General features: G+C 43.1%; 2 protein-coding genes across 8 annotated transcripts; both read left to right on the top strand.

Moving 5' to 3' along the window:
- Positions 1–1,054: 1,054 nt before the first annotated feature.
- CEP112 (centrosomal protein 112) lies at positions 1,055–159,320 on the top strand. Of its 6 annotated transcripts, none has more exons than XM_048323681.1 (28): positions 1,059–1,408; positions 2,094–2,214; positions 2,494–2,684; positions 3,390–3,538; positions 8,847–8,937; positions 11,158–11,232; positions 17,308–17,424; positions 18,905–18,952; positions 19,093–19,170; positions 30,698–30,784; positions 32,645–32,744; positions 33,918–34,036; positions 35,052–35,195; positions 37,453–37,607; positions 37,931–38,048; positions 39,020–39,112; positions 39,903–39,962; positions 42,430–42,509; positions 57,580–57,715; positions 60,878–60,985; positions 72,032–72,214; positions 98,635–98,865; positions 114,286–114,348; positions 118,032–118,181; positions 141,742–141,831; positions 155,501–155,602; positions 157,950–158,008; positions 158,874–159,320. In XM_048323681.1, the coding sequence occupies exons 2-28, from the start codon at positions 2,115–2,117 to the stop codon at positions 158,875–158,877; spliced, it is 2,931 nt and encodes a 976-aa protein (XP_048179638.1). In that variant the 5' UTR covers positions 1,059–1,408; positions 2,094–2,114; the 3' UTR covers positions 158,878–159,320. The 6 variants fall into 6 exon arrangements, with proteins under 6 accessions (XP_048179643.1, XP_048179641.1, XP_048179638.1 ...); XM_048323680.1 differs by having other exon boundaries at positions 39,017–39,112; XM_048323684.1 differs by lacking the exon at positions 141,742–141,831 and having other exon boundaries at positions 1,058–1,408; positions 39,017–39,112.
- A 25,979-nt stretch (positions 159,321–185,299) lies between these two features.
- Positions 185,300–210,068, top strand: AXIN2 (axin 2). 2 transcript variants are annotated; one of them, XM_048323771.1, is made up of 11 exons: positions 185,300–185,351; positions 186,329–187,258; positions 193,144–193,284; positions 198,572–198,674; positions 200,492–200,632; positions 200,811–201,307; positions 201,424–201,603; positions 201,888–202,106; positions 202,632–202,727; positions 204,093–204,260; positions 208,313–210,068. In XM_048323771.1, exons 2-11 carry the CDS (start codon positions 186,438–186,440, stop codon positions 208,437–208,439), a joined length of 2,493 nt encoding a protein of 830 aa, XP_048179728.1. In that variant the 5' UTR covers positions 185,300–185,351; positions 186,329–186,437; the 3' UTR covers positions 208,440–210,068. The 2 variants fall into 2 exon arrangements, with proteins under 2 accessions (XP_048179728.1, XP_048179727.1); XM_048323770.1 differs by having other exon boundaries at positions 201,421–201,603.
- The last annotated feature ends 33,725 nt before the right edge of the window (positions 210,069–243,793 follow it).

Below are 243,793 nucleotides of genomic sequence, written 5' to 3'. Positions count from 1 at the left end.
ACAAGAATATACTTGAACAGATTTGACTCAGAAACCGTGGATAAAATTGGATCTGCAATTATTAAACCTTCTTCTGCAATTTCAGTTTCTGGCACCCACCCCCCAATGCTCAGGATCAAAAGCTACTTCTGATTTACTGACCTTTAACTTCAGGGTGGCAAATATTTATAACTAAGCTCTGAATAGAAACATTTTTTTTCACCAAATATTGATCATAATGAAGATATATCCATTCCTTGTCCCAAGTCCCTCTCCAGCTCTCCCGGAGCCCGTTTAGGAAATGGAAGGGGCTCTGAGGTCTCCTGGAGCCTTCTCTCCTCCAGGTGAACACTAGATCCCAGCTTGGATCCAGAGGGGCTCCAGCCTTCAGAGCATGTCTGTGACCTCCTCTGGACTCTCTCCAGCAGCTCCAAGTCCTTTCTGTGCTGGGCCCCAGGGCTGGGGCAGCTCTGCAGGTGGGGTCGCACCTGAGCGGGGCAGATGGGCAGAATCTCCCCTCTCCTGCTGCCCTCACTGGGGGATCAGCCCGGGGCACACGGCCGGGTTGAGCTGCTCACCCACCAACATTCCCAGGTCCTTCTCCCCAGGAATGCTCCACCCCGCCTGTGTTTGTGCTGGGGATCGGCCAAATCCAGGTGCAGCAGGAGTTCGTACTTGGTATCTCCGTTTCTCCCTAGGAGCTCCCCGAGGCTCTGCTGGGGACTCCTGAGGCGTTTCCCGAGCGTGTCTGAGCGGATCAGTAACTGTCTGCGCAGGGAGGTGAACCTGGGGGAGAGCACTGGGTGTAGCCATGACCGCACTGCTGAGGTGTGGTGACATTCATCACTTCGGGCAGGAATCTCAGAATCGTCCAGTCCAGCTCCTGGCCCTGCACAAGACACGCCAACAATCCCACCCTGTGCATCCCTGAGAGCGGTGTCCAAACGTTCCTGGAGCTCTGGCAGCCTTGGGGCCGTGTCCATTCCCTGGGCAGCCTGTTCAGGGCCCGAGCACTCTCTGGGGGAAGAACCTTTTCCTAATATCCAACCTAAACCTCCCCTGGCACAACTCCAGCTGTCCCCTGGTTCCTGTCCCCGGTCACGGGAGGGAAGAGCCCAGCGCCTCTCAGAGCTGTGACTGCGTTTCCGCGGTGCCACAGCAGCACCTTCCTCGCACTCGCTCAATCCCAAGAGCTTTTCCCATTCCTGGGGACGAACAACGCCCCAGCCCACCCCCGCTCCCACCACTGCGGGCTGTGCTCGGGGGCTCCGTCCCACCCGCCCGAGGCCGCCGGGCCGGGCTGGCCCCGGTCACCGCGGAAACGGAAACGCGCGGGGCCTGGGGCCGCCGGGAGCGGGGCCGGTTTGAACGTTCGGCCGCCGCCGCCGCCGCCTTTCCCCGCCGTGGCCGCCACCCGGAGCCCCCCGAGGTAACGGGGCACGGCCCGCAGGGCACGGCCCGCAGGGCACGGCCGGGGCAGGGAGGGGTGCAGGGGACACTTGTGTACGCTCCGGGCCGGGGGCACGGCCGGGGGCCGGTGCTGACCGCAGGGAAGGGCCCTGGGGCGGGCCCGGGTGTGCGGCTCCGCTGGCAGAGAAACGTGTTCACTGCTGGACTGTCCAAAGAAAGGTCCCCACTCAGCTGGGAAATGAACGGCAGAGGAGGGAAGAGCGCTGCTCTTTCCGGTGCTGCTTCCTCAAAAACAGTCCTGACAGCATTTTTGGTTTTTTTAACTATAGCTCCTCTTGCTGTTTTCCACCCCTTTCCGCCTTCTTCTTTAAAAAACTCCCTCTAATTCTGAAGAATAGCAAGTTAGGAGTGCAGCATCACACAAACGCCTTGAGGTGTTTTATACTAATTGGGTGTAATGAATACATTTATTGTGTGGTTGGCTATTCAGTTTCAAATCTAAACAAGCACATTCTTGTAGATTACACTGAGTACCTGTTATTTACAAAGAATCTATCTTAGTTTTGTGTTTATTTGAACGTAACAACACATCTCGTTTCACTTCCTGTATTGTTCCGGGCACATCTTTGTGTGGCCTAAGATAAACAGAGACTGATGTAAGATAGTATTTGACCTTTTCTACATCAATGTCATTAATTTTGCAGGTTACTCTGTGTTCTTTCAAAATGAACAGTGAAGAGGAAATAAAGGAAAAACTGGATGCAGAATTAGATCGCTGTGTTGTGGCTATGAAGCCCTATGTCCTAAACCTGAAGCATAGTTCAGGTACATATGGTAAAATGTGCATTTAAACACTAATAACAAAGTCCAATGTTTGTGGAATATGTAAACTTGAACTATTGTCAAAGACTTATTTTTAATCGAGGTATTTAACCATTTCTTTTACTTGGTTCAGTCTTTTGGATTTTTTTTGTTTGTTTTGCTTTAAAATTTAGGGTAGGAGGGAGAAACCTACAAAATTGGTGACCAGTGGTGGCTTCTGTTTTCTGAATGTGTTTATTTGCTCTGAAAATGTATAGTGACCATGTATATCTATATTTTCAGAAAGAAAAAGATGCTCACTGTGGATTAAAAAACTCTGCAGACCTTCAGGAACAGGCATAGGAATAGTGGGAAGGGAGAATCGAAACTTGTATGCAAAACTGCTGCTCCACATGCTGCAGAGAGGAGTTCTGGATGGTCCCTTCACCCAAAAACCAGAGGAAGGAATGCTGAAAACTTTGCCTGCCTACATGGTGGGTGTCATTTCTTTATAAGACAAACTTGCTGAAACGCATCCTGAAATCGCTTTTCCATCTTTGATTTGGCACAATGTGAAAAACAATTCTGAATGGGTTGAGTGGAACTGCATGTGATAAATAAAGGCAGTTCTTGTAATTGATGTTGGGAAAGCCTTTCAATGGGCAAAACTTGTTGAGACCTGTATCTTCAAAATTCTGGTTAGAAGGCTTTTAAAAATAGGTGTTTTGAAGGAGCAGAAAGGTAATCTTTTTCTAGTTCTTTGATAATAAAAGGCCCTTGAGGCTTTCTTTTGTCCTAATCAGTAGATAGTTCTTGTGAAAGGAAAAATGTACTTAAAGGTGGTGACTTTAGTAGCCTGAGATGACTATAGAGTTCACACAGACATTGTTAAAGTTGCAGTTTGTTTTCTGAAGAACTGAATATGCTGTGTCAACCCTTGGCATAAGATTCAGTGAGATAACAGTGCCAATTTTTGCTAAAATTACCCATGCTGTAAGAAGTAAAGTATTGGAAAATATTTACTCTGTCTCCATGAATTCCCGTGGGTTGGGAAGGTGGCATTCGCACAGCTCACTGACTTCACTGGAAAAGGAGCGTTCATACTGCAGATCCTCCTGCGAGAAATGACAGTAAGAGTGTAAAGAATGTATCTGTGTAAATATATTCCCATGTTGATCTTCCATTTGTTCTCATTATAGTCAGTTTATTTTGATGAACCAAGTTCACCAAGAGTTCGGAACAGTAGCCCTGACTGCTACCCTGAGTGGGTGGTGGGAGAGCTGGGAAACCATGAAAGTAATGTATCTTCTGTGGAGGAATCATCTTCAGCAACACCACCTGCACATGGGTAAGGTTCCTGTCCTTGCTTTAGTCAGTGTTTGATTTGTATTTAAAAGATGTTTGATTTGATAAGCTCTGGATGTCCCAGTTTGTGTGAGTTTCTTGCACTCCCTCATAGACTCACCATCAGTGTTTGTGCTTCATACACAGAAACTCTGGTAACAACTTCAATGTAATGAGAACTTCTAGACTCCTCTGTCCTTGCTTTTCTCAATTATGTCTCCCCTGGCTCCTGTGCATCTTCTTCTATGTTCCATCCCTCTATCCTCTTTCCCTTCCTCTTGTTCTTCTCCTTTCATTTACAGACATGTTAACATGGAAAATCAAGGTCTACATTTGTAGTCTAAGGCTATGATGCTGAAAGCAGCTGTTTTATCAAATAGATTTTAATGGCTTTTTTCCCTATAGATTAGGAATATAAACAAGCATACAGATGGTAGATTTAGAGGTTGTTCTATGATTGTTGCTCACAGGTTTTTTAGAGGAAACAGAATACTGGCTGCCAGCAGATAAGCAAGTTTTGCTGAGCAAGGTGTAGGTGTTTGATTTGCAGTAGCCAGTGAGCTTAAGCTGCATCCTTAGTTCCAATCAGATGAGAACAGAGCTGTTTACAGCAGGGAAAAAGGGGTGGAATGTGTCATGTTATTAAGGCTTGTTTTCCTGTTGGCTTAGAAAGATGTCCCTGCAGTATTGAAGGAGTGACAAGCTGGTCATTTGGACACTTGGAAAACTTCAGCTCTATTCTGTCCTAATTTGTGGGACTCTTAGGTAAATTCTAGTTTCATCTACTGTTCTTAAGTATTCTGGATTTTCCTACACAGTGCAACTTTGTGCTGATTATCAAGATATGTGTTCCTTTTTTTCCTTTATGTGGCTGCACTGCAGTCATGGATGGAATTTCCTCTTGTTTGCTTGTTTCAAAGTCTAGTTAATGTTTAGCTTCTCTGAAATCCCTGGTGAAGGAAGCACTCTCAGACACAGAGTGAATATTATTCAAAGCTCAGTAGGTGCTGTACAAGAGGAAGTGAGTGTTTGCTCTGCTTCTGGTTTTGTTTCATGGCTTTAGAAATACATTTGCAAGTTTTGTTTCAGAAGTCCAATGCTTCTTTAATGTCTTCGCTTACATTTTTCAGAAGTGGCCATCATTAGCTGTTCTGTTGGAGGCACACTGATGCTTATGCTGTTTATTATAATTTTTCAATCATGTTTTTAGTTTTTCAGCAGTGATTTGGGTGACAGACACTTGCAAGTTAAATCACATTGATACTGAGTATTGTGGAACTTTTCCTCTTCCGTATCCATTAACTGTGTGTAATTCTAACAATCATTTTAAAATGCTCTTAGGTCTGAGGTCTCTGTATTGTCTTTTCTTGAAGATTAGGGGCTCTTCTGGTTGCTTGCACTCATGCTCTGATAAGAACCTGTGGTTTTGACTTGTGGTTTAAGAACCAGAGGCAGAGAGTGGAGAATTGCCAGCTGAGTTACGAGATTACTGCTTTGGGCTTGGTGAAACAGAGAATTGTTGGGAGGAGCTGTCCAGATACCCTTAATTAAAAAAAAAAAAATTTAGACTTACCCTTATGAAAACAAGGAATGCATCGTGCTTTAAGAAATGTTTTTTGAGACCTTGGATAAATTTTTGTTATTGTTGTGCTGTGTCAGGATACCTGTCCTGCATCTGACCAGATTGTGTCAGTCCCTGGGAGCAGCATCATCAAATTAAAGTGTCACTCTGGGTGTTAGAAGCAATAAAACAGTACCAGCACAACTCTCCCCCATTAGGCCCAATTTAGCACATTGCTATCTCTACAAGGCCATATTTGTGGTATAAAAATATACCTAATTACTCCAAATTCCTGACTTGTACTGTCAGCTGAGGTGGGATTTGCATGTTCCTCCCTCTTCATCTGACTGAGGCTGGTCCCCACTTGAGGAAAGCTGAGGTATAGTTCCACCTATTCCCTTCCTTCTTTGCCATATTTTTTCTCTCTTTTGCTGCCTGGTTTGTAGTAGAATATTGGGAATCTGATGTATTTTCCCACTCAGTGTCTGGACCTAAGATTCAGCTTGGCCTGGCAAAGTTCCCACAGTCATTTTTGGTGTAGTGCAGCTTTATTTCACTTTTTCCTTTTTATCCTGTGGGAATGAAGCAATACCTACGTTGGTGATCAGTATGGTTCCCAAGGCTCTGGTGACTTCTCTGGAGACCTGGATTGCAAATTATTCCATGCCAGGAAAAGCAGATAGATGCAATTGAATAATGTTACTGGTTTAAAGGAGTCTGGGAATTAAAAACCAGCTCTACAGGCACAGCTCTGTCAGTGGATGCTTGGACCAAGAGTGGGGCTGTGTATAAGGAAATCTGAATTTGTGTTAGAAAATCTGGATAGCTCTGTAGGTTACATAAACTAATCTTCACAGCAATGAGAAACTAATTTTCCTGCAACTTATGCAGAAAAATACTGAAGGCAAATATTTCAGCTGTTGTGTTTTGTAGAAATACAAAATATTTACATGCTTAATACTTATTTAAATGTGACCATGTTAAGATATTGCCTATATCCAACATATAGATCCTGTTTTCCTTTGTATTTACAGTTTTGGATGAGCTATCAGTGCAGGTAAAAATGTAATATATTAAATATTTCTGGATGTGCAGTTTGTAGGGATAGCCAGCAGATGGTGACCGAGTTCCACTATATTTGTCTCTCTTCTCTGAATGTGCATTGGGAAAACTGAATCCACGGGCATGGACTATGTGTAGTTGGATGAAAATCTTGCATTCCAGCCATGACTCAGTTCTTATATTTTCTCAGGGCAAAATAGATAATGTCGGTGAGACATGTTTGAGTAACTACTTGATGTTCTTTATCTCAAGATTCTCTCCTTTCAAAGACCCAAACAAACAGAGAAGTTCTTTTCATAGTGATTTTTATCTTGCAATACAGATAATTCTGTGTTGGACAATTTCGGCTTTTTTATATGAAGTTGTTTTTCTGCCTAAATAAAAAGTAGGTAGACAAACTGGGGTGTGGATGAATAAATCTGACTAACTGGGGCTGGAAAGGTGCAGCTTTATTTTGAAATGTGAGAGGGTTTGTTTGAGAAATGTTTAGATTGGTTTGAACAGAAACCTGGGCTTTCTGACTCCCTAGGAAAATTCTACTTTATGTTTATAGAGTGTGCCTGAAAACATTGTTAAAGGTTGGTGTGTAGTCATGCTGTAGCAGGGGGGAATCAGTGAGTTTCCCTTACTTTGTTCCTAGAAGGAATATTTACTAATCTCCTTTATTAGCAGCAAATTGCTTCCTCCTCCCATGCCAGCTCCCCTTGGGCTGAAGCAGGAGGTCACAGGGCTGATATGATCTGATCATCCTTCACTCACCTGAAGTGGGAGGAAAAAGAATTAATCTTGTGCTTTTTGGAGCCCGACTCTTATTAGCAGGAGGCTGGAAAAGGGAGTGGACAGGTAGTACATACTTAATATGAGCAAAACTGTGGTCCATCCCTAACAATCTTTACAAATTCTGTTTGTAGAATCAAGTAAAGCAGCTTCATTTTCAGTTCCTCTTCAAAATAGCAAATACAGACCTAAGAATACATCTAGACTTCTGTTCTCCCTTTGGTCAATTTGAAAGTATTACAGGCAAGCTGGGTTGGGTTGTGTATTTGTTGGTATTCCTGAATCTCTGAATGATGAGGGCATGAATTCTGTTTTCTCTCATTTTTAACAATTGGAACTTTATTGCATTGTTAGGTAACCTGAGTATTGTTCAGAAAGGAAATCTGATAAGAGGGCAGATTTACTCGCAGGCAAAGATTTATCTCCCTTTAATTAAAGGTAATTTTGTGTCAGATGAAATCCTGGTAAGAAATGCAAGAGGCAGTCATTGTGTTATTATATTCCTTTTGATCTTTTTTACCTCTAAGACTTTGCTTATCTGAACTATTTACTGCTTTATAATTGTTATTGTGCATCCATACACGTTGTTTATGTGGGATTTATTGGTGCTGGAATGGAAGGTAGGCTCCCAGTTGTTGTATTTCTCTGTTCCCTGCTGTTCTGATGAAAGCTGGGCCCTGTGCTTCGTGAAAACTTTGTGTTTGTCTTCCTAGAAGTGACTGGTTTATATTGTACATCCAACAGTTGTTGTTCTGTTCATAAACACTTCATTCATCTCAGTGTCTTTTTGGTACAGCAACCATCTCATCTGCTGCCAGATGGAAAAGAAGGGAGGTATTTCAATGGTCTGATTTGATTTTAATATAATATAGCCAGTCATAGGAAGGTGAAGGGACTAACAGAAGGTTTTAATTACCTTAACTGTGGATTTGATAGTGGAGTATTTGCTGAAGGATGTTTCACTACTGTTTTGGATCTTTTGCTGTATCAACCCATCTAATAAATGCTTATAATTTTTATTTTCTTTTGGTTTTTTCCCTGTTCTCTGGCTGAGAAATGTGTGACCAGGTGCATCAGTGACAATTCTCTTCACCTATCTGCTGATCTTCATTTGCCTTTGTTCAAGTGTTTTATTTGCAACAAAAGCTTTTCCAGAAAATCCCTGTCCAGCTCTGCTGGACAGAGCATTTGGTCATGCTTTGCTTGTGTCCTGTCTTGTGGGCTTTTCTTTGCCATCCCCTTTAAATTCCACTTTAGTCCCTAAAACAGAAATGAAATGAAACATAGACAATCTTTGTGACTTGTTCGTTTGACATGTTCCTCTCCACCTTGGCCTTTCAAGCTACTGCCTTTGTATTGAGCTGTGTGTGTAGTTCTTGCCCTTGTCTTTGTGTGTTATAGGATCATTTACCTTGTTCTAACCTATTCTTTTGGTCTTAAAAGTCTCCCCTATGGTGCAGCCAACCATCACCTTAATTCCTCTTTCTTCTCTGAGTCACTGGACTCCATCCTATGTTGTTTTATATGCTTAGCAATTTTGTTTCAAAAACATTCTCCTAGATCAACCCTCTCCTTAGCTTGGGTTTATCCTAAAATCCTTTGGGAGATGTTGGGTGATGTAGTAAAAGAAAAGCAAAGAACACTTTTTAAGGTACTGCCATGTATGTGGTACTTCTAGAGGGTTTTTTGGTGTGGAGTTTTTTGGTGGTGATTTTTAATGGAACACTTAAGACTTTTGTTTGCCTTTAACAAGAAATTTTTTCTCTTTTCTCTCTTTTTTTTTGATCTTTCCATCTTGACAGTTTTTTTCTATATTTTAAACGATTCTATTCTTTGATTAATATCCTTTGTGTGCCACAAGCTGCTGAAAATGAATCCTTCTCTTTCTGCTTCCTCTTGTCATTAATAACAGGGAAAGATTCAATGAGAAGCCATCAGTAATATCCCGTTGTCTGAGTTCTCCTCACCGGACAGATGAAGATAACCTAGGCACGCCACTATCTGTAAGATGCTTCTCCTTTTTGTCCTAAAGCTCTACTTTCCCTGAGTTGGGTTTATATACCCTGTAAAGCTGTTATTTCCAGCTGTGTGGGTCATGATTCCTGTGTAAAGTTGCAGACTTCTGGGAGAGAGTGATAGGGAGGACTAAAACTCATCAAAATCTGTCCTCTGCAATTCAGGGGAGGAGAATTTCTTATAGGATGCTCTCAGTTCATCCTAATGCTTGACCTCTGTTTAGTGTCGTGTGTTCAGTGTCTGCTGCACTGTTTTCCCTGGGCTTGGCAACGTGCCTGCGTTGACATCATCTTGTATTTTGCAATAACAGATTAAAGAAAGCTGCATAGATGCCTCTGGCTCTGTTCAGTGATGGTTGACCTCTGAAAGAGTGAATTTTGGACAGTTTGTTTCATCAGACTTTCCACACTGAGCATTGTGACTGATGAAAGGGCATTGAATGGGCTTTGTCTAAAACCCTTTTAGGTCAAAGTATTCAGTGATGTTGTTTATATAGTTGCAAGCATTTGCACTGACAGTTACTCCTGACAAATGTGTGATACCAAGAAATGCGCTGTTTACCCTCCAAAATGTGCTCTGTGGCCTTGCAGTGTCCTTCACCACACCTAGAACAACCCTCACCCCTCCATGAAGACTGAATTTCCTGTTTGTTCCTCTAGTTCTGCCCATGCTTCTTTTTTTGATTCTATCAGAGGAATAGTTTAGAAAGATTGCAGCTGGGCACAGCTGAGGACATGAAGTGCAAATAGGATAAACTGGAAGCTCTTTCCTGAGGAAATTTGTGTTGTGCTGTGCATCTGGAATAGAGGATTAGCAAGAAGGGATTTATCAGGGCAGGTTACAGGTGCTCAGTGGGCAAAAATCAGTGCCTGTGCTCTAGGCTCTGATTGCTGTGAATGTATTTTTGTGTGTGTTGATTGTATGTATACAAATGTAATTTAAATACAGAAATGCCGTAATTAAAAATAGAACCACGTGCTGGATTTACTAAATTTCTCCTTATTGGTTTCCTGTTTATTTACTTCAGGAAATATTCCTTATGGAAGAGTTGTTGTAAAAAAAATTATTTTCTTCAGTTGTAACCTGGATTTGGGGCTTTAAAGTTTTGTAGGGGAGTTTTGCTGCTTTGATTTGTTTATTTTTAATTTTTGGTGGTGGTGGTGGTGGCTCTGCCACAGCTTCCAGAGCAGAGTTTGATAAATCACTGCACTTCATTGTTCTTCAGCTCCATAGATTGGATTCTCCTGTGATTACAGCTTTAAAGGGGCCTTTAAGTGAAATAATCCTCCCTTGCTTTGCCAGACAGTTTGATAACGTTTGGCTGGCTGGAACAATGTTCCATTGTCAGTGATGCACAGATGTTCTGGCATCATTCAGGCCCAGGTAGAGGAGCAGGGAGACTTTTAAGAAACATTAAGAGCTGCCTCAACCAAGTGTTGATGAACTGCAGCCCAAGCTCCAGTCACTTGTGACAAATGAGATTTAAAGAAGAGGTGCTGGCAGGCCCATACACAAACCTCACTCAATGAGACAAAGTAATTCAGGCTTCAGTGTTGTTTTTTAAAATACCTCAGCTCAGGGAAATGTTCTGTACCAGCTTTCCCATTAGATACTTCAAATGCAGTTGGGTAGTTACTGTTGTCCCACAGGAAAAACTTCTCTTCTGAAAGGTAATTCCTTGTTACTTCCTTGAGCAGCAATAACCACAGCCCTGGCTGGATGCTGGAAATCAGGGAAGATCCTTGAGCTGGGCAGCAGCTGCTCTGTCCTCTGCTTTGATAACCATCACTGCCTTGCTGTGATTTCCTTTGATTTTTAAATCTATGTTTTTATTTGGAGGCTGATCAGGTGATCTCTGAATTCTGGATTAGGCCCACAAAGGAGAGACGAATTGTCCTAGAATGTTACCTGAAAACTGAGTATTCTGAGTTTTTTTTAGTAAATTCACCCTCTGTAAAGGGGACCATTGCTTTGGGAATTAATAAAGAAGAACACTGAAGTGGAGAGCCAGGCTAATTTATCCTCTGAACTCTTTCTCAGCCCACTATCCTTCTGGAAACTGAGCTATTTAGGTGAAAGCTGTCGGAGGTATTGTGACACTATTAGGAAGTGCAGTGTAGGTATGGCCAAGCTAATGAGAAGTTTAATTTTAAATTATGTGTCTGCCAGCAATTCTGGTATTTTCTTTGACTTTCCTTGTGTTCCAGGATGATCATCACAAAAGAAACTTTTCGTTGGATGATGATGACCTCGAAGCACGACTCAATAGTTGGAATCTTGGGGTAAAATAAACTGAGTACTTTACTTATTTATTGACTTGCAATGGGAACTCCTCAGTAATGTAGTCTGAGCTTAGCCAACAAAACTTCATGTGGCAATCAGTCTTTTAGAAATGAATCGGTAAAGCTCGGAAAGGTTCTTTATGAATGTATGAGAAGAAAACATCAAAATTTTAAGTAATAATAATCTTCACATATTTAATATGGTTACTGATAAATCAGGCAAAATAATGCTTGCTGGTCAAAACCAAGTGTCTCAGTCTGGTAGAAATTCAGCTTATTTATTGATGACTCTTTAACATTATTTTTTATTTATACTTGTATAAATGAAAGAAGAGTTTGGCTTTCTGTGGTTTTTCTTTTAAACCAATACAGAATTTGCAAGCCATTAATACAACTCAACTTCTTTTGGTCAGTGTGCCTCCTTTTGAAAGTGTTCAGGAGACTTTTCTGTGTGTTCACCTCTTTCTTTCCCTTTTAATAATTCAAATTTGTTACTCTTATAAGACTTTATTCCCTTGGTTGTATTTTCTGTGGTGTTCACGATAGTTCTAAGGTCACAATGAAGTGACCTCTTCTCTGTAGCTGTGTTTTAACGTATTTTTTAATTGTTTTGTCTTTTTTGTAACCCTTTCACTTGTACCACCAAATCTTTAACCTATTTCATTAGGATTAATATCCTCATAGCAATTTTTTTTATTAAGATCACTTTGATTTTAACAGGGAGGTTTCTTCTTTCTTTTCTTTCTCATTTTGTGCTTATTTTCACAGGTTGAAAGCTCACAGAGTTACAGCCAAAGTTAGGAGTGATGAGAGCAAGTTTAATGAAATAGTTCAGCCTTGTTTTTTGAAAAATAATCACGTATTTTCATGTTGTCATTTTAATCAGCTGCCAAATGATCCTTATTCTTCCTATACTATTGTCAGTCCAGAGGGATATGACAGCATTTAAAAATCTTGCCTATTACACTCCAGGATTTTCAGGAATGGCCAAGTTCTCTTCAGTACAATCAGAAATGATAACAAAGGATATTAATGGTTTTGTGTCCTTGGTGTTTCTCTTGCCTTTTCCAAGCTAAAGGTGGAGATAGGTGAAAACGTCAGCACTGTACAGGTGTCTGAAACAAAGGTGCAAGCAGTCACTTGCAGATTTTGGATATTTGGGCTGTATTTATCCATTGGATTATATGAGCAGAAAGCTGTAATACCTTGAGCTTTTAAAGCTGCTTTAAGGGGGAAACTTGCTCATGGCCATTTTACAAATTATTCCAACTGATGCTGACAAAGAATCTCTTTGTATCCAGCATTTTTATATCAGTGTCGATCTGCTTGCCTGCTTATCTCTTATCTCTGTCATTTTATTTGTATTTTATTTCTTTTTCTAATTGAAATTCCAGTTTGCAATCATGTTGTGTTGCTAATGGCTGGTTATTAAACTGTGATGATCCTCTGCTGATACAGGAGCTCCCTTGGATAACAAATTGGCTACCGTGGCACATAAATCAGTTTTTCAAGTCTCCTCTCCAGGGATGGTAATTAAATAAGTCGCTCATGACAGACTTTGATTGCCTGATAAGACTTGTTGGGAGTTACCTGACAAAGAGGATTTGAGGTTGTAAAAGAGAGGTCTGTGAGGGGTTGCTGCTGAACAGCATTTCCCTGCTGTGGATCACGGCCTCCAGTGGGTTCTGAAAGGGTCAGGAAGTTTTAAGTGGAGTGTCATACTTAAAGAATATGTCATTACTGAAAATAAAAAAATCCCACTAAATGATTGCAGCACCTTGGAATCTGTAAGATTTGAGTGTCAGATGTGGCTGCTGTTACTTGTAAGCATTTAAATTGCCATGGGAGCATCTTGCTGTCCTTTAATTGCTACTCCCAGCTGCAAACTGTTTGGGAAACTTAATTTACGAGTGATCCCACCTCAGATACAGAAGACCCTTGACCCGAAAGAATACTTCAGTAGTGGGGGAAGATAGGAAAGGAGATACAGAATGGCTTTCATTTGGAGCTGCCTTGGGTGAAGAACAGTTGTCTTGAAAAGCTTTTCAAACTTTCCTTGGGTTTTTTTGGTTATACAAAGATTTTTCTCAGTAAGGAACTGTGTAATTTTAGGAAGCTGTGATTATGTCAGGCAAGTATACAAGGAGACCATGCTATTATGCAAGAATCTGCAAATACCTTGCTAGGTACACAAAATGGTGAGACAACCCTGGTGTCTTCCGGCTGTGAGGTGCTGCTGAGCCTTCACTGCTCCAGCTTGGGCTTGTCTGGATTGAAATGACCAGTTATAAGCTTATCTTTCAGCCTCCTGCTTCTTTAATATATTCTAAATTTCCTCTTCTTCAAAGCTCTTGTATTTTTAAGGTCACATACTGGATGTGTTTTCAGTTTTTATGATATACCTACATCAGTGATGGAGGGTTTTTTTAAAATACTATTATTAAAAATACTGTGAAAAGTTTTGAGAAATGCTTTTATGATTTCTCTACTAAGCAGAGAGGTCAAAGCTTAACAGTCTAATCTGGAGGCTTCAGGTATTTGTTCTTAATAATAACGTTTTCTACAGGAGAAGTAAGTCTGTGGCATTACTTTGCTGATATTGTTACTTCTTGTGAGTAATAAAATAATTTTTCCCTTTGCCTTGCAGTGTTCCTGATTATCCCTATCCAACATTTTATTGTTCAAGTTCTTTAGATTCTAGTCAGGCATGAGTAAATGTTGTAAAAAAAAAAAAAAAGTTGAGTTTTGATTGTGATAAATTTGCCTTTCATACATGGAATACGAATTTACACTCACTTTACATACATTATAAAATCTGTTTTCCTTATTGTTCTTATATTTATTATTTCTATATTGTCCTTATTTCCATATTATTATATGTAAGCCTGTATTGACTCTTATCTAAACTGATATAGGGACTGTCCTTTATCAGGTGTTCATGCCTTGAAGCTGCATTTGCAATGTAGAAAAGCAGAAATCCTTTTCTATGGCTGTTTGAAATGAAAAGGTTCCGAGCCAGGAGCTGAGACAAATAAATACCAGTAATCTTTGGTCATGTCATTACTTCGGACTCTCTTTGTCATTCTGTAGCCATCTTAGAATATAGTTAAAGTAACCTGGGCTAGGGGAATGAGAGGAACTTCCAGCCCAAACTTTTCTGTGTTTCTGTGATCTTATTTCATGAACAGCTGTCAATAAACTTCTGCATGTTGTTGCAGCTCTAGCGCACTTCATAACTGAGGGGAAGGTGGCTATCTCCTGTTTATGTCTCAAAAATAATTAAATATTGGGAAATAGGTACAGTGTCAGGAAAAGAATGTTGTTGAATAATGGAATTAAACTGCTTTGTTTTTCCCTTTTCTTTTTTTCCTCTTGTAGCTGATCTTTTTAGATTGTAGACAAACATAATTTTTGGATAAAAAATTCAAGTTATATAAAGGAGCAACAATGAATTAAACCCCTGCAAATTCTTACCTCACCTGCCTCTCTGTCTCTCACTCTGTCATGATGACTCTGATGCAGTTTCATTTGTCACCAAATTGTAGCCAATTATAGGTGTGACAAAGCATCTCTTTCAAACATCCCAGGAAATTCAGCACATCATTTTAGGCAGAAAGCACGCAAAAAGATTGTACCCTGGGGAAACAGCAAAGGGGTTTTTAATCAGGGAGAACACGATTTTTCACCACTGGAATTCAGGCAGGACAAGAATTAACTCTTCAGCTTTTACCAGAAGTGATGTGGGGTGTTCAGTGCCGAGAACCTGGATGCTCAGCCTTGCCCAGAATTTGTCCTGGGAAATTTTATTGCCTAATAAAGGTTTGAGAAGACTTAAACCAAAGAAATTCTGTGGTCGGTGGCTTGTGTTCCATTCTCCTTCCTTGGAGAAAAGCTTTCTAACACAGGGTTAAATGGATGGGAGCGTTGGGAATTCTTGGGAGGCTGTAGCAGCAGTGGATGCTGTGCCTGCTCTGTGTGCTTGGCTCACATCTGCCTGTGTCTTTCCAGTCTAGTTAAGCTCAACCATTTCTGCACAAGCCATTTGATTATCTTTTGTTTGGTTTCTCAGTCTGCCTGCTTACTATAAACATACCTACTGTATATGTTGTGGCCTTGGAGGGCAGCAGCACTGGAAAAACTTTCCCACAGTGAACTCCAAGTGGTGTTGCGACTTCAAAAAATAAATTCAACTTCCATGCTGACAAACAATCTTCATGTGCTTTAATGTCCTTCCACTAAGACTGCAGAAGCAGCATTAAAGTGAACTTCCCTACAAATTATGATGTTAGATAAGAATGTCCTTACTCAAATTTCCTGAAGCTACTCAGCAGTTATTTCTGTAGGGAACATGCTGGCTGGCTGGGTTTGTTAGATTAAAGTAAGAATTTAGGGCAAGGTTCAGTTTAGTTGTTTACCATTTCAAAGTCTTAAGTGTTCTTAACTCTTTCATGTGTGTTTTTGCCATCTTTGTTTTGAAAACAATCACATTTTGTCTTTGAAGAAGCTTAGGGGGGAATGTGGAACAAGCCTGCAGATGCAAGTGTGGGGATTTTGTTCCCTGAATCTTAATATTTACAATGTACCTTCTGTTAGTGGACTGACACAGGCTACAGTTGGGGATTACTGGAGATAACCATCCCTGGATAAACGTCTTCCAAAGAGTGGAACGTGACTTTGGAGGGGTAGTTTGGAATCATGACATCAGTGTTGTCATTGTTGTGGTATTTACTGAGCAAAAGAGCAAAGCTTTGCTGTGAGTTTCTGGGCTGGGCTATAGTGCACAGATGGAAAGCCTGTACAATATTTTCAGCCTGAGGGATGGAATATAATTGATGAGGATGAGACTTGCAGAAGTACTTAGAGCTCAAAATTGTGCTTTTCCTGCAGTGTCCTTGCTTTTGGGAGAAACCACTTCAACTTTTGTCAGGGCTTCACTCACTGCTTGCGTTGGTATCTTTAAAATTGTGTAACTCATAAATATTTAGTTTTGACCACTTTAGGTGTTCGTAACACTTCAGGTGTTGTTAAAATGAATAGAAATGGAAAATACTAAAGTTACAAATTACAGCTCATTTGCCTGAAATGCAGTTTTGGAATTTTATTTTTATGTACATTTCTGCAATACCTTTTTTTCAACTTAAAAAAATACATATATTTGCATGAAGTAGATTGTCTCTGTTAGGTGGTGGGGATTTCTTCATGGGGATCTGATCACCCAACACCTTCACAGCTCTGGTTTCGGAGGACTAGAAGATGACTATTGCAGTCTTCACCAACTGAGACATGGTTTCTTGTCAGACTGCCTATTAGAACAGGAGAATCCAAAATCTTTCCTACAAAGAAATTCAGAATACCATTTCTGTTAAGAAGTGGTATTTACAAATTAGAGTTCAGTTCTAGTTCAAATAAAGATGTCTTTCATGGTGACATTTATTTGGTTCATACTCTTAAGAAAGCATGTGATTTACTGCTCTTCTCATGGCAGTCCTTCAGTTTCATACATATGTATTTTGGCTTGTCTTTGACCTTTTGCTTATTATTTTTAAATTTGCATGTATCTCATAAACACAGACTTTTTTTTTTCTTTTTTGGGGCATTTTTTATTGTGATATTCTCTCTTTAATGTGGTCTAATTTTGCTAACAAGAAGTTTTGCAGAGGACCAGCATGAAAAGAATGAATGTTGAGGCATTAAATGTTTACAGATCAGTTTAAGTGGATATAATCCACAACAAGTAACAAAGTGGGAACATTTAACTTCAAAGCACATATGGCTGCTGTTACAAAATCAAAAAATGCAAGACTTGGGCCCTACAAAGTATTAGAGACACATTTTCCTTCTCTCTCATAAACAAGGAGGATGTACCTTAGCTTTTCAGATTGGTCTTGAAGTGAAGGCTGCAAACAGCTGAATGTCATGGTCAGATAAAGGATTGGAATTAATTGTAAATATTTACAGTAATTTTTTGCTTTAAAAAAAGCCAAAGTAAAGGGTGATAGTATTCATTCTGCACGAGAGCCAGGGCTCTTGGGAAATAATTAAGCCTTTGAAATGTCGCTGTGCAGCCTTCTCCAGATTCCACCAGGTATTGGTGAAGGCTTCCACTGTTCTCTGCTGCTCAGGGTGCTGGGATGCCAAATTGGGGAGTACCTTGAGCTTCTGGCAAACACCTTCAGCCCTGGGGATGATCAGGTGTGTGTGGGCTGGATGGGGAAGTGGCCAAATTGAGATGGGAGGAGGAGTATAATAGCAGTAAAATGTAGATAGAAAATCCTATTGCAGATACAAATGTGTAGGACAAAGAAAATCCTCCAAAATTTTTCCAGTTTGGTATTTCTGTACCTTTTATTTCCCTCTCTCTTGATTTGCTCTTTCTTCCCCTCCACTGTGTCTCCTATGGTTAATGCTCCAGGATGATCCCACTCCTGTATTCCTCTCTTCACAATCTCTTCTGTGTCCAAAATTCCTCATTTTTGTGGCAGTGGGTGCAGCCAGGATTCCTTCATTCACTGGTGGCTGCACATGGATTTTAATTGCCAACACAGGATACTTTGTGTGAAAGAAAGTTTAATGTAACTGTTTTAGTAAACTCCGTGACAATAAACAGGTTATTGTTAAATTATTGGTTTCTTGATGCTTTCAGCTAATGTATTAAATTAGTGGATAATACTATTCATTGGAATTGAAGGTATGTGTTAAACGTGAGTATCTCCGACTTCTGGGTGAAATATGACAACTCCTCAACAGCACACAGAAATCCTACATCACCTTTTGGGACAGGAAATGAATAACACTGTATCAAATTAAAATTTCAGAGGGATTAAGCCTCTTTTCCACTGATAAATTCAACACACAAATTTATTTCTTACTACTGCAGAAAGTGCAAGAATTTGATATAATTGCCATGCCTTGTAGATCAACCTAATCTTACAACATTTTTTTTTAATGTGTATTGCAATCTCATTCATATTCCAAATCTCACTGCCACATTTTACAAGATTATACCCTTGAAAGCTTTTTTTGGGCATTCTGCTTTCTCTGTGATGTGATGTTTGAGCCTCATCGTCTGAGAAAATGAGAAAGATAGAGCTGTCTGATAGAGGAAGTGGGTTAGGAACAATGTTTTGTATCCAGTTCTTAAAAATAGTGATTAAGAGAGCTGTTTTAATTATATAGTCATGTTAATAAATCATTTCCTTATGTTTTGTCTCTGTAACTTACACGCATGGCTGTAGTTTCAATGCATCCAACTGTAATTTTTCAAAAGCACTAGATTTTAACCAGTATAATCTGTAAACTTATTGTAGCTTTATACTGATTTCAATGAAAATTTAGCCAATAAAGTTGGAAATCTTTTGCATATGCCTATGTATGTAGCTGCCAAATATTTTTATAATATGCATTGATGGAATTTTTACAACCACAAGAGTTGGGAGGGAAAAAAGTGCACTTTTTGGTCCATTTATATTACCAAACTTGCTGAGTAGATAATTTCCAACCAAATGATCTCTTAGGAAGATTTCCTATTCCTGTAACATTTAAGGCATGTTGAAATCTCATCTGTGGCTCTTCTGAGTGATGCAGTTGCTGTGCTAAGTACAGTTTAGTTGGGATGTCTTAGGCTGAATAAGACATTGTTGACCTGCTGATTTTTCTCTCTCTTGTTTTTCAGTTAGAAAACCCCAGATACCTGCGAGAAAAACGGGTGCCAATGACTCTGGTAGGTATTTATATTCCCTTGGTATTTCAGAAGAGCAAACAAACATTTTCCCTACTTTTAATTTCGGGTCAGGATTGATTGTACTTGGATTTACTGTTTTTAACTTCATTGGTTGTTCTGAACTTTTCCTTGTTCATTAGATGACACCTAAAATTGGCCTAGGAAAGAGCAGCCCCACTCGGCACCACCAGGCGCTGTTTCTAACGCAGGAAAAAGAGGTAGGATTCTTTGGAGTCTTTAAGGCATTTGGAATTGGAATGGAAATTGGGCATTAACAAGGATTATTGTAGCAGAAAATCTCATGGAAGAGAAATTTCCTGAAGTGACAGGGCTTGTCATTAAATACTTAATGTATTTCCCAATTCTTTAGGGGGTAAAAAAGACTTTCTGAACACATTTACTGGTCCTTTGAAAGAATTTTTAGTGGAGGGAAGTTTGAATTCTAGGAATTTTCCGAATTACTTTTTAACAGTGGCAGTGAAACCTTTGATTTAGGGAGGACTTTTGTTTACTTTCTATATACCTTTTAAAATTAGCAGATTTTGACCTTATTTCTGATAGGATCTACATTATTTCTATATTTGCCTCATTGAGCTCCAATCCTCTTTTGGTGGTATGGGGTTTTATTTTACTTCTTCGGAACATTGTGAATTCCTGAGATTCCAAGCTTGGCTGTCTAATTCTCTCACACCATGTTATTTTGCTTTGAATATGTGTAAAAGTAAAATTTTGCGGTCATTTTCACCTTTTTCATGGTTTAAGGAAGCCGACTGCCTGAGATATTTTGTGACAAGCTGCTCATTTTATTTAACACATTTCTTTTTTTTGAAAGACAGTGAATTAATGGCCAGGAAAGGAAACTCAAGATGCATTAGGAAAACGATTAATAGAACCCCCAAATCCACTAACCAGTCATAAAAAAACCGCAGTGAAGCCCTGGATCTATCACTCTGCTGTGTTTGCCCTTCAAATTTCTGCTTTCAGCCATATGCTCTTGGAAAATTGAGACATACGTGCATAGTTCCCTACTATCCAGAAGGACCTAAACTCACAAAGGACCCCAAATATGCCTGAGTTGGGGAGGAAAGGGCATCATCAGCAAAGCAGGAAAATATTCCTCCTTTTCCTTTGTATCTTGTAAGGACACATGGATTGGAACTGTCCTAAAGTTATTTTCAAGACACTTCAGAAAACATCTTTAGCAGAGATACAGAGGAGGGTAAAATTGGTTGGCAGATCCTTCAGTTGTTGATAAAATAGTGTGCATGTTTTTTCTGTTGCTACCTGCCTGTCTCACTCAATGCTCAGACAAGCAGTTTCACAATCCATGTGCCTTTCACTTTCTCTGCTCTTCTATTGACTGTTCTTTTGTATTGACAACATTCAAACCACCAGTGCCTCAGGATGAGGCAAGGTTTCATAAGATGTGAAAATAGCGCAAGAAATAAATAAATTGAAAGCACAATGTTGTCATTTAAACAATATTTTCAAATTAAATAAACATGAATGCATGCCAAGGAGCTACATAAAGTACCCAGTTAATACTTTGCTAGTTCAGTGGAAAAATCCTCTAAACCACACAGTAAAAATCCAGGACTTTTTGCTAATGGTGCTCGACTGTGGGCTGGTTTGAACTGGAAAGGTTACAGACAGTGTTTCACAATCACCATGTGTGTGCTATTAATGAGAAAACTTAAATGTGTTTTCATCTTATTTTGTTTGTGAAGCTCAATTAGGAATAAAGCCTTTTCATTTATAGAATGTGAATGTATTAACAGAAAAATGGTGCTGTACAAAAGGGTTTGGAGGAACCTTTAACTGTTTTCAACCTCTTTGTAGTACAACGGGAGAACATAAAATAGGATAACTGTGGGTTTTTTGCTTTTAACCTTTAGACCTTTGTTCATAAAGCATTCCTGCACCTGTTTAGAGTCTGTAATGCTGAACACATGGCCATGAGCAGTGATAACCACATCACAGCCCTGCGAGGACGGCGATGTCGTCAGGCAGCGGCTTTTAGTCATCTTTTCCCCAAATACTTCTGACATGGATTAAACCATTTGGGAAATGGTCATTACTGAAAAATCATGGGCTTAAACAAGGGAGATGCAACCCAACAGGAATATATCCATGTTCAGTGGGACAGCAAAGCACAACAGATGGGGTGATTGGCCTGTCTTGATAAAAAGGGAAAAGTGTCCCTTTGAACTTCACCTCTGGCCATCCTGTGTCACCCAGTGCTCCACAGGGCAGAGGAGGGGGAAAGGAAAAGTCTGATTTGTGGCTTTTCAGAAAAACATATCCATTACCATTGCTAAGATAAAGGTTTGGAATTCTTCTGGAATGAGAAAATAAAATTAGCTGTGTTAATAAACTGATTTTTTTTAACCTTTCTCAAACAACTAGTTTATCTGATATATCACTTGAAGACATTCTTTAAAGAAGTTCTCTGTTGTAATTTTTCCTTTTGTCAGTCTTATTTATTCTTAGCATTTTTTCTCAATTTCCTTCTGTTTTATTATTTTGTAAGCAAAGATATTTATTTATCTTATCTCAACAAAGGAAACCTAAACAAATCTGAGGCCTATGGGAAATAATTTTCACTTGTCAGTTGAAGGCTTACCTGGAGTAAATTTGTGCTGAGTTGTATACCAGCTCTTAATTTATTTATTTTTCAGTCAAACTGGCAAGCTCAATGCTTTGTGCAATAAATTGTGGAGCTTCATCTCTCTGGGTTAACTGAGAACACTGAGTGTTTCCAATGTTTTTGTTGACTTTATCACTGTGCTTCTGTTACTCCCCTGTTTTGTTTTTTGGGAATCCAGTGATAAAGCCTTTGGTCACTGGAACCACTGGTGCTTTCCCAGCCTCTTGTGTACTAAAGCAGCCCAGACTAAATGGTCGTGCAGCTGGAGGGAGGAGGAATTCTGGGGAAGGCAGTGGCTGAGTTTTCAGGAGAACACCTGGGATAACTTCCACCAGTTTGTCATGTGGGGTGGGGAATGAGGAAGAGGGAGAACACCAGAGGAAAAGGAGACATAAGATAGGTGGTGTAAGATAACAGAGAACATAGAGAGTGGGGAAAAAGACTTTTTCCTTTTTTCCCTGAAAACACATCTTCATGGATCGAGGACGAGAAGTAAGATGGAAAACGAAGAGTGTTTTATGGGTTTATGATTAAAGAAGTCTTATCTTTAGGATGCAGCCTTTTTAGAAAGCTGTTTAGGACCTTCATCCTTGTAATCTTTATTTATGTTTTTCTCCTTTTATTTTGGGAATGAGCACTCCCTTTTACTACATGACACAAATTTTGTTTATAAAGATCATCAAGCCATTTTTATGGTTTTACTGCCCAGAAGTGTTGGGATCTAGTGATATATTTACATTAAGATAAAATCTGCAGTGCTGATACAGTTAAGTCGTGGTCTGGCTAAAAGTGCTCTGGATTGAAGGTGTTGAAAGCAGCAGATTTACTGTGCTTCTCACTTATCTGGCAGGAGATTATAACTTGAAACAGAGCAAATTGCATGAGGGCTGTGGTATGGATGTTCCCCAAGAGGGACCATACAGAGAATGTAGGGGAAAGAATACAGGGAGGAAAGAAAGTTGTAAAAGTTGGGAGCGAGAGTGAATAACACAGGCTGGTGTTAGCATGGAAAAGGGAAGGGAAAGAGCATTTGAAGATAAAGAGTCCCTGTAATCAGGAGATGGTGATCAGTGGGCATTGTCCTGCTGGGTTTGATTTCTTCCTCTTAATTGCCCTGTTCCATAGTGAGGTATTTAAATACATGAAGTTCATGCCAAATTATGAACAATAAATAAACCCAGCATGGAGACAGTATCCTAAAACAAGGACTCTGGTAATTAAACCACTGTAAAATTAACATTATTGTGCCTTTAGCTACGTGATGAATTTAATATTTTTCCTTATTGAAAGGAAATATTTTTGTTTGTATCTTCCAAGAATGGTAACAAAATCTATCAGGGTTGTTCTCTTGTGTGTTATATGGAATTAAAAGTGTGTGCTTATGTCTGTGTGTGTCTCTAGAGTTTAAATTTTGGTGGATGGATATATAAACATCTGTGCATGGAATCAGGAGAGCTGGATACAGCGCAAGGAACCTCCTCAGACATGTGATGGGGCTGTTTGTGCTTTTTAATAACAGGAGGAGAGTGGTTTAGATGAACTTTCTGAAAGCATTTGAGTGGGCCCAAAACCTGAATCTTACAATAACCGGAGCTTCCTGTGTTGGAATTCTTTTTCTTATTATCCCTCTGTTCTTCCATTTCTCTTCTTTTTGGTGTTCCCCTTCTTTTGTCATCCTGTTCGCTGGGGACTGTCCAAGCCATACTTCTGCTCCTAAATGTCATGCTGCTTTCCAAGGATAAAGATTGTAAAGGTTTTTAATTCTGGTGAATATTCTTGTTAAAATGTAAGAACGTGTGTTGATTTCTGTTCACACAAGCGTGGCCCATATGAGGAGACAAGAAAAGGCAGATATGACATAATTCTGGCTTTCATCATGAGTTTCGCTTTTCTGTAACTTTTTTTTTTATGATAACTTGGTTGTAAAAATACTGTTTTATTTCCCTTTGAAAATATTCCAAGCAGTGACAGGGACTATTTTCTGGTTCATTTGAATTTTCTCCTTTTCTTCACAACCCCAGTGTCTGTTTTGAATGCAGGGTCTGATTTATATGGAGAATCCAGTTGTAAACTGATTCTCACCACTGAATAATTGTCCTGAGTAGGAATCTGTTCGTTCATATTTAAATTCACAGCAATCTTGACTGCTGTTAACATGATTCCTGGCTGATTAATGTCCTGTTCCCAAAAACATGTGCAAGTTGTCCATTGTGTTCCGTGTGAGGAAGTCACATCCTGCCTTGCTTTGATAACTCTTCAGAATGTGATGTAATAAACCCCAAACCTTATTTTATTGCTAGACTGGTGTGAGACACACAGTGGATGTCAGGATGAGACATGTTTTCATGAACTGACTGCTGATTTATAATTCCTGATACCAGTCAGGCTGGTTATGGAGATCTAGATGTACATGTACAGTTATTTATTTATTTTTTTGCAATAGTTTGTGAACTATGTCTTTAATTATTGCACATATGGGCTGGAGACATTGAGAAAGATCAAAGGGGGAGGTTAGCAATTCAAACTAGTGTTTTAACCAGTAGAATGTCCAGATGGTTGCCAAGCAGCTGGGAATTAATCTTTTGCTGCATGATTAATCTCTACCTCAAAGTGTCTCTCTCTTAAAAAAAAAAAAAAAAAAAAAAAAGAGGAAGAAAGTTTGAGGGTTTTTGTTTTCATGTATAGATTCTGATTTTTAAGGGAGAAAAGACATTGACTAGAAAAAGTAAGTGCTTACACTGTTATTGCAACATGTTGCACGGGTGAAAAGAAGGTGGAAGTACAGTTTTTGTGACTGGTTTAGGAGATCTTGAAACGAGTGTAAAAAGTTCAGTAGCTGCTAAAATACAGCATAAAAAAAGAGAGGAATAACACTGGGGAAAAGAAGTCAGTACTGTTGACTCAGTGTATTCAGACTCATTCACTGGACTGGGCACTATGCAGAATTCCATGAAATTCTCAAGTGATATCTTCCATTATATTTGTATTTCACTAAATCCCTTTGAAATCTGTGTGAATCCTGCATGTTCACAGGTTCAGTTGGGTTCAGTTCTGAAGATACAGTTTGTGGCATTTTTGAGCTTTTATGAAATTGCATCTAATACTGCTGTGTCTAAGCTTTCTTGATTTCCAAACATACATTGAGCTTTTTTTGGTCCTTCCTGATGTCAGTGTCTCCTACTGGTGGCAGATGTTTGTTCCATGTGGAAGTGGGACCCTGCAAATAAAGCTGTTAAATAATATGATGTGATGTAGTGCTAATATCCATGTTATGTTTATTGGCCAGAGAAAACATCCTTGAAAGCAGAAATACCATTTCCAGTTATTACAGTCATTGGGATACAGAGCTGTGTGCATTTCTCCTTCTTCCCACCACCCCGAACATGGAAATCCATGAAAAATACATTGTTCTCTCTTGAAAGAGCCTAATGACATTTACATATGAATAAGAACAATTGCCCATTCAATTATTTTTCTGTATCAAGCAAATGTGTATTAATTTCAGTGTCATTTAAAAAGTCAGATTTTTCTTGATGGGGGAAGCTGGTAAGATTTGATTTAGCACAAACCCTTTAATTTTTAGTGGCTATAAAAACAGGGCAATGTCATATTAATTTTTTAATTGAGTGAATATCTTTTTTCTCTTTAAAGAGTAATGTGTTGCAACTGGAAGTAGCAGTTGTAGTGTTTTTAAAGAGTAAAGATACAAAGAAGGTTAGATATGTGGAGGGAATTGTAAGTGTTTGTTAGGTCAAATAATACAGTCCAGATCATAAACATGGACTTTTGTAGAGGGACCTTTGAATCTGGGCAAAATGCCATGTTTATAAAGGGGCTTTTTACATTCTAATTTCTGGCTGTTCCACTTGTTTGATGCTGTTTTTATTTCAGTCCATCTTTGGTTTACCCTGAGCTCTTTGCAACAGAGACTTTCCAAGACATTTATTTCACCTTAGTCGTTGCATTGGATAAAAATATTGATGAGATTCAGTGCTGTAATTGGAGTGGTTAATGATGTACTGTGTCAAAATGTAGTTATAAATTTGTTTATTTTTCTGAAATGGGAAGTGAACATTATTTTTTCCACATCTTGTAAACTGAGCGCAAAGTTTTCAGCAGTTCCATTTGAAAATGGAAGATTAGTTGCAACACGATTAAAATTTACATTCACTGTAGAAACTTCTGTTCAAATATATTGTTACAAAATATGATTTTTTCCTGTTTTTCACACCAGTGATTTACTTTTAAATACTCTGAGTCTTATATGCTGTATAATGTAGAAAGTATTAATATACCTCAAAGCTGATCTGAAAAATTTTTTGACGGTACAGTTTGATACAGAAATAACACTATGAGATCAGACAGCTTGTTAATGATGAAGTGAAATCCACTGTTCCAAATTACCTTAGTCTGAAGTCAGCATGTATTTATAATAAATCTTGACTGTTTTGCAAGTACAGTCTCTTCTGTCTTGGCCTTCCTGTATGGTTTAAAACACTGTGTAAATTATCAATATTTATTATTTTAACCCTGCATGTGCAAATTGAGTAAGCACAATTCAGTAGAAAGTTCTAGTTGTTTGTTGATATTTTTTAAGAAACCATTTTCTTCTGTGGAAATATCAAAGCTTTGTGTGCTGTGCACTGATTTCTTTTAGCAGCTGCAGAACACCAAGACAAATGACTTTTGTCATGTACTGTAAGATATACAAGTCATTGTTCTACATTGTTAGTTCTTACTTTGAAGTTCTCATTTATTGTTTACATCCTTCTCCCCCTTCCTCACTTCCTCCCTCCCTCCCCCCCTCCCCCATGTATTCATAGGCTTGGAAAAAAAAACCTGGCAAGCAACAATTTCTGTTTTGTCAAATAGCCAAAAACCCCAATCTGATGAATGTTAAAGCTCCAAGATGCCCCCCCTGGCCTGAGGGTGAGCCCTGGAATGAACACAAGTGGGCAGGAGTTCAGTATGAATATTGTTAACCCACTTACTGATTTGCTTTTAAATCAGGTATTTAAATATTACGACAAATTTCTGTAGATGGGGACAAGATAAATGTTTGTTCTCTGTTGTGAAAAAAGGAGAGATCACCTTTTGGTTTTCCCCTGGAGGTTTATGACAGTTGCATTGACTCTGTCAGTTTAAGCCTGGCAGTTTTTGGATTTTCCTAGCACCTGAGCTGTGCTATGGAATCAGGACGGTGGTACCATGAAACCCCATTTTCAGGTAACTGTTTGATGGCTTTGGTGGTGTTTTGTTTTTTTTTAAGAGGAAGAAAGTGTGACTAGGCACATAAAAGCAGCTCTGTTGCTACCACCCTTCATGGCTTTAAATAACAGGGACAGCACAGATGTTTGACATCAGTATTGTTTACATGGCCTTAGGGTTTAATTGCCTCATTCTCTTTGTGAAGAGGATAAACAATGACAGAAATCCAAAGGAATGATGTTCAGCCAACAGCAATGGCTGTGTTTCATACATAGTTGCAAACTTCCCAACTATAGCTAAATATCTACACTTCTTTTTTTCCTTGTCTGAATGGTAACGTGCCATAAATTTCATATTCTTTGCTGCCTCTTAACTGGTGATAAAAGATATTAAAACCAATGAGCACGAGCACCGTAAATTGCATTTAACAAAGTGAATGACTTAGAAAAGCAGATTTTATCTGGTTTCTCTAAAAGTTATGAAGGTCTTTGGTGCTGCTGTAGGTTATTTTGTTTCTTAATATGTGTTTAATAAATAAGGTCAAGCTGAAATGCAGAGGGCAGTGTATGGAAGAGCAGCCCATGCAGTTACCTAGAGCAGTTCCACAGGAAATTGGGACAAGCTGAGATTTGACATTTGGGATCTGTGGACAGGCTCCACCTCAGTGTGGTGTGGTTTTAATTTGAAAGATATTCCTTGATTGAAATTAGTATTTAATGATGTGCTTCAGCTTTCAAATGGAAGGGGAGGCATTTCACTCCCAGCTGGGAAGTGCTGAGCCCTTTTGCTTCCACCCCAGCCTTAATGAGATCACTGCATAAAATGTGTTTACATGACTCAATTTTTTTATCAACGTATGCAGTGAGATTGGGAGTCTGCCTCAGAGAAAGGGTGGGTTAAAAAGCAGATTTGGAAATGAAACCAGTCTTCAAGGCTTTGCTATAGGACGTTGTGTTGTTGTCCTCATGTTTTCTGGCTTCTCCAGTAGTTTTCCATGCAAGAAACTGAGTGTAGGATTTTTAAACCAATATATCATTATTTTTACAGCAAATGCTCAAATTAACACTTCCCGAAGTTGTGATGAAGATACATGTGGGGTTGGAACTGTGGACCATTACAAAATTTAAATGTCGCTGGAGATTTTTAAAATTTTATTTATTTTTTTTACTGGTAACTCAGTACAAATACAGCTTTCCTCTCAACGTTAGCTGAAAACTTCATGTGCACATCAACTATTGAATTTCAGACACTTTAATATGGGACTTCTCACACTTCTTTATATAGTAGGTCTTGAAGGGGCAAAATTAGGAAAGTTGTAGATGAAGCAGATGGGGGAGAAAAGTGCCTGAAGTGCTGAAACTACATTAAGTTTATAGACGTTAAGGACCTTGAGTGCTTTTGAAGGTGTCCCTTTTTCAACCCTCCCCTGATGAGGAGTTGGTCTTTGGGATTTTTCATGTGAGAGATTTTTATATTATTTAATTTATAATATTCAGAGGAAAAATAATCAACTTTGTTGTTACAGCATTTGCATTCATCAAGGGCTGACTTCTGTATCTTGAACACATTTTTCCCAGTTGTTTGGTTGCAATTAGCTCTCCTTTTTGGAAATCAGTCCCAAATCTGTGACATTTTAAGAGATGGCTGTTCTAGTGGAAGTGGTGTAATGAATTAATGAACTAAAGTTAATGGGAACTGGTGCAAGTGCAAGGGTGGTGCTAAAGGGAAGATTAATGAGAGGTGGGAACCAGCTTCAAGTACAGGGAGTTCTGTTGTCACCCTGGGGAAAAACATCCTGTGGCTGAGAACAAACACCAGCACTTGAAAATATATATATATGTCCATCTTTAATCCAAGTGCAGTTCTGGATTTTGATTTATTTTTGTGTTATTTCAGTGTACAGAATAATAAAACCTAGACCAGCTCTCAGCTGACACAACCACCAAGCATCCATTTCCATCAGCGCAGACATTCTCACATTATTAATGAGTTTTAAATGTAATTTGTGTGGATTTAGGAGCTGTGTGAGGGCAGAAGCTGTACCTCAGTCATTCATAAGCTTTCAATGTAATTCAAGTAGATTGGAGTCTCTTTCATGTTTAGTTTCTGGTGTTTGTGTTTTTACGAGACCTTCATATTTATTTATGGAATGTTCACAAGCTGTCTATCTGGAAGTTGATTACTGTGCTCTTTTTATTAAATCAACACTTATTCATCACCTGGTACTAAGATTTTCTTCTCTAATGTCACTTTGTTGGAGCAATATACGCATATATTTCTTTTCATATGTACATATGCGTAGATTTCATGAATAGAGGATGCATTTTTATCGTGATGCTTATTTTGGGATGATAAAAGACTTGGCTGACAGCTGAGAATGTGATTTATTTTCTTCGGATTAATTGTCAACCTAACTTTTTTCCCCCACCATTAATTTGCATAAGACTATGTACAAACAGCTGGGAGATGGATTGCTTTATCTGTGGTGTAATAAGTGGTGGTTGGGTATCAGGTGATGAGTCCAGAAAATGAAAAAATTTTCTGCTCTTCCTTCTCTTTCCACTTCTTGAGAAATCCTCTGTGTTTACTGCACAGCGCTGTTGAGTTGGATTTTTGTAGCTCACGTTTTCAAGTCACAATAACGTTGTGATGTTTTCAAGTCCCAACAAAGCTGTAACACAAATGAATCACAGAAAAAATGGGTAATTTATACTGTATTTAGTGTATGTCTGTGTGAGATAAAGACTCTTGCTTGAATGACAACTTTTGATTAGTCAGGGGCACGGAAAATAAAGGCAGAATGAATAATGCTGTTGATTCCTTTGTAGTCTGTGAGGTGAGATATTACAAGTCAGGTTCTTAGTTGAGCCAAATGAAAATGTGAGAGCTGGAAATGGTTAGATGGTGAGTGCAGTGTCCAGCCTCGAGGTGGGGGAACCTCAGCACCTTTTAGAACACCTGAAAGTCAAACACAAAGTTTTCTGTTGGCCAAAGACTGCTTAGAGTCATCTCCTGGAGGGGTTTGGTCCTCCCTTTCTAAAGTGAGGGAGATCAGGGTCTGTCCCCTGGGGAAGCTTTTCAGTCCACTTTGCTTTCTGGACAGTGGATATTAATAAATGTTGGAGTAGAACAGCCTGAATCTGAACTCAAGGTGTCACTTTTAGTTTCTAGAAAACCCTGAGAAACATGAAATTCCTCTCATAGCTGTCCTGAAGACAGCCTTTTATGGTGTACTGAAAACATGCAAGAGATTTAAAAATACTTGAAAGATGAAAACTTAGAGTCTAAGTAAGACTTGGCAATGTATTTTTGTGTTGGAGGGGTTCAAGTACAGCTTTGAACGAACACAAGCGGAACAGGAAATATATTTCAGTGATCCAGTCCTTAATCCCATCATAAGTCACCTTTAAAAGGAAATGTGTTTATAATGTGAACTCCATGAATAATAGAAAACAAACAAAAACAAACGTTCATCTGGGCTAAAGGACATTCTTTGTATAAATGTAACACCTGCCTGAAGAAATGAAAATGAGTTTACCAAACTTGGTATATTAACAGAAATATTAAGGTTTTATTCCTAAGTGTTTATTTAAATTAAGGACAATAGCTTGTTCTGGGCAGTAGCAGTTGTGTTTATTGCCAACTAAAACATCCTACAAATCCATTTTTCTGAAGAAATATTGTAGGATGACATCTTTCGTAACAATTCTATCAAATAAATATGAAAATACTGAGAAACTGAATGTAGATTTTTTCATAGGAATTCTTTGTTGGTGACTTACCATTGCCTTCTGAAAGACATAAATGAATAATTAAAAAGTTATGAAAAGGTCGTTGGTGTCATTTATTCTTTATTTAAATTCTGTGTGTATTCTGTTTTGCTTCTAAAGCTGGAACTGAAAATGAAAATAGCAGAAGGTAAATTTCACGAAGAAAAACTGAAATTACAACAGAAGCATGATGCTGATGTTCAAAAGGTAAGAAGTGTTTGTATTTTTTCCCAAAAGCAGTATATTAAACAATAATAGAGACTATGATTATCATAAATATTTATCAGTTGTTCTTTAACTTCTTCACAATTGCTATTAATGTTCATTGGAAGTCAAATGGTAGGCAGCAGTTGGCATAAACTGAGAGGAATGCAGAATATTTTATGGTAACATAAACTTAGAAAGAGGAAAACACTTGCAGAAAGGAGATAAAAATACAAGGCAATTTGTTTGTTTGAACAAGACAACCTATTTTACCAGCATAACAACTTCTGTGGGAAATCATAAACTCGTGAATTTTCTGTTAGAGAGAAAAATTTTGTATTAGAGAAGAATGTGAACAAAACTATTTTTTCATGGACAAAATGCAAAATATAAGAGTAGGAAAACCCATGGATATATCATGTATGTTCCTGCTCACACAGCAGCAGTGCTTGCTGTCCTGTTTGGATACTGTCTTAGAGCAGAGGCAGCTCACGAAACAGCCCTTTATTTATGGTGTTGCATTTTTAAACTTTATGTGGCTCTTAATTCTTCCAGCACTAACGTGTCACCAGGTCTCTGGGTTGCACCGGGTTTGTCTTTATTGTGTCACATAACACCACGCCTGGGAGGATGATACCTATCCCAGACCATACTGTTGCTTTTAATCCCATGTTTTCAAGGTGGGGTGAAATCCTGTGAGATTCCAGGTGCCTCCGGCAGGGCTCTGATCCCGGGGCTGTGGTGGGAATCCCAATCCCGGCGTCGGCATCACTGCGGCTGATCCCGCTGTAAGCTCGGCATTAGTCAGGGCCTCTGCTTTGTTTCCTAAACACTGAGTCACAGGCTTGGAGGAAGCTGGTTGACACAAATCTGTGACACATCAAAGCCTCCTGAGAGGATGTTAATATTTGGTCAGGTGCATATTTGGCTCATCTGTTCTCAAGGCTTCGGAGCAGAAGCAGCGAGCGAAGCTGAGAGTCTAAAGGAAACAGCTTTGTGAGAATAAGAAATAGTTTAAATGCTTTCTCATCCCTTGAGTTGTCATCCCTTCCTAACTGATGTTAGAATTCTGTCTTTTGAAGTTGTTTAATAACGTTGGATATTTTAGAAAAGGTTAAATAGTGTCGTATTAATCTTTAAAGACACAAAACGTTTATTGCAGATGGAGTAATATTGTTTTAAGATGAAAGCTTCTGTTTGATAAGAGATTTGGGGCACCGTTATAAAATTTTTGCAACTTTAATCTTTATCTTAAACACAAAGTTTAAATTAAAATACTATCTCAAAGTGTGCAAGTATTCAAGCTGTTTTTTTCCAAACTCAGCCTGTACAGAAATGTGGGTGTAGTTACCCTCATATACTTGCTCTATTCCAGTCCATTGTTCCTTGGGATCTATGCAAGGAATTTCAGTTGGTGAAGCACAGAAGACTGTAATGAAGTTCACCAACTTATTTAAATATTTCTTCAATCTGCTGAGAATTTTAGATGCTTTTAAATACTATTAGGCAACATAAGTATGGAAATCTTTTCTGTTTGCCGTAGTAGCACCATGAAAGTTCCAAACTCAACAAAAGCAACACCAGGTTTACCCAGGTTTAAAATAAAACAAAAAGACCCACCTTAGAACATGAAACTCCTTTTTTAATCTGCTTTTGCCTGCATTTGTCTAAACCAGTCCTTTGTTTATGACTTGGCAGTCGTAGCTGGGAAAATGATTTAGGTTCAGTCACTTAGTCCTGCACAACCTGAGCACTTCTTGGAGGCAGCACCTTTGACAGAGATCAGGGTGTATTATCTTGTGCACTGGCTGTAGTTTGGAATGTTTTGGACTTTTGTTAAAATATTCTGAATTTTCTCTGCAGATTTTGGATAGAAAGAATGATGAAATAGATGTGCTGAAGTCCACCTACCTAAAGAAACAAAAAGAATCTGAGGAGACGATTAGAAAACTGGAGAAAAAAGGTGATTTTTGTCCTCATGGTTGTTTTCTATGTGGTGGTATTGTACTGCATCCTCTTGTGGCTGTGGGCTTGCATGTTCCTTCTGCAGACATCCCTTTCTTCATCATTTGTAGCTCTTGATTTAATTTTTTCCTTTAGATCCTGAGATTCTTGTCCAGTTGTCTCTGCTGTTTCCAACCCAAATGTTCCAAGAGGCCTGTGATCTATTATATTGAATACAGGTTTTATGAGCGTCACCAAAAAAAGTTCCTTTGATGCTACTGAAGTATTTTGGCCACTTATTTCAATTTTTTGGGAATCTCTGGCTCAAAGTTCATTTCTTTATACATTCAGAACATTTTAACCAAACCACAATGGGTTTTTTTTAAGGCTATTGTGGCAGGAGATTTCAAACGTGAGTAGTCTTGAGTGTGTCATAAGTACAAAACTCGCCTTGAGTGTGGCTTGTCAGCAGTTTTTCAATGTTAGTTTCTTTTAGAATTCCTTGGAGTCCCTTTGCACTATGGACTAAACCACAGTGTAAAATAATACAGAAGTTTGGTAATCTGTGTACAAAAAGGGAGAAAGTTCCATGTGTTTTGTTTCCTGCTCCTTGGGAAAGCAATTTGTCCAACAAGGGATCTGGGGCTTCTCTCTGGGGGCTGGTGGTTGCTCTTGTCTGGAACAAGTTGAGCTGGAGTTGCCCACACTGTTCCAGGTAATGAAAATCCTCAGTCACTCCTGAAAAGTGAATATGTACCTGCGTTTTCCACTAATGATGATGCCATCACTTGCAATTTAAGTTAGGGAACTTAATTTCCTTGTGTATCTTGGGCACTCAACCTTCACAGGAACTTTTCTCCTAAGGATGCTCATGAAGTCAGGTTAAAAGTAACTGCTTTCTTGTGGTTATACAGAATTTTGCTGATGTATATTTACTCCTTCAGGAAGGAAAACTCTCTCTGAAATATTATGTAAACAAAGTAGAAAAGAGAGAACACCTTGTAATATTGTAATGACACAGAATTTAAGTGCTACATTTTAAAGCAGCACATGCATTAAGTATTTAAGAGCCAAAAACCATCAGAAAGCCAGGTCAGTTGGAAAACTGGCATAAACTGATTGTATCTATTGCCAACACTGAAAAATCCCAAAGGTCTTGAATGGTTGTTTAATTTTTTCCCATTTTTAACAGTTCACACCCTTGTTCGTGAGTCCCAAGTTGTGAGAGAAGCCAAAGAGCAGCAGATTGTGGAGCTGAAGAAGATGTGTGAGCAAAGCAATGATTCCTTGAACAATGAGTGGGAGAAAAGGGTAATGAACAATACTTCCCTCCTTTGACAGACTCCTGCAGTGTTTATCTGGGATAATGCATTTTGTCACTCAAAGAAATAAAGACACAGAATGAGTTTTAGGGATATTTTTTGTGTTGATTTTATTTTTTCCTGGAATAATCAAGAATCTCTTTGCTGATGCTTTTACACCCAGCTGGTCACCCTGTTCTGGGGTTCATCTGGCCTCCTGGCAAGTCTCTGGATGTATTAGGGAAGTGTTTATTTCTGGTTGACCTGACATGGAATTGTAATCTGGGTAAACCTGCTGCTACCTGCTGGCATGGTGATTCCTTTGAACTCTTAGTTTTGCAATGGGTCATGAATTCTTCAGTGTATTTTTGTTTATTGTTCAACTCAAGACAGCAGCAAAGCAGAGGGAAGGGCATGTTTATTGAGAGACAGTGTCACCTTTGTCCAGATTATTGTCAGTATTTGTCTTGCTTCCCCCTCTCAGGAGAGGGAGGGTCAGAAAAAGGACAAACCCACCTCCCTTCATGAAGTGTGCTGTATAATTTAATTTATTTTCATCCCTGCATCTAGAAATGAAGTTGGGTTTAATTCTTGCCTTCTTAAAGCCAAATCATAATCATAAATCATAAATTGTCCTTTGTGTTGAAGATCTTGAGGCTTCAGTGTTGGGTGTTTTTTTGTTTGGTTGTTTTTGGTTTTTTTTTTTTTTTTCATAGAATCCCAGACCGGTTTGAGTTGGAAGGGAGCTTAAAGCCCATCTCATTCCAACTCTCTGCCATGGGCAGGGACACCTTCCACTATTCCAGGTTGCTCCAAGCCCCATCCAGCCCGGCCTTGAACAATTCCAGGAATGGGGCAGCCACAGTCTTCTTTTTGTTTTAGAGAAACAATATCTTCAGAGAGGACAGAAATGTGGATACCTGGGCTTTCCAGTGATTCTATTGATATGCTATAATAATGTAACAACACTTCTTGATGCTAGTTGTAGATGCCATTTGTTATTTGTGCCTTTTTTTCTGACGCAGCTCCACGATGCTGTGGCTGAGATGGAGAAGGAGAAGTTCAACATCCGGAAGAAGCACACGGAAGATATGCAGGAGCTGCTGGAGGAAACCAACGCTCGGCTGGCCAAGATGGAGGAGGAGTATTTGCAGCAGACACGATCGACTGTAGGTTTTGGTGTAAACCTGTCACGACAGCAAGCGTCTCTTAAAATATTTAAATTCCGTGTGTTTATGTTCAAGTGGACTGGAAGTGTCCCAGGCCAGGTTGGATGGGGCTTGGGGCAACCTGGGGTGGTGGAAAGTGTCCCTGCCCATAGCAGGGGTGGAATGAGATGATCTTTAAGGTCCCTCTCAACCCAAACCATTCCATGATTCTGTGATTCATGTACGTACATCCTTATTTTTGATAGTGCAATGTAGTTGTTCTCTTGTGGGAGAGGGCACTGTCCTGGCAGCCAGTCCAACCAAGGATGTTATTCCCCAGGTAAAATTAATCAAGGTACAGCCCTTCAATCAATGTTACACAGATCTCTTAGTACCAGTCCTTACTTACAAATATGTCTCACTGCTTTGGATTCAAGTTAGCAGAACTTTTGTCTTTGCAGGTTTGTAGACCATACAAGAGGATTTAGATATTACATCTATTTCCATAAAAACATGTGACTCTTTACTCACACACCTCCTCTTTGAATGGGTAAATGCTTCTGTTAGATGAAAGATCACATTAAAAGGATTTTAAAATAAGTATTGATTATTCTAATTTATTAAATTTCTTTTCTAGAATAATTATAAGCATGTAATCAGATATAATCTGGATTTTGTGCCCGTTATATAAATGATGCAGAAAGCAAAAACATTAACAAGTAACCTCAAAAAAGCATCCTGTACTTTTCATCAGGATGGGGTATGAGGAAAATTGAATGAGTGAAAAGACAATGTCAAACAAAATTTATTCCTTTATTAATGAATGTTGAATTTAAAAATTAACATTCAGATCATGTCACAGGTAACAGTAAATACAGAGAAAAATGGACACAGTCTGTCAGCAAGATTGAATTTAAGAACCATCAAAACTAGACAGATCTTGCTGAGCAGCTTCTGATTTAATAATTAAACAAGGCAGAGTTCAAGGCAGGGCTTAAGATGAAAGACTAGACTGTCACTGGAAATTAGTTTTCTTTTTTTCTCTCTCTCCTTTCTCTCTCCTGATTTTTTTTCCTATTTTTTTTGTTGGTATTTCAGAGTTTCTCTGTTCAGAGTTTCATGTTGTCAGGAATGTCAGTGCTGTTAGCAAGTGGAATTGGCTGAACAATTTCACCAATGCTATAGAACTGATAAGGAGGGGTTTGTGCCCTGAACAAGGATGAACTTCCTGAGGAGGGGTACAGGGCCAGCCTGGAATTATATTCAATGATATATTAGAAATTACTCTTTTTTTTTTAATTATTAAAAAACCCTCCACAAAACCCCAAAAAGCCACAAAACAAGCAAAAACCCCAAGCCCCCAAAGCAAACAACCCTCTGCCCGCAGAAAACCAAACCCGTACTGAGCAGCTGGCTTGGCACTGATGGAGAATTTTGCTGTGCTGTGGCTGTGAAATCTCTGAAGCCACTTGCCAGAGCTCAGGTGGCTATTCAGGTGACCTTCTCTCTTGTGTGAGGTTCTTGCCTTGGTTCAGGTTCGTGTCACCACCAGGGATGGTCGGGGCAGTGGCTGCTCAGGGCAGATACTTGGGGTTTTATTTTACTTTAACAGTGGATGAACTTTCTGTTCCACTTCTCTCATCTTCAAGCCTTTGTTAATATAAAAATAACACTGATATATACATCCTGCAAGGACAGCTGGGTCTTATTTTCTGACTCCAGCCTCCTGAGGAGTTCTTTGCTCATTTCCCTGCATATTCCCATAAATTTAAGGAAGAATGGGAAGTGCTAGAGTAGTCTCAGACTACCTGCCTGTCCTCACTCTGCTCAGTTTTTAATTTGTTTATATTAGGAGATGAAGTTCCAGGAAAAAGATACAACTTTTGAGAGATGCTTGTAATTTACTGAAAGGAAAGGTAATGAAATTAATGGAAAGTCTAAGAACACTTTACGTGTATTATCATCGATTACAGCTTCCCATTGAAATACTGTCTTCTCTTCCATTTTGAAAGATTTGTAATTTAGAAATCAGTTGCATATGCTGTTTTGGATAAGGGAGATGTCACTTTGCGGCGGGGATAAACATCCATATTTTGAAAATTGATTTATTTTTTATATACAACATCGAATTTACTGTCATGATTGATGACAGCTTTGCCATTGTAACTCTTGTGTCCCTGCGTCGCAAAAGAACCTCATTGCTCAAAGCTACTGAATAACAACAGGGGTAGTCCCTCATTTATTCTGGGCTTTTCTCAATAATTATCTTTCGTTTTAGAATGAGACAGTCCAAAAGCTGGGGGCTCGTGTGCAGCAGTTGACTGTTGAGGCTGAAAATAGTCATTTGCAACGTCAGAAATTATCTCAAGAGAAGACTGAGGTAGAACAGCGTTACCAGGAGGTCTGCTCCCAACTTCAGGAGCTGAAAGCAAGGTAATCAAATAACAATTGCTGGTGTAACTTTTAAGAATATGGAATTTCCAGAAGCAAACATTACTCATTTTGTTCCAGGAACACACTGAATGGCATTTAACATTAGAAAACTCTCATGAAAATGTATTAATTGGTGTCAAACTCATTTAGAGTGACCCAAATGATCACCTCGAGGAGTGTGTTACCTTTCCATTATTTATAAGCAGCTCCTTCTGTGACAAGAGCACGTGGCAGACATGCAGACTCCGCGGAATTGATACTGAGCAGGTAAAATGCCAAAATATGAAAGCAATTTCCATATTCTGTTTGCTTGCTCCTTGTAGGTACAACTTACTTCAGAAAGACAAGAACCAGATTATACAGGAATACAAGGAGAAGCTTCAGCAACTACAAAGTAAATTTGATGTTGATAGAGATTTTCTAAAGCAGGAACAAGCTCAGGTATGCTGCCAGGTATAACAGGCAGGAAAATGGAGTTTATTTCTTAAGTGTTCTCCTCACTATAAATATGATACTTATGAATAAATCCAAGGAACTGCTCAGTTCCCCAAGTTACTTGTGAGTGTGAGTTTAAATAAAATTGGGATTTAATTTGTTGTTCCCACATTTGACTCAAAAATCATCTGAAGTTGGCTGGTAATTCTGCTGTGTGTATTTCTACAGCTGATTCAGATGAGGTACAATTAATATCTTGATTTTGTTTGTGCTCCTTGTAAAAATTCCGGATACCAGAGAATTTCAACACACTTAAAGACTTGATGTTTTCACAAGACCTCTTCCATGACAGAAAATATTTTTTCCAGAAAAAAACCAGTCCTGCAGGCCTCATAGTATTGAACATTGTGTTAAACATTTATATATTTAAGGAATTATTTTTATATTTTGTGAGTGTAGGTTTCACCCAAAATGTAATAACTCTGGTTTGTTTCTGGAAAAGCATCTCTCAGGTTGATATCTACCAATATGCATAGGTACAGACATGGTATATATTTTAAATGATTTTAAAGTTAAATGATTGTAGAAAAGACTCAATTTTTAAATACCATTTATTAATCCATAGAGCTGTAGGACAAGTGGGGTCTTTGGTATTTATTTGCTGGAATTCTCTGAGCTTTGATGATACTTAACTTCATTTAATTTACGAGGTATTTTTCTTTCTACCAATTTTTAGTAGATTTTAGTAGGGATTTTTTATTGTTGGGGGTGGTTTTTTGTGCTTTTGTTTCCATTTCTAAGTTCACCAGAGGGCCTGAACTGATGTATCCAGAGCTGTAAACTCACACAGGTTTTTTTTCTCCCAAGCTGATATTTTTTTCCAATTTCTGGGCACCTTAGAGAAATAAATTTTAAAATGCCAAAGAGCTAATGAGGAATGCAATACAAAAATTGATTTTTCTGTTAAATCCCAGCAGACATCTGATGTGATTGCAGAATTACAGCGTGGAATGGCTCTGTTGAAACAACGATTGGAAGACTCAGAACATCAAAGGCAGCAACAGCTGAGGGTGAGCCCTGATTTTCTTTCTCAAAAATGCCCAACCCTTGTTGCTTTCTTTGGTGATTTAAATGTTTAGATAGCCATGCTTAAATGTAGTGATGTAGACCATGCTTGCTTGTTTCTGTTTATTTAATGGAAATATATAAACTGTCACATATGGTTAAAGGTTGATTTAAAAAGTGTCACTAAAAGAGAGGTAAGAGCAGAATTTTCACAGAAGTTTTCTGACTGTTTCTTGTAGTTCACGTGTTAAATAAAACAGTTTAAATGTGTATTGGTGGTTTACAAAGAAGCCTGTCAAAGAATGATGAATATCTTTTTTTTCTCGTAAACTGTGAACATTTTTAAAGTTCCAAAATTGTTTTTAATTTTCACCGTTTAATAGTTCAGTTCAGTATTCTGTCTTCCTGTAGGCATTTAAATTAATCCTTCTATCTCAAGGTAATGAGTTCCACATCTGTATCATGTATCAGTCCTGGTTGAGTTTTGGCATCTACTTTTCCTCCAATGTCTTTCATTTCACAGTTGATGTAGTACAGAATGGCATTTTAATAGCTCAGGAGAACAAGTTGCTTTTTCTCTTTAGAACACATGAATCATGACTTTTGAGATAGTTGTGTTATTTGCTGTTCGTTGAATTTTTTTGTATGTCAGAGAATTTTTTCATGATGATATAAAGTGGGTTTTTATTTTTTATGGACTGTTCTATATGGTAGCAAATGTCTGTGTGATGAATGCTCTGAAATGGAAGAAAAATGGACTTTGTTTATTTAGAATACACATCTTTTCCTCTGCAGGATCAAGAATACAAGGTTCAGCAGGACAAGCTTCACTTGCAGCGTGCGTATGAGAAACAGGTAATATTTCCAGGAAAATTTACCATCTTCTGCACAGCTCCAGTTTTGTTCTGTACATGACTTAAAGGTTTAAATTTTGAAACCCTCCAAAATAGTAAATTTGGGAATCCAAGCACTTCACAAGGTTTGGAAGAATAATTGGACAAATTCAAGGAGTATTTTAAGCACAGCTGTTTAAGGATAGGGATATCGCCTCTGATTTTAGGAACCCGTTGCCAAGTGATGGAGGCTGGGAAGGCATTCCCAAAGAAGTGCTCCTGGAAGCCTGTCCTCTGTGTGTGCACTGCTTGGGGTGGCAGCTGATGGCAGCTGCTGTTATTGAAAAGATAATGAACTGAATGAAACCTGGCCTGACCTGTTGGCAGTGTTCATGTGCTCTCCCATACTCCTTTTCCCCCAGCATGTCTCTATTCCATCCCTCTCCATGTGTTCTCTATATATTGTCAACATGCATTGTTTTTACATCAGAAACTTAAAGTAAAAAATGTAATTTTCATCAAAAACACTTCATCTTAAAGCACTTTGCAAATACTGCCTGCTCTTTTAGACTTGAAACATCAATAGGCTTCAAATTAAACTTCAATTTTAGTGACATTGTATGTGCAACTCATGTGCAGCCAGAGGGTGCCTTAGATGCCTGTTTAATTGAAAGGATGTGTTACTCAAACATGTCATTTCCAAATGTGGCAAATTTATAACATAAGATAATGGATTGTGATCCGAGCTACTTGTCACTTGGTAATAGCACTTGTGACATGAATTGTAGTGAGGTTTTGGTTTGAGTTAGTCCCTTCTGCTGACTTGAAGTCAAAACATTCTTTGTTCCACGATCTGCCTTGGTTTAAACCTAGCCTACATTCATCTTTTTAGTCAAGTCATGGGTGTTATGAATGTTGAACTCAAGAAAAATCCAGGATTGGAGTAATTTGCAGGCCAAATTAAAAAATATATTGGCACAGTTTGACTGAGGTTTGAGGATCTTTTGGGAGAAAGCTCCTTAGTATGGACTGAGGGCATGTCAGGAGTGCCTCCACAGCAGTGAGCCCAGGGAGGGAGGCTGGAATTCTGCATCAATAAACAAGGAAGCAGAGCCTTTCTTTTTATAGATAACTTGACAGCAGTTTGTTCATGAATTCTGGTGTAACTGTTTTCAAAATCAAATCTTTGAGAAAGGACGAGGAGAAAAATACCTGTGAATAATCTCTGGATATAAATCCATAAACCAGGATGGATTGGCCCATAAAATACTAAAACAAGTAAAGGAATCGTGAAGTCTCTGCTGCAATCTGTTCACTTAAAAACCTACCCATTATCTAATAATCCTTATGAGTCTGCAGTGGCTGTTGCCTCTGCGGATACCTAAACATCAAACAAATCATAGGTAGTAACCTTAAATGTCACTGTTTGATTAAATGTGCTTATCTGCTGAATCAGGAACCAGTTAGGCTAAGTGGCTTTACAAGCCAAGGAAACACCTGCTTTTTATAAATAGTCTACTGCTTGTTTTCCAAACATTCAGCTCAGCATCACAGGAGTGACAGATTATTCCTGAGAGCCATTCACAAGCCACCTGTTAAATACGTAGAATTTTACCAAGTTTGGCAATAGCTTCTTCATTCTCTAGTAGGCAGCTCATGGATTTGGAGGCTCTTGGAAACCAAGTGTTCCTGGAGTGAGCACCTTCATGGAACTGCTCCCAGCAGAGAATCTCTGAATTTGTTTTTTCATTGGCCTACACACTTTTTTCTTTATTGTAGTGTCTTAACAGCCTGCAACATTACAAATGACTGTAGGTGGATAAAGGATTTCCTGCATGTCCCATCCCCACGTTGTTCCTTGAGCAGTTCTAAAGCAATACAACTCTTGTATTATATGCAAACCCTTGTACTTAACCTGCTCTTGGCAAAAAACATTACAGAAACTCATGGTTTGGACCACGCCTGGGAGGTTGCCAAATTCAAAGGTTTTTGTAACTATTTTTAGGATTATTATTAGTAATTCTTCTACTATTTTTATTCTTTAGGATGTTTATGTAAGATATTTATGTTCGATATTTTTTCTTGTAAGAATTGATCAAAAGTGATTCCCTTTGGTGGTCACAAATAGGTGAGCAGGAGCTCTGCGCCCTAGAGCTCCATTTTAGGCATATTCCTATCTGCTTTTCTCTGCTTACCTAAAGAAAACCTAGTTCCTTTTTTATGTAATTACTGATATTTCTTTATTCTAGAGAATAGTATTCACTTTGAGAAGGAGAATAGCTCATTGGCTGCGTTCTCATACTTAATCTCTCTGTTAATCTCTACTTTTGCATTTCACATAATTTTAGAAATCTATGGGTGGTTGTCGGCATCAGTGGAAAAAGAATATGCAAATGAATAGTTTTTAGAATTAAAAATAACATTGATTTATTTTTAACTCAGACACTGTTTTGGTTAAAATACATGGTGTTTTTTTCCTTAAATGGCAGATTCATGGCATTCAGAATGATCTGGATAAAGAAAGAGGGAATGCTCAAAAGAAAATTCACCACCTGGAACAGGCTCTGAAGTAAGTGAATATGGAATAATTGTTGAACCACCCCTGGTATTTATTATGAATATTTATTTATTAATATTTATTTATTTATGAAATAAACTTATGATTTATCTCATCTAACTGCCCTCCTATAGTTTTTTTTCCCTGTTTTAAAGCTGCATCTTCAGGGTTCTAATCAGAAAGAAAAATGATAGAAACTAAAGCAAGAACCAACTCATCCAAATTTGTTGACTTTTAAGGGGTGGAAATAAAATAGAATTGAGGTTAATGCTGTCAGCTGGCCTTGTCCTCTCAAATAAATCGGCCAAGGTTCAATTCAGAGTGGATTCATAGAAAGCAAATAATCACAACTAAAGACTTGTTGCTTTGGGCTCTTCTAGAAAAGGGAATAATTTGAAAGATGTATTTATTGAGATCATATTTTACCTTAATTTAGTATATGATGCTTCTGATTTTATATCTTATTTTTAATATTCACATATTACAACTCTAATGTGGACTTTTCCTCTTTGTTACAACACTTCTTTGCGTGAATACTTGTTCTTCACATGGATCTAAGGCTGGGAGAAGTGCTCTGTAGCAAACAGTTTTCATTAACTAACTTGGAACAGGGTTTTTTGCTGACTTTGTCCATGAAAAGCTAATCAGGCTGAACCTGAACCAAGTTTGATGTTTTCTGAGCAGGGGGGTGGTTTATGTACAGCAGATGCACGTAGGACAAGATCAACTCTTGCTATGCTTCTTCCATTTTTGATTATGTACAGTATTATTCCCATGTGTTAATCCAGTTTAAATTCAAAGCTGTGGAAGTAATTTCTAGGGAAAACAGATTATTCTGAAACAAACCAGAAGTTATTTGCTAAAAGTATTCAGTTTAATATCACAATGTACCTTATCTAGGCTGGGAGAGGCAAGTAAAGATACTTTTATTCCATAAAAGTGACAGGGCTGAAGTCTGTATTTCTATATTTCTATAATCTCTGAGGTATTTGGCATAAATAGAGACTATCTTAAATCACTGCAGACATTAATAAAAACTCCAGCTTTTAATCTTTAAATTCTTTAGGCTGACTGTTATTTATAATTTTGGGGAGATTGAATTGTTATCAGCTGCACTTAATCTTTTCGTATTTTACCATCTGATTTGTTGATAATGAAGTTGCATTAATTTTCTTCCACATCTTTCAAATAATATGTCAGTTTGCACTTACTTATGTTAATAAAACCAGTCTGACTTTGCAGCCCAGTGGCTGCTCAGGGTTGATCCCCACGTGGGTGCAGAGGAAACTCTCGCCAGGCACGATCTATGAGGTGCTGGGGATTTGGAACTTGAGCAGCACAGCTGAGGAGCTCTTGAACAGAACTGAGGATGTCCTCAGTTATTTGAGATGTACCCTGGCTGTATTTAAGCTTAGGTTTAGGTTGGAGTTGGAGTAAGGATTTGAAAGACTCAAGTTTTAAGAGCCCGAAGTGCTGGTGATGCTTCAAGGGCCACAAACTATGACAGTGTTGGCAGAGCTCAGTCCCAGCCTTGTGCTTCCTGTGAGTGAATCCTTTGGCCAAAACTGGGGATGGGTCAGCTCCTGGGATTGAAAACCCCTGGGGACTGTTCAACAGGCTAAAAATCACCTGCTATTTCCCCCACAGCAAGTGATTAATAACCTATTTCTCTATGGTTTTCAAAATGTCTTCTGGTACAAATTGCTTCCACTCCTGTGGGTCCCTTCCAACTGGGAATATTCTGTGATATTGTGGAGTCACTTCCATGTCCTATGGCACTCTGTTTCTCTTATGCTTTTTCTTTTCATTTTGTTTTCTTTGATTGAGGGTGTTGAAAATAATGTAGAGATTTCTAATATTAAATCATATATACCTCTCCCACTTGAAATGGAAAATGTTTTAATTTTGCAGATTTTGCTCTTTACTAGAACTCTACACTACTGCTCTTTTGGTTGTTTTATAGCAGGGATTTGGGGTTAATTTTAAGATTAATGATGGAATTAATAATGCTAATAAGTGATGATTCTGTAACTGAATAGAAATAAAAATTAGCTTTCAAGTGTGGTTTTGTCTGGATGGAGACAGAAGTTGGCAGATTCCTGAGGGTGGATTGGTGATGCTAAAAAGATGATATTTGCCGAAATGCAGTGCCCTAGTCTGGGCCCAGCTCATATTCTGCTGGTTGGGATTTCACCTCTGGGTCTGACCTTTCTGAGCAGGGTTGGAACAGACTCACATGCCCAGGACAGAGGAGCTGTCAATCCTGCAGGGCTTTCTGCAATTCAAGCCACTGATTTAGCACCAGTGTTTCTGGACAATATTAAGATTTTTCATATATGTGTCTTTATATGGTATGCATGTAGGTAATAGATAAGGAGCAGTGATATTTATTGTGGCAGAAGTGGATGGCTTCCTTATGGATTTTGCTGCAAAAGTAAGTCTTTTTAACAATCCCTTGCTATTAATATGAATTCATAAGAGCCAATATCTTATGTAAAAATGCTTCATTTTGGTGAATTTCTTTAACTACTTGCTGAATGAAATTAAATAACTCCACACTAAGGCAGACACAGTAAATCTTAAGAAAACAACCTTGTCTTGCATGAGGTGGGTGAAAATACAGTTCAGCATCTTCAACAGAAACGATGCCTTGTGGAATTGCAACTCAGAACCCAGTAGGTGCATCAGTGATTTCTCACAAACTACTTTGATCTGAATGCACTTTGATTCTGAAATGGCCACAGGTTTATATCTTGAGTAGCTGGTGAGCTGCAAGCACACGGAAAGGGAAGTGGCAGGCATTTTAGAGGCATTTTTGTTATTATTATCATTATTTTTCCAGTGCTGTGACAGCAAACAGTGCTACTGCTGTTTCAAATGTATCCACACTGATGCAGAATGAAAGTGATTTGAGACATTGTGTGGAATAGTAAAATCCACATTTCCAAAAGTATCTTTCACTTCAAAAATAAAAAAAAAATAGTATTGCCACGGTTTCAATACAGAATAAGGGTTTACATAGTTTACATAAGGTTTTTTTTCTTCTTCTGAAGTTCATGGTAGAAATGGCTGTCAAAAGCAAACCTTTTGCAAAAGGATTGCTCCAACGCTCCTGACTCGTGGTGGTGACTTGTGGATATAAAATTTATATTTACTTTTGCAGTGCATGTCACAGGCATTGATTGCCTAATAGCAAAAGTCACTCTAAGAAAGTGCTCCAAGGGCTTTGCTAGAATGTCCTTTAAATGGCATTTCTATAAGAACAAAGTTTTCTTGAAAAGCTTCTCTGTAATTACTTGGGGGGAAAGGTTGTTTCTCTAATCCCTGTGCTTTGGTTGCAGAAAATGTGTTAGGAGAGTGGGTTGCAAATAGGCTAAATCTCTGCTGTTCTTATCTCTCACAGTGAGCAGAGCAGTAGGAAATAGAGGTATAGAATTTGTCACAGTACAAACTGAGTACAATGAAACAGAAGATAAATGAGAGAAAAAATCTGTACCCATTTGCTGCTGAAGAAATTGCATGGAAGAGAAAGAAAAGGTCTTGCTGACTTTTTGCAATATTGTTAAAGAGCTCTCAGCATCATCTCTTGTGTCTTGTTCTGTGGAATTTGGATGCTTATTCATTCAATATATTTATTTTGCCTCTGCTAGTATTTTGGTAGCAGATTCTTTGATACTTTTAGTTTACTATGAGGAATATATATTTGCTATAGGGAAATATTCTCCATTTTATTGAAGATTACACAACACCACAACCACGATACCAGCTCAGTTTAGAGGTGGTTTGGTTTTGCCACTTCCATTCTGGAGTTATCAGAGAATTCCAGAATGGTTTGGGTTGGAAGGGCTCTTACACTCATCTCATCCCACCCCCTGCCATGGGCAGGGACACCTTCCACTCTCCCAGGTTTCTCCAAGCCCTGTCCAACCTGGCCTTGGGCACTTCCAGGGACAGGGAATAGCACCTTTGTGGCTGCATAGACATATAAAGTTGGTCGATCTCGAAACTGAGAGATTTTGGACTAAATTATAAACATACTGAATAGTTTGAGGCTGTGATCATCTGTCACCTTCATGGAAATGCAGACTACATTGGTTTCTTCAGGATAACAGTTGTGACAGTTCTCATGTACTGGGGATTATTACGGGATCTGATTTAATGCTTTTTGCTTTGCTTGCCTCATGCGCAAATAACATTTTCATGTGCTCCTGAAATACAGATTTCCTGAGTTCTTGTTCTTTAGTTCTGTAGTGTGGTTGAAGGAAACAAATTTTAAGAGGTCACATTAGGAGAAAAATGAAATGAAATGAAATGAAATGAAATGAAATGAAATGAAATGAAATGAAACGAAACTCCCCCTGTACAGAAGCTGTAGTTAAACACTGCAGTGTCAAGGGATGCCTGCACATCTCTTCTCCAGTGCTCCACAGCCTTCTCCCTCTCACTCTTTGCCTCTTTTTTTTTCAAGTCTGTCTATGGAGCCAAATCTCAGCACTTCGTAAGTGGGGATGATACAGAGCAAATGCTGAGCAGCTGCTTTATTCTGAGTCACTTAATAAAATTATTTGTTTACATAAGGAGTTACCAACACCTCTTTTTTTCCATGGCTTCTCTACCCCTTGTCTGAACTTGTTTAAAATTCTTCTGGGGAAGAAAGAGGGGCTAAACTCCTAAACTTTCTAGAAACCAGCAAAGCCACTTCTGTCTATTAGCAGATTTTCACAATAGTTTCGCAGTAGTTTCTAAAGCACTCGCAGACAGCTCTCACAGTATTCTGGGATTTGGTTTAGGTGGCAGACCAAATCTTCCCAACCATGACATGGTGTGAAGGGGGCGCCTGCAGGTGTTCAGTAAAACACAGAAATGAAAACGATTTGCTTTTCTTTTCTCATATATCCTTGTGTACATACACGTGGTTTCTGACATGGGAGTCAAGGAGAAGAAGTTGATTTCTTGTTGGAGGTGGTGCCATGGAGTTGCCTCACTGTAGACTTAAAAAACCTTTTTCCACTGCTTTTCGTCATTCCAGTGTGAGAGCAATGCTCTCTGCTTCCCTGTGCTGGGCTGCTATTTGTAGGGATTTTGTCAGGTGTTCAGTAGTACTAACTTACATTTTAAATTTCAATTTTTGTGTACAGCACAGTTATTTCTGCTACAAGGTTTTGCCTCACAGAAAATACCTGATAAAAATGTGTTTGCACTCGTATTTCCTAAATCAAGGTGGAAGAAATGCTCTTTAGGGAAGGAAATGCTTTTTTATTGGTACCAGTTACTCTTCTTGAAACCTCAGTCATTTCTTTATTCAAAAGGCTTCACTTGTCATCTCCTGGACTGGTTTGCCTGTCATTTGGTTGTTCTGGGTCATTCCTTACCTGACATTGATCCAGATTCATGGAGTTGGAGCTATTCTCAGGCTTCCCTTGTGGTATCAAACTCGGTATTGATACCTGTAAAGCCTTCAGAGCATGGCTTTGATATCACCCTTGCTAAAAGCAGAATTTAAAATGAAATTAGAACTGTTGTGGAGCCTCAGGCTGGGTCCCTGGCACAGGGAATTCCTGGACAGCAGCGACGCTGGAGATCAGTAAATTCCCTTTTTCTCTCGATTTTATTTCCACAAGGCCCCTGTCTGCTCTGGGCTCTGGTGCAGTGGGATGATCTGAGTTTATGAGATCCTGTTTTCATGCTGCCCTGAGTATTTTATTAAGGTTTTGCTGTTGTTCTGAGTCTGCCTGGCTGCCTCCAGCAGCTGCTCCTTCTGCCTGGGGTTTCCCAGTTCACCTGCTCTGGTGAAATGGTGACAAGACAAAAATGGGCACAGGGTGAACTGGTCCTTTGCAGAATCTTTTCCTACAGCTGCGGCTGAGTAATGACTCATTTTTCATTGTATGGTTCCCTTTGACACACAAAGAGAAGACTTGGGTTCGTTTGATTTGAAAAGCTCTTCTTGCTTTGTTCAAAAGTACCCAAAAATGCATCAAACTTCAGCACAGGAAGTTTTATGTAAGGATCTTCTAGTCTTTAAGATTGCTTGTATCTTGCAAAATTCCCATGATGTTTATTTAACTTTTCTTCTCTCTGTAATACCACAAAAGGAACAGTGTAAAAGAAGTGAGGGGACATAGATTTGAGAGGAATAAATGGTGAACAATCTGCTGCTGACCCAATAAAAAGGGAATCAGAGGAAGGCAAGGAAAAATAAACATGTGAAGAGAGCTGGCAGAAGGAGGTAGAATAAATAGCAGTGGAAATAATTAAATTTGTTTGCAATTTACATTTGCATAATTGTTAGACCCCAACATTTTGAAAAGAAGTGAAATTTGGGCTTTTCAAAATATACAGAAGTTGTATTTTGAAAAAAAGCTGTGATTTACAGTGGATCTTGAGAATTTGATTCTACCAAGCCCTTTGAGAACTTTATATTTAAACAGCTGCTCCTTCAAATCCTCTTGTATGGGCTTCTTGAAGTGGTGCGCGTCAGAAATGCCACTGCACACAGCAAAACACAATAGCCTGAGAATCATCAATGCAATAATAAATAAATAAAGGGAGTGATAGCTTTAACCACAAGTTAATTTTTTAGTCCTTTTTTCCTTTCTTGCTCCTCTAAGTTGAATCCAGATTCTGAGTAATTGCTTGTTGTTGTTGTTAATTTTTTTAGGGTAATTGCTTAAGTGTAGCTGTTTTCCTGCAGTTAATTCCATTTTTCCTTGAAAATGAAGTATTTGTGTGTGGAGAGAATTCTTGTCAGAATGGAAAAGCTATTACTATTTAAAGCTGTAAATAATTAAAGGAATATGAGCAGGCATTGTCTTTAATTCCTAGTGTTGCAATAAAAGAACATTGTTAAGAGTTTATACCCATGTTCATTGTGTTCATCATTATCTTTTATTAAAATGTTCAGGGTTGTCTTGGTACAGCAGTTGCAATATGATGAAAAAAGCCAAGTCCGTGATTTAAAAACAGTGGTAATGTGATGTGGCTGAGGAGTTGGGATATAGTTTTACTCCTTAAAACAGGGCCGTGTGTGTTTTTTTGGTAGGGTGGGTTTTGGTTTGGTTTTTGGTTTTTTTTTCTCCTCTAAGAATCAGTGGAAAACCAAGCAGCTGTTCTCCGCTTGGTGCTGTGCTTGAGCATCTGAAACCTTTTAGAGCAAACCCAGTCAAAGTTTCCAGCATATTGTAAACATTCCCTAACCCTTGCTCTAGGGGCCACAACGTGGAGCATGAACAGAGGGCTCAAAAATGTGGTAGCTTTGTTTAATAGTCTCACTTAAAAGCAAAAATAAAGTGTTCTATTAACTATTTACAGCCTTTCATTTTCTTTCCCCCCCGTTTCTCTGGAGACCTACTGGCAATAATGAAATATGTATTGAAAGGAAAGCTCCAGTTGTACAAAAAAAAATGTAACAGTTGATTTTTAATCCTTGGCTCTGGGACTGTTATGTCCCTCAAAATGGTTATAGAGATATCACATGACATCTTTTTAGTGATAACAGCTATGAAAATGGTTTGATATGACACACAGCTTATGAAATGGGAAGTATTGCCTTGTGAGGTGAAGAGCATTGTTCTATCATGCTATAGCACTTAACTCATTGCTGTAAATTGCTGTTCTATTAATTAATGTAGTTAAGGGTTATAACAGTTGCATTGACTAAATGTGTATACAAATAATCACCACTAATGTCAGAATTGTTCCCTTGTTATTCCAAAAGGCTTCCCTCTCACATCAGTGTATTTTTCAGATTTGGTGGGCTATATTTCAAGATTATACAATGCCCAAAACATTGATGAAATGAGAAAAGCTTTTAGTTGGCTAAAGAAAGTCTTACAGATGATTGAATTCAATTACTGATTGTTAAAAAGCATGAAATGTTTCAGGCTGTCACCTCCTTTGGATCACTTAGAAACCATCTCCAAAGTAGTACAAGGAAAAACTGTGTTCCTTGTTGTTGCTTGATGATTCTGATCACTTGACTTCAGTTACATTTGATAATCTTAATTTTGCTTTTACTTTTTATGTGCTTTGTACAACTTTCCTTCAGCTTCAGCAGCAATACAACCAACCTTCACTGAGGAGTTGAAGTTAGTAACTCAAACAGTACTTTTAAGGAAAATTGTGACAATCCATGTCCTCTTGGAAAGAAGAAACCGATGAGCCAAGTAGACACTCATGGTTCCCCAGAATTAATTATCTTTATTATCTACTACAACATGAATATTATTACTGTGAATCCTGAACTATACAAATATTTTAACCATAAAAACAGTTACCTTAAGTCAGTAGAATGACAGGATGAATTCTGTGCCCTTGTACCTCCTTAACAGTCTTAATCCTGGCAGTTCCTCCTCGGCATCTTTGGTTTGCCAACCACTGTTGGCTCTGTCACTCTTCACACACCATGGACTGTGCTTTGTTAGTGTTAAGTGATTCTCCTTGCCTGGCTCTGTCCTGTGCCTGGTGATTTCTCACATAGTTTGTCCTCCAGATGGTTTATTTTATTCGCTCCCCAGCTCTCAGTGCCACAGCGCTGTTCTCTGATCTCCATCTTTGCCTTCTTTGCACCTCTTCTCTGGGTATCTCATGAATCTCTTTGCTGTCTGTGCTGACTTTCTGGTCCACCTTTTAATTACAGACTTGTCTCCCTTTTTCTAAGCCATTATCTACACCTGTCTCTCTAATTCTCCCCTCCGTGTTGTCCTTGGTGAGGTTTAGCCGTGGTCTCAGCATGGGAAAGCCGTGACTATTAATCTCTGTTCTAATCCTCCTCCCTTGATAGCTGAGCCTCCGTGGTCTTTATATATGTGGTGCATCTAAATCTTGGAGACAGTTTCTGCAGGCTGGAGCAAAATTACAATGTTTTTCCCTTCCAGCCACATTTACAGCACTTGCCCAGCCTTTTAACCCACATCACATTCATCATTTGGCAGTTGCTGTTTTATTCTGTTTGCATAGCACCTAGCACAACAGTGCCCTGTCATTATTGTAATGAGAAATAGTTATAATAATAATTAGTGTGTTTAACCGATGTCTACTTAATTTGCAAGCCGTTAATTTTGAATGTAATGCATTATTCTTATTTCAGTGTGATACTACACATGTGGAGTATTATTTACTCTAAATTCATTAACGGCTTTAAGGAGTGGTTTAGTTTGTTAATGTTATCTCATGATTTATTTAAAACATAAGTATAAATTTTAAAACAATAATTGTATTGTAAATATCTTCCCTTGTTGGAGCTTACTTGAAGGAATGCAGCCCAGCTTTTTGATGTTAACATCTCAAATTATGCAAACTGTGAACAATTTATAAGTGGATTTGTGCTTTTTCTCATAAAGACAAGCTCATCTTACTATTAAAATTGGGGAACGCTTTGTATTTATTTCTTGGCTCTATATTTTTGGCTTTATTTCTTCGAAATGATGAAGCAAGTTAGAATGCTTTCTAACAACTCCGAAATATTAAAGTGCCCAGGGACAGGATAGGGATGATGTTTTGACGGCAATAAATATTTCAGCTTCACATTTCAGTCTTTCTTCTTCGCTCCTTTGATCTGGCTTTGGTTTAGTTATCATTCCGCTTGAATGACTTCACACTGTCTTTCTTCCTCTCCACACTAGAAAGAAGAAGTGTTCTGCACATATTCCATATGTTTGGGGCTGGCATGGTAGGAAAGCCCTCGTTGTTCCTGGTTGTTTGTGGGAATCACAGCCCGTGCGGAAGGATGCTCCAAGCACAGATGAGATGGATGCAGTTAGGCCCAAAGCTGCTACTGGGCTGTCACTGTGTGTTAAAAACAGGAGAGCAGGAAAAGCAAAATTGATTTTTGTGTATATCACAGACATGGCATTACTGCTGAAGCATTCTTCTGTAACAATTAACTAACCCATTAACCCCTTTTTTTACAGATACGTGGTACTTTAGGCCTGAATACATTATTTATGTCGTGGAATATCTGCATTCTAGAATGTTGCAGGGAGTAGTTTTTAATGGTCGTGGCACTAAAAAGTGGTAGCATGGGTCTTGCATTTGGCTGTAAATTTAATTAATTAATTAAACTGCTGCGATTTTGTGGAGTCCTGATGGTACCAGGGCACCTCCATGTGAGGGACTCTGGGATCAGGAGCAGGATTGTGGGTCTGCTTAAATTTCCCTTTATAAAGTCAAATGTATGTGTCTATACATTGGATGGGTCCTCTTATCTGTAGACACTGAAGATACTACGGTGAAATTCCTGAATTTTGGTTTGCATGGGAAATTTGGGTATGTTTTGATGCAGGTTGTGTTTTCAGCTACACAGTTCACTGTGTATTATGTAAGAAGTTGTGCTCTCCTTTGGAAATGTGTTTATATAGGGGTTTTTAAGGTATTTTTGAATCTAAATGAATTATATAAATAGTGATTACTGATTTTGTTTCAACACGTTAGTGAGAGTCAATTTTTTATTTCTTGTGTCATTAAATAAAAAGGAAGGCTGTGTAGATACAGCAATATCCTTCTTCAGCTGCCTTCCAGCAAGTGAATAGTTTGCAGTTTGGTGGATAGCAAAGCAATCTTCCCTCATAAGTAGTAATATTTGGGGGAGGAAGGAATGGGCAAAGACTTGTGTGAGTACAGCAAATCTGAATACATAGCATTAGAGTATGTGTAATGCGGGATCTCTGGGGAATGGCAGGACAGCCTGGCCTTTCCCAGCAGGATCTCAGCATCATCAGTGGGGCTGGAGGCTCAGCCATGACTCTGCTTTTCCCATACCTCAGCGTTCTCTTAGTCATATGATTTAGTTTTGAGTAGCCCTGTGAGAAGCAGGGAGTTGGACTCAGCGATCCTTATGGGTCCCTTCCAGCTCGAGACATTCTAGGATTCTGAGATTCATGTTTATCTACAGGCATAAACCTGGAGTTGTAACAACCTGGGAGAGTTAGACAAGGGATGGAGCCTCTCCCTCTTGTGGAGTCCATCAGAATCTAAGTCTCAGAAGCTTATTCAGTAGCAAAATACATCCTTACAGAACTTCCTTGCTCTGCTTCAGTTCTCCAGTACAGTTGGGATTCAATGGGCTGTGCTGCCAGCAGGTTTTGAAAATCTGGAGAAGAATTTGCCTATTTGTGAATTAAGGCCTGGTATAATTTTATAGGAAAACATGAGGAGTTTATTATTATTTTCCATGTCACTGAAAAGCTCTCTAAACTACACACAGGGAGCTTGGGTGTGGATTTGCTCCTGGGATGTGAAACTGTCCCTGTGCAGCCATGCAGGTCCACGTTGAGTTCAGTGTGTGCTGGCACTTCTTGTCTAAAGGGTTTCAATTTGTTGATGAGGCTGAGACCCAGCCAGGTGCATCTCCTGCTCCTTGTGCTGTTGGTGAGCCCTTGCAGTTCTTCAGGGAATGGTGGGAACCCTGCAGGAACGTGTTGGTTCATCCAACATTTGTTGGGACATCCCAAGTTTAATTAACCTCTCCTGTTAACCTCTGCATTGCCCCGTGTTTCGTTAACGTGACTTGCAGTGCTGTGAAGTCTCACTGTGTTTAGTTGTTACCTCTTGGAAGCCATTTTACAGAGCAAGACAAATATTTCTGATTAAGCACGAAGAGGAAGCATGTAAGTTGTTTGTATTTCCCATTTATCAGTGCACTTCAGGGTGCTGATTTCTGAAATTGAAATTCTGGACTTCACAGTCAACTTTCCCTGAGATGGTTTGTGCCATGTAAGATTACTAATTCTGTTGCCTTGTCCTTTATACACTGAAACAAAAGGAATTTGCTGCTTTTTAAACTGGGGGCAAAGAGTAAATTCACCCTGTTTTTATATTCAAGCCGGCTCAGCTTTAGGGGATTTAAGTGATGTAATTGTATTGTATTGGGCCCCACAACTAGTCCAACTGAAAAAAATAATCTTCAAAGTGAATATTTTAGCGCTTCATGCAAGGCACATTGCTCGGTGTCTTGGGAAAAAAAGTGAAGCTTTTCTTATATTTGTGAACCGAGGGCCATTGTTGTACAGGTTTTCTAAGCTTCTGTACAAATCTGAACTGCACAAAAAATAGAGAGTGCTGGCTCCCACATCCTTAAAAATGAAGGTTTTTTCCTGCTTATAATGAGATGTTGCATTTATTCATGGGATTAAGTCCTTAAAAGAAAGGAAGGTGCATAAAACCACATTCCTAAAAGTCTACATCATAATGTTTCAAACTAAAAATATCTTCTGAAGGAAGAAGATGCATAAATTTGGAGCCTTGCTAAGAGCACGAGGACTGATATCTTGTCCTTTTATGTTTAGATTTTTGTGTTTCCATCTGACTGGACCAAAGCTGTTGTCCCGGTGTCTCGTGACACTTGGGAGTGTGGATGTGTTTGAACAAGCTTCGATTTTTTGGTTTTGTTTCCAGTGTGGAGTGGAATTGTTAGATGTGTTTTGCAGGGAGAGAGATTTGTTATCCAGTGCCCATTGCTGAATTATGGATCTCTGGGAGGAGAAGTGGAGGTTTTCCCCTCTCCATGGTCTCTCCAAGGTAACAGATGTGGATGGAGCTCTTGCATATTCTGCTTTCTGAGGTAGATTTTGTTGTTGGAGAGGGGAGTGATGTAATTCAGTGTCAAGCAGCTGTTAAATTAAAAATACCTGTATTCAGCAGCTCCCTGAAACGTGGGATTTGGGGGATAACTGAGCCAAACAGCAGGAGCTGATGGATAACTGACCCATCAGCTCCTGTCACTTTGAGCTCTGGGGGTGCCACTGATGTGCCTGTTCTGAGGAAGGGTGGAGGAGTTTTGTGTTGGGGTCCCTCCCCTGCCATGGAGCCCTGGGAGAGGGGCCCTGAGGGCACAGACACGGGGTTTCCCTGCCCCTGCTCAGCCTCGTTCCCATTGGTTGGTTTGTGTTCCCTGCGCGGGCAGAAGGACCCTTGGTCCCGTGACTGGAACAGTTCCTCGGCAGAGCTCCGGCCATGCGGCTGGGGAAATAAACATCTCTGAAACATCTAGCAAGAATCTGTCCATATATATTTCCTTTTCCACGGGACTCCCCGTTTGATATATGTGTGTTACGGTATCCCCACTGTAACAGTTTTGTACTTGCAATTTAGATATTTTAGGTCCTCTGCAGAAGAAGTGGAAATCCTAAATGGTATTTTGCCACTTAAATTTAGATGGGGAAAAAAAATGTCGATTTTGGTAGTGATGTTTTTTTGCTGTGTAATTTTTATTGTCTCATAAATGAGTGGGGAACGTGGTAGCAGAGATTAACACAGATGTGCTTCACCCCCAAATGAGTGTAGGAAGTGGAATCGATGAGGCTGTAGAAGTAAAGAATATCTGGAGGGGTGATAGATGCTCTTCAGCAAATTTGAAGATAATTTACACAGGTCTTCTAAGAACACAAACCCAAAACCCCAAAACAATCATTATCAAAGCTGTGATACAGGATTTTGTTCTGTTTTCCTCCAGTTTCTGCTGGGTAAGAAAGGTATTTTCCTTTTTCTGTAAGGAAAAGAGCCATCTCCCTATTCTCAATTATTCCATCAACTGTGAATGTGGCACCAAAATAAAATCTACTTATTTTAAAATACGCATCATGAAAAAAAACCTCTAAAAGTAAACAGCAATATACTGACTCAGGGCTTGTGGCATTTCTTTGATCTCTTTGCTATTGGAATTACCCTGCTCTCCTCCACTGCAAACAGCCACTTTGTGAAGATATAGGATTATGTTCTTTGTCCCATTGTCACAGTCTGGTCTGAAAACCACAGAAGAGGATGTGAATACTGTAACTTTGGGCTTGGCAGCTTCCTGACCTTTCTGAAAGGCTTGCTCAGTGCTGCAGCAGCTCCTCCAGTGCTGGCAAGATGACAGACAAGATGAATTAACCGGGCTTTTCCGTCTCTTATGTGTCAGACTCTTTGTTTTATATGGAAATAATTTCTGTCAAAATGGGAAATTTATCATGAGGTACTTCCTCTGCCTGGAAAATGAAAATGTCAGCCCCAGGTCTGTTTGAATGTGTCTTCTGTTACAAGCTGTGGGTGGAGCCAGCTTTGTCCCTCGATGCCACCATCGTGTTCTCCAGTGTCTTAACACAAAGTCAGGCAACCCCTCTGACCTGTGGGAGTAGAAACGTGTCACAAAAGGTTAATAATGCTAAGTTAATAACAAAATCAGCAACAAGTCAATAAAAGTTAGTAATATTTGAGGAATCACATCCGAATTTCTGAAATATTTGTAAGTTACCTGAATTTTGGTCTGTGTTGCGTCAATATGGTGAATGTCTCTATCTTTTCATGTGTCTGTATATATGTGAATGTGCATCAAATATTACAGAAGCATTAGTATTGATATACCATCAAGTCTGAAGAAACCCAGCCTGATTTGTATAGATGTATCAGGTTTCATATGTCAAATAGTGTAGGCTGTTCATATGAAATATCTTTGCAGAGAGATTTAACATCTGTCATTACTGTAAAGGCTGAATAGACATCACAGCATTACGGGTTTCTAATAGATTAAGAAGGAACCACGTGTCACGCATTACCCCTCTTTGCATTTTGATATATGACAAGCAGGGAATAATCCTGCACCTTGTCTCAGCAAAGGTGGCGCTGGGATAATTTTTTTGTTTGGATTTTTTTTAAATCTCAAAAGGCAATCATGCTAAAAAGAGTTTGTTTAAGTGTTGGGGGGTGTTAAATCTAATTTAATGAAATCTAATTTATTGTTAATTATTATTGTTATTATTGTTAAATTTATTAATTAGATCTCATTTAAAGATGAGCTTAATAAAGGAGGTCCTACAGTGGGTAGTGAGCCATTGAAGTGAACACAGACTTTGAAGGTGGAGGTTTTGTTGTGAGCTGTGGATGCTGTGTTTGGGTGTGCGAAATTCAATCAGAGAAAGCGAAAATAACTCCGGCCTTCCATCGCCTTCTTCAAAGCCTGCAAAGGGAAGTTGGGCAGAAGCTGGGACAGGAAATTGAAATCTGAATACTATTTTAAACTGATCGGGTTAAAGGCCTCTCTTTTACACCAGCACACTTGTTCTTTTATTTGATACTTGAACTCTGAAAATTTTCTGTGACTTTCTAGGGAGAAGGAGGAGCAGCTGAGGCGGGTGACGGAGGTACAGAGGCTGCAGGCCCAGCAGGCAGGCGCTGCCCTGGAGGAGTTTAAGCGGCAGGTGGAGCTGAACTCAGAGAAAGACTCTGCTGAAATGAAACAGCGGGTGAGGAGGTCACAATGCCAGCCTTTCTGAAACTCTGGCACAGTGGGATAGCGGATTCTGATCTTATAATGCCAGAAACATGCTCCACTTGAGAGTGCTACATCAAAATCTTTCACAATGTAGTGTCTTTGCAGCAAGTCAGAAAGGGATGGTGGCGGGTGTTTCATCTTTCTAACAAAGCCAGAATTGTCATTGTTATAAAGATATCCGCAGTTATGATACTGATTAGGGATTTTTCAGGAGTGAGAGTATAAAGTGTTAGTTTATACACCCTATGGAACAACGCTTGTCATTTTCCACTTAAATGTGTCTCTTCCTACTCTTTTCCGGGCGACTCTGTCTTCCATTAATGAGCTCCTATAATCAGTTTGAGCCCAAACAGAGGCAGAGCCGTGGTGGCTGCTGGCAGTCATGTGCAGAGGATGGCAAAATCCATTTTTCTGTCCCTGAAAATCAGGGATTTTAGTGGCTTGAATTTCCTAAGAAGCAAACAGTAGTTAAACTGTTCTCCTGGGACTTTACAAAAGCAGCCCAAGGAGTGAAATGAGGAACAAGCAACAGGTGATCAAAAAGAAGGCGAGAGAAGGGATATTTCCGTAACTCCCTCGTGTGGTTGAGCTCTCCAGACGGAACTCCAGCTTGTAATTCTGGATTACAAGTCCCAGCCTCACCTGCCGTGACCAAACCTTGCTGCTGACAGGAGGGTGCTGCAGGCTGGGACTGGAATGGATGGCTGAGGATGCTGCCTTAGGATTGAGGAAATTCCCTTTTTGTTGTTCTCAAAGTTTCTGGGAAATCTTCACTGCTGATATTTTAAAGACCCATGCAGACAGCAAATAATAGAATTTGGAAATTTAAAAAAAGGCAAGAACAAACTTATAAAAGTAAGATGTTTTCAGCAAACCAGACCCACGAGGGCAATACAACAAATCCTGCAGTTTTAATCTGACATTTTCTGTACTGTGTGTCCCTCCTGCAATTTCTTCATGATGACTTAAAATAATATGCTAGTTCTGCTCCAAAAGGGATATTGTCTAATTCTAGAAAGGCTAATAATAGTTTCATTCACATAAAAAACATTCAGCAAAGAAAACCAGTCCAAAACATAAGAAAGTGCAAAAGAATTAGGAAAACATAGTCAACCGTAATTTTAAAATGACAATGAATTTCTTTCAGAATGGTGCTGCATTCTGGGAAATTTTGAAAATAAATTTTGCTGTACTCTGTCTCTACTTGGGTGCTAAAATCTAGAAATATTAAATGATATTGTACAATTGAGTGGTTCTATTCTACAGGAACCAAGGTCCAAGGAAATACATCAAAGGAACACTGGTGAACCCTTCTCTTCATAGCTTTGGATTTTCTCATTCCTCTGCATCCACATACTCTTAGATAAATCCCCCAGTACGTTGGAACATACTGGAAAATTCCATGTTTTGTGGTGAGGTGGGATGTATTACTTACAAAACAACAGCTGCAGTAGCCATAGCAACGCTATCCTTTTATCTGCATTAGAAATACTGGGCTTTAAACCCATTTTTGGTGTGAGATAAAGTTAATTATGGAGATGAGTAGGATGGGGTCATTTTCAGTTGTTGCAATCAGTATTTGATTCATTAGTTTGGCTCTATGATAATATCATTTTTTTTGCCATCTGCTTCCTATTTTGTCAAGCTTGTTGTTATTAAGAGTCACCTGATGCCCACTGGCGGGTGGGTGGCATGTGTTTAACTGCAAGATCTGCATTTTTTCCAGTAGTAAGTAAAAAATAGAGAAACAATACATAGACTATGTCATTTTAGGTCTGGGGCTTCCTGGGTTGGGCAAATAATGATCAAGAACCTTTGTTGCAGTTGCTGGAAATAGATGAATGTGACCTAACCAGTAAACTGCAGAAGCAAGTAGATTTAAAGCATCTTTACATATGTTTTTACTGTTTCACTTTTTAGAACGTTTTCATTCTCTTAAAAAAACTCCTTTAGTGCAGTAACAAGATCTGTTATTTTTCTGGGTTTTATTGACCTGAGTAAAACACGGCCATGGACATGCAATTTGAGTAAGTTTGGAGCCGGAAGAAAATTATTCATAAAACATTGATTGCAGTCCCTTTTCTTAATGGCAGATAGTAGCAGTGAGGTTCAGGAACTGCTTCCTCACTATTCTCTTTTTCCACTTTCTATTTGGCCAACTGCTCCTGCTCCAGTCCCTTCCTTTCTTGCTGGAGTACTCTGCAATAAAATGCCTTTCCCACTCTGAGTGCTGCCTTTTCTCCTCCTTCCTGGCTGGGGAGTGATGTCCAGGCCAATTGGCACAGACATCTGTTGAACACTGAGCACTCCCTTAGGCCAAGCAGGATTTTGGCTTGTGGTTCAGGAATTCATGGGTTTCTTCTTTTTGTGTAGCAAATGGGCTTGTGGCAGCACTGGTCCTCCAGACCCCTCCACCTCTTTTCTCTTTTTAGGGACACAGTTTATTCACTGCTTATATTGGGATCTAGATCTAAAAGTCATTGATGAGTGTGCACTGCAGCGGAGTTACACATATATACATATATTCCCTTGGAAACACGCCTGATGTGCAGCTAACAGTTGTGCTTTTGATACAAAAGCCTTTGTTAATTGAGTTGTGAAATTGCTTCCTTGATGCTGCATGCTGGAATCTGTGGGACTCATTATTCATAGGCGATGACTATCTTCAGAGGACTTAACTTGCAGCCAAATAATTCTCTTTTAAGTTATTTTAAGTTATTTTCTGATTTAATGTAAACTTGCTTTAAATGTGTAGTTTATGCTCTGACTCGCACATCATTTCCCTTGAATTTCCACAGGCAGAAGTTTTTAAGTGAAATATATTTGAGTCTTAAATATGTCTAGAGAAAATATTCACTTAATTTTGATGGGATATTCACCACGGTTGAGTGAAAAACTTAGCCAATCCATTGTAATTAGGGAGTGGCATAACAGTGATCACTATGTCCTTGACTAATAATCCTGTAGTGACTGAATATTCATTTTCACCACATACAAATGGTGTTGTTATCATTCTCAACAAGTGATATTTGCCTCTTTGATGGTTTACAAACAACTGTAGAAATGTCAGAACATTTCAAGCTATGCCTTTTTTTAAAAAAAAATTAAATATTCCCTTTCTTTTCCCATGTAGATGGCACAGGTTGAAGCAGATCTAAAGAGATCAAAATTGCTCCGGGAAAAGCAAGCCCAAGAATTCTCCTGGCAGTTGGATGAGATCAAGAAAAGATATGAACAACAGGTCAGTTGCTTTGCTCCTCCAGGTGGAGGGGAGGAGGGACACCCCTTCCTGCAGCTGTAGGTCACTATGTGCTGCTGTCCTTCCTATAAAAACACAATTTATAGATATGCAGAGTTTTGTGATGGGGATGGAGGGGGAGGAACCTACACAGAAAATACTTTGTGTTTCCTCTTCACAATCCCTTGTACCTCCAACTCTTTCAAATTGTTTCCTGGGCTTACAGGTGGCAACACCTATTTTCGTAATCACCAGGTTAAATTATTTAATGCATTATCTGTTTTCCTTCTTGTCAAGAAGCAGCGGTTTGTTCTTTTTATCATTTTTGACATGGGGAGTGTTCGTACCAATGCTTGTTTTGGCCCACTGACCGTGATTTTCTTCTTTGTAATGTAATTTCAGGGTTGGGAAATATTCAGGGAACATTTGGGTGGAGACAAGAAAGTTTTTTTCAGTAGTGCTGTGAAGTGTAAAGGGGGAAAAAGTAGAAGTAGAGAAATTACTGCGTGATACAGGCTTGGGAGCTGAGGAGCTGCACCACCAAACACTGGTGCGAGGTGGTACTTGGTCATGAAATTAAACTGACCTTTGCTGGTAACACCTGCTGAAGGATTGAAAGGGGTTTTTTTTAGTACTTTATAGGAATGAGGTAGTTAATCCATAAAAGTTCTCTCTTTTCGCTGTTCTTGTGTGGATCTAAGCTTGCATTTCCACCAGAGAAATGTGGTTTCATTTCTGTTTATCTTCTGTGCTGTGAGAGGATGAAACGCCGCGATTGGCTTTGGAGCCAGGCCTGCTCTGGTCCATCTGGAAGGGGCTTTTTCAGGGAATTAAGGAACAAGATCACTTTGATAGGTGTTGAGAGACACTCTGGTCTGTGCTGGGGAGGAACAATGGTGTGTTTTGTGTATGGCTCTTGGAACAGAAGGGAATTTGTTGGGTCAGATCAAAGCATTTTCCCTGTCCTCACTCAGAACTGTCAACGTCACCACTTGGCGTTGCCACCTGACAGAGGTGACGTGGTGGCCTCTGGAAGGGTGAGGGACATCTCACAAGTGTTCAGCTTAACTGGATGATGTTACTTATGATGATTCCTGTGTTTAGTGATTCCGGAATAGTCAGAGATACTGGGGATTTGTGCAGTAAGGGTGAGGAAGTTTGATGTGTCAAGGACATGCCGAAAGGAGGGCAGTGGGAAGTATCAGGGTCAGTTGGGCATCTGCCTTAAGCTGGAATTTTTAATTTAATCATATTTTCACATCATTTTAGTGATATAATTGCCTCATGGTTTTTTTTACAGGTCTCATAATTTTTAGTGCATCTTTAAAGTCCAAAGTAAGCATTTATTCACAGATTTTGTTCCCACGTTTAGGAGCATGATCTATAGAGATAAATGCTAATCTGCAGTGTATCAGGAGTTACAACATTCCTGTTCTTACCTACAAATGGTAATTTTCCTTTAATAACCATGGTAAGATCCACCAAGCCATAGATAAAATTTTCTGCCAAGTACTTAGCTGATTTTGCACATTAAAAGCAAATGATAATGTCCATATTGTCATGGTTTGGTTTTATGTGTCTTCTTATATTCAGACCTTCTGCAGGCTGTGTCAAAAAAACCCACAAAACAAGAAATTAATACGAGAGTTAAAAAATTTTGGTGACTCTATTCTGTAACAATGTTGTGGTAAACATCAGTGAAAGCATTTTTCATGGAGATGTTTACCGTTTCCCATTTATTTTATTTAGGATAGCTGCTTTTACTGTAAGAAAGAACAGCTAAGCTTTATGAAACATCACTGGAACCCAAGGGTTTCAGCCCTAAACAGCTAAACAATGAGAGCCTCAGAAGAATTTTCAGTGGAATCCTGTTTATGCCCTTTTTAAAAATTTATTTCTCTTTGTACTTCATCTGGAATGTTCTTTGAAGGTTGGTGAGCATGAAAAATATGTGCCTCTTCCTGCAGATTGCAGTGGGTTATCACGGGGAATGACGTTCTTTTGGAAGGCCCTTTCTGCAGCACGAAGCCCCTCCAGCCCCACCATGGAGCAGGATGAGCTCAGTTCTTCCACTCTTAAAATTTCCTTTCAGTACTTCCAACTTCTGTTTCTCTGCACTGCTCTCTATTTATGCTTCAGAACTTCTAAGCCATTTTTAAAGCAGAATTTTCCTTGCCTTGTTTTACTGCATATTTTTTTGGTTGTTACTTGGCGAGGAGCAGGCTGATTTAAACTGTTTAAATAGAGCAGTGAATCAGAAGTGGGGGTACATTTTGACAGGCCTCCAGCAGACTTCCAGCTGGAAATAGAGACCCAACCAAAAATGTAGAGATTTTAGCTACCTGAGAAATGTAGTGATTGCTTTGAGATGTTCTTCTTCAAGTGTCTGAATTTAATTGTCAAATGGAATTTAGACACAAAGGGAAGGGAAGTTGCCCTACAGATGTGTTTTTTGTTGGGTGTCATGGTGAGTGGGAAGGGTAGCACTGATGGCACCCTAGACAATTCAGTTGCCCATGATTTTAATCAGATTGGTGATGAAGAACCAAATTAACTGATGTGTTATCCAGTTCTCCAATCTGCGAAACATTTCGGAAGTGTAGGCACTTGGAGAAGTGGTTCCACTTCTCTGCTTTATCTGAATGGTTGATGTCACAACACTCCTTGAATATTGATTTCAAAACAATTACTGGTGTGAATATGGACTGGTGGTTGTAGGGCTGAAAGATTGCTCTGCCTGCAGATTAGACCTACTGATATGTTACATATTGATATTTATCTGATATTTTTAACAACAAATAACCTGATACTTGGTATTTATTCGTCTTTGTCTTTTGCTTCAAAAAGAATTTGGACAAAACCATTGCAGTTAATACTTTGTCAACTTTTCAGATGCACTCAAATTCATTAAGAAAGTAAAAAGGAACTTTTGGATCTTGCAGTATTTGGTTTCAGCTGTCATGTGTCCCTCCTGGTTCCAGCTTCATCTGATTGGGTGCTACTTGCTTTTGAAGTATCCACTGAGAACACCCTTAGAGAGAAACTAGTGGCTTTTTTTTTTTCTTCTTTAAATATACTTTAGCTCAACTTTGTTCTACTCGCAGCTGTTAGATTTGAAAGTATATTTTGAAGAAAAAAAAATAACTCCAGCAGCACCACAGTTCCTATCTGCTGGGAGCAGCTGCTTTCGGCACTTCAAAGCCAGTGGACAGCACAGTGAAGGCCTCAGCCTTTCCTGCCTTTGAAATGGTTGCAGTATCTATAGTTGGGCTTTATGGCACTGTCAGCACAGGAAGAAAGATTGTTTGGTTTTTTGCACCCCCTCCCTTTTTTCTTTTTTTCATTTTTTCCCCCTACTTTCTAATTACATCCTCAGTTTAGCTCAAAATACCTGGGAAGTGTTTCTGAGGAGTTCGTCTTCTACGAGCCCAAATGTTCGAAAGAGCATGTGCCCAGGCTTTTCAGTAATGGATTGTAGTCAAATTTGACAGAAAAGTTAAGGAATTTGCTGGTTTTTTCCTCATATCCGTGTCAGTTGAGCATTTTCGGAGAGCATATATCTTGTGGGGGGTAGTGGTTCCATAGCAGAGGTGGGACAGGGCTTTATGCAGGGACATTTCCCAGCACACTCAAGTACATGCACACCTTTGTTTCAAGTAGATTGTAATAAATTGTCAAGAATGGAACATTTTCAGTGAACTTAATGTGATCCTAATGCTTAAATGACATTAGCTTGTCCTTTAAAAAGAACCCCAAACCATTAATAATCACTGTGATCACTGTTACACCCATTTTTTGCTGTAAACATTTGCTGAAGTGACTGAGTAAATATGAAATAGATGAGATACAAGATCAGTAAGAGAGCCAAAGCCTAGGAAATTTTATTTTCCTAGCAGGGAGAGAACACACGATAAACAGTTGATGAGTTATTGTGAGAGCAGGATGGTGTTACCTGATGAGTTATGGCCATACTCTCTGAGATTAGATGCCAACCTAAATATATAAATAATCTTTTTGGTTTGGTTCCTCTTTAACTGTGTTTATTCCCTTTGAAAATAATTATTCATGCTTCCATAGGAAAGTGGAAAGTTGTTATATGATAGCTGAAGAATCTCCCTGTATCTCAGGAAATCCTTTCTTGTGACATTTTTTGTTGGGTTCTGACTTCTGTAAAAGTTATGAAGAAATTAGAGTTGTCATTTTGTCCTATCTATCCAAATAGGAAAGAAAGAGACACCTTCAGAAATATTTTCCTGGGTATTTAATGAGATCACTTTGAAATCATGCTAAAGACAAGTCAACAGACAATGCCTTTAAGTTGGGAGCAAGACAAAGGTGTGGTTGAGCTTAAATGCACCTTGTTTAATAAAGGGAGGTAAAGAAGTGCAAAATAGCTGGCTAAAAGTGAAAAAAGGATGTTTGTAATGTTACCTGCCAGCAGCAAGGACAGTATCTGAGGTGGTGTTGAGAAATTCTTCTATTTTAGCAGTGTGCTGGAGCAGATGAAAGTGTTATTGAGAGGAGAGGAAGAATATTCTGTAGATCTTTTTATCTTTTATAACTTTCTAGTGAGGTTCATTTAAAGAAAAGAGTGAGGTTGTCTCAGGCAAAACATTAATTTAGTAATTAACACTAATAGAGATAACAAGCTCAACCACCAGCTCACTTTGTCCCCAGACCTTTGCTCCTTTAGGCGTTCCTGCCACTGCACTTCCATCCTAGCTTTCCTTCTGGCCTTGTTCTTGCTTTTCTGGTTTTTTTCTAGCTTTTCTTTTACCAATCCATTACCCACTCAAGTGAAGGAAACACTGGCATAGACCTGCTTGAAATCTGCTATTCCTTGGACAGACCAATGTCCCAAGCCTTTCTTAGCTGTGCATTAACATTATTTTCAGAGATCCACTATCCATTTTTAGTGTGCTGGTTTAGTTATGAGAAGAGAGTCTTTGTGAAAAGCTTTGTTCCTCTCCTCTTTGTCTGTACTCTAAGATAATTGAAATACAGTCTGTTCTTGCAAGGAGGCCAAATGAGCACGTTAGTAGAAGCTCTAAATTTTTCATGTCATCAGCAACAAGCTGCATAAATTTCATTAAATAAATTAATCTAGGATGCATAAGCGTTTCCTTTGAACCCTCCTAACACACAGATGAATACCATTTGTGCAGAATATCTGAGGAATAGTTTCTTCAATCAACATCAACTTTTTACTTTATAGCTAAAACTCACAAGTGGGAAAAGGAGACGAATTTAACCTCCAAGTGAAGAGTGGGTGGAAATCTTCTCATGGTACCATTGCTGTTTACAGAATTGTTAACCAGACAGATGGGCATTTGCACGGTCTCCTTCAGGCATCTAACTTGTGTGTGATTCAGAGTTAAAAGCTTGAGCTCCCTGTGTAGTCGACAGAATCCACTTTGAGGGGAGGAGGGAGAGGGAGGCAATTGCAGGAACACAAATGGGTGCCTGCGGTAAACAGCGAGTCAGGTGAGTGGCTGGGAAGGCAGTTCTGTGTTCAAAGAAGGTCCTTGGATAAACTCTGAATCCATAAACAAAGACTATGTACAGTAAATTCTGCACCAGAGCCTGCTGCAGACCGGCATTTGCAGTGACTCAAGGTCCATTTGTTAAAAAGAAATATTTCTGTTTGCAGCCTGTGATGGGTTTAATGGTGCGGGTGGACTGGGGAGGGGAGGGACCTCCTGATGTTCATTGTGGGACCAAGTGGGATTTAATCACAGGGATGCAACTCCATTTCCAGTATGTTGTTACAACAAGGCTGGAGAGGGTTTTTTTTGCAAAGGCATGTAGTGATAGGACAAGGAGGAACGGCCTTAACCTGAAGGAGGGCAGGTTTAGATTAGATATTAGGAAGAAATTCTTTACCATAAGAGTGATGAGGCCCTGGCACAGGTTGCCCAGAGATGTTGTGGACTCCCCATCCCTGGAAGTGTCCAAGGCCAGGTTGGACAGGGCTGGGAGCACCCTGAGATAATAGAAGGTGTCCCTGCTCATGGCAGGGGGTGGAATGGCATGAGCTTTAAAGGTCCTTTCCAACCCCAACAATTCTGTGGTTCTGTGATTTAAAAACAAATTTACTCATGCCAGGAAGATTGGGAAGATGGAAGGATTGAGGTGGGGTTTGTGCTGCCCATACTTTAAAAGTATTAAAATTCTGAAAAGCTTTTATAAGTAAAAAGGTACAGATCAGGAATATAATTTTGTATAGTGAGAGTGAGACCATTCAGGTGGCTTTGTTTTAGGGGAGGATAAATCAAACTGCAGTTTGGCTAAAGACCAGCTAGTTTCTTTTAGAGAATTTCTTGCAGTTCTTAGTTTGCAGTTGAAATAGATTTATTAGTGGTTGGTGAAAACCTGTAAGTATTGCAGAAAACACAGTCATGCCAATTAAATTACTGCAGCCTGCAATGAGATAGAAAGTCATGTACGTTATCCCACGTGTACTTGCTGCTTCAGTGGTAATGTGTGGTTCTGCCCAGATGTATTTTTCACTGCCCCATTTGCCCTTGGCTCATTACAGCCCTTATATCTTGGGAGACCTTAGTGTTTCAACTTACAGAAAAATCTCTCTCAAAAAAAGTGTAAATTAAAATCCATTTAATTTACCTGCTGCGAAGGAGTCCTGGTAAAAGGGGTTCTGGTTTTCTCCCTTGCCTTGCAGTGAAGAGCCTGCTTTTCTGCCCAAAGTTATGCTAAACCAGACTCCAAGATGATTAATACTCACTCCTCCAGCCTGCTAGATCAGATTACGTTTAGCAGCAGTATTTGTGGAGATGGGTAATCCCCATATCCTCACGGAACATGCACGTTTATTTATAGGCTTAGGAGACAGAAAACGCTCGATTTTGCTGGAGTTGTTATTTGGGGACAGATCATGTGCTGTGCCCTGCCTAGGCAGAGGCTGGGGCTGGTTTTGAGCAGGGTAATCATAAAAACACCTGATTTACAAATGCCTAAATGCTTTTAGGATAGAAATACTGAAAACAGACGTGCTGTAGGTGTGCTGCAGAGCGAGTTTAGCTCAGTTCTTTGCCATGACATGTGCAATGCATTGGTGGCTTCTCCAGCCCTCAGTTCAGTCATGCCAAAACAGTGTTTATAAAATCATCCTGCCTTGCAAAACCCTATTTTATATAGGTGTTACTTAAAATATTTCTGGAATTGCGGACATAAATTTACATAAATTTTCATACTTTGGTGTCAAATATTTATTGTAGCAGTTACATTTTTCAAAGAGGTAGTGAGCTAACTAATTTCCTTTCCCTCCTTTGGGGACTCTAAAAAGAATTTCAAAGGCGTGCTTGTTCTTGAGAACAAGTTGAAATTGTTCTAAAATTGAAAAGCCTAAACTTAGCGTGTGATGTAAAAGCAAAAACTGGGTAGTAGAAGGCCTTGTCTAAATTAGGGGCTTTCAAAAGGTATTTGCTGGCGTTGGTTATATTACAAGTCTTTGGCTTCTGAAAATACCTCCTGCAATCAGCGGGCTGTTTCTTGTTGATCTTTGTTCTTCAGGCGTGCTAACAGCAGCAAGATTTCACCTTGGGTCTGTATTAGACTGTCTCTTGTTTTAGCAAGTTGTCCTAAAGCACCTCCCCATGTGAGTGCAGTTCCATCTGCCTGTGTTCATCAGCTGCATTGTCACTGTCCTGGGCACGAACCACACTGCCAGATTTGTTTGGCACCTTTTGTGTGTGTGTGTGTGTGTGTGAGTGAATAACGAGACTGTCACAGTTCTTGCATTAATCTTTTTTAGCTCTTTGTTAAGAATTTCATTTTCTTCTTAAAATTCTTTTCTGCAAGAGTAAGGAAATTTAGATTTCGGTTAAAAGCTAAATTTAAAAGAAATAGTGTAATTAAAAGCTAAATTTAAAGTAAGTAGTGTAATTCTGATGTTGGCTTAGTAAATCACCTGTTGGCTGTTGCCTTGAACATTGTTCTATCACACTGTGTGGAAAGAATTAAAAAAATGAAGAATTCAACAAAGAAGAGATCATGATTTTTAAATATTTGTGTTACTTGATAACAGCAGTGGTAAGAAAGGCTCTCTCAGGTCAGACAGGCATTCCTGCTTGGTTTTGTGTCCAGGCCATGGCTGGAGACAGGAACAGACATGCCGGGAAAGGAATAAGAGATTTTCATCTTTGGGAGGACAAGATGAGGAAACATCCAAGGCACAATGAATGCCCTGTGATTATGGTAATAGGGCACACACGATTATTTAACGAATGTTTCTTTTCAGCGTTGCCTCTAATGCCCATTGTGAATGTCGTGTTGCTTGTCTGTCTGAAATGTATAGCACATTCCAGGGCCTGTCCTCTGGACACTAAAATGCTGGATTGGAGCAGACACTTGAATGTGATCTGATGAAGTGCTCAGCATCTAGGGGTAGATGCAGCAAGATCTCAACTCAACAGAATTTTTGCAGGAGGTGGTTTTGTTATATCATTCATAAAGGCGCTCTCTGCCTCAGAGACAGAATCCGTCTGGTTTATGAAGAATTAATACAGTTTTTGTGCAGTTTCCTGTGATGAAGAAGTCCTGTTGTTGCTGAAAAGCAGCATGGATGTTCTCTTTCCATTCTTTGGTATACATTAATTTTTCTTTTCCTTTAAAGAAACAACCCAATAACAATACAAGAATGAGAGAGGGAGGAGTGGAAGAAGCCGTAGTGCTTGGCAGCAGTTCTGAGGAGAGCAGGAGCTTCAGGGAGTGCTCACCAGTGTAGGGAATGGCTGCTCAGTCACTTTGTGTTGTTTTGTTGGTTGGGAATGTGGAATACCTGCTAATACTCTTTAGGGAAGATGGGTTTGGAGGTCTTTGAGGGATGAAAATGGTCTAGTCCTCATCCTTTCTCTCCTCTCCTGTTTCTCCACCTCTCCTCCCTGGCAGAAACATCTTAAAGTACAAACCAAAATCATCATGGGGAATACATAGCTTTAAATGAAGAGGGTTTTTTTTATTTTTCTTCAACAAATTTGCCTTTTGTAAAACACCTCCCCTCATGGTACCACCCTTTCTCTTCCCATGTAGAAGCTGGGGGGACACCCCTCCTGCTGAAGAACCTTTTGCTTGTTCCACCTCTTAAATTAAAAAACTTTGTGTCTATAAATGCTTTAAGTGAAGAGATTACTAAACAAAACTATTTATTTTGGTTGGTGTGGCAAACGTGTAACTGGTTGGAGAAGCAGGGTCTGTCCCTGGCTCCCTCTGGGTGACATTCCCTGCCTGCTGCCCTGTCTTCTGTTAAAAAAGTGACAACCTCAATATTGAAGCTCCCCACAGCAAACTGCCTCACCCCAGACCTACATGGCACAACCAGCTGAAAAACCAGTGATTAAGACAACAAAATGTTTGAAGAAAAAGGCCTCTCCTGTTGACATGATTTCTTTTTAATCAGGTCTTATTTATGATGAAACACTAAACATTTTTTCTCCTAAATCAGACAAAGGCTCTACAGTTATTCTAGGGAGCAACAACTCTTTCTCTTAGGCACAGGATGGACACCACAATCATCCAGGAGAAACCAGTTTTGTACAGAAACCTTGGGCAAAAACCTGGCGTAAAGAACTTTGTGTGAGGATCCCAGGCCCAGCATGGAAAATGTGAGGGGTTAACCCCTGCAGGGACTTCAGGCATCTCTTAATGAGCTCTTTAGTGTTATTAAATAATGTAGATACATTAAACCGCGCAGTGTTGCATCTGTTCTCCTCACTCCATTTGCAGAAGGATGCTTCCAACCACAGCATGGATGGCATATTTCCCTTTTAAACTTGCAGTACGCTGCTCTGCAGTTTGAGAAAACACCCTTTTTTTTAAAATTTATTTTAACTTAGCTTCAGATTTTCCTTGTGGAGGCCGGGCAAACAGCTGATACCATCCCAGAATTGAATGCTACAGCTTTAAGATAAGGTGCCGGGCGCTCTCGGCACTCACACAGCGGCTCCTCCCGTCCGCTCCTTTTTTCCTTTCTCATGCTGAAAATACCCCACCATGTTCACGATAAGAGATTTCTCTCTTTTTTTTTTTTTGTTATTTTTCTTACTTCCCCCCCTCCTCCTTCTCTGAAATCCACCAAAACTGAAGAAAAATCCAAGTGACTGTTCTTAGCAGCTGTGTGGCCCGGAGTTCAGTGGGGAAGCGGCTTCCTGCCGTCCCTATTCATCACCTGCTTCAAAGGCGGCCTGGCCGCTCCAGTGTGCAGGCCAGGTAGGGTGCCTTTGTGCGCAGGCGGGAGGATTAATATCAAAGCTGCGGCAACCAGGCCCTTGGTCTCGGGCTGCCATTCAGGCAAGCGGGGAGAGGCTAAGAGTGGCCAAGGTCACAGCATCCAGTGTGGTGCGGACTGGGAACGGCTCCTGAGAATAGAAGGCTTCTTATGAAATCATGGTGCAAGCTTGCGGCACAGCAGGTGCCCTTCTGGAACCACATACATCTGTTTATGTTGGGATAGCGTAGCTGACAACGGGATAATAGAGCTTTGTTTTTTTATAATTTTCGTGCTTCTTTTTTTTTTTATTTAAGGGAAAAAAAAAAGACAACTCTATGTGCCAGCATTGAGGAATATTGCAGGAAGAGCGTTCGCTTTGGAAATCATAAAGAGATCTTGCAAAGCTTTAATTGCTGGGGTGGGGGGTTGTGTGTGTGTATACTTAAGCAAAGGGGCGAGCAGGCTGCCTATTAACCATTTAGGATCCTCAGCCCTGCTGAGGAGCAGCAGCGGGATACGGGGGCACCCGCCACACAATGCGACAATGCCTCCCTTTTTTTCTATATTATTTTTTTGTATGCTTCCGACATTTGTACCAACAAATTGGGTAGGGATGCGCTGGATTTGCTCGGTTGTCTCCATTGTTGGGATTGTCTGGAGGAATTCTGTCACACTAACGGTGGCTTTTTAAGAGGTGAGGTAATAGTGACGTAAAAATAAAATTGCCAAGTTGATGAAATTAAGGGGGAAATTAAGCTGTAGACGAGTTGTCATGACGACAAGGATGTTCTATTGATGAACTGTACTCCTCCCTGTCCAATCAGATAGTGGAGCTGAAGCTGGAGCATGAACAGGAGAAGACGCACCTATTCCAGCAGCACAACGCAGTGCAGGACTGCCTGGTCCGAGACCATCAACGGGAGATCGAGAAACTGGAGAAACAGCTTCGCACTGCCATGGCAGAGCACCAGAGTCAAACTCAAGAAAGCAGGAAACGAGATGGCCAGGTAACGATCAATAACGCTTGAAAGGCGTCCGCTTATTAGAAATTGCTGATAATGAGTGTTTCCTGTTTGCCAGCATTGTTGGTGGTACTCGCTGGGGGAGCATTTGCGAAACTGGCACATAAACGTGATTTAGTTTTTCTTTTTTTTCTTTTTTTCTTTTTCCGCTTTCCCCCCTCCCTTCCCACTGCTGAATAGGGCTTTAACTGCAAAAACCACAGGTAGCCAGATTAAAAATCCCATGGTGCGCTATAACTCGGCCTATTTATAATCTTGTCTCATTTTCTTTCATGATGGATTTGTTTAAGAAAAAAAGGTATCTGTTCTTTTTCCCCCCCAGCCCTCACACTCACCCCTCCTTTTCTCCTTCCTGGGCAAATCCATGTGAACTATATCTGCTTCGTTCGTGTGCTGTTTTTTGTTTTAAATCTCTGCAGGTAACTCAGAAATGGCTTTATTTCCTTTTGTTCATGTCTCTTTTGTTTCAGTTTTTGTATTCTAGATTTGCATTGTGTGTTTGGTTCCGTGTGTCGGATGTTTGATAAGATGATGTGGGTTTAGGGTCGCTTACCATCACGTTTATTTTCCTACACACACGCACCCCTCCCATCCTCCATCTCTGTGGTCCCTGTTGGAAGCCATTTGGCAGAATAACCCCCAGCTGGGGTAGCATTTGACTCTTCAAACTTCTGGATGAAATGCACACTGTCAGCATGGAAAATGATCTTTATGAGTTTTCACTTCAAAAACCATCTTATTGCCTTTTTTTCAATCTATTTTGTAAGGATGGCATGGTATATTTTCCTAAGAGCCTTTATTAAAAAGGCCTGCAATGGCAATATTTAAAAAACTAAGGTGATTTTCTAGTTTAAAGAGTTTATAGAAAATAATCTTTCCTAATCAGCGTTAGAATTGCTTATCACGCATGGATTATTTTATACCAAAACTGGACATTTTGGTAAAGCATCTTTAATGACACATTTTCCGCGCACCACCACCTTCCCTATGAGATGTTAGGCTCAGACTAAGAGGCATTTTCACTCTACCTTCCTGTAGACTGGTAGGCTGTGGCTTTTACTAACATCTCTAATGGAGCTAAGTGAAACTGAATTGAAAATTTACTTTTGAAATCAATTGGTTTTTTTACTTTGGATGGCTCAGACTATCGAAATCTGGCTTAAGGAAGTCTATTAGGAAGCAAACGGCTTCTCAGGAGGTTGAGAGATATATTGCAAAGCCAGGACTTATTTCTCCATTTCCACCATTGTGGTTTTCCAATGAAAACGGGGTATACTTTGTGAGAATACTTGGGAAGGGGATACTCAGGTGGCCTGTGAAAAAGAAATTAAACCTTGCCTTTTATTTTCCGCTGCATTGTAAGAGCGAACAAAGACTGAAATGGTTCAAGGGATTGGTTTTTATCTTTGCATTTTTTATTTTGGCCCAAGATAGATTCATCTCATCTATGGATCTGTTTGCGAGTGTCTTTTCAGAGTTGTAGCCTCCTCTCACCTGCATTCCTGCTGTTGGTTTTTTTTTTTGCGGACAAAGGCAGAGCTGTAACTCCCAGGTTAAAAAAAGGCAGTTTTGGAATTATATAGAATTATTCTGTCTACACGCCAGTGCTCATCCCCGTTCGTGTATTGCTCTGTAACACTGAGTACAAAGGGAAAGGGACTCTCTTAAGCAAATCTTGAGAACTGGGAGGTGTCTGTAAGTCCAGCTCTGGTTTGTGCTCTTGGGGGTCGTTTCTGGCAAAGGTTGGAACCCAAAGTTTGGTTGTGCTTTCTGTTTTCAGGGGGATCAATGATGCTACTACAGGTGCTCTGTGGAAAGCTGGGAATTTTCTCAGCTATTGGGGGAATCTGAACACTCTGAAAAGCAGAGTTTGGCCTTTTTACAGAGCTTTTCTTTGTAGTTTAAATATCCCTGTACAGTCATCTGAACATTGCTGCCATGAGAATGACATGTAAATCAGGGATGAAAAGGCAGTTGCTTTGACTAGAAGAGCTGTTGTTTGTTTAAATTCTACCGAGACTCTCCCAGCTTTCAAGGACGCAAATTTTTCCATTTGGGAAAATAAATTGCTCTTCATTCCTTCCTCTGCTCTTTGTATTCAAATCCACCTCTGTCTTTGCAGTGAGCTCAACAGACAATACTGGTGCTTCTTATAGAATTATAGCACAGATTTTTAATATTTTTTTTTTAATCTTTGCATATGTTTACTAAAAATGCGTGTTTTGGACATCTGATGTGACTAACGGGCAATGTCCTTTATGAAACATTTGTCAGGCTCTTAACAAAGATAACCCAGTCATTTAATGGGTGTTTAACAACATTGCATTTTAAAAACCTGTTAAATTGGAACCATCTTTGACAGCAGTAATTTTTAGGAGTGCTTTGTGTCCCAGCGAAGGTGAGATGAAATAGGAGCGGAGGCCATTTTGCTTCGCGAAATGAAAAGTGGATTTGCTGGGTTATTCGAAAAATTTAAATAATAATTAGTGTTAATCACATACGAGTAGCTTGGTTTGAAGGACCTATCTGCTCAGTGTTGGGTGAATGATGTGAAAGCACCGTTATTAAAGGTATTCGTGGGAAGTCTTTCTTAAATCCTTTCCCATATGAAAGAGTAGCGAATAAGTATTTCTTAATACATGTGTTTAAAATACGTATTTCTCACTATATTCCTAAAGACAGTTATGACAGAGTACTGCAGATCAATTTATTTTACTAATACTGTAAAGATTAATTTCAGTTTTTTATTGCGTATCCAAGGTCTCTACTTTCACGTAGGTCTTCAGATACTGTGAAAGACAGTATCCAAAATAGTTAGATTTTATTCAAATATGAATACATTTATTAATGCTTTAATCACAACTAGAATGTAAAAATTAAGATTTGAGTGCCTTGCCAGATTTTAATTAAATAAAAGAATGTTACTGCTTCTTGAAGTATAAGTTTAATATATTTTCAATAAAGGAATTTGATTGAAGCGTATCACCTTTTGTGTTGCTGATAAATTTCTGGATAACAATTGGAATCCGCTTGGATTTCTCCATTTCTAGTAGGCTTGCTCTGATTTTTTTACCTGGGGTTGTAATGCTTGGGGAGGAGTAAATTGACTTGTAGGTCAATAAACGTCAAAGCAGTACAAAGGCTTTTATGCCATGCTGTGTTCTTGTAGGCTTTTAAATCCTATACATTTTCTATGAACTACCATAATGTTGTTATTCTTTAAACAGTAGCTAATCACACAGGATTATGGTTTTTTTAAGGGTAGTTTTGAATCACTAGTTCTATTTAATTTAGATATCTGGATTTTCTTTAGGGGCATTCTTAAGTTATGCTTTGGTTGCTCATTCATTCTGCACCTCCCAAAATAATTTTAGTTTATACATTAGTTCAAAAAACAGGGAGCTTCTTGCATGATAGAGATCTTCCTCTCTTTTATTAAAAGCAGTCTTGCTATGGAATCAGTGATTTTCTGAAGCAAGACTTCAGGTTACAGAGAAGAGTATATTCAGTTTGCTTGGCGAAATGAGATAGCAAGGTTAGGAAATTTTAATAACTGAAGCGGAGGGGCTGAGGTGTCTGCGGTGCCAGTTGTGCCCTCGTATTTCCCCTTTATCCTTTGAATGTCCTTCTTTCCCCAGCGTCTGCCACGTGCCCTCAACCAGCTCAAAGATTTCCATGTTCCAGCTGCTGAACAGAGTTGGATCATTTTCCTGCTTGTTCTTCCACCGTTGACCTTTGGGCAAGAAGAAGAAATAAAATGTACCCCTGTAACTTCAAATACAGTGCTTGGCACTAAAGGAGAGGAAAGAAAGTTTCCATGAGGAAGCTGAATCCTCTTTCCCGGTTCTGTTGTGAGATAATTGGCCAGGCCACTGTGTTCATCCAGTCGTAATTGGGTCAAGAGGAGCTTGAGTGCTCAGGCACGTTCTGCCTGTGCGTGTCACTGATGTCACAGTGTTTAATTTTAACAGGCAACGTTTGTGCTCTCAAAAATGAGGCTGCTCTAAGAGATCACGGCTCTTTTGGGATGTCTTGAGGCTCTTGAGAAACCCTTATTGCTTGGGAAAGGAAAACCTGGTGTAGTTCGGAAGCCATGTGAACACAAACATTGAGAGCAGAGCTTACTACAAAAAAGCCCAGCAAACAGCCCGGAGGTGGTAAGAAGAGTTAATAAGGTGTTATCCCATGGCTGAAGTATCCGTTTCCTTTTTTCTTTCTTGCCTTTTAAACTTTCCATAATCCCCTTGGCCTTTACCATCCTGGTTTGCTTTCCCTTCTCAGAAATCAGCGGCTCCTTCTCTGGTGTCCCATGTACAGCACATCCCATCACTTCTTTTGTGGCTTCTCCTCTTCGGAAATTTGTTTCTTTGCACTTGGGATCAGCAATCTTTCTGTAACCATCGCTTTGCACCTGGTTTTGTCAGAATTAATTTGAATCTGTGGAGTTAAAATAAAAAACCAGTAGCAATCACTATTTTCATTCCAGCAATGATAGTTATTTTCATTCCAGTAGATCCTTGGTATATGTTTATGGTTCTATGTAGATAATTAGTGTATCAACCAAGTGGGGGAAACAGAAGACATTTATCTTGGCTCCTTAAATGTGTGAAGGGTGGCTGTGCTGATGTGTGTCTGCTGCAGAGCTCTGTCAGCTACTGACAAGAGAAAATACAGGAAAAAGAAAACCCAATAGAGACACTACCTACATTTTTAGTGATAACTAAATATCCAACACATGCCCAGTTTCTGCCTGTATGCAAATATTGCTGCAACAGTAACTTTTCAGTACTATATTAACATGAAGGATTTGGGGAGCATTTTTTTCAGAATAGAAATAGAGACTCTCTTCAACTTTGATCTGGAGGAACCTATTGTTACCTACAGATAAATCACTGATCAAATCTTCTGCTTCATGTAATTGTTTTAATATCTCCAAACACCAGGTCCCACATGGTTATTCTCCCAGTATCAGTGGAAGCAATTTTCTTGAGGGGATCTGGAGGGTACAGATAGAGGTGACCTGGGAAACATACAGATGCTGACGGTGCTACTGAAGTCACTTCTGTTTACAATTTGGAGTAAATAAATTATACTACTCTTTTTTTTCCTTTTACTTCCCTTCCTTTTCTTAGTAGAAGATGTCTTTGGCATGAGGAGGAATGCACTGCTTGCTATGGAGGCTTTCTCTGCAGCCAGTCTAAATCCTGGAGTTACAATCTAAATATTTGTTTGTTGTATTTTACTTGGAGAGTCGCTCTTGGGCTGCCAGTCAGACTCCTGCAGACAGACAGCCATTCCCTTTTAGCCTTTCCCAAACAAAAGCTTTTGGCTGTATTGCAGCATGTTTAATTTACCACCAGTCAGCCCAGGATAATGAACATGACTGTTGATGTAAAGTATTTAAAGTACCAAATATTTGTTGCAGTACTTATGTGGTTTTCCTTGGTTGTTATTCACAGTCTGCTGACTCAGGGATGGATCCCATTGATGGGGAAGAGCAGCTGAAATCAGGGATCTGGTGATGGGTCCCATGGAGATATCACACTGGGCTTTCACTGAGAGCATTGCTGTGAAATGGTCAAATGCAACAGTTTCTTGTGGAAATACTCAAATACTGGTAATCCACAGAGCTGATTTTCACTTGAGTAAATGCAGGGGAGCTGTGGGAAGAGTTTGGGCTGCAGCATTGGGATAATCTTTGAGAGAAGAGTTAAAGATGAGCTTTTGCTCTGATCTGCAGCAGACAGTGCAGGCTCAGGGTTCTCTCCAGCAGGGTCTGGGTCTCCTGAGCACATCCCCTCCCCTGCTCAGGTGGAGCCACCTTGCCACATTTGTGGTCCTGTGTCACACTCTGGCTGAGCTGCTGCCTTGGGTTGGGACACCTTTCCAACACCTGTTGATCCAGCTGTAAACATCTGCCACTTCCTCACTTCATACAACCTTCAAAGTGTCCTTGTGCCACAGTGGGTCATCATCTCTGGCGTCTCCCACATTTTTCCTCAACTCTCACTCTTTTGATTAGGACTGAAATTGGATTGTGAGGAATTTGGGGTGGGAGGTGTGACTTCACTCTCTCCTTTTATACTTCATGCAGCACTTGAAATATTTAAAGACATTTTCGGAACCCATACATAATAGTGCACAAATTGTCATCTGCTGATTAAAAATGTTAACTTAGGAGACAACAGACATTTTGTGCTGTCTACAGTGTATGTAAAAGAGAAAGCAGTTGCCATAGAAACTAGCTCATCACATAATATGAACTCTGAATCTGAGATGGAGTTCTTTTCAGCAAAATGGACTTTCTGTTTCTATAATATGGAATTGAATTTATCTGGTAGTTATTATGACACTGCAATCAGTGTTTTTATATTCTTTTTGTTTAATTTTAAATATTGACAGCTGAGAAGGTAGAGTGTAAAATTTCACTTGTCTAGGGGCAGGGGGTAGATCATATGGCAGTCATTTTATTTTATACCAGCACTCCTTGATTAAGAGAAAGTGATTATTTCCTGCATAGATGTTAATAAACATAGAATAATTTCTCTGAATAGAAATGAGATCAGTTTTGCTTATCAGTGAGGTGTAAAGGATCTTTATGCCATCCACTAGGTGTGGCTTTGCAAGCAGGGTTTCTGTGTGATGGCTGCAAGGAATGATTAACGCTAATAGACAATAAGCTGTACGTGGTGTGAATTATTGCTCACATTAAAGTTACATAAAGAAATACTGAAGTCAGAAACCATCAAGTACAAACAGGTGCATGTACAAACAGGTAGTAAGTGCAGCATTTGAGGTGGTGTAATGTAGTTTCTAAGCAGAGAGGCAAAAATGCTGTGTTATTCTGCAGAAATGGTCAATTTAAAGTAAAATCTCTTGATTTTGAAGCAGAAGGAGCTTGTGCTTTCTATGTGAAGATCGGTGTATGGCAAAGCCAGACTTTGAATTTGCTTATTGATATTACTTCCACTTGTGTCTAAATCTTCAGAGTGTAGTTTCTGTGATATTGGCTTGTTCCAAATATTACAACTAAACCTATTCGGTAAATGTCTGCTGCACAGAGGAGGGAATGCTTGCTCACAACTTTATTAACAGTTTTTAGTTCTTTTGAAAACTGCCTTTTAGTGTTACCTTATAATTTGTTTGAGACAGTTGTTGAATAGAAGGAAGTTGACTTCTCCTAGTCCATAGAACAAGTGCAGCAATTTGGAAAACAGCAGTGCCATCTGCTTCAAACATTCCCCTGAGTGCTGAAGGGACATCCTCTAATGGGAGACCAGCATTCATTCTGGACTTTTTTCACAGCATCACAGAATAATTTGGGTTGGAAGGACCTCTGGAGGTCACCATGCCCAACCTCCTGCTCAAAGCAGGTCTGACTTCAAAACCACATCATGTTGCTCAGGGCTAAGTCCAGCTGAGTTTTGAAAAACCTGCACTGGTGGAGATTTCACGGCCTTCTTGAGCCATATGCTCCAGTGCTTTACCAATCCAGTGTGGAATTCCTTTTCCTTTATATCCAGCTGGAATATCTGTTGTTAAAATTTGGATCTGTAGGTTCTTGCCCTTCCTTCAAGAAGAGTCTGCCTCTGCCTTCTCCACAATTCCTTACGCTCAGTTGAAGACAGCAAATCTTTGGTGTTTAGTTCTCCAGGCTGAATAAACCTGGTTTGGTGATTTCCCTGCAGGTCCTGGTGGCCCATTCCTCAGCTTGCAGGGTTTGAGGTCCCTGTGGTTGGCACCCTGCTCTCCATACTGACTGCTTTCCCCAGGAAATGCCATCCACAGTATGGCACAGGGTCGCTGTCACAGGGTCACTGTCATCCAGGGCTTTGGAGCAGGTGTTCAGCTGTACCAGCCCCATTTGAACTTTGAGAAGTGCCACTTGTTGGCTGGCTCTTGACTCCTCCTCTTCAAGCCCCGTGGTCCTGTGAGTTCTCTGCTCACACTATAGGACACCCCTCCAGTCCGTGTTCCTTCAGTTTGTGTATCAAAACCTTGCTAAAATCAAGGTAAGTGACACTGACACCTCTCCCCTTTCACTGCAGAAGACAATCACTTTATTCAAGCCTGCTTTGCCCTGGTTTATCCTGCTTGCTGTTTCCAGTGACACTTTTATTCTTCCTGTGCCTGGAAATTAATTTCATGGAGTTTTACGCCATCATTTTTCCAGGGATGGAGGTTAGGATGTCCTGTCTGTGATTGCCTACTAAGGTGCTATGTATTGCAAATTAAGCAGTTAAATTTCTTAGAGTGTTCTTTTTCTCTCATCCCTTTTCTAAAGAAAGATTATCCAAAATCAATTTAGTCTCTCTTCCTTAGGTCATCAGATGTTAATTCCATTCACTCACTGCCACCATAAATCAAGTTTTGAACAGTAGTCTGGCTGTTAAATGATATATATATTGATAGAAGAGATTCTATGATCTGCTCAGTTCCTCAATTCAAAGGTATTTTAAATACCAAGTGAGAGAATGAGACACTGGGTGAGAAATGGTGACAATCTGTAGTTTGGAATGTTAACACCACTTGTTTTGGCAGCGATACTGCTCGTAAAACAATAAGATCCATATGGATGCTAATTTTCCCAATTTTGAGTAATAAATACAGCCTCTTTATGGTTTAAGTAATGATATTACTCAATACCACTGCAGGGTCCAGTAGACGGTTTCATGATGAGGTAATAAATAGTGATTTTGGAGAGCTGATTTATTTGTGTTTTTCTTTTATGTGGTTTCTGATGGGGGAAGAAGAAATCCCAGAGCCAGTGCAAAGCCTTGCCCTCTCCTGTAGCTGACATGCTTTGGCTGAAGATATGTCAGCTGAGAAATATGAGCCCATCCATACAGCTCCACACGCTCCCACATTAAAGTGTTATAAAGGAACCTTCAAGTGGAAAACCAGTAACAAATTTCAGCTGAGATGCTTATTGCAAATTGCACTGCCCTGCGTGCCCCACCACCGCTCTGCCTGTTCCTCCACATGCTGCTTTAGCCAGGAAGAAAAATGGGAGGCTCCTCTGTTTTCCTCTGTTTCACAGACGGGAGCTGCGAGGGGGAGAAGCCCCAGGCCCCCGTGGTGGGTTCTCTGCGGGTCTGGGATGATGTTGCTGGCACAGACACAGGGCTGAGTATTTCACCAGTAAAATCTCTGCAGCTGTTTCCCCACTGGCCCAACCCCGGCATCTGTAGCAGCTCCTCAAAGTCTTTGCTGCCTCAGAAGTATGGAATTTGCTATCCCATCCCATGGAGGGGCAGCCAAATGCTCTGCACTCTTTCAGCCCTGCTCCCACACCAGTGCCATGCCCGGTGTGTGCTCCCAGCTCCAGGAAGCTCAGATCCTGCCCTTCCGAGCTGCTCCAGTCCCTTTCCCTCCAGAGCACCGACTTTGGGCACGCCACACCCCACACAGGGTGGGCTGGGGTTTGTCCCGTGCCAGTTCCGAGCCATGAGTAACAAAGAGGTGCTAGCAAAGGGCTCCTGACTGGGTTCTGTGGGATGTGCAAGCCAGGGAAATGGGACAGCGCAGTGCAGTGCCAAGAATTGTGTTGGACCTGGGTGATGCAGCCCATGGGGCAACCATATCCTCAGGGATTCAGCTCAGGAGATCCCATTTCCTATCCCCTTCTCAGAACTGGGGCTCTGCTGTGGGCTCGCAGGCAGGAGCAGCTGCCCTGGCACAGCCCTGCAGAGTCCACACAGTCCTTGGTATTGCTCCACACTTCCCATCCTGATTCATTGTCTCTTGTCTTTTCTGCTGCCGTTTGGTGTTTCTGTTTTCCTTCACACCCAGATAAGAGCAGGGATTTTAGGTTCTGCATTTGAGGATATTCCAGATAGAGAAAACATTGTGAGTCCTCAGCTGAGGGCTGTGGGCTTGTGCTGGCCTCAGACATTTGAGCTCACAGAACTGTGAATGCTTTCTCTGAAATTTGTCTTTTTCTTCTTGGAAAACTTCCTTTCTTCTTACGAAACAAATCAGAAATAAAATCCATTAATTTAAAATACAGTGATGATTTTCAGTACGGAGTGAGACAGCAGAGCTGTTCCTTGGCCCAGTCACCTTTGAAGAAATGATTGTCACCTTACCTGAATAAAAACTGTTTCTTCATTTGAACGAGTGGCACAGACTGTGACAGTGATTTAAGGTCTTTAGTGTTGATTTCATGCAAGAAAATATTTTTCACAGTATGACTTTAAAGTAGACTTTTTTCCCCCAATTACTCTACATGTTGGCAGCAAATTAGCTTTGAGAGAATATTGTGCACATCACAGTTCTCTGTTGATGTATTGGGGAGTCATTTTTGGATCTTTTAGCTCAGTCAGACCAATGACTGACATTGTTCATGTCTTCCCTTTCTGTGGATTTGAAAGACTTCCTTTTGACAGGGAGGGTGAGATGGAAAAAAAGAAGCCAAAGTACAAGAAATGATTGGCAAAGTGATGATATCATCGCATGTTCAAAGACTCTGCAAATTGAAGCTTATTAAGCTGACATTTTGTCTTCTATTCAGCACTAATTGGAATCATGCCTGGGTGCATGATGTGGAAGGTACTTAATACCTGAGTGTTTATCATGACAAAATGACAGAAATCGATGTCAGGGATGCTGTAGATTTCTGTTTTATGGAAATAACGATATATTTCAAACTGCAATTACATATCTCTGAGTAATTTGTATTCATATGTCTGAAAGTCCTTCTAAAACACCGCAAATAAGAAAACTTTACTTTTGACCCCTAAAATATTGGCCTGATCGTGAATATTCCATTTTCAGGTTTTAGAGTTGTTCTTCAGAGTTCATATTTAAAAAAAAAAAAAAAAAAAGGCTAAAAAAAGGACAAAACCCCCTGACACAAGTGTTTTCACTTGAAACAGATCTGAAAATTGCACGAAGAGTGAACTCCGTCTTCCACACGGGTGATACAATTCTTCTAAAGTTGTCTCTGACAGCTTGAGTTCTTTTGTAGTCTCTGCTTTCTGCTGTATTGGCATCTGTAAAATGAATTTAGAAAAGAGAGTGATTTTTGGAAAGGCAGCTGCTGCAAACAGAAGCTGGAAGATTTGAAGGAAGCTGCATCTTCTCCTGCTGTATTTGGTATCCTTAGGGATTTCTGGAGGGCACCTGTGTCCTGTGTGGGATAGCAACAGTACCAGTATGTTACTCTACATCTTCATCTTGGACCTTAAGAAGTTTGATTCAGATCTTCAATTAAACCTCTTGTTTAATATAAAATTAATATTTATTCAGCAGCGGATGAAAACAGTAAGCTGGTAGACGAAATTGTTATGTGAATTTCTGTTTTTAAGGGAGTAGGGGTTGGTAATTGCAGAGTAATATGTTTTTAAAAACCCAAACAAAACAGAAACAAGCAAAAAGCTCACAAACAAACAAAAGGAGAAATGCCACCCCAAACACAAATCAATGGAGTGTGGATGCTTACAGGAATTACTGGTCATTAAGTGACTGATCCAGCTGCCTGTGTGTCCCTGTGAACTCCAGCAGTCCTGTAGCTAATGAGATGTTGACAAGCAGTAGTTTAGGGGCTGCTGGTAATTATTTGTATTGCTGGAATCCTCTCGGGGGTCTATGTTGTGTTAGTGAAAACATGGAACAACAGACAGTTCCTGTCCCAGCGAGCTGGTATCATAATTGTGCTTGTGGGATGCTGGAAGTGGTGGCAGCAGAAAGTTGGGGACCTCAGATAAACAAGGTTTATCAGCTGGTTTCTCTGCAGGTTGGCATGGTGGGAGCAGAGAAGCAGAAGACATAGCATGTGAGCTGCCTCCTTTGAATGGCTCTAATAACATAAAAAAATGCCTTTCCATGATTTTTCTGTAGCTCTAAGAGACATCTGAAGTGTGCTGGCCCCTTGCCATGTCTGCAGTGGCTGCTGTTATCAAAGGTGACCGCATGAAAAGTGTTTGACTGAGGAGGGAGATGAGCACGTGAAGAACGTTTTTGTCTGTTCAAAGTTTGGGAACCCCTGTAATGATTTCCATGCTTACAGACATGCTGGTTGTTTGGCCTACTCAAGTTTAATAATAACTAACTGGAAGCCTTCTGAAGCTGTGAATTGCACGGATTTCCTCGTGGGAAAGCAAATTTGAAGAACAATTTGTTATTGTACCTTTTATTTGTTGGATGCTGTTGTTGGGGAGTGCAGGGGAGTGGCGGGAACAGGACCCAAGCTGTCAATGTACCATTGGTAATATTAGAGAGAAAATACTAATTTTTTATGGCTAAAGTCAGTTTGGGATGCGTGAGGGAGTGTGTTTGTGTATATCTATGTGTATGAGTGTGTGTATATGTATTATTGCCCTCTAATGGATAGAGTCTGAATGGCTCAGCTTTGTCTGTTTCTATGGGGCTTGCAGCCAAACAATATTTTCAGGATGTCTGATATTTCCCATTTTAGAAGAATTTTATAATGTTTATTCAGAATTCTGATGCATCTTTTGTGAGTAATGTTCCTTTAGTTTGTATAAATAATTTGGAATTCTGTAGAAGGTCCACAGCTTAGAGAAGTGCCTTTTCTTTGTTCTCTAAAGGTTTATTTCAGCTCAGATGTAACTGCTTGAAATGCAACATTTTATTCTGATATTTTTACCACAGTGCCAAAATAATAACTGCATTTTGAACAGATTTCGGTACAGTGATGACATCAAGGGCCTTTTGGATGTGTAGATTTTGCTCCTTTGCTTTATTCCATCCAGAGCGTGCCCCTGTCTCAACACCCCTGCTGAGCACCCCGGGTATCCAGGATCTGCCCAACTCCTGAGCTCCTCTCTGGTTGATGGGTGTTCCCAGTGGCTGCTCCACCCCATCCTGCTGAGCAGCTTCCTGGCTGCTCCCACGTGTCTTTTGTTTTCTAGGAAAAGTGGCAAAAGTGTGCAATGTAACATTAATTCAGACTGAGTTTTCAAATCTACGTGAGATTTGTGATAAAGTCGAGTGGTCTAATGATGTGTGGTAGGTTAGGGTTTGTTTTGCTTTTTAAATAAAACTGTCTTTGAAGGTAACTTTGGAATGACTCCAGAAGGAAGGCTGCAGGTGGTTGGGAATGGGATTACAGTTGTTTGTACTGAGAGTAGCACAATTCTCTGTGTTCTTTATAGTGGAATCCTAAAACAGCCATGTTTTTTCCTAGCAGGGCTCTGTTTTCATTCCATAAATACATGTGGGAGAATTCCATTTCAGAATTACGTTTTTCTCTCTGCAGCCATGTTCTTTTCCTTTTCAAACTTTGAAGTGCTTGCTTTTGCAGTGGGATAACTGTGCAGTATTTGGGACACACAGCAGAACACCCCTGGCTCACGCTTCCTTCATCTCCCGCTGCAGATCCATGGAGCAGTGAGTGTCCAGAGTCACCTCCCTGCCCTCCAGGAGGTTCCTGATGGGGGTGTTGCGGAGAGATTCCTGATGGATATGGATTGCAACAAGCCAAATATTCCTACTTCTGAAATCATGTCAGTGTTCAAGGCAGAACAGCAACTCATTTCACAAAGCTCTGCTACAGTACCTCGAATCTCTGCACGCTTTTAGCTGAGTCCATCACATTTCTATTTATGATCCAATTACAAGCTGAATGTAGGCTGGAAGAGCAGAAGGAGCAGCACATTAATCAAATTCCCTTGTAATGACTGTGTTCTCATGTGGGTGATGCTCTGAGGTGTGATACAAGGCAGGGCACACAGTGCTGGCTTTTCCTGTCCTTGCCCAGGGCTGGGCTGTCCCTGGGCTGTACCTGCTCAGCTTGGCAAGCATCCACGAAAGGCTGTTGTAGTGATGGGAGAGCTTATTCCTGGCAGCAAAAGAAATTGTCCCTGTGTTTCAGGCTACTACATTTTCCATTCATGGGGAAAATAGAAATAATTTGCATATGCTAAGAGAGAGATGAAGGATGTTGCAGGAGCATCTTCTCAGCCCAAGATGGGGACTTTATCTGCATTTCTAAATATTGATGTTTTTCTTCTGAACATGATGTTTCCTAGCAATATGCTTTTTGCCTTGGAAAAGTTATTTTCCACTTACAGTACATTGGCAGCCATTGTTTGTATTGTTCAGGATCAACCCTGGGATTTTTCTAAATGTTATTTTGATTTGATGACTGTTCATCAGTGAATTATGAAAGCTCTGATTGTTTAGGGCACAAGAAGGGCACAATGCATTACTGGGTCACATGCTCACTTAATGCATACACATTGTGGTGGCAGTAGTAATAGCTCCATTAAAGAACAAAAGGTAGCAACACATAGAAGCTCTGGATCTGGCCAATCCCCTCAAATTACCATAAATATTTGAGCAATCTGAATAGTTTTGGACTCTGTAGTAAAGCTTTCCTGTTTTTATCTGGCACTGAAGGAATGTGGAATAAAGTATTCATTTAACAAAGTACAAAAATGTGTGCTATGCAGTTATAATCATGTGTCATTAATCAGAAAATACTGCAGAAACTCTGACAAATTAAAAACACAAGGATGTGTCTGCAAGGGCTTTTTCAGTCATTAAAAAGCTGCTTCACCTCTCAGGCAAACTATTTAATGGCAACTCCTTGCTCAGTGTACTGACATCTTCAAAGGCTCTGACATCTGTCGGCCTTTGAACTACCATTAAAAAATATTATCCCATTTCCATTCTTTTATGCCCATTTTTTTAATTATAGTCCTTCTTTCAAGTTAGGAACATGGTTGGTTTAAATGATGCTGTCCTTTCGTTTTCAGCCACCCAGCTGCGGTTTGAATAAATTGATGTAGAATCAAAGGCGGGACTTTAAAGGGAAAAGGTTTGATGGACTTGGACTCCGAACCAGATGAGGTTTTATGATGAAAAGGGTTTAATCCCAGCACAGGCATCGCTTCTATCAGTTGAGCAGTACAAAGCGATTCATATATATAGGTTCACGAGAAATGATCTTTTTTTTTTTTTTTTTTTTAAACAGCACAGATCTCTTCAGGACTTGCAAATGTGGCATTAGCTAATATTCAGAGAGCTGATTTCCTTTCATCCACCAGAAGCTTATGATTATAGTACAGTTCTCGAATTGGAAATGAGAGCTGCAACACAGATTTAAGGCTCTGCTGTCTGATTTGTATTCAATATACATGTCACTGCGGGACAAGCCCGTCTAGGCCGAGCTGGTTCAATGAAGGGAAAAACCGTTTCAGCATCAGAAATCGGGGGGGGGGGGGGGAGGGGGGGGAAAGGTACCAATTAATTCTTACCTGCTCTACCTGAGTATTGTGTGGGATACTTGGTGGATTACTCTCATTGCCGAAGCTGTGCAAACAAACCCTTGTGGTAACATTTCTTTGGCATCAGAAGCTGCGAGGGAATACGCAGGATTAATCAGTAATGGCTCCTAAAGCAGCCATTTATATGGAAGGCAATGTTTGTTTTTCTGTGCCTGAGTTTCAAGGAGGTTTAGCAGAGACAGCCCTGGTATTCCTTTATAGCCATAGCCTTCATTAATGTGTTAATTAGGCCTGTGTGTGGGGAAAACTGAAATCTCTGTCTCACAAGTGCATCAGAAGCCATTTGTCAAAGCTACCACCTCAAGGTATCTAAGAAACAATCTCTCTACTAGTTCCCTGATCTTTGTGTTAGTAAAAATGCGCTACAAAGTCATGATTTCTAATTTTCACAGAGTAAGATTGTGTCCTTCGAAACAGTGATGCTTTCCAGAGAAGGAGAGCAACAGATTTCAAAAGTCTGCAAATTGTGTCCCCTTAGAAGGCTGTGCCTCACTGTTGAACAGAAAGGAGACAGCTCCATTTGGTGCTCTGCCTCAGTCAACAGTTTCTCCTTCAAGCACTTACCACAGCTGTTGTTCCCTGCCAAAATACTCCGTTTTGGAGTAGTACATTTTTCCTGATTTCTTAATGCAATTTTGAGGTTGTGTTTTGGGTTTGGTTTTTTGAGAGAAGAGAGCAGTAAATATAAACATGGACCTGTATAAATGGATTATAAATGGGTTAGTTTATTTTACTCCTATTTCATAGAGTCTGCATGTTTAGTATGTATTTAGATTTTTATATTTAAACTGTGTATTAATATTTATTTGGAGTACAGTAGATCCAAAACAGTTGCATAAATAAATCTGAAGAAATTCCTGCGCCAGGATGCAGTGGGCTATTTGTCATTCAGAAAACGAAGTGGCATCAACTGAATTCAAGGACAAACCGAGGATGAAAAGGACAGAGATCAACAGAAAGGTGCCAGAGGAAGACACTGAAACCCTCTCGATTTCAAGGGAAGGAATGTTATGCACAGTTTCCATTTATTTTGGAAAGATCATCCTGTGATTGATCTCATCTTTCTGAACTGGTAGCTGTGGAGCAGGAGGCTTCCAAAAGGTCTCTGAACTCCGGAGAGCCACTGTCGAGATGATGGGAAGAGTGCAACCAGCACTCAAGGGTGAAGGTGCAGAGAGGGAGACTTGAACCAGCATCAGCTGGGGGTATGTGGCAATAGGTACCATCACCTGATGCCCTCAATTCCAGCCTGGCACCTGAGTTGGTTAAAGACCACCTTCTCCAGGATTTTCCTCCTCAGGTGGAGTTGACACATTTCTCTGTTTGATATCAGGCTTGACACTACACATAGTCTACTAGAATGTGCTTCTTCCAATAAAAAATTGAATTGAAAAGGAGAAAGCTGAAAGTTGGACCTGTGTGTGTAGTTCTTCCTCTTATTTGTTGTGAGCAGCTAATGTGAGAATGAGAATTTACCACAACTGATTAACAGAAATACTGCAGCCGTTGTTGCTGCCGTGCAGAAATGAGGGATCTGTGCAGTTAGAAGCTGATTATTTCTTTCAAGTCTAAACCTGTGAATGACACAACATTTATTTCTGGAGCTGCTGGATTTCAGGATTTCTGCCCACACATGTTGACAGTCATGAACCCGAGAACAAGGACTTCATGTTTGGTTAAAGACTGTCGCCTTCACTGTAAAAGTGCGACATCAGAAATGAGAGAGGTTCCTGCTGCTTGGCATTATTTGGCAGAGGAGAATAGGGCAGGTGGTGCATTGAAGTCTTCTGTTGCTGGCCCAGAGAATGACAGAGTTGGGTTCCTTATTTGGCTTCCTGTGATTATGCTGTGGTTTTGAAAAATTTATCTTTTTCATCTCAGTAACAGTCAGGGCAGAGCTTGGACAGAGCTATGAACTGGGAGTGTTCCTCAGGTACCTGTTGAGTTGGTCATGGCAGAGGCCTGAACAGGGGTTGCTGTCCAAAGTGGGCTTGGCTACAAGTATGAACTTCAGAAATCAAAGATGGGAGATACTTTATGCGTGAACAGCTGATTACTGAGGCTTTGTATCTGCAGCTTGTTTTTGGTTTGTCCTGTCAGGTTTTGTGTTCGATACCATTTCCATTAAAGTCATCATAAAACCCTCATGGGTTGCGTGGGGTAAAACTTGGGAATATTCAAAAAATGTGTGTTTTGAGCAACAAATGCATCCAAAATTGAAGTGTGTGATGCTTTTCTAGGTGTTGTTTGGAGGCATGGGGTTGTTTTGGCTTTTTTACTTACAGTGAAATCTTTTCTCTAGCTGACAGGCAAAGACATTTGCATAGACAATGCAGCATGTTCCTCTTCTGGGGACAAATTGGGAATTATAATACGTTTAATTTTGCTGCCTCATAGAGATGAATGTCTGTAGTAATCCTTAAATCTGCAATACATCGTGTCTGCATTTAAATCAGAATTACACATTGTTCAGGAAATGTTAATGCTTTTAGATTTAATGTGTGGAAAATTTAAATGCAAATGTTTTTTAAAAGCTTTGACTTAGGGGATGCTGGACACAAAATGCTCTGAGATTGACAGGTAGTTCTTCCCAGTCCACTGCAGAGATCTTTAGGCTCCATTTCTGGATTCCATTGCAGGAAATTCCTATTCTTCCTTAAATATCAGTAGCTTTTCCTCACTTTCAGAACAAGCTTTACTCCAATGTTATTTCAGAACTGAACTTATCTTTAGCATTCATCTGAGAGGAATATTTTCCTTTCACATCCTGAAATGCAGAAATTAAAGCTTTAGAGTTCTTCATAAAGGAAAACAGGGAAGGTGTTTGGTGTAAATTTCATCAATTATCATTTAGGGATGGATTGTTATGGTTTGTATGATGCAGAAAACCTGCTATTATATGTCGATTTTCATTTACTTTTTAGCCACTCTTCATTTTATTTCTATTTTGCTCTCACAAGTTATTTTAGGGGATCACTGCATTAAACAGGTATTTATGGCTGATTTATTTTCTTGTCACCATCAAATTTAAGTTCCGTTAATTCACTTATGTAGATTATGATGTGCCCATTTGAGAGTCTCCATTAAAATTCTGTGTAGAAAGACAGAAGGTAATGAGTCCTCTCCTGGCAGGTCCCTTAGCAGTTTTATTAGAATAATTTTGTTTGTACAAAGAAGAATACAAAGGTAAACATTCCTTTCATCAGATAAAAGGAGAGGAGAAAGACGGCGGAATTTTTAATTTTTGTCTCAGTAATCTGTTTCAATGCAAATACAATAAATCAGGGAAGAAGAATCTGCTCTGGATCAGTGTCCCAGGCAAGAGGGCCAAGTCTCTTACAGGTCTTAGAACAGTTAAATGGAAAATGTATTTACATTTATCACAATTCAACTCGGTGAGTAATCCTTTGGCTCATCAATTCTCTGCATTGTTTTGTTACATGTGTAAGCTCGAGGTTCTTCCCTTTGACTAAAACTCATTTTGTTAGGAAGGCAGTGACAATAACCAACCTAGATGAAGTTCTACTTTCTAGATGCTGTTAACTAAATTGGAATCAAATGTACTTATGTAAATTAAGAAATCAAAATAAGCTCTGTTAATTTTAAGCTCTTTGTGGAGCTGTTCAAATGGATGTCTGATTTTCTTTCTTTCTTCTCCCCTCTCCTTTTTTTTTAAGCCCAGTTTGTAGCTTAAGTGCCATTTACATTAACTGGGATTTAGGCAGATGACTGGCTTCTGTAAAAGTCCAGATCTATTTCAGTGCACTTCTTTTGGGAAAAAAAAATCATCAAAATTTGTGTTTTCCTTAATGCCGTGTCACAACAGATCTCAGAAATGTGCTAAGATGTAGAAACCAGAGTCAAGCCAATATTTTCAGTGTAACTTTTCCTACTGGTGTTTTAATACCTGTGTGTTTCTTGTTTCTTTTTAGTTTTCAGAAATAGGTGGCAAAGTTAGTGAACAGTTTGGGGGTCAAATCACCTGTTAATTGTTGCTTAAGCATATTTATTTGCAGGAATGACACAGGTAGACTCATTTTTCGTTAATTTTATTGGAAATGGAGCTGAGCAGAAGGTAACTGTTGTTCTTCATGAGTCAACACTTCCACTGTGTTTCAGGAAGTACTTAACAGGATTAGACAAGACAGAGAAAATACATTGCTAAAAAGTAAAATCTAGTCTTGAAGGGTGCTGGACCTTCCTTGGGATGGTGTTCAGTGCAGGATTTGTGGTGAGGGGGGTGTTTGGATACCAGAGCTGAGTGGTGTTTACCCTCCAGCATCACTGTACAGGTAGGGTGGTATTAAACCAGTCCCCACCCCAAACTGAGACGCTGGTAGCTGCAGGATAAGCAGAGTTAGTAGGAATAAACTTCTATCAGATTTGTAAATGTTAGAGGCATTTTTCAGAGCATGCACAGTGCTGGAATAGCCCAAGTAAAGAATCTTACCAAAGAGGTTTGACCTTTAAAAGCAGCTTAATGCCATTAAAATTAATAAAATAAATATGTAAGTTAGCAGCTCAACACCTCCATTTACAAATCCCAGTGGGTATTTTCAAGAAAGATGTCAGAGGTACATTTGCAAAGGTGAGAGAAGTTGAGGTTGTGTGGAGATGGAGTGAATAGACCTTTGCATAAATCCTGGAATATGGGGATTGAGCTCTGACCCTGCTGAACTGCACATATTTCACCCTTAGTTGCACCTGCACTGCTGGTACTGAAGTTTTTTTGACACTGGACATTCATCTGTGTGAGGTGAGCCTCAAGATCTGCCCCTCCCTGTGTGATGTGAGTGTTAGTGAGGTTAGTGCAGGTTAGTGAGTGCAGCTTTGGTTTGTGTAAGTTTCCCTCCAAGACCTAAACTTGATCATATCCAGCCTGATTTATAAACGGAGAACATTTCGCTTATGAATGTATTAATAACTTCACCCCAATCACTGCAATGTAGTCACATATAGGATATATAAAAAAAAAGATAGATAAATAGGATGAAGATGGCTCCTTTTTAAGAAGCTCTGCAATAGCACCAACATTCTGGACGGATTTCTTTTCCCCTCAAGAACGAGAACACTTCAGTATGCACAAAATACTATATAAGCATACAATAAAATGCATCTCTGAGAGTTGAAGCTGATATTTTAGTGTTTCCAGGAAGTCCTAGATCACTGACCAGGACTATTTATAATGGTGGGGGTGCTAATTTCCATGATTTTCCCTGGAAGGGCTTGCACACCTCCATGCTCTTGGAATGATCAGTGCTCTTAGGAACTGAGCCCAACCTACTATAGTCGTTGAACTGTTGTTCATTTTCACTTCATTTCACACCATTTCCTTTATCTGCTCCTTTAAATACCACATTTATGGGCCTGTGTGTTCTTACCCAAAAGGCATTTAAACTTGACAGTGTAATAGACTGTGCTGCGAAAACTAAATAGCTGTTTATTACTTATCCCTGCTAATTTGTGCTCTGCCACATCATTACCCATGTGATAATGTGCCACTGGTTTTCTTTGCAAATGAAATCACATCTTTTGAATGATTCATAATATTGACAAATTGCTGATTTTACCAGTCATGAGAGAAAAAGGATAATAAGTTCTTTACATATTTTAATTGAAATTGCCATGGTATAGAATATATTTTTTAATATAGTTGTTTAAATGGACATGATTGTGTTCATTACAAAGGAGCCACAAATAGCTGCCAGGTGGCTGGACTGGCCAGTTGGAATTCCTTTGGCATGGAGAAAAGCAGGTATACTGGGACCAGTGAGTCAAATTCAGTAGGATGACTTGTGGACGAAAAGATCAGAGAGCCATTAGGACTGTGCCTGGGCCTTGGCTGGCAGGGTCCAGAGGGTAAAATTCATGAGCATAGTTCCTGAAAACCAGAGTAAGATCAGCTAAGGGGAGGATTGTTGTCCCTTGCAGAACTGCAGTAGAAAAACTCATTAATATAAATCAATTTTGTTCTAAACACAAATCAACATTACACACATTTGAAGTTCTTACAGCTACACTTTTTTTCTAAGCTTAGAGCTGCAAATATTTGTTTATTTTTCAGACTTCTTTTATGTTAAATGCATTGGTTGTTTTTGTGATTGTAGAGAAACTTGTATGACCTGTTTCCCAGCATTTGATAAAGCTTTGTTTGCTCACAAGAAAGCTGAAGCCATTCAGATTCCCACTTTCAGCAGATAATCCCCTCTAAGGTGTTTTGCAGTAAATGTGCCACTGGTTGCTGCGTGTCTGGGACAGGACACTTCATCCCTCTCTTCTGGGACACTGCACTGATCATGGGTAAAAAGGGAGTCATAGTCGCCACTGAATCACTGGGTGTTCCTCCTTCGTTCCTTATTTTCCTTTCACTTCTTCATCATCAAAGTGAGATTTGTTTTTACTACAGACTGCCTTTCCCTTGACTGGACTGATCTCCTTTCAAAAATAATCCAGTGCCCAATAACAAATGTTATGGATACCTCATCCGTCGCTGTCACACTACGGCAGCGTGACAAGGCACAGAGAGACAAATGTCCCTTTCAGAAGGGCCCAGCTGATGTTTCACAGCACACATTGCTCATTTTAGTGTTCTTCCAGAGGAGGAAATGCTGAGAAGGTCTTGGCACACAGAGGCAGAAGCTGCTTATCTGTGGGTCAAATAGGGCTGTAACTTACAGGCTGATACTTGAGGTTATTATCCTAGAGGAGATCTTTGGGATCATCCAGCCTAGTCCATGCTACTGCTCAGAGGTTCTGGGGGAAGTTGTTGTAGGTTTTTTTTAAATGTTACATGCCAGCAAAATTAAGCACAGCAAAGTGAGCCCTGTGCAGTCATCTCTGACTGGAGCCAAGTTAGCCCAGCACAGAAAACTTCTGAAACTCAGTCTGAAGAGTTGTCAGGAGCCCCTTGAGAAGTGCAGGGGTGTTTAACAGTGATGCTCTGTTCCAGCAGCCTGAGTGCTCCCAGCAAGACAGAGCAATGAGGTTACTTCAGCTTCATCTTCTGGGAGATCTTAGTCACTTACTGTAAATCTGCTGAAGCAACACCTCAGTGATTCTAGATCTGCGCCTTGGGGAATAAATTAGGAGTGCATTTCATCTTAACTCTCCACTGCCTTGTTTTTGTGACTTTAAAATGCCCTGGACACTGGAGCTGAGCGTGGTGATGGGTGCATGTGGTTTGCTGTGTAATGCACTGAGACAGTGAGCTCCGTGTGTTCCATCCCCATGAGTGTGAAGATGCCGTCATGCTCCAGCCTCTTCCTCAGAAATTGATCCAAGGAAATGCTTCATGGGGGTGAAGTAGGAGCTCCTGAAAAATAAAGGGAATTTGTGTTATCATTGTTTTTAATTAGAACATAGTCATTCGGTCCATTTCTCATCCCTGTTTGCCTGTAAGTGGAGCAGAGTTTCAGACATCAGCAACAGATTTTAATTTAAACTTTTTGCCAACTTTATATTTTCTTATGCAATTTACTTTTTAAAATTAAGAGCACATGTTTTCCTTCCAAATAACACGCAGTACATTTATTGGCATTTTAAATAGGCCAAAGTGAGTGACCAACCTTCTTTTTCTTTCAAGTCTATTTTTTCCCTGCAGGCAAATTGCTGTGGGCTTATGACCCACCCTTTTTATGACACTATTTCAGCACAGATATTCTTAGTTAGAGTTCTAAGTTATTTCTTTGAAACAGGAATAGAAATCACCACCTTGGCCAGCAGTTCCTTCATCTAAAGGACGTACAAGTATGTCATATAAACTCATATGAAATCTCTGCTCTGTCACACACTTTATGTGTTTGTATTTTTGTTTTATTCGGGATACTGTGTAAGCTGGTGTTGTCTTGCTATTTGTTGTCCTGTATGTGGATTAATGGTCATTTTACAAAATGCTTCCTTGTTTGGGGCATGTTCCTGTGGCATGGCCATCCTGGGAATTGCTACAAACTTCTGCATCCTTTCTAAAATAGATACAGATCTCTCTTATTTCATGTGCTCATACCCGTACAACCGAAATAGAGACTACAACACTTTGATCCAGAAAAGGCAGCAAGTGGCAGTAACATTTTGGCCCTGTTATGTACTGTCAGCCTTTATTTCTTATGTTTAATCCCTGTTTAGCACAATAATAATTTGCTTAGATGGGGTGTTTAAGGTGTGTTTTTCTCACAGCAGCTCTTGTACTCAGGCAGTTGTTTGGAGCATATAAACAATTTGGTTCCCAAACAGAGATTTGGGCAGCCAGAGGAGAATTTGAGAAACCAATACTGAGAAAGTGTTACAAAGAAACTATCCTGCCCTCGAATCTCGAGCCTGAGAAGTGAGATTTTGTAACTGCAGCTTTTATTTTCCCACAGAATCGTTAAGAAAAAGACAGTTGCTCATAAGTTTTATATTTCACAGATTTTTCGCAACTGAGAGTTAAGTCATCTTGGGGCTTTTTTTTCCCCAATTTGCCTACATTTAAGTCTAATAATAGTTTATTAAACCTGGCATGTGGAATAGCAGAGTCTTAGTGCTGGAAAGTTTGGGATTCATTTCCGCAGCAGTTGGGAGATATCTGTGTCACACAAAGTTGTCTCAGGCACTGAGTTGTTCGGGCGTAAGCTGCTTCTGCCACTGACTTTGTTTATGGGAAAAACTAATCTGGCTGTGAGAACTGGACTTATTTGAAAGTAATTGACAAGAACTGTGTCTGGGATGCCCAATATAAGCTTTTTCCAGTCACTTTGGAGAGATTAGATGTCTTTTAACATCATCTTACTCGCAGTGAAGTTGCTCCAAAGGGACTCCTTTAATCATATTAGTTTCGCTGCCATCTTCAGAGTCTTTCTTCTTCCCTAGTAGAACCAAATCTGCTTTTGCCATCTATTAGGTCCAACATTAATGCTCCTTTGCATATTAATTACTGCTACTTTACCTATAACATTCAGCTCACTATCAGCTGTCCCCAGTTTTGGCTCTGAAGGCCGGGAGCTGTTACTTCCTCCTTACAAAAAACGTGGGATTGTGTTTCATTTTCTGATGGCTTTGTATAAGAACCATTGAATAAAGAATGAAGTAAAGCTTAAAAGGTGTAACAGTTGAGTCAAGAATTCACCCAGTCTTTATTTTGGCTTGTAATGTCATTTATGAATGAATTTTCCTTGTATTTTAAAAAGTTAGCCTTGATTTCTTACCCTAAATATTTTAACCAACTTTTTAGGGAGCTTCTGAGCAGTGTAATTCCGTAGTTTCACTTATGTGTGTGTGTTGGGGGTGTAATTAAAGGAAGTTTTTTATTTTAAAATAGAAAGGAGAAAAAAAAAAGAAGGAAAGTGGGGGAATGAACTTTCAAGAAGAACTCTCACAGATTAAAATATAATTGTGACTATTCCAGGCAGGACTTGCACTGGGGCAGCTGTTAAAAACCCCAAATTGTCCGTGTGTCAGTTTGGTACTCAGACCATATCATCCATCAGCAATTGCAGCTCTTATCTTCGTTGAGTTAGTGCTGATTTGGGTAAGGAAAAGGCAGGCTGTCATGTTCTTGTGATCTGGAGATGAAATCATTTTCCGAAAGAATTATAAAAGTACATTGCGGATTATAATTATATACTGAGACGTACTTTACATTTTCAGTCTGTATACAGATTTAATAAGAAATTAAACATGTGTAGAGGAAAAGCTCAGGAAAGGAAGGAAAGGATCTATTGCAGATTACAGTATATGGAACATATGTTTGAGATAATGCTGATAGGGCTGAAATATGTGGCCTGTGTTAGGGTTCTGTACACAAATGACGTGCTCATTCCTTCTCCACCATACACACAACCTTACCTTTGACATAGCAGGGACTAATGCCAGTGAGTAATTAAGAAAGCATGGAAGCAAAATGAGTTTCTGAGATGGTTAATATTATTTAGTACATGTTACAGCTGTGATAGCTGAAGGACAAACTGAAGGTTTGAAGGGAGAAGACGTCTTTTATTACACCATATAGTTCAAATCGCTTCAAAAATAGGCAAACTTTCAAGCCTTGATTTTTTTTCCTCTCTCAGATCACAGTATTTATAGAAATCTGTCTTGGGAGATTAATGTACAAGGCAATAGATCTGATAGTCATTCATGTCCCAACTTTGGTCAGAAACAAATGTTTCCTTTTCAAACTTTTGTAGTAATGTGGTTCTCAGAGGCTGCAAATAGATGGTGTAGCTGAGTACAGACAGTGTATTAAAAGTGTCTGAAGAAGAAAAATAGTAGCTGGAGAGAAGGAGCAATTCAGAGCTCTAGAATCAGTAACTGGAATTCCAGGACAATGGGAACTTTAAATATACACTGCTTTTCCTCAGATTTTCTTGTGAAACCTTTAGTAAGTTGAGCTGAGCCACCTGTACTTGTTTGATTCTGCTCTCAGTATTGTCACATCCTCTGTGAAAGAATTCCGGGGAGCTGCAAAGTTTCTTGTGAAACAGGGAGGACAAAGGGGGAAATCCTGTGTGAGTTTTCTAGTCAAAGTACTCATTTTCAGAATTACATTTATAAATGAAAACATCCATGTGCTTTCAGTGTCATGCTTCACACTTAGCTGTAAGGACAGTGCTTTATGTCCCAGGTGTGGTGCTCCTGTACTTCAGTGAAGAACCCACAGAAGAAATGGAGTTAGAAAAGTAGCTAGTGAGAGTTACATGCAAGTGCAATCTGAAGTAATAGGTGTGTATCTACTCCTGTTGTAAAGTAGCAGAGTGAATTCTGTAGGATTAGGAGTAACACAGCTTTATCCTTGTCACTTTGATCCCTCCCCCTTGGTGTGCCCCCATCAGGGACTGGCAGCAATTGATAAATGATTGGTGACACTCTGATAGCTCACTGGAAGGCAGCAGGTCATTTCTGAAGGATAAAAAAAAAGGCATGGATAGGGTATGTAGTGATTATATGCCACAAACTCAATTTCTCCTCCAAAAATGTCCATCTTAGCAGTGCTTTGGGCGGGAGGAGCTGTATTTATCCGTGTGCATGAAAAGAAAGGGAAGAGTAAGAAGAAAGGCGAGGAAAAGGCACAGAGCATCCTCTGAGTCTGCTCCTACCCCAGCTAACAGCCTGTCAGAGAAAACCAAGTGGGTTTTGTGTTGTGGGTTTGGGTTTTGTCACTTTGTTTGCTCTTTCTCTCAGGTGATCTCTGGTTTGGAGGGCCAAATCCACAAGCTGAGGGAAGAGCTGATTGAGGCAAATGCTCTGCGGAACCAGCAGCTGCTGGACCTGAGCCTCCAGCGGGACGAGGAGAAGCTGAAGGCAGCTCGAGACATGGAGGCAAAACTGAGCAGTGTGAAGATGGAGATGGAAAAAGTGATAGCAGACCTGAAAAAGAAGCATGCAGCAGAGACAGAGGCGGCCTTGGACAAGGTAAGGGATTCACAAAGAGCAGCTCCATGGGGCAAAAGCGCAGCAATCACCCCAAAGGTCAGCTGAGCAACGTTTTCCTAAGGAAAAATGTTTAGGGGTCACTTGAGTTGACAAAACAGATGCAGACCATGAGATGCCAGAGTCACAGCATGAGTGTGGGACGTTCTGTGCTTCTGTGATGGAAGCCTTTGCTCTGGACATGCTGGGGCTGGGCAGCACCTCCAGCGGGGGTGGAAGGTGCCATGGGGTGCTCAGGAGCCAACAGGACTTTAAAACCACGGGTGATTTCACAGGTAAAGCCAGCCAGGACCAGGCTAATCTTTCTTTGCTGGAATAGAGACAGTAGAAAGGGCGGTTCTGCCTAGCCAAGCTTTTTCTACCTTAAAAAAGAGGGTGAGCTCTGAAGGAGGAAAAAACTCAGGCTCAGAGTACAAGGAAATTGTGTCTGGTTGCCACAATGGCTGGTCTAATTTTACCTGTGTACATCAAGTGAGAAAGGACTCTGGGTAAGATTTGAAAATAGAAATTAGTGTTTCAGATTGATCAAGGCTTCCCTCCCGTTCTGTTCTGTGGGGTCACTGCCCACATCCCTGCTTGCTGAGCATCCGTTGGACCCATGTCTTGAATTCAAGTATTCCCCCCATTAGGGAGCTAAAACATGCAAGTTTTATTTCAAAAGCTAAACTAAAAAAACCCTACTTAATATTTATGGTAGACTGTGTATGTGTAAGCAGATAGTTGTTGAAGTGTCTTTTATACGTTGCATTAAGGTACTAAATCACACATTTTCGTGCAAGGGGGTGTGCAGTGGCACAAATTAACAATCTGCATGGAGTGTTTGAGCAGCCTTTGTGCAAGTGACATTTCGTTTACCTGCGTCAGGTTCTTGGTCTGTAATTTTAAAGAGCATTCGGAGGATTATGTTGGAAATCAGCCAGCCTGAAGCCATTAAAATGGCTGTGATCAACAATTCAGAATCTTTTCTGAATGTAAGGAAAGCTCTGCTTGGCATAATTATTTAAAGCCAAGGTCACAGAAAGTATTTAAACCTTTGAAATTCATCATTAAAGGATTAATTTTAACTCAGGAAGACATTGTCATTTTTGCTTAAAAATGGAATTTGAGTCTCAATTCTTTTCTTTCTTTGATCTTTTTTTACATGTGTAGTATAGCAAAAGAAAAGTTAACTTCTTTACATCCTCAAATTAAAGTTACAAATAATCCTTCATAGGGCAATATCTTTAATAGTCTTGAATTGTCATTTCTGTCAGAAATACTGGTTTTCTTTAATTTGTTGGATTTTTTTTCTATTTTTCAAAAAATTTGCTAATTTTAAGCTATATTAACTGCTATTGTATGTTTTTTCTTTAACCTACTTCCCTATTTTACCCTAATCTGAAGAGCACATGTTGAGTAAAAGATAGGAGGGGAAAAGAAAAAAGTATCTCTGTTGAAAAGTCTTTCACAGACATGTGAAAATACCTGGCATTACCTTCAAATCTCCATTTCCCCATTCTGTTTCATTTCTGTCTTGCAATTGTAGAACTGTGGCAATTGGCCACAAAATCCAAAACTCAAAGTAGCTTAGAGGGCAAACTCCATTTAACGCTCAAAAGTAGCAGTTTCAGCTAATTTAGTTCAAATCTTGATCCTATTACAGTCCACAGAACTTTGATGAAGATGATTTTATCCAAGAGGGGGAAAAAAGCATCTTAATTACAGCATGAGCCTTGAAACTTGTTTTTGAAAATATTTTCTACCAGGTTACCTTGAAATTTAGGACAATATGGGAGAAAAATTTGTTCTCTAAAGTTACTTTTTTTGGTGCCAATTTGTGAAGACTCCTTAAAAATCCAATGGGAAGCTGAATTTCACAGTTTAGGTGTGGAACATCTGACTGTCCAGATTTTCTGAAAGTCAGTCCATTCTCAAGTGAGGGATCTCATTCCTCTGTGATCTGCTCTGTGAATAATGTTGATTTCTGTGTGGATTGCTTTGTGTCATTGTGGACTGTTGTTAACGTGAACATGAGGAAATACAAAAGAAATGATTCATACTTCAGTGACAAGAAAAACAAAAGTACAAATGGGTAGAAGAAGATCCAGGATTCCTCTGGCATTGCCCTCCCCATAGTCCTGCTGCCGTGGGGATGGGAAGGAGGAGAGTGAGAGGCAGAGACAGGGGAAGGAAGAGTCTTCGTTACAGGCACACTGATCATTTAAATATTTGTTGGTATTTGTGGACAGCTTTTCAATATTTAGGGACACATGATTTATTCAGGTCTGTAACTTTCTGTTGCTTGAAAATCTCAGCTTTAGAGCTGGGACATTCTTTATTGTCATGTTAGTTCCTGAGCGTTCCCTTTACACTCCAGGGTTCGTCAGGATCGGTGTCTTTTGGAGATTCCTGGGACATTTTTAGGATTGTGCCTGTTTTTTCCTGCTTTGCTCCTGTAAGATATTGATGCATTTTCAGCATTTTCTGTACATATCTAGGTGAGCTGACCAAAGTTTTAGGATCATTTTTCCTGCAGTGTTTTGTCCTATTAGGAGGAAATCCTTCCCTGTGAGGGTGGTGAGACCCTGGCACAGGGTGCCCAGAGAAGCTGTGGCTGCCCCTAGATCCCTGGCAGTGTCCAAGGCTGGGTTGGATGGGGCTTGGAGCAGCCTGGGACAGTGGAAGGTGTCCCTGCCCATGGCAGGGGGTGGGACTGGATGAGCTTTAGGCATCTTCCAACCCGGACCATTCCATGTTTGATATTCGGGAACACACAGACCTGGAGCTGGGCTCTACTGATGCGTGATTTGGGCAGGGCCAGGTGTGTTCCAGGTTGCATCAGCAGCACTTGGGGCATGAACACTCGTCAGCCAGGTGCAGTGGACTTGGAGCATTTCCAGGTTTGCCAGGCATGACTGAGAGCAGGAGACAAAGTCTGAGTGTGTGCAGATGTCGGGCTTGGCCGCCGCCGCTGTTTGTAATGTTCTGTGGGATTTTCTTGGCAGAGGAAATGAGCATTCAGCATGGCCTGAGCAGAGCAGTGGACAGGCTAACAATGCTCAAAGGAAGCAACCTTGGAACACTGAAAATATCTCATAAAAAAGCTCCCTTTGAGCAGCACACATGAGTAAATTGGAGTGGGAGAAGATGATGGTGGGGTTTTTTTTTCCTCTCTAAATAATTTTCAACATTTAGCATTTTATTGACTTTTTTTCTATATTTAAATAGATATTTTGACTCATTCTGTTGAAGGTTTATGCAGGTTCCAGGAACATCTAATTCTCTTTCAGTGCTGCTTTTCTTGTGGAGAAGTAATTCACATTTTTGTGTATTGACTGTACTGAACACACATGACATTTGATTACAGGACAGAGCTGTAGTCAAAAAAACCCCAAAAACAAGTTAAACACTTTAGTTTTGGGACTGCAATTGTTTTGATGGAAGTAAGCTGTGAAGTGGTTCCCTCTGGAGAGATGGGACTCCAAGGTGGCACAAAACCTGGCCAGAGCCATGCAGATCCTGCTTGTGGGCTTTAGTGATGTTGATGTTAGTTGTACGCTGAGATTTCTGTGATTTTAAATCAAATCTGATGTTTACAGTTTTCACCTGTAGCAATCACTCCACCTGTATCTGGTGCGAAGTCCACGTAAAACTAAGATGCTTGGGGACCTTAAAGTTAAGGTCACTCTGTAAGTGACCACTTCCCTAATTAGGAATAATTATTCTATACAACAGTTTTGTTGCAAGTTAATGTTTTTGTAATTGGGCCCTTTTCAAAACTTTTCAGACAGTGTCCTCTAGTTGGATACTTATTTTCTGAGCAACTTGCATATAATTTGCAAATAAGGTACTGATAATGTGCCCTAGAGAACATTTCAGCCCCTCCTTCAGCATCAGGCTCTGTGATGCTGGATTAATTCCTCACTCAACCCAGTTGGATGTAACTCTTTGGGCATATATTCATGCTGCATGTGCAGGAATATCTGTGATTCACAGTATCTCTTCTGGCACTGTTGCAGATGATGTCACACTGTTCAGCACTGGCAAAGAAATAGAAGATGAAGGGAAAGAATATGACATCTTCTGAGATGAAAGATACTCCAAGAGATACTTGGTTAAAAGTATTGAGGTTCCCCTAAGCAGTTACTTCTGCTCCTAAAGTACGAGCATTCTGTGCCTTCCATGAGTTCACATTTCTCAGTCCTGTCTCTCCAGCTCTGGTTCCTCTCTGCCAACTCCACATTTCATTAACACCAGACATGGTTCCATCTTTGTCCCTAAGACATTCTGAGAACTGGATGCGATGGAACCTTTGATCTGACACCTTTCACTTCATTAACTTGAAGACTGAAGCCACACTTGCAGATAACTTTGTTTGTGGGAGCACTCAGAGGAGCTGTTTTCACACTCACTGCCGTGATTCCCTGGTTATTTACATGGGGGCAGATAGGTCAACCATAAAATGTGGACGTATATTCTTCCCGAGTGTAATGATCTCATTAAATTGTGTCTAATTGTAATGCAGACCTATGTTTGTGTCCTTGCTGAATGCAGTCAGGATCTCTACCAGTTGTAGATGTGCCATTTTTTTAAACTTGTTTTGAGTCTATTACATCAATTATTTAGCTTAGGCCCCAGCTATGAATAATTTAAGGAGCCTCCAATTCTTACCAAGAAGAGTTGGATGTTTCCCAAGACTCTAAATTTTTTTTCATTATAATCCAAGAACTATTGTCTATGATATTATCTCTCTGTTCCAGAGTAGTAATATTTTTATTGTTTTTGTTTTGTAGAGCCTGTGTACATTAAATTACATTTGGTTCTTGAACGTTTCTGACACAGCGATAGTGATTCACCAACTAATGTTAATAAAAATGAGCGTAGTACTTTGGCTTTGTTGGAGAAAATCTAGCAAAACCAGAAATGTGATGCCAAAAGATCACGTAAAAGCAAAACATGATGCCAAAAGATCAAGAAGAAATGTATTTCACAAAAATATTTTTAATGTATGTTAGCACAACAACCACAGATTATTTAATCTGCCTTCATAGTACCTTTCAACAAATCTTTTAAAAACCAGTTTCCTCTCTAGTGTGTCCCTTTTTGCACTGCTCCTTCTGATTCCTCCAAAGAAAAAGCAGGATGATGGTGGACCAGGAACATGGTCACAGGAATTGCATCATCCCTCAGGGGAGCCATTTGGAAGAGTCTTCAATCAACACAGCCAAACATGAAGAAAAAAATGGTAGAATCATCTCAGGGATATTTCACTCAAATAAGACTAAACAGAATTTATGGCCCTCTCCCTACTGGAGATGTTTCAGAGCAAGAGCTGCAGTTATTCACAGAGTTACTCTGCTCCTATCTCCTTTAAAAAAATAAGAATAAAAACTCAAAAAAACCCAAACCAGAAATCAACAGGTCAGATGTCTGCTCATCAACTCTATTTATAAAACTGGTTCTAGAGTTAGGAGCCAGGAGAAGTTGGTGTAACTGTCACTGTCACTGTGGGGAAAAAATTGTGCACCCATGAGCAACAGGCTCACTTTTAAATATCTTTCTTAATGTCTGAAGGGAGATCAAGCACCATTATTTGCAGTTACAAATAGCACCACAGGGTTAAAAATGAAAATAATTGAAGCAATGCTGTTAAGAAATGAGAACCAGACAAGAGATAAATGGTAAGTTATGACAAAATATGGAGTTAAAAAGATGGCTTTCAGCAGGGCAAAGGCTGATATGATTAAAATTCAGGCTCGGTCATACGGCCCATATTTCAGCGCACTTTACTCGTGTCCTGTCATATCAATTATAGCTGGGTAGTTGTTGGAGAAGTTTGCCTGGGTTTTTAACCAACTGGTATTAATCTGAAGTATGTTGAAGAAGCATTCACAGGTGGGGTTTTTTTGTTGTCTCTGTCTCCTCTTTCTTTTTCAAGTGTTTGTCCAAACACCCCTCCTTGTTCTGCAGCACCTGGGCCCACGCTGCCTCTTCTCAATTCCATAACTGCCAGGTTTTATCCTTTGGAGTGTATTCATAAGATCAAGACTCACAAAGTCATGGGGATGGTGGATAAGGTGAATGCTGAGGTTTTGCCAGTGGCAGAACAACTGTTGTAGTTACTTTTTCAATCGTTTCCTGAGCCTTTCTTCACTCTCCAAACAACCTGTAACACACTGGCTTTATCTTGTAATACACAATTGCTTATTATTTCAGCTTTATTAAATATTTTTAAAAGCCCAATTGAATCATGACCTCACTCCCTCCCTCTTTTGCCAATACCTTGTGTCTTGGAAAAGGCTGATTGCTTGTAGGTACAGTTTTCTCTGATTTACGAATTTTACTTATCCTTACATTCCTGAGTACGAGATAATATTTGGAAAACATTGGCTGTTTTCCAGTATGGTGGTGACTGTAATGTGAGATTACTGGTGGAATTTTTTATTTTAACAGCTCTGCCAATTCATTCTTAGATTTGTTCAGAATTATTGAATGAGGTCTGGGTTCCTGGTCAGGTGTGACAGGAAGGATTCCCTGCTCCTGGGTCCCAGTCCCTGCAGCCATCCGTGCTGGTTTCTCTGGGGCTTCTCCATGGCTTTGGTTGTGCAAACAGCAGTAACTGGTGTTTGTTCCTTGGAATTAGAAGTAGAAATTTCTCCTGTATCCACAAGCTCCACATTCTTACTTTGCTTTGGAGTTTCTGGGGTGATGCATCCTTTGCACAAAGACTCTCTCAAGTCCCCCAAACCCCAGAGTCAGCACAAGCCGCTGCAAAAGGTGCCCCGTGGAATGTGTCCATGACATCCCTGCTTGGGTCAGCACTATAAAAAAACCAGATTTCCAAATAGCTTTATGTACAAAAAATGCTCAGTGATCAAGACCAAACTAATATAAAACATAATAATTGCATATTTAAATTCTGGCACGATTTGAAGACACTGTTTACACTCATTTGCTCTTTCTTCATATCATTATAATAGAGAAGAGCTGCAGGTGGCTTTTTTCTTCATTTTGGAGGAGAAGGAGTGTTTGGGAAGTAGGGAAGGGGTAAAACAACGTTATTAGTCCTTCAGAGTCATTAATGTGAAGAAAGAAAAGTGCTCCAAAATGACTTGCTTACAGCTGCAGAACATGTCACGGAGTAAAACCCACCTTCATTAAATGGGTGAGAAAGAATTCTAATTGTTTTGAAGTTCTTATGATCAGTCTGCATGTGCTTCATTGTAACGTGATACTAAAAAGCCTCAATTATGATTTGTATATTTTGGTGCCAGAAGGGTTTTTTTCTTATGCTAAATTATTAAGTTCTGTCAGCTGCTGGGCTGTCATATAGAGATACAGTAAATCACATTATATTTTGTCATGGATTACACAGAGCAATAAATTTGGGAACAGAGATCAAAGTAGTTTCACAATCACATCTGAGTGTAGGAGGGGTGTTTAACTTGTAGAAAATCTGATTTAGGTGAAACTGTTGCAGTTCTTGTGTGAATTTGAAATGAATTTGAATGTTTGCTTGAAAATGAATAAGGTACAAATCCCCAAAAGAGTTCTCCTGTATTTAGTTCAGAGGAGTTAGTTCTGACCTACAGCTGCAGGACAGAGAACAGATAAATAATTAAACATTGGGAATGTTAGGAGTCTTGCAATGCCTTATTTATGTTTTTAATTGCTTTGATGATTGAGCAATATATTTCATTTTCTTTTTAACTGGGCCTTTGCTGGACTTGGGAAGTTTCTCCTCAGTGCGTTCTGGCTCTGGGAAGTTGTCACTCTTTTCGGGAAGCTTGTCGTATTTAAAACTACAAAATGTAATCCAGCATAATCTTGCTAAGGAGCACTGATGGCTTCAGATCACAGATTTTTTGGGGGATTTGGTCATGTTTTCAGTGTCTGTCTTTCCAACTGTAGAAGCTTAACTTTTGTTGGGCTCTTGTCTAATGATGTCGCTTCCTAATACTGAGTTAACTTCGTGATACTGAGTTAATTTAGTGGTACTGAGTTAATTCAGGGATACAGAGTTTGTCCTTTTGTTCCCAGTTTCTCTTCTATTTGATAGCAAAGATTCTATCTTAAAATGATACATACATAGAACGTCTTTCTGCTCATTGTCTTATTAATACATGCTTGTTATTGCCACAAAATTCAACTTAAAACAGCAATGCAGAATCTAAAACCCAAAAATCTCATTCTTATCCCTTTATAATTATTTCAGGAACCTTAAAGTCTCTCCTTGGCAAAAATCAAGACGTGTGAATTTAGCTGATAAATAATGATAAAGTGCCTGGGTCTCGGCAATCTCCAGTTTCGGAAAGAATTGTGTTATGTAAAGCTCAGATTAAATAGTCATAGGATCAGTGTCACATCTCGGGACTGTTGCCTTCTATTTGTGGAGGAAACTTTAGCTTCGACTTGCATCTTCAAAGGTGTTTCACAGCCTCGTGGTTTCGCTGGGTGTCAGCTGTGTGGGTACCAGAAACATCTGGGCCTGAGTGATTCAGGAAACTTCTTTACGTCAGAGTTGGGGAGAGGAGTGAAGTGCCTGCGTAGCAGAGTGTCCGGTATTTCTCAGGGATAAAGGCAGCTTGTCAAAGGTCAGGTAATTCTTGTTGGGTGCATGTTTTCTTTGTTAAAGCTCTGAAAAAGAACATGCCACCACTTTTGATACAATATCTGAAACCCAGTTTAAATAATCACCTTTGTTTAGTTGCACGGAACAGAAGAAAACCAGGAAATATTAAGAAGGTAATCCAGGAATGTATTTGTGATTTAGGGACCCTAAAGTGGAGAGTGCTGCAGTCTCCCCATCTTGGCTAGGTTACTCTATCTCATTTGAGTGTTGAGCTGTAGGAAGAACTGTGCCATAACATAAAACTTGACCCAAAAGTTGGTGTGAATAGGAAGTTACTGAGGAATCTCGAACCCAGCTGCCCAGTGTGATGGATGGCAGATGAGAAGCAATGACATCTGTGATGATCACTTGAATATCTTCATTTGCAGGAATCTCTGTCACCACAAAGCACAATACCGATTTTGCCGACAGTCATCTGATGATTGATGAGAGTAAATCAAACGAAAATCAGCCGTCTTTGCCTGTGCTGCCCATGATCCCAGCCCAGAGCTTATCACACCCACACAATCTTTTGGCAAAATGTCCCAGAACAGCTTCAGATTAAACCACAGTTCTCTGCCAGTCCTTTAAGTGCCTGATGCACTCACCAGTATTGTCTTCTGTGAAGGGTAGTTCAAGCATTAAACAACTGCATGTGGTAAACCCAGGCTGTTAGTCTGGTTTTAAATCCTTGTCTTATATGCGAAGCTGGTATTTTAGGCCAGTTTGTTTTAAAATAATATGCCTGGCTGACAGCAATATTGACTCTAAATCAGCATCAGTGATGCTGGGGAATATTTAGATGCTCAGTAAATCCATGAAGGGAATAAAGGTGTCCTGGTGTAAGGCTGGTGTAACTTGGGCATCAGCCACCCTGCAGCTGGAGTCCCACAGAAGACTTTCTGGGAGAGTTAAATGTCTGTATTTAGTTCCTCCACATAATTTCAGAATTATTAGAAATACTCTGTTGGTTTAAATGAAAAGTCTGGAATTTGGAGTTTTCCTAAGGCACAGTTTGCAGAAGCAGTTTCTCAGTGGGCCCCCATTAAGCACAGAATTACAATGTGCTGCAGAAAGGCAATTCTCTGTGCAGGTACTGTCAAAGTCATTTCTATTCATTCCTGGGTTTTTCCCAATGAAAAGTACTTCACACATGAATGAGAGGGTTTTTTCTCCTAAAGATGTATATTTAATGAAAAAAAAATAAAAAGGAAAAGATTTGTAGACCTCCAAAAGTGAAATGTAAAATAGAATATTAATAGGATTTTGGGATTTCTATCATTCACTTTCAAAACCCTTGAAGTCATTTGGTACTTGACTAATTATTCTGTTAACATCATTTTGGGTATTCAGCTATTTTTAATGGTCTTTTGGGTGGTTCAGATTACATATCTGAACTGGTGTGCTATTTTCACTGCTGAACAGAGATCCAGCTTTCATTTTTGTCTGATTGGTGGGGAGAGCAGGAGAAAGAACAGGAGTATTGGTGTAGGAAGTCACCCACTGTCAGTATTAGAAGCACATAAGGAAAATGCATGTTTCAGGCTTTGAGTCCGAATGGAATTTTTATGTACAATCAGATGAACTTTAAAGGCAATCTGCTGATCTCTGAAGTTTAAACAGATATTATACAGAGGGTTTTAACATACTTCTTAACAAAGATTTCCACCGTTAGCTGTTCTGAAGGTCATTTTCTTCTGACATCTATCAAATTGCACAATCTTGAATTTTGGTACAAAGCATAATGCTGTCAAACTTAAAATAGAAATATTCCAGAATGTGGAGTGGTGTGTTGTTTTTTGAGGTAAATGGGCCCCATTTACATTAGTTCTTTGATGTTAAATTCCTTGCTGCACATCAGAGAACAGTTGCTCTTCCCTGGAGCAAGTTTTCTTTCTTCTTCTTCCCCCACCCTTTGATTTTTTCCTCCTTTTTTTCTTCTTCTTTTTTTTTTTTTTTTTTTTTAAGTTTGCTTACACTTTTATCTAACTAATTATGGAGGATCAGCTTATGGATGGCCACTTTTAGCTAGTTGCAGGCATTCTGAAAAATGATTCTTTCATATCTAGTACCCTAAGCAGAAAACTTCTTAAATCTGCTACTTCTCTATCAGTGAATATGGTGGGGTGTGTGTGTATATATAAAACTCTAGTTATGAGAGCTGTTTCCAAAGCTGGAAGATAGAGAAACATGGAATTATTTAGGTTGGAAAAGACCTCTAAGGTCATCAAGTCCAACCATAAACCCAACATTGCCAAGCCCATCACTAAACCATGATTTTTTGTGTTGGAAGGGGCCTTAAAGCACATCCAGTGCCACCCCTGCCATGGGCAGGGACACCTCCCACTGTCCCAGGCTGCTCCAAGCCCCAATGTCCAGCCTGGCCTTGGACACTGCCAGGGATCCAGGGGCAGCCCCAGCTGCTCTGGGCACCCTGTGCCAGGGCCTGCCCACCCTCCCAGGGAAGGATTTCTTCCCAGTATCTAACACTGTGCACAGATTTGTAATGTTCCAAAGATTCTCAACAGCTTCATTTTTGATAAACATCCAAGACTTCCCAAATGCCTCCATGGATGTTGCTGGAGGATGGAATTGTCCTCGTGGCTGCCAACCCCAAAGTGCAGCTGGAGCAGATGGACCCGGGAGTGACCTTGGGGCTGTTTAGGGCTTGTGCTCCATTGAGTGGAACTGGAACTAAAAATTCCCTCTGATACACCTCATACTTTAAAAATAGCTTATAAATACTTTGTAATTAGGGTAGGACACGGTGTGCTTTTGTGGTGTGGTCCTGTCATAGATCCTGTGCTCTTTTACTGATGCTGTTCTGTTTCATGAAAGGAGAAAGTGAAAATGGGGCTGTGTTAGAAGAGCAGCCATTAATTCAGACACCATGTCTGTAGTGCTAATAACAGTTTTAATTTTTACGTGAAATGTTTTGTTGAAGTCGATGCAGTTTTGCTCGGCAACCACAATATGATGCTTGAGGCTTGTGAAAGAATTATAGCTGGTTTTTAAAACCAATTAACTGCAACAAGGACATAATCTTTTTAATGCAAAAGTCCTCGCTCTGTAATGTAAAATAACTGCACGTTAACTTGTCATAATCAGATAATTTTAGCTAAAATATATATTAACTGTGTGAAACTAAACAGGAGTTAGTTTTTGAATCAGTGGAATTCCTCTGCAGCTTATCCAATTTAAACCTTTTTCATTATAAAAATGGATATTCCGATTTATATTTCTGACAAGCTTCTGCCAAGTGGGAATTTCAGCAGCCACCTCTTGCACATGGAAAACTGGTTTCAGACCATTAACTCTATTTGCAGTACTGCCCATTGCTATAAAAAGAGCCCGACTTTAATGAATACTGGCTGAGCCTCCAAATGTTCACCTTCCACTTGAATTCTTATTCATTATGTTTCTGACATAGCATGTAACCTGAAAGGGAGGGAATGCCCTTAAAATAATTCAGAAACAGCTCGTGCTTCCTCCAGCACATGAACCCAGCAGCCAGATGGAAAAGAAGGAGCCCAGGAAACTGCTGTGTGTGCACAGGCCAGTGTGAACCTTCTCCTTGTGGAGATAAATGTGACATAAATCCCCCCCGATGTTCCCTGCACAGATCTCTGTGTGCATTTACTCATTCCTTAAAACAAAAAAGAGTTAAAAGGCATTTTTTTGTGTGTAGCAGTGCTACCTCTGCCCCAGGGAAGGTGGTTTGTGTCTCCCTTGGTTGCAAAGCAACAGCCTATATAAAGAGGTATTAAATTAGTTTTAGTTGCAGGTTTTAAGAAAGGAGAAGCTTCATATTTCTGCAGTTAAAAGATGGCAGTGGAAAAGAGGGTGCCCAGGCAGCCCCATGAGTTGGATCTTTTCAGCTGAGCAGTGCTGTAAATTGTGGTCTCTGCCTTCATCAGAGCTGCTTGTGTGGTTTGTGATGATGCAAGAGCTGTTGGGTGTTACAGACCTCAGGGAAAAGCTGAAGTCAGCAGGAGCCACAGAATCATGGAATGGTTTGGATTGGAAGGGACCTTAAAGCCCATCCAGTCCCACCCCTGCCACGGGCAGGGACACCTTCCCTTATCCCAGGTTGCTCCAAGCCCTGTCCAAACTGGCCTTGGACACTTCCAGGGATTCAGGGGCGGGCACAGCTTCTCTGGGCACCCTGTGCCAGGGCCTCACCATCCTCACAGGGAACAATTCCTTCCCAATATCCCATCCATCCCTGCCCTCTGGCAGTGGGAAGCCATCCCCCCTTTTCCCATCACCCTTGTGAAAAGTTCCTCTCCAGCCTTCCTGTTAGACTCTCTAAGGTACTGGCAGGGAGTGTCCATGGTTTTCGGTGCCACCAGGCCAATGTCACCAGTTTTAGACAACCTGAGCCCCTCTAGATGTGCTCGTGCCATCTCCAGTGGAAGCTTTGGTAGCTTAGTACTCTCAAATTCAGACCCCTCCATTAGGGATGTTTGGGACTGGAAGTAAATGCAAGAATTTATGGTTTGTTGGTGACCAGGAGACAAAGCTTATAAATATTTTGCTAACTGGAAGTTGTTAAAGCCATTATAAAATAAAATGTTGCAATTCCTTTTAAGTAAACTGGTAGGATGTCCATTCTTTGCTTTTTGTTAGGAATAAAACACTGAAATTCGGCGTATCTTTCTTTTGGATCACCTCTGTCCTGTCTCTCAGAGGTCAGCCTGATTCCACTCAGTGTGAACAAACAAATTCTAATTTGTTTATGGAACTCATGAGTGGTTTTTTATTATTTATTGGAATTTCTTCTGTGGGTTCAGGAGTTTATAAAGCTGCTTCTATGAAAGATGAGGACTTTTACCCCAGGCAAGTTGAGCGAGAGCAGCTGTAACATGATCTGTGCAGTGCCTTGCTGACGAGTCCCTCTCCCTTTCTGGGAGTAACAGTAATTTATGCTGGTGCTGTAATTTATTTTTTTACTTTTTTTCTCTAAAGATAAACTGGCAGTTTCAGTCACTTTATGACATGCAGGGGTGGTAAAACATCATCTGAAACTAGGCTGCAGTACAATGGAACGAGTGTTAATGTGGGTCAGCCTGAGTACAAGGAGAAACAGAGCATGGACAGAGCTCCCTGGGATAACGGGCGCTGTGTCACCACTCCTTTTATTTATGCACCCCCACCATGGGCCCTTACAGTGTTTGTGGTTCACTTTTGAGTGATAAATGTAGGAAAAGTGAAATTTAATTTGTCTGGGGCTCCAGAATTCTTCTAGATGTGTTTTAAACCAGTGTGTATTGCCATTATCTCTGTTTATTACTAAACCATAATGTTATCTCAAAAATGATGCACAAATTTGATAATTGGTTTTGATTAACGTTTTTAATAGATTCCTTAATACCAACAAACAGATGGAGACATCCATATGTTTCATAATTTTGGAATTTGAAGGGATTCAAGATCTGAAATTGCGATTTCATATAAAGTTTAGGATTACTTTGAACTGGCTGTAATATTCTTACACTGAGCTGCACCTTACAGAACTGCCCGGATTGCTGAAGATGATTCCAGCCGTACCATGACGATCCGGAAATGCTCTGCAGCTCTAAGCTCCTCAATTTATAGCCCAGTAAAATCAATAAGACTCTTTGCCTGCCTGAAATCCCTGGTGTTTGTTGAAATGGAGTCTGAGCCTTGCAGCTGGATCCACGCAGGGTTCAGAGGCTTTGGGGGCCCCTGTGGTTTCTCTGGTCCCCCCGAAGAGGTGCTGGCGGGAGCCGGTGTTTGGGCGCTGGATGCGGTGCCGTAAAACTCAGGACGACAGATCAAAGGTTTGAGCAGGAGGTCAGGTAGATTTTGAAAACTTAATCAGCTTAAATTTGCTTCAGAACTCAGCTGCACGATATTCTGTCCCCCCGAAGAAAATATTTGTCTTAGACACCTGTCCTGAAGTTTGAGAGCCAAGAAGACGAGAGCACCGAGCAGTTCACCTGAGGACAGCATTGTGGGGCTGGGCTGGGCTGGTTTCTGCAAGAAAAATACAAACCTAGTTTCTCTCCTGAAATGAAATTGTATTTATTTTTTATTAATATCACTACTATAAAATTATTTCTGAACTTAAATTATTTGAGGAAAAAAAGCCTTAAGAGCTATTTATCCTGGGGTTATAGAAATATTTGCTTGTTGGATTCTGATATGACCAAGCAGCCTTGTTTTCAGTTCTTTAGCTCTGAGTTGTGAAAAAAAATGCTGTGGTGAGGAAAGAGCTGTATGTCCAAGCTGGTTCAGCTGCATCTTGGGTGGATTTTCAGTGTAATCCCCACCTTTCCCTAGGAAGGGATGAGGAATGGGACAAAGGACAGTTACAGAACTGAGAGGTGAAGCTGTGTCCCCCATGTCGCACTGTGCCCTGGCAGCCTCTGTCTGGACTTTCTCCTCAGTTTTTCCCCTCTGTTCAGAAACAAACTCATCCTGATAAACTCATTTGTGTGTGTTGCCCCCTTCCCCAGACACACAGACACACACACACACAGACACACACACACACTCATTCTCTCATTTTTTTTTCTTTTTTTAATCCGCAGAACTCTTTATGTTTTTCTAATAATTGGCAGCAGAGGTACAATTTCTCCCCTCTTTTAAGTGATGAATAGTTGGCCCGAGATCAAAGCCCAGCCCTGGCGGTTTTTTGGCTGCCACAAAAGGGCGTTGGGGCTGGCGCGGGGCCGGCGCTCAGTGATAGGCATGTGGAGGAGGTGCCAAGCCCAGGGCCCGGTGGCAAAGTGTCTGTACACGTCCTCTGTCTGAGCTAACGGGGTTGTCTTTTGTGTGTGTTCCAGGCCAACAGCCAGCTGAAGCAGATGGAGGAGGAGTACAGCCAGAAACTGGCCAAGTCCTTGCAGGTAGGTGGCCAGGAGACAGGGAGCTCAGGTGAACCTGTTCCACTTGGAGACTTGATGAAAAGTGGAGTTGCTTCTGCTCTTAAGTCTTGACAACCGAGAGAAGTCGTAACCCAAATGTTACCAAATCAAACATCCAGTGTCTTCTTGCAGATTTTAACCAATAAACCACAGAGCTTTAAGCTGGCTGGAAAATACAGGTGGGTTTTTTTGAGTTCTGAATTTCATCTTTTTCATCTACATTGTCATCTCTCGAGGACCCAAGAGGACTGAGTCCTCCTTCAGCCCATGGGAAGGAAGGTGAGGTGCTCCAGCAGCCAGCACTGCTCATAGAACCAGAGACAGGTGCACAGCCAGGACTTAGATTTCATGTTAAAGGTGGTGTCACCCAAGGTTTCTTCATCTTTATCATTGATCCCCACCAGTTCTGCATTTCTGCCCAAAATAACACCTTGAGGAATGTCAGTGTCCTGGAGGCAGACTGGTTTTGACTTGAGTTTTTGTTCTTCAGAGAACTCAGAAGATGAAAATGAGTGTTGAATTTACATATATACTTAAAAATAGTAAGACAGGATGATTTTTACATACTTCAGCTTTCAGTTTGACTGACAGGTAGTACTGAAGTGTGAAAAATGATGGAGATGCAACCAGAAGTTAAGCTTTTAATAAGAAGAAAATTGCCCTGAGGATTTGTGTGGAAGTGTCATTCTCCTCATTGCTCCCAGCCACAGCAGAATGTCTGCCTTGCATTGCAAAGTGTGTTTGCAGCCAGTAATCCAATAATAGTCTTGTAAAATCAATAAAAACACTACAAAGAAGGGTTTAGCAGCCTCTAAACTAGATAGAAGTGATCAGTGAGACAATAACAAGAAACTGCAAACTTTACTGTTTTACCAACACTTCAAAAATATTTAAAACTCTTGATTTCAGCTTTTCAGCTCCTTTGAGTCTCATTCTCTGTAACACTTGTCCAAAACTGTGACTTCAGTTGTTTTGGTGACATTTATTGGCTGTCACTTTTTCACACTGCATTTATCAGAATCATTGGTAAATGTCTTTATATTCTAAAATCTAATGTGTATTTTTACACATTTATTTGCATGCAGAGAGGTTGTAGAGTCTCCATCCTTGGAGATTCTTAAAACCTGGACTGGGCTGATCCTGAACAACCAGCTCTGGGTGATACTTCTTTAAACTGGTCCGTTCCACCCTCACCAATTCCACGATTCTGTGGTAAATCAGAGAGAATGTTCTCTTTCCTAAATACCTTTTCAGTAACTTTAAATTAGTAATTTAGTCATTTTTGAGAGCCTTATTTATAAAGAAAGAAAAGAAGAGACAACAACAAAAAAACTTCTTATTTTTTATCTTTCCATCTGAACCTGAAATGCAGGAAATGGTTAAAGCTCAAAAAGTAACATTTAATCCGCATCAGACCTGAAGGAAGAGATCCCTTCCATTGCTACCTCTATTTATCTTTTGTCATTATCACCCACATGGGAGTGGAATCAAGGCAGCCTATCCACGCCAGACACAATCCAGTGTCAATACAAAAATGGTTCTTGGTCCATTTTTAAAAAGACAGTTGGAATAATTGAAGCATTTCTGAATTTTTAAGCAAGGGATGAGGGAAATTGCTTTAATTGTTGCAGCGGGAACATGTAGGTAGTGTAGGGCAAGGTAAGAACTCTTTAACCTAAATGTCATAATAAATTTTGTCAGACTGACATTTATTGGCCTGCAGAATAGTCTCAAGATGGAAAAATCTGGGGACGTGTTTTGTATTAAGGTGGTTTTGCTGTAGCTGGGACGTTTTATTGGGGAGAGCTGGACCCAGTTCCTCGGCACTTTCTGGGGCAGACACAACACATCCATCATCTCTCAGGGCTGTTTGGCTCAATAAAGCAGTTTCACCCTGATGTCTGAATTTCTTTACTTGTGTGGGTTTAAATCAATCCCCCAAGTTACTTGGACATGGTTGGGTTTGGGGTTTTTTTGTATCTTGCTATTAATAATTGGTCGATCACAACTTTTCTTGTGGTCGCGTTGCTGACAGCATCTGTCTAATCTTACTCTCTGTGGCCTCTTGGAACATTCACTTTTAACACCCACACAGAGAAGATACTTCAAGAAATTTCATCTGAAGTTTATACAAAGTAAATAGAAATTTTTGCTCTGAAAGGTACTGCACAAAGCAGATCTTTCTTCTTCAATTCCTGCTGAAATTTCCTTGCATGCATTGCAGAACTCCTGTGCTAGACCAGGGTCTTAACCCAGTAAAGGCTTTAAATCTCAGTTTTGTCTTATATTGAGGAGTTTGTTACTTTGTTTGCTTTTAAAGTAACAAAATGGGACACAAAATTCTATAGATTTGCATGGCTTCAAGTTGTTATCTTAATAATTTATATGATTCATTGCTTTCTTCTGCTTTCTCCTGCACACCAGGTAAAACCACATTTCTGCAAATTATCTGTCTTCTAAACAATGACCTAAACTGCAAACCCAGAGACACTGCTTACTTCTGGCTAGAGAGTTACACCCTGTCCATATAATCTCTAAACTTTGGCATAGTGGTCTCAAAAACCCTTCCTTTTAGCGGGTATTATCTTTTTAAAGATGTATTTGTTTTTTAGAAAAGCAATACAGAAATACAAAGATAGGTTTTACACATAATCTGGGTTACTTCCTGGGATTTTCAGGTAGGTAGAGAAATAAATTTACTACAGGGTTTTAGTCAGGTCTTTTCCCCTTTCTCACTGATATTAGTACTTTCATTTGTAGTGCATTTCTTCTTACACTAGTCCTGGCCTATTATTAGGGGGTTTTTAACTGGTTTTTTTTCCTAAATAACCATGTAATTAATGTAGTTAAATGTTTCTCTGCCAGTAAGGAGGCCTGGCAAATACTGGACTGCCTGTGTGCTAAAGTGCTTTTAGAATTAGACTATAATACGCTGCTACAGCAGCTTAACCTTAAGCTTGAATATATACATTAAAGTCAGTTACTCTCCCACATGTTTAAGTGCTTTTCTGGGTGATGACATGTCAGTATAAAATTCTGTAAATATGCCTGAAGGATCAGGGTTAGTTACGACTTTGCCCAGTGATGAAAAAGGTAGAACAAATACAATTCAACAAATCACGAGTGAATCACCTAAAAGGTCTAGATGAAGGTCCTAGATGTGGAGTCAGGTCCCCACTGTATTGCTCAGCAAAATTTGCTCCTTTCAGCAGCTCAGAAATTTCACTGTCAAGTTTAAATTTCAGTCCAGTGTGTGAACGTGGGTGTTTTTCTTCTCAGCAGTATCAAGCTGTAAAATTTCCTCCTGGAAGAGGAGCACCACCAGCCCAATGTAAACTCACACTCCTGCTTTCGGAGCGGTGGGAGACGGAGAACAGGCTTGAGTATGAAGATCACAGATGTGCTTTGTTCTCATAAGTAAATATTTTGGAATGTCTTAGTGGAAAACACTTCCAAATATTTTGTGTTCAGCGATTCTTGTCATTTAGAGCCTTGCTCTATTCCTTTTCTCTGCGTGGAATTTCATGCCCTGCTAGTGTGCAGGGTGCTAATTTCAAACATCCAGCTTGCACAGCAGAGCTTGCCAGTGCCGTGTTTATATAAAAAAACATGCAAAATACATGTCTTTTACTGAGGGGAGCTTTAACATGCTGCTTTCTTTTCAGGAGATAGCTGAACTGAAGACAACCATTTCCTCCCTGACAGAGGAGAACAGCCGGCAGCAGCTTGCGGCGGAGCAGCGGCTCCAGGAAGTTGCACAGAAGTTGGAAGATGAGAAGCAGCAGCTGATGACAGATAATGACAGAGCAATCAAGGTAATCTGGGGATTTCAGTCGCTGATGCCTGGGTGAGGGTAATTAAAAGTTCTGAATGCGGGAATGGTTCCTGTTCACACAGTGCTCACCCAGACATCCCCAGACCTTGGCTTTGATGGAGCTGATGACTCAGGCTCCCTTTCAGAGGAAAAGGATATATATATACATAGCTGATCCTATGCCTGCATAAAACGCCTGGATTTGGCAAATCTAATCCATCCACGTCAGTCAAATACTTGAATCTTTCCTGTTCTCTTTCTTTTTGTACTGGCCCTGATGTTTTAGTGTATTTTCAGCACCTTTATGCTGTGCTTTCAGGGCTTGAAAGAGAGGAAAGGTGAAAAGTAGGAGAGTGAGGCAGCAGCATGGCCTGGGCTGCAGCCTGGTTTTCACAAACCTTCCCAACTTTCATGTTTAAGGCTGCATTGAAGGAAAGTTTGTCCTTAGCCTCCATTGAAAAATATAAGCAAAGTCCATGCTGAATGTTAATGGAATAAAGTGTTTGTTAACTATAGTTTTGTTTGTTGGATTTATACATATTTTGCATTAGAATTGCATTCTTTGGCCTTTTTCATTAAGACTGAATAGCCAGATTCTGTTCTTGCTGTTTTGACACCTTGACTCGAAGTGGCTGCAGAGAATCCCACCTGTGGAAGTGAGCAGAATTAGTTTGTAAACATTTTTTTCTTCTCGGAGTAGTAAAGAGCAATGGAAAAATTTTGAAACTCATGTAATCTGCTCATGTTGGCAATGAAAATGCCTCATGAGTGGGTGTCTAGATGAAGGAAATTCCTTTTCCTTTGTAAAGACGTTTACTTGTACCAAAGAATTACATTATTAAATGTCAGAACTCATGAAAAAATCAACTCCTACAATTTACCTAATTTTTTGTGCCTAAGAGATACCATGGAAGGTTTTAAATGTTGGAAATCTGTTGGATTGTGGTACAGTTAATGCTGTCCTCTATATTGGAATGACTTGCATTAGGTTGTCATTACTGTCCCATCATCTGCAGTGTGCTTTTCCGTTTCTTTCATCAATTTTTTAATGATAATTTTTTTCTTAAGGAAAAAGTCTGCCTATATTTGTGTGTTTGTTGAGGAAAAGAATTTTCTTTCTGATCATTCTGTGAAAGATGTAACTATAAAAACGTTGGCTCTAATCTGTTACCCAAATGGAATCACCACAGGTAGGTTATTTTATCACCAGACTCTGCAGATAGAACACAGGTAAATCACATTATTTTCAGGTCCAAGTGAATTTTTACCACTTAGGAACATGGACTGTTTGTAGTTCACTTTTCCAGTGGCCACCAAGATCTGCAGAAACCCTGTGACAGTGGAATCATCTTCCACAGAGTCAGAAACACAGTGTAATTCAAGTTATCATGGTACCTTCTTGAGTTACATGTTGGAAAAACATGGTTTAGACTCTTCAGCAGCTTTTTTCTTCTGGTGCAAATTCTACTGTTGAATTTCTGGATTCACTTAAGTTACATTCAGTGGAATAATTCAGCAGTTGGCAACACCAGTTTTTGAACACTAGTGATTATAGGTGGTATGAAACCCTTCTGCATGTAAATCTGTGTTCAGCTATTATAAACTTAATTTTGATGTTATTACCTCACAATATAATGAAATCCATAAAAACCACAGGGAAATTCTGCACAGGATTTCTGAGCAGTGTCCCAGAGAGTTTTTAGCACTGGTGCTGGGAGTATGTTCTAAAAGATTTTGTCAACTTGGAGAAGAAATTGGAAGAGCTGTTTTCCTTGCAGTTCTTGAATTTTGTTTAGGATCATTAATACTGTACTTTTTTGAAAAAAATCTTCCTTTGAAACCACTGATTTAATGGAAATTTACTGAAATCCAAATCCCCAAGCAGAAAATTCCTAGGAAGCTAAAATGCTGTGTATACTTCTGGAAACAGAAAAAGGTGGTTTTAATATTTGATCACTTAGTATTTTTAAGAACCACACATATTTCTCGGCAAGCATATGCAGAAATACTTTGCTTTTTATTGGCCTGGGGGAAAAAAAAAGGTTTTGGTGAAAGTGGAATTCTGGATGTCCTGGAGATGGGGAACAACATCTAACCTAGGGTAAGCTGAAGACCTCGAGGGATGATTAAAGAAACATTCTACAAACAAAGGAATTCTTAATATGGTGTAAGCCTTCGAGGAGACTCAGTGTGGTAAAAGCTAATGAAAATACTATCATTAAAAAACAGCCTTTGCTAAATATAACATTGATTTAAACTAACATTGAGGAACAGATTGCAATTTCCTCTATTGGTATTGGGTGGCTTCCTGTAAGACCTTCCAATTATTATTTCCTTTCAAAGGGAGAAATACATTTTTACAGAAACCAACTGTCTCTCAGAGAAGTTTTGGATTTGGACAGTAAAGTGATATCCAGATGTGGATGCCATAATACATGATTTTGATGTTAATTCAAATTCCTGAGTCTCTTTGCTAGTAAAAGATTTCTGATTTATTATTGCACAATTGCACCCATCTCCTTCAACTCAGTATTTTTTAAGGTAGTATCTTAAATATTAGTCAAGAAGAATAAATGAAATTTTCAAGAACATTTTGCTTCTTTTGATGACCTAAAAACCCAATTTGAACAACGCTTTTGGCTTCAGTGGCCTCAGTTTGGGTCACTTTGAGACAAATGCTTGAAGGCCTTGGCACTTGTGTTAGGCTGCAGTTGGTCTGGCCTAAGGGCAAGCCGAACTTGTTATCACTCGTAAAATCAGGATAAAACTTCGGCTCATCACATTCCTCTCTTGTGGCTTGTAGGGTGACCACTTTGACTGCCGTGGAGTAGCAATGTCTTGTGGCAGAGCCCACAGCAGCTGAGGTCTGACCCCAAAAACCCAGCTCACCCTTCAGTGCCATGGAGATGTCTGTGCTTTGAGCTTACCAGGACTTAAATTCTTTGGAGCAGAGCCCAGGGACACTGAGCTGGGGCTGAGAGGGCAAATCAGCAGAGCTCCCCTGGTCACTGCGCTGTGCCTCACCTGTGCTCACCCCAGAGATCAGGAACCACTGCCTTGGGCCCCAGGATCAGTTGGGATCAGAGCTGTGCTAATGCCCTGCAGATGTTTGGAAAAGCTGCCTGAACTGCCACATCTCTTACCCCTTTGTGATGCTTCAGACTGGGACAGCAGCCGGCACCCTCCAGTGAGGGGCTGGGCATTGAACTCCTGGGAATGTCTGTGCAGGAGCTTCCCTGGGCACTCAAGTGTGGGCTAAACTTTTTTTTTTTAAGTTATGTTTCTTGCATCCCTGTAGTGACTTACCCACAGCAGCCTGGAGCTTGGTAATTCCAATGGTCAGAGCATTTACCAAACTTCTCTGCTGCTTTTGGTTACTGGACTGGGCAGAACAAGAAGTTGGTGGCATCGTAAAGATACCTGGAGGTTATTTATGAAATCCCAGCCTTAGTTGTTTAGGCTTAGTTGTTTACTTTTTTATGAAATCCTTTCGGATTCTGGGATTAAAAGTACAAAACATTTCCTGGGATTGGAACTGCAGAACATGTTCAGAGCATTTTAATGCTGAAGTTGATGGCCAAGTGGGGACTCCACATCAAAAAGTAGATTCTGGAAAGAAATGGATGATGGAGAGCATACAGCGACAAACCCACAACAGAAAAGGGGGGAAATGATGCTTTTTTTGCCAGATGAACCACAATTGTTGTTTGATTCCTGTTACAGATTCCAGGATTCTGTTATATCCCTGAATTAACACCAAAATTTCATTAGCAAAGCATGGTTGGAAGATGACATATGTCAACACTTTGTATGTCAGCCAGCTTATGATCAGATTAATTCTGTTAATAAATAAGACTTAAAAGATTTCTAGGAAAGAATGGCCTATAATAATGTTCCCTTTCATGTGAAAAATTTTGAAACAGTTGTTTTTTCATTGTTATGTTTGAAAATGTTGAGAGGGGAAAAAAAAGTTGAAGTGTTTTATGTTTTATAGCCATAGCAGAACAAAGGGGAAAACTTCTGGGTTTAAATTGTCTGGGCCCTTGTGGGCATTGAGTATGCCTGACATCCTCTATATTTGTTAGATGTTGTTGTATCTTGGAGCCAAAGGATCATTTCTTCTGCTAAATATTGAGGGTTTTATCGACACAGTGAATATCATCCATGCAACTATAAAACATACCAAATTTCTCTATCAAAAAACCTGTGGTTTTAAAAATTTGATCCGCAAGCTAATTTTGCTTGTAGTTCTATTTCATTATCAGCCACGTTTATTAGCACATTCCACTTGTAACTACGAATAATATTCTTTATTAAAAGGAAAAACACATTAGATCTCTGGGAACATGAACTGAGTGACTGCAGCCCTGCAGAGATATTTAGTTTTTGTCCTCAAAACACCTTTTGGAACACCAGCATTGCACTCTGCAAGAGCCAGGGTTGGAGTTGGTAAGAAATAAATAATTCTAATTTATTGGTTAAAAGTCCCAAGCAAAGGTAAATCTAAGTGGTTTAAATGCCCTTAATTAGTGCTTATTAGGGGAGGAGCGGCATCTGAGAGCACAGAACCTAAGCTGCCCTGATCTGGAGAAGAAGCTTTTTTGGTCCTGTTTTAAGAGTGAGACAGAGGAGGGCAGAACCTTGACTTCACCCAAGGTTTGTGGCAAAGGTGGAAATTAAGACTCTAATGACTGGTGGTTCAGAAGTCTGTGATCTTGTGTAACTGATAGCACAGAGGGCATTAATTAGGGGGAAAAACCCCTGAAATCTTGGTGTAAACTCTAAATGAAAATCTAAAACTCTTAGGATAAAGACATATATTGTGTCAAGGGCTTTCTGGTAAGGGAGTCTTGACTTGCTTTATTCCCCAGGATACACTGAGGTGGCAGAATTAACTCCTACAACCTCAACCACTAACTCAGAACAAACTTTTGTCAACAGACCCACATTATTGATAAGATTTTTAAAGTATTTTATTGCATTTTCTATTTTAACTTGGATGGAGGTCTTTTGGTCTTTTTTTTTTTTTTTTTTTTTACCAGCAATGTCTGTAAAAAGAAGGTCAGCATGTCCCTATTGGCACTGGCTCATGTCTTGTAAGACATCTGATCAGAACCTGCCCCACTGTTGGTGGTGGTTCTGTGGCCACAGCCGTGCCAAATTCTGTCAGTCACCACAGAGCCTTGGAGATGTGCGTGTCACAAAGTTCTCCAGAGAGACTTCAAATCCTTCTAATTGCCTTTGTGGCCAAACATTACCATGATAAACCATTTGGCATGGTGAAAGAAAGACTTGTAAGGGACCATCTTGATGTTAAATCTTGTGCTTTTTCATGGATCTTTATTTCTTTGTCACTGACTTTAGCCTGTAATAACACTCATAACTCTGCAGTGTCTTTTATTAGCAGGGAATTACAAGGCACCAACACTGGTGCTTTAGCATTGTAAAGCAGACCTTAACATCTACCAGGCAAATGACTTTATCTTGATCATAACTTCCTATATTCTGTTTGATCAGCAGAGGAGGTCATGTCTTCCAAAAGATAGGGAAATGAAATCTGCAGGTCTTTTATGGCTTTGCTTTCTCTGTTTCATGGGGTCCAAACTCTGGGGCACCTGTTCTTCACGGTCTTTGTTGATGTAAATAGTAGTTTCACCCAAATTCTGTCTGTTAGAAAAATGAGGGTTTAGCCCTGAGGTTTTCAACTCTTTCTTCTGCTCTGTCTCATGATTCCATTCCATGGTTATCTTTAAAAGCCTGTATTGTCGCATTCATTATAAATGATAATTAAAATAGGCTGACTTTCGTGTTAAGCTTAGTTACTGATCACAACTGAAATTCTGATTTTAAAAAACTCTTCTTTTCAAAATCATCTCTCTTTTTCTGCTGCCACAAAAATTATTTCATTGTCTGAAGCATAGTACCTTCTCTTCAAAATTACAGGGTTTCAGATGTTTGGCCAGCCAGGCAATCTGAGTGGCTGAGCATCTGTAAGTACTTCATAATATCTTTGACATGCTTTGTGAGACAAAGAATTGAGTCATCTTTTTTTTTTTCCTGCAGCAAGCTTTGCACTCTGGCATTTTTCTTGACTTTTCATGTCTCAACACATTGAAGAACTTACCATGGCCAACAGCAAAATCAGACTTACAAGTTTTTTAAAAGACTAGAGCTAGTGCCTGCCTTTTCCTCTGAACTGCAGTCCAGATTTATCTGACAGGTTTAAAAGTTGGTATTTTTTCTTTTTCCTACATTATCATTGTTGTCCTCAGTGTTATATTTTCCCTCCAGAAGGCACTTTGCTGCATGAAGTGCTTTTTATCCTTTGTTAGCCCCAGAAGGGATGCCACCTGTCTCCAAATTATGGAGTTAAAGATTCTATAAAAACATAATAAAATATAAAGTCATATGCAGCTAAACTATCTTTCTTTTAATAATGTGGACTACACTAATTTTGCACTGGAAAAATGGGGAAAAATAGTTCAAAACCAGCCATAAAATTCACTGCTTTCAATTGACAAGACAGGAGTAATAACACTGAGAGGGGTCCTGGGTAATTAAAAAGGTGCAGACAAAACACTCTTTTAGTAAGTGTTAAGTAATATTGATATAAGCCCACACAGTTTGTAATGAAGGGCAGACAGTGTTTAGAACTGTGTTACAAGAAAATGGAAATCAGGTTTTTTAAGATGTGATGCTCACAGAAATGCAGAGTTTACTGCTGCATATCAAAGATGTTTTTCTCTCCAAAGAGCAGAAGGACTTTCATGTGGAGGAGAAAGTGGTGCTTAAAAAAGACAGAACTGGGGAGATACCCAGAAGTTAGGAGGCAGAACGCCTGGGAGGAAGAGCCTGTGCTCCAAAGTCTGAGACTTTACTGGAGAGGGAAAAAAAAAAAAAAGATAAAGATAAAACCAAGTGTCTAATGCCGTCCAAAGACGGGGCATCTGTAAAACAGTGTGCACAGGGCTGCGTAGGCTTTCCAAGGGCTGTGCTTTGTTCCAGTTCCAGTGAGTTCCTGGAACGCAGCCTCCTTCCCTGCTCCTGGAACTGCAGCCTTGACTGCAGGGCTTCTCCAGCCATGGAGGTGGAAACACAATCTGTGGGAACCATGGATTCCACCAACAAAAGAGTGCCGGGGAAAGCAACGTCTTCAAAGCAAACCTTCCGCGGGCCACAAACATTTATAACTCTGCAGTGAAGGTTTTTAGAGCCTGGCACAGCAAGGCAGGTTGCAGGGTTTGGCAAGCAGGGATTTGGGGATGTGGACCTGCTTTGTTATCAACATCTCTTTTCCCTGAGATATCTTTCTTATGGCGTGGCTCATCCCAGGAGCGGGCTGGAGCAGCACCAGGTTGCCCTGGCTGATCCCATTGTGCCTACACCACTTCCAGCATTTGTGTCAACATCCTTGTTTTGCAGAGCTGTATGTTCTGCTATAGGTTGCTTTTGGTTTTGTGCTAATCATGGTGCTGGCTGCTCCAGGGATATCAGCAGGAGAGAGTCACTGAGGATTTCAGCTTTATGCATTAAAATGCTCCTGCCAAAATGAGTGTTGACTTTAGAAATCTTCAGATTCCACTTAGAATTTTCTCCAGCTTTATATGTAACTGAAACTCAGGAAGATCAAATATCAAGAGTGGTTTTTAAAAAATGACTGGCTAACGCTTTTGAATGGCAGATCACAGGGAAATAGAAATATCTTTGTTAAACTTAACCATTTTCATAATAGTTGGGCTTTTCTTGAGCGTAACAAGAGAAACCTGGAGAATCTGATAGCTGTGCATGGTAACTATTTACCAATATTTAAAGGCAGGGTAGCAGAAGAATCAAGTGGTCAGTAGCACTCTTAGACTTTTTGAAAGGCATTGCCTTAATTTTCTATAACTGGACTGTTTTTTCCATCCAAAATGAAAATACCTATTGTTTTCTTAGCATTAAAGGATTACTTACAAAGAGCTACCAAAGGAAAGCAGCCAAAGCTGCCATATTCCTGCCACTTTCTTGCGTCAGTGGAGTTGAGAATAAAAGAACTTTCCAAATGACAGTACTGCACTTGAAAAGGGAAAAAGGTCTGTGGCGACTTTTATCTGTATATTCAGTAGATCAGATGGCAAAGTCACCCCCAGAGCTGAGCAGGGGAGCAGCTCCTGCCTTTCTCTGGAGCCCTGAGTGGTGTGAAGCAGCACCAAGTACGACATCAAAAGGTCCAAATATGCGTCAAGTGTAAAGTTTGGGGTTTTTCAAAACACCTGTCTAATTAGCTCAGCTTGGTGTTTGCCACCTCTGACTCTGGCTTTCTCACTGTTGTGTGCTCAGCAGAAGTGGCTTTTTCATCTCAGAAATTTGTGTAAGAGGTTAAACCTGCAAACACTGTCACCAAACCTGACCTGTCGGCTCCTCGGTACAAACCTATCCTGTTTCCTTGCAGCATCAATCGCCCCATTGTGCCCAGCTAGAAAAGGTGAGGTGGAGCTGTTACCCAGATTTTTCTAGAAGGACGAGATCATTTTAATTGAATGTTATTATCAGCCAGTCCTTGTGGTTTGACATGGATTCAAAGTGAAGCTGCTCATCCGCTTAGAGAATGCGTAGGCACTAATGGAATAACCTCAGCGAGTTTTCGGATGCCTCCTTTCTCAGGGAAATTGGTTTGACTTGCCCTTCAGTGGAAATTTTGTGTACTGTTGGCAGCCAAAATAGCACTGGAGTCCAGAAAAAGGAAAAAGTCTATTCTGTGTGTTATTCTCTGCTCCTTTTCCCACTAAAATTTGTACAGTGAATATTTTCTGTTCATACACCTTGTTGCCTTGCAGCCCGAGGAACTGCCTCTATGTGTTCATACAGCACATGTGTTTAAGATGGAAAACTAGATTAGTTTTATTAAAAATATACTTTATTCTTTGAGCCTGTTGCATGTGGATGTGCATTTCCCATCCATACTCCATCCTGCATTGGAGCATGGGATGCCTTTCCTGGGAGTAGTTCATTGTTGCTGATTCTTGCACCATCATGTCTTGATTCACTGATCAACAGGATCTGAGACAGTAAATATTTGATTTGTTGACCCTTGAAAACATGCATGAGGAAGACTCAGGAGTTGAGGTTTATGGAGAAGACTGTGAACCTCAAGGCTGAAGCTTTTTCTGAAATGTTTCTGTGCAGGCGTCTGTAGTTTTGTATCTTTGGCCTCTTCAGGAAGCCTGACTGATTTATGAGGCAAAGAGAGCTCACCTGTTTTCTTCTTCAGGGCTCTGTCTGTGAAATTTATTCCCAGGAAACTGAAGTGTTGCCTACAGGATAAAATTTAGGATTTTAAATGAACTTCTTGGCAGCATCCCCTCCAAAACTGCCAGATAACAGAGGAGTGGAAGAGCAGTAAAGCAGGGATGAGTACAACCAAAACCTTACTCCTCTGAGTAAGGAGGACATAACCACTTTTTAACTTCTTCTTGTACCGGTTTGGCCAAATTTAGAAATATACTCTGAGAGAAGGCACAACCACCCTTCCCCCACCAGGTTCGGGAAAAAATAAATTTTCCTCAAAGGAAAGTGAAAGAGATAAAAACTATTTATTTAACAAACACATGGGAAAGGAAAATAATGCTAAATAATAAAATCTCTTGCTGTGGAGAAAAACCTGGGAAAGTGTCAGAGTCCTCCCTTTGGTCTCCTCGGAGCTGGGGCTTGGCCCGGGGCCAGGCCCTTTGTGCCCGGTGGAAAGTCCTCCTGATGTGCTCTGATGTTGAAGCAATCAAGCAGTCCAGTAGAAAAGGGGAAAAATCCGAAATTCCAGGGAAGGAAAAATTTAACTCTCAGTCTCTCTCCGGAGAAAAAAAAAACCAGCTGAACCACTGGCCAAAAAACTGTCCTGGGAGCAGCAAGCCGGGTGCTTCCTCCCTCCCCTGCTGCAGTGGGGAAAACCCATTGCTATCTGTGTGTGACCTTGAACAAGCTGCAAACTGCTTTGAAAAAGTTTTGCTCAGTTTTTTCCTTCCCCCTCTCAGGCTCAGTTTAGAGGCATAGAAAGGCACAGGAATTAATTTCTGGGCATAGGCAGCGATATGGGATACACATCATAAGGTCACCCCAAGACATTTCTGTTACTAAAACTGTCTCTTCTTACTTTTAGTTTAAGCTTCCACTACACTGAAGTCAGTAACTTCCGTTAAATCAACATGTTTTAATAATTAGGAAACCAAATTCTTCAGCACTTATGCATATTTACCTATAAATCGAACTCCTGATACAGCACAAAGAGTGACCTGCAGTGGTGTTGGAACTGCCTTCACCAGCCTGGACAACCAACTGCGAGACCCCAAATTTGTATTTCCAGTGTTGAATTTGTCTCCTGCATTTGGCACCTCCAGAGAAATAAATCCTCAGTGAAAACCCTGGATTGCCAGTTATGAAGAATTCATTAAGATTTGCTGAAGTTCAAAGCAAAAACACCAGTTCCTCACAGGTCAGGGCAGCTCTTTTAATGGTTCCTGCTTTGCCTCCAGCAGCAGCTCATCCCCAGAACCTGTTTATTTTTCTGCCAGGGCTGTTGGCAGGTGAATAGAGTCACATCAGATCACCTCACTTGTATTTTATGCTGGAAACCCATGCCCTGGATATGCCATTTTCCTGGCCCAGCATGGCATGAGATCATGGATTTCGAACCAGGCCATGTTGGCCTTAGAAGACAAAACTTGCAATGCCCTGTTCTCTTCCCTCTTGAGATTTGCCAGGAAGTCCCAGCTCATTTTTGCCCTGGGGTTTGCTGTCTGACAGTTCACACCATCCCAAAGAAATAAAGTCTGGTGTGGGGGTGAAGGAGAGCATCACTCATCGTATCCTGAAAACAGATCAGCTCATCTGTGATACAAAAAGGAGTGGATACAAGTTCTTCTAGAACCAGATCAAGGGAAAACAAACCAGTCCCTTTTCTAGGGAAGTAATTAGTTAGGACATGGCAGCACTAAAACTTCATGCAGATATCCTGTGGTTTAGGAAAACACATCATTTGTGCACTTGCCAAGTGGGCAGTGGTGCTGGTCCAGACTCACAGACTCACAGAATCATTAAGGTTGGAAAAAATCTCTGAGATCATTGAGTCCATCTAGGCTCCTGAGAGTCGCTGTCTCAGGGACACATTTTCATTTCAATAGAAGGTTGTGCTATCTGTCTGTACTAAAATTGTTGAAAAGATGTTAAATCCTGAAGTGCTGTAATGTTTTCCTTTCCATTTTCCACGTGCGTGCCCATGAGCTCCCACCCGTGGTACCATGGTTTGCCTTGGCCTTCTCATTTCTGTTGCCAGTGTGACTCCCTCGTCACCCTGCACCCACCTTTCCACACCAGGATCTAACCTGGAGGAGACCCAGGAAGAGGATGTGCTCACTCAGGGAGGGGTGATGCCCACAGTGAGTGTCCAACCCCCTGCACCCACAGCAGGAGCCCCGGGCACTCTCCCTGCTCTGCTCTCTGCCAGGTTTGTTATGTAAGAAAGGGTAAAAGTACAAACAAGAACACTGAACATGAAAAGTGAGTTTGTTTGCTTACTGAGAAGCCTGGGAGGAGCAGAATGGAACTGTATAAATAAGAACTCAAGCTGACAAATGTTAGGTACCTGCAGGAACACCTGCACCACTGGACCAAGCCAGGACTCTGCAGGCAGCTGGAAGGAGAAATCCAAGATGTGTATTGACACTCTCTGGCTCCTGAAAACAGCTGTATGTGCTGTATTTAAATTCCTCTTACTTTTCTTTCTACTGTCAGTATCATAAATGTCCTTCCCAGTTTTACACTTTTAATTCAGCAAGGTAGAACAGCAATTACTGAAGACTATTTAACAATTTGGATATTATCAGTGGACTTTAACTGTCTGCCTGGAAACAGCTTTGACCACAGCTGTGCTCTGAGCCCCAAGGAGGGACTCCTACCTGATCTATTGTTTTCTTCCTCTTACCAGAGTAACACATCACTTCTACTCAATGTTTGTGTCTATTTGTAATCATTGTATGGAAATGTACATTTGCAAATCAAGTTTGGTGTTGCTGAGCACTCATTTATGTTTCTAACTCAGCTTTTGTGATGGAAGTGAAAAGCTGATGTCCCTTCTACATCTCAGCAGAGGCCAAGCTCATTTGTGCTTCCCTATCAGACCCTGAACAGATCGAGGTTTATGCAACTTTACCAATACAGGAATTCTTTCACACTGTGCCATATAGTGTTTTTCCTGCAGTGTTTGTCTCAGTTGTGGTAAGGGGAAGGTTTTTGGATGCATGAAGTAGCTGTGCAGGTCGGGTGAGAGACGTTAATGTGTAGCTGCACAAATGAGAAACTCATGGCACTTCAGAACCTGATCTGTTTCCTGTTATTTTTAATGCTTTTGTATTTTTAAAATGTCATCCATATAGGAATATTTGTAACTATTTACATATATATTTTTTAAAAGCTTTGTGTGCTTTTTGGGGGTATTTCAGCTGCCTTGTCAGGACCCTGTGAGTGTTGCTGGGAAGCAAAAGCAGGAGAATATCTTGTGGATGCTTGTTAGATTCACAAGTACCTCAACAGAATTCATGCTGTGTGGGACTGAGGTCCTCTCCTGCCTGTGCATTTTCATGTAAGACTTTTCTGCCAGAAAGATCTGCACACTGAAACAGCAGAGTCTTCAGCTCAAAACTGAGTTGAAACTGACTTAACAAAAAACCCCCACAAACAAACAAACAAACAAACAAACCCCAAAAGCACTCAGTGGAAATCAGATCTGCTTTGTCACAACTGTGATAAGAGCTCTTGACACCCCACTAAAGCGATATCTGAGGCACAGCCATAGCTTTGGCGAGTGTTTTTCTCTTCTCATCTTCTTCCTGGCTTGCCTGTGTATAAATTACACTTTATTCTTACCTATCCTGGAGAAACTGTCAGCACCAAAAGGTCCAGCACAGGCTGTTTGTTTCCTGTTGCAGAGGTGCTTGTGTCAGGAATCTCTCCCAGGAATCCTCAGTCTGATCTTACCAGGGCTGGCTTAGAGGGGCCCAGACCCACTGGAAGCTTGTCCAATAAACCTTGATCTTCAGAGCTGCAACAAGTGTGGCTGGAATGTTTAAATAATTGCTTTTAAGGGAAATAAACCAAATAAATTTAAACTAGACAAATCCTGATTTTTTTATTGATGATTCCAGTTTAGCTGTAAAGAATACAGCAGAGTTAAAGGAATAAGGTGGTGAGGACTCCCAGAAATGAGTTATGCAGGAATTAGAGCAAAATGTTTTGTATAAAAAGCTAAAAGAAACATTTAAATAGGTCATGGAGCCGGACATTGTTCCTTGCTGTGTGTGTATGTGTCTGTCTATCTAAAATACTCTGCACCAGTTTTATAGAGCTCTAAAATGGAAGGAAAAACTTCTGAAGAAACTGAAATAGATCTTACCCATGTCTAATTTGGAAAAAAAAAGAAGAACTTAAAGGATTTTAGAAATGTTTAGAAACATTGGCATTATGACAGCAAGAATCTCTGTCATAACGTCATATGATTAACTAGACCAGAAACGTTCTGGGATGTTCTGATCAGTTATGTTAATGCCTCTTTTTAAAAGTATAAAGCTAATGCTCTGTAAAATAGATACTTGAAAAACTGTTTTGGTTTTCCTCAGGCTACTGAGATTAGAGTTTCGTAATCTGTTTGACCAGCTGCAGAGGACGTTCTGTTTCATTTTTTCTTTTTAAGTAAATGAGCTTCATCTCAACATGATTAAAAAGTAAAAAAAAGATTCAGGCTTCAAAAATGCTCCGTTTTCACACATACTTTTAAATAGGAGCAACTGCATTGTCTTGTCTTGTTGCAAATGTAATTGGGTTGGAGGTCATTAAAGACTTTGAATAAAAGAATTTCCAAGTGTGCATCCTCTCCTGTCAAGAATCACCCCATTTTTGGCTTCCAGACATAATTTTAGCAGATATTACTTTGCTGCCTCTCACATCTCACATGTGTTGAGTCAAGCTTACTCTTGTTCAGTTCAAAAAGCAGTGGTTTGCCTTGCAAGTTAATTTTGTTGATTAAGGTTACTTTGAAAGGTAAAAAGACTTTATTCGATTTCTTTGTGTGTGCCTGTGTGCAAGAAAATGGGTGTTATTTTATGTAATGGGAGAATTGCAGCAATACCGAGCACTTGATTGCACAAAATAAATAGCTTTTCTTTCATTCTTACTGGGAATCAGATTGGCCTATTGATTAGAAATATCTGAGCCTTTCATATTTCTGTTTTAAAAGAGCATATCAAAATAAGAGGCTTTGTAAGGCCTGTTAGAAATGTTTATATTTCCAGCTCTTTGTGTATCTGTGGTGAGCAATGCATTTTAAAGAGACATTTGTAGAGCACCAGGGGTCTGCTGGAACCTCTGGGCTGGCTCCAGGTGTGAAGTGTCCGAACACCCACTTAAAGTGGCAGTTTACTGATAAACTTGGTTGGGAATGAAGCCCCAGGCGGTGGAAGATTGCCTTGTTCAGCGAGTGATTGATAAATCTGCTTTATCAAGACTCAGGCGTTCTCCAAGTCATTGCAGGAAATTCTGCCTGAACCCCTGATGTTTGTTTTTTGCAGAACTGTTGTTAAGAGTACAGCAAGCAGCAGAACCAGATGTTTTACTGCTTCATTTCTATTCACAATAGCAGTTTTTCACTAGCACGGCATTGACACAATGTTTTAGATGTTCTTGCAACAGAGCATCAAAAATTCAAGAAGTTGCCTGAAAATGTTGAAGCCGACATCAGGTCTTCACAGGAGACCTGCTCGGAGAATGGCAGACTCCTTGCCGTTCCCTTTGATTGCAAAGTGTTTAATAAAAAGCAAATTAGGAAATGAAAATTGTCTTGCAGATCAATCAGGCGCAGCAGTTCCGCCCGCTCAGCATTATCTGTCAGACATTAACCTGATTGGGAATGTTGTATTTTGTATAATAGTCTCAAAATCAGACTGAAAGGTTGACTGAAAAAATACCTGATGTATTTTGTGTGTGCTCTGAGGCTGATAACAAACTCTGCAGTTCAAGTTTTAATAACTCAGGGGGAGCTAAGAAACTTCAAAAGCTTTGTGATAAATGTTTTTGACAAAGTGTCAGCTGAACATTAGGCAGAATCTTGGTAAATCCTCTCATAAGTGGTTTAAAATGGAGTTCTGAACTTTTCCTTCATAAGTGTATGCTTAAGATGTCATGGTATCTTTGGGCTTAAAAGATTCATTTTATCTGGTAAATGTGCACCATTGGTGTTTCTGCCTAAACCTCGGCAAGTGCAAGGGGGAAACAGTTCAGTGCTTTTCTCCTTTCGGCAGCCTCTGCTCTGCTCTTGACCATGACACTCATGCAGGCTGGAAAGAAGGGGAAGCAGTGTTAAAGCAAACTACAAAATACTCCAGGTAAATATTACAGTAAATCTTCCAGCTGACAGGCTTTTGATTGACTTCATCACAACAGCTCCGAAGTGTCCTGGTCATAGACAAAGCAGTGCTTGGCCACGGCAACTGCTTGTTGGGTTTTGTGGCCCATTGAGAAAAGCAGATGAAAGCCAGTTTATTACAGCCTTTGAACCTTGCCTCCTTTCCCTCCTGTCACCTGAGCCACTAAAACAAAGTGAAAACAATTCCCTCCTTGGCTTCCCTTGACAAAAAATGCCCAACTTTACAGCTATGCTGCTGTTTTCTTTGAACTGTTATCTCTGCAGGACCTTATGGCATCCTTTGCCTTTCAAAAGAATTGCGTTTATAATGTCCTGCAGCGAAGCCCTGACTCAGCAAAATGCTTAAGCCCCTGCCTAATTTTAAGTCTACAAATAGCCCTGCTGGTGCCATCAAGGTGTTTTAGGGATATATCTTAGAATCATAGAATCTTGAAATGATTTGGGTTGGAAAAGACCTTAAAGCCCGTCCCAAGGCACTCCAAGGCCCCATCCAGCCTGGTCTTGGACACTTCCAGGGATCCAGGGGCAGCCACAGCTTCTCTGGGCACCCTGTGCCAGGGCCTGCCCACCCTCACAGGGAAAAATTTCTAATAGGGCTAAAGACTTTGCAGGAAAATTATCTTAAAACTGTGGTCAACTCAACTAGGTATGTACAGAAAATGCTGAAAACGCATCAACATCTTACAGGAGCAAAACAGGGAAAATAGGAATATTGACAATTCCAGGAGTGCTCAGGGAATCTCCTAAAGACACCCAAAATCCAGGTGAAGTCTGATGTGGAAGTGCTGTGGGACTGCTCAGGAGCTAATGCTGATGATCCCAAGTTTATAGTGTACTGCCAGTCAGTCTCTTGGCCATAAATAGTCAAAAATGAAAATGGCTTATGTTAGAGCCTGCCACTCTGCAAAATGTTTGCATGTATTTTTTTCTTTTATGTAAAATGACCTGCTTTTTTTCCCCTACTGCTGGAGAGGCTTGGTTCTGTTCCTGGAGTCAAATTATTCCTTTTCTTCCTGAACCCCTTTCTTTCTTCCCATAGTCCCTCAAGGGGAGGATTTGTTACACTTCCCGAGGGCATCTCCTTCTGGCAAATCTCTGAAGCCATAGCCTGGTGCAACAGGGAGCTGCTTGACTGGTGGGGATGGGCAAAGCCCCAGCCTGGAGAATTTTGCAAGATCTCCATTCCCATGTTGAAATGTCAGCAAAATGAGCCAAACTTCCAAACGTGCCATGGTGTATATGGGAGCTCATGTTATTCCAAGTGGGAGTTGATGAATTCTGTGCCTTTGGAAATTATGCCTTTTATCTGATTCCTGACCAAGGAAACATTTTTTTTTCCATAATGGCAGCAGAAAACGGGCAACCAACTCCTGTAGGGACACATTTACAAAGGTATTACCAATTTGCATTTTCATTCTGTGTTGTAATTCATGTTCACCCTTCATGAAATAGTGTTTAGTGGTTAAAATTAAATATTAGTCAGGAAGATTCTAGTAGGACACTGTGAAGAGCAGCTTTTGCAGGTCTTCCCCTTTCTCCCACCCATCCAAGCTGATCCCAACCAGATCCTGGAGTTGGACTGCTGGCAACAGGCTGAGAGATCACTGAAAGGAAAGTAAAATAGGAAAGAGAGATGTCAAATATCACTTAAGGCATTTTAATTTCTGTTCCTGAGGAGCAGTAAAGCCTAAATTTTCTGTACAATCATAGTAGCAATTGTAGTGTACCTATAGGATAGAGAAATAATTTGTGTTATTAAACACCATGACTATTTTCTGTGTAAAATAATAGATTTTCTTTTCTCTTGCAGTAATGTTGGCCCCTGCATATAGGTTTGTAGGCAGCAACATAGGTTGTGGAAAACTTTGTTTGCAAAAACAAAGCCATTGTTTTAACAGAAACCACAGAAATTTTGCCTTTCATATTGAATCAGTAGCATAATGAGTAGTGGAGCAATAGTTCAAGATCAAAGGAGACTTCTTGGATATATAGTGTGTTGCAACAACAGCAAAAAAGTTCCCACCAGAAAGGAATTTTGCCATATGTGAGCAGCAAACATATGTATTAGGTTAAAACCAGAAGATTTCCTTTGCTTTGCACCAAAACCAAGAGAGAACTCTAAGTACAGAGGTTTTTGTTTGCAGTGTCATGGGCAAGAGCTCAGTAAAAACCCAAAAAGTGTTGAGGATGCCCCAACAATTTGGCTCAAACATCACTATTTCACTTTTTAAAACACCCTTGTTTTGCTCTGACTCATGGCATTACATCAGTGGTCTTCACAGACATATTTGCCCAATTTATTTATAGTAGTAATAAACCCAGATAAATTTATTTATCTCCATGAAATGTTTTAGCAAAATTAATGATTGTTTTTAAAAATCTGTGATAAATTTGGATGGGATTCTTGGCTGCTTCCTTTGGATAGAATTGTGTTTGACTCTAAATTATGAGACCACTTAATGTAAAGAAGTTTTTGCCCAGACAGCCCATAATTCTGGCTTCATGGAGTGATAAAGATTTTTAAAATTAAATGTTTTAATGACAACATTTTAAAGCATCTCCATGTGTATTTCTGGAAGAAAATTCGCTTTAATTTTTATTAACATTCACGTGGGGTTTTTTTCCCCCCGAAGTTCCAGAGATTTTCTTCTCATGAACGGGGAGAGAAAACACATCAATGGATGTAATTTGAATTTAGAAGGCACTTAAAGAGAAGCCTGTATTCAGAATTATTGTTGGCACATGTTTTGAGGATGTAAAGTGGAAGCCTTCTTCTGTGGGCATTAGTAAGGAGATAATTAAGACTACAGTAGGTAATTAGGGTAGCTTTTATTACTGCATCTTTCATTAACTAATTATATTAATTTGGTAACATTTGAAAAATTCTTTGAAGATGAAAAGTGCTAACTCTCACTACCTTTAGTGGTAGCTTTACTCTGCACGGCTCATAAATATCGAGGGCTTTTCTGGATACAGATGCACATCCATGTGCGCAGAGTTGCTGGTACAGCTAATAAAAATTACATATTTCCATTTTAAAAAGGCTCTGCCGTTATCCAGCATAATCTGATCAGGATGAGCAGCGACTTTTTTGCTGGCACTTTCTGTTTCATAGTGAAAGTACATTGGTATTTAATGTTTTTTAGAAAATTTTCCTTTTCTTGAAGGTGTCACTTAGTTATTCAACCCTCAGACCAGAGAGATAAATGGTTGTGATCTGTGACTTCCCATCGATGTGATGGGATCAGGAATCAAGCCTTGTCTGCTCTCAGGAACATACAAAAAATAAGAAATTATTTCAGGTTAAAGACAAAACATCACAGCTTTGTAAATAGTTTCTTCACAGTTGTAATCAATACAAAGAAATTAAGAATAGGAATTGTTTCTGTTTATGTAACTCTTCAGAACAGAACTTTCTTTCAGAGAATCCAACACTTCTCAAAAATATCCTGGGGTTAAAGGATAATCAAATCAGTTTTCATATATAAAATACTAAATCCTTCATACGTTCCCGTTCCATACTTGTTCCCAGGATTCTTTGAACTCTTTCTCTTACCAGCTTTTAGTTGATTTAGATTAAGCCCTGTAACTAACACCAAAAATTAATTCCTGCCTTGATAAGGGATTTTGAAATGCTGGCATTGCACCTTTTTGTCTCTTTAGGGCTCCTTGTCAAAACTCTATGCTTTACAAGTTGGTTTTTTTTAAAAAAACACCTTTTTTCAGAGCCTCAGTCTGCCCCTCAGGTATCCCACAGAAATCCATCAACCCCACGTGTGCTGCTCCCTTGGGTCCGAAATAAACTTCATTAAACATTCTGCTGGAGATAATCAATCCCCAGTGGGATAATAGGGGGAATAAAAGGTGCCTACCCAGAAATGCAGTTCAGAGGTTCCTTTCTCCTTCCACATCAGTGTCCAGCGGCTCTGGATCACAGTGACTGGGATGGACTCATCCACGAACTCCACTCCAGGTCCCAGAATCTACCCAGAATATTCCAGCGGTGCCTTCTCAAAGCCGTTACTTTTCCCTTCCATCCTTCCTGGGCCTCTGGATGCTGTGTGTGACCCAAACAATATGATTTTATTTTAGGATCCTTTCCATTTTTAGAAATAAATCAAATGAGTTTTACCTCTCTCCAGCTGTAATTCACCCACATTGTTGCAGTGGAGCTTATTATCTCATTTACATTTTTAAGAGCTTTTCAAAGTGTAGGATATCTGGGCTGGAAAGCAAAACATTTGATTTCTTTGTTCTCTGGCCAACACAAAGCACTTCCAAGGTCAGGTATGGTGTAGACGTTCAACAGCAAACATGTTTACATGGCATCTGAAAGCCCGTTTAACTGAAAAAAAATTAATATTGTCTTTATAAGAGTGCTGCAAGTCCACTTAGCACAGCTGACAGACGGGGGATTCATTCCAAACCTGGAAAAATTTAACTAAATAAGTTAAGTTTTGTTTTCTGTTCAGGGGGGGAAAAAAGGCTTAAAAATTGGCCTGGATTTTTATTTTTTCATCCATTTTTCTTCATCTCAGCAGTTATCCATCATAAGCTCTGCTGCTCTTTGGACAAAATGTTACACTTTGAAGCCGTAGAGTAAAAACTGCATTACAAAACAAAACAAAACAAAACATTGTTCAGTTTTACAAAAGAGATGTTCTGTGATGTACCTGGGCTAAGTCCTCTGCTGTTTTTAAGAGTATTCTACATGGCAAAAGCTTCCCTGTCTGGTTCAGAGAAAGATTTGAGGGTTCTGGTAGCTTCAGGAATTGCCATCAGTATTCAGGCTCTGGCCACTGCATATGAGGCCTTTTGAGAGAGAATTTTCAGTGAGATCTTCAAAAAGGTGCATTATTCATGACATCTGTCATGATCCCTCCTAGAAAATTAAAATCATGGGCAACAAACTTGCTTATGTGTAATTGCTATTTTAGAGATAATCACATGCAGGAATCTACAGCGACCATGAGATTTTGATGTTACTTTTTCATTTTGACACAGCTTTGATCAAATGCTGAACTTTTGGTTTTACTTTTCTTGCCATTGTGCTGATAGAATAGCTGGAATACTCAAATGAACATTAATTACTCATGGAATTTATGCAGCACAGAAATAGTCCAAAAAGGGTCCAGTTAAAGGTATTTGTGATTGATCCAAGGAGTTAGTTGAGGTTTTTTGCCATCCCAATACAAAACCTGCCAACAGCCAGTTCTAATGTGATTGGAAAAGTCTGTGAGTTCATACAGTAAATTCTGGTTTGGACAAATGTTGAATGGATAACTGGAAGAGTTGTTAGTTTGCTATACTTACATGCTATAGTAAAAATACCTTCTTTCTAAATTTAAATTTAAGACATTTTCTGCTCTCCTAATGAAATAAAACATGTGTGCTCTGTGCTGGCAAACCCTATCTAGAGTAGGGGAACCTGACAAAGGCGGTGTTATCTGAATTTCCCAAATTAAATGACTTTCAGATGCATTGCAAACCCTCAGATTTAAAGGAACCTCTCGTTTAATCCTCTGCAGAAGTTTGTTGTAAATAAGAGAAGTAAAAATGGAGATGTGAAGGAAGGAAGGAGCAGGGCACCAGTTCTCTTTGGCACCGTGTGGTTGCTGTCTTTGGCAGGAACAATTTGAGCTCCAGGACCTGCAGATGGGGGTGATACAAATCTGTTCTCTGAAACACATGTATATGTACTCACATGTATTTGTACATTTAATTGCTATCTCTTGGCCAGCTTCAAAGTCCTGTTAAGGGTCAAACTTGTTCTTGAGCACAAGGAAAGGACGAGTGATGTGTGATGAGGTTTCCTCTCTCCTTATTTTTCACCAAGCCAGACCATTTGGGCTGGAAAAGCTGGTCCTGAAAGAGCAGGAGAAGATGGGTCATGCTTTGTAGTTTATCCAAAATGTGCTCCAGGAATGTTCCTGAGAGTCATCCTGGGCTGGTTATGAATGGACACTTTGGGGTTATGGCAGGATTTTTGTCAGATTAGTTGGGTTTTTGGTGATTTTCCTGATGCATGGAATGACCCTGCTTGTTACTGCATTTCTACATTGCTCATTTTAGCTTTTATGCTTGTTTGTGTTTTACCTCAGAAGATAGATGTACAAAAAGAAAACAAAAAGCCTCCAATTCACACATAATTCCCACATATATTTCATTAATTTGATGCGAATTCCTGGTACTGCAAACCTTGTTGAGTACTGAAGATGGGTTATGCATTCAAAGCCAGGATTTCAGCATTTCTCAGAAGCTGTGATAGCATAAAAGTCCCTGGGCAGATTTGAAGTTCATGCTTGGGTCTGGTTACAGTTTTTGGCATCAGAACATGTAACAGTCTTACAGCTATAAGACTTTAAAGTTAATGCCTGGCATCACTTCAAAACAGCGTGCAAGATCTATCATAAGTAGTCCTCTTATCTTATCTCAATAGCAATTTTATCCTGTAAATTATTGGAGAGTACAGTATTTCGGTGCTGTGGAAAAGAGCAAGTCATTTCTTCTGTTAAATCTTTGCACCACGAGGACTTTTAATGATCCTGAGTTGTGCACAGGTGTCCTGGCTGCTGGGAGGAAGCAAACATTAACCATATGGTAGGTCCTACAAAGCACCCTGAGTCTGTGGGGTTTTTGTCTCTCCTCTCAAGGGAAAGGCAGGGGCACCAAGGGAGGTTTAGGCTGGATAGTAGGAAAAAATTTCTTCACTGAAAGAGTGGTCAAGACCTGGAACAGGCCACCCAGGGAAGTGGTGGAGTCATCGTCCTTGAAGTGTTCCAAAAACACGTGAACGCAGCATTTCGTGATACAGTTTAGTGACCATTGTAGGGTTGGTCAAAGGTTGGACTTGATGATCTGGGAGGTCTTTTCCAGCCTTAATGGTTCTGTGATTCCAGGGTGCTCTGCAGAAGGTCTCTGTGCAGCTCAGCTTTTTTAAAAGCATCATTGGAGGTTCCTTCAGTGGCATTTGCAGCATGAGCCCCTTCCCGGGTCCAGCCCTGTGCCGCTTTTCACTGATGGGTATCAATGCCCCGATTTCCTGCCATACAAAAGATAACTCAAAATATTCCCTTTCTGCAGCCACAGCCGCCTCTGTGTTGGTGTCAATCCCCCATCCACATTGTGCACTTTGCTTGGAGTCAGCACTTGCAGTTAACAATGCCTTTATTCAAGCTGACAACATCCCTAAGCTTTTAGTAAATGTGTAAGTAAATGTTAAGCATGTATTCAAACATCCAACAATGAGTGGGAAACTTTAAAAAAAAAAAAAAATCTTTGAAACTTTCTATTGTTTGTTTGGTGTGTATCTGTTAGAAATAACACAGACTATCAGTTCCTTGGGGCACGCTGTTCCTTTGTTAAGCATGTAACAAAAAGATCAAGGCTCTGAGTGACTGCTGGAATAAAAATAAATATATAAGGAGAACAATCATGACAAAATAAATTTGTGGATTCATTTTATGAGCTTGGTTTAGGAACGATTACTTCTGAACTAAATAAAGATTGGGTAGTTGTGGTAAAGTGACACGATCATAATATTCCTTTTTTTTATTGCCATTTATACTTCATTTGTAGATCACATGCTAGATTTGACTACAGGGCAGGAGGGGAGCCCCTCATCTCGGCCAGCATCCCATTTCAGTAATATGGAATACATTTCCACTGCAAATTCCAGACATTGTTTTCCAAAGAGAGGATTACTCTGGCTTAGAGAAAAGATTGTTGGTACACTGCAAAACTCCTCCTAGGAAGCTCAGGTTGTACAGAGGGGATGACAACAAAAACCCGGCACATTTGCAAATGCAAATGTTGCAATATTTCCATTTGCCTTCCAGGCTTTGAGGGTATTTATTACATTTTTAGGATGAATACTTGTAGCCTATAATAAGATAGGACTTTTAAGATGTACCTACTCCTGTTCAGTCAGTGGTCCCACCTGTGCAAAGTAACTTTTTTGAGTGGCCAAACTGCCTCTGTCACATCTTAGCACGAAGTTCAGCTGGACTCAGAGTGCTCCGCTTCTTTCCCCAGCTTGCTGGAAGACGTGACCTGGAAGTTTTGCTGCCGTCCCATGTTTCTCACGTGTGTTTTGCATCCCTTGGTGTTGTTCCAGGCCTTGCAGGACGAGGTGGAGAATTACCGTGGGCAGATTTATGATGCTCAGAGGAGGCTCCAGCGCAACGAGCTCAAGGCCCAGGAGCAGGTACTGGGTGCTGTCCCCATCCCTTGAGCCAGGAGGTGCAACGGTTAAAAATAATACCTTCCATCAAAGCAAAAGCACATATTTTCCTGCAAAATTCCCAGATAGCTTTCTTTTCTGTTTCGTTGGTAATAAAAGAGAATTAAACTGTCTGAACTCTTCAGGCAAATACTTATCTGCTGCTCTCTATTGCAAGTTGGTATTTCAGCTATTCTAGCTGTTAAATGATGCATTTATTTTGAACTGTTTTCAACTGACTGTAGTGTTTTAATAGAGGTTTCTGAGACTATTTGAACCTGTTCTTTAATGGTTTGTATGAAGGGAATTGGAAAATAACCGCTAAAAATGATCTTTAGTCCTGATCTTCTGCATTCATTGTCCAAACATGTCTGTAAACAGTTTCAGATGATTAATAGTGCTAAAATTCTTCTGGACACTTCCAGTGAAGTCAGAGATTATTTAGTGTGCTTTGAGCAGAATAGAGTGTGTTGTTTACAGGCAGTACAGGAACAGAAAGTCAATGATCTGCATTCAAACCAGATTAAATTGAAATATGCAGGAGAATATGCAGCTGATGAATACCTGAATCAGATAGGAATTTATATATTTCTAATACAAATCAGATTTTGAAGCATTTGAGAACTTTATTTGGTGCTGAGTAAACAATATCAACAGCATGTATCCTACGTGAAGCATTTCTAACTCTATACCTGCAGGAATAATCAGTTGGGGTGGTTATAGAAGAGTAATAGTAATTAATTTCAAGTATTTTTTCCTCAGTTTTTGTTATCCTACTGGCACATGGGAATCCTCTGTCACCCTTGGTGTTTAATTCATGTATTTCCTCTCTGGAATGTCAGTGATGAGCTGTTCCTTTCTGTCCCCCCTCTGCCTCCCAAATCCAGATGTTGGGCCAGGCTCATCCTTAGCTGCAGCGCCTGCAGCACTTGGAGGAGTTTGGTGTAGTGAGTGAGCTGGCCTACAAGCATTGCATTTTGGCTTCAGTCTCCTGGAAAAGAAGGAGGAAAATCAGCTCTTTAATGCATGGTTGTCCCTCCCAGGGAACAGCACTGGCTGCACGCTATGAGGGACATCCTCTTCCAAATTTCTTCATTTTTTATGTTTTTCTTTAGTCTCTGCCACTGCCATTTTGCCTTTTTTTTTTTTTTTTCTGACCCATTTTGAGAAGGATCCAGAAGAAGAAATAAAAAGTGACTCATGAAATACAGAGGTAGAAGGCTGCACATGCAGATTCACAGGGTGGGCCCCCCTTTCTGCCTTCAAGGTTTCCTCCTACATGAGCATCTTCTCCAAGCTAACCTACAGAACTCTCCTGTCCAGGCGTAATTAATGAAGAACTAGTTCAGATGGTAACATCCTGTTCCCCAGTATAATGGAACAGGAATGTTATTGAAATTACAGTGTGCTGTCCATCTTTGAGCTTTTCCTGCAGAGTTGTGTTGGCAGATTTGGTAGAGCTCATATCCAAGTTCATCAATGATTTTGTCTCTGCCTTTCATCCATTGGGACTTCCTGAAGCAGCTGGAGCCGCTGAAGCTGGTTTGGTTTAGGTGGCTTCAGTCTATTTTGCAGACAAGCATTTTGGAAGTTGTTATTTGTCTTCTCTGTGACCGGCTAATTCATTAGTTCTGCTTATCTCTCCAGAAGAAAAACGGAAAAGTGACAGCTCTGACATGTTTCCAGTTACTAGGTTTGGCCAGGCTACCTGTAAACATGTTCATCAAGTGTTAACAGTAGTTACCAACTCATCAGCCGATCAGGGAGTTGAAATTTTCAGGGCAGTAACTTGCTTTCTGCTTTTACCAAATACTGTGTGAATCAGAATTGTATAAAACATGGAGATTTGTGCTGGCGCCATTACAAAAGCCACTTTTCCAAGCTTTTACATGTCTATAAATAAGGAGGAGAGAGGGTTAAAGAGCTTCTGTTTTTCATTAAAAGCAAAAATCTTGTGTTTTGATTCTATAACAACAACAAACAAATGAATGAGACATGAAAAAACATTTTGTTGTGCTTTTAATTAAAACTAAAAAGCTGTTTCTCGTTATGGCTTGTTGGGTGGTATCTTGGTGCTCCATGTTGGCTGTTTTTCCAGTGCAATGTCCTTATAACTCTTCAGCCTTTAAGAGTGGCTGACAGAGCCACAAAGTTTAACTCTTTGTTACAGTGACCCTCTGGTGATCACACAGGCTTAACCTTTCATTATTGTAATTATCCAGGGAGACGGACTATCTTATAGATAAAGGGGAGAAAATACGTTGGGCTGTCAGCAAACCCTGAGCTGTTCTAGAGGCGAGTGTGGTGCTGCAGTTGGAGAGGAGGTGTTGTTTTTATGGAGCTTTTCCATTCCCATACTTTGTGTTCTTGGATGAACTCGTGTTTACTCCTGTTTAGTTTTTCTCTCCCATTTTACAGTGTGGGTTGGTGCAATCACGTTGTGTCTGTGTTGTCTCACCAGTGGTGCCATATGGCAACGATCTCTGAGTGATGGGTTCCAATCACATTTCTCAAAAGTGCTGGCCTAAATTATTTTATCTTTTCCATAAAGGTTGTCCTGTCTCTGTCCTGGTTTTCCAGTGTTCAGTAATGCTGCACTTGGAGAGTGGAGTCTCAGAGCTGTATCATCTTTCTTCAGGTCAAAGTGTTGGATATTTCCTTTAAAAATTGGATGTCCAGCTTCTTGAGACATAAATAATTGTATTCATGGAAAGTGAATGTAAAAACTCTAATATATCGTTTTCTATATATTGTTGTTGTTAAATATGTACGGTCACAAGACTGTTAAAGCAGTCTGGGAAGGTTTCTGGCAAATTTGGGTGTGTCCAAACCATTTCCTTGCAAAGCAGCACTGAAGTTTCTTGTATCTCAGTCCTACATAACTCTGGGATCAGCTTCCTGTCGAGTGATCCCATTGTGTTCCTGTATCATGTACTCTTGGAGCGAATGTATCCCTTGGTTGTCTCTGATGTGTGCCTGGATCTAATGTGAGACGAGATTTCCTACTAAACATTTCTTAAGTCCTGTGGCTTTGTGCATTTGTCAGTCATAGTTAAAAAATCTCCATTGTTCATACAGGAGTCTCTACATCCTGTGAATGTGTAATTAAAAATGACACACATCACTGAGAGCTGAACAAATCCAGGAATTTAGGCATGTGCAACAAGTTTTGCTGAATTGGGGCCTGTATAAAAATTCATGGTAGTGATCCTTTTTACTACCTAGACTTCTTTAGCATTCATTTCATTTCAAATTCTTTTTTCAAGGGTAATCACCCCAACTCAGTTTACTAAAAAGCTCCAGGAATCTGTCCTTTGGGAATTACACGCAAGAAATTTCTCAGAAAAAAAATCCTATTCTTTTCATTCCTTGTTCTAATGTTTCTACCCATAGATCTGGATTGAGTATGATATCAAATTTGGGATAATAGAGGGGGGAAAAGTTCCTTGTCTTTGCAAACAACTAAAGTAGCAACACTATAGGTACTCAAACCATAGGGATACCTCCAAGCAGTCAAGTCATAAATAGAGTCTTAAAGTAGAGAGATTCTCAGACAGAAAATCAATTAGGTTCAATTCATTAATATTGCTGAGGAAATGAAGGAGAATAGCAATGGAGGTTTTCAGCCCTTTAATTTCTTTTTCCTCAAACAGATTATAAAAAAAGGAGAAAGGAGTTATCTGAATGAGGATGTTATAGAAGTATTTGGCATAAAATGGAACAGCTTAGTTTAAGTGGATTTCACTCATGTTCAAATGAAAACAGGAGTGATAATTGTAAAAGAGCCATGATTCAAAAGCATTCAGCCAGTTTTCATTTCTAATGTTTATTATCCTGACTTGCTCGATTTTTTATGACTGCTGGATATTTACCACATTCAGCCCAACTTACTGTTTCCATGCCAACTAAATATATTTGTTGTCAGATGAATGCTGTGATGCATCCTTCTGAAATTTCAGTTGCTGTGTAGCACAGGGAAACTTCTAAGGCTTGCCACACCTTCTCCTTGCTGGGAATAGTGCTGCTGCCAGTGGATTTGTGGAGCTGGGAGCAAGGAATCAGTGAGATACAGATGAGCAATAGACATTGATGTCCATGGTATGAGTCCCGAGGAGTTCTTAGTATGTTGGCTGGGACACTTGAGTAATATTAGCCCATTAGTTTAGGGCTTTTTGTCCATATTTCTTCTTAGAAATTATCTAGTGAAGTTGTCCCTGCCCATGGCAGTGGGATTGGAACGAGAGGATCTTTCATGTCCCTTCCAACCCCAACCATTCCATGATTCCATGATTCTGTGATTTTTAAAGGTATCAGAGAGTTTTAAATACCATCAGATGGCAGCCTGGGGTCCCTGCCTGAAATTCCCAGACTTTTTCAAAGTGTTGTCTTTCTCAGAACATGTTACAGTCTCCCAGAATCAGGCAAATAAGCTCTAGGTTAGGTTACTTAAAAGCCCAGGTTGGCTTTGCGGCCAGCTGCAAGTGAGGAGGATGGAGGGAGCCTTTGTGAGCCACTTTGGAAACTGAGATCCAACCAGTCAGCACGGCTGGAGGTGGTGATGAAATTCTGCTGTTTGCTCTGCTTGCTTCAACCCACGTCACTGAAATGCTTCCAAAATTTCTCCCCCAGAGAGCCATTTCTGCTCCCACAGAAATGGGAAGCTCAGCCTGGATGTGGACGATCTTAAACCTCAGCAGTGCTTCACTGAGAGCAGCCCTTGCTGTGGCTCAGCAGCCTCTGGAGCCGTGGGGAGGAGAGTGAGAACCTGAGAGAAATTTCCACTGTGATTTTCAGGAACTACACCACCAAATACTGTCACATTAAAATAGTTCCTGCAGTTTCTGTCTGTGACCAGCACGGATCCGAGAGGATGGATTTGAAGAGTGTTTGGTTTTTGTGCAGTTCTGTGTGGCTGAGGGACCTTGTGGTGTCTCCTGCACCCACTGCTCTGCTGACACCCTCAGCACTGGGCTCAGGAGGGACCTGTGTGCTTCAGTTGTTTTCTTCCCATAAAACCTTGTGAAAAATGCAGAAGACCAACAGGCAGAGGGACACAGCTCCCCACAGGCTGAAAATCTGATGGTTTCACATCTGCACAATAGGGGATTTCTTTGCTAACTACTTGTGGTGAGAAAATTTCACATTTAAAGTATTTATTGAAAAGAAGATGTTGGAGAGCCAGAGAGCAGCAGTGAAGAATCCAATGGGAGCGGGAGCACTGCTCGGGCTGTTTGGCACACACAGACCACAGCATCCAGTTCTGGGGAGGTTCTGGGTGTCTTTTCAGCCTTCCCTCCTCCCAGAGGAGGGAATCAGTCTGATCCTGGTTGTATCTCTGGAAGGGGCTTTTCATGGATATAGGTGCCCCATAGGTGTATGGCAATGTTGACTTCATAGAATTTTGTTTGGGTTGGAAAGTGATGCCATGATGATCTTTTGCCTTTTCTTTTATACCCCTGTTGTACCTTTTTTACAACTTCTGTATTCTTAGTGCTTTTTGCCTACATTCTTGGCCTTGTTTGTTCAGCTCGGAGACTCAACATCTTAGAAGATTGGTAGCCAGGGATCAGTGTGCCCCAGAGCCCAAGGTCCTCTCCAGAACACATTCTGTAAACTGAGATAGAAGATCCAGGGGAAGGTTCCTTGGGGAGGGGGGCTCACTCGAGCCTCTCACTGGGGAATCTTTGATAGATCTGCTAATTAGTAAAACCTATAATGTTCTACCAGAACTTTTGAGGGGGGCATATTCGGCGGGGTGCATTTCAATGCATATGACCTGGACGTGTACACCTAAGGATCCTTAAAATAAATACCAAGGTAAAATCCCTTTTCCCCTTCTAACCGTATATGACTCTTGATTTTAAGACCAGGAAAAGGCATCAAAGGGACCTTAAAGATTAGCCAGTACCAGCCCCTGCCATGGTCAGGGACACCTTCCTTAGGCCAGGTTGCTCCAAGCCGTCTAGCCCAACCTTGAACACTTCCAGTGATGGGGCATTGTAGACTTAGGTACCATAAATGACCACAGACATTATTTGGAGCTCAATTCTACCCCTTTTTACCTTAGTAGTCTGTCTACCTTATGCTCAAATCCACTCATATATTCATTAATCACTTTGATACAACAGCACCCTTCAGTTTTTCATTAAGACTGAGATTGTTAGGATAAATCACGATTTTGCATTTGACACATTTTATATTTGTGTATCATTTTCTTTATTTGCCAGCTATGAAAGGAAAGAGAATTACGATGAATATAGTAAATTATTCTGTATAGCATGAGGTTTCAGATTAGCAGGAGGAGATAGAAGCTGAGATTCAAGCACAAAAAAACAGCTTTGCAGGTGGGATTTGAAAGGAGCTGGAAATCAATGGAGTTTAAAGTTCCCAGGAGCTCCATATGGCAGGAACTGCGGGAGAGGAGGCTCTCACCAACTGTGCAACTGTCAAAGGGAAAGGAGTCGAGGATGATGGTGCATGTGTGGAAGTCAGTGATCAAATGTTAGCTTTGGTAATCAGACACAACTGGAAAATACACAAATATTCGCCTCCTGAATAGAACAGAATGAATTATTGGAGCTTGGTGGACAGCTGGAGAAAGACAGCAAACAGAAAGTACAGGACAAATAGTTAAAAGGGAAAAGGGAATTGTTACCAAAAGAGAATAGAATATGCTCTCATATGGCAGCATGCAGGAATGAGAGATTATTTTAAAATGTCACTTTTCTTGCTCTTTGTCTTAAATAATAGTGACTGAGAGAGATCTTTCTTTTAAGAGGGCAGTACCTCATTTTAGAGCATCTGTGGTTTGCTTACATACTATCCATTAAGGGAACTTTGCTCTTTCAGAAGCTGTTAAAGTAGGACTGCAAGGAACAGCGATACTGGTGCTTATTGCAGGGAATTAAAAGAAAAAGAAGAAATGGGAATGTCTGAAGGAGCCAATGGATGAGCAGAGCAGCAACACCTCCAGTTTAGCTCCCAGCAATGCCTGTTTAATTAGGGAACTGTCCCAGTCTCTCTTTCTAGACAGTGGAGGTAAAAAGGACTGGAAAAGACCAACTTTATGGTGATCTTTAACTTCATGTAAATTCTAAGGTACTATTTATTTTGTTGTCAGTGTAGTCAGCACTGTATGCCATCCATGGGAATTCCACCCAGGCAGCGCAGCCATGGTTCTCCTGCACTGCCCATCCTTGCCCAGCCCTGAGGCTCTGCAAGCCTGGCAGCTGCTTTTCCAGTTGAGACGCTGGTTGGATTTTTGTTCTTGGAAATGGTGGTCGTAAAAGTAGCTTCTGATTATTATCTACAGATATTTGCTTGTTCACACAGTCGGTGTGAAAATCCGGAGCCTGATCCTGCTGCTGCTGAGCTTTGTCAGCTCTCGCTGGTGTTGGGGAGCACTCAGCACCTCCTGAATCAGGCACTGTAACCTCTCCCTGCTGAGCCACCCCGAATGGGAGGGATTGTGTGGAAGGTAACGTGCTGGAATGAAAAACCAAAACACATAAATGTGTTCCAGCAGTGGTGTCAGAGATGCTCAGAGCTTTATTTCATACTTAATTATCCTTATAGCGCATTAGGAATGGCCAGAGACTGAAATTAACCCCATGTGTTGGACCTGATGATCCTTGTGGGTCCCTTCCAGCCCAGAATATTCTGTGATTCTGTGTTTTCAGCTTTGGCCCAGCAGCACTGGGGAGCAGCTGGGCTGGTTTGGGTCTGGTTCCTCTGGATCAGGGGGTGTCAGGGGGGTTTCCTCCCATGTTCCCTCACCTTCCTCTGCAATCCCAACGTCCTGGGCCAGCAAAGGAATTGGCAGTGACAGGAGCTGAGGGGAAGAGTGCTGGGGGAGCAAAGATGGCATCTGCCATGAGTCATCTGGAAGGAGAAGAAAATAAGTCCGGGATCCTCCAAATCCCAGCTGTAACAATAGCAGAGCCCTGGAGAGGGGGAGGCTGAGAGAACAGCGTGAATTTTCTAGCCACAACATTCCTGGTTGTTCCCTGGTGTTGACAGTGAAAGCTTTTATTCCTCTCCAAGTCGTGTAATCCCAGGAATGCTGTTCTTGCCATATGCAGCCCAGTGGTGGTTTTTTCAAAAAGCTTCTTTTGCAGCTATGAATTATATGGACTCAGATTGCTTAACTACAAACAGAGGATTTTCCAGGTGGGAGATCTTGGTTAAGAAAAGAGAGATGGGAACACAAGCCACTGAAGTAATAAGGCCACTTGGATGCAGGTTGGGAAAAGAAAAAAATGACCTGGAGCAGCAAACTCAGTGCCCAGCGAGGAGCTCGGCAGGGCTGGAGGTCCCCGTGGGTTAGTAAAACAACAAGGCAAAAATGTCTTGGATGCTGGGATGGTTTACTGGCTACAGACAGACAAACAAAGGGGACGGCTATGCCACCAATTTATGTTTTATTGGAACTGTCAGTACAGGGGAGGTGCTCCAGCAGGATTTTCTCAGTGGAGAGCAACATGGTGGTCACTTGACAAAATAACTTGCTTAGCTGATCTTGCCCGGTCGCTGTTTTCAGCTGAGCCGAATTAATGGGATTTATGGTGTTCATTACTTTTCTTAAGAACCCGAGAACATTTGTATCGAGTTGCATGCTGTTCCTCTAAATCTGGGGGAACCATATTTCAGCGGCCTTGCACAGTGAGAGTTGAAATTCCCAGTGCCTGAAACCAGAGAGAATGTGGACTCAAAAGCAGCAGATATTCGTGTTTGATGATTTTCTGAAAAGACAAATGTTCAGACCTTGATCTTCACTGAAACAATTGATGCATCATTGGATTCTTCATTAGGAAAAATCACTGCAGAAGATTTCAAGCTCCAGTTAAATGTTCTCTTACAATAGAAACCGGAGAGATCTGAAATTTAAGGAAATTGCCAATTTTGGTTGGTTTGTTCCTGGTTCAGGGACATTGCTCAGCGTCCTGCAGGCCAGCTGAGGGAGGAAAGGGCACATCTGGGCTCACAGAGGTTTTGTGGGAGTGGAGCTGTGCTTGCTTAAAACTTCAGGAGTGCTGAGAAGCAAAGAAGGAGTCTCTGCAATTAGGGGGGACACAAACAAGAAGTGATTAATCACTCTTTGCATGTTTGTTCGGGTTTTTGGTTGCATTTTGGTTTGTCTTTTTTGGTGGGTTTTTTGGTTCTTCTTTTTTTTGTTGATTAAGTTTTTTAAATTGGGATGACACTGTAATAATTTGTCCTTCACTTGCCCTTCTCAAAATGCTTTCAGAAAATTCCTTCAGCAGTCTTCAAACCACCTGAATGAAGCTGACCTATGCAATAATATTATTATTATTATTATTGTTATTGTTATTATTATTATCCTCATTTAGAAAGAGGAGACTTTATTCTGAGATTAAATGATCTCCCTAAGACTGAAGGGGTTATTTTTACCTTTTTGGAACCCTAACCTGTCTTCAGATTTATTGCAGCAGGTCTTTCCTGTCTCCATTCAGAGATGTTGCAGAACAGATCCATAACCTTTTTAAGGATTTTTTTCTTTTAAACAGCATTATAGCACACAATCGTTTAAATAGGAAAAGATTTAGGAGAGAGAGGAAATTACTTATTCATCCTGAAACATGGAGAAAATTTGGTAACAACTAGAAGATCCTAATTATGCCTTTTGGTCACTATTCTAGTATTCCCTGGCACACATTATCCTGCACAAATATTATAAACAGGCAGAAATTAAGATTTTTAAAAAGCCACAACACCCTGGTTAAGGCAACTGTCTTTTGATTCTTATCTGACATAAACACGTTAACTTCATGCCCTTTGAGACAAGATTTTTTTTTTAGAGGAACTCGAACAACTTTCTGTGGTCCCTTCATTTACTTCAGAGTTTCTTTTGCAGTTTCCTTATGCTCCCCTGGTTCTGATAAAGTCATTTACAGGTGGAAGGTCTGGAGAAGATTGTGTTTGTTTGGGGTTTTTGAATTTTGGATTCTTTTTTTTTATGAGATGGGTATTTTGCACCAGAGATGAACTGAGCATCACAGAGCTGTGGGCTGTAAGGAGGGAAGATTTGGGTGTTGGGAACCTGAGTAGGATCTGGTGCAGGGCATGGAAGAGACACAGAATACCCTATGCTTTGCAGGCTGTTGGTAGCACATGGCTAAAATTCATCTGGTCACCGTGAAGACACTGTATTCCTCCTGGATGTGCTTAGGTTGTTCAGAAAGGAAGGAGAGAGACTGGAGCACAGTGAGGAGCCAATGTGCTCCCACTGGCTCCTAATCCAGCCCCAAAACATCCCTCTGAGGTTTGTAGAGAAGATGAGTGGCTGCAAAACTGAGCTGTGCCACCAGAAGACTCCTTGGAGTAGTAGAATTGAAGCTGATTTTGCAGTAGTGCCCAGGGCAGTGGTTGCCGCCATCCCTGGAGGGATTGCAGAGATGTGTGGACGTGGTGCTGAGGCACATGGAGCAGTGGTGACCCTGGAAGTGCTGGTTCATGGTTGGACTTGATCTTAAAGGCTTTTTCCAACCTAAACAATTCTGTGATTCTGCTGATAAGCACTGGGCCAGGCCTGGCTGCTTGGTTTGGAAAGCTCAGGTTTGGCTATTTCTCTTCTGGGCATCAAACCCAGCTTTTCTCTCTTTGAGAATGGTCAGTGCCCAACACAAGTTCAGTGTAGCCGTGAAATTCCAAGTCCCCTGCTTTTTGCATCACTTGATGTAATTGTGTCACTATTTATATCTTCTTTTTTTACTAATTTACCACGTGACCAAGCACACATGAGCTATGTGTGGCAACTTCAGCTTTCTGCTGACACCAAAGATGATTGATGGTCAAACTCAAAACCTCATATATTAGCCACCAACCTGAATAAACAAATAACAGTGTGGCAGCTTAATATTAAAAGCTATAAAACCTTCCTGGGGGTTCATGGATTAAATCAACTCACCAAAATGAATTTTCAAAAAAAAAAGCTTTCTCAGGACCGAAGAAAAATGAACACAAGTAAATGAAATAGAACCATCCTCATCCAGCAGACTAAAGCCCTCCTGAGGGATGAAGAATTGCAATTTTAAACATCCCTCAAGAGTGCGAGAGGAGACACAGTATTTGTGGATCCTAGGGAGGCAGCTTGAGGCTATAAAAGAACAGAAAAAGCCTTTAAGGCACAAAAAAACTTATCCCTGCAGACATAGCTTTCGTTGGTGAAAAATAAGTGTTAAAAAATAAAAGCCTTCTGCCATTAAAATGAGTATCCATTAGCCCACTGAATGTTATTTTTCAGTTGTAAGAAGAGATTTAGATTTTTGCCATGCACTATTTTATCTGTTGGGTCAATAAACCTTGATAGTGACTTCAGCCAAAAGTACCAGCAGGTTGCTTACCATAATATGGCAGGAAACAGCTGGGCACTTATTTTCATCTTATTGTGATGCAACTACCAGTGAGCAGAGCTGAAAGTAGCATGTTTTGTCTTCTCAAACAAATTGGAATTGTATCCAAAAGAACAGGTTTCACTGTAAAAAAAAGTGCATGTCTTGTCTCTGAAATTGAGTAAGGGATCAGCCGCAAGCCAAACCGCAGCTACCAGGGCTTGTTTCTCATTTTCTTTCTCCATTCTCAGCTGACCCTGTAAGATATCTCCGTACTTCAAAGCACAATACAACATTTCTTCTTCCTGACTTTCCAAGAAACACCTGTGTCAGAAGGGAATGATCCTCTGCTGCTCTGCAAAGTTAATAACAAGTGTTCCCAGCATTGTGAAAGCACTTATTTAGAGGACAACTGCAGATTAAACCATTAAAACCAGTGACCCGGTTGCAAGAAAACTGTTGCACAATTAGAAAATTATTATTGCCCTCACAGAGCTGTAAAAAAAAAACTTCTGTTGCATCTGCATATTGGCAAGGTGATCATCCAGATCCTCTTACCCATTAAATAGATCTTTATTAATCAAAATTTAAGAACTAAAAGCATTTTGCTGCTCTGGCTGCCTGTTTCTGGTCTCGTCTCACCAAGAATAAATGGAACATGTTGAATCAACTGAAATATATGTTTTCTGCTCTATCAAGGTCCCCACCCAAATGAGCTGTTGGCTCAGAAAATATTTATCCTGGCACAGTACTTATGCATAACTTTGGAAGCCTTGATAGAAATAGTAGCATAAATTTATTGGTGTAGCCCTCAAAAACATAAATTTTGATTGCTGGCTTATGCACAAGTGAAGTTCAAACGAGGTTTCCTGTCTCACCTGTTTTTTTTCCCTTCAGATTTGCATAGTGGCATCACTTCCTTGCAGTTCCCAAGGAAAGCCTCTAATTGTCCATTTGCATAGAGATTTGGCAATTCCTCCTGCCTATCAGGGAGAATTTTCCTAACGTTTCGTCAGATTGTTTTATTCCTTTTGTATTGATAATTGCACGCTGCATAATGCAGATTCTGGCACGAGCTGCTGTTCCCATGGGATGGTGTCGGGATGAACTCGGCCTCGGGTTCTCACGTGTGGAAGCCCTGGGAGCTCTGGGAGTTGGGATTTGGAACCTGTGGCTTCTTCAGGTGTAAGACTGAGGGTTGGATTTGTGGTTGCAGTGGTAGATGTCAGCTATTTGGGAATGTAAAACCAGCACCAAATGGCGTTGGTGTGTAACCCATGGGGAAAAAAAAAGATTCCATTTGAAAGTTTCAGTGTATTTTATGAGTTAATCTGATATCAAAGCCCTTTGATCCTTTATTTACATATTCAGCTGCTAATCCAGAAAAACACCAAAGTCTTTGCTTAATTTGAATTAAGCAGTTAATCCTATTGGGAGTTAACTACCGATGTGGGGCCCTGATTCAGCCAAGAAGGAACGTGATGGGCTGACCTGAGCCACACTCTCTGTGTTACCCCAGGTCAAAACTCCATCAAATCTAACCACTCTGGAGAGATAAGAAGCACAACCCTTCCACCTGATCTCTCTTCATGTAACTCTGCTCTGTAGCTCCTGTTTACTCAGCATCTGTTGAATAAAGTTGCAGATGAAAATTTCCCCCTATTCAAACCTCCTTGTTTTGGGGTCTTGGAACAGGTCTAAGATGCTCAAATCTACTCATTGAAAGTCCTGTAGTCTCCATGAAGCTGAGGAAGACAAAAAGTACAATAAAAAAATAGTTGCATGGTGAATAATAATTTTTTAAAATGTCCATGAAAGCACCTAGAAGTTGAGAAATTTTGTAAAATATATCTTGGGAAACAGTAACTTACCTTGTCTAAGGGAGCAAGGGACAAATGTCACCCCACTGACCTGGTTCGGATCCCACCAAAGACAGACAGAAAACTTCTGACTGTCAATTTGCAAGGTGTGTCTGCATAAATGCTCAGTTCAGCTGGATTTAAGAATGATTATTGCTTCTTCAGACCATGTCCCAAACAAATGCCTTACTGTTCCTTTCTCATTTTTTTCCTTCTCCATCTATTTTTTATTTTTATTTTTTCTTTTTCTTTCTTTGTCTTTTTTACCTCTTTTGCTCTTTACAGGTCTTTGCTGATCTTTCTTCTCTCTCCTTCCCTCTCCCTTTTGATAGCACAATCCTGTGTTTATTTGGCCTCCAAACTGGGCAAAAGAAGCAAAAAAATATACTTTCCAGCATCTAAGAGCAGCCATCTCTATAAAAATTTCTCTTTGTTCTGTTATAGTTGATTACTGTACGAGAAGAATATGAAAAAATACTCAAAGGGCTGATGCCAGCATCTTCCAAGAAGGAATTTGAAGACACCATTTCATCTTTAAAATCTCAGGTAAATTCTTATTATTCATCTTGAGCATTTTGGGCTGGAAAAAAGCCATCTCTTCTAGACAGGAGGTTATGACCCTCTGAAATTTGGCCAAAAGTACTGAATAAGTCTCAACACCAAATTATGGCAGCACTCACATGCTTTTCACTCAGTCATATTTCACAGAACTTTTCTCCTCCAGTTTGAGAGCTACCACGTTGTATCTTTTGGTCCCAGATTTTTCTTCCAGGAAAAACTGTGCTTTTTTCAGTATTAGGGTTTTTTCCTCAGCCTTTCAAATACATGTCACAGTTATCTTTCATCTCCCTTACCCTGTTTCTCCTGAAGGGATCATTTCGAGACTGCCTATAGGGGGTGAAGAAGAGGATTAGAAATAATTTTATTTTCTTTCCAGCCTGTGTAATAAAGCATATGGGATTTTTTTTAAAGATATTTGTCTAAATTATCATTGTGATATTTCTACATTTTCCTATATAAAAAGGCTCTGTAATGTTTTGTCTTAAACATTGCAAACCACCAGCTCTTCTACAATAATGCAGAATCAGTATGATTTATATGAACTAGACTATTATTCCTATTATTGGCTAATAGGAATATCCAAATGTGATTGGAAATAGGGAACTTCTGATGAACTGGGTGTGTTTCTTGCACATGGTTTCTACAGAAGTTATTTGGGGCTTTTCTATTCAGTGTACTGGGAGCTGGAAGAAAACAAAATGTCATCATTGCCTGAACTCCAGTGAGGAAGGATAAATAGCCATAAAGAAGGGTGATCATAGCTGTGGAATAATGGGAATCCAAGGAAAATGCCATCAGTGCATGTAATCGAGCTGGGAAGGACTGGGATCTGGGATCTGGGATGTCCTGGCTGAAAGGAAGAACTGGGACAAGGACAGTGCCAAGCTGGTGACTCAGAGCTGCCCTGAGCTCTGGGAAAAGCAGAAACCTGAGGACATGGAGTACAAGTTCAGGCCCATTTTCATCACATCCTTGTGCCAATTTTCAGGACCATTTTTCTAGAAATTTTTGATCTACAACATCTCATTTCTCTGTCTTATGCTATCTTCTCTATGGAGATGATTGGTAATTCAAGGTATTTGGGGTTTTGTCCCCTTTTTCTCTCTTTGCAGTGCGTAAGGGTTATTCTATAGCATAGTTTGCTCTGCATGAGACAATTCCCCTGGCAGAGGCCACCTTCAATGGAAGTAGGAAATTTTCATGGTGGAAACTCAACATTTCCCTGTGCAAGTGGTGACACAACTTCAACACTCTGGTTGTAAACATTCTGCTTCCACCTCAAGGGATCCCTAGTGGGGGTGATGCTCTTTCTCATTTAAATAGTTGTGGGAAATAAATATTTAAGGGTCTATTGGGGAATTCTATTTCCAGTTGATAGTAAAAAGCTATTTTTAAAGACTCCTAAAAGGACTCTTAGCACTGCCTGATAGGAAGCGTCGCTCTGAGCTAATACAAGAATACCACACCTTTTAATGAGTTAAAAAAGAAAAAGTAGAATCTGATATCCACCTGCAGGGCTTCTGTAAGCAGCAGCAGCAGCAGCAGCAGCATTTCAAAGGAGTAAAAGTAACTGCACACATGAAAACCTGGGTACTCTCCCAAAAATCCATCGCTGCTGGCTGTGTTTCCACACGCGCTGGCGTCAGAGACCACTCCGGGAGCTGGGCTCTCTCTGAAGCACAGGTGTCCTGCTCTTTGAAAATTGTTGAAATTCCTGTTTGAAAACATCAGACAAAAAGGGCACTGGAATCTCTGCACCTGTCAGGATTATTTATTGTTGGAGGAGGATGAAGAGGATAGGCTGGGTAAAAGCACCGTGTGCGGATAAAAATAAACAGCAGGAAAGGAATATATACTTGAGGCTTGGGTGAAGTTTTCTAAACATGTTGCTAAGTATAAAGGATTGCTGCCTGACTGTCTGCTCCTGGTGAGATGGCCAACAGGGGATGCAGTGTGTTAATAAGCATTAATTTGAAGAACAGGTGAGTACCTTAATCACAAGAGCAAAAGTGCAGGGATCAGAGCACAGGAATCACATGGGAGCTGCAAGGAGAATGGGAGCTCCCAAGCCCTTGCACAGCCCAGATGGTACCACCAGCTGGGTTTAACAACTGGTTTGACTCTGTTCCTGTAGGAGTAGAGTGCACAGCCAGAGGAGAGCCAGGGAAGCCAAGAGGACAGTCTTCTATTAAATATTCATTCTTCTATGCAGCTAAAGTGTTACCACATTTTATTTAGGCAGGAGAGACCAGAAAAATTCCTTTTATGAAATGAGCACAAATATATTAATTGGAATTTTGTACCCTATTTTCACGTGGGATGTATTTTACAGGTAAGTTTTCTGCTGAAGAGAGTCCTCCAGGAAGACCTGACCACCTACCATGCCAAAAAGTATGGGATTATCTTTGATCAATTTGTACCATTTCACACCTGTGGGTCCCGTTCTTGAAGTTTTACAGCTTAATTCAAACCCTCCAACATGGGTGCAGTTTTAAAAGGTTATTTTCAGTAAACAAGCATCTGAGAATTTTTCCCCAGTGCTTAGTCAGTACTGCTAGAGCAAGATTAGAGAAGTTGCAGGTGCTTTGCAAGTCTGGGCTTTGCCTGCACGTCGAGGATGAGGCGGTGGCTCCTGCACAGCTGCGGCTCTGTGGTGATGCCACCTCCTTTTAAGATAGAAAACAATGATGCAAGGCAGAATATTACAGATCACATCTTCAAAGCACCGGATCTCCACAAGCCTGAGCTTTTTTTTTTTTGAGGCGTTTACACCCTCCAGTATAAATTATGGCAACTGCTGCAGCCATAAAAAGCCTAGCTGTGCCTTTAGAGTAAGTGATTCACATGGAGAGGTGAGTACAAGGAAACTTCCTAGGAAAGCCACTCCATCTTTACTGTATTTATAGACATTGATGGTATTTCATATCTCACATGAGGGTTTCTGCAACTAAGAATGCATGCTCGTAAAAATAGTGTCAGCATTTGTGAGATATTTAAGCAACTGTGAGAAGGTTAGCAGCGTGACAGTTGTGTGAAAATATTATTCCTAAATTACTTGTTAACAGGAATTAGCTAAAGCTAACTGGAAACTGAAAATGTCATAGATCCTTGGTAATAAGTCCAGCATAGGTAACTTTGTTAGATAAATAGAAAGCTCCAGACCCGCTGCCCACAGGACCCAGCCCTGCTTTCAGCCTGTTGTGTTCTTATAATAAGAATAATAAGGTATAACTAACAAAAATCTCTTCCTTTGCAGGTAACTGATGGATCGGTGGGATCTCTGTGATTGCCAAATGGACTGCTTTGAATAGGTTTGAAGATTTGGCTCTTGTAAATTATAATGCAAAGATTAGTGGTTCTTTTGTTAGCACAAAAAAATGAACTTCATGAAAATATATTCATAGCTCATGCCAGCATGGATTTTGTTGTATCTTCCTTCCATTATTTTTTTATCATTATTTTATTACAGATTTATGCTTTTGATACACGGTTTCACACCATGCTGAGCTCGCTTACCGAGCAAGTAGACTTTACTCTACTAATATTTTTGTTACTTCTTCCCAATACCATTTTTTTCACCTTAAAGCATGAAGAAAACCCCATTTTCTATTACTATTATTATTGTCCAAGATATTCTAACATATTTTGACATTGTTCTGCGTCCATGTGTTTACATAATATTAAAATATTATTATTTTCTTATCTTTTTGTTTTGACATTATTGTCCTGCTTGAGCATCTCACCCACCTCAGTAGCCAGGGGCGTTTTGTATGGCTTTGTTAAGTGGGAATATGTGCTGTGTTTCAAGGGTTATCTTGGCACAAGGATGAGAGCACCATGGTGGCAATGCAGGCAGCTCTGGCTGTCAGTGGGGTTGGATACTCCGGGCACAGGGAATTCCTTCCTCATGGACTGATAATACAGTCATGGGTGTTGTTGGAAAAGAGTCATAAGTGATATGGCCTTGGTGCCATGTGGGCGTGTGCCGGCTCTCCGCGACAATCCTGGGAAATCTGAGCAGATTCCAGAGGGTTTTCTGGGATAAGGTTTGAGGAGCAATGGAAAGCTGAAGGACCTGGTCAGCCCTCAGAGCTGGCCAGCCATGAGACAGTGCTGTTATCTCCTCGCCATCCATGAGCCAGAGTGGACATTGGTACGTTTGGAATGGGAACATTTAGATCTGTCAAACACGGGAATGGCTTTGTTCTTCCTGGGCACCATCCTGCTGCTGGTGTTGGGATCAAGGCACAGTGCTTGAGAAGGGGTAGAAATTCCTATTCCAAGTCCAGCTGTGGCCCTGGCAGCACCAGTGAGACCCTGCTGGAGGGGATGGCCACCTCTCCAGCCTGGCCCCGGTGTCACCGGTGCTCCCGTGCCGTGGCCTGGCAGAATTCAGAGGGTCCCGCTCCCTTGAGTGCCCGTGGTGGAGACAGCTGTGCTGCCAAGCCCCAGCTCACCAGCTGGGCTCTTACCTGCTCCTGGCACCGAGATCAAGGAGGAGAGGCTTTGGCAGGCTGGCTCCATCCACCTCTCCTCCTGGCAGCGCCGGTGCGCTCCGTGCCAAACCCCGGCTCCGGCTCTGGGTGCTTTGCTGGTTGTCAGCCCAGTTGGGGCCTGGGCAGGTTTTCCACCTTCCTTGAATCAACAAGTGATTCTTCTAATTACAGATAAGGGCTTGTCACGGCTCCCCTGATAAAGGAGGAGGTGCTGTGGCAGGTGCCACAAAGCCTTGCCTGGGGGAACAGGGAGATGTAGGAGCAGGAATTTGTTGGGATGCATTAATTGTGTAAAATGTTTTTACCCTGAAAGGTGCAGGGCAGCAGTGGCTGGGCTCTGCAGGAGGAACAGGCTGTGGGCACTGGCATGTACCCACTGGGCATGGCCCCATGTCCAAATGGCAGAGGTGGGGACAGTGACAACTCCTCTCATGCCTGAGGGAAATGAGGCATCTTTGATTCTGCTTCTCTGCTTGTGTTTTTCTGTGATATCTGTGTGGTTTTAATGCTTTTGACAGCAGGAAGGGGTGTACATCGATAAAGAAACACATGGGCCCTCTTCTAGCTACTTGAATTCCTGAATTTCCTTCTTTTTGATGGAATTGGGTTGTTGATGTCACTGATGGTCATAAAGCAGTTTGAGAAAAGTAGATGTTGGTCAGTCAGGGGGGTTCAAAACTCTATGAAACTCTCTCCAGCATCAACTACAGCTTGAGGACCACTTTGAAGGTGCTTATGAACCTTGTAAGAACTTAAATGTGAGTTTGGGTGGAATTCTCTTGTAGCTGTTAGCATTGCTTTGGTCATTTTTGTAACAAGTGAGAGTTAGGAGTCCAAACTGAAGGATTAGAAAGATTTCCGTAGTTATTACTTGCTCTCTGCCTCTCTTTTCCCCACTTGGTAAGGAATTGCCAGCTGCCAGGAGTTGGCTTCATTGTCCCTAAACAAGCTCTGGCCAAACCAGCTTGAGTGTGGTTACAGCCTTGTTTCTATTTTATATTGATTTAATTCACCTGTTTTGCTCTGTGAGAGAAGATTGTTTCACCCTCTATAAAACCCCCCAAGAAAATGTCACCATAACATTTTTCACCAGTACCCAAGGAGGTGACCCTTTATCAAGGTGACACTTTATTTCAGTGCCACTCACAGTTCTTGTGTTACATGGAACAAAAATGCTCCATTTTGGCCCAGCTGGAAGAAAAGGGATACAAGGTCCCTCCTTCTGCTTGCGTCTGCAACAGAGCTTTAATTGTGCTGGGGACAGCAGATACTCCTGGTACTTGCCCAAATCTCTCCTGACTGTGGTGGTTTCAAACTGAGAAATGATTTTGCTGGACAGAAAAATATTTTACAACAATTAGAAGAAAATACTTATTGAATTGTCTGGAAAACACACAGAGCTTTGATCCTGATGCTGAGAGGTCTTGATAGAGAATCTCTGTAGGATCTGATTTTTTTTTTTTTTTTTAATTCTCTTAGTGCACTGCAAGTCCTCCCCAAATCACAGAATGGACTGGAGGCACCACACTGCTAAATTATACTTGGTCCCATTTGGAGGGTACAAAGGAAAAGTAAGACTCCAGATATTGTATGAAGAAGTTTCAGAACACAAGGTCATTTTAATTCAGCCTTTTTTTTCCAAGGAGCTATCTTTTCCAAGCTTTGATATTTTCTTCAGAAAGGTCATTTCCTTTAAGTCTTTGTCATTAAAGACTTGTTCTTTAAAATGCGCTATCAAAGCGTGCAGAAATTGCAAGTTACTGAAACTAAAATGCATGATCAATTTTAAGTCTGCCTACTAAAGCTCTCTTAAAATAGATGTGCTCTGGTACTGGTGGCTTCTTTGATAAAGCCAGGGGATGATATGCAGTTGGTCAGTTCAAACCACAAAAAAAAAAAAAGATAATTAAATAAAACTTTTCCTCCCTAAATTGAAAAAAAAAAATAATAGTGAAAAAGCATTGAAAGAACTGAATGAGGGTCTGATCCTGCAAAAATGTGCCTTGCGTGAGAGAAGGAGGGAGTGTGCTGCATGTGGGAGCAGTTTGTAGCACTTTTGCACAGTGATTGTGCAGCTCTGTGGTGTTATCTGGCATTTGTCATAATGTAAATAAGGCAAACCCCTGGATAAAATACAATTTATTTACCATTTGCTGCCACAATTGGTCTCTCCTTCACTGACAGAGAACCAGGGAACTAAAAGAGTGGAGACTGTGCCCTTGTTCTGCCGTCCATAATTGCAATCTTTTTTCATCCCTTTATCCCATGAACTATGGGATAGTTCATCCCATGAATTTATGGCTACAGGTCATAAGAGCTTTGCTTCTTTCCAGGCATCCTTGGGAGAAGAGATGTTTTCTTTCCTGATGGTGCTCTAACAGGAAACTTTAATTTTCCTTTCAACCCAGGTATGTCCAATAGTCAGGGCAGTATTTTCAGCAGACCCTTGGGAAGGTGGACACGGAGCTCACCTTCACACAAGGAGGATTTAGAGCTGAGACCCCCTTTGAGCAGCTCTGTAAAACAATTTTATCTGCAGGGCTGGGTCCCAACAGCCTGTTTGTTTCAAATGCTCCATGGACATACAGCTTAGTGGGAATGGAGATGGGCTTTTTTATGGCAACACAGGATCCAGACTCAGTACTTGGGGCTGAAAACAAGGAAATGTGTGTTGGTAGAATGAGCAAAGTAAAGGAACACCTTCATCTCAGCTGGGCAGTGAAGTTGTAACAATATTTCCACCTTTATGAAATCTATTTAACAGATTTATACTTTAGGAATCTTGTTCTTCTCCCATTGAAACCTCGTATCAGTTTAATGCCAGGCAGAGTTGACCATCCTTTCAAAAGAAGGTTGTGAGTCCTAATTCTGTTGTTGTCTCAAGCTAACACTGAAGTTAACTTTGTCCAGTTTTGCCCAAAGAAAGGATTCAAGGAATTCATTAAACCTCTAGCCCTAGAATCTGTAAGAAATCTGTTGGTGGAAGTGATCCTGGGCTGAAATCAGGGAAGTAATACCACCCTTGGCTCTTCACTGAGGAGCGCTGGGAAGTGCTGGAGCATGCAGGACTTGTTTAATGAGATTTAGTTGGCACAGGCTCAGATGTGTCACGTGGCACTGAGGATGTGGCAGGTCAGTCTCAGGATCACAGATTCTCCCAAAGCAAGTGTTTTCAAAAAGGGATTCCTCAGAACTGACTCTCTCTCTTTGCATTCAGAGCCCATCTAAATCTCTCACCTAAATTTCATACAGTCAGTTTTCATAAAGTCAGACTCTCATTGTGCATCTGAGGGTGGTGGAAAAACAGACTTAAGAACGTGAATAACCCCATGTGGATTTCATGATCAGTCAGAGCCTGGATGTTTGCACGGCTGGGTTTAATTGTGCTCAGGAATGATATTATGTCTTCTGAGACTTATCGACACTTGCTTGTCATCTTCTTGTTTGTTCATCCTTGTTGGGTGAGGTCACTGACTAATTTCAGTGTAGATCTGAATTTACAATGAAAATTCTGAATGAAAACTCTGCTGCTCTGCTCACGAGATCCTGGAAGCATCCCCACAATCTGAGGTTTGCTCCAGCACAGGTGGTGGCCCTGTGCCGCCCCAGTGCCTTTGTTCAGACCTTTGGTGTGGTTCTTCCTGCACCACTGAGCTGCTTTGCTGCAGTTTGAAATATAAATACTGGGCATGGTAAAATGGAACCAGACACCTGCACCAGGGTCCAGCTCCCACCCCAAACCCTGCCACAACACTAGCAGGACCAGAGATTATGGACAAAAAAGCTGCAGGACAAACCAGCCACTTCCCAGAGGGGCATTTCCAACCTGAACCTTCAGCCTAATTCAGTAAAGCCCATCTGCACACACTTAGCCTTGAGCTTAACCTTCACTTCAGGCCTATCCCCATCCTTGGATGTGCTGCTAAATAAGGACCTTCTGGGGTTTCAGCCCTACAGCCAGGATGGATGGTTGACTCATGCCTCTAGTGCAGATGATACCTGAGCTGGTTTATGCTCCCAAATGTCTCCCTTGAAGCTTCCTTCTCTGAACAGCACTACTGTACAAACAGAATCATTTAGGTTGGAGAAGAGCTTTAAGACATCAAGTTCAACTGTATCTCCACCATCTTCCTGCTTGAAAAATCCTTCAGCACCCTGTGAGCTGCTCCAACTTTGCTGTTGGGTGACTGTAGAAAGGCTCATGCAACATCTGGTCTGCAAAGGATGACTGAAGTTCTTACGCCTGGTAAGCTGGTGGGGTAGAAGCAGCTTTCTGTGTGGAGTGGGCTTTTTTTTTTGTTTTTTTCATTGGGGTATGTTGGTGGAATCAGCATATTTAACCTCTCTGGTGGATCTAGTAAGGTCTGTAAATTATTTCCTTTCATGTGTTTCTAGTGGAGGTTGATCCTTTCTCTCCAGGCAATGCAAACCTCTCTCAGGAGCTGTTGTGACAAGCTGTGCTCAGCTGGCCTGTGATGCTGAGCCTTGTGCAGGATCCAGCCCACGGGTGACTTGGTGTGGTGCCACCTCAGCAGGTGTCACCTCAGGGTGTCAGCACCTGGAGGCAGGTGAGCATCAGTGCCCCTCAGGGACCCCTCCCTCCCTGGTCACTTCACTTTTATCCTCGCAGAGGAGGAGCAGGGCTTTGCTGGGCTTGAGCCCTGCAATATGAACGTGTGTTTTCGGTGTCACTTTAGAAAATAAATGCAGTTGTGGTAATCCTGTAGGAGAATGGGATGGGAAGTGCCTGGTGGTCCCTCTGTGCTGTGTTGGCAGAAGATGCTGGGTTTGGCCCACAGTGTTGTTTTCAGGAACGTGGTCAGTGTAAGGTACAAGGTTGTGAGCAAGAGAGTGAGAAATGCCAAGCATAAACTGAAATAATATTTTTAAATTCTTGCAACTCCCAGAAGCTTTCTCACTGATGTGAGCAGCCCTCTCTGGATCCTTGTTTTCCTTTTTTTTTTCATATAACAGCCATTTCCAAGTAAATGTACACATACCCATATGAGTGCAAAGCTGTGAAATAGCTGCATGGATGCTTAGAAACTTGTACTTAGAGATCTAAAGACCAAAAGGGACTTGGAAGTGGCCTAGGGACACTATTCTTAAAACTTCCCTGAATTAATTTTCTGCTTCAAATCCAGTGGGTTTGGCTGAAAAAGATCGTCTCTATTAGAAAAAGAACTACTACCCAAATATTATTGAAATCCTCTTTTACATTGTTCCTGACTGTGATCAGAAATTCCTGCCCTGAATTTGGTGTTATTAATTACCTTCTCTTTTTAATTTGTGATTATTCCTTTTTTATTTCACTTTTTGCTGTTTTCACTCCTTTGCATACCTCACCTGCAATACTGTTCCATCATTATAAAATCAAAGTTATATATTATACATAGGTTGGTGTAGCTAAAAATATTTCCAGAGGTTTCAGTTATCAGTCACAATTTTTTTTGTGACTGAAGTTTCTCCCCAAGTTGATTTTTCTCCTAATCGTTTGCAGGCTGGTGGAAACCAGTTCTGTGCAGGGGCAGCCTCAGAGCTGCCCTGCATGGGCACAAAAGGTTGGGCTTGGGAGAACAACGAGGAGAATACAGCGGAGGAAACACCTCCCTGGGTGCCTGTGGTTAAAGCCTTGCTGGAATCACCCTCGGTGCGGTGCTGGGCGTCCCCGGAGGCTCCTGCAGATGTTGTACCCTGAGGTCACAGCCTTTGCCCTTGCGTGCCGCCGGCTTTGGAGCCAGGAGCCTTCCCGGCCTTGTTCTTTGCCGGGCAGGCGGGGGGGAAGCCTTTCCTCCCCCCACCGCGCATTTGAAGCTGTGTTTGCAAAACAGCGCTTGGGTTTTGATGCTTTGCCTTGATTTGAATGCCCCAAGGGCTCTTTGATTGAGCGTCTTCACAACCTAATGTTCTCGAAGAAACCCAAACGCTCTCGGTAATTAACGATGTGCAATTATGGGTGGGTTTATTTGTATCCTGACCTATCATCTGGGCTGTGCTGGAGATTGGGATGGGGGTGGGTCTGGATCTTCCTGCGGGGATGGGACTTTGGGGGAGCTCAGCTCACAGCTGAGCTCCGGGAGGGGATGGAGCCGGGAGAGAAGGTGTGAACCCCACTCAATTCGCACTTTGCATCTGCAGTCACCTTTGGGTTTAACCTTTGCTTGCCCATGGAGAGGCAAAGACGTGGTTGGTCCCTCTTTAAGCACTCGGGTCTCCCAGGCAGAGCAGTGTCAGGGCTTACAGCGAGCAGCTCCAGGGAAAGCAGTGACGAGGCAGAGCATTACAGGGGGGAGAGAGGAGTGATGGATATACAGCAACGCTGCCTCCTGGATGTTCCTGAGCACAGATGAAGGTGGGGCTGGCAGCCTCTCCTCTCGATGCAATCTCGCCCCGCGGAGCTGTGCCGTGTTTAACGCGGTTACACGAGTGAGACGCCGCTGCCAAACCCTGTTTTCCTCCGTGTGTGGCTTGACAGAACATCGTGTTTAACCTCAGAGTGGATGGGATAAAACAAGGTTCTCTGTCAGGACTACAAATTCATGGTTCTGTCTGCACCTAAGCTCTGTCTTCCACTCCCAGCTGTGGCTGTTCCCATCGGCAGATAGGTGGGATGCTTTTGAGGGGACACGGCAGCCTAAAGCCTTGATCTTTTTAGTCTGAATTAAGTTCCTTTAAATTTATGCACCTAAACCACTTAACCCCTTGGAAAAATGCCTTCAGTCCCTAAAAAAAAGCCCTTGCAGTGGTTTGCTCACCAGCTTGGTCCACATCTGCTCATACCCAGATGCTGCCCCAGCTAAAAGCAGCCTCCATTTAGTCCCAAGTGTTACATATGTTTTCAGAACATCTTGTAGAGCCCTGTATGGGAGTTAATGTGTAACAGGGCTCTCAGCTCAGCATCTCTGAAAGCTGTCCAAGGCAAGCCCATCCCCAGCACGTGGCGTTCCCATATGGAGAAGGAGAACAGGGACCCAGCTCCATCCTGCACAGTCCATGTATGGAAAAGCTCGAGTGCTGATGGTCTCTAGCACAGCTCCCCAATAAAATGGTGTAATAATTAACAACAGCATCTGAGTCTCCCAGCTCCTCACAGCCTGTTCCCCCCGGAGCTGATGCTGGGTCCAAGAGCCCCATACTGATCGTTGATCTCCTCGGGGTGGATTTGAGGCATGGAAGATTTGTTGCTCATGCTTTGGCACATCTGTCTGAAAAATCAGACTGGCATTTCCACTGGGTGCCAAGAGCTGGGAGCTGTGGAGGAGGCTGCTGCAGACCCCCCTGCATGGACCAAGGCTTGAGGGATGCTTTATCAGCATCTCTTTGTTGTTGGCTCAAAATCTTGCCCTGCTCAGTGCTGTGGGAGAGAGCCCGTGATGGATAATGGGATGTCCCTGCTCCCAATCTGATGGATGGGAGCTGTTTGTACATGGAGCCAAGTGTGGTGCCTTCTCCTGGGCGTGGTGTGATTCCAGGGCTCTTCCAGGACAGCTCAGAGCAACCCCTGTGTGTCCTAACGAGCCCCCTAATGAGCTTTGTTCGGGGGCTGCAAGCACAGCTGCCGTGGGGACAGCTGGGAGACGCACGGAGCTCCTGGGCCCTCCATATGGATGCTCTTGACCTCTGCGGCCTCTGAAACTCCATGTGGCTGCTGAGGACACTGGAAAGGGTCAACCCCCTCTCCACACCCCCAACGAAAGGAGGGTTTGGCAGACACAGCCAGGACCAAGCAGTGAAACGATCCTAGAGGGAGGTGGAGGAAGCACCGGTTTTCCGGGGACACGGATTTGCAGCACAGCAACATTCCCTTGTAAACATGGGTTGGAAAAGCAGCTCCCACACGCACAACCCTCACTGGGTGCCCAGTAACTGGGGCCAGACGAGTCTAACGGGGCTGGGATCCAGCCACTGCCATCGAGAGGCTGCTGCAGCTCGGCCAGGCAGCACGGGGTGACTTTGAACCCCCTCCCCATCCCCACTGCTTTGTTATCGGGGCCATTGTGGGGCTGCTGGAGCCAATCCCTGCCAGCCCCGATTCAAAGTCCAGGTGCCAACCAACTTGAACTCTCCAGCATCCCCGCCGTGAAGCAATTATTCCCTCAGACACATTCATTGTTCTCATTACACCATAAATTGTGAATGAATTAAACATGCACTTACCACTATGCACCACAGCTGTCAAGGAAAATAACACACCAATATCGCGCGGGGCTGGATCCTGCTCCCACCCCTCTCCCAGGAAGGTTTGCTGCTCACAGGGAAGGAGGCAGCAGCCAAGCTCACTGGAGCTGGTATTTTCTTTATGGAGAGGCCAAATCTCTGTTCCCACTTACAGCAGCTCAGGCCAGGACTGTCTCCCTTGGATTTGATGTTTTAATTATGGTTTTTCTCCCCTTTTGGCCACATGAATATCGCTGCTGCGCAGAGGGAAGGCTTGTCCTGAGCTTCCAGACATCCCATGTCTTACTTGGGGCACAAAATCCTGCTGTGGGTGTGAGAGGAGAAATCCAGCCTTGCTTTGGGCTGGTGGGATAAAGCCACTGGAGCCCCTGTGCCAGCAGGAGGACATGCCTGGCCCAGAGCCCCCAGCCCAGGCACAGGAGTGCTGGGCTCACTCCCATGAGCATCCCAGTCCATACTGGGAATTTCACTGTACATGACTGCTAGCTGGCAAGGGAAGCTCTAAAGGAAGGGTGATTTACAGGGAAGCTGTAAAAAGGTAATTCAGGTGCCTGACTTGGTTTTAGGGTGCTGTATGCACACACACACACAGACACTTTCCCAAGAAGCAGCATGGGCGTTTATTTATTTTCTAATCTCTGATCCATGTCCACAGAGTTTATAGAGCTGGAGCAATCTCCTGGCGTGTCCAGATAAATTCCCTGATTGTTCCTGCTCCAAAGAGAGGACCTGGAGCTGGCAGCTACCTTGGGGTACAATGTTGGGATTCTCCAGACGGGATTACAGAGGAGGCTTTTCTTCTGAGTGCGGGAGCTGGAAGTTTGTCTGCATTTCTCTCCTTGCACCGCATCTCCAAGGAGGTTTTCACTTTCTAAGAAGGATGTTACCCACTGAGCTATTCATAGCAGTTAAATGAGAAAAGGGGTTAATAAAATACATGCTAGAATAAAGAAAATAAGATTAGAAGGACTGATGTTTTGGCTGTGAGGCCTTCTGTGGGCTGCAGAGAGAAAAGGGAAAAAAAGAAACAAGATTATTATTTCTTTTCTCTGGCTCAAAGAACTTCATGGCCAGAATGGCACCACTAATCCAATTTTCTTTCTAACAAGTATTTTATCAACACCTCTTTCTTTTTTCTCCCCTCTATTCTCCTTCCTTCGGTCTCTACACTGACATCTGATTAGTTGCATTAAAATTAAAGTTTCAGCTCCAGGCTGGCTCTGCTCACAGAGGCATTTGTGGGGCTCTCAGGAGCTGGGGATCCCTGGGACTGTGCCCATCTCCCTGCTGCTCACGTGTGCCTGTGCACACACAGTCCCCGCACTTTCTGGGCACCTGGTTTTCCCTCGCTGACCACAGCAAAGTCTCTTTTCCAGGCGCTCAGCCCCGCTTGGCAGAGGATCAGATGCAGCTCCACTGAAAGCAAAGAGCCGCCTTTCCGAGGGAGTAAATATTTCGCAACATGTTACTTCAGTCTTATTTATTATGAACATATTTTCCCTTTTATGCGGGGATTTGCCAACTCTCCGGAGTCACAAAACCTCACTGCGGCCTCGCAAAGGGCAGCTGTGCCTCTCCTCCCCCCTTGCCATTCTGAGGGGATCCAGAGAGGTTTCACCCAGCCCTGGCTCCCCTCTGGAGAGAGGGATGTGTTGCAGGAGTCTGGGATCATCCCCTGCTCTTTCCCAGGGGCACCTGAGGTGGGAGATTTGGTGTGAGCAGTGGTGTTGGGTCATGGATCAGAGAGAGAAGTTCCCATAGGACCAGTCTGCCCCAGTATGTCCTGGAGGGGTTTTGGGGTAATACATTGGAGGAATGGGTGAAACATGAGGAGAGGAGTTGCTCTCCTGTTATTTGCCTTCTCTCCTAAACCTGCTGGAGGGAGAAAAAGGGAAGATCTTATGTGAGGGATGGTGCTGGAGGAGGGGTGGGTGGGGGAACAATCAAGAAGAGACCCCAGAGAGGACCCTTTATCTTGGGCAGAGGAGAAAATTAATTAAAGCCTTAAAAGAACCTGATTCATTTTCATCAGCCCATGCCTCCTGTCCAGCTGGGGGAAACTGCTGCTACACTGACCTCCCTTCCTGGAGGTGTGATGGGGCCAGGGCTGTGAGGGGTCCTGTGGCTCCAGGCACTGCTCCTCTGCGTAGGTGAGCTTTTGGTAGTGCCATTTTTTCCTTCTTTCAAGGATTAAGGAAGCAGATCCTGCAAGGTTTGCCTGGGTCTGGGGAGGATCTGAAGTGGGGCACCTGTGAGCACAGCAGCAGCTCGGGGGCTGCTGGCACCATGGGGTGCAGCCTTTGCCTGGGTCACTCCTGGTTCCCTGGGAGATGAAACTCCCCCTGTGTGTGCCGGGGGCCCAGCTCGGGGAGCAGATGTCACAGGGAGGTGTGCTCGGCCACCCTGCTGCTTTTGGAGGGATTGGGATCATGTAGAGCCAAGAGATTTTCTCTACTGTGTTTAACTCCATTCCTCCATATAATGAGCTGAAAAAAGAAGATTGAGTAATAATCATAGTGCAAGAGAGGGTGTCACTGCAGCCAGCCCTTCCTATGGGATGGGGCCCAGCCCTCCATGGGATGAGCCCATGCTCTTCAGGGCAGGGGTTTCCAGCAGCCGAGGAGGCTCCCCAGGAGCTGGCCTGTGCCCTGACCCGGTCAAGGCAGCCTGTCCAGCAGCAGCATTTTTACAGGAACAAGGAGAACTTTATTCCTTTGTTACCTCCTTGGATCACCTCCCCCTTCCCTGAGCATCCAGGTGCTGATAACTGGCCAGAGATCAGAGCAGCTGGAGCAGGAGTGAGTGGCTCAGCCCTGGCTTTGCTGCCACAGTTTGGGATTACTGTTTAGCCAGGAATTAGCTGGCACAGGGGCTCCTCTGATCCTCTGGGTTCATGCATGGAGAGCTCTGAGGTAGAGAAGCAATGACCTGCCGTGGCTCGGGGTGTGAGGAATATCTCGGGCTGTTCCCATTTGTTCCTAATCCTTCTTGGCTTTTCTCTTCACTGGAAAATGAGGCTGTGTTGGAACACGACCTTGGTTCAGCATATTAATTAGCGGGATGTTTAAGATAGGTCAGCAGTTAAGCGTAGACAGGCACGGTCATGCTCAGCATAACGTCAGGGGATGGGAGTTAATCCTGCGATTCCAGCGGGATTCACTCAGCACCGGGTGGGGGAATGATGATCAACTGGAACTTTTTAGTCAAATTTGAGTTTTGATGGGAAATCAACATTTTCTACAAGCAGAGAGGAATTTCTAATTCATGCTTTTTTCCTCCCCTCTGTAGCAAAGCTGAAATTCCAGGGCCAGTTGCAGCCAAACCCCAGAAAGTGGGAGTTCTGTGATGCAGCAGTGATCTGTAATGGACATGGTGGTGTGACATGGATGGGTGGCACTGCCATGGCCCAGCCACTGTGTGCTACTCCACTCCCCCACACTCTCCTTGTCCAAGCCTTCCATGGGAGATGCCATCTGGGTCTGTGAAATGTAGAGTAAAACTACAGCTCCTGTGTTGTATTGCATTTTTAAAAAGAAGGTATTTAGTTGCAATATAGGGTTTATCAGGATTTTCTTTGAGTTGGCTCAGTTTTCTTTGGAAAACCTTTCCTGTCAGGACATTTTCCACTGATTTGATGGAGAAGACCAGCAGGACCCCACTGAACCAGCAAGTGATCCCCCAGTCTAGGCTGTGGCAGCACGAGCACCCTGGGGTGCACCGGCCGCCAGCCATGACCTCCCTCCCTCTGTTTCTTCATCCCAGACGTGGTGTTTGATGTCCCTGCCTGGTGTCACCTCTTTCACCACCCCCGCTCTGGACCCCCAGTGCCACGTGCCAGCTCCACAGCCGCCCCTCACGCCGTGTCTGTGCAGGCTTCGTTAGCATTTCTCAATCAACGCTTTCTCGTTAGTGGCTGGGGCCAGTGGGAGCTTTGAATGAAGGTGGAGCCAGGCCAGAAAAAGATCCTCTCCTGAAAAATTATGATGAAAGCAATAATGGCTGGGTCCTTGAGCAATGCCTGCCTATGACGATCGTTGTCTGGAGGCTACTTAATTACGAAACTCTGTTCTCAGCCTCGGGCTTCACGGTCTTGTGCCTTTACTCTCTCTTAAGCAATGTTTTATTGCTATTGTCCTCAACCTACTTCATATTAAGTTCAGAGTATCTGAAAGTTATATGAACTATATCTTGGTTTTCTATTCTATTTGCATGAATTTCTTGTATTGTGGGGTTGGTTTGGTTTTTTATTGGTATCTGAAAGCCTAAAGCTGGGATTATCTAAAGGATTATAGGAGAATTAGGCACCCAAAGCCAATTGATTTTTCGCTGTGAATTAGCCAAGTGCATTTGGAGGGCTGGAGATTTTGGTCTGTACTCATGGTTTCAGGTCCACCTTGTACCATCTCGGTAGAGAGCTCAGCACAACTCAGGTGGCCTTAGAAAGGTGCTGAAGCAGGAGCAGTCAGTAAGAAAGTGCAGGTACGAGGAGGGAGACGTGGCCCTGAGACATTAAACCGCCTTTGAAAATCTCCTTCTGACTCCCCGAGGCTCTCTTGAAAACGCCACTCTAAGTTACCATCAATTTTGATAATTAAGCACTGGTTTAATTTTAGAGTAACAATAATTGTCAACATTTTCCAACCCAAGCACCTTAAATTAGACACGCAGCTCCAAAGGTTGGCGCGGGATCAAAGCGCGGCGGTGCAAGCTTTTTGGGAGATGCTGAGCACACACCGAGGTTGTGCTCAGGACTTCACAAACCCAGGCCATGTGGGCTTGGTCCCCTGCCAAACGTGGTGCACTCAACATGCGTTTCAACACCTCGCTTTAGGCACCTCGGATTAAAAAAAAATTAAACCAAAAGAATTGGCTGGGAGTGTTACTCCGATTTTCCCCGGACGGTGAAAGCGCGGGCTGGCTGTGGTTCTGTGGGGAGAGGGCTGGGTCACAGCGTGGAGTCCATGCAGGGTGTGACAAGGATGTCACCAGCACCCTGGTGCCAGGACCAGGACAGCAGGACCAGGAAGCAGCCGGGAGAATTCTCTGAGCCTCCTTCTCCATCCTCCAAGAAGGGAGTGAAGCCTCGCGCAGTGGCTTTGTGGTGGCTGTTGGCAGCAGGGAGGGGTGGCCAAGGCAGCACCTTCTGGGTGGCAGCGGGGTGCAGGTGGCAGAGGTGCTGCTGCTCCCAGGGAAGGGCAGGAAGGATTCCCGCTGGGGCATCCTATGGGATGGAATCCTTCCCGAGAAGGAGTCGCCCGTGTCCTGCTGGGCATCGCCCGGTGCCAACGCCGGGCCCGGGGCCCCCTTGCTTTGGGGTGGGGGTCATTGCTGGGGCCGGGGAGGGGCCCCAGCACGGGGCACCCATCCCGTGTCCCGTCCGTGCCGGGCCCGGCGGGGCGAGGTGCCGTGGCGAACATCAAAGCCGTGATTAAGCCAATTCTTTAATCGTATCTCTCTGTGCTTTTGATGAGGCTTCACCTCGCCGTGCTCCCCACGCCCAGCCCCACCCCGGGTTGGTGCTTTTGCTTTATTTTTCGCAGTGATTTGGAAGTTGCTGGGGCTCCTCTTTTTTTCTTTCTTTCCCCCCTTTTTTTTTGCCTCATTTTTCCTTTATTTTTCCCCTTTTCTTTTCCTTCCCAAGGCTCCTGCCAGAGCTCGGTGTTCCCCCAGCCCCCCGAACCCCCAGCCAGCCGTTAAGGGCACATTCACACCTTTTTCCCTTGCCTTGTCTCCCCTTTATTCTTATGAAGCTCTCATTGATTATTGCCCTTAAATTCCTCAGTCCGGTCATAGATAAAAGGATAACCACTTCAAAGCAAAGTGTTAAGAGTTTAACCTCGAGCTAAAAGAGTGGACAACAAGGTAATTGAGGGTAATAACTGATCACAGACCTACTTTCAAAGGCACATGCAAGCCTCACTTTCAGATGGCTTTAATTTTATTAACATTTGTAGCAGCTCTAGATGCTTTTGAATCATTACAAACTTCAAAGGTTGAGGTAACACTCCAAATGGAGAACCTGACACCAGGTTTTTTGTTCAGGCCCACATCATATTGATAGTCTCTCTTGCAAGCATGTAACATCTCTTCTCAAACTATAAAAACCTAGATGACGAAAATATTGCCAATAGAGAAGATCAAAGCCTGAACCTCCCTTTGAATGATCCCAAAGAAGTCAAAACAGAAAACAACACGGGAAAAAAATGCATCTATATTACTTCAACTGTCTTTATCCATATTTAAACTTGTCTGCTGACGCAGATGAGGATGGATCATTCTCCCAGAGTTTTATCAAACTATTTGGCTGATCCTCTGTTTCTCTTTGGGCGTTTGGAGCTGGCCCTTTGGCTTTCTGTGGCACTTAAACCCAAGATTTGGAAACAGCACATAGAGGAACAGCCCTGACTCAGCTGGAAGGGGAGCCAGGTGAGGCAAACCTAAAAAATATATTTATAAACTGAAAACACAGAGACTAAAATGAAAATGATAAAACCACCCACAGTTCTCCCATCTCCAGGCCCTGATAATCACCGGAATAAAGGTCATCTGTGGATGTTGAGCTGGTTTACAGCCCAGTGGGGTCAGGGTTCCCCCCGTGCCCGGGGATGTGCCCGTGGTCACCCCGGGCTGGGTTTGCTGGTGCAGCTGCACAGCTCCTTGTGGCTGATCCAGTGCAGCCATTCCAGGGGCCACATGGTGAATGAGCCCAGGAATTGATCCAGGGTATAAATAGCCATTTTCTTTATCTATTTTTTGTGCGGGAAGGGTTATTTTTAGCCGGGTGAGTTCCCTGAGCTAATGCCTGAAGCATTCACAACGAAGGGGGTGGCCCAAGGAAACGGGCTGGCCCTGCTGCCAAAAAACACATCCCCGCTCCCCTCTGCAGAGGGGCTGCTGCCACTTCAGCGGGTGCCTAGGCTCTGTGCAACTTCAGTGGTCAGGGAGAACCTCCCCAGCTGTTTCAGCCTCTGTAAAATCATCGAGAGAAGAAAAATTACTCCGAATTTTTTTTTTCTTACTGGTGTACAGCAGGTTCTATAATGGTGTAATCCTTTTCTCCTGATTTGCATCGGTGTAATAGCAGTATTAGGAAGGTTATTATTTTAGTGCACTCCAGGACAAAGGGCTGGGTTTGACTCCAAGGTGTTTAACAGTGTCTCAGCTGTGACTGCAGCTGGTCCAGCGGTCACAGAATCATGGAATGGTTTGGATGGGAAGAGACCCTAAAGGCCATCTTGTTCCACCCCCTGCCATGGGCAGGGACACCTTCCACTATCCCAGGGTGCTCAAAGCCCTGTCCAGCCTGGCCTTGGGCACTTCCAGGGCTGGGGTGGTCTTCCTGTGACAGCTCAAAACTCCCACTGCTCCAGTCTGGAGATGCAGAGCTGTCCCAGCTGGAGCACAGTGGGTTTGTTCAGACTGAAGGCCAGAGCTTGGTGACTGACCCCGGGTCTCTGACCCAGGGTTTTTGTCACCTCACTTGGAGCCACGAGTGACAGATCCACATTCCCAGTGCTGGCTGGTGTCAGGTGTATCACAGGAGAGCCTCATTATCCGTGTTCACTTCAAGAGCAGATGTCAGCGTGTCTGAGCTTGTGGAAACCACATCCTTTTAAATGTATTAAATAACTCTGTTTTGAGCCTGCTCCGATATTACATTCTCCATGAACTGAAATCAATTTAATATAAGCTGCTCTCTCTGTTCTTGGCTTGGGCCTGTGTAACGAAAGGACAATGGTGTATTGCTTAAGTCTATGGAATTTATCTGACTTTATTGTCTGAAGTTATGGTGAGAAGAATAATCAGCTATTTCAGCATTTCTTTTCTTGAGTCCATTATCAGAGAGGATGGATAAATGGGATCCAGCACTAAAACACGTGTTGCAGATGCCCAAGGCAAGCCCTTGCAGACCTGGACCTGCACAAAACGTGCTCAGAAATCACTGCCCCTGTGGCCAGTTTGTTCCACTGGAGCTGCTGCCCCTCCTGTGCCGTCCCCCAGGCCAGCCCAGAGCAGGAGGTGCCCCATTTTCCAGGGAGCTGATCATCATCCCAATGGGCTTCAGTGGGAGAGACACATCATGGCAGTGCTCTTAATTAATTTAAACAGCCAGGTATGGGATGGAGATCATAGTCAAAGTGTTATTTCCATGCTTTCCAAAGTTTATTTTCCATTTCTAAGCAAACCCCTTCATCCATGATGAAGATGATGGGAGTGCTCTCCTTCCAGCTTGCAAGGGGCTTGTGTGAAAGATCTTATTTCCATTCCGTGCACAGAGGTGAATAGACCCTAAGTGTATCTCTGGCAAATTCCTCAGAACCAGTGTTTTTTGGAGGTGTGAAACCCCACAGCAGCATGGTTGTCCTGTAGCCAACCTGACTCTATGTTACCCACAACAGGATTTCAACTTTTCCTGCTTTCTAGGAGTTTTTAGGGCTTCCCCGAGGTGGAAATGTTCCCATTACAAACCAAACTTATCTCAGGAAGCAGCAGCTGGGACTTAGGAGGTGACAGCAACCTCCTGCTCCCCTCAGTGCTTCCTGCCACCATCACCATCCCCTGTCAGGGGCTCCCACTGCATCACCATTAATGAGCTGATCTGCATGTTTGATTAGAAGGCCTTTGATTAGACACGTGGAGGGGGTGTGCTGGCCTTTTCCAGGGTAATAACAGCAAGGTAGGAACTGCTTCAGTGCCAGAGGACCCTCCTGGGGATGGGCTCTGTTCCTCAGTCCCATGAGCTGGAAAGGCTCTTGGAGGAATAGAGTGCTTAGAGGGGAAATCATTATCCAGACACTTGTGAATGCTACCAAAAAAGGGGGGGACAGGGGGGAACTCTCAGTTGTGACATGAAAGGGCCTGGAACGTGCTCTCAGGATAACAGGAGACTCGAGTTAGATTTGTTTTCAAATATTTTTAAAAAAAAGAAAGTGTTCTAATTTGAGGCCTTCTGAAAAAAGAGGGAAAAGCCCAGAAGCTGTTTTGGGACTGGGGATGCAGAAATGGGGATGTGGTCTAATAATGCTTCAGTTTCTCCTGATTTCAGTAATATGAGGTTCTCAGTCCATCCCCAGTTTCTTATGGGGAGAAAGGATACCAGGTAATTTCCAGGCTTCTGTGAAAGGATTAGAAAGCAAAAGAAGAAAAGACTAAAATAGTATTTTGATGGTCTCTCCCCCAGCATGAAGATTTCTAGTAAAAAGAAAAAAAATCATTAGTGCAATGTATGTCCAAGCAGCCTTTTTGGGTCTAGTCAGGAGAGAGACCAACCTCACACTCACCAGGTTTCCCTTCCTTTTAATGAAAAGGGAAAACAAAGCTGCCAATATTAATTATTTAAGGATTATGGTGGAGGTTCCCACAGTGGAAGAAAACACCTTTTCATACAATCAATAGGGCTTTGGCAGGGGAAGATACGATCTACTAAAAAGAAATGTGGATAACCAGGGAGAAGGGGGAGCAGTGCAATGTGATTTTAGATGAAATGGCACCGATAATTTGGTGCTGGTTTGGACACAGGTGCTCAGGAGGGGTGACCTGAAGGTCTGGTGATGTGAGGGTGAGGCTTTCTCCATGCAAAGCCTCCTCTCCCCAGCCTGCATTTCACACCTGGAGATAGAGGCATCCTTAAGAAAATTAATGTTTCTTTTGTGGCCTCAGGACTGGTCCAGCTTGTGAGAGGCATCACCCAGCTCCTGACAGCACCACAGGGGCTGGAATCTCACACCCTTCAATGTCCTTAATTCTGAGAATTGAATGGACAGGCAGAAACAAACCAAAGCAGGTATAATTTTAGGGTACTCAACTTCGACAGCGCACCTAAAAATAACCGTGCACAAAGGGCTTGGGTTTTTCTTTTTACCCCTGGAAGTGAAAAGTTTTATTTGACTTTATGATCTGAAAGTTTTCCACTAGTCAGGAAAGCCAGTTCTCTCCTAACCGTTGTCTCTCCTCCTGCTTTTTCCATTACCATCCTGCTTTAAGGGCTGTGTGGATCAGGATATTCAGGTCCAGGAAGGTTTTTTGGGATGCCCAGTAGCAGGCAGGGGTGGGAGTAGACTGTGGCAGCCCAGCAAGCACCGAGCTGCACAGGAAGGGTTAAACTTCATGCTGCAGCTGCAAAGCCCAATTTCTTTATTTCCTGTTAATGACATTATTGCCTACATAAAACCATTGAAACATGTTTCTTTCATTTGTTTAATTTCAGATTCTGAGCACACTAGCTGGAAACTATGTTTAATAGTTAAACTCAAAACATTTGGATTTCCTTCCCTCGCCGAGATTTGCAGGGAGTGCACTTTATACTTAGCTGGGTTTTCAAGGAGCCATTTTTACACAGTCCTAGGAGCCAGCCAGAAAACAAACCAGATTAAATTGCAGAATCAAATCACATCAGTTCAGGCTGGTAACACATCATATATTTCCCTTCCTCTGCAGTCAGGCCAAGATACCATCAGCCCCAAGTTGTGTTCTCCTCCAGGAGCATCCAGAGCCAGGGCACCCCTCTGTGCACGCAGGAGAAGGGCATCCCTGAGCATGCCTGGAAAAAATGTTCCTGTTTCCATGAAAAAATAGAATGGAATCTCCTTCAGGCCTTGTTGGCACTGATGCTCCTGTCACCTCCCCACGTTCCTCCTGCTGCACCTCATGTGCCCGAGAAGGGCGATGTGGGAGTGCAGGGTGGGAAGGAGGAGGGCACGTGTAGGTGGATCTGAGCCACCTGAGATTAGAAGGGAAGTCCTTAAATCTGAGCCTGTTTGGCAGATAAAGCTCCAGGCTGCCACAGACACAGTGTCTGTAGATGATTTTAGCAAAACCTCTGGGAGGGGTTTGTCCCCCTGTGTCGGTTGTCCCACTCGGGGTGATGGACGCTCACAAGCAGTTGTTGTGTAGAGCTGGTTGCTTGCCTGATGGAGTGTCTAAAAGTCACTTCATAAGCACTCACAGCATTAGAGCGTGGAGGAACTGGGCTTTAAACTACCTCAGATCCAGCTTCTCCTTGGCACTGTGCACTAATGAAGCCCAGAATCACCATTGTTTAGCAGAAGCAGTGAGTAGATGGGGAAAAAGGAGGAATGTGGCCCTGAACAGGACTTTAAGGAGCCATCACTGACCTGACAAGAGATCCACACTCATTGTTCTGCCATGGCATCACGGGTACATCCCTGGAAGCCACGGCAGTGCTCAATTTTCCATCCAAAATATCCGTATTTGACTAAAAAAAATCAATAGGATTTAAATGCTACCTTCAAGAGCCATGTGCAGGGACACCTTCCACTAGACCAGGCTGCTCCCAGCCCCCTTCAACCTGGCCCTGCACATTTCCAGGGATGGGGAATCTTGCAGCCCTGGTGTCCTTGTTACTCAAACAGGAAGGTGGCAGAGAAAGCGATGCCTCGTTTGGGCACGGTGAGGAAGGGGTTGTGGAAAAAATAAGTTATGGGAAGTTGGTTGTAAATATCCTCATTTACCTCTTTTGCCCCCACCCTCTCTTCAATCACGATTCTGTGCAGGTGATGGAAGGAGTTCAGAAATGTTAATAGATAGCAAAGTGCTCGTGTGTGTTTTATCAGCTCTCCTGGAATGGTTAATGCTGATACCGTGCCCCTTTCAAGTCTAAAAAATCTGGGCAAGCGTGTGCAGATAGCAGGGAGTGCACTGAACAAAACATCAAGGGAAAGAGTCTGTAGGGGGGAATGGAAATGGTAAAAGGATTATAGGAGAGAAAATGTATCGGACTTATCTGGTGATACTCAGGAACAAAAGTGTGTCGGTTTATGAAATGAACTTCAAATCCCATAAATCTAATTGTGTGTTTTCTTGTCTTATTTGTGAGTGTCTCTGGCAGTGCTATTTTTCCCCCACTGGAAAAGCATGTCTGTGTGTGGATAATGCCCTGTGCCCGCAGTGTATTGGGCGATTACACAGCCCGTCAGGTTCATACCTCTTAAACTAATGATGTTAAACTAGTTTATTAAAAAGAAAAAAAAAAGGAGAATAACTTCAAAGGTTCACATGTGGGTTGCAAACCTCTCATGTCTTCTGTATACAGGGCTTTCCTCTTATTTTGATCAAGACTGTTCCCAGCACTTCTGTTGAAATAGTCTCAAGCCTTTGATCTCGTTATCAATGTGACCACCAGTGCAAGTGCGGTGACAGAGGGTGACGTCAGCCACACTCGTGGGGCTGGATCCTGCCCTCTGTGGGTCCCGCCTGGGCTGTGCCTATCACAGGGGAGTTTTCCTGCTGGGAAAATGATTTTTAGACCCTGAGCCCCTGGCCCACTCTGTCTCGGGGTCTAAATTACCAAGGTGGGAAGAGTAAATAGGGCTTTGCCCTCCCCGTGCTTGGCCAGGGAAGGGCAGGCACAGGGATGGAGTGGGGAGCAGGGAGGGGAGGGGTTGAGGGGGTCTTGGAGGGAATTTGACCCCCAGTGGGGGCTGGTGAGGGGTGTGCAGGGAGAGGAGGGAGCTCAGCATCTTTGTTTCGTGTTTCCTCTGTGATTTCCATCAGCGTCCTTGTGATCCCCTGGAAGCGTCCAAGGCCACGTTGGACATGGCTTGGAGCAGTCTGGTCTAGTGGAAGGTGTCCCTGCATATGGCAGGGGCATGGAACAGGATGAGTTTTAAGGTCCCTTCCAACCCAAACCAGTCTGGGATTCTGTGATTCTGTGATCCTACCATGGTTTTAGCAGAGGAAGCACTTTCGAGGTGCATCAGCAGAGTCAGCATCAGGCAGCAGCAGCAGCACCATGCTCTGGCCTGATGGTGGGGGCTGGACAGGCTGTGGTGGCATCTCTCAGGTTTTTGAGGCTCTCCATGAGGAAGGCAGTGCCCTGGCCCACAGTGTGTCCCTGTGCACAGGGAAGGGCTCTGACTTTGCCTCCTGGTTTAGGATTTGTGGCTCCTGACAAGCACCATGTGGATGTTGCTATGATGTACTGGGGCTGCTGGATTTGAGTTGATTGAGCTCCTGGTCACCTGTCACCTCCACAAAGCCCTTACAGGGGCCAACAGAACAGCCCTGGTGCAGCCCTCAGAGCCTTCACACTGCTGGTGTCTGACCTGGTGTTCTGCAGGAAGACAACAACCTGGAGCCATCTCTTTTGGAGCAAAGCACCTGCCTTGTGGGCAGCCAGGAGCCAGGCTAGCTGGGTGCAGTCAGGATGAGCCCAGGGAGTGTGGGCTGGCACATCTGCAATGCTCCCAGAGCACTTCAGGCCTTAAAAACCCTCTGCCTTTTTATTTCCCGCTTTTTTTTTTTTTTACTACCTGCTCTAAAAAAAGCTTGCAGAAAAAAAAATTAATTTCTCTTTATTGTGTAGCTTCACTGTGAACTGATTCTTTTAATCTAAAATTATTCCTTTTTGGTGCCACAATCTGACTTCAAGCTTCTTTGCTGCCTGTGAACATGACACACAGCAGCAGCCAGAGAGGAGGGGACAGGCTGTCTCTGGCCTTTGCTGGGCACCAGGAGGGCTGAGCACGGCTGGAGGACACTGCTTTAAACAGCTTTTTGCAGTCGTTTTCTCCCTCATTTAACTGAGTTTTTATCTCAGATGCAGAAGGGCTAACACATAAAATATAAATAGTTAATTTTTCCTCTGTTCAACCTGGGAATTCAGATTCAAGTTTAGACTGGAAAATCAGAAGGAAATTCAAAGATCCTCTGCTTTCTTGATGACTGCAGCTGCTACCTGAACACAGAGATTCCCTGTAGATCTGTGAACAAGGACTTCCAGAAGCTGATAAAGATGAAGAAAACTCTGGAAGACCTTCCTGTACCTGCCACCGCCTGCCTAGTTCATCGGATTACTTTCAAATCCCAGGCACTACGTGACTCTTCCCTGTTGGCAGGAGGAGAAAATCGACTCTCTGACTGGACATGCAGCACATGAACGGGGCCACCGCCGCTCTGGGCAGGACAAGCTGCTCCGTGGGCACCTCCACACAAAGCCACGGCCCCAGGGGCTCGCCCTCCCCTCGTTTTGTTCCCTAAGTGTCCCTTTCTGGTGGCTGGCATAAAGAGGATGCTGAGTTAGGCAGGTGTTTGGGTGGGCTGCTCTTCTGCACGTGCAATCCCCAGTAATTTGGTAAATTAAGTCCCTGTCTGAGTTTCTGGGTTGCTCTCCCAGGGCATCGGAGCAGGGCGGTGTTATTGCACAACAGGATTTGGAGAGAACCAGTTGGTTAAACGACATTTTTATGAAATAGGATGAATGAGACTTAATGAGATTTTCTTCCAAAGGAAACGAGTCCGAGGTTTTCAGCCTCCATTATAATGGCTTAATTTTCTGTGCTGTAGCAGTAAATGGGACTCGGAGAGGTTTTTATCTGACATTGTTTCAAAGAAAGGTGTAAGAAGAAAGAGGTTGTCCCTTCTGGTGGTTGGAGGTCCTGGCCTGGAGGTGACACCACTGTCACTGTCCCAAGGAGCCCAGAGGGACACAGGCTCTTCATTAGCCCAGGAAAGAACCATTTTTTAGGGCTCAGTAGCATCTGGCATAGTGGCACATCGATATTTGGCATTATGAGCAGCAAAAATATTAATAATTCTAATAATTCATAACTGCTTGTTGTGCCTAGAAAGGGCTTTTACCGTTCAGCTCGTGGGTTTGGCAGGACATTTGCTTTCCATGCCCAGTGGTGGCCATTCCCAGGCCTGGAAAATGTGTAATTGGGCAGCAACAACAAATTCACCCACGTGTTATTTCATTGTTAGCCCAGGTTGCCCAGTCCAGGCATGGTCAGCTCTGTGCTGCTGTGTGAGGCTCCCAGATGGATTCAGCCACTGGATGGGTGACAAAATTGTGGCTTCAAAGGACATCACGTCCAGGGCCACCATGACACTCAGCCTCCTGGGGTGTTTGCTTTGTGTACTGGTGCAGAGGGGGTTGAGCAGGGCCTGGAGCTGGGGAAACGGGAGCTCTGTGCCGTGGGGTGAATCCAGGCTCTGGGTTTAGGGATGGTGCAAAGCAACAGCTCTTCCAACAGCTCATACAGAGAAGGGTGGGAAGGGAGAGGGACAGGTCTGTGGCCAGGATCCTGTTTCTGAACGCACATTTAGGATCAGGTTAAGTCCCTGGGATCAGCAATAGAGTATCCCCGGGGTGCCCGCTGCTGTTTTCCCATGTTCCCTGTCATTCCCTTGGGATTTCCCTTTGCAGGACAGGAGGGAGAGGGTGAGGTGCTGGGACCAGCACGGTGCTGGGAGCAGGGTCCATCTGGGCTGCGGTTCCTGGGGCTCTGGGTGTTTTTGCTGGCTGGAACGGGCTCTGGAGTGTGCCCCAGAGGTGGGGACAGGGCAGTGTGTGACCCCATGGCCTGGGGACAAGGGCTGGTCCAGCGAGGGGCTGCACTGTGCATTTGCATTTCCCAGGAGGTGCCCTAATGATGTTCAGGCACAGCAAACGTGGAAGGTGCCGCTTCTTTTGCCAAAGGCTCCAAAGGCTTTGCCACTGCCCTGCCTGGAGTGACAGGATGAGGGGCAGTGGCTGCACACTGACAGAGGGCAGAGTTACTTCTATTATTAGGAAGAAATTCTTCCCTGTGAGGCTGGGGAGGCCCTGGCACAGGGTGCCCAGAGCAGCTGTGGCTGCCCCTGGATCCCTGGCAGTGCCCAAGGCCAGGCTGGACGGGGCTTGGAGCAGCCTGGGACAGTGGGAGGTGTCCCTGCCCACGGCAGGGGGTGGAATGGGATGAGATTTAAAGTCCCTTCAAACCCAGACCAGTCTGTGATTCTATAATAATGATAAAAATCAAGCCAAGCTGGGCTCCATCAGCTCTGCCAGCTGGACCAAGGTGGGCTCTGGACAGAGGAGCAGCTCCTGGTGGGGTAACTGTGGAGCCCCCGGGTTCAGCCTCGGAGCAGGCTGAGGAGAAGGAGGACAGGAGGATCCTTGGATCTGGAGGGCAGGTTTGGGGGCCAACCCCTAATTAAAACCTTTCGTATGAAGTTCCAAACCCTCCATTCCGTGCCTGGTTAATATTTAACAGCTGGGGCGGGAGATGGGAACACAACTGCGGCCGGGCTTCGGCTGTTTTGTCACTTCTATTGCAATCAGGGATTGTTTAATTAGCCTGAAGAGCGAAAACAGGCCCTCGGATTATTTATATATATATATATATAATAATAATAATACGGGGACCCGCCCCGTTTTCTTCCCGACATGAAAACTTTTCGCAAAGTTTTTAATGCCGGGGAGAAGCCCCCGCCCCGCAGCGCTGCGGTGGGCTGGGGAAGGGGACGGGGGGATGCCTGGAGGGGTGCGGGGGATGCGCGGAGGATGCGCGGGGGCTGCGCGGGGCGGCGCAGAAAAAAGGGCGCCTGCGCCTTTAAGGCGGCGGAGCGGCGGCTGCGATCGCTTCCCTTTGATAAGGTCCTGGCAACTCTGTAGCCGCCGCGGGATGCCGCGAGAAGGGCGCAAAAAAGAAATCCTGCCCCAAAAAATATAATAATGTAATTTTCCTCACCAGCGCTGATCTGTGCACCACCACCCCCCCCCCCCCCCCCGCGCCCGCGCTGAAGCCGCCCCCGCGCACGCCTCGCACCGGGGATGGGAGCATCGGGAGGGGTAGGAGGTGCTCCCCCGGCTTCTCCCTCCTTCCCTTTTTAATTTTAAAAATTCTTCGGGGCCTGTTTTCGGCCTCTTTTCTTTTTTTTCTTCTTCTTTTTTTTTTTTTTTTTTAGTGTGCTACCGCCCTTGCAGGACCGCTCCGCCGGGCTGCGCTTTGATGCTGCGGGGGGAGCCCGGGGCGGGGGGCGGAGGGAGGGGGGGGGCGGGACCTGCGCTTTTGTATTTAAAATAAATAAAATAAATAACCAGGGAGGGAGGGAGAGGAGGGAGGCGCGGATCGCAGTGGGCTCCTTCCCTCGCAGCCCCCCCCCCCGCCTTTACCCTCCTCTTTCCCGATGCTCTCCGATGCGGTTGCACCGCCGGGGAGGAGAGGAGGAGGAGGAGGAGGAGGAGGAAGGCCGGCGGGGGGAGCGGGTGCAGCCTGCGCGCTGCCGGCGGCGGGGAGCGGCGGGGCCGCGGGCGCGCAGCGAGCTCCGGCTCGGCGGTGAGTGGCAAGTTCGGGGGCGGCGGCCGCCGCTTCTTCTGCTTTAGATACGGATTTTTCTCCTAATTTCAATTATTTTCTTAAAATTTTTTTGATATTTTTCGGGGGGTGCCCGCGCTGCCGCCCTCCGCGGGCGCGGAGCCTCCGCGCTGCCCGTGCCCGCCCGGGCTCGGCTGTTGCTCGCGGCTCGGAGGCTCCAAGTCACTCCAGACTTTTTTCCCCCCCTTTCCTTCCCCCCCACCCCCAGCTCCGGCTCCGACCTCCCTCTTCCCAGCCCGTCGCCATTTCTGGAGCAGGTTTATTATTATTATTATTACTATTATTATTATTATTATTTTGCACGCCGGGAAGCCCCGGGCTGGGGGCTGCCCCCCTCCGACCCCCCCTTTCCCATTTATTGCCCCTTTTCCAGAGGCGGGGTTGATGTCCCCGGCTCTAGGGGGGATGCGGGGGGCCCGGGATGCCCCGCAGCGCCCAGGTACGGCCTCCTCGCCTTAACCCACCCCCAGGGGTGCTTTTTTGGAAGGGGGGGTCCCTGCTCCAGCCTGATTCCCGCAGAGAAGCGCCCCAAAATCGCTCCTCGCGGAGGGGGGACACACGGGACACACGCGTGTCCGGCAGCGCGGGGCGGAGGGGGCGCGGGGGGAGCGGGGCTGGGGTGAGGGGCAAATGGAAACCAGATGCCGGGGCGGACACCCCCGCGCCAGCCCCGGCCCCGCTAAAAGTGCGCCGGGAGTTCAGCGGAGCGGATCTGATAGTCGCGATCGGGCTGGCGATAGAGCCGCGCTCCCTCTGCCCTGCCTCCCTCTCTTCTTTTCTTTCTTCCTTTTTTTTCTTTTTTTTTTTTTTTTTTGTGTGTGAGGAGTTGAAAAGCCTGTTTACTTTTTGTCTTTGATGTTGGGAGGATCTGGTTTTGATTAGATCAATACTCCTTTTTTCTCCCCCCCCCCCCCTTTTTTTTTTTTCCCCCTTTGCAGAGAGGAGGCTCCGAGGATCCCCTGCTGACTCCAGGCAGAGGCAGGCAGAGAGGCGCAAGGCAGCTCCTGAAGCAACTGGGAGCCCCTCTCCCCAGCGAACTCCGGAGCCATGAGCAGCGCCGCGGTCCTCACCCACCTCCCAGACCCCAGCAGCAGCTTCAGGGAAGACGCCCCCCGACCCCCTGTCCCGGGGGAGGAAGGAGAAGCACCATGCCTGCAACTCGCCAGCTCGTTTCTCCCCAAAAGCCAAAGCTTCAAGGCCATGCCGGTGCCTCCTGCCCCGCGGAGGAATGAGAACGGACTCGGAGAGCCGGAGGGCAGCGCGTCCCCAGACTCCCCTCTAGCCAGATGGACCAAATCCTTGCATTCCCTGTTGGGAGATCAAGATGGTGCCTATCTTTTTCGGACCTTTCTGGAAAGGGAAAAATGTGTGGATACCTTAGACTTCTGGTTTGCCTGCAATGGCTTCAGGCAGATGGACCTTAAGGATACCAAAACTTTACGAGTAGCCAAAGCTATTTACAAAAGGTACATCGAGAACAACAGCATCGTCTCCAAGCAGCTCAAACCTGCTACCAAGACCTACATAAGGGACAGCATCAAGAAGCAGCAGATAGATTCCATCATGTTTGATCAGGCACAGACTGAGATTCAGACTGTGATGGAGGAAAATGCTTACCAGATGTTTTTAACTTCTGATATATACCTCGAATATGTACGGAGTGGAGGAGAGAATCCTGCTTACATGAACAGCAATGGACTGGGGAGCTTAAAAGTTGTCTGTGGCTATCTCCCGACCTTGAATGAAGAAGAGGAATGGAGTGCAGACTTTAAAAACAAAATCTTGCCTTCGGTAGTTGGACTATCCAGCAAGATGTTGAGGGTTACAGCAAATGTCAGAGCCACGGAAACGATTGAGAACGGATACAGGTAAGGGAACCCCTGGAAATTGTGCTTTGTTTTAACTTTTAAGGACTTTGAGAGTGTTTTTCAGAAGGTTGTTGGGATGGGAATCAAGGGGAGGCTGGGCTTCCTGAAGGGCTGGGAGCACAGCTGCTTCCCCACACCTCCAAACACTGGAATTTGTGGGGTGTTGTCTGAGCGTGGGGTTTTCCCCCCTCTACAGAGGAAAACAAGATCCTGTGCTCTGAAGCCCTATTGGCTCTTTCAGTTCTTTTATAGATCAAAAACTTCATAGCAGCTATGTCCTCCGGACATACGTTAATTATTGGTTCAACTTTCAAACCTATTAAGAGCAGTAGTGGAGTGGATCATAGAGACACATGAATAATGTAACCTACCAGTTCCCCAGCTCCACCGTCAACCGGTGTTTAACGCTGTTGGTTATGTGGGAAGCAATTGTGCGGTCGTGAAAGAGGAAATGTGTGCACTGACTGCATCAAACTCTGCAACTTGGGCAGAATCTGCCTTTGACTCTGTGTGTGTGTGATGTGCAGCCTCTCCATCGCATGGGGTGTTGGTGTCATGTCAGAGCCATCTAGGGTGGCTTTGAGCCAGTGCATACAGGAGGATACTTAAAATTTGAGTGTTTAAGGTGGTAGAGGCATTCCAGGTGTGGAGTAACAGATGTTTGGTAGGTCTTTGGTGCTCTCATGTTGGCCATGAGCTCAGAGTTAAACTCCTTAAGAGGCGGTGGTGCCGATAGGGATGTAGGGACGTTGTGTGGTGACAGGTTGTCCTTGTGCCCTGGTCCTGGGGTGCATCTGCATTGCCGGAGCCTTCTCTTTTGTTGGACATGTTGATGGCACAGCAGTGTGAGGGTGAGGAGAGTAAGAGCCATCTCGAAGTGCAGTGGGGGATGGGAAGGAGAGACTCTGATGAGCAAATGATGAGTTGTATAATCCTCTGAAAATGTATTCTTTCCTCTCCCCACCCTTGCCATAAATGTGGATTGTTGAATCAGGGCTGAGAGGAGAGGGCTCTGCTGCAGATGTGCGCTCTCCTCCGCCGGCCCGGGAGCCTGGGGGTTGGTATGGTGAGTGTTTGACATGTCGTTTACAGGAATTTTGAGAGTGTGTCTGTGATTCATGGACATCAAAGGGCATCGGGCTTCTCCCGGGGAGGCTTTGCTGGGGCGCTCCTCTCCTGCCCCCGGAGAGCTTCCAGCTGTGCCGGGCTTCCTGGTGCCGTGGGGTGCTTGGCAGGGTCCCCCCTGCCCGGGAGGGTGCTCCGGAGCCAGAGCCCTCTTTGGTCCTCTCCCTGTGCTGGAGGCTGTCCTGCCAGCGGGGAGGGATGAGGTGCTGGGTGTGGGGACAGAAGGGATGAGCTCCATCCCGGCGTGGCCTCTGGACCCCTCCTGCCGGGGGCTGCGGGGGGGCAGCGCTGGCAGCTGGTCTGTGGAGGACTTGGGCTTTGGGATCCTCATCTCGTGCCTGAGTGTTGCTGCCTGAGCATCTGCTGTTCTCCAGAACTTGGTTTGAACTGCTGCCCTTCGCTGGCTTTCCAGGAGGGGGATGTTTGATGCTTTTATCTCTGAGCCTTTGTTGGGATTCAGAGCTGGAAGGGCTTGGCTGTATGTTCTACCAGAGCTGCAGGCCCTGCTAAACCCACATGTGCCTTGTCCAGGAGAGCTCTTGCAGCGCTGTGGCTGCTTGCCTGATTGGTGCTGGGCTTTTTTCCCTTTTCTTTTTTTTCCCCCCCTTTCTTTTCTTTTTTTGTCCAGGGATTAATGCAGCTTGCTCCTCACATGTCAGATCTACCCTCCTAGGACATTAGGTAGTGCGTTTTGCTTTGATCACCTTCTGTTGAATTTCCAGGAGCTTTTGCTCTCCATGGGGCCAAGAGATCTCAATGCAAAGAGAGGGGAGGTCAAGCTGAGATGCTGCTCAGTTCCTCCCGTTTGTGAAGCCACTTGTGCGTGCATGTGCTCGAAGCTGATGAGCATATGGATGGGTTATCTCTCATCACTCAGCATTTAGGATCGTGGCTAGGATTGGAACTGAAGCTTGCACAAAGTCTTTCCTGGTGAGTGGCCAAACCACGCCTCCCTCATGTGTATGTTGGAATTAAGGAATTTCTGCTCAGTGTGCTCTGGTTTTGAAGGGCTGTGCAGGCTCTGGCCATTCGCTTCGGTGGGTTTCAATGTGATTATCCCAGCAAAAGCCGGCAGCCCTGGGCTGAGCCCACCTGACAGTGGGAGCGCAGCGATCTCAGGCCAGCCTGGTGTTTGCATGGGAGACCACCTGGGAATCCCAGGGCACGGAGTCATGGCCAAACCCATGGCAAATGGGGAGACCGCAGGAACCGGACAAGTTGAAAGACTTTGTTTGGCCCCAGCGCCGGTGATGGACAGGAACAGGAGAAGTCAAGTGAAAACACAGAGTTTGCACCTGGCTGGGGAGCAGGCACTTGCAAACTGCTGGCTGTATATTTGGAGCCCTAATACAGGGAATATTTTAAAAGCAGGACCTCCCTCTTGTCCTCCCAGGCAACTCCCCTCCCCTCTGGGCTGTGGTGTGGTTAAAACTGGCCTCCTCCCGCTGCTGTGCTGGACCTGGCCCCATGCTCCAGGAATTCCAGCTATTATTTATACGCGCTTCTAAATTTATCACGCACGACTTTGTGTACACAGAGAGCGCCTCTTTCTTTGCTGTGCCGCTGGGGTAACGTGGGTTTGTTCAGCCCAAGGTGGACTCATCTGCCTCCCATTAGGCTCTAACATCAGTGGGGCTGGCCTTGCTGGGGGAAGGCTGGGGCTTGCAGATGGCCTTCTGCCGGCTCCCAGTGCTTCCTGGCCTTTGAAAGGACCCGCTGGTGCAGCTCCTTGTGTGTGAAGTTATTGGAACTAAGTTTGGCTTCAATTATCAAAGTAAATGATGCCATTGTAAAGCTATGCTCAAAGCAGTGTTCTACAATTAGAGCGTGGAAGCTGTGATTAACATAGTTGTGTTAAAAAAAATTTTTTTTTTCAGGTTTGTGCATGTGTGGTTTTTTTACTTTTCTTTTTTAGTGTTTTTAAACCCATGGTTGCCCAATGATGTTTGTCCCAAGAAAATACTTAATGAGATTCAATGCTGCCTCCAACTGCTCCTTGTACAGTTTTTCTCTCTGTGTGTAAGTCTGTGGTTTGACCTGCCCAAGTGCTTTTATTCTAAAAGCAGTCTGACAATAAAAACACCCCTGCACTCTGAAACTGCACCCTCATAACAGGGGATACAACCAGCAGCCCCCCTGAAATTTTCATGGCATTATAATACCTCTGATATGGCCGTTGCCTAACATAGCAGAGAGAGTTACATGCTGTGTGTCATCGCATCAAGATAAGAATAGGCTGAGAAACATCAGACATTCTCCTTGAAGCTCCAGAGCAACTGCTACCTGACAGCTGAAAACACTTTGCATATTGAGTTTGGAGCTGGGCTGTGTTTGTGTGTGCAGCATCTGTGGCAGGAGACCACCGCTTTCCCTGGAATTTAAAACCCTCACAGGCAACTTGATGCATCTGAGTGCAATTACTGGAGTAAGGTGGTCAAATTAAAAAGGGGAAAAACCCCCCAAAAACATGAAACATATCAAAACAGCCCCCACTGGTTTTCTGAAAGGATGGGGAGATTTCTGTGGGGCAGTGTTGGATGTGGAGCAGGGATGAGGACTTTAAAAATACCCCTTTAGGGGTTATTATTTTTTTTTTTGTCCATGAGGTGTTGGTAGGTGAATGATGCTGCAGCCCTGCTGGGAAGATGAGTTAGTTGTGGCCGCTTTCTCTAGTTACATCTTTGGACACACCTCCTCTCCCTGTGCCATACCCATACGGACCCGCTGCCTCCGCCCCCAGCTCAGCCTCTGCAGGAATCCTTCTGTGAGAACAGCGTGGCAGATCCACCCCCTGGGTGTGACAGGGGTGACTGACAGACACCTCCCAGCAAGGTGCTGGTCCTGTGCTAGGGAGCATCCTGCACCCCTGAGCCTCATGGAGCATCCTGAGCCTTGTGGTCCTCAGATGCAGTCTCAGGACCTGAGATGGTTTCAAATCAAAAAGTGGGAAGAGTTGCATCCCTTACACATTGACCCAAAAGCCCACCAGGGGCGTAGGAAGGGTCTCTGGGACTGCACATCCCCCGATCCAGAGCAGAAGACTCCATGGTTTTTAGAGGAACTTTCTTGTAGTAGCAGCAGGATAACGTTGCTTTCACCCACATGTGGAATTAATTTATCTTTGAAGATTTAACTTCTTTCCTGTGGCATTCCTTACTATCTCATTTTTTTCCCCTTCTTCTTCTTCTTCTTCTTCCCAGATCTATAGTTTTTAACATCTTGATCTCCCCATCAGAAATGCCTTGGCCTCCTTGGAAAGGAATGCAACCCCGGCTGGGCTGAATACCTGCCTGCAGCCAGCCCCACGCTGCTCATACCAGAGAGGCCCATCTTCCCCACCAGCCTTCCCCCTCCTTTTTCAATTTTTTTTTCCGTCCCCTTATTTTTTAAAAACCTTTAAAAGCCGTGCTGAGGCTCCTGCTTTTGGTGCTGGGGGAGGAAGGATGGGGTGATGGGGACACAGGGATGAGGATGGAGATGGAGAGCAGGGAAGTGGGAGGACATTGCTGTCACTTAAACCCAGCTGGTCCCTCCAGCCCCAGGGGGGCAGGGAGATGGAAAGCCCATAAAAAAAAAACCTGCCGAGCCTGCTGGCACATTCCTTAGGCCCCCAAGTCCTGGGTAAGTGGCCCTAATTATTAAAATCAGCAGTCCTTATCAGATGACAAGGCCTTTTGCTTTGATATACAAAGGCAGAAGCTTAACAACCCCATCTTGCCCTGGAAGAGGAGCAAAATGTGCACCTTAACATGCGGCTTTCAAACCTCCCTGCATAATCCCCTTATCACCTGCCAGGATATGTATATTGATCCTGGCTGGGAAGTTGGAGTGATGGAGGCAGCGGGCAGGGGGATGCCCAGAACCTCCCCTCCTGCAGTGACCCTGCCATGCTGACCTGGCCCTGCTCCATCACAGCCTGTGTCACTGCCCATGAGTTTTTCACAGGACTGCTCCTGGGTGCTCAGCTCAAACATCCAGGCTTGGCTTTGGGTTTGCTTGTCTGGGTGAAGCCAGAGGTGTCGGGGTCAGTAGCCCATGTGCCCATTAATACAACCTGCTGGCCTCTCCTCACGTTCCCCCATCCATCCTCCTCTTCCCCACCCAACTTTATGCCAAAAAAACATTAGTAGGAGGTTCTCCTAAAAACGGGGACTTTTTGTTGTGCGTTTTTATAGTGCCAGGAAGGTGGCATCCATCTTTGGGAGGCCGAGCCTGGGACAGCAGATCTCGGCCGTGCCCTGTGCCTCTGACACGTGGGGGTCCTGCCCCTGTAGTTCCAGGCAGTTCTCTTGGTTCAGGCAACACAGATATCAGTAACTTGTGTTCCCAAAGGGATCCTAACCCTTGTCTTCAGAGTAGAACTAATCCTTGTTAGCGGTTCCTCATGGCTTTCAGTGGGACTTGAGCTGTGAACTTCTTGGATTTTCCCTGCTGGTGCCAACAGCAAAACTCCTGCTGACCTCAGCAATGCAGCATCAAGCCTTAAGGACTGAGTTTTTCAGGGTATCAGAGGATGTAGACATGCTTCCTGGGATTTTCTAGAGTGCTTTAGAAGATGCTAAAAGTCTTTAAAGTTGGGCTCAGGGCGTGTTTAGACAGAGCATCGTGGTTTAGGCAGTGTGCTGGCTGAGGTCTGAGCAGCGGATGGTTGGCTGGTTCTGAAGAGGTTGAGCAGGCGGTGAGCGTGGTTCTCATAAGGATGGTGCTGCCATGAAGCCTGAGACTGTCTGGTAACGGGATTCCTGTTCTGCCTGTCCCAGGTCCTTCAAGAGGAATGACCCTGTTAACCCCTACCACGTGAACTCGGGCTATGTCTTCGCGCCGGCCACCAGCGCTAACGACAGTGAGATCTCCAGCGATGCCCTGACGGACGACTCCATGTCGATGACGGACAGCAGCGTGTGAGTATCTGGTGCTGGCCACATTTTGGGATGGGACACCTGTAAATTAGCTGTGCTGATGCTCCATGGGGCTTAGGGGACTGATGGGTCATCACCCTGCTCGACCCAAAGGAGTTGTGTGCCCCAACCAGGGCATGGCAGCCTCTCTTTCCTCAGGTATAGGATGAAGGGAAATAATGAATCCCTCTCTTGCCATTCTGCAACTGCAGCTGAGCAAACATGTTCTGCCCTGGCCCATGGTGCTGCCTGACTAACCCAAGGAGCGAATCAATCTCCCTGAGCCTTTGTCTTAAGGCCAGGCTTCCTTAACTAGTTATCAGTCATCAAAGAGAAGGAGATAACTTCCTGTAGGAAGTACTTTCTGTAATTAACGTTCTTCATTAATGTCAGAATGTACATTAATAGGGCCAGTGACCTGAAGGGGCAAATAGCTGCTCGTCTAGCGTGGCTGGGGCAGTCTTCAAAGAGCCCTTTGGATGAGCTGCATGGATCGGGTCTGGGTGTTTCAGGAGCATAGAGGGATGAGAGATGATGCTGTGGCTGAGCCCAGGAATTGCAGGATGTGTCTTCTCCTGGCTGCTGAGGAGTGTGCAGCTGGGAGCAAGGTTTGACTGTCAGTTTGCTTTCCCCAGCAGAAGGGAGGTGGGGCTTTTGTTTCTGTAGAAGGGACAGTGAGACTCAGTGCTCCTAAGGACCATTTTCTTCAGCTGAGCAGAAGACAGATCTTGCTCTTAGTGTTTCATGATCTTCACTTAAGTGCAGGTGCTCTAGAAAAGCCCACCTGTAAACAGAGTGCTGCATTGCTGGTCTTTCATCTTGAAACTTCTCCAGTGTCTGTGTCAGACATGTCCAGTGGTCCCTGTGTGCTCCTCAGAGAGATTTTCATGCTGGGTTTTTAAAGTCAACATGCATGAAGATACACAACAGAAAACAGGATTTACCAAAAATCCTCAATGCATTAAAAAAAGCTCTTTTTTATTTCTTTTTTTTTAAGGCACATGCGTGTTTTGAACTGATATTACAGAAAAAAATAGCTTGTTGTCCCAGTAGATTCCCTTATTGAACAATATTGGCATTAAATAAAAGAGCTGAATCATAGGGTGACTTCTTTATTTCTTCTTACTGGCTCTGGTTGTATGTGATCATGTGTCAACAGAGCATTCATTGGGTTAGTCATTTCTGGACCAGTGTAGGGTCACTTGGGATTCACAGGGCTAGGATTATACCCTCTCTTCACAGCAATGCCAATTGTAGGCCTTATACAGATGAGAGCACTGAGTGAGAAATAAAGTGCATGGTGGATGAAAGGCTTAACTGAATCGCTTTCAGCCCATTGTTAGTCCAGGGGAGCTTAGCGGGGATGAGAGGGCAGCAGCCCGCTTTGAAATTTGCTTGAACAAGTGAATAGGAGCTCCCCATAAAGCAGCGCCTGAAAGGAGCTGCCTGTTTTTTCCTGCCGTAACAATGGCCCGCGCAGGCTGTGAGAGTTTGGGGAAGCTTGGCTGATTAAACTGCCCGCAGCTCCAGGTTGGGGGGCGGCGGGGAGGCCCGGGGGTGGCAGAAAGGGAGATTTCCTGCTGCACAACCCGTCCCCCGTGCCCCCCGGGCCATGCTCTGGCCCTGGGGCTGGGAGCGGGCTGGGTTCTGGGTGCTTTTGGAAGTGGGAGAGGTAAACTGGCAGCTCTGGAGGCTGGGCTTAAAGTTAAGGTTGATGTAAAACTTCCTCTGCAGAGGAGAAGGGCTGCTGCCAGCATCTCTGTAGAACAATTGGGATTCGTGGGCACTCCTGGCACCGGCTCTGCTGAGAGCTGGAGGTGTTGGGAGTGTTTTGGGGGCACAAAGCCACCCTGGCTGAGCCCGGGTGCTCGGCCTGTCAGGTTTTATCCCCCGGAACAGGGGACCTGAGCTTGTTCTGTTCCAGCAGTGCAAATGCAAATTAGTTGTTTTGGCTCATACTGGTATCAACTAAAGAGGAAAAACTTGTTCTGGAAAAGTCTGTCAGACACAGCAGTAAAGTGAGTTTGGAGCTTTGGTTTTTTTTTTAATAAATCTAAGTCAGAACTGCACTGGGACTAGGAGAAATCTCCAAATAATGCATTATCTGCCTTTTTTATTTTATTCCAGAAGCCAGGGACCAGTCTGTCCCTATATATTTTGTAATAGCCACAAAACATCATGCAAATTTCTATTTCCATTTCTTGATTGGGGGGGAAGGAAAGGGGATTTTTTTTTTTTATTTGCTTATATCTTATTTATGGATTTACTTTGGACACAGGGGAATGCTGCTGAGCAAACTTCAAATATTACCTTATCTTACAAACCAGGCTTTTGATGTTGGCAAGATCAGAGGCTTGTTTCAGAGCCGTTGCCAAATGAAGATGGGAGTGAATGCATATGCGCATGAGTCTGATATTTCAAAGCAGCAGTAAAACTACATTCAGGTTAGGTCAGGCACATCTGAGTCAAAAGGCTAAGATAATTGGCTCAGCTTAAATGGCAGCTGACTGGGTAGAAGACTTCAAACTAGTGTTTCCCCCAGAAACAGATTGGCTTAGCCCCAGCCTGGTTAGCTGAAATGTTTATAATTAAACTCTACTATTTAGTGCCTCAACTCTGTAGCTCTTCAGCTCGAAGCTTTCAGTAGCCAAGAAAGTGAGTGCAAATGTTGGCTGTTGGAGCAGGGGGAGAGGTGGCACCTGGAGAGCTGGGGTTAACCCTTGGCCTGCCCCAAAACCTCTGGCCAAGTTCAGCCCTTTCATTTCAAGGGTGCTTTCTCCTGCTTAGCAGCATCAGGGTTCCCCCTGCCCCCCATATCTCTTGCCAGACTAATCCTGGCTCCAGCTCCATCCATCTGTCCCTCCTGCAGTCAGGGGTCACTTGTTGGTCACCTCTTCAACCCTGGCCTTGTCCATTTTCACCCCGTTTTCTAGGAGAGGGTTTAGACAGCAAAGTGGCTGCTGAAGTCCCTTCCCTTTCCCCAGGCCGACTTCCCCAAGCTGCTCCATAGCCTTCCCATCCCAGAGAAATACCTCTGGGTTTTTTAATTTTTTTTTTTTTATTCTGCACGTTGTTACAAGTTGCAGAATTGTTCTGCCAAGGCAGGGCTGTGGAAGCAGGGAGCTGGAGGTTTGGTGTGGGGCTCTCAGCTGTAACCAGAGGAATTTTAGGGGAAAGGAGCAGTTTCTGTATCAACCTGAATGAGTGCAAATCTTAAAGCGAGGAGCCCACACTGTCGGGTCAGCATTGCTTTTCCTCCTCCTCTACAAGTGAGTCCCCACTCCTGCTCCATAGCCTGTCCCAGAACTGTCCCTTCGGGCAGAGATGTTCCCTGTGGAGCTGGGAACTTGGGGATACCCCACAGGGAAGATGTGTGCTGCAGCAGAGGGGTTGGGGACAGCATCTCATGCTTGCAGAGCTGGAGGGAGGTGGGGAGTGTGGGAGGGCTGCAGGGCTCCCTGGTTGTATCCCTGGGGTGGACACACAGCTGCTTCCCTGCTCCTCCCCATCTGGCCTCTTGGACTTCCATGGACAGAGAACACCTCCTTTTCCACCGAGTGTGTTAATGGGATTCATCCCATGGGTCCATGTGCTCATGCTGGCATTTTTACTTAGCTTTGAAATGCCTGTTTTACTGGGCATTCCCTTTGCCGAAGGTCATCCCTAAGAGACCCTTGTCTCGGGAAGCCCTGGTTAACAAACACATCTCTGAAGGTACAGGTGCTTTGATTTTCACCTTAGATTTTGGTTTTCCCCCATCCTCCCCCAAAACTAAGACATGTCATGTGCCTCAAGCCCCATTGCCCCATGGGTTTGTGGAGCTGAAAAGCTTCATGGGGCAAAGGAGAGGTGCTTGGTGGCCACCAGTGGCTGTATTGGCTGTTCTGTGCTGGGCTGCTCCTCCAGAAAGCTGCTGGAGCGCTGTGTTGTGCAGTGGGGACATGGGGACAATCAGCTCCGTTCACTTTCCATGTTACATGTGCGCAAAAACTGTGTCTAGAGGAGGTTGGTGCTCATCTTGTGGCATCAAGGGCCTCCCAGCATGCTCGTTTTTATTATCAAGATTTTTCCAAGTTTATTAAGATGAGATCGTTCTGATCCTTCACTCCAGGCTTCACAGCTTAATCTTGCTCATTAAGGCAATTTAATGGCAACTGAAGGCTTTGGCCAAGATCTTCACAAAACTCTGCCATCGCCTGCTTCAAGCTTTGAGTGGTGGCATCTGATCATCCTCCTCCAGGGGAGGGACGTGGTGTCTCTGGGAAGGTGTTCCTGTGTGCCAGTGTGTGTCCACCATCACTGTGGCCACAGGAGGGGACATGCAGGGACACTGTGCCACGTTGGCTCCTCTGGCAGCAGCGTGGGGCCGGCGTTGTCTGCTCCTCCTTGTGCTGGAGTTATTTTCTCCTCTCAGGAGATGAGTCAGGTGTGGGGGCAGGTGGATGAAAGGGATGGCACTGGAGATCAAGGTTACTGAGGCAGTCTGAAGGAAGTGGTGGAATGAGACATTCAGGATCTCCAGGCATGCTCTTTCAGCTGGCCCTGCTGTCTGTGCAAGGCCCTTTCATCCTCACTGGGGTAATTTTTTGCATGGCTGGGTGAAGATGCCCTGTGGGACATCCCTGGAGTGGGATGTGCAGGGGGCTGGTCCCACTGGAGAGCCTTGAGAGCTCCTGGCCTGGTCTCTCCTCGTGGCTTCCAGGCAGGAGCTGGGGTGGCTGTGGGGAGCAGTGTCCAGAGGACAGGCCATGGCCATGCTCACGCCTTGCGGTGTCCTGGGCCGGCCAGCCAGCCTCGGGGCTGGGGAAACATGCTGGATCTTAAATGGGACTAGAGTTGGGGAGCAGCCTCTGCATGGCCATCCATCCTCAACCTCTTCCTTGTTTCCACTGTACCAGCACTCCACAGGGTGTTCCAGAGCTTGAGGAACATTATGGTCCTAGAGAGCATAATTGGATGGGGAAAAAGCTAAAATTAAAGGTCAGAAGCAGAAACCTGGTGTTGGAAGAGCCTTGGAAGTGAAGCTGATGGGATCTTTGGACGTCTGCCCATGTGGAGTTGCCTTCAGCTTTTCAGCTTTTGCTTAATTACTGCACATCCATGTGCATCCTTTGGTGACACAGGCATTTCCCACACCGCCGGATGTTTGAGGCTTCAGGTGACATCCAGAGGGCTCAGCACCTCTGGGAACGAGGGCCTGCGGCTGCCTGGGTGGTTCCAGAGGGGATGCAGAAGTATCTCAGAGCATGGGGACAGCCCCAGCTGACAGTGGCCTCTCTTCCATGTGCAGAGATGGGATCCCCCCGTACAGAATTGGGAGCAAGAAGCAGCTCCAGCGGGAAATGCACCGGAGCGTCAAGGCCAACGGTCAAGTTTCTCTACCTCATTTTCCGGTGAGTCCAGGCGGGAGCTGCCATGGGAAAGGCTGGGGCTGGGAGCAGGGGAGGGGAGCATTTCCATCCCAGGGTGATGCCAGAGGAGAGGTGCTGCTTGGTGTTGGGCAGGAGCCATGTGCCCTCAGCATCGTTCCAAAACCCTGCTTGTGCATAGTCACATCTTGGTCCTTCCTGAAACCAGCTGCGAATTAGGAGTTTTCAGGGGCACTGAATTTGTCCTGTTGGTTAAATCCCAAGTGGAGATGTCCTGTTTGTGGGAGCCTTGGCTCTGGCCGCCACCGTGATACCCCTGCAGTGCTGAGCAGGGCTTGGCCTCATGCACATCGCTGACAAGAGCTGGGTGTCTGTGAGCTGGAGGGAGCAGGATCTCCCGAAAGAGAGAATTGGCAGCAGATCCGTGTCTGGCTTTGAGGGGATCCGATGCGCGGCGCTGCCCTGCTCTTGAAAATTAACTCACTGACTTGCTAATTCTGTTGACTTGCAGCCTCTCGATTCCTGCAGTGAATAAACTGTTTACACAGACAAGTATAAACTTATCTTGTCTTGAGATTAATATGCTAAAATTCCTCTTTCTGCTGTCTTAAGCAGCAAGAAGTCATAGATGATATTTCTGGTGGAAGGGGGGGGTGGTTTGTGTGGTTTTTCTTTTTGGTATTTTTTTTTCCCTTCCTTCCTAAAGAAAGTTCTATAGCCTGAGCTTGTAAATTAGATTATTTTGTCCCAGGGCGTGCAAATCGACTTTCTCTGTAAGGCAGTGCTTTGATCAGGGACTGAATAGAGCCAGCTTGTGTAAGAGTGACAATTTCCAGCAGAGTGGCCTTTTTCTACCCTCACATCATTTCTGGAGCTAAGTGGTTGCCGGAGAGAGGCCCCACCTCATCTGGTGGGTAGTATGTGAAAGAGTTGGCAGTTCAGCTTTCTGCTTTCGGGGGGGGGAAAAGAGGGAGAGTGGGGGTGAGGAGTGGGGTGCATGGGGATGGCAGGAGGGAGGGCAGAGTCAAGTGGGTGGTTTCTTTTTCCATCTTTTTTTTTTTTTTCTTTCCTCCCCTTTTCCTGCCATGTTTGCTTCTTTTGGCAGAAATTCACGTTTTGCCTTTTTATATTCTGCACTTGATTTGGAGATGTTCCCTTTTTCCCTTGATAGATCTGCTTGAGGCAGCCAAGCTCAGCAGTGTAGCACTGCTAGCCTGCAGCAGCTTTCTTCATTTTCTGTACAAAGAGATGGAGGGGGGGGAAGAGATCTAGGACACTGTTGAGACAACACTACCTCAAAGGTGCCCAGTGTGTAGCCAGGAAATAAATTACCAGCACTTCTCTGATCTGCAACCGTTTGACTTCTTTTTTTTTTTTCCCCCCTCCTTTCCCTTTTTCTCCCCCATCTTATTTTTTTTAATTTCCAACTCCTTTCTGTTTATACTCACTTTATTCCTTTAGTTAAAGTCTCTCCCTCCCACCTCAGAGGTTTTTTTTTTGTTTTTTTTTTGATGTTTGACAACAGTCTTTGAAGATTTTCTACTTCAGAGTAGCTACTGATGGGCTGGTTGTACTACAGAGAGAACAAGCGGGGTTCCTCAGAGTGCGACCAACTGCTCCTGCCGAAGGCAAACGCTGGTGGGGAGGATGTCACTCCATGAGGCCACAGCACTAGCTCATAAAAATCCAGAGCAGACCATGCCTAGTTGCGGTTGTCTTTTCATCCAAACATGGAGACACAACAAGCGTAGCGGGGCCAGCGATGCCGCAGCGGCGAAGCGCCCGCGCCCCACACCACCCGCTAAACATTGCCTTGTGCCTTCTGTCCCCGCTCCTTGTAGAGGACCCACCGGCTTCCCAAGGAGATGACCCCGGTGGAGCCAGCTGCCTTCGCTGCCGAGCTCATTTCCCGGCTGGAGAAGCTGAAGCAGGAGCAGGAGACCATGGACTGTCTGGAGGAGAGGCTGCAGCAGATCAAGGAGGTAGGAGGATTAGCATTCCCAGAGCTCCACGTGCCACCCAGCCGGGCGGGAGGGGGCCGTTCCCTGCCCGCGGCGGGAGCGCGCCGCGGTTCCCGGGACAGCGGGGGGGACATCCCAGCGCGCGCCTTGCCAGCTCCCGGCCCCTTCCATTCATTCCCTGCCATCCCTTGTCTGGCAGGACGAGGAGAAGGAGGGCGCCGAGCTCCCCACCAGCCTGCAGAGCAGTCGGGACATGGCCAACCCCCAGCACCCCCAGCACCCGCTGTCGCTCCTGCCCTCGGGCAGCTACGAGGAGGACCCCCAGGCCATCCTGGACGAGCACCTCTCCCGTGTGCTGAAGACCCCTGGCTGCCAATCGCCCGGCGTGGGCCGGCACAGCCCCCGCGCCCGCTCGCCTGACCGCCTGCCCACGGGCAAGCTGCCGCCCGGCACGGCCTCGCTGGCCGCCTGCGCCCTGGTGGGCAAGGGCTTCATCACCAAGCAGACCACCAAGCACGTCCACCACCACTACATCCACCACCACACCGTGCCCAAAACGAAGGAGCAGATCGAGGCTGAGGCGGCGCAGCGGGTGCAGTGCTGCTGCCCGGCGGGCGGCGACTACTACTGCTACCCCAAGTGCAAGGGCCACCCCAAAAACACCGACCCCCCTCTCCCTCTGCTGGAGCCCTTCGGGTAAGTCACCAGCATCTCCATTGCACCCGCCCCAAGCCATCACCCAGCGTCCCGCTGTGGTGGGGCTGATGGGGATGGGGGCTGACGAGGGGATCGTCCCTTTTTGCCACCAGCAGGACGGGGACACTGCTGAAGAGGCCGGGCCGAGGAGTGGACAGCGTGGCCCCGGTGGCTGGGGACGGGGGGCTGCCCAATCCTGGTGGGGTGCAGCTCCCGGGGGGCGAAGCGGATCGGGCGCAGAACGTCTGGCAGTGGATGCTGGAGAGCGATAGACAAAATAAGCACAAGCCCCATAGGTAAATACGCAGCTGTCTACAGCAATATTGCTCCCGGTAAATATTTATATATTACATGGGCTGTCTATTTTTACAATCGCTAAAAACAAATGAGACTCTTTGCTCCTCCGGTTTAATATAAAAGCTGTTCCGCAGAACCAGAAAAACCACAAAAATGTCATGTTTTTGGCAATAAACCTCCTTTCATGTTATGACAGACTTTTGAGAGGGAGCGAGCAGAATAGGAGCTGCTATTAAAGTCATATTTTCCAGCTTTTCTAACCCGACTTCTTCCCTTCCCCAAGCACACAAAGCACAAAGAAGGCCTACAGCTCCGACTGTGCCAAGGGGGCCCCCGGCCGCCACCACCCGTGGGGGACAGGCAGCCACCCGCGTGGGGCACAGCCCGCCCACCCCTTCGTGCAGGACCCCGCCATGCCCCCGCTGACGCCGCCCAACACCCTGGCCCAGCTGGAGGAAGCGTGTCGCCGCCTGGCCGAGGTCTCCAAGCCGCAGAAGCCACGGTAACGGCCACGGGAAGGACGTTCCTCGTCCCGCCGTGGGGACAAACGGGGCTGGGGGAGGTTTGCTGGTGGGTGGACGTGGATGTGTCCTGCCCGTCCAGGCAGAGGGTCAGCCATGGGGATGTGTGATGGCACGGCCTGGCCGAGCCTGGAGGATGAGCCTCCGTGTTCCATCTGCGCCCTGCACCAGCACAAATAGTTGGAATCTGAGGCTGTTACTTCCACTCTTTTGATGGCTGTAATTTGCCCATTTTTCCTCTGGGATAGGCTCCAGCTACATACCAAGTGGGGAATTGGACTGGTTATCGTTCATTTGGGTATGGAAGGATAAATTAGCCCACAGCATTTTTAATTCTTCCTTTGATTGTTTACAACATGTGAGGCTTGATACAAAGAGCGAACTTAACGACCCACAGGAGACTTCAATTAAGAAGATTGTATTTCAACAATTTTTTTCTTAAAGTTGTTTTTTTTCTTCCTCCCCCCCCACTTCTTCCCCACTTGCTTTCCCTCTCCCCACTTCAGATGTTCGACCTCAAATCAGCAGAGGGACCGAAACCACTCCGCTGCCATTCAGGGGGGAAGCACCCCTTTCTGCAATGCAAGTCTAATGACAGAAGAGTGAGTATTGCACGTGCAGAAAGGATTGGGAAATAAATATATATATATCTCATAATTATATTTTCATTAAATGGATTGTGCTTTGAAAGGAGAGGAAATTCTTATATCTGAAATTTCGTCTTTCAAACATTCTTCTTAAAGAACAAAACATTTTCAAATCTTGTCTCTGGCTCTTTTTAACTTGCATTCCTGTAAAGTGGACAAAGATTGGATTAGTCTAATTACAGGATGGTTCTTTTAACAAGAAATCTGCTACAGAGAGGTCTAAAATGGCCTAAATAATTAAAGTTTTCTTTCTTACCCTCTTCATCTTAAGCAATGAGTAATGTTTGAAGTCCAGACTGAGCCACCTGACTAGAGCCTTTCATTTTTAATTGGTTGACCTTAAGTCCACCAGCTGTCTTTGCTAGCAGCTTTTTTTCTGAAACCACTCTACAAAGACTTAGAACAAATTAGGAAGACTAAATTACTGCGGACTAACACTTTGTGACCTTTTGACATCCCAAGTGTACATTGCCTCAGAAGCAGTTGTAGATTTGGCTGCATGGTATTCACTAGAGTGTTGCCATTTTGCTGGGTAATATTGTTTTAATCATTCTTTAAGAAGCGTTGCTTGGGTGCAAATGACAGAATCCAGTTAATTTTAGCCTCACTGGGAAAAATAAGATTACCTGGGTGCTTGAGGTGAAGCGTCTGGTGGGGGGTTTGCTTTCTGGCCTGGTGGTTGCAGGTGGGTTTGGGCATGAGGAGAAAGCTTGGGAGATGTTTTGTGTGAGGGCAGATGAAAAGAGCCTTTAAAACCCTGGGTGTGCAATCCTGGGGCTCGCTGGGGAGGGTGAGCCCAACCTCCATCCCTCAGCTCCCTCATCCATGAGATGGTGTGAAGTCTCTGCTGTGCCATCATCCCAAGGGGGAATGGCTTCAAGCTGAAGGAGGGTGGATTTAGGTTGGATATTAGGTAGAAATTGTTGCTTGTGAGGGTGGGGAGGCCCTGGCACAGGGTGCCCAGAGCAGCTGTGGCTGCCCCTGGATCCCTGGCAGTGTCCAAGGCCAGGTTGGACAGGGCTTGGAGCAGCCTGGGACAGTGGAAGGTGTCCCTGCCCATGGCAGGGGGGTGGAATCAGATGATCTTTAAGGTCCCTTTCAACCCAAACCATTCCATGATTCCCACTGTGGAAATCAGCAAAGGGCTGTGTAAACACATCCCAACAAATTCCCAGGCAGTACAGGAATATCTGATTTTCAGGTCACACCCAGGGTATTTCTGACAGCATTCACCAACTCCACTGCTGGTTGGAGTGTGGTGAAACAGCCTGTTCTCAAATGGAAAAATAGAGGGTTTTGTGTGTGTTTTCTGTTTTGCAGTCACAAGGAGCCAAAGAAACTGCCAGTTGTTCACACCTCTCAGTCTGGTGAGCTGGTTGTCACCTATTTTTTTTGTGGAGAAGAAATTCCCTACAGGAGGATGTTAAAGGCCCAGAGCCTGACACTTGGGCACTTTAAAGAACAGCTGAGCAAAAAGGGAAATTACAGGTAAGAATGTGTGATTTGTTTGTTCTTTAGTGTGTTACAACAAGTCAAAAGAATCAGCAGGTATTTTGCAGGGCTGCTGCAGGGACACTTTGGATTTTCAGAGGCTGTGGATCTTCTTAGTCTCTTCTCACTCAAACCAGGAGCAACGTGGAGATGGAGAGAGGTGCCTTGGCTGCAGGGCCACCTCCTCCCTGCCTCCCCAACCTTGTTCCCAGTTGCATTAGGACCTGTGCCCCAGCCCTTCTCCATAAAGCTCCAATACTGGGAAATCTGGGATGGCTTGTGGCAAAGGCATGGAGCACTGGGATTCAGATTCCAAGCTGGGGTCAGCGTTCATCTTGGTACTGGCCTCCTCTGCTGCCTACTGTTTACTTAGCAAATTTTTGATTGGTTTTGCAATGGTGTGGCCATAAATGGGGTCAGTGATGGTCTGGGATGGTGCTGCTGAGGGACATGGAGGTGGAGCTCCCTCACTATTCTCTTCATTGGGGGGGAAAAAAGCCTCTGCCTGGCAGGGAAAGCTCCACCAGCAATACCCAGTTCCTCCTCAGAAACACCAACAAACTGTACTGGTTTGGTTTCCAGCTCCCATCTCCCAGTTTAACCAGTTTGCTGCTTCCTCTGCTTAGTTCCCATGGCAATAGCTTCACATTGGCTCCTTTTGGCTGCCCTTTCCCAGTGGATCTGGGCACTCTTGGGATCCCCTCTTGGCTGCTTCTCCTGCAGGGCGAGCAGGAGAGGGCCATTCCAGCTATTTTTTTTGAATTTGCACTGAATTTGGTGGTGCTTCAGAGAGCTGGGTGTCTTGCCTTGTAACTGGCAGCCTCTGATTTAACCTCCAGATGGTCATTTGGGTTTGGTACAACGAATTCCCAGCTTGCTGCCCCATCAGTGGCCTCTCTCTAGCTTTGGGAAATCCGCCTGTACAGCCCAGAGGTCAGTCACCCTGGGCACTCCCAGACTGGGAGATGCCAAGCTGGGGTCTCTCTATGGCTGTTGCACAGTGGGGCTGAAATATTCCAATTCCTTCCCAAAACCATCTTTGCAGCCCACCCAGCTGCCCTTGGATGGCACCAACCTGCAGGTACACCCAACCTGGCCATCCTGCAGGATGGTCCCTGGGCTTCTGCCACCCTTGTGCTATTTTCCAGCCCCTAAAGCCTCTCCCACTGTGCTCCTCCTCATTTGCAGACCAATTTCCTTGGCCTCACCGCTGCTCTGCCACTGCCCAGTGGCTGTGTAGTCCCATCCTCCCCCAAAAAACCCTAGCTTTTTTTAATGTTTGTTTTCTGTGACATTTTTCATGTGATGCCCAAGTGTGGGGCTATGCTCCTAAAACCTCTGTGGCCCAAAAGCCCCTCCAGGTGCAATTATTTATGCCTTGTCAGACTGTAATTACTTTAGAAAATGTTTTTAAGTGACTGACAAGGATGAAACAATGTTTTGCTTAGATCTCACCCCTTTACACCTGGGTAAAGACAATACAGAAATTTATAAAAGGAACTTGGGTACGTGCCCAGTATTTTATCTTGCACAGACACAAGGTGAAACTAATTACACAAATGTGTGTACCTCCAGGGAATCATTTTGATCTCAGCTTTGACTTTTGGCTGGACTTTGAGTGAAACTGCGGGTGACCTTCAGGGGAGAGGTCCGCAGTGCCCGGAGTAGCGTGTGTGTTACGGGGAGGCACTAACTAGGCTGCTTTGGTCACATCTGGCATTGATTTCTTTTTAAGGCACATTTAATAAGCATGTCTTTGAAGCCCTTGCCTTTCATTTAATGCACAAAGACATGCAGAAATGCTCCACTCTCCAAATTCTTTATTGATTGGATCAGTTTGCGAGGCGGGTACCTCGGGCTCCCGCGATGCCAGAGCCCCGCCGGGGAAGCGCAGCCTTGGCTTTCCATCCCCCACCCCCCACCTCCCAAAAAAAAAATTCAAAAAAAGAAGGAATTAAGCAGTGATTTAATACTGATGGCGTTAACAAAAAACAAACATACAGGCACAGAAAAAAGTGGGTGGTGTCGGGTAATCTGGGGATGGCAGCGGTTCAAAACAGAGCTGCAAGGCCGGGCCCGCGCGCCTCGATTGGTGCCAGATGTCCCAAAAAATAAAATTAAAAAAAAAAACCAAAAAAAAACCGGAGCAAAGCTTGCCACATAAAATGCGTTTCAATGGAAAGCCCATTGCTGAGCAAATAAGAGCAGAGTGACTTGTTTGAAGATGTTGTGGGGGTGGATTTTTCTTTTTCTTTTTACTTTGCCTCCTCCTTTTCTTATTTTTCCCCGTTTCTCTGTGAAATAAGGTTGTAATTATGTAAAAGGTCATAGCATGTTTTCTCAAATAAAAATTTTGTAAACACAGCCAGGGCTTGGGCTTGGGGAGGAAGTTCTTGGGAAGAGCGGCTGTTATCTGGACAGGGGAGAGGGAAGGGAAAGTTCTTTGTAATTCATTCAAACTTTCCTTGGGTTTTTTTGGGTTTATTTCAAGGCTGCTGTCCTGGGGAATTGTGGCCTTGACCTGCAGAATGGAAGTTGGTGGGAGGTGGGCCATTGACTTCCATGAGTGTAGGCTCTGAAGGCTCAAATAATGTGTTTTTTCCTTGCTGAGCCGTTAAAGATGCAACATGTGTCAATTCTGCTTGGAATGACTACAGAAATACATCCTAACCATACCTGGACTAATTGGAGGTGGTTTCATCTCTTTGACCAAGAAGAGGGATCTTTTATCCACCTACCTAGAAAATTTCAATGTGCCCTGAAGATAAAGAGATTTGCAGGGCGATGTGACTATTTCAAAAATGCGCCATAGAACAAGTCACTAAATAAAAATGTCAGATTCCAAGGCCCTGCTGTGGCTCTTCCAGTTTTAGTAGTAAAAGTGGGCTTCATTTGATCTCCTTTGTCATCCTAAAGAAAATCATAATTACAAACCCCTTTTCCCCTGGCAAACATCTGCCAGCCCAAGTTGTCTGGAAACTACAGGGGAGGGGTTAATTTAAAAAAAAAAAAAAATTTTTAATAGATATATGTATATTTTTCTTTGTAATCCATCTGACGGAATATTTTCCATCCCTGGCAATCAGATGGCAAAGCCCTTTTCCAAGGGAAAGCAGGCATCTCCAAGGAGGTGTTCGTCGGCAGACGGACAGACTCCCTAAATGCTACCCCTCTGAATGGAAGCCCTTCATTTGTGCATATGCAATTAAGCAGCCTTAGAAGGAAGAAAGCTCCAAACGGGATAAAAGGAACCTTTAATCAAGAAGCTGAACGGTCTAATTCAGGATAATAGAGGGGTCCTTACTGTTTGACACAGGAGGGGTGGGGGTGCTTTTTGTCTCTGGGAGCGTTGGCTTCATGATCTAACGACCCGGAGCAAAAGAGCAGGAATGCAGGACACTGCTACTTGACCTCTCTGTGTCACGGCCCAGGGGCTGGACCAGGCTCTCCCACTGCTCCAGAGCCTCGGGAAGCAAAGGCAGGAGTTTCTGTCACTTAGCATGGACCCGGGAACGGGGTTGTTCCAACTCCGGGATGTTTTTTCCAGCGGGAACACCGCAGAGTTTCAGCTCCTGCGTTGCAGGAAGCTGGGATGGTTTGCTTTTAATCCATCCTTTTAATAACAGTTGCTAATTTTAATGTTGGGCTTCAGCTTTGAAACAAGAAAACACATGAAAGAAAGAAGGTGGGGAGAGAGGGGAACTTTAAGAATGCTTGGCTTTGAAATCCTATTTATTTATTTTTAAATGAGATATTTGACCAGAAATCACTGTGCTTTCTAATTTTCTTTATGGCTGGGGATATCCACTGTCAGTGTGTGTAATCTACTCACTGGAGAAGCTGTTGTCACCCCTGAGGAGCATTCACAGCCCTGCTCCTTCTGTCCCATCGCATCCCTGAGGCCCTTGGGATGCTTTCAAGTCGCCGGACCTGAGCACCCCTGAGGTGTTCCTGGAGGGACATCCTTAGGAGGGAGAACTGGCAAAGCATCCTTTGCTTTTTACCTTTTGATTTTTTTTTAAACCGTGTTTTAATTCTCTTTACCACAGATACTACTTCAAAAAAGCCAGCGACGAGTTCGACTGCGGCGCGGTGTTTGAGGAGGTTTGGGAAGATGAAACCATCCTGCCCATGTACGAAGGAAGGATCCTCGGGAAAGTGGAAAGGATTGATTGATGGCATCTGTGCTTCTTAAGGAAAGTTAAGCTGGAAAAGTCTTTGGACACACAAGAGTAGTGATGACAAGGAAAGAGAAAAAAAAAACAACTCTGAAGGAAAAGTTTTGAACCAATGAAGAAAAAAAAGTGAAGTCTACGCAGACTTTGCTGAATTAGCCTTAGAGGAAAAAATGGCATTTATTATTCATGAGTTGGTACTGAGATGATAAAAACCCTGGACTATTTATTAGAAACATGACCACTGTTGGCTTTTGGAGATGCAGACCATGTTTGAGAGACTTCCATACATAATATATGATTTCCTGGGGATCTGAAATCTATGGACTAAGAGAAACTGTGTATAGCTTACCTTAACAGTAATTCTTATTGTTATTTATTGAACAGTCTGTTTTCCCCTAAGTCCAGTTTTTGGATATGCTGCTTTAACAATGGAGAAGAGAGGGGCTGGGAAGTGGGGTGAGGGGAGGAAGGATTATTTTGTTTTTTTACGTTTTTCCCACTATCTAAAATTTAGGAGTTTGGTGATAAGCACATTCGTGATGATTTTTTTTTTTTTTTTAAGGGGGAGGAGGGAAGGAGTGAGGTTGTGCCCAGTATTTCTCCGAGTGAAGATAAAACTTTCCTAAAGAAATAATATTAATAGTAATAATAATAAAAGACAAAATAAAAATACTGTCCTACCATTCATCTAGAGACCAGTGCATTTTAATCTATGCTGCTCTAATTTGAAATAAAGGTCTTAAACATTAACTCTATTTAGATGCAATATAACAACAACAACAGGTTATTTTGTCCATGGATTTCGGTGGGGTGAGGTTTTTGCTTTGCTGCTCAGTGGTGTCCAAGGTAGAGCAAAACCCCGAGCCTGGGAGAGCTGTAGAAGGAGCCATCCCATTCCTATGTCCATCTTTAGCACACCACGAGGTTCAAAGCCCATGTGGATTCCACAGAGCTATGGTTTTTAGCTGTTCAATGTTAGCACTACTTGTGTTTTGAGGCTGTGTAACTGCGACAGGGCGTGTTCAGCTCGGTGTGGAGCGTGTGAGTCCTTGTGTGGTGGGGTTTGGTTGGGGTTTTTTTCAGTTGGGTTTTTCTCTGCCTTGCCTTGAACACCCATGTGAGGCCGTGGGAGATGCGGGCAAAGGCTCTGGAGCGCCGTGGGGTGGGGTTTTGGGGGCAGAACAACCCTTTCCCGAGAAAGACCTTGCATTTCAACAGTTGGGTTTTGTGTTGATTAAGTTAATCTGTGCATTCTGTTTGCCATTGCTACTTTGTGTAAGTCTGTATATATTGTAGAAAATGTATGGTGGAAATATTAATACACTATCTCTAGTGTTTTTTAAATTTAATCAGTACAGTACCTGTGCCTGCATGGTGTTACAGACCATGCGTCGCCCTATATTCAGGGTTCAAGCTTTCCCTTGTTTTTTAAGGGGTTTATGTACAAATATATTTTATGCCTTTTATTACAAGTCCTGTACTCATGACTTTTGCCATGGCATTTTGTTCTACTTATACTGTAAATTATGCATTATAAAGAGTTCCATTTAAAAAAAAATACTTGGTACAATAATTATTGTAATTAAGAGATGTAGCCTTTATTAAAATTTTATATTTTTCAAATTAATATTGTCTTGACTTTTTTTTCACCCTTAATGCCTTAAATGGGTTTTTTCCTCATCTATGGTGGTAGCTGGAAAGAGCTGGTGAGCTCTGCCCTCTCTCTCCCTGCCTTGGCAGGGGCTGTTCCTGCTAGGAAGGAGGCAAGGCAAAGGCTGGAGCTGCACCTCAGTGTGAGGATTAAATAATTTACAGCTCCTTCAGGTAACTCACCTGCAAATTTAGCCTGGTCATGCTTCCAGACTGCACTGCTGAGCTCACCTGATGGAGCCAGGGTGTGACATCCAAAGGGACGTGGTGTTCCTCAGGCTGGAGCTCCTTTCGTGGCACATGTGGTGGGTTTGGTGTTGGGTTTTGGTTACAGCCCTCCCCAGATGTGATTGAGCTGGGACTGCTCACCTGCATCCCATGCCAGAGTAAACTCGGCTTTGTGAAGCTCAGGGTAAACCCCAGCTCTGTAAAGCCCTGGCTCATGTGGCCATGTTGGCCAAGGTGAACTGGGGCGAGATGTGCTGGGTGCTGCTGAGCAGGACAAACACAGGGAGCTCCTCCCCATGTGCCTTCCCTGCACCCGTATTTGTGGTACAAAGCCTATTCCGTAGCTGAATGGGCTTAATTTGTTCCTCAGGGAAGCTGCCCATCCCAGGGATGGATTTGTCTCCCAGCTGTCGCCCAGACCTTCCCTGGCTCAAGCGAGAAACGCTGGGAAAGCAATTGTGGAACTGCTTTTGGTCTGTCCTGTTGGTAACCAGAGCCAGCCCTTTGCTTCTGCCTCACCAATGGCACTGACTAGGGCTTTTTTTTTTTTCTTCCCCTCTCTCCACCCTATTTTTTCTATGAGGTTTTAAATTATCTGGGTTATTTTGTGTGTTTGAGAAGACTTCATTTAAAACATCAGTAAAACTTGTATCAAAGGGCTCCACTTCACACTGAGTACACAGAGCTGGGGACTGAATCCTGCAGTTCAAGGGAGCTGCAGGCAGTTTTACACATTTAAATGGATGGTGCCTTGTTTTAAAAAAACCATCTGAAGTTCATGGGGTTCATCTTAATTGATAAGCTGGACATAACGGATGGGTGTAGGGAGACTTCAACAACATAAGGGAAGAAAGATTTTTTTTTTCCCCCTCTCTCTCTTTTTTTAGTCTACCATCAAAGGTTGGGAACTTAGCACTACATCGTAGTATTATTTTTCTTCTGCTATTAAAATGAATCACACTGTGCCTAATTCTTCTTGGGAAGATGAATGTGTTTGAGGCAGCTTGAAGCCATTCAGTGCCTCACAAGCCTTTGCATCTTTCTATCAATGTTCCAAAATACTCACCTCTGTTTTTTTGGATGTCTGTAGAAACAATATATAAAATGGCTTCAAATACATGGCAGGCTGTTTAGTGGAGATGAAAGGGTATTTGAATAGTCTTTTTAAAATGAGTGAAAAGTGAATACTCTCTTCTGTTTCAGTTATAAGTGGGACATGGAGCTCGTTAGACACCACCTTAATATGTGACACTCTGAAAAACGTTCACCTACCTTCAGCAGTTCAGAAACATTTTGTTTTTTAGCTTGTCTTGGGGTAAAGATCGTGATTACAGGTCTGGCATGTTCCCTGCTAAATGGAGAGGCAGCGTGGGAAAGTTCTGCTCTTACAGCTTGGAAGTAACATCCAACCAATTTTTTTTTACACTGTACAGAAGATTGAGAGGGAGTAAGAACCTTATTTTGACCCAAGTGGGTTTTAAGTTTAGCTGAAGTTTATCAGGTTTAACAAAAGCTGTGTAAATTCATGCAGAAGAAAGGTGCCCACAGAGCTGCTTGTGGTGTCAAAATGTCCTGTGTTAGGTCCTTCCAGAACAGGGACCCAAAATGGACCACTTTGGGTCCTTTGACAGAGGAGGGACCCAAATATCACTGTTTGGGTCGTCTTCTGGAGAAAGGATGCAAAATATCCCTGTTTGGGTCTTTTTTCAGAGGAGGGATCCAAAATATCTTGGCATGGATCCTTTTCCAGAGGGTGGACCCAAAATGTCCCAAATTTGTGTCCTTTTCCAGAGGTAGGACCCAAAATGTCCTGATTTGGGTCCTTCCAGAGGAGAAGCATCAATAACAAGAGCTCTGCTCTGCAGGAACAATCTTGAGCAGGGCTCAAGCACTGCAGTGAGAGATCCCCAACCACTCCACACGCTCAAATCACTCTAATTCTTAACACTTAGCACATTTTTTGTCTTCAAAGCAGCCTGGAAACGCTCCTGAAGCCCCACAGAGGTAGGTGGCCTCTGCCCGTGGTGGATAATTGCTGGGGTGAGTGGTGGCCAGAGGAGCTTCAAAGCCGTGTGTTGGCTCCGGGTCACCATCCAACAAAAACACCAGCCCCAGTTACTGCCCAATTCAAATGTGTTGATGGACCTTTAACAGTCCTTGGGAGCATTTGGGATGTGGAGCCTGGAGGCTGGGAATCGTAAGTAAGCCCTGAGGCTTTTTTTGGGAAAAAGAAACACTTTCCCAAGTGTTTCACAGCTGGAATTTGTTGGGGCGTGTGGCGATGAGCCACAATGGTCTTGCTCCATCCCAAATCAAGGCTGGAAGCAGTGGGGAGTGGGGATGGGCTGAGTGGGGAGGGACAGCTGCAGGGCTGGTTCTCCTCTCTGAGTGGGGACAAGAACCCCGGAAGCCTTCATTTGGTTTTCCTCAGCAAAAACCCGGCTGCACTTGGATGCACAAAACTTCCCAGGCCTTGCTCGTGGGCCTCCCTGCTGGCCTGGGTTGGTCGCAGCACATACAGTGAGAAGGTTTCGGTCTTTCTCTACACTGAATGTTTGGCACCCCCTGGCCCAAACGGTGCAAAACATCCAAAAGTTGCCCTCGAGATCATGAGCTTGAAATAACACAAAAAAATAAATAAACAAAATCCCCCCTCCCTTCACAAACAGAGACACTACACGTTACTTTGAAAGGCACCTGTAATGGGAGGATGCTTTGCATTGCTGAAGTACCACAAAAGCTCCCTCCTTTTCCCAGGTGCTGGGATCAGGAGCATGTCCAGTGGCCCCCAGCCTTTCTCAAGTCTCCCTGAGGTTGTTTTCTCCCCCCCTGCCCTGGGAGTTTATTCCCTCTAACTCCATGAGTCAGCCACCAGTCAGCTGGGCTGGAGCATCTGCTGGTTCACACTCTGCCTGCCACACACTGGCATCTGTATGCCCCTCCTCTTTCACCTTCCATTAACCTCATATTCCTCAAACACCTTCATCCAACTACTCCATTCCAGCAGCAACCTCAGATTAATTAAAAAGGAAAAAAAAAAAGAAAGGAGCACACTGTCTTTAAATGAGGTTCCTATCCCATTGCTTTCAAATGCTTTCTCTTAATCACAGAGCCCAGAAAACACCCACACACTGGAGGCTGGAGAATTATTTAAGGCAAATCATCTTCCTTCCTCTTCTGAAAAAAGATCAGACTAGTTCTGGATGGTGAGAGCAGCTCTGGTTCAGGTCCTTTCTATTCTTCCCAGCAATGTCCCCAGTTCCTGCCCGCAGCCCTGCCCAGCCTCCCCACACAGCCCTGCACATTCACTCCTTTCCCCCTCCCCCTCATTAGCATGTTTCTAATCATAATGAAGAGTCCCAGGATGAATTTTTCTAACATTTAAACAATGGCCTGCCATATGTTTTAGCCCCTCTTTTAAATTAAATGAGTGTTGTGGTGCATTTAATCTTCAGGGAGCACTGAACTGGCAGAGTGAGAGAGGAGGCTAATTTTGGACATCAGATCTAGGTGATAGCATAATTTCAGACAATTTTGGCTGACCTCCCTGGGCAATGCCCTTCATCTCTTTCATGAGAAGATCTATTTTTAGGGAAGAAAGCCCATTAAGTCTTGCCTTCCTTAATTCAGCCCTTCACATGATAAGATTTGACAGGTAGATCTTCTTTTTTATTATTATTATTTTTTAAAAAGAAAACAGAAAGACCCTCTGGGAATTCTGGCTTTCAACATTTGTCTTGGGCCCTGCAGGAGTCTGGAACATCTCTGAACCCTACAGTTCGTCCTGCTTTGAAACCACTGCCTCGTCATTGCTCATGCACGGCGCCCGCGCTGCCTCCTCATCTGCAGTCACAGCACTCCCGGCTCCCTGCTCCCTCTCCCACTGCCCTGGCAGCTCTCCTCGCCTTCCCCTTCCTCTTGCTTCTGCTGTGTTGGCTCAAAGTGAGCTCTCATTCCCCCCAATCCTTCAAAAGTCAAAGGCTAAATGGGATGCATGGCAGGGGTGGTCCTACCTTGGCTCTTCCCCTTCCCCCCACTTACAGAGCTGCACCCTCAGCATTGTCCCAGCATGGGAGCCCAGTTGACCCCTCAAGGGTCCATCCCTAAAACAGGGACAGCACGGAGTCCACCAAAATCCCTCCATCCCTTCAAAGTACTCGCGGGTGGCTGCAGCAGCCTGGCCGAGCTCGGAACAAAAGCTTTGTGCCTTTTCCAAAGCTCTTGTTTCCTGCAATCTTTACATCCCTAAAGGTTTCTGGTATCTCTACAAACATAGCATCCTTTTCCAAAACATTCTGCAGCAAGTCTCTCCTCTACAGGTACAAAGGTTAAAGGATCACACAGCACCTGAGGGTCTTCACCTCCAGGGACCAACCCACCACCCTCCACCAGCCCCAGCAGGACAGAGGCAAAGGCCGGGTTTGAGGATTGGACACTGCTCCTGGGAATGATGCTGTGAAACCAGCTGGTATCCAAAGATGGTTCAGGAATAATGAGAGGACAGCTGATGAAATGGTCAGTGCAGAGGCCACTCCGGCTGGAACAGCTGTGGAGGGGTTAAACCCTCCCCATGGTGCTGCCATGCAAAAACCAGGCAAAGCTCCGGGGTTTTGCATTGAGATTCAAATGCCCAGATCAAAGCTGAGCTCCAGGAAGGAAGAGCCAATTTAGGTTGGAAACAGAGAAAACTTTCTCAGCTAACTTCTGGGAAGTGAAACAAGCAGGTTTCAGAAAACTCCCATCCAAAGGGAGAGGAGTTTCCGTGGGAGTGGAGGAGGTGGCCCTCGCCCTCTCCCTCGCCCTCTTCCTCTCCTCCCAGACAGGGAATTATTATTGGCCACCGGATCCCACACACCCGTTGCAACCCCCGCCCCGGTCTTTGGAAGCTGTCACCGAGCTGTTCTTCCCCAGCTTTGCAGAGGAGGATGAGCTGGAGCGAGTCCTGCCACGTGCTGGTGTCCCCATGGCAGCGGGCGTGGGTGGCATCCGCATCCCGGCATTCCCAACAAAAGCCAAACACCCAGAGCCTGCAGACAGCCCCTGTCCAAACTGGGCAGCCTTCGGGATGGCTGCCGGCCCAACATCCAACATTTGATGGAGTAGCCAAAATACTATTTCCAGCTTTTTTCTTCCTTGCTGTTTATTCCAAAGCAAACAAACAAATGGGGAAAAAAAAAAAAAGAAAGAAATGTTCAAGAGTTTAGCTTTGCTAATTTATGACTCTCTGCTTTGCCCTTTCTCCTTTGGGATTCACTGCCCCGACCCTGGATGTGAGGGAAAGAGGAAGGAGAGCCCTCACCTTGCCAGTGTGAAAGGTTGCCAAAGCAGGGAGAAAGTGTCTACTCACTTATTCTAGGAGCATGTAGTGCTTTTGTGTTTCAAGCCTTTGTAGATTTGCAATGCCTTTAAAACCCCTCAACTGTCCAGTGTGGGGTGTTTAATTACCAGGTAAAACAATTTTTTTAGACTCCATTTAATTATTTGATTGCACAGTAACCAAAGAGTGTAAGAGGGCTGTAGCCAGAAGGCACTTCAAAGCAATGCCTTGATGTTTCTTAGTGGGCATTAATGGTTTCTGAAGGCAGGAGACTGTTTAAAAAAAAATATTAAAACCCTCCTCATGATCCCGCCAGCAATCTCAAAAAAATGCATAAACACTGGAATCCTCTGCCAGGGAAGAAAAAAAAGAGTTCAAAGGGATCTGAGAGTTTTCATGTAAAGTTTAGAGTTTAAGGCGTGACTGTTGGCTACGGAGCCCCACTGTTTGAACTCTTGTTTATTAAAAACAGTTTCCCAGCATTTCACAGGGTTCAGAAAGACAACAGCAAAGTGCAGCCTTTTTCACAGCACAGCCTTTAAAGGCTCCATTGATTTCTACCTATGTGTTTTATCTTCTTTTTTTTTTTTTTTTTTTTTTTTTTTTGATCAAATGCTGAAGTTTAGCACAATATCCAAGAGCAGGCTGAGCTGGGGCTGTGGTGGAGAGAACCACTCTGGAATAAGAGTTTGCCATGATTTTTAAAAATACTTTTTAACAGTTCACTCCAGACTCTTCAGTGCCCCAGAAGGCTGGATGACAGCACCAGCAGAATTAGGAAATGACAACTTGGCTGGCCCCAGACTCCGACTGCCTTTTCGATATTATCGCCAACCCTCGAGCCTTTATCTGAGCCTCAGCTCTCAATCAATGCCCAGTCAAACAATCGGCCGCTGGGAAACCAAAAGTCTTTTTTATTTTTCCCTCAGGATGGGAGATAATCCTTCAGCCTGCCCTGTCTAGGCACACGTCTTATTTTTGATGAGCCCACCACCACACCTAGAGCAGGCTCATTCTTTTCTGTGCTTACACATCTCTTTCTCCTTCAGCCAGCCTCATTTGTCCAAAAGCATTCCTACTTTTTAGAGTCAAGGGTTTTTATCCAGAAGTGAAGTGAGGGGGAATCTGCAGCATGTTGCAGCTTGGTGCTGTTGGCCGTGGCTGGGGAAGAGCTGTGCTTTGAAGGGGCAGCTGGACTGCTCACAGCAAGATGCCACAATTCCTGCAAGGGCAAGGAGAGCAGACACACAGGAGCACTGGGAAAATCCTGTGCTGTCCTGGGAAAAAAGCTTGCAGCTGAGTGTTTTAGCAAGTTCTGAAGTCTAACTGCAGAGATCTGAAGATAACATGGCTCAGAGCCGCCCAAGCTCTGCCTTTAACAACAGAGGGGTCTAGAAGTACTGCCAGAAGATGTTATAAAAGGCACATTAGGAGCAGAATTAAAGTAAACATAAACCAAAACAAACAGAAACATCTGCTGAGCAGGTAGCCTGAGAATAAGCTCCTTATTAAAGCTGTTCTCCAGGCTGAATCCTCAGCTCCGAGTGACGGGGGTGCTGCCAGGTGACATGGGCCGTGCCTCTGACGCAGGAGGGAAAGAGCTAAAACCAGTGTCATGTCAAAGCCCTCACACCAACACATCAGAGGGGAGGGAAAATAGGATGTGAGGCAACAAGCAGGGGGTTGTTTGAGTTTCTGGCTGGGTCCTGCTCTACAAACGTGGCTGGGAGCTAACAAGAGATGCTCCAGAGGGCTGCAAGCTGCAGCAGGATGGGGAAGGATGGAGAGAGGACTTCTAGGACTCCCTCGAGGGAAAAGGGTGTGTGTGATGGAGTAGGACAGGTCGAGGTGACATCAGGCCCTGAGCACTTAAATCACACTCAGGATTTTGCATCAGAGTTGCCATGTTCAAACCTGAGGGCAGGAAAGAGCATCCTGTAGACTGAGGAGATGTTTGCTGTGAAGAATGATGTGAAAATGTGTCACCTGCTTTATGCTTACAGAGATAAACTCAGATTTTAAATGCAGTGGGGAAAGAAACTGAAGAGGAAAAAAAACCCCACAAAAATTTTCTAAGAAAAATAAGGAGCAGAAAATTTCTTCCTGTGCACAGCTGATGGCAAAGTGCTGCTCCAAAGATGCTCCTGCAACCAGCCACAGCCACAGTGCAGAGCTGAAGTTGTCCTGCTGCCATCCCCACTCCCAGCAAAAATCTCCATCCCAACTCCAGGTACTGACAGAAAATATGAACTTAATTTTGGGCTCTGTTTTCCTTAAATCGGCGCAGTTCCAGTAAAATCAGATTAAAATACCTCCAGCTCCTGATGTTTGGGGATATTTAAAGTCAGATCAAAGCACTTTTAACCAGTTCTTTTGGTAGCAGGTTTGATGAGAAACACAGGTGCAGGAATACATGACGCTGGGCTGATTTAAATGCTGCCTTGCAATGCTGCTTCTGATCCCTTAAATATCAGCTGGGGGTGGGAAGAAGGGATGGAGGGATGATGTTTTCATAGAAGAATACCTTTTTTTTTTCTGGATGCAATTTGAGCTGCTTCCCTTTCTGCATGAAAACTTTAACTGGCTTTTATTTTTTTCTTTAATAATTACATGGAGAAAGAGACTCTCAGGCAAGGGAGAGCCACAGAGAGGTGGAGGGTAAAGTGATTTACAGACCACAATCCTTCAAGCACAAGATGTTGATGTGAGCTCATGCTTGTGAGGGAATCAGCACAAGCTCCATGGCTTGTGCACAGAGACATGAAGGTCTAAACTCTGACACAGAGATCAATTTTGGGTTGTTTTCTGAAGAATTAACTGGTTCTGGTGGGACTGTGGGGTGGAGCCATGATGTCTGGGTCTGAGTGGGTGAGGATCCAAGCTCAGGGTGGGCTCAGCCCCTGGACTTGCTCTGTGTTGGATGGGGAATGCTCTCCAACCCCCCAGAGCTTCACAGGGGAGCTTTTCAGGGATTTACCCAGAAGCATTTAGCTGGGAATTTTGGGGTTTGGAGATGAGAGAACAAACCCAGCTATACTGGGTGAATAAGAAAGGGTTTTAGAAAATTCTCTGCAGAGTTAACCCCAATCCATCAGTGCTGGTGGTGCGGGATGCAGAGTGGAGCTGTCACAGGCTCCTCCCTTGGCACACTGGTGCCAGCATTTATCAGGGATTTTGGGATGACACATTTCACCAAGATCAGGGATTTTGGGATGACACGTTTCACCAAGAACTCTTGGTGCTCTTGGTCTCTCTCATCCTGCCTCCAAACAATACCAGCTCCTTTCCAAAGACACCCAAATGAAGGCAGGTTAAATTTAACCATTTGACAACACCAATTAAAAGTCGTCACTTTTATAGTTCAGGAAAATCAGTGTTTCCTACAAAGGGTTCAGCCCTTTTTGTTGACAAACGATGTGACCGCAGCAGTTCATCCCCAGTGGGACAGGATGGGAAGTACTATAGGATTTTCTCTGCTGGGAGCTTTCAAGTTTTATTGTGTGCAATTAAAATGCAGATGAATAACACAGTAAAATAATAAAATGCTCCTCATAAAAGTGCCCCAATGAAACAAAACTGTCAAAACACAAGAAAAAAAAAACAACCACCAACAAAAGAGCAAATATTGCTTCCCCTCAAAATATCATGGAAGTTTAAACAAACTCTGTTATCAGGGGACCCCAAAGCCAGAGGTTCAGTTCCAGCTTCCTGCCTGCTCATCCATAGCTCCTCAAGAAGGTCCTGTGCCCCACAGCCCCCAAAACTTGGGCTGCCATGCAAATCCCTGCCCCAAATCACTCCTGAGTCATCTCAACCTCATCACTGCTCCAGCCACCCACTGCTGTCACCTGGGGTTGGAAGGACACACAGACACAGCCTGCCCCACGTCAACACCCTGCTGGGGCTGATTGCTTTTGCTAACATGCCCTAAGGTTTGTATTTGTGAACTTTTAGCATTTTTCATGTGGTTTTACTGCAAAGGGGACAATGGGAACCCTGCCAGCACTGCCTGGCTGGAGAATTGCTGCATTTGTGTACTACATATTGTTTTAACAAAGATACTCTCAAGTTATTAAATAAGAGGCATAAAATAAGGCAGGCTTAGGCTGTCAATTCAAGCACTGGGAAGACAGAAGATGACAGTTTTGTGATTCCCACTTAAACTGAACATGCACAGAGAAGAGAACAAAGCCAGGACACTGCTGTGATCCAGCCTGAGCTGGTGTGGCCACAGAGTGGGTGCAATGCCTGGCACAGAGTGGGGACATGGTAGGGACACCATCACCAACCAGTCCCTGGTCCCCAACCTGGCAAATCCTCTCCTGCAGATCTATTCATCATTCCTCCAAACCCCACCTGGACTTCTACATGAACAGCAAAAGCACAGGAAAATCCTAATAATAATAAAAAGGGAGCAGTATTTCTTTTGGGACAACTGATGGGGCTGAACAGAAAACAAGGCCAATAACAGGGATGAAAAATAAACAAGACGCAGAGCCCAGACAGCCAGAAGGAAATCAGACACTAAAACTGGGGGACAGCAGCTCTCTGCAGGGCTCTCCTGGAGGCTTTGAGCCTCACAGCTGGGCACTCTCTGAGGACAAAGCAAGGGGCCGTTTGGATAACACACCTGCACAAGGCAACTCAGGCACCTGATCCGGTAGTGAAGAAAAACCCTACGCTGACACTGCTGGGAGGTACAATTTTCCTCCAGCCTAGATCTGTGCACTCTCAGAGGAGGCTAGGGTATATTTTGGGTGGGTTTCTAAGAGGAGATGGTCGTCACTATCAGACCTCATCTTGCACTGGCTTCATCCTGGGGCTTGGATCTCCCCTAGTGCAGCAGGTCCCAGCTCTGCACATAATTAACCATTAATTAACCATTGATGTGGGGCACAGGCAGGGTCCCAGCCTTGCACTGATGTCTGGGACCGCTGATTGCTCCCCTGTCTTGAACAGCACAAGGGGAGCTGGAAACCTGAACTCTGAGCAGTAACTTGGGGTCAAGTCATGGCTGAGTCGAGAGCACTGAGGCACCCCGTAAAGTTGACCCCTTTGGCTGAGACAGCCAGTTTGCAGCCTTGTTTCTCCCCTGTCACATCAGCCCCTGTCCCCTGCAGTTCCCAAAGGCCAGACACAGCTCTCCAGATTTACAGCCCTGGAGTTTGTTCAGTGTGCAGCATCTCAGAGCAGCTCCCGTCTGCCTCAGTGGCTCCTGCACTTACAGTTGTGATTTCTCTGCTCTTTCATGCGGTCACTGAACTCCTGTTATCTCCCTGAATTAATATTAATGGCTTCCTTTAAGCTTCTCCTTCAGCTCTCCCTTATTCCAACAACGTTTTGATGATTTTGATTCCCCCAGACTTCTTTCTTCCCCTGTCCTTGTGCTGCTTGTCTGCTCTGATCCCCAGCCTTGCCCTGAGATGGCATCGGTGGCACTTGACCTGTGCGGGGGACGTGGGCTCAGGGGGTTTGGGCGATGCCCTCAGGGCTGAAGGAGGGATGAGGAGTTGGGAGCGGTGCTGGGGCAGCTTTGGGGATGTCAGGGCACTGATTGAAGATGCCAAGAGCAGATCTGAAGCATCTTGGCCAAGTCACACCTGCCCAGGAGCTGCTGCCCCAGCAGCAGGTGATCAAAGTCGCTCCCTTTCTCTCTGTCCCTCCAAATTACAGCAAAAATACTTAAATCTATGGGGAAATCCTGTTAAGCAGGTTGTTCTGCCCCATAATAAAGTCTGTAGAGGTCTTTCCAAATACCAGGGGGTCTCTCTTGCTGCTGGCACTTCTCAGCAGCCCCTGAGGTGTGTGGAGACAGATGCTGTGGTGGGGCCTGAGCTGCTCCTGAATTCAGCCCTTCTCATCTCCACCAAAATAACCTCACCCTGTGGACCACTAACACAACATCTCTCAGAGAGCAGCCAGTACCCAAATCCCTGTTTGGGGATATCCATGGGGTCCCTCACCGCTGGAACGGGAGCTCATACTGGACACTGCTGAGCTCTCATCTGACCAAGCTGGGCTCTGCATTTTCTCCAGGATGGCACAGAAACAGATTTTTTTTTAAATAATTTTTTTTAAACCATTGAGCAATACCCAAGCATGTGCAAATCAGGACTTTTCCAAACGGCTGCTTCCTGCCAGTGTTCTGGGACAGGAACAGAGGATGCCGATGGGTTTGGTCCCAATTTACAGGCTTAGCAATGTAACCCCTGCAGTCTGCTCAGCCTCTCACCCTGCCTCTGGCCAGGCCTCTCTGCAGATGCTGCAGCACAAAAACACCCAAACAGGGGGCACAGGAACAGGCTCTGGGAGGTTTTTGTCCTTGTGCAGCCCAGGAGGGACGAGGCAATGTCGGTCCCAGTGACTGCATTAGTCTAAATCCATCCTTTCACTGCTCTAAAGCGTTTGCTTTAGGCAGAGCCTTCTCTGGGGTCCAGGATCCCTTTCTTGCATTTTATGAGTTTTTTTCCTAATTATGGAATCTCTTTCAATCTAGCCCTCCTTTGATCACAGCTGGCCCCAGAGAGAACTCGTCTTGTCTGGATCGACTGAGAAAAGAAAGAGATGAGAGGCAGAAGTGACCTGCCCGGGATGACTAAGAAAATATGCAGCAAAGCAAAGATGTGAACACCAGCTTCACACAGCCACAGCTTTAGAGAAACCTCAGGACAAATCTTCCTCTGTGTGATCAATCAGCACATCCTTCCAGGTAAACCACGTTTCATACGGGACTTAGGGCTGAGCCATCAGTTAGCGCTTCCTGCGGCTCTTTTGCTCCCAGATGGGATGAGAATGGACCATTCCTCAGGATCCAAAGGGAATTTCTGAGCCAGGACATGCTACTGGTGAAGCAGAAAACCATCCCAGTTCACCAGTGCAGAGGACACCCTGCTCTGATTCAGCTGACAGATCACAAAGGGCTTCCTATAAAACGCAGCTAAACGAGATTTCTTCAGAAAAAGGCTATTTTCAGTGCCACTGATTATTTGCCCTCTGTTGTCTTCCATAAAGGATACTGTGAAGTTAATGATCCAGCCGTGGAATTTTAAATAGCTGCTTCATGACTAACAACATGTGCTCTGGATCAGCTCGAGCCTGTATTTACATATTTCCCATGATAAGTCAACATATGGTTCTTGTTTGTGACGTGGAGTTGCTCTCTTCATATTATTACCTTTTTTTTCTCTTTTACTTCTTTTCACAATTACAGGGGGAAAAACCTTTTTCTTTTAATTACTGTTAGCCAAGGCACTGTGCAAATAAGAAGCCGTTAGGGTAACTGGGAGCCTGCTAATGGCTCTATTTTGGTTCACACCCGATCCCGAGTGGGTTTGTCACGCAGGGGCTCAGGGCTGTGTTCACAGCACTGTTGGATGCAGGAGGTCACTCCTTCCCCCATCGTGCCATGGGATGGGATTTCACAACCCTTCCCTGGCAGTGGCACTCTTTGGGAAGCTTGCATTAATGATTTGAATTTATTCCCTTTTGAATTCGCGGTTTTAAGTATGTGGAAAATTTGTACAATTTTTGTTGGGTTGGTTGGAGTTTTTTTCCTCTGCCCCCTCTGTTTTCTTGCCCACATCAAAGCATTGGCTAATGGCTGGATATAAATGTCCTAACTGCTCTCATGGCATGGCTGGAATCACAGGAATTGGCATTTCCACCTCACGTGCTGTTTTCCCTGGTGCTCTGCTCCCCTAATGCCCCTCTAATCATTCAAGTCTTGAGGCTTCACCTATTTCCTTTGGGAGATTATTCCACATGGGAACTGGGGTCTAACTCTGAAGAATTTTTCCTTCTACCCAGTCACAAAGATTATTTCCTTTATTTAATCTTATTATTCCCACTTGAACCACGCTAAATAATTCCCATCCTCCAGGGGTATTTACACCCCTCTCACACTTGCAGACAGACACCGTATCCCACCCTTAGTCATCATTTTGCCAAGCTAAACATATGTAACTCTTTTAATCCTTCCTCATAAATCAGCCCAGCCCTTTCATCATTTTTATTGCTCCTCTCTGAATCCCATCCAATTTGTTGACATTGTTCTGCTCTTTAGATGCTCAGGGGATGGATATTCCAGGTGAAATTTCCCTGGTCACACGTTATGAGGTTAATTAACACAACCTCCATCGCTGATTACCTGCACACAGATCACGGGATTGAGGCTTGATGCTGCAGCCTTTACTGAGGGGAAAAGGGACCCACGGATATCCCTCGGATTAATGAACATGGGATTCTGGGGTTGAGTCCCTGTAAACCTCAGTTATGACCTGCTTGAGGAGGTGTGGTGCTCCTGTCATCCCACAGAATCCTCAGAGGGTGATCCTGCACACGGGGCTGCATTAGGGGAGGGATTTGGCTCAGCAACATTTGATGCTCTAGAAAGGCCAGGCAAGGATTTGAACTCCACTTTGAAAACCTACCTAAATCTCACTTCCAGCAGGAGCAGGTCTGGGACAAAGCCCCTCTGGCCTGAGGCTCTTGGGGAGGTCTTGTTCTGTCCTTGGCCCTTACAGCCAGCACACCCCAAGGTGATCTCAGCTACTGCTCCTTTGTGATGCCTCCATGTGAAACCAGGGAATAGGGGAAAATCTCTTCTGGCACCAAAAGTTAATTCACTGACCACAGCTTTGCCTTCAGCTCAGACAGAGCCATGGCCTGGGGAGCCCCACCCACTACCACACTATCAGGAGTGAGACCCCATGCCACTCATGATCATTTCACCTCTGATGGGGGCCTGCACCCTGCACTCTCATGCCACAAACTCTCAGAGTCCTGCAGCACAAAGGGAATTCTCTTTGGATCTCAATGATGTCACCATTCATAGACCCACAGAAAAATTTAGGCTGGAAAAGACTTCCAAGATCGCCGAGTCCCACCTTGGACCAAATACCACCATGGCCACTAAACCGTATCACAAAGTGCCAGGTCTACGTGATTTTTGAACACTTCCAGGGATGGTGACTCCACTGTTTCCCTGGGGAGCCAATGCTTGACCACTCTTCCAGTGAAGGATATCCAACCTGAACCTCACCTGGTCCAACCTGGCTTAGCGCTAGACTATTTGCAGACAAACAGTCCATGATAATAAATACATCAGTGAGATCAAAAGATCCTTAAACAGCCTTGATAAAAAAATAAAATATCAGAGCAGTGCAATTTGGTTCTGTTCTTCACCACTTCTCTCCTCTTTGGGAAGGTAACTTTTACATTTCAAAGATCCACGTCCCATTGTATGGAGGGAGCCAGTCTGAGCGCTTTGTGCTTCCTTGGTTTTGTCCAGTGGTTGTCCCACTAACCAGCCTCCCGCCAAGGGAAAGGGATTTCTCCCTTCTCCTGCTGACAGCAGCTTTGCTTTGAAAGTGAGAGTTGTCTGCTTCTTAATTAGTGCTGTCATGAGCTGGTCACTCCGGGCTGGGAGTGGAGCAGAGGAGCTCAGCTATTCACTGCCTGTGCATCCTGGGGAAGCGATTCCAGCCCAGCCTCAGCTGCAGCCGCCGGGAGCTCCTGGGGATTCTCCTAATGGCCCCATTCAAACCATGAAACACATCTCAGAAGCCTTGCAAATAAACGCAGGGCACTTTATGGGAAGTGCAGAGATTGATTTGTTATAAAAGAGTTTCCTTTCAGACCCCAGGTATCCCGAGGTGCTGCACACAATAATGCGTGGGGCCGGCGCGGATCCTGCTCTGCTCGGAAGCCCAGAGACTGCTCAGCCACACACACAGAAGTCATTCAGCTCTGCAGACCTCACAGCACCCATTTACTGAGGCACACGTGCAGTTATTACTCTCCCCAGTGTTTGTGTTTATTACAAAAGCACCTAAGAAGAGTTCTGGGCCTGGAGTTGCGCTGTGGGATGTGCCCCAAACCTGCACAAATGATGGGAAGTTAAAACGACTCCAGCCCTGAGCTCCATCACCCTCCTGTCTCACCCATGGAGTCCAATAAAAGCCATTCCATCAGCCTGCACACTTTTCACAACCAGGCAAGTGCTCCATAAAATTCCTACCTTTTTTTGGTTTTACTTAAGCAAAATTTGATCTTGAAAACATTAGCAGCAAATCAAGATGGAGACTTTTTGACCCGACTCTGTTGCAGTCAGCATCTCTCCATCTCCCTCAGCGCAGATTCCCAGCTGATTGCTGGGTTCAGAAGCATGTATATTTTCCTTTGTGTGTTGATTTGAATCCACACAAAATACAGGATAACTTTCCTTTGAAGAAAGTGGGAAAGCAGTATGGCAAGGAGCCTAGATAGGTATTGAGTTACTTTCTGTAATTCATATTTTCTCTAATGAGAGGCTTTTGAGAAAGATATTCCCCTGGTCGCTCTGCAAGTCGGACAGGTACAACAACAAGTACAGCAGACAGGGCTGTGGAATCCAGATTTGGCTTTGAACCCGCTCCCAGGATACAGAGCACTCCTGAACATTGAAGGTATTTAGATCCCAGTCTGCATCTGTGCATTGTGGTTGACCATTTACCCCACTCCCCCACCATATTACACATATATATATCTTTATTTTTTCAGCAATGACCCAGATGAAAATACAAGATCGGAACAGCTTTCAACCTCGAGGCAATTTGTTGGCATCTCAGTTTTTTGACTTACGTTTGTAAAAAGGAGAGGACTTCCATAAATGTGCCTAGCATATGACTTCCAGTATTTTCCTGAAAATATCACTCTGTTTTGCAGATTAGCCCAGCTCAGAACAGTTAGAAAATAAAATTAAGCACAGGGGTACAGTAGGAACACATGTAGCTTGTGCGGTTCCCGTGCCAGAGCACTTTATCAAGTCCTACTTTTTCCTGCACAGTAACTTCCTCAGGCTTGAGACTAGAGATGAGACAGGATCCCAAACAAACACAGGGCTCCCTGACATTACTGTGATAACTTCATGGGAAACTCAGAATTTCAATGAATTTATCAAGAGGTTTCCAGGGCAGGAGGGAAAGTCATAAAGAACCATAATTCAGGCCAGAGCAGCTCCCACAGTGCAGTCCAATAACTTACAGATCTCAGATGACAACAATCCTTTTAATCTTTTAATGGCATTTCAAATTTACTACTCTGTGGAGAGATTTCAGGTCCTTTGGGTGAGTTCTGCCCCTGTAGCTCCACCTGCCCGTGCTACCCACAGCTGTGGGTTCCTGCTCCTTGCCAGAATACACTTGCAAATGTCCCAACCTCAACATTTCTATGAATTAAAACAATTAGTTCCCATGAATTCATCATGGATACAACTTTGAAGTGCTCCTTTTGTGAGCATCGGGGTCATTCAGAGTCACCTGTTGCAGAGACTGAGGAAAGGAGTCAGGATGGGGACAGCCAAGGAGTCAAGGTGTAATTTCTACACCTGATAATCAGCTTAGGAGAAAGTGTCCCTCAGGATTTCCTGGCATCACTTGTGCTGTTGGGATGTATTACAAGAGTGGACAATGGCATCTCCAAAGCCTTTTATCTCTACAATTACATTTTCAGTAGGCGTTAAAAAGACACGACCTTCCATTAATTTCCTCTCTCAATGGCAGAAGCACCCACGAAACTCCAAGCTCAGTTTGGCCCTTGAGCTAAAACTCAGTGGCTCTCACGACCTGGAAAGCCTGGGCTGTGCTAATAGGGAGAAAAAAAATTTCTTGGAAGAGGAACTTTTCCTTCTTTTGAAGTCAGAATGGATTTGCAAGGGTCTTAAGTGATGAGGGGACAGTTTTAAGTAGAGGGGATATGTGTATAATTTTAACCATGTAAATAGTCCTTTGCAGCCTGGGAATCTTCAGACTTTTCAAAGCTTTAAGAAGTTGGCACTGCATACTTGTTAAAATCAGTTTAACCACTTGCCAAGAGGTTTAAAGAAAGACGACACCTATTTTGCATGAATAGTAATATTACTCTGATGAATTTAGTTATACTAATGGGAGAGCTTAAAGAATATGCTCCTGCCCCTGATGGAATTTTTAAGGCAAATAATAAGGTTCTGGAGGGTGTAACCTAAAACAGACATTTCATAAAAGATTCATCCTTGAACAAAAATGTCATGAAAGCATGAAATGAAAACTAGACGACAATCAGAATTCCTCTTGAAGTGCTTTGTAGTAATTATTTTTAAAAATCCTCACAAAAGGCTCTATTCAATTGCAGAATAGCAAGTGAGGTCTGGATGGTTCAAGGCCAAATAATTTCTGCAATGGAAAAAACAGGCTTCAGTTCTTCAGTTCTGATGGAAGGTGTTTTAAATGGGCACGAGCTCCAATTATTGCTTTCTTTTCCCCAGCATCTGTGGGACATGAATTGCCCACAGATAAAACCCCTGCTCTGCAAAGTGGTGACCAACATCATTTGCAGCTCTAATGCCCCTGATTCCACAGCCACACTGAGCATCACAGTCTCCAGATAAGTGTCAGGGGCTTGTGGCAGCACATTTGGAGCTGGAGACCCCTCTTTGCCAGTCCCCAGCTGGTCCAGTCGTGCTGGTGGATGGAGCCTGCTCCTGGCTGACTTAGAGTAGACCAGGTTGGGGCTGCTGGACCCTTTCCCTTCTCCTGCCTCCTTTGTGACCTTCCGGCACCCCACAGACCCCACAACCAGCTCTTGGCTCTTCCAGCAGATTGCTGGGGAGTGAGAGGTGGCTGTGGAGCCACGGGACATGCTGCTCTTCCAGCCCTTGTCCTCATCCTTGCTGCAGGGAGTCTGAAAGCAGCATCTCCCCAGCTCTGGAGAAGGATGTCTTGGAGAGGAAGAGGGGACCAGCATGGATACTTAAGAACTGTGCAGGTATGACTGGACACCATGAAGGAATTGAACAGCCATGACCAGATGAGCCTCTAGTGACAGCACCACTGATGGGATCTGGTATCACCTTAAATGACCACCATGGTGGGAAGAATACCCCCAGCCCGGGCTGACAGCTCTGCTCTAGACAAAGATGTTTTCCTGTGATGGACTTGCATTTTTAAGTCATTCAAATTATAAACATGGTCTGGAAAGTGTCAGCAACTGGAGAATGAGACAGAATTTGCCCCATATCAAAGGAACACTGCTGATCCATACCCCCATGAGGCAGGTGCATACCACATTCCTAAGGCAGGACTTAGTGGTGGCCCAAGTGAAGGCAGGTGGGAGCAATGTGTGTACAAGTTGACTCTTCAGTAGCTCCAAAAGCCAAACTTCCAGCTGACCCTACTGCTCTCCCCTTTGAAACAGGCCCGTTCCTGCCTGTTTGGCGTTTTTTGTAGTGGTGCCCAAGCGGCACAAATGGGTGAGAATCAGCCTGGAAGCTGCTGGCAGCTTGGCAAGTGCTCACCGGTGCCTCGACATGCAGGGTCCTGCTCCATGGGGAGCGACAGCGCAGGGCAGAGCGAGCCAGGCTTGGCTGCTGACACCTCCACCCCTCCCTTCCTGTCACCCGGGGCTATTTCACACTGTCTGAGCTCACCACGCTTTCATCTCTTTATTCTCCCTTCTCCTGTCTCGTGCAGGAAAAAGCATTTCCCCAGCTGCCAAAACCCAGCCTTGCTCTGCGGCAGTGCTGGGTGAGCCCTCTGCACTGTGGGGACTGAGCACAGACTGGGTACAGCCGTGACTGCCCAGCTCCTCAGCAGGGAAAAGCCCGTACACATCCACGGCACGGCCAGTTCCCATCCCAGGGCATGTGGGATGTGCCGGACACCAGCAAGTGGCCATTCCCCTCCATTTGGGGGGTCACAGGGTGGATCCCTGGGGACAAGAGGAGCAGGCAGAGCAAGACCAAGGGTTGATATTGCTCACTGCATGTACAGCTGTTGGTGTTTCCAGTGCAGGCACTTCACTCCAAGCCTATGCCGTGCCCGCTTTGCCCTGAGGAGCCAGACTTGCGCCCCAGCATCCCTGAAATGTGGGTGACAGGAGCGTCATTCTTCACCCAGACAATAGTGACTTCTTCACAGCTCGATAGCAGCCTGGTAAAACTCTGAGTTTTCAAGTGTGTTTGAGTTGGGGCTTAGCTAAACAAAACTGGTTTTCTCAGCCAGGCTGAGGGATTCGCACAGGCCGTACGCCTCCTTGTCCACAACTCCGACTTGCTCCCAAAATCCTTCCCTTCTCCCTTCTTGTTTATGCTGCTCACCTCTTTGGCAATTCTAATTTAGGACTGAAAATCCTCCTGCTCCTTCTTAAACCGAGGGCTGACCTGTGTTTAAGACTGTGGTGTTTGAAGCAAAACCTACTCCTCACCAGAAGATTTTAATTTTAAGCTAAGTGCTGTGCTTTGTTTCCAAATGCTTTATTTAAAATTGCTTCAATGTGTAGATTTCTGAAAAATTATTTCCCCTTTTCTGAGGCTTTTCTGGATTTGGATTTTTCCCTCCTGATTTTTAGGACTTCTATTTTTTCTTTCCTGAGGAAATACTACCCCCCCCCCCCCCCCCAAAACCAGATCTCCTGCAAAAAATGCCTCTGGACTTTCCTACAGATGAATAACCTCTCCATGCCTCAGTTTACATAAGTGTAAAAACCCAGGGAGCATCATTTCCCTGCCTCAGAGAAGTACAGTGAAACTCAATTAAACCAACTAATGCCTACAAAGGGATCCCGTATCCTCAGGTGGACAATCTATATGGAAAACACACTTCTGAGAGAGTGCCATGAGCACTTCAGGACAGAGATAGAGCAACAGGAGATCACTCAGGGACTTGGCTGTGCTCCTCCTCCTCCAGCAGCTCCTCAGTCAGCGCATCTGTTTTCCCCGAGGGACTTGCTGGGAGCGTGCAAGGGGAGAGGATGGAGGGGAGCTGCGTGCCTGAATGCCCCCTGGAAGGGGATGGGGACAGAGCAGCGGTGGCAGTGCCCATGTGCAAGGTTTGTGCCTGACTTTGTGGAGCTCCTGGGTTGGTGCAGCAGACCCTGGGTCTCCCCTTCATCCTGAGCCCTTTCAAAACCTTGGAGATGACTGAGCTGCAGCACTCCCGGGGTGTGACAGCCAGAGGAGAAGTGCTGGTGGTCAAGGAGCAAGAGCCAGGGAGCACGCAAGGTGCTCAGCCTGGGTTTGATGCAGATCCTGTCCCGGGGTGGGAAGGGAAGGTTTGGGATGGGGCAGGCCCCGGGGACTGTGCTGGAGGCTGATCTCCGAGCTGGAAGTGCTGACACAACATCACAGGGCTGTACAAGCCTTGCCTGGGGGGCACATCCAGCACACCCACAGGAGCCACAGTGCCCGGGGCTGTCACCAGTGCCACGGCCCACCGTGGGCATCACAGAAGGGTTCCGTCCCACCTGGAACCTGCACGTGCACTGCTGGGTTTTTATGGGGTTGCTCTTCCCTTGGGATTGGTTTTTGGAGCAGCCTGCTGTGCCTCGCTCCCTGGCACCCGTATCTGTTGGGTACTGCTGCCCTCCTCTTCCTCCTGCTCCTCCTGATGCACCAGGAACCCTTCCCAGGGGAAGTGAACTATGTTAATATGCATGAACACACCCCAAAAACCAAGCCAGAGTTCCATTTTCCAACAGACAACACACCTGTCACTCTCTGCCGGCAAACCTGTGCTGCCTACGTGATGAACACAAAGCCATGACTCTGCAAGCACGAGGAAATGCATATTTCATCACCATGACATTCCAGCCACCTACGACCAAAATAATTAATGACTGCTTAATGGCTCCAGCGGGGTTTGGTTTGTAAGGAGATGAACTTCATTCCCAGTGAAAAGAAAAAGCTATAGATCACTTTGACCTGGGATAAATAGGTATTCTATTTTTTACTCTTATGTATTTATCTAGACCAGTAATTTCTGAATGACCTAAATAACCTCGACTTTTGTATGTTTTATATTTTGTACCACTGTATTTTTCCTCAGTGTTCCCAGAAATGTTGATCTGAAATTTTTCAGCCAGAAGCAAACACTATTTTTGGTTTACAACAGTTCCAAGGGATGCCAGTGGAAAGGAAGCTGAACCAGCCCCAGTGATAGGATCCATCTGTGACCATTGCCACATAGGAGGTATCAGCATCCATGGTACCTGCAGGAATCCCATTCCTGAGCAGCCAAACTCTTGGAAACAGTAGTTGGGATGATGTGGGGTGAAAAGTGCCACTTTCTAAAAAGTCTGAAGGAATTCAACTTATTTCCTGGGTTCAGGAACCTCAGGTTTCCCATGCTGGAGCTTTACCATGCCATGGTACCCTCCCCTCAATATTTTCCACTGTCCTTGAGGGACAGCAGAACTCTTGGAGCCATGGACTCCCTCACTGGCATTTTAGGAGAAGCATCCACAAGAGTTTTCCCATTTTCCTTGCACACTGGTGTTTTTTTCTTAAGTTGTCAGTCTGTCTCCTGTGATTTAAGAAAGATCTGGGCCAGCAGCTTGGAAGGGTTTGGGAAATCCCTGCCTCTCTGCCAGGCAAGAGTGTCCCTGGGATTGGGATCCCAGTGAATTAGGATTATCTGAGGAGCACCAGCTATTGTTATGTGCCGTAGGTTTATTGCCAAGTGTCACTACAATATTCATGAAATGGTTGCACTCCTGTGCTAGACTGACACATTTTGAGAAGTCATAAACAAATCACGTTTTCAAGTGGAATTTAAAGCTGTTTTGCAGCATTGTGTTTTCTCTAACAGGCCCATCACTTTTAAGGCAGAAATGTTCAAAATTCAAGTCCGGCAAGTGCACTTACTACTCCTTTACTACTCCTTTACTACTCCTTTACTACCATGAGCATCAGCACTACTCAGCTGGAGAACAGAACTAGATCCCATCCCACCACTGGAACCACATCCATCCAGCCCTTTCGAAGCTCTGGTTTTAAACTAGGCTGCATTTCTCCTGACTGGGATGTATTTGGGAAGATATTTAAGGACCTTGCTTCCCTACAACACATCCCACATTTCATCCTACGTGTGCAAAGTGAATTTGTGCATTTCCCAAAAAAATTCCTGGAGCATTTCACAGCAATGACAGTCAGAACGCGAGTTCCTGGGATGAGCTCTGCTCTCCAGGCACACCCTAACCTCTGCACAGCATGATTTTTCATGATGCCTGCTCTTCCAAAGTGCGTTTTACCCAATTTACTCCTCCGCTCCCAATTCCACTCTTTTCTCCAGTTCCTGCTGAGCAGGATTGAGACCTGGTGGTGCTTTGATAATTTTCAGCCAGCTCCAAAACTGGACATAAACACACACAGGGGTTGAAGCAGCACTGAGCAATCTCAGCACTTAACTCCAAATACAAGGTGAGTCCCACTGGAAATTTAAAGCTATCAAGAAGCTCTTAAAAGGCATTTAAAAATTAAAATACAAACTTCAAACAGTCACCATGGGGACAAAATATTCGAGTGACAGTTTAAGCTGTCAAACATTAACTTTTGATGTTTTTATTACCTCCCATTGGCTACCTTTGGCACATCACCCATCCCACTAATGGCTGTCGTGTTATTAACGATGGATTTCATGGTCATTAACTTGAGTTCAGCAAGTCACAGATGACTTTATTAGGCATGACTTCAATAATCACCACTTTAATTGCACAAGCTGTCCTCTATGCCCACCCTGAAAACATGAGCTATTTTTAAGTTGAAGCAACATTATCCTTTCCACTGGGCATCATCACACAGGGCAGTCTGCCAGAAAAAAAAAAAAAACCTAAATAAAATGATTCAGGGTAAGAGCTCACCCATTTCTGTGCTGCTTTGAGGTACAAGCCACATCTGATAAGGCAGATGGGAGGCCACAAGAACCACGTTCTGCTCAAGGTTCTAATAAAAAGGCTAATGAAGAAAGGAGGGGAGATGGGGCTCAGCTGACAGACTGGGTCAGGCTTTGTCTGCTTCAAAAAACACTGAAAAAAAAGCCTTTTACAGCAATCCTGTAACGAGTGGCTGTGCCCACCCTACAAGGGTTGCACAAGCAAGTCGTACCAGGACCAAACACCACACTGCCCTGCTGAAAATTCCCTCATCCTTACACAGCTGCAAACCCCCTGCGTGTTGTCCAGGATGGACAAACCAACCCTCTTGACTGGGTCTGCCAGGAGAGAAGTGATCCTCTCTTGCCAGGAGAAGGGGGTTTAAAACTAAAACTGAAGCAAGAGATTTTGGAAAGTGTCCCCACCCCTGGCAGGGGGGCTGGAACTGGATAATATTTAAGGTCCCTTCTAACCCATTCTGTGAATTTATGATGATTCTACACTAGTCACGCACCTGGCCACCACCTTTGGAGCTGGCTTGTGCCACAAGGGCAAAGCAACATTTCCCTCTGCGTCATCAGCACTAATAAAACAAAACTATTCTTAGCACTCAGCCTCTTGGGGTAAGAGTTTCACTCCACTGATCAAAACCAACCCTTTCAGACCTGGATTTCCATGGAGATAGATGACCTGTAGTGAAAGACACCCCCCAGCACTCTGCCCTCACTGCTCATCTGAAGGTAGCGTGACTTCCTTCAGACACCAAAACTGCAAACCCAAAAGTAAACTCATGCTCAAACCCAAAATTTAAAGAAACAAGAGACCCACCCCCAAACAAACCAGAAAGAAACACTTCAGAAAGTTTAAATTTTTCCTACTGCACTGTGACCAACCTGGAATATGATTTTTGTGAAACTTCAAATTTGGAGGTGTAAGAAAAAGTGGATCAATATCAACCAAACCGGATTCTGTGCCAAGCTGGGCTGTATGGCTGGCATGGACAAATTCATTTCTGCCTGAACTGTGTTAAAGCACATTCACATCCCCAGGGCATGCAAATGTGAGGTTACCATGCTGCAGCTGACACCAGCCCTGATATAACCCTCAGCTCTCAAAAAAAACCAAACCAACAAACCCAAACCTAAAATCCCCCAAGAACTAAAGCACAGCCATCCCAGGTCAACAGGTCCTTCCGCAGGCACAGGAAGCCTTCAAGGATATTCCACAGGATTGCAGGCTCAGATCTCCCATTCAATCACAGCTGCATCACTCCTGCATTTTGCAGACCCTTCCTGATAACTTTTACTGCACAGTTTAAGAACATAACATAACGTGATAAATAATTGTGTTAACCCTGTGTCCACAAATGTCTTTAACTTGCAGCTTGTGCTCAGTGATGAATGTTGAAGTATGTATTAATAAAAAATTAAATCACCAGAGAGCAGTGTCAGGATACACATTTTGGTAACCCGATGCTGTTAAGTTTTCACGTCATGTGAACTGCAATGTACAGCAGCAGGGAACAGGCATTCCTATTCCCTTTGAATGGTACAGATGTTTCGTGCTCCCAGAGAATATCCTAAAGAGAGACGCACGCTCTTAGGATGTATCTATTATAACATTATTAGCCACACTCCTAATTAATCCTTTGGAATTCCAGGCATTTTTAATTAAGTTCTTAGCAGAGGAAAGGGGAAAAAAAGGTGCCTGAACAACTATTTGTGTCGTAGAGTTCATAAATGAGCCCATCACCCTATACCAGAACTGCTATAATTTTATCGGAATGAAAACCATTCTCTTTGATCTCCTCCAGTTCTTAAATCCAGCAGTTGTGTATTCAAACATCAATGGAAATGTGGTTTCAAGCTTCCTCTTTCATTATCTTTCTCAAAGATAAAAAAGAGCAAAAGAAAAGAAGTTCTGAGCTTTAGAGATGAGGCAATATTTTTACAGTAATTTCTTTATCTGATTTCATCCTGTTTACAGAAGCTGCTGTTTGGAAGATCTCATCCCCCCTCCCCATTTTCAAGATGGCTTTTCTTTAAATAAACGTATATTAAAAAATAGAACAGACAACAAAGTCGGCTTCCTGCTTGCTCTTTATTGTAAAGGAGATAAGGTTGCTAAACGCTGTGTTATCTGACTTTGGTTCGGTTCGTGACCTACATGGATCAAGATGGAGATTTAATGATTAAACTTAACTCCTTCATCTTCAGCAAAGGGGGAGGGGGGGAGGAAAGAGTACCCAAACAAACTACTTGTGTTCTGGCATGATAGAATTACAGTTCAACACAATAATTAACTATCTGACACATTCCTGCAAGGCTGCAGATGTCAGTAATGGCTCTGAAATGCCCCTTCTCTGTTGTCATAACCCAGCAGCCAAAACACGCACGTACTCTACAGGATCAGGGTTGGCAAAATGCATTTCATCCCTCCTCAGCTGATTCACACAGACCACAGCTGTGTTTCATGCTTCGGGTACCACTGACAGACAAATTTAGGAGCAAATTCAGTTAAAACAAAATGCATCCTCAATCTATCAAACCCACACAAGCATTTTAATCTCTTCCGTCCAAGGCCCTGGACTCCAATCTTCCTGTTAGCTTCTTTACAGCTCTTGAAACACATTTGAACCTCTCACACCCAGATAACACAGCTCATTTCACCAACCATTGCGCATCCGGTGACTCTGAACAACCCAGGAGATGATTCCCAGTCTCCTCCTCCTGCACCGTATCAAGCTCCTTGCAAGTAGATCCTAAAAATCTTGAATTAATCTGCTACAAACAAACTTCAAAAGGTCTGGCACTTCAGTTTGCATGGCTTGTAAAAACTACACCTACCTATGTGTGCAACACTTGTGCAAAAAAAATTAATGACTGGCAATGAAACCCAAAAACTCTCCAAGCCCAGCGTGGGTTCACCATGGGGCCTCCTGGGATTTGTACAGCTCAGACTGTGGACACTGGCAGTGGGGTTTATTATTGCACAAAGGCCACATGACAAGCAGCAATGAAGTTTGTTCTTAGCATTATTTCAAACCTCCAGGGCTGCTGTCACCCACGTGGATCAAAACAGCAGGATTTATTTGCATCAACTCCCACTGGAAACAACAAGCAGCAGCCATGAGCCCCAGCTCCTGCAAGATCCAGAAAAGCAACAAGCTCTCTCCAACTCCAGCAGCAAAAAGATGAGGACATGAAGGGCAGAACTCTTTCCCCACCTCGGAGCACCAAAGTTCATTAAAGCAGAGAACAGATTTAGGATCTTACCTTCTAGAAAATCCCCACAGAGCTGCAAGACCAGCTATTTCCGGTACCAGAGGAGTTTCCCTGCCAGAAGTCCCAAGGCAGCCCCAGCAGCACTCACAGCCTCCCCTCTGGGAGCATTTACCTTAATTAAGGAACCCACATGGGGCTGGGAGAGGCATTTCTGCCCCCTGCTCCTCCTGAAGGGTTGACATCAAATCTGCCTGCCCCTACCCAGGGGCTGATCAGTACTAAGAGGTTCATAGGAGAACTGGTTTTTCCCTGCCAGGTCCTCCCATGTTGGAGTGGAGTGGGAAGAGTGAGGTTGTTGTGCTGCTGGTGTCACTTCCATTCTCTGATAAGCAGCTTGAGTGAAGACTGGAGTTATTTTATCACTTCCCAGAGCCTTTTTTCCTATCTTTAATGGACTTCCTATGTTCCCCACCTCCCTCTGACCATCTAATAGTACAACATCCCAAAAATCTGACTAGGAAACCAAATGCCAGCTTAATCCTATGGGCTATTCCCAAGTAAAAGTGCTGGAAGGAAGCAGCCTGCAAACACAATGCTCAGCCCTCATCAGGGGAGAGAATTTCATCCTGGAAGGATGGAACTGAATCCCATGAATGCTGTCACAGCCAGAAACTGAGCTGCTTCCAGAAGATGCTCTGTAGCTCAAGGGGAGATGCTCAGTGAAGTTATGTTGGCTTCTGCATCACCTGGTATTGGATTGTTCTCTGTCTTATGAGCAGCTTTAGATTCCTATGGACAACCCCCACAGCTTGACATTGGAGTCAATCAATGAGGAATCAATGAGATGGTGATGGGAAAACAAATTTTGGTATAAAAATAAAATAGAAAAGAAAGAGGGGACAACACTCACTGATCACTCTCTTGCTCCCACGATTTTCTAAGGAAGTGTGGGAAGGGAAGTGGATTTAGGGGGATAGCCTGGAGGGAGAGATGCTGTGATGAGCTAAAGCTGTCTTGGACTGGGGGATGGGAAGTTAAGAGGATGCTCAAGTCAAACCTCAGGGATTTGAGTCATACATGGAGCAGCAAACACAAACTACCTTGGTATTTGGGGACATCTGGCCTCGAAGCTGATTCCATTCCTAAACTTTTTAATAAGCTTCCTAAAAATTGCAGCATGAGGTGTTTGGCAGGGGAGAGCCACAGATGGAAAGCAAATCAGAAGGATTTCCATGCTGCCACACGAGCCATGTTGCTTGGTAGGCTGATGGATTGGGGCCGTTGTATGAAATAAAATGCAAAACAATTAAATGGCACGTGACTGCAGGAGGGGGTAGGTTTACTTTGCAGGATTTGCATCAACATTTTCTTTGGCTCCCATCCAGGTGGCTCAGCACCCCTTGGAGCCACTTAAACAAACCCAACTTTGAAAGCAAAACTCTCTCAGAAGTTCTGAGTCTCGCCCAGCTCTGTGTTCGCACCGGGGGGATGGCAAATCCCACGAGGTGGTCGCAAGGGCCACAAATCTTCTCTGAAGGTCTCTGCTCTCCTCACACACGTGGAAAAACTCATAGGAGTCTTCATGTGGTTTTTAAGCCTTTTGATGAAGACTCAACACAGCCTTGTGCAGTCCAGTGGGAAGGTTTCTGAGCAGGGCTGTAACGGAGGGATAATGCCAGCTCCACCTTCTGTCGTTTGGGAAGTTTAGAGGAGATGGTCAGAGCAGGGATTTTGGCCAGCATGCTCTGGAAGAAGGGTTTAGGGGAACCTGATGTTGGGTCCAGATGTGCCCCCCTTTCCCTGATGCTGAGCAGTCGATGGATGATCTGGGGCTTGACTTCAGACCCGTGTGTGACAGAAGTTTTGGGGCACAGATAATACCCTGGTGCATACTAAAACCCAGCTCCGTGTTTGTTCCAGCAGATAGTTATGATTTATCTATTTTATGGCATGGTTTGCAAGTGCAGAGCAAACTTTTTGTTCCGTGAATTTCGGAGCAAGCTGCTGGCTCACACTAATAGCAACATTTGGGGCCTTGTGATTATTTTATTTAGGGCTATTTTTGCAATTAACCTCATCCCTAAAAGCCTTTCTGTTTTGATGAGGTTATTTTCATATGGTGCAAGTGGAAAGGGGGGTGAGACAGCTACACACATGTATTATAATCATATCTGAGCCATTTTTGTGCTTCATCTGTTTAATGTCATCTGCACTGCCAAAGTAGCCAAGCTCCTTCAGGGCAAGCTGGATAATGGGAGCCAGCATTCCTGATTTTCTGTCCCTGGAGCAGCTCTGAGAGCCGGGCACTGCTGGGGCGGGCTGAGCTCTGCTGTCCTCATCCCTCAGTGACCGTTACTTTTACAACCCCGTGGTAACCTCATGGTAACCATTAACCACTGCCAGTTGCTGCATGTACAGCAGCCTCTGCCTGGAAGGGAGCAAATTGGAATTGGGCTCTGGATTAAAATCACAGCTTGGGTTTATGCAGCACTTTGGGAGAGCTATGAGTCCATGGGCAAGAAAGTTTTATCCAGTAAATAACTGGAGTGAGGAAGAGTTTGAATAGAGGCAGCTCCCTCCTTGCTGCTGGAGTCAGACCCTTCCTTGGGAGGCAAACACCACTCTCAGGCTGCTGCTGCTCCAACTGAAGTTTCCAAGCCTGGATCCTTTTCACACATATGTGATCAAGCTGTGGATAGGAGGGAGCCCCAGCCTTCTGGAAAAGATGCATGGAGGGGTGTGTGGAGGGGGAGTTTGCATCACATGTTCTGGTTTAGACTTTTCCACTTCTCAGTTGAAAAACAAATGTAAAATGGTGCCTCCAGAAGTCCTCACACCTCAAAGTCGCAACCAGTGGATGAGAAGAGGCTGGAGTTGTGGGATGGGTCTCCCCTTGCTGTCCTGCTTCAGGAAGCCACCCAGAAACTTGCTTCATCCTGAAGCTGCCTGGGGGAAAAGTAATTCTGTAGATGGGAAGGGGCAGAGTTTAATTTTGCCTCCAGACCTGTGTGAATGAGATGTGTTTGTTCCCACAGGCACCGCAAGCTCCTCTCTTATCATCTCTGCCTTCCTCTTTGCTGCTAAGGCAGCACTGACAGCTGTGCTATTGTACTTCAAAATGTGTCACCAAAATTCATTTCTCAAGTCCTTCTAATTTTTCTTCATGTTCCCTGAGTACACACAGATATTTAATCACCTAAAACTGCAGTTGAAGCAATTACTTTAACACTGAGGCAAACACAGGTGTTAGTTAGCACCCTTCCAGAGCTGCCCTTGGTGCATTTGCTTAATGCTTTTAATTACAGTTGTTAATATGACAGATTGATTAGATGTTTGACAGCTCCTGTTTAGGCTGGGATATTCTGGTACCCGGCAAATGCTTGGAAGCAACATCCTGCCCAGGACTTGGTGTTACTGAGTCAAGCCATAACCTAGGGCATTGCAGCAGATTAAAATTACTTGTTTCTTCTTTTCTATGGGGAGTTTTTCCTCCTTCACCTCCCAGTGTGAATGTGGATGTATGAGCAACAAACAGCAATGGGAAAGGAAATGCAGAGAAACCACACAAAGATTTACTGGGGCTTTAGCAAAATATTATCATTCTTAATGTTTGTCGGCATGTGGCAATTTTCTTTGAACCGGGGATAGTTCTAATTCCTTCTTGCTTTGAAGACTTAATTTTCTCCCATAAAAATTATGGAGACTGTCTTGGATAATTTTAGGACTTAGGCACACTATTTACTGAGCTCAGGCATGTTTTGCACTGTGTATATTTTATTTGCCACCTGCCAGCTCGTGTCCACATTCTCCTGAAGTCCTGGGAAGAGGTCCTGGACAAAACCTGGACAAAACCTTGAGCTCTGGCCCACCCCCTGTGCTGGAGGTGCACAGCTCAAGCACCCGCCCACAGGGCAGGCACAGCTCCTTAAATAACATTTCCAGGGACAGTGAAAGCCCCAGCCCTGCACACAGGGACACCTGTGAGTAACTTTGCCATGGGCCACGTGGCAGATGATGACTGCGTGACAAGGTGTCTGTCTGGCTGATGATGCAGAACCCCCCAAGCTCAGTGCATTGACAGGCAAGCGAGGCGTGAACCTAAAGAAATAGAATCACAGAATCATTAGGGTTGGGAAACAACTCCAAAATCATCAAGTCCAACCTACAATGTCTCTGTTATTCTGATTAAAGCTGGACCAGGACTTCAGCCACTCTTTGGTTTGGCCATGGCAGAACGGACATGAAAGATTTGGAGGTGACATGAGGAATTATGTGCATCTCTGGGGATTATTACCAAGTAGAAGACTGGCATGAGGTGAAAAAGCGAGTCAGCATAAATCACAGCTCTCAGCTTAGGAGGGGAACACACTGAAAGGGACCAACAGGTGAAACCCGAGGCAGACAAAGTCAAAATAAAGCCTGTAGACACAGCAGTCACTGTGGAGAGTTTGTGAATGACTGTTGTGCCTGTGCTTGTGTCTGCAGACAGTTAAGTAGAAAGGGACTGTTGTCTTTACTCACACACATTCCCTTGCCCTGAGTTAACTTCCTCGGGCAGAAGAGTGCCCAGAAATAAACTGTCAAAACCACCAAGTTAAACTGCCAAGGGGTGGTGAAGTGTCCAGTTCCAATGTCTTCAATCAGGACCGGTTTCCTCCTTTGAAGATATGCTTTTGCCAAGCACAAGTTGTACCTCAGACGCCAGTTACTGCACTTGATACGGATGAAATCTAATGGCCCACGAAATAAAGGTCAGCAGAAAAAAAGATTATTGAGTGTCTTCTTCTGGTCTCAAGTATGTGAATCTGAGAAAGGTTGGCAACTCATACCCACCGTCATGGTGTTTTTCATGGTATCCTTTGATAACAGGATTAGGGAGCACCAATATTAGTTCAAAAAGCTGCTGAAAAGTCCCTGACATTTGGTCATTACCAGTCTTCAGTCACTATTGATTGGTGTCTGTGCTGGAGGCAGTAATCCAGCACAGGGAGGGATCCAGGGTGGCTGCAGCTACGTCGGGGATCGATACGGAGCTGCTGATGGGATACTGGCACTGCTCTCTCTGGTGCTTGTGGTGGGACCCTAACCCTTGCTGTGAGTATTTTAACAAAACAGTCCTGATTTTTGTTTTTTAGCACATTATCCTGCCAAGCAGTTTGGCAGCATTCTCCTTTCTGCAAGCAGGGGAATCACCATTTCTCTTCTCCTGAAGAGTTTGCTGTCGGAAGCGACTGCCCTGCCTGGAACGGAGCTCCCGGAGCATGAATATTTCATGGGACTGGTTTTGGGGAGATTACTTATGGTTGAGTTTTCATGGCCAATAACTAGATTTTTGTGGTTATCAGCACTTCTTTGGTAATTTAAAATTTACTTGAAAGGGAAAGGAAGCAAACTGAGGCTGGATGGGTACAACGAAGGTCTTGTGCTCCTACAAATACCATGATAAAAGTGTATTGGTTCATTTAAGAGAGCATCAGCAGGAAGTATATACACATGTATATGAATAAAACCAGCATTTTGTGAAGTGTGTGGGAAGGAGAACATTTGGGAGTCAGCACATTTCTTCTCAACCACATTAAGTGCACCCAAGGGTGCATTTTTTATTTATTTGGGTTTTCCTTTGGAACTCCCCCCTATAGAGCTTTGGATTTCTGAACATGAAAAATAACAACAAACTTTACAAACACACAAGTCGCAACAGCCCCAGAGATGCAAGGAAGGTGCTGAACCTGCCAGCCCCTGCCTCTGGACACAGCTGAGGAAGGCTGGTCGCAAAAAGCTGAGTTCTCTCCCCAAAACAGTCAGACCTGCCTGGACCTGATAACTGGCATGGTTGTAAGCTTTTCCTGCTCTTCCATGAGCCATCCCACCATAACTCTCCTATGGCAGGGAGATATTTATTTTCAAGGCGAACATTCCTATTTAATGGGAAACATCTTCTTTGTGTGGAAATCAGTTTGAAACATCCCTGGGCTTGAATGGTGCAGAAAGCTTTGACAAAATATTAGAACTATGTTTAGCTCCTTGGATATATCAGCCTTGCCAGAAATAAAACTGTTTTGATAAGCTCTCATTTGGAGAAGTTTCTCATCTCCCTCTTTGCTCCCCAAACAGAATAATTAATAAACCAGGAATACGGAAGACTTCACTGGCATCCCAAAGAAGCCTCTCCCTTGCTACAAGAGGGTAGATTCTCTCAGTCTCTCCTAGTGGGATTAGTCCACTTCCAGAAATCAGCAAATAGCCCTTTTTTCCAGGAACTTGAATCAGATTTGGCCTGAAAGTGCAATCCAGGAATTGGTCACGAAACACAAGGCAAAAGCTCTGCAGGTTTTGTCCTAGGGTAGGACAGTCAAATTGCCATTCCCTTCCTCAGTGGTGTGTGGATGGTGCCAGTGGAGCTTCTCCTGCTGGCCAAGGATGAGAAGTGTCATGAAAACAGCCGGTCTGGCTCCTCCTGCCTTTCCCCGGCAGCCAGCCAAGATCAAGCTACTCTATTTTTCCCCTCGGTCTCTCACTTCCAGGGTATTTTGCCTTCTCATTAACTAGTCAATGGCCTGGCCCAGTCTTTTCCAGGTTTGTCTCCTCTCTTTGCATCCTGTTAGGGATGGAAGCCCCTGTCTGGGCATCAAGGTCCACGGAGAGCTCACAAAAGCAACCCTGAGATCTTCCTGACCCTCGCTGTGTTTGCTCATTTCCTTCTCAGCTCTCTTTCTATTGCTTTCCAAATTAAGGTGCACAGGAAACCAGAGCAGTTTCTGATCTCTCCTCCACCTAAAAAATTAGAACATCAAAACCAGTTTTACCAGCAATAAACGAAGCTACTTTGAAAAGTGAGGCAAAGGGATCTATCTGGAGTCAGTAAGACATTGTTAGGATCTCTTTGATCGGGAGCCTTAAATGAAAATTATCAAATGGCGCTTTAAAACATACACCCTTTTGTTTGATTAGCCTGCTGCAGATAACCTTTATTAAACCTGATCTAAAATTACAGCCATGCACTGGTGGTTCTTTGATGCCTTGGCTGTTTCATTTCCTGTTTATACTATGATACACGTTGCACTAGGAGATAAAGCACTTCTGAAGGATATTAAGACATGAAAGTCCCTTGGCTATTTGCTGGCACTGTTTTGATGTTTTCTTGCTCTCTAGAAATTAGCATATCCTTTTCAAAGACTGCCTCTGATGAGAGTAATCCTTTGCCATGATGTATTTGCTAAAAGTCATAAATGATAGTATATTGTGTAAAGAAATGACACATAAAAGGGACGA

This window comes from Corvus hawaiiensis, chromosome 19, assembly GCF_020740725.1.
Source record: "Corvus hawaiiensis isolate bCorHaw1 chromosome 19, bCorHaw1.pri.cur, whole genome shotgun sequence".
Lineage (NCBI taxonomy): Eukaryota > Metazoa > Chordata > Aves > Passeriformes > Corvidae > Corvus > Corvus hawaiiensis.
This window is presented reverse-complemented; position numbering and strand designations above follow the sequence as displayed.

Coding starts and splice junctions, on each gene's coding strand:
- CEP112 (XM_048323680.1), top strand. CDS start 2,115: ATGAACAGTGAAGAGGAAATAAAGGAAAAACTGGATGCAGAATTAGAT. Junction 2,215..2,493: donor AAACCTGAAGCATAGTTCAG/GTACATATGGTA, acceptor CTATATTTTCAG/AAAGAAAAAGATGCTCACTG. Junction 38,049..39,016: donor TAAAGCAGGAACAAGCTCAG/GTATGCTGCCAG, acceptor GTTAAATCCCAG/CAGACATCTGATGTGATTGC.
- AXIN2 (XM_048323770.1), top strand. CDS start 186,438: ATGAGCAGCGCCGCGGTCCTCACCCACCTCCCAGACCCCAGCAGCAGC. Junction 201,604..201,887: donor AATAAGCACAAGCCCCATAG/GTAAATACGCAG, acceptor CCCTTCCCCAAG/CACACAAAGCACAAAGAAGG. Junction 202,107..202,631: donor TCCAAGCCGCAGAAGCCACG/GTAACGGCCACG, acceptor TCCCCACTTCAG/ATGTTCGACCTCAAATCAGC.